At 43.1% G+C, this 288,358-nt stretch overlaps 3 protein-coding genes across 9 annotated transcripts; 1 reads left to right on the top strand and 2 right to left on the bottom strand.

Annotated features, from left to right (window-relative positions):
* The first annotated feature begins 45,971 nt into the window (after positions 1-45,971).
* Positions 45,972-127,824, top strand: TRAM2 (translocation associated membrane protein 2). The gene is made up of 11 exons (XM_055264455.2): positions 45,972-46,251; positions 88,736-88,799; positions 108,442-108,551; positions 109,063-109,179; positions 115,603-115,661; positions 116,875-116,959; positions 117,570-117,640; positions 119,057-119,161; positions 119,451-119,594; positions 120,475-120,638; positions 121,956-127,824. Exons 1-11 carry the CDS (start codon positions 46,132-46,134, stop codon positions 122,027-122,029), a joined length of 1,113 nt encoding a protein of 370 aa, XP_055120430.1. The 5' UTR covers positions 45,972-46,131; the 3' UTR covers positions 122,030-127,824.
* Positions 101,927-274,195, bottom strand: EFHC1 (EF-hand domain containing 1). Of its 5 annotated transcripts, XM_063632143.1 has the most exons (13): positions 274,109-274,195; positions 211,126-211,274; positions 208,152-209,330; positions 204,505-204,726; positions 187,922-188,209; positions 173,357-173,506; positions 171,593-171,785; positions 160,169-160,389; positions 155,749-155,889; positions 146,712-146,925; positions 146,176-146,323; positions 135,642-135,852; positions 133,492-133,727 (listed from the first exon to the last, which is right to left on the bottom strand). In XM_063632143.1, exons 3-13 carry the CDS (start codon positions 208,212-208,214, stop codon positions 133,656-133,658), a joined length of 1,923 nt encoding a protein of 640 aa, XP_063488213.1. In that variant the 5' UTR covers positions 208,215-209,330; positions 211,126-211,274; positions 274,109-274,195; the 3' UTR covers positions 133,492-133,655. The 5 variants fall into 5 exon arrangements, 3 of the variants coding, with proteins under 3 accessions (XP_063488213.1, XP_055120428.2, XP_055120429.2); XR_008654341.2 differs by lacking the exons at positions 211,126-211,274; positions 274,109-274,195 and adding an exon at positions 101,927-102,010 and having other exon boundaries at positions 133,579-133,727; positions 208,152-209,452; XM_055264453.2 differs by lacking the exons at positions 208,152-209,330; positions 211,126-211,274; positions 274,109-274,195 and adding an exon at positions 203,297-203,386 and having other exon boundaries at positions 204,505-204,619.
* On the bottom strand, positions 221,371-274,273 carry PAQR8 (progestin and adipoQ receptor family member 8). 3 transcript variants are annotated; one of them, XM_055264458.2, is made up of 3 exons: positions 274,109-274,244; positions 233,082-233,132; positions 221,371-225,966 (listed from the first exon to the last, which is right to left on the bottom strand). In XM_055264458.2, the coding sequence occupies exon 3, from the start codon at positions 225,912-225,914 to the stop codon at positions 224,850-224,852; it is 1,065 nt and encodes a 354-aa protein (XP_055120433.1). In that variant the 5' UTR covers positions 225,915-225,966; positions 233,082-233,132; positions 274,109-274,244; the 3' UTR covers positions 221,371-224,849. The 3 variants fall into 3 exon arrangements, with proteins under 3 accessions (XP_055120433.1, XP_055120432.1, XP_063488214.1); XM_055264457.2 differs by lacking the exon at positions 233,082-233,132 and having other exon boundaries at positions 274,109-274,273; XM_063632144.1 differs by lacking the exon at positions 274,109-274,244 and having other exon boundaries at positions 233,067-233,083.
* Positions 274,274-288,358: the final 14,085 nt, after the last annotated feature.

Raw genomic sequence — 288,358 nt, 5'->3', positions numbered from 1 at the left:
ACATATCACTAGAACTTTTTTATCTTGCAAAACTAAACTTCTATACCCATTGAACAACAACTCTATATTTTCCCTTCCCCCAACCCCTGGCAACCACCATTCTACTTTCTGTTTCTATGGATTTGACAACTCCAGGTACCTTATATAAGTGGAATCATATAGTATTCGTCTTTTTGTGACTGGCTTATTTCACTTAGTCTAATGTCCTCAAGTTCCATTCATATTGTAGCATGAGAAAGGATTTCCTTCTTTCGAAAGGCTGAATAATTTTCCATTGTTTGTATAGATCCCATTTTGTTTATCCATTCACCCTTTGAAGGATATTTGAGCTGCTTCCACTTCTAGGCTATTGTGAATAACGCTGCAATCAACATGGGTGTGCAAAAATTTCTTTGAAATCCTCCTTTCAATTCTTTTGGGTATATACACAAAAGTAGGATTGCTGGATCAGGCGGTAATTCTATTTTGAATTTTTTGAGGAAAGTCCATAGTGTTTTCTGTAGCAGCTACCCAATTTACATTCTCACCAACAGTGCAGGAAGGTTCCAGCTTCTCCATATCCTCACAAGCACTTGTTGATTTGTTTTGTTTTGTTTTGTTTGATAGTGGCCATCCTAATGGATGTCAGATATTAAGTTGATGCAAAATTAATTGCAGTTTTTACCATTACTTTTAATGGCAAAAACTGCAATTACTTTTGCAGCAACCTAATAATATTTCACATGGTTTTGATTTGCATTTCTCTAATGGTTAGTGATGTTGATTATCTTGTCGTGTTTCTTGGCCATTTGTATATCTTCTTTGCAGAAATATCTACTCAAGTACTTTGCCCATTTAAAAAAACTGGATTATTTATTTTGTTGTTGTTGAGTTGTAGGAGTTCTTTGTATTTTCTGGATATTAACCCCTTATCAGATACATGATTTACAAATGTTTTCTCCTATTCTGTAGGCTGCTTGTTCACTATGTTGATTGTTTCTTTTGATGAACAAAAGTTTTCATGTTTGATATAGTCCCATTTGTCTATTTTTGTTTTTGTCACCTGTGTTTTTGGCATCATATTCAAGAAATCATTGCCAAATTTACTATTAAGCTTTGCCCTTATGTTTTCTTCTAAGAGTTTTACAGTTTTAAGCCTTTGATCAATTTTGAGTTAATTTTTGTATATGGTATAAGGTAAGGGTCCAATTTTATTCTTTTTCATGTGGATATCCAATTTTCCTAACACCATTAGTTGAAGAGCCTGTCCTTTCCCAATTGTGTGACCTTGGCACCTTTGTCAAAGATCACTTCATCTCATATTTATGAAATCTTATTTCTAGGCTCTCTATGCTGTTCTATTGGTCTAGATGTCTGTGTTTATGCCAGTATCACAATACTTTATAATATACCACCACCTCATGTAGTATTTTTGAAGGATAAATAAGATCAAACACTTTATTTTTTTATTTTTAGAGAAAGGGTCTCACCCTGTCACCCAGGCTGGAATGCAATAGCATGGTTATAGTTCACTGCAGCCTCAGACTCCTGGGCACAAGCAGTCCTCCAGCCTTGTCCTCCAGAGTAGCTAGGATTACAGACACACACCAACATGCCAAGCTATTTTTTTTTTTAATTTTTGAGACAGGATCTCACTATATCACCTAGGCTGTTCTCCAACTCCTTGCTTCAATCTTCCTGCGTGGCCTCCCAAAGTGCTGAGATTGCAGGCATGAGCCACCATGCCCAACCTACTTTTTAAAATGTATTGAACAACTGTATTTCCTCTTTGGCAAACTATCTGTTCTTATCTTTTCCAATTTTAAGTTAGGTTTGGCATTTTTTTATAATTGAACTGAAAGAGTTTATTTTATGTTATAGTAGATGCCTATTGGCTTGCCTGCCTAATACCCCTTGTTAGGAATTGCCTTCCCCTCTATGCATGGTTGCAGCGGGGCAGCCATAGGATCACAATGAAATTCCCACCCCCACTTTCACCCTGACCACAGTCAATTGCTCCTGGACGGGCATCAGTCCAGACTGAGTCATTCACAGCCTCCCCAGGGACTTGAAATGAGAATCAACAGAATTAGGTTATTTCTTCCCCAGGTAACTGGACCAGTTATGGTAAAACTTGAGTGCTGGGGCCCTTTGTTCACCATGTGCTCTGAGAAACGGAGATGGGGTTCTATGGAGAGAGGCAAGTATGAAGTAGAAAACAGAGAAAGAGAACAACCTCAGATGCTTATAACACTCCAGTCCCTGGTCCTATGGTCCAGCTCCCTCCCTACCCTTAGCCAATTTTAACTTTAGTTTGAATGGTTCTCTGTTACTTGGAAAACAAAGTACTAATTAATAAGTATATTTATTCAATCATTTAACAATAAATGCTGAATACCATATGCAGACATTGCCCTAGATGCTGGAAATATAGGAGTGATCAAAGTAGACTCTGTCTCAAACTTACATTCCAGAGGCAGAGGGATAAAAAACAGAGGAATGAGTAAGTACATAGTGTCAGTGGGGATTAGTAGTATGGAGGAAAATAAAGCAAGTGCCAGGGAAGAGTCAGCCCTGCTGAAAAAGAAACAGAGAGGGCTGAAGAAAGTGGAGAGGGCCTTGAGGCAGAAGGAGCAGCAAAATCAAAGACCCAGGAACAGGAGTGTGCTTGATGAGTTGCAGGTACAATGGTCGGTGTGGCTGGAGTGGAGTCGTTAAGGAAAAGTGTAGAAAGAGACGAGGTCCAAGAGGTGGCCATAGGGCTTTGAGGCCACTGGAAAGACTTCGGCTTCTACTTGGAGTGTGATGAAAGCCACTGAAAGGATCTGAATAGAGGAGGGAGGTGATCTGCTGTGTGACAAATAACCACTCTGTCTAAATCTCTTTGTCATGTATGTTGAGGAAGTGCCTCTATTTAATTGGCATGATGCTGTGTTTTGATCTACAGAAGCAAGACCCCATGTGGGGCTATGGAGGCTCCAGGAGTTCCCATCCTTCCCCTGCAATTGTAGAACTCAGAAACCCTGTGAATCAGTTTTACTTTTTTCCGTGCTCAAAATATAATATTTTCTTTTATGACCTCTTTCTTTGTTTATGCTTAGACTATTCCTCTCTATAAATATCAATATCTTAATCTACATTTTCAAATACAAATATATATCTTATGTTTATACGGAAATTTTTTTCTGAACTTCAGTGGATACAAAGATGTATGGAAATTGTGAAGTCAAAACACTGAAATTAAGTTTGGTTTAGTTGTTGTTTTCATATAATCTTTTGTTTAAAAATATCATCTATTGTTCACTCTGATGGTAGTTTCTTTTGCTGTGCAGAAGCTCTTTAGTTTAATTAGATCCCATTTGTCAATTTTGGCTTTTGTTGCCATTGCTTTTGGTGTTTTAGACATGAAGTCCTTGCCCATGCCTATGTGTAACCTGCACGTTGTGCACATGTACCCTAAAACTTAAAGTATAAAAAATATATATATATCATCTATTGGCTGAGCACGGTGGCTCATGCCTATAATCCCAGCACTTTGGGAGGCCGAGGTGGGTGGATCACTTGAGATCAGGAGTTCAAAACCAGCCTGGCTAACAATGGTGAAACCCTCGTCTCTACTAAAAATACAAAAATTAGCTTGGCGTGGTGGCACGCACCTGTAATCCCTGCTACTCGGGAGGCTGAAGCAGAAGAATAGCTGGAACCCGGGAGGCAGAGGTTGCCGTGAGCTGAGATCACCCCACCGCACTCCAGCCTGGGTGACAGAGTGAGACTCCATCTCAAAAAAAAAAAAAAATCACCTACTGATAATCCTTTCTTCCATCATTGGATTGTGATATTTCATTCACATATATAGAGAGAGGTATATAGATAATCTGTTTTAGACTGTTTTATTCTTTTACATTAATTCCTATTTTGACTCTTGTACTGATAACACAAAATTTTTAAAATTGAAGCTCTGTGCTACAATTTTACATATAATAGTTCATGTTAACATATAGTAGAACAAGAAAAAAAATCTTGATGTTTCTCTTCAGTCTATTCTTCCAAGTGAATTAGAATCATGTTCTCAAATTCTAATAATAACGTTTCATTGGAATTTTTTATTGAGATGGACTTAATTTTGTGAATTAATTTGGAAATGATTTGTTTATCCTTTACTACAATTCATTTTCTCACCAAGGAACATTCTCTCTCCATTAATCTCAATCTTCTTTTATATTTCTTAATAAAGTTGTGGTCATATAGATCCTGTACTTTCTGGGATGTTTTATGTTTTTCTACTGCTATTATACACATAATCATTTTCATCAGAGTCTTCTAATCAATAATTGCTTGGATATTGGAAAACTGAGCATAACTTCGGATATTTTACTCCACTTCATTTGAGCGGTGGCCCCTTATTTACTCTTTAATTATACTCATTAAGTATTTCCTAATAACAAAGCTTTTCATAGGGAACTCTTCTTCTGGTTATCTGTTTTATAGTCTCAAAACACTAATAATGGAAGTTCTTCCTTGAGAAGTCTAAATTTCTTCTTCGAGATTTGTTTTTTCTTACATGAATTTGGCACATATCTAGGTGGGATCCTCATATTAGTAACCAAGAAGCCTCTTTTTTTCAAGTTGTTACTACTATCAATTTGATAATTATTACTAATTTATAATTATATAACTAATGCATGAATACATCTCCTTGTAAAAAAATAAAATATTAGCCAGGCACGGTGGCTCACGCCTGTAATCCCAGCACTTTGTTAGGCCGAGGCAGGTGGATTACTTAAGGTCAGGAGTTCAAGACCAGCCTGGCCAACATGATGAAACCCTGTCTCTACTAAAGATACAAAAATTAGCTGGGCATGGTGGCGCATGCCTGTAATCGCAGCTACTCGGGAGGCTGAGGCAGGAGAATCGCTTGAACCCAGGAGGCAGTGGTTGCAGTAAGCCGAGATCGCACCACTGCACTCCAGCCTGGTGACAGAGCAAGACTCTGTCTCAAAAAAATAAAAAATAAATTTAAAAAAATTATAAATAAAACTAAAGTCCCCACCTTTTCCTCAGCCCATATCCCATCCTCCTCTCCAGGGGAACCACTCATCAATTTGCTATGTATTTTTCCATAACTTTCTCCAGTACATTAACTCTCAGAAAAGACGTAGAGTTGCTGAAATTTAGCTTTACTTTCTATTTTTGGGTACTTTTTTGATATTTTGATTTTTTGATATTGTCAAACTACTTAATGTCCTGCAATTTACTTTTTTTACTCAACTGGATGATAAGCAGAACTGTCCATTTGAGTACTTATTAGTGCTCATTAGTACTTTCTTTTTCTTGTTGGGTGATATTCTACAAATATGACTACACTAGTTTATTAGTCATTCCCCATTAATGGATATTGAGGTTGTTTCCAATTTTTTTCTGGCCCCATGCGATGTTATAGTAAACATTGTCATATTTGCTCCCTACAGTAGGCAGTAGGGTGATAGAATAGAAATTCTGATTTTTCATTGAGTTCTTAACCTATTTTCAAGGTCTATTTTTGCACTTTAAAATAGTACTGAAACCCAGAGTTACAGTCTCAGATGTGAATGGGTTAACACGCAGATCTGGGCAGTTGTTTTCTTTACTGGGCAGGGTGATTCCTGGAAACATCATGCGAGTAAGCTGTTGCTGTTTGTTTTTTACCCTGTGCCGTTTGTCTTGGAACATTTCTGAAGTTGTTCAGTTCCTGCACATCTAAATAAATGACTGTTTCTGGATGCAGGTTGGTTGGTGGTTTTAAAACCTGGACATGGGCCTCTGTTTTTGGAGGACTCAGTTTTGTGTACTTGGTCACACCATACAAGGGAGCCTTATGTAAGGAACCATTCATTATACCTCTCAAATGGGCCGTAGGAAAGAAGCAATTTCACTCCAACCCACTAGTTATTACCATAGGGCTTGGATCGAAGTTGAAGTTAGTGAGAGAAGCATTAGTCCTACTTATTTTGCATGGTTTAAATTCTGCTCTGCAATGTCTCAGCAGCACTAATTGCCCTAAATTACCCCTCACCATCTCCCCTGAAGTATCCCTCCTTGATTTATTTCTTTATCCAGTGCTATGTGTATTTGTTTATACCTCCCACCCCAGACAGAGTAGAGTAGCCTATACATCTGGAGTTAGGAGAAATGATGATGGAAGGGAAAGATCCTAAAATACCTTTGATTAATATAGAATAAATTTTAACTAAACAGGACCTTAAAATTACTTGTACTTTGAAATCAGGCAGATCTAGGCTTAAGTCTCAGCTTTACTTGGTCGTAATGAGCAAGACCTCAAGCCAATCACATAATTGTTTGAGAATGGGTTTTCAAGTCTATATAATGGGTATACTAATACATACCTCACATAAGTTAATATAAGAGCGTGTAGTGGGCACTCAACCTAATGGTACCTATTATCTTTAAGCGAAGAATTTGGTATGAAATACGACCGGGAATATATTTGTCATGTGTTGATTTAGGCAAATCTTCCATATCATTCTTCTAAGACCCTACAAAGGCCTGAATTCTAAAAGAATGATTCCGTTGCATTTCTCATACTTTCAAGACCAATGCAGGGAAACTGCAGACATCTTAAGAAGATCATTAATAACGATCCTGAAAAGCAAGGCCTTACTTAACTCTCCAAAACATCAATTCCTTGGCCTCTTCATTTATCTGACAAATATTTATTAAACACATATTCTATGTTAGGTACTGTGTGGATGTTATGAGGTATGTATTAGCAAACTACTGCCTGTGGGTTAGATCTGGCCGCTGCCTCTTTTTGTAAATAAGTTTTATCAGAACATGCCCATTTGTTTATCTATTTTCTATGGCTATGACAGAGACCATATGTGGCTTATAAAATTTAAATTTAACATTTACTCTCTGGCCCTTTACAGAAAAAGTTTGCTGACTCTTGTAAAAACATGTATGGAGATGGTTTCTATCTTAACATGATTTACAATTTTGTTGCAGATAGAAGTCATGCACACAAAGTTGGATGTCAATACAAGGCTACATATGATTAATAGTTAGATGGTGTTATGAAAAAACAAAAATTGATGACTGTGTGCTGAAATGGTTAAAAGAGGCTTGATATAGAATGTAAGACTTGATCTGGAGCTTGACAACTGGGAAAGATTTGTATAAATAATGAGAAAAGAAAAAAGATTGACAGGTACAGCATTGATTTACAGGACCGGGGTGTGGTATTTGTCAGATGACAGCCAAATGTGGTCATGACACTCTGCTGCTCCAAACCTGCCAGCCTAAACCCCTTAGCCTTGCTTATGAGACCTTGAATGATGTGGCCTTGCTTTTCTCATCAGCTTCTCCTCCTGAAATTGCCCTACCTACACCCTACACACACACACAAGCGCGCGCGCGCACACACACACACACACACTCTCTCTCTCTCTCTCTCTCTCGTATTCCACATTCCATTCTGATTCAAATTCTCTGTTTTCCAATCCATTGGATTCTAATCATCAGACCATTAAATACACTGGTTTTTTGCTCTGGTACATTTTCCTCAGCTTCTTGCCTAACCCCTACTCAATCTGTGGGTCTCACATGAGATATCACTTTCTCTGAGTAATGTTCCCCTAACTTCTCTAAGGCTGGATTAGGTGCAGTTCTGTGGGCTCCTGTCACATCCAGTGCTTCATTACGTCCAGTGTTCCTTCTATCGTTGCCATGCTCAAGTCACTTGTCTGCATCCTTGAGTAAACAATAAGCTCTTTAAGTGCAGAAACCATGAACCATATTTTCTCACAGCACCACCACATAGAAGGCATCCAATACATTCTTTTTTTTTTTTTCATAGTCTTGCTCTGTTGCCCAGGCTGGAGTGCAGTGGTGTGATCTTGGCTCACTGCAACCTCCGCCTCCCCAGTTCAAGTGATTCTCATGCCTCAGCCTCCTAAGTAGCTGGAATTACAGGCACATGCCACCATGCCTGGCTTGTTTTTGTACTTTTAGTAGAGACGGGGTTTCACCATGTTGGCCAGGCTGGTCTCAAACTCCTGACCTCAAATGATCTGCCCACCTAGGCCTCCCGAAGTGCTGGGATTACAGGCATGAGCCACCATGCCCAGCCTCCAGTACATTCTTAAATATATGAATGAATAGACTGGAGTAAAAAAAAAAAAAATGGAAGTATATTTTTAGTGTAATAGTCTGACCAATTTGTCCAGGCAGAGAATGTATAATGAGGAGTTATGGGAAGTAAATTCAGGAAATAAGGTTATTTCAGATTTTAGAAACTCTTAACCATTCAGGTTAAGATCTTAGCTGGCTCAGTGGATCACGCCTGTAATCCCAGCACTTTGGGAGGCCGAGGTGGGTGGATCACAAGGTCAGGAGTTCAAGACCAGCCTGGCCAAAATGCTGAAACCCCATCTCTACTAAAAGTACAAAAATTAGCCAGGCATGGTGGCGCACACCTGTAATCCTAGCTACTCAGGAGGCTGAGGCAGGAGAATTGCTTGAACCTGGGAGGTGGAGGTTGCAGTGAGTTGAGATCACGCCACTGCACTCCAGCCTGGGTGACAGAGTGAGACTCTATCTCAGAAAAAAAAAAAAAGAGAGAGAGATTGATCTTGATCCTGTGAGCAGTGAAAAGCTATTGAATGTTTTCACTCCATGAAATGACATGATTAAAATGTTTGCTTAAGAATATTAGTCTGTCAGTAGAATGCTTGATAGAGAAAATTAGTAAGAGATTGCAGGAGGGAGATGACACTTGAAACTTCACTTTCTCGGGTGTGAGGAAAGAAATTTGAGAATATAGCTGATAATTGTGACACTGACGGAGCTTTGCAAGCTTCCTAATTGGGAGACCAAGTATTATTCTTATTTCTATCCCTTGCAACCAATACAGTGGCTTGCATTTCACTCATGCTCTGTAGTAGTCACTAGGTGACTAAATGAGGTACATAAAAAAGGACAGATGCACAGACTTTGAAAAGGAAGACTTGGTAAGAGTCGACTGGTTGCCTCTGGAAGGTTGTCAAGTAGAAAACGCTACTATTGCTAGAAATAAAGGAAATGGGAAGAGGATCCAATTTGGGAAAATGATAAGTCTACAAATCCATATTTTACGGTGTATCTTTTTTCTAAAAGGGACAAACCAAAAGCAATTCATTCTCATAATGTCCATAAGCCTGATAAGCAATTCATAATATTACCCCTGTCCTTCTCACCTTTAATGGCTGGAAAGTTTCCTGATGAATGAGAGAATCGCTCAGTCATAAACCCAGAAAGACTATATAAGAACAGAAGTCTAAACCCCTTCTGGCGGGATTATCCAAGGCTAAGAACACACGATCTCTATAATTGCACTAAAAAGCAAATCCTGTCTTTGAATAAGGGCATCATGACACTCTGGATGTATTACTCACTCTTCAACTTTTCATCTAGGTTGAAGGAGGTGAAACTAATTGCCTGTCATCTAGGTAAACAGCAATAGTGAAAGGAAATAAAAACCATTCTGCTCTTAATAGAATCCTCAGGTTGGTTGTTTCCAAAGAATGCTTTCTTGGGTAAAGAAGTAAAATGTGGCACAAATAGTTAGATGACACCAAAATGAAGGGGCTCCAGTGAAGCCTAGTGATATGTGTAGTTCAACTTGGGGTTAAGTGAGTAGTAATTGCCCTCCATGGCATGGAGATGTTGATTTTCACACATACTCCACCTGGGGTCCACAGAGGTTGTGTGCCAGCTGTGAACCATATGCAGCCCACACAGACTGCCTGCCAGAACTACTTTCCCCCACAAATGCACCCACAGGTCACCCTCCTGTCATTGAGACTGGCTGTGTAATGCCTGAGGCAAGCGCCATGGTTATTCATTCATACACAAATATTTATAGGGTGCCTACTCCCTGTATGACATTGGGCTAAATATTCTGGAGATGGGAAAGGACAAGAAATACCAGTATGAGTAAAGCAATGCCAGAGCCCAAAAAGAGCTTACAGTCTACTCTGGCAGACAAAGTGCATCATGGGAGAAGGAAAACAGTGTAAAATTTTAATGAAACATTTTAAGAAGTATCCCGAGATAACTATACTACTACTTAACAGGATATGGAAAAATCCAGAGGTGATCTGAGTTTGTAAGACAAAGACAGAGCTCACTCTTTGTTGGAAGAAAGCTCTTATGAAGGAGGAGAGTGCTGGGCTGGATTATTTTGCTATTATCTAAACATGCCTTGAAACTAAGCAAAAAGATGCCCAATGGTCACCAAGAGATAAAACAATTAAACAACAGACTGCCTAGCTTGTACAACCCAACATCCGGTCTGAACTCTTTTCCTCTGAATGCCCCAGTTGTTCTGATCTTGTATAACCTCAACCTACCATTGTGCCCTTTCCAGTTTTAGGATTGTAAATTTACTGAATTTACTGTTTGAGTACTGGTGTCGGCTGGGCACGATGGCTCACGCCTGTAATCCTAATATTGTGGGAGGCTGAGGCAAGAGGATCACTTGAGCTCAGGAGTTCAAAACCAACCTGGGCAACATAGCGAGATCTCGTCTCTATTTAAATAATATTACATATTTTTTTTAAATTGAGGACTGGTGTGGACTTCAGTTCATCATCATGAAAAATTAGCCAAATCCCTGGATAATTAATCAGCAAATGGAAGTCATTTTACCTTAGAATTCTGGATTGTCAAATACATGAGGCAGGATACAACAGACCAACAGAACATGCTAGACCTGAGAGGTGACTTCAGGGCTAAGACTCAGAGATCAGATAGGAGGTCAAAGGCTGCCAGTTCCTCATCTGTGCAGAGCCCTGGTAGGCAGGAAATATACTAGGGTAGGATACAGGGAGTGTTCTCACTCCTTCCTTCCTGTAAATGAAGAAAGACAATTTGGGGCACAGAACCATGTAAAGTTGCTCATTTTCTATTCCAATCCAGAAACTATGAGAAATTTAAAATCTAATACAAGCTTTCTAACATCATAGTTGTTATAGAACCTAGGGGAGCAATTGAGGCTTTTCTACTTAAAGCATAGGAGAGTTGGCTGGGTGCAGTGGTTCCCACCTGTAATCCCAGCATTTTGGGAGGCCAAGGCAGGTGGATCACCTAAGGATAGGAGTTCAAGACCAGCCTAGCCAACACGGTGAAACCCCGTCTGTATTAAAAATACAAAAATTAGCCAGGCGTGCTGGCAGGCTCCTGCAATACCAGCTACTCAGGAGGCTGAGACAAGAGAATCTCTTGTACCCAGGAGGTGAAGTTCGCAGTGAGCCAAGGTTGCAATAAGCCAAGGTCACGTCATTGCAGCCCAACCTGGACAACAACAGTGAGACTCCGTCTCAAAAGAAAAAAAAAAGCATAGGAGAGTTGTTTTAGCCTAGTGAGAAAGGGCTCCAGAAAGCCATCTAGACGGTGTGGTCTGAAATGGGCAGAGTAACAGGAGGAATTTCAGATGCAAGAGAAAGTCCTCAAAGACAGGCACCACCAGGCCTCTTGTTCAAGCCTTCTCTGCTTGTGATGTCTTCCTGTGCCCCTTTGAAGTACACCACTGTTTGCTGCTCAAACCTCTCTAATTGCACATCACTTTATAATGCAGTGAGTCATAAGGGCAGAGTCTTCATGGGCTAATCACGTCTTGGAGGCCCCATCTCTTAATAGTGTTACAAAGACAATTAAGTTTCCAACACAGAAACTTTTAGGGGACACATTCACACCATAGCATTCTCTTATCCATGTGAATCCCTCCTTAGACAGTGAGTTCACAGAGGGGCAGAGACTGTTTTAGTCACCTTTGTATTCTCAGTGCCTACTTCATCCCTGACACATCGTAAGGATTAAATACAAGTAATCAAATGAATGAGTCATTGAGAACAACCATTGGCAATGTTGCGGCCTACAGATGTGCCTCTCAAATGAGAATTTGCAGAGTCCTAGAGCTCCAGAGGGGTCTCTTGGGGACCACCATGGGAATGTGGGGGAACATGTTCCTGAGTGCCCTTCTCCTCTTGTAACTTTCAGATCTAAGTGGTTCTGCTTTTATCTGTTTTATATGTAAGGGGTATATCATGTCTAGTTTTGTTTGAAAACTGTTTGAAAAATACCATATGCAGAAGGAAGAACCTGTCCTGCTATAATACTATGCCATGTGGGATCATTTGGTACAATATCAGCAGGACGTTGTTACAGGACAAAGAGGAATTGAGAGTCTCCAAGCATGGTCACAACCTCAAGACTAGCAGTCAGTCCAGAGGCCAGTGGAGAGATGACCTGCAGGACAAGGAGAAAGTTGGCCAAAGGGGACTTCTATGTCACCTCTCAAGGCTTCCCTGTGGTCTTGACTCTGGACCACCCACCTTAACATAGCAGCAGATAAGCCCCACTTCCTTCTCTTGGTCTTCCCACTCTCAAACTATATTCCAGCAACTCTTCTGCCAATTGCAGCATCATCTTTCTTGCCTCAGGATTCCCTCTGCCTGTCGGGCCAGTCCTTCTTCAAGTCTTCACTGAAATTTCCCTGCCTAACATCCTATCTTCCTCAACCTAGACAACAATGGGCGTCTTTTATTCCCTGTATTCATTTAGTGTGCTTATCACAATTGCAATAATCTATTTAATGCCTCCTCCCTTCCCCCAGCTTTATTGCAAGTTCTGATAAGAGCAGGATGTTTATCACTACAGTCCCAACACCCAGCAGTGTCAGGCAGCTGGGGGATGCTGAATAAATTCTTAATACATGTGGTTGGCAACCTCTAGGATGACTCCCTATGATCCCCATTCTCTAGTCTGCACAGCCCTGTGTAATCTTACCTTAAATAACTTGCTTCTAAATGTTAGAATATGATGATGTTGAGGGTATGCCAGTCGCATTATTGGGTTGCAAAAGATTGTAACTTCCATCCTGCTAGTTACCTTCTTGGCTTACATGCTTCAAGAGTCAAGCTGCTGTGCTGGGAAAGCTTACTCGGCAAGGAAATGAGGGTGTCCTCGGGAGAAGCTGAAGCTGTCAGTCCAACCACCCGTAAGGAACTGAATTCTGCCAACAACCACATGAGCTTGGGAGCAGATCCTTTCCCAGTAAGCCTTCTGATGAGATCCCAACATCTTGATTACAGCCTTGTAAGAGACCCCAAAGCAGAGGACTCAACTAAGCTGCGCCCAGATTCCTGACCCTCAGAAACTGAGAGATAATAAATATGTGCAGTCAAGACAAGGATGCCCTCTCTCACCACTCCTTTTCAACATAGTATTAGAAGTTCTGACTGGGGCAAACAAGCAAGACAAAGAAATAAGGCATATTCAAATAGGAAGACAAGAAGTCAAACTGTCTCTGTTTGCAGATGACATGATCCTATATCTAGAAAACCCCATCGTCTCAGCCCAAAAGCTTCTTAAGCTGACAAACAACTTCAGCAAAATCTCAGGATACAAAATCAATGTGCAAAAATCACAAACATTCTTATATACTAACAATGGACAAGCAGAGAGCCAAATCATGAATTAACTTCCATTCATAATTGCTACAAAGAGAGTAAAATACCTAAAAATACAGCTAACAAGGGAAGTGAAGGACTTCTTCAAGAGGAACTACAAACAACTGCTCAAGGAAATCAGAGAGGACACAAACAAATGGAAAAAGAGTCAATGCTCATAGATAAGAAGAATCAATATCATGAAAATGGCCATACTGCGCAAAGTAATTTATAGATGCGATGCTATTCCCATTTAACTACCATTGACATTCTTCACAGAATTAGAAAAAACTACTTTAAAATTCATATGGAACTAAGAAAGAGCCCGTATAGCCAAGAAAATCCTAAGTAAAAAGAACAAAGCTGGAAGCATCACGCTACCAGTGTTCAAACTATATTACAAGGCTATAGAAACCAAAACAGCATGGTACCGGTACAAAAACAGACACATAGACCAATGGAACAGAATAGAGAACTCAGAAGTAAGACCACACATCTACACCCATCAAACCTGACAAAATCAAGCCATGGGGAAAAGATTTCCTATTTAATAAGTGGTACTGGGAAAACTGGCTAGCCATATGCAGAAAATTGAAACCGGACCCCTTCCTGATACCTTATACAAAAATTAACTCAAGATGGATTAAAGACTTAAATGTAAAACCCAAAACTATAAAAACTCTAGAAGAAAATCTAAGCAATATCATTCAAGACCTAGGCACAGGCAAAGATTTCATGATGAAAACACCAAAAGCAATTGCAACAAAAGCAAAAATTGACCAATGGGATCTAATTAAAGAGCTTCTGCTCAGCAAAAGAAACTATCATCAGAGTGAACAGACATCCTACAGAATGGGAGAAAATGTTTGCAATCTATTCATCTGACAAAGGTCTAATATCCAGAATCTATAAGGAACTTGAACAAATTTACAGGAGAAAAACAAACAACCCCATCAAAAAGTGGGCAAAGGATATGAACGGATATTTCTCAAAAGAAGACATTTATGTGGCCAACAAACATAAGAAAAAAAGCTCAGCATCACTTCAAAACCACAATGAGATATCATCTCACACCAGTCAGAATGTTGATTATTAAAAAGTCAAAAAATAACAGATGCTGGCAAGATTGAGAAGAAAAAAGAATGCTTTTACACTGTTGGTAGGACTGTAAATTAGTTCAACCATCATGGAAGACAGTGTGGGGATTCTTCAAAGACCTAGGGACAGAAATATCATTTGACTCAGCAATCCCATTACTGAGAATATACCCAAAGAAATATAAATCATCCTATTATAAAGATACATGCACGTGTATACTCACTACAGCACTATTCAAAATAACAAAGACATGGAATCAACCCAAAGGCCCATCAATGATAGACTGGATAAAGAAAATGTGGTACATATGTACCATGGAATACTATGCAGCCATAAAAATAAATGAGATCATGTTCTTTGCAGGGATGTGGATGGAGCTGGAAGCCATTATCCTCAGTAAACTAGCAGGAATAGAAAACTAAACACCACATTGTAAGTGGGAGCTGAACAATGAGAACACATGGACACATGGAGGGGAACAACACATAATGGGGCCTGCTGTGGGGGGCAGAGGAAGGGAGAGCATAAGGATGACTAGCTAATGCATGTGGCACTTAATACCTACATGATGGGTTGATAGGTGCAGTAAACCACTATGGCACACATTTACCTATGTAACAAACCTGCAAGTCCTGCACATGTGTCCTGGAACATAAAATTAAATTAAATTTTAAAAATAAATAAATAATAGAAACATTTGAAAACAAATAAATATGTGCAGTTTTAAGCCCCTAAATATTGGGGGTAACTTGTTATACCACAACAGATAAATACTACAATATACAAATGCTTGTATCAATAAATGAATGAATGAAATGGAAGACCTCACCAAAGGAAGGGGAAATTAAGACCTGGGGGAAATGAACAGAGGTGCTAAGATGAAGCCAATTGTTAATTCTTCCTGTTTGAATATGTTTCTTCCAGCTACAGAATCTGAAAGTGGGGTTTTAGAGAAAACTCTGCCACAGTTTTAGGAATCAGAAATCCCTCAGCTCCATGGACATTTTATATGCCTGGACAATGTCTGACTTTGCTATAAGAATTTATGCTTGCAGATGAGTATCAAAGCTATATCTCTTGAATCTTAAATTAAGCTGATTAGTTTTAAAAATGTATGTCCTTGATGATGCCAATTTAGATCCAATTTATAACTTGTCAAAGTGCGTAGTCTGGCTTGGGTGACCTTTATTTTAAATGATCTGTATTTTAAATCTTGATCCAAGTTAACCTCTCAGTATGACTCTGTCTTGCATGTATTTGGCTGCAAGAAGAGTGTCATGATACTTTAATCTAGTGACTTTGAGGATGGAAACAGCATTAATTTAATAAATTGAAATAGGATTGTGAGCTCTGACTGTGTTTATAGTCCAGATAGATGCAAATATTATAAACATCCTTGATAGAGCTATAAATACCAGCTTTGTCAATACCTCTCATAATTTAGAATTTCTCAGCACATTTCAAAATGCCAACTCTCTCTCGCATTTTCCCTGGATTGATTTTCTTGCTTCAGAGTGATAAAAGGGTGCAGAAAAATAATGATATAATAAAGGGTGCATTCATGTTCCAACATTCCATTTTAATGGATGTCTACAAAGAAGTTTCTTTTCTGCTTTCTTAGGTCTCATATTTTTCCTGCCCAGTTACACATGGGAAATATAATTGCTGATGGAGTTTCTCTTGGGTTAAGTTTGTTTCAATATGAACTACTAATTATTTTATCACCATGACATTGTAACCCATCCTAACATTTAAGGTTTATTTGTTCCCAAATAAAGAGCATTTGTTCTTCCTATTTATAATCATTTTCTTAATCTTTTCCTGGCAGTAAAATTTCATTCTGATTGCTCATTATTGAAAGCTCATGTTTGCCTATGGAAATGCATAAACACATCTAACAGTCTAATGTGCCTTTATGTGTATCCAAAAAGAAAGAGAAGGGGCCCATTTGAAGAAGTATGAAGGGTAACACTCTGGGAGGCCAAGGTGGGTGGAACGCTTGAGCTCAGGAGTTCGAAACAAGCCTGACCAACATGGTGAAACCCTGTCTCTGCTAAAAGTACAAAAATTAGCCAAGGGTGGTGGCGCATACCTGTAATCCCAGCTGCTGGGGAGGTTGAGACATGAGAATTGCTTGAGCCCAGGAAGTGGAAGTTGCAGTGAGCCGAGATTGCACCACTGTACTCCAGCCTGGGCAACAGAGGGAGACTCTGCCTCAAAAAAAAAAAAAAGAAGAGAACGGAGGGGAACAAAGGGGAGGGGAACAAGGGGTAGGGGAACAAAGGGGAGGGGAATAAAGGAGGGGAGGGGAATAAAGGGAAGGGGAACAAAGGAGGGGAGGGAAACAAAGGGGAGGGGAAGGGAACAAAAGGGAGGGGAGGGGAGGGGAAGGGAGGGAAGAAGGGTAAAATCCTGAATTGAAACATGAGTTATGGAACACCTACTTTAGTTACAAAACTTTTCTAAATCATTATTTGAAGAGGTATATATGCATTGCACTACTTAAAATGTCCAGCTCTCACAGAAGTTGCTAGACCAAAATTCTTAAAGCTACACTATTAGCAGGCACTGTCAAGACGTAATAGCCCAGAAATTAAGATACAGCAGCTGTGAAGTTGTAATGAGACTATAGTGGGGCTGCTGATTTACACACGTTATGCTCAGGAGGGCTGAGAAAACATAGCTCCTTTTTTTTTTTAATCTCTAATTGGCCTGACTTTCTGATGAGCCCTGGCCCACTGAATCATCTTAGTCTGCTGCAATAATATAACCAGTACTTGAGATAAGATGCTCAATCTTCCCAATCTTATCACCTTCTCCTCTGCTTCCATAAAATGGGATGGGGGAGAGGGGTGTGTTAACTGAATCGTCATAAGACTAAAGAGCTTCTGGAATCCGAGAAGTGTCCGAGGATGCTCTACTCATCTCTCCTACCCTACCCTGCCCCTGCCCACTGATCCCCAGCAGCTAGTCTGGGCACTGCCTTTCCTGCTGACCCTTGCAGCTAAGTCAGTTGTAGGTTTGCTCCAACATCTGGTCTCTCAGCCAGGGTTTGGGGGTGATCCTGGCTGCTTGGGTCTTCCTGGCCTCTTGACAGGATTTCGTGTGAAATCCCTCTCAACCGCCATCTTGGTCTAGTGCCTTGTCTAGGTGGTTAGCCCATGTTTGCAGAGACATCTCCACTTGTCACAGTGGGCCACTCTCAAGCAGCTACTTTCTCTCCTCCCACTTCATGAAGGCACTTCTGAGCCTCCTCCATACCATATGGGAGCTGAGATAGTCACTGTGCCACCAAATTTACTTTGAAATGGCCATCTCCTAGGTCTGGTGCAAGGCAGGCTACAAGGCAATATCCTCTAAGTGCAAGTTATGAATTGGAAAAACAAACAAACAAATAAAAAAGAATGCCCCTGCTTTTGGCATTCTTCTCCATAGCTCCCCAGGTTTCTCCCAAAATGAAGAGATGGGGAACCATATAATTCACTTCCTCACGTGACTCTAGTTCCTTTCCCTCTGCCCATTCAGGTAAGAAGGAGAATGTTTCTTTTTTCCCCACTTTTTGAATATCTGAGATTTTCATGATGCCCCCATCCTCCTCCTTAACAACTATTTAGCCTCAAGGTTGACACTCAATGACTGATAGGTAGCCACAGCATATGAGGAAGACACACCAATAAAGAAAGGAAATCAGGAACATTCCAAAAATACTATACCTCTTCAATACACCAACAAAAAAATATATAATCTGATTTGGAGTAAAAATTCTAACTTGATTCTCTAAATGCATTTAGAAATTTATTGGATACCAAATATAGGCCAGCCTTTAAACATGATGAGCTTTCTGCCAGGTACTGTGTGGTTCCATTTATATGATATTCTGGAAAAGACAGAACTACAGGGACAGAAAACAGACCCGTGGTTACCCAGGGCTAAGGGTGGGTAGAGGGTGTGATGACAAAGGGGCACCAAGGAGCTTTTTGAGATGATAGAACTATCCTGCATCTTGATTGTGGTGGTGGTTACATGATTGTGTTTGTTAAAACTCACACGGCCGTACACTAAAAGAAATGGATTTTATTGTACATAAAATGGACCTCCATAAACCTGACTTTTATTTTTTAAAAATGATGGGCTTTCACATAGCCAACATTATACGTGACACTTATTGAGTGCTTATGAAATAATGCACTGTTCTAACCACTTTGATTACATTCACTCATTTAATCCTCACAATAATTTTATTTAGAAGGCACTATTATTATCATCATCTCTATGTTTTAGATAAGGGAACTGAGGTCCAGAGAAGTTAAGTAACTTGTCGAAGTCCACACAGCAAGTACAGCTGGAATCTGAACCCAGATCTGTCTGATGCTAAAGTCTGTGGATTTAACACTATATTATAAAGCCTCTCAAGATAGGTAAACTGGTAACATTTGTATTTGCATGTTACTCTACCTGGAATCTTTTTTAATCGAATCACATCTGTTCTCAGATCAGAAAATAAGTGGTACATCCTGTCCCCCAAACATACACATCCTGGAACATATTTCTCCAATTGCCCCAATCTAACATCCTCAGTTAAGTTGAGAGGCCCCTTCCTGTCAGCAGTCTTAAGTGGACTAAGAATGAGTCAGAGCTGGATGATTGTTGGTTAAAAATGTCCCCTGGAGAGTTCCAAGGAGTATGTGACCCACCCTAGCTCAAGCTCCTGACAAGGTGTCCAACCTGTACTCTAAACTGGGGTCTTGACATGCTGACCCAGATACCCCTGCAGCCTAGCAAACCAAAGATGCCAGACTCTTCCCCTAAGTACAGAGGGCTCCCTTCTCAAGTTTATGCGGGCTTGACCTGGGTCTGAGAACTCCAGCTCATGCTCCACTGACAGCAAATGAATGAAGCACTGTTTTTATTAGCCGCTGATCCCAGCACACCCCAGAAGTCAGGATGTCCTGGAGTCTTCCCAGCTGTTTTCCTCCATGGCAGACTGCTTCCCATGATCAATCACAGAGCTCCACTGTAGGACAGTGGTAAGGCATGGCAGGTTTATGGGGAACTCAGGGCTGGTTCTTGCCAAGGGAAATGGGAGTCCGAGCCCCACATCTGGTCTTCTGGTTCTTCCATATGATGCAGAGCCCTCTTCCATTAGCCAAGTTCTCAGGAAATGTACTTCATGATGACTGAGGCTTTGGACATGTGCTACATTTGCTACAGGGGAAATTTAATTGGTCAAGTCTCAGTTTACTCAGCCAGGGACCTCAGATCAGAAAGAGCCAATGGAAACCTGCCTAAATGGCGATAATCCACCTCGGCAAACACCGCCTTGTGATTTCATCTTATCTGATTTACTTTTGGAGCATTTTGAGCCTCTCAGGCTACCAGTAAGTCACTGACACCTACAAGGCCTGAGGAAGGTGCTTTGGAATGGAGGGAAGGTCAATAGTAGGCCACAGCCCAACTCAACTGCCATCAACCTTTATCTGACCCCTGGACAAAAGAGCAGGTCCACTTACATTTGATGATTTAAAGTTCTCTTGTCTCAAAAATGCTCTTACCCCTGATCTCACTATTAAGGGGACTTATTGGTACATTTATGATGAAGACACTGAAAGCTGGGACAAGTTTGGAAGGTTTGTTGGGATGGTGAGAGTGGGAGAGGTGTGGTGGTTAGGGCAAGGTTTCAAATAGGGAGCCTTTCCCTAGCGGATAGAGAGCCTTAGGGAGGTACTCCTAGACCCAGAGACATCCTAACACTGTAAACAAAGGATCAAAACCAGGCAAGGAGATCCTTAGGAGAAGAATTTTGTCTGCCAGTTTGGCCTGAAATAGAACTTATCTATGCTACTCTAAACCATTATCAGTTGTTTGTACCTCTGTATAAAGGAATTTCTCCTTTTTTCTAAGAGGAAGCCATGGAAATATTGAACACCAGTGGGAAAGGTCATGGTCGAGGGAATAAAGGACCTAGAAGAATGAAGACTGGAGATGAAGACAGCAAATGTTGCTTATATTTATTTTTGCAGCCCAGAGCATGAAGGATGAAAATTACTCAAAACTGAATAGGACAAGCAAAAAGGCAGCAGCAGATAGATCAGCTAAGATGGTAACAGAAGGTCAATCTTCATTCTTGAACAGCGGGTGGAAGGATCTAAGCAAGAATTTTATTTCCTCAAATATTAGGCATTCTATTTCCTCAAATATTAAAAGTCAGATGCTTGAAACCAGTACAGCCATCTTACGTGCATAAATATAAAAGAATATTACCACTCTTACAGTTGCCCCTTTTCTCCTGTTCCTTGTAGTCTGTTTTGTTTCAGTCCTCCCAAATCTTGTCACTTCAATGTTCCTTTTTTTTAAATTTTACTTTAATTTCTGGGATACATGTGCTGAACGTGCAGCTTTGTTACATAGGTATACATGTGCCATGGTGGTTTGCTGCACCCATCAACCCATAATCTAGGTTTTAAGCCCAGCATGCATTAGGTTATTTGTCCTAATGCTATCCCTTCCCTTGCCCACCACTCCCCAGCAGGCCCCGGTGTGTGATGTTCCCCTCCCTGTGTCTATGTGTTCTCATTGTTCAACTCTCACTTATGAGTGAGAACACGTGGTATTTGGTTTTCTGTTCCCGTGTTAGTTTGCTGAGGATGACAGTTTCCAGCTTCATCCGTGTACCTGCAAAGGACATGAACTCATTCTTTCTTACGGCTGCATAGTACTCCATGGTGTATATGTGCCACATTTTCTTTATCCAGTCTATCATTGATGGGCATTTGGGTTGGCTCCCATTCTTTGCTATTGTAAATAGAACTGCAATAAACATTACTGTGCATGTGTCTTTATAGTAGAATGATTTTTAATCCTTTGGGTATATACCCAGAAATGAGATTGCTGGTTCAAATGGTATTTCTGGTCCTAGATCCTTGAGGAATTGCCACACTGTCTTCCACAATGGTTGAACTAATATACACTCCCACCAACAGTGTAAAAGTGTTCCTATTTCTCCACAGCTTCACCAGCATCTATTTTTCCAGACTTTTTAATGATCACCATTCTAACTGGCATGAGATGGTATCTCACTGTTGTTTTGATTTGCATTTCTCTAATGACCAGTGATGATGAGTTTTTCTTTATGTATTTGTTGGCTGCATAAATTTCTTCTTTTGAAAAGTATCTGTTCATATCCTTTGCCCACTTTTTGATGGGCTTGTTTGTTTTTTTCCTGTAAAATTATTTAATTTCCTTGTAGATTCTGGGTACTAGACCTTGGTCAGATTGCAAATATTTTCTCCTATTCTGTAGGTACCCTGTTCACTCTGATAGTTTCCTTTGCTGAGCAGAAGTTCTTTAGTTTAATTGGATCCCATTTGTCAATTTTTGCTTTTGTTGCAATTGCTTTAGGTGTTTTAGTCATGAAGTCTTTGCCCATGCCTATGTCTGAATGGTATTGCCTAGGTTTTCTGTCAAATCTTGTCACTTCAATGTTCTTTTATCCTATCTAACAAATAGGTCCTGGGTGACTGGATACACAAAGCTTATAGCTACTATGGGAAGGCATGGCAATTTCCTAAAATTGCTCTGTGCTGTGTACTCAGACCATCATAGAAAAAAATGTATTCAAAAATTATATTTTATAACATGTTAAACATTGAGTACCTATTGAATACAAAACAATGTGCTGATAAGAGAGAACTGTGTTTATCCAAAGTTAAAGTGCACTAGTGCTTCTGAAGATTGGGAATCCCTTATTTAAAGAAAACGCCATGGGATGGAAACTTGAGTTATGAAGGTCTCATTTCTATAATTACCACCACCCTCTCCAGTCTCTTTCCCCCAACTTGCCTTTTCTCATCTATAAAATGCACAGTTCATTGATTTAGGTGGTCTGCTCATTGATTTGTAAACATGGATCAAGATGCCAGACCATCATTCATGCAAATTGGCCTTGTTCACAGACATAGAAACTAAAATAAATTAGACTTGGGCCAGCAAGCGGTCAGCATGACCTCGGGAGGCAGAAACTGCGTGTCCCTCACAGGCCTTCCCTGGCCTTCCTTCAATGTTAAACAGTGATTCAACACGGTCCCGACCTGACCAAGCTTGGTCTCCTCAACACCAGAAGATTCTGAGTCTCCCAACACCTGCAAAGGTTCAGACATCTGCTCTGAGATGTTAAACAATCCATTCTGGTCTAGCTGGCACCAGGGGGGAAAAAAGGCCTTGAAACAACACAAGATGTTTCAAGTTTAGCCTTCAAGAAAAATAAAAACAATATAGGTTCATTTGTAGAAAGTTTGGGAAATGTAGAAAAACACGAAGAAATAATAAAATTTACCTATAACCATGTTTTCTAGTGATTTTTATATACACCAGTCAAAGCCACCTTTAAGAATAAGTTTCGGCTGGGCGCGGTGGCTCATGTCTGTAATCCCAGCACTTTGGGAGGCCGAGGCGGGCAGATCACGAGGTCAAGAGATGGAGACCATCCTGGCCAACCAACATGGTGGAAACCCCATCTTTACTAAAAATACAAAAATTAGCTGGGTGAAACCCCATCTTTACTAAAAATACAAAAATTAGCTGGGCGTAGTGGCGCACGCCTGTAGTCCCAGCTAGTCAGGAGGCTGAGGCAGGAGAATCACTTGAACCTGGGAGGCAGAGGTTGCAGTGAGCCGAGATCGCACCACTGCACTCCAGCCAGGGCGACAGAGCGAAACTCCGTCTCAAAAAAAAAAAAAAAAAAGAATAAATTTCTAGGCTGGACACAGTAGCTCTTAGCACTTTGGGAGGCCGAGGCAGGTGGATCACTTGAGGTCAGGAGTTCAAGACAAGTCTGGCCAACATAGTGAAACCCCGTCTCTACTAAAAATACAAAAAATTAGCTGGATGTGGTGGCACACGCCTGTAATCCCAGCTACTCAGGAGGCCGAGGCAGGAGAATCGCTTGAACCCGGAAGGCGGAGGTTGCAGTGAGCTGAGATCACACCACTGCACTCCAGCCTGGGTGAAAAAGAGAGACTCCGTCTCAAAAAAAAGGAAAAAGAATAAATTTATGAGCAAGAAAAAAAGATAGTTTTAATTGGTGTCATGTAAGACACTTCCAGGAAATGCAGCGTCCCTGTTTTGTTTTATTTCATGTTTTTGGTGGGGGAGGTGAGCGTTGGTGTGAAGAAATGCACAGGACTATTTCTTAGTCCAGAGCAGTCTTGCTGTGGCAGAAGCATGTTGGAAACACAGACTGTGGGCCCTACCCCACACCTACTCATTCAGAATCTACACTTTACAAGATCCCCACCCCCCACCATTCAATGCTTCCAAGCTGTGCACCTTAAGTTTGTGAAGCATTGGCCCCTGCAGCCCTCTTTCTCGCCTTTCTCAGGTGGTATTGATTGTCAGGATTTGTATATAACTTTCACACTTACTTGATGTTGAAACTAGCAATAAAAATCCCACCTCCGTGGGAGTAAACACCTTTTGCTCAAGCCACAGCCACACATTCTTTTGGGAAAGCTCTAAATGTGTTACCTTCTAAATCCCCTGAGAGTTGTGGGGTGCTCCAAAGGGAAGTCCAGGAAAGAGGGCAACGCTTCCTTTGCTTCCCTCTCAAAGTCCATTCCAGGGTGAGAGCTGTTGTGTGTGCGGCCCCGTTAGTCATAGTAAATCATTCACCCAGTGGGGGACGAGAGAGATATTCATAAAAGACCTCTTGGAAGCCTATGGGGAAAGATCCACACACTCCACTGCACTACCATCCTCAACTCTCTCTTTCCTGCCTCAAACCATCCCTTTATCCTTTGATCATCCACCAGGGGGCCCCAGGAAGCACAGGCACGGTGCACGGACTGACGACGACCCCTAATCAGTCGAGCTGGGATCAAGCACTTGAGCGCCTGGAGGAAGAAAAAGAAATGACAGAAGCCAAAACAGTCGTGTCTGTCTGAGCTGCCAGCCACAACCATGTGTGGGCATCGGAGCGTATGTCAGAGTCAGGCCGTCCAGTGCAAAGCCTGCCAAAGGGCTGCTTCAATTAGGTCTTCACTTGAAATCTTAACCAGGCAGATGTTCCCTGGCAGCCATCTGAAGCCATCTAGGAGGGGCAGCCTGTCCAGGAGTGGCTGCCTCTAGGTGGAGACTCATTAATCTCTCTCTTTGTTTTCATTTTGCAAACTTGATATCTGTTGCAAAGTCTCTGTGCCCAGGCACCATGGCTCCCTCTGCATCCTGGCATTTGGTCCTCTATCTCTTTGACACCATCAAGTAATGTTGCTGGTGCCCAGTTCTTGCCTGGGCTATCAAGAGTTCATCTGGTGCCTCTCCACTACTAAGCCTGGCTTTTTAAGCTCTTGGAAACTGATTTGCAAATCCTTCCATGGGAGCCTCTGGGACACCTATGGAGGTCCAGTACCTGATGCACAGGAGAAGGATGAAGGATGGATAAGAAGGGCTCTGCCTGACCTTGTGGAACTTACAAAAATCAACCAATTTGTCCCAGAAACCCCCACATGTTTATAAAGCAGCAACCATGGTGGTCTTTTTCTGCCCAGAGGTTATGAAATGTCAGTGGTTGAAAACGCAGGTCCTGGGTTTGCAGAGACCTGCATTCAGAATCTGGCCTTCCCTGTCACTAGCTGGGTGATCCAGGTTTGCTTTCTCAATTTTTAGTCTTCAATTTGTCCCTTTTTAAAATGGGGATAACAACACATGCCTCATAGATTATTATGAGGATTAAATAAGACATAGTACATAAAACACTTAGTGAGTACTCAGTAAAAGGTAGTGTTATTGTTATTACTGTTATTAGTATTATCACATAAAAATGGACAAGTCCATTTAGATTATTCCAGATAACCTAACAAGTCAGTGCTGTAACCCAGAAGGCCTGGGTTTCAGTTCTGGATCTGCTGTGGATTAGTCTTGTGATAGCCTGTGAGCCTCAGTTCCTTCATCTATAAAATCTAGATAACGCTATCTGGACTTTTGTTCCTGTTTTCACTAACATTTATCAAATGATAACTTTGTGGTAGGCATCATTGTAAATGCTTTTCATGTTAAATTCATTGAATCCCCTCATGTCCCTGTTTTGCAGATAAGGAAACCGAGGCAGAGGGACGATGTGCCCAAGGTCAAGCAGCTAGCAACAGCTGGAGGTAGGATTCCAACCCAGCCAGTCTGGCCCTAGGGCCTGCGTTCCTGATCTTATTAGGAAAAATCAAATGGCATAATGATTATGAAAGTGCTTTGGGAGTGGGAAGCATTATACAAACATGAGATTGTTATTATTCATCCAAGTTTCTTGGTGTTTGGTCTTCAGCTGGGATCCCTAACCTTTCCTGGCAAGGCATAGAATGGGGAACATCTTTAGATTTTCCTGAAGGCCTTCATTTAATCACTGGCTGTTATGAGTTGAGGGGAGCTAAGTTTCCAGCATCCTTTTGCCAGTGAATAACAGAAGTGGGACTGGAAATCAGATTTTCTGACTCTTAGCCCTATGATACTGTTCTCCAGCCTCACCAATCCTCAGAGGCTTATTTTTGGTTGGCACATAGTTCATACTTCCTGTGACTACTTATTTCACAAGATTGCATTCTGGTTTCTCTCTCTGTGTCTCTTTTTTTTTTTTTTTTTTTGAGACTTTTGATTGAAATATGGCATACATACAGAAATGTGCACAGATCATAAATGGACAGCCCAGTATGTCCACATTGTGTAAGCAGCACCCAGACAAAGAATTAGCACATTACCAGCACTCCTGGAGCCCTCCAGCCCCTCCCAGCCACAACCGCCAACAAAGGGACCACTATCCTGACTTCTAACATCACAGATTGGTCTTGCCTGGTTTTGAGCTTGACATAAATGGGATTTCACAGTACTCTTTTGTGTCTGGCTTCTTTTGCTCCACATTATGTTTGTGAGATTTGTCTGTGTTTTGCATATCGAGTAGTTAATTATCACTGCGATAGAGTATTCCATAGTACTGGGCTTCTGAACCAAATCAAGAGGCACACACAGAGAGAAGTGTCCTGAAACACTTCAAGCTGGTCCTTAAAAACAACAAAAAAAAGTTAAAGCAATGAAATTGCTCAAACACCAAAAAAATGTAGTTTAATCTTTACAAATTAGATCCAATTTATTGGCCATCTCTTAAAAGCCGCTTTCCCAGATCACTCCCCCATCCCTCTCTCCTCTCTTTTCCCCTAGATGCCCATAGCGCCACATCGCTGTATCACCCAGCCTGAACAGAGAGTTGGGGGATGGAGGTTAATGAGCTGTGTTCTACTTGGGTGAACCCACCTTGACCTTAGAATAACTCAGAGCCTGGACTGTTTCCAACTTGGCCAGTAGGGTTTCTGCATCTTCAGCAGCATCACAGCCACCTTCACCCACAGTAAGAGAAACTGCCTCTCATGTTTAAAATTTGGGAGCTATTCCCCTTGATCCCTATTAAACTGGACTGAGTCTGCCTCAGGATACAGCTCCCGCAGCCCCAGGCGGGTGAGAGGCAGGATGGAGTCTGCAGAAGGGGGCCAGTCCTCTGCTGTAACCCTCACTCCCTTTGCAACCACTCTCAGAATCACTCCCACAGCTTTCTCAGGCTCTGGACTTCATTCCCAAGCACAGCTCGGCTGCACCCTCCTTCTTTCATCTTCGCCTTACCAGACCACAGTTGGTCCTGATTTCTTCATACTGACAACCTCTCTGGGGTCTCCCTTTTCTAGTAATGATGACCTAATCCCAAGATGCAATTTTAGGGGAGTCCTGATGCAAATCAGCAGGCTCGCCTGTCCTGAGCCTGAGTCCATATATGGTATAATCCCTGAACCGTGACAGGGATAGTGCTGACTGTAATGCAACACAGCTGATTCACCAGCTGTCCCTCTCTCCCTAAGCTGTGCCTGCCCACTCCAGTTTCCATTAAGATCAGCACTGCACCCATAACAAAAGGTTAAGATAGCTGAAGTTCAGGACTTCGCCTCCTTTGGGAGGATGCAACTTAGGTTTTACTTGTTTCTAGGCTCCCCACTTCCTGGGAGGTTGTCCTTTCTGGAATGTAATGGAATATTATGACTGGTACTTTTTCTTCAGTACTTCTCTTGCTGTGGGCGTGGTCAGGAAGAGGCGAGGAGAAAAGACAGTTATAGCTCAGAGGCTTGCTCAACCCAATTGTAGAGGACAGTTTTCAACTGCAAGCAGGCATTAGGCCCCACCCTGACCCTGGGTGGAGTTCAATATTCGCAGTCCTTAGTTGGAGCTTTGGCTATTCTTTGGTATCCACCCTCAACTATTTTTTGTTTGGCCTTCTGTTAAGTGTGAGAGATAGAACTAAGAAAGTCTCAGATGTAGGAAAGAATATTGAAATCTGGGTTACCAGTTGCATTCAAAGCTCATAAGTGGAGAATCATGTTCTTTTTATTAGCATCCTTACCACCATTCCGTGTCTATTAAAAGCAAAGTATTATAACAGACTCTAGCAGTGGTGAGCTGGAGCTAGTTCAAACCAGTTTATTAGTCTAATTGTTAAATTTTTAGGAAATTTGCAAACTGATTGTTAAATGTAATGATTATTAAAGATTAAATTACATAAAATCACTGTTGAATAAATCAGATTTAAAATGAAGGTAGTAAAGATACCAGCTCATCATTTCTTAATTATTTCCCATTTTACTATTAACTGTGCCCTTGAGGCTGCTCAGATGAATGATGTCTGCGTAGTGGAAATACCCTCTAACGTGTGCTACTGCGCACCTGTTCCCTACCCCTTGTTCAGTGACATACGTCATGCTAGTAGCTCGGAATCAGCCACATGGGAGTATTTACTCCACAGGACTCAGAAAACCTCTGTAAATCAGGGCATCCCCCATGCCCTTTGGAGAGTCAGTTGTTAACCCTTTACAAGCACACCACTGACTCTGGTGGTCAATAAATAATCAGACCTGCCCACAGGGTGCTTATAACACATTGAGGGAAATAAGTCCTTCAAGTCTTGGGTTGGGCACTGTCTATCTCTAAAATGCCAAACATGGGAATGAAAGGACACGAGCTCTGAAGTAAGAAATACCTGTGTTAGCATCCCAGTCTGCCACTCTATAAGACCCTAAATAAGTTACCTAATTTTTTTTAATCATTGGCAAAATGGGAATAATGGCACTTCCTCACAAGATTGTCATGAGGATTTAGTGGTAAAGGTATAAGAGTCTAGAAAGGGCATTTCTGATTACAGGACCAGCATGAGAAGTTGAGTAAAAGCATTAAAGTGAAAAGACTAGTCAAAAAATGGCTAGTGGTCTAGTATGCCTGGATATTAAGACAGATCACTTGAGCCCAGAAGTTTGAGACTAGCCTGGGCAATACAGCGAAACTCCATCTCTACAAAAAAAACACCAGGTATGGTGGTGCATACCTGTAGTCCCGGCTACTCAGGAGGCCGAGGCAGGAGAATCGCTTGAGCCTGGGAGGTTAAGGCTGCAGTGAGCTAAGACTATATCACTGTACTCCAGCTTGGGTGACGAAGTGAGACCCTGTCTCAAAAAAACAAAAGGAGAGACACCAGAGATATCAAGATGGACAAAGTGTATTATGATATGACCCCGGAAATGCAGGATTAAACAGTGAAACTGGATGGGTCAGGGCTAGAGAGATGGAGCCACTGTGAAGCCAGTCAGCTTTCCAAGTAATCATGTTTTAAAGGCAGCAAAGTCAGGTATAATTCAGACAATCATCTCAGCTAGGAGGTACAATCTACAGGCAGTGTCATGGGCTGGGGAGATCTGTTCATCCAAGACTAATCCCCAGCCATAACAGGAAATATAGGGGCCTTGCCTAGCCCCTAAAGAGGGTGCCAGGAGAAACTAGGCAGGAGGCCAGGACCTTAGTTAAATAGGCAAAAGTTTAGGGAGGAGGTGGGTAGTATCAGTACTATAGTAGGACCAAGATACTATTACTAGGTAGGACAGACAAAGAAATTACCAAGCAGTAAATCAAGATATTGTTGAAATGGACCAATAATGAAGGTGTTAAATTTTATCTGGGATGACTTAACTACAAGTAACAGAATATTGGGATGATCTGGGATGATTTAGCTACAAGTAACAGAATATTGGGATGATCTGGGATGATTTAGCTACAAGTAACAGAATATTGGGATGATTTTAGCTACAAGTAACAATATTTAACTAACAGTGGCTTAAGCAATAAAGATAGCAAATTATCTCTCAAGAAGTCTGGAAGTAGGTGTTCTAGGATTGGCTTGGTGGCTAAACATTGTTATCAAAAGGCCAAGCTCTTTCTACTTTTTCACTTTGATACTTTTACTGCTGTTCTCAGTGTGTCTGCTTTTATTCTTGGTGTTAAGGCCTTATGGTCATTAGATAGCTGCCACAGCTCACATCACCTCAATCAAAGCAGACCTCCTTATTTCTCTCTTCTTAATCAGAGAGCAAAATCCTCCCTGCAAGCCTCAGCAGATTTCTGTCTACATTTCATTGGCAAGGATGGTTTAGATACTGTAATAGGTAGAATAATGCTGTCAAAGATGTTCAAATTCTAGTCCCCTGGAACCTGTGACTATGTTACCTTACATGGCAAAAGGGACTTTGCAGATATGATTAAGGACATGAATCTTGAGATGGGGAGGCTATGCCGGATTACCAGTGCGCCCCATTTAATCACATTAGCCCCGGGGAGTAAGGGAGATGGCAGCATGGGAAGGATTTGGGGATGAGATGTAGGAGGTGATGTGTAAGAACCTGAGAGAGATCCCTTAAATATGTATACATATAATGTAGCAATAAAAACAAACAAGTGCCACCTGCAACTACTGCTAATAGGAATGTACACTCAGGGCAACTTGAATCTATGCCCTTGGGTGGCTATCCTCAAGCTTTAGCCTAAAAAAAAACTCTATACTTAATCATTAAAAAAGAAAAAAAAAAAACCAGAGAGAGGCTGCTAGAAGCTAATAGAGACCCCCAGATGACAGACAGCAAGGAAACAGGGACCTCAGTCCTGCAGCTGCAAGGAACAAAAATCAGCCAACACCTGATAGAGCAAGGAAACGGATTCTACCCTCAAGCCTCCAGAAAGGAACACAGCCCTGTGGACACCTTGATTTCAGCCCAGTGAGACATGAACCAGACTTCTGGCCTATATCACTGTAAGAAAATAATACAAAAAATTAGCCAGGCGAGGTGGCGGGCGCCTGTAGTCCCAGCTACTCGGGAGGCTGAGGCAGGAGAATGGCGTGAACCCCGGGGGGCGGAGCCTGCAGCGAGCCAAGATCGCGCCACTGCACTCCAGCCTGGGCGACAGAGAGACTCTGTCTCAAAAAAAAAAAAAAAGAAAGAAAAGAAATGTGTGTGGTTTTGAGCTAAAGTCATAGTAATTTGTTACAACAGCAACAGAAAACTAGCACACATACCCTCCCCTAAAGCAGCCTGGGGTAACCATGCTTGGCTCAGCCTGATTAGGGAATGTCTCCTGGGAATGGGCAACAGGCCGTGTTCCCCGAGTGTGCTGTAAAGTATCCATAAAATAAGGAATGAGCTGAGTTGAGAACCAACAGGTAAGGAGCATGGTAGTAGGCCTGGGGTTCAGCAGGTAAGCTCCAGGATACACAAGCCAGTTGTTTTCAGTCATCTTCTGTTCTAATTGGTATGGTAATTTTTTTTTTTTTTTTGAGACAGAGCCTTGCTCTATCACGCAGGCTGGAGTACAGTGGCACAATTTCAGCTCATGGCAACCTCTCTCCCAGGTTCAAGCGAGTCTCCTGCCTCAGCCTCCTGAGTAGCTGGGAATACAGGCACCTGCCACAATGCCTGGCTAATTTTTGTATTTTTAGTAGAGACAGGGTTTCACCACAATGGCCAGGCTGGTCTCAAACTCATGATCTCAAGTGATACGCCCGCCTTGGCCTCTCAAAGTGTTGGGATTACAGGTATGAGCCGCTGCACCTGGCCTGGTATGGTCATTAAACACTTTCAATATCACCCTTGGTTATAACTAGGGAGCTATATAGGTTCCCAGATATCACCCCATTACACTAGGACCCAGTCCCAACTGGGAAAACAAACTCAGAGTATGGGCACACAGGTTCCTGGCTTCCAGCTGAGCTGCTAGAGCTCAAATCTGGAGAATGCTACTTCCAGTATTTCGGCAAATCCAAGAGGCCTTCAGTCACGATGCACCATTATTTTACAAACCACTAAGAAAGAAAAAGTGCCACAAAACAATGACATGTCATTGATTGCAACATCAATGTTAAATGAGTAAGAGGTTAACATGAGAAAAAGCATGCATCTTAGAATCAACCAAACATGATGATACAAAATTTCCACCAATGGTAAGGGTTAACCCTTGATGTGCTGCTGGCTCAGTCAAAATTGGTCGGGGAATTGGGGGGATGTATACTTATGAGTGTCTAGCTAAGGAAGGCAGAGGCCAAGGTGGGAAGGCGAGAGTGTTGCTCCTTGAAGCCAAGCTAAGGGAAGTGGGCTTCCTCTAGCAGGCAGTCACTGACGGTTTCCTGGCATGACAGTATGATGCTGGTGTCTCTGATCATATGTTCCCCTGGCATCTGAAACATCTGAAACAGTATTTATGACTCCATCTCATATCAGAGCATAAAGGGTCACTCTCCTCTTGCCCAAGACAGTTGGAATGGAGCAGTTGTTGAGGTCATCTTTGACTAGCACTGATCAGCGCATTTACCCCGGTTACAAGTGAGGACACACTCAAAAGACAGCTTTATTTTAGTAAGGAGCTCAGGTTTACTCATCCTGATGTGCAGGGCACATGTGTCCTCTGCGTCCTCAAGTGATGGACAAGCCCTCTTTGTGCCCTCCCCGAGACTTTGCCCTGGGGTCCCCAGAGGCAGCAGGGATTACACCAAAGGCTTATTCTGGACAGAGGAAAAGGTTGCACAGATAGAGCCTTTAGGTGTCACCAAAGATCAATGTTGCCTCCTATTTCTTCCCTTTGCCTAGGACTGGCCCCGAGTTCAGAAAATTTGAAGAGCTTTCTGAATACTTTTATCATTAGGAAAAAAATGACAGCATCACCATATGGAAAAGGCCCTAAGAAATCACCTCAAATCCCATAATTTTTCTGATTAGAAAACAGAGACTTGGGAAGTGAATGTGTCTGACCTGAGGTAAGCTACCTAGAAACAACAGAGCCGGGCAGGGATCCAGGTTTCCTGCCATCCCCAGGGCATGCCAGGAAAGGCAGCCGGATGAGTGCACAAAGCCCCTCCCCAGGCATGCTAGGGGTCTGTCTCTTGCTAACCCAGGGCCTTGAAAAAGTCACTTAACATCTTTCTTTTTCCTCTTTTTTTTTTTTTTGAGACAGAGTCTCATTCTTGTTGCCCAGGCTGGAGTGCAGTGGCACAATCTCAGCTCACTGCAACCTCCGCCTCCCAAGTTAAGGCGAGAGTGTTGGTCAAGTGATTCTCCTGCCTCAGCCTCCCGAGTAGCTGAGATTACAGGCACCCACAACCATGCCTGGCTGATTTTTGTATTTTTGGTAGAGACGGGGTTTCACCATATTGGCCAGGCTGGTCTTGAACTACTGACCTCAGGTGATCCACCCACCTTGGCCTCCCAAAGTGCTAGGATTACAGGCATGAGCCACCTTGCTGGGCCTTTTTGTTTATTTGTTTGTTTGTTTTTGTTTTTTTGAGACAGAGTCTTGCTCTGTTGCCCAGGCTGGAGTGCAGTGGTGCAATCTTGGCTCATTGCAATGTCTGCCTCCCAGGTTTAAGCAATTCTTGTGCCTCAGCCTCTGGAGTAGCTGGGTTTACACCACACCCGGCTAATTTTTGTATTTTTAGTAGAGACGGGATTTCACCATGTTGGCCAGGCTGGTCTTGAACTCCTGACTTCAAGCGATCCGCCCATCTCCTGAAGAGCTGGGATTATAGGCATGAGCCACAACACCTGGCCTTCCATTCTCTCGACTATAAAATGAGGCTAGTAATAGTACCTACTGCAGAGCCTTGTTGGAAAGATTAAGGCTTAGCCCTTAGACCTGCCAGGGAGTAATTGCCCTACAGAGTCATCATATTGCTGTTATTGTTTTATGCAATCCCAGGCTGCCTCCATCACCTCGCTCCTGCTATCAAGATGAAGGTCTGCACTTTGAGACTTAGGTGCAGAGGCATCTATGGAATTTGCTCCCTTTGCTAATCTGGCAAAGTCAACAAATCATGTCTGTTCAACCCGAGAGGAGCCTCTGGAGATGTTAGGTCACGGCATGGAGCAGTTTCATGTGAGAGGCATAGAGTGCAGGGTGGAGGGAGAGTCAACAGCCCAGCTGGGGAAAGGAAGAGGCTTTCTGAGGGCTTGGGGAGGCCAGTTGAGTGTGGAAAGGAAGGGAAAGGGGTGCATGAGCTATGAGGGGGCCTGGGTGAGGGCACTTGGCATGGGAGCAGAGTGTAGAAGGCCAGGAAGGGGGAATGTGATGTGGGCATTTATGGCTAGAAAAAAAGGGGACTCAGTGCCTATGAAAAGAATCATTTTCTGTGGGGCTCAGGAAGGGCCTCTCACAGGAGATTTCCTACATGGGGCTCCAGGCCTTGGCTGTCTTCCCAGGGAAAGGTGGTGTTTGCCATGGGGAACTTGCACACTGCATGGCTTAATTCACAGAGAAATGGTGCCCACTCCTGTCTCTGGCACTGCTAGTCTCCCTGAGCCTTGTTCAGCTGGGAACAAACATGCTGTTTCCTTGAACCACACTCTTCAAATGTCTCCATGCAAGACACTGAGGTCAGGGAAGAAGTGGAATAGCGGGGCATGGTAGGTACGAATAATGTTGGAGTAAGGGGAAGTGAGAGCCATGAGGGAACTATTTCAAAGAAACGGGTCCTTGGCACTGGGCTTTGGTGTGGCCCTGGGACGCTGGCCAGCCCCAGACCACTGGTCATGCAGACATGGCTATTCAGCAAAGCTGGACATCGTCCAAGGCAAGGCCCCCTTGGAGAGGAGAATTTCAAAATTAAAAACAGAAGCAAAAGAAAGCACAATCAACTCCCTCTCCTCTTTTTCCCACCCCTAGTCAAATAGTACAGTCTACACTGTTGAAAAATCACATCTCAGGAACAGCACACATTTTCTGACAGCAACTGCCAAGATTTCTGATGAGGCTGATAGAAACGTGTTCCATTTTCATGTTGGATAATGAGTAGATGGGAGTCCTTGCACATCTGTTCAGGCAAGATAATGATAATATTATTACTAGAGGCATTGTGCTGCAAATACAATCTGTTTTTTGTCTCTCCTACCCCCTGCTCATATCCCTCTCTTTCCTCTCTTCTTACTGTTGTGTGTCTCCCTTTTTCTCATGTTTCCTTTCTTGCTCTCACCTTTCCTCTTCTCTTTTTACTTCTGTCCTCACCTAGTGTCCTGCTCAGCTTGCAGAAACCCATGGGACAAAGTGAGGAATTCCCTTCAAATCAGGAGCAGGGCTGCCAAGAAGGCACTGTGGGCAGGGGATGGCTGCTGAGATCATGAGAGAAGAGAGCCTTTGGGTCCTTCCTTGCAGGCTTGGTGATTCCTACTGTAAGGGACCCTCTCCTACCTGTCAGCAAAAGTCCTTCAGCCCAGTCAGAGAAACCACCAGACCTGCCCCATGCCCAACATCATCAGCAAAGAATCAAGGAGACAGCAATGTGACCAGCTAATTCCTGACAAAGGGACAACAGATACAAAGGGTTTAATATTTTTAACATCTAAGAATGTTTTGCATCGTAACAGGACACTTCTGGATGCCTAACCGATTTATAAAGAAATACAATTTTAAAACTGTATAGGCATGAAGAATCAGAATGTGGGGTTGAACTTCAGAGTCAAGGAGAGCCATCCTTGTGTTTCCCAAATAATTCATTCATACATGTTTGTCAACAAATATTTACTCAGTACCTACTATGTGGCAGGTAATGATGGTTACTGTCTCATAGATGGAAAGCTATGATACCTGCCTTTCAGGGTCTTAAAGTCTACTCCAAGGGAAACTTCTACCAAATCTAAACATAACTTTGGTCCTGAACATATCTTTTAAGTGGAAGCAGAATCCACTTGGGGCATCTTCACTGTGGAATTACCTTAGGTAGCAACATAAAGATGGAATGATACAGATTTCCACACTTTGGTCCATTAATCCATCCAGCCAGCCACCTTTCTACACAAGCAACCATCCATTCACCCATTCATCCATCTACCTACCACCCATCAATCCACTCATACATGCACGCATCCATCCACCCACACATCCATCACTCATCCATTTACCTATCCATCCATCTGTCTTCTGCTCACTCATCCATCAACCTTCCAAGCACGTGGTAAGAGTTCATTTATTGGTCCAGCAGGGAGCAGGTCATACATAACCAATTACTGTGGTAGAGAGTTGTGTAAAGACAGAACACTAGTAGTTGCATGCATTCTGTGCCTGATAATTAACAAGCGAATGGTTCCTGAACACTGGGTTGTGATCTGAGAAGCAGAGATGGGATAAATTGCAAGGGCTGGTAACAAGGTTCATAGAGAGGTGCCTAAATTTAATCAAGACAGTTTCTGAGTTTCTCTGCAGCCTAGGAGACAACTGCTCAGAGAAGGCAGGCATGGCAGTTGAGTAACAGGGGTTCATGAGTTGTGTTTTGGCTCATGAAAATCTTCTTTCCACAGAGTTCTTTCTATTGAACTTTTCCTCAGTGTGATGGCATACTATATCATAACAGTGTCCCTCTGGTAATTATTGCTTTCTTTGTGTACATAGAACAACTAAGGACCAGCACAGTGGCTCACACCTGTAATTCCAGCACTTTTGGGAGGCTGAGGTGGGAGGATCGCTTGAGCCCAGGAGTTTGAGACCAGCCTGAGCAACATAGTGAAACCTTGTCTCTACAAAAAAATTTTAAAAATTAGCTGGACACAGTGGCATGTGCCTGTGGCTCCACCCCCCTGGGAAGGCTGAAGTGGGAGGATCACTTGAGCCTGGGAGGCCAAGGCTGCAGTGAATCACGATCGTGCCACAGCACTCCAGCCTGCACAACAGAGTGAGACCCCATCTCAAAAAAAAAAAAAAAAAAAAACCCTAAGGAATAAGCATATTTGTGAGCAGCTTAAGTTTCTAATATACTTTGCATCCAAACATGCCTCCCAAATTAGGCCGGGTGCGGTGGCTCACACCTGTAATCCCAGCACTTTGGGAAACTGAAGGGGGCAGATCACCTGAGGTCAAGAGTTCCAGATCAGCCTGGCTGACATGGTGAAACCCCAGTTCTACTAAAAATACAAAAATTAGCCAGGCGTGGTGGCACACACCTGTGATCCCAGCTACTCAGGAAGCTGGAACAGGAGAATCACCTGAACCTGGGTGGTGGAGGTTGCAGTGAGCCGAGATCGCGCCACTGCACTCCAGCCTGGGTGACAGAATGAGACAAACAACAACAACAACAACAACAACAACAACAACAACAACAACAACAAGAAAACAAAGATGTCTCCCAAATTAGAAGAAAACAGTGCCTGAAATTGTTCCCTTGCTTCCCAAATGTCATATCCCAATATTTTTCTGGTGATGGGAATTCTGGCTGAAGTTTACTCATGTCTAGTGTCAAATTGTGTCATTTTTTTTAAGTCTGTTTTTAATATTGCTCCCCTCTTCCCATCTGCAAGTCAAGTGGCACATTCATTAGTTGCATGGAATTTATCTGTCTCTAGGTGAATGAGAGCTGGAAAGGGGAAACTGGGCACAGTGGTCAGAGCCCTGGAGCTGTCAGGAGTCCCAGTTCCCACGCCTACTCTGCCACTGAGTCACTAGTGGCCACTGGACAAGGGACTTGGTTTTTCTGAGTTATCACCTGTCTGCTAAAGGAGAACAGGCATAGGGTTCAGAGGCAGTGCTGGCAGCAACAGACCAGGAGGGAGGGGGCCTGTTTTCAACCCTGCTCACGAAATCCTTACTAATGGCAGCAAGTTCTGAGCCTTCCTTTCTTTGCTTCTAAAGTAAGAAAGTGGATCTATAATGTTTAAGGTAGTTTTTGTTTTTGTTTTTTTTGAGAGACAGAGTCTTGCCCTGTCGCTGAGGCTGGAGTTCATTGGAGCCATTTCAGCTCCCTGCAACCTCCATCTCCCGGGTTCAAGCAATTCTCCTGCCTCACCTTCCGAAGTAGCTGGGACTACAGGTGTGCACCACCACACTCAGCTACTTTTTGTATTTTTAGTAGAGACAGGGTTTCACTATATGTTGGCCAGGCTGGTCTCGAACCTCAGGTGATCCACCTGCATCGGCCTCCCAAAATGCTGGGATTACAGGTATGAGCCACCGCACCCAGCCCTAAGGTAGTTTCTAATACCTCGAATCTTAATTCCACTCACTCTTATATTTAGCATATTTGATACCAGGAGATCTTTTTTTCTTAATTTTTTTTTTATAGGGTCTCCCTATGTTGCCCAGGTGGTTCTCAAACTCCTGGGCTCAAGTGACCCTCCTGCCTTGGCCTTCCAAAGTGCTGGGATTACAGGCATAAGTCAACATGCCCAGCCCTGGAGCAGATCATTTTTAATCCCCTGCTCCTCTCAATGAAAGTGACAAGAATGCCACACACACACACACACACACACACACACAAATCCTTCCATGAAACAAATGACAGTACTGGCATTGTGTCCTATTTCACTAACTTAAGTTTTAAACACAAATAAAAGGTTCAAGTGGTCATGTAGAATGACAGAATTAAAGTAACCAGTCCTGTTTCTTTGTCTTTACAATCACCATGCCATCACTTTTCAAATTTTTGGTTTAAACACAAGAATCTGTAGTACCAGATTGGAAATGTGAACTGTGCCCCAAACAAACTCAGATGATTCCAATAGGGTATGAACAAATATGTGCACCTGAGGCTGCACACATCAGGGGCTGTTTGGGTAGATGAGTTTCTAGGATTAACTTGCATGTAGAATGCGACGTTTAATTTTTTTTTAGTTTTTTGAGACAGGGTCTCACTTTGTCACCCGGACTGGAGTGCAGAGGTGCAGTGATGGCTCACTGTAGCCTCAACCACCTGGGTCAAGCTAGCCTTCTGCCTCAGCGCCCCCAGTAGCTGGAACTACAGGTGCATGCCACCATGCCCGGCTAATTTTTTATTTTTTTATTTTTTTTATTTTTTTTTTAGTAGAGATGAGGTCTTGCTATGTTGCCCAGGCTGGTCTTGAAATCTTGAGCTCAAGCAATCCTCTGCCCTTGGCCTCCCAATGTGCTGGGATTGCAGGCCTGAGTCACTGCACCCAGCCTGCAAAGTTCATTAACAAATAATAAAAATATGCTAAGTTGAAATTTACATATATATTATTAAGATTCAACAGCATCTACAGCAATTGTTTAGAACTTAGACCAAAAGATTTGGAGGAGGGGAGGAAGTATTTTATTCCTAACATTGTTTAGCATGTGCAGTGCATGGTGATAATAAAAAAGCAGATCAATTTTCAGTCAATTTTAGCATTAAATCTTTTATTTTGAAATATTTTTCGGTTTACAGGAGAGTTGCAGAAATAGTAGAGAGATTTCCCACATACCTTTCATCCAGCTTACGTAACCATGGTACATTTATCAAAACACAGAAATTAACATTGGTATAATACTATTAAACAAACTACAGACATTATTTGAATTTTACCAGTTTTTCCACTAATATCTTTTTTCTCTTCCAGGGCTAAGTCCAGGATAGTACATCACATTTAGAGCTGTATCATTGCTTTAAAATTCTTCACAGATCCACAGTCCCTCATTGCCTGCCCTGGGGGCTGACCACTCCCAGCTCCCCTACTCCACCTGCCTTGATATACCCCTGATTCCACTAAACTTTTGTGGTATTGGGGGTAAGAAGATCTAATGGCTTCAAGTTAGCAATGGTGTGTTAAAAATTTTTTTTAATAAAAACAAAATAAAAGAAGATCCAATGGTTGTGAAGTCTCCTCCTTTGGTGAAAGGTGCTGTTGAGCCTGATACAATATATTCAACTGCCAGAGCACAGACACTTCCACTTTGTCTAGCTGGAGATTCTTTAGCCAGGTACTCCTTGACGGTGACTGTTAGGTAAGTGACATTTGCAAGGTTTAAGTGCCTAGTGCACAGAAATCAGAAAGCAAGGCTTGTTTTAGGCAAATGTGCCACATATCTTGTAAGGTAAAGAGACAAAAATATAACTGGTGAAATGCACTGAAAAAAAAATCCTGGCATAGACACTCCAGATGCCTGCTCCACATACATTCTCCATTTTTCTTTTCATCAGAATTCTTGTTTTGTTCAGGTAAAAGGTAGCCAGGGTCTTCAAAGGAGGCTGGACTTTTTCTCAGCCTCTCTGAGGATGCATTCTTGGTAAAGTTAAATCTAATCACGTCAATGCCACTCACTTTGCCAATGATTGGTTTAGAAATGGGCATGGGATACAATCTGGCCAATAAGGCATGGGGAGAAGTCTGAGGTTTCTAGGAAAGTTTTCTTCACTCTCCAAAAGTCCCTTTCCTTCTTGTCTGAATATTGGGTCTTGTTGTTTGAGTTATTCTGTGTTAAAGGATAGAACACCTGGAGCTGTTGCAGCCACTTTGTAACCATGAGGGGTAAGCCTGCAATAAAAGCAAACAAGTTTCAAAGTGGGAGGATAGTGAGACCCTGGTCTTGGGTGCATTACTCATCCCTAGGAATGAACTAACTCTGGGCTTCTTGTTATGTGAAAAAATAAATTTTCCACTTTGGGGAAAGGACAGCTACTGGAAAGAATTCATCAACACAAAAGCCTGCTGTGCTCCATGTAGATAAGGCTGGGGATAGTGGTCATTCTCACACAGCCTACAGCAACAGCGTCTCTCATTCAATCATGCATTCAACTAATACCTGATGAGAACATAAAATGCGGGACTCTTGTGCTTTATGCTGTTGGACTATGACAGTATTCCATGGCAGGATTCATGCCTTGAAGGATTGCATCATGTAATGAGGGGTAAAATTCATAGACGAACACACCAATTGCAGGAGGACCTGGTGCTAGCTGAGAGCTACACACAAATTGCTGTATTGATGCCCCCAGACTAATGCCATGAAGCTTAGTGATAGAAGAGGTGCACACTGTTTTTCTTGAAAAATGGTTAACATTGAGAGGTGAACAAAAACACATAGACATAGAGATCGGAAACCATAAGTTCTGTTTTGTAAAGAGGGAGTAATCTAATTTAGTTAAGCGTTGAGGCCAATTGCAGTGGCCCATGCCTGTAATCCCAGCACTCTGGGAGGCCCAGGTGGGCAGATCCCTTGATGCCAGGAGTTCAAGACCAGCCTGGCCAACCTGGCAAAACCCTATCTCTACTAAAAGTGTAAAAATTAGCCAGGCATGGTGGCACATGCCTGTAATCCCAGGTACTTTTGGGAGACTTGAACCCAGGAGGCAGAGGTTGCAGTGAGCCAAGATCGTGCCACTGCACTCCAGCCTGGGTGACAGAGCAAGGCTCTGTCTCAAAAAAAAAAAAAAAAGTTGATACAGCTGAATTGTTGGCAGCCATGACTATTCAGGTAGAGAGGGACACAGGTGGTGCCTGCCTGACAGTGCTGTGCTTTAGGAAGCCTGAGTGGGCTGAAGTATGGTCCAGCAAAGGGAACCCTGTGCTGAGAGCCTGACTGGCTGGTCTGAGTCCAGCTTCAGCTACCCACTCATTATGTGGCCCTTGGTCATTCATGTCTCAGAACACCTACAAGAAACGGCTGGTAATAACTGTCTTGCCTCCCTCACAGAGTGACTGGAAAGTGCAATATAAACGTAAGGGGTTGTTATTTCCTCCACATCCAGATGGAACTGTATTCACCCGTTTTTAGGTCCCTGATCCATCTCAGGAGAGTTTTCCCTTCTGTTCCTATTGCTGGAGCCACTCTCCAGTCTCCTCTTCGGTTTCATCACTGATCTCCCGTATCTCAAGTATTTGCAGTATTTCCCTCTCTCCTGGGTTTTTCCTCCCTGTCTCCAAATATGCTCCAATCTCAAAAATTAAATATAATTTAAAGGTCCTTCCTTAGATCTTCCATAGCCCTCAAAACACCATCCATTTCTCTTTTTCTCACAAAACATTTTTTTACAAATAGACGTTTTTACCCACCTCCTTTTCTCAACTTCTGCCTACTGTTAAGCCCACTCTAATGTTCAATTAAGTGTTCTCTAAAAGCCATGATGGCTGAATCTGGGAGTTTCATCTCATTCTTGTTCTGCCTGATTCAACCCGTCCTTAACAAAATTCTTAAGTCGTGGCTTCCTCTATGCCACCCTTTCCTTTTCCTCATCTTCCCCCATTCCGAGTGTCGGGGTTCACTAGGATTCTGCTGACCTCAGACTTTTTCTCATTCTCTCAGAACACTTATGTAACCTGATGACCTCAACAGTCCTACTGAAGATGAACTGAAAATACTTTAGTTGTGATTTTCCCTCCCCAAGTCCAATCCAACACTTTCCAACTGAGCTGCCAAAGCGTTCCATGGCTCCTCAACCTCAGCTTGTTCAAAGCAGAGGCCATCTTCTTCTCCTCCCTTAAACGTGCTCTTTATCTGTTATTCCAAATAAATTTTTTAATGGTCCCACCATCATTTATGTTATCCCAGATGCAAGTTCTGACTCATTCAACTCCCTTTTATTCTTACTGCTACTGTTCTTTGAGGAGTGCTAGCCAGACGCAGTGGATCATGCCTATAATCCTAGTACTTTGGGAGGTAGAGGCAGGAGGATCACTTGAGCCTAGGAGTTCGAGACCAGCCTGGGCCACAGAGGGAGAACCTGTCTCTACAAAAAATAAAAATAAATTAGCCAGGCATGGTGGTGTGCGCTTGTAGTCGCAGCTACTCGGAAGCTGAGGCAGGAAGATCACTTAAGCCCAGGAGGGTGAGGCTGCAGTGAGCTGTGATTGCACCATTGCACTCCAGCCTGGGTGACAGAGACCCTCTCTCAAAAAGAAGAGAGAAGTGTCCATTTCTTTACTGGACTGTTATAATAGTTTCCAAAGTGGTCTTCCTGTTTAAATCAGGATGGCCTTCCATATTCCTAATAGCTCTCCTCTAAAGACAGATCTGGTCATGCTTAAAAGCTTTCCATTTCTTGCCAGGCACAGTGGCTCATGCCTGTAATCCCAGCACTTTGGGAGGCTGAGGTGGGTGGATCACCTGAGGTCGGGAGTTCAAGACCAGCCTGACCAACATGGAGAAACCCCCGTCTCTACTAAAAATACAAAATTAGCCAGGCATGGTGGCACATGCCTGTAATCCCAGCTACTTGGGAGACTGAGGCAGGAGAATCACTTGAACCTGGGAGGCGGAGGTTGTGGTGAGCTGAGATGGTGTCATTGCACTCCAGCCTGGGCACCAAGAGGGAAACTCCATCTCAAAAACAAACAAACAAAAAACACCGACTTTCCATTCCTTCCCATTGTTTGCAGAATAAAGTCACAATTCTCTATCACAGTATGCAAAACCTGCCACAATCCAGCTCTATCTTAACTCTCCAAATTCATCTACCACTCCTTTTCTGCATTCTCTGTCTACTAGTACCATCTGTCAGGTAAAGGCCCAGCCCAAATGACCTCCTCCCTACACCCCAGGCAGAATTAAGTTACCTTTCCTTGTACTCAGAGTGTGCATATTTCAGGTTGTTCTTAGAGTCACCATCATCACATTGAATTGTAATGATGTCTCAGTCAATTCTAAAAGATTGTAAGCTTTAGCAGTGTGTATTAGCTACCTTTTGCTGTATAACAAATTACAATAAAATTTAGTGGTTTTAAACAGCAAATATTTATTCTCTCCCAGGTGCAGTGGGTCAGGAATTCAGGAGTGGCTTACCTGGCTAGTTCTGGCGCAAGGTCTCTCATGAGGTTGTAGTCAAGAGATTAGCAGGGGCTGATGTCATCTGAAGGCTTGACTGGGGCTGGAAAATCTGCTTTCAAGGTGGCACACTCATGCCTGGCAAGTCAGTGATGGTTGTTGGCAGGAGGTCTCAGCCCTATGGAGGATATGCCTCCACAGGACTATGAATATCCTCACAAAGTGGCAGCTGGTTTCCTCCAGAGGGAGTGACCTGAGAGCAAGAAAGCAGAAACCCCCAAATGCCTCTTCTGGCCTAGTCTTGGAAGTCACATACCATCACTTATGCTACATTCCATTTATTAGGAGTGAGCCACTAAGTCCAGCCCACACTGAAGGGGAGGGGAATGAATTGCCTGTTTTTGAAGGGAGGAATGTCGAAAAACTGGAGGACACATACTCATATGCCACGTAATGATGTTCCGGTCAAACAACATATAAAACAGTTGTTTCATAAGACGGTAATGGAGCTGAACATTTCCTATCACCTAGTGATGTCATAGCCACTGTAACATTGTAGATGCATTAACCACGCGTTTCTGGTGATGCTGGTGTAAACAAACTTACTGTGCTGCCCCATAGTGTAGTTTAGTACAAAAGTGTAGCAAAAGGCTGGGTGCAGTGGCTTGTAATCTCGGCACTTTGGGAGGCCAAGACGGGCAGATCACTGAACGTCAGGAGTTCGATACTAGCCTGGCCAACGTGGTGAAACCCCGTCTCTACTAAAAATACAAAAATTAGCAGGGGGTGGTGGAGGGCACCTGTAATCACAGCTACTCGGGAGGCTGAGGCAGGAGAATTGCTTGAACCCGGGAGGAGGAGGTTCCAGTGAGCCGAGATGGCATCACTGCACTCCAGCTTGGGCAACAGAGAAGCCGTCTCAAAAAATGGCGGATCACTTGCGGTCAGGAGTTCAAGACCAGCCTGGCCAACATGGTGAAACCCCCACCTCTACTAAAAAATACGAAAATTAGCCAGGTGTGGTGGCACACACCTGTAGTTCCAGCTACAGGCTGAAGCATGAGAATCGCTTGAAGCCAGGAGGCAGAGGTTGCAGTGAGTCAAGATCTCACCACTGCACTCCTGCCTGGGCGACAGAGTTAAGACTCTGTCTCAAAATAATAATAATAAGAATAATAATAGCGGTGGGGGTAACTTAAATTCAACCATCTAAACCTATAAAGAAACCAATTGTATAAAGTTCAACCTCATAGATGTGGCCGCACGTTGCAAATTTGAACACATTTTCACAGGTCGAAAGTAGAGATGCTTCAGAGTTCTTGATCTTTCTGTTCCTCACAAGACGAAGGTTCAACTTTGAGAAAGGTCAGTCTTGAAGTTAAATGAGGTTTAGTCCAATCTAGGCATTACTTTTTCATTTCCTTGAGAGTCAGATAAGGGAATTACAGACCCAAGACTGTATGCTAAGTAAGGTGGAGTACAAATTGAGGAAGTATAATTTCTCTGGGAACTCCATCCTGTCTCAATTACATTCTACCCCGTGCCACTTTAAAAAAAATCATATTTACTTAGAAGTGAAATAACTGTGGACCTAATAAAAAATGGAATAGGAATTAGCTTTTTTGTTCATTACGTATTTCTGTACATCTAGAAAGTAACTGACTCCTTCATTACTGGTAGGATTAAATTCAATATTTGCGAATATAAATTAATTTATTAAGAACACCTTTTGTCCTTCCAGGAGTACTTTTAAGACTTAATATTAAATAGAAACTTTCAGTGAGAAAGTTCCTTCCTTTTTTGCTTCTTCTGTGTTTATTCTTCCACTTCTTCTGATTAATATGTAAGGTAGACTTTCGGTGAGATGTGTGTAGCTAATTAATGGTGGCGTGAGGGTCCCAAAAATTACTAAGCAAAACTGCAATCGTCCACCCTCTCCCCGCAATGGAGCGAAAGCTCCCCTAGGGCAGGGTCTTTCGGTTATCTGCGCATTCACACAACCTGAACCGTGCCTAGCCCACTGCAATTTCTCGATAAATATTTGAGTAATCTCCATTCACTGATCGTCCGTGCAGGGCGCTGTGGCCAGCGAGAAGGCCGGTTCGCGGCTTCCCTGCTTCCGCCGCACCCGCGCCGCCCTCAGCCCCCGGGGCCACAGCCCGCAACCCCGGGAGCATCCGGCTGCCCGGCCACCCCCGGGGCGCTCACTGCCTCCCGGGCCTGCCCTTCCCGCGGAGGAAGGAGCGGAGCGAGGAGTGGGAAACCTGGGCCCACTTCCTGTCCGGGCAGGTCCGGGCGCCCGCCTCCTCCGCGGCCTGCTTTCTCCGCCGCGAGCGGCTGAGACCCGGGCGCTGAGAATGCGGCCGGGCGCGGCGCTGGCGCGGGACGAGGAGGAGCCGATTCCCGCTCGCCGCCCCCGGACGCCTCCGCCCCGGCCGCCCGCGTGTGCCCAGCGGCTAGAGGGTTAAGCCCGCGGGGGGCGGGGCCAGGCGCGCCGAGTGCGGGCCGCGGGCTGGGCGGGGGCTGCGGCCGGGGGCGGTTACGGGCGGCGGGGGCGGGGGCAGGCGGAGGAAGGGGGCGGGCCCCGAAGTTGTTCCGCGCTGGGCGGGCGGGCGGCTGTAGGAGAGCGGGCGGCGGGCCGGCGGGCGGACCGGGCCGGGGCTGGAGAAGTTTGCGCTGCGGTTCGTGAGCGCAGGGTGCGGGCCCCGCCGGCCGCTGCGCGCCCGCTGCCATGGCTTTCCGCAGGAGGACGAAAAGTTATCCGCTCTTCAGCCAGGAGTTCGTCATCCACAACCATGCGGACATCGGCTTCTGCCTGGTGCTCTGCGTCCTCATCGGGCTTATGTTCGAGGTGAGAGCCTGGGGAGGAGGGAGCTGGAGGGACAGTGCCCCCTGTCGTGCGCCGCCCGGCACACCCCTGCAGGTCAGCGGGCCCTCCTCTGATCGGAGGCTCCTGGCTGCCGTGTACGTTATCGGCTCCCCGGCTTTGTGCACTGTACTCCTCCGGCCTGTACCCCGGCCAGCCCAGACAGCACCCCCAGCTCCGCGCCGTGCCAGCCATGCCATGCTCTGCCGCCCCCTTGGGCACTCATCGTATCCCGCAGCCTGTCTGCAGCCCTGAAACCCCAGCCTGGCCTCGAACCAACCGCCGCGCTGCCACCCTGGCTTGACGCGTGGGGTTTCCTTTCTGGCGTCCAGGAGCCAAGCCCAGAGACTCCCAGACCCGCAGTCATTGCACAACCCCCTCTTGCCCCAAGGGGTGGCCACTAGCTCTTCTGGGCTTTTCCAGTAGGAGAGACCCTGACCCTTTTCCACTTCCTATCTGATTTTCTGGGTGTTTTGCATCTCAGCTCTGGAACGTGCTCGGATGTTCACGTGTGGCCCTGGCCGCATCCCAGCAGTGGCCTTCTGCGCTCCTCTCGCTCCCACTTTTTTGCTGTGCTCTAGAAGGCCAGTTTTGGGATATCCTTTTACCACTCCGTGGACTGTCCCTTTAGATCCATCTGCGGCGACCCAGAGCTTCACCCCCTTTACAGAGACAAGAAGAGAGACAGGGATGCCTTCCACTTTTTGGGGAGTTGATTCTCTTATAGTGTAGGAGTGGGGGGCAGAGGATGGGCATCCCACCCCCAACAGCAATGTCCTGGTGTCGGTCTCCCAGGCAGGGAGTTGTAGAAAGCCAGCAAGGGGTCAGAATCCACAGGACTGATGGGAAGGATTCCCTACTCTTGCAGAGCAAGAAAAATGTGATATTCAAAAGTGGGAAGAACTGGAGGAAGCTTGGCATGGGTTTGTTGCGGTATATCTTGTCTCAGAAGTGAGATATGTGAGCGACATTCCCCTCACTCTCACCGTGGTCTCCTCTGGTTCCTGAAACTACTTGTCCTCCCTTCTGGGCCAGCTTGCTTATTGCATTCTCACGGTTGGGTTAGGAAGCTGTGATCATTTACAGACTTCCTTGGAGATGGAGGATGGCTTGCCTGGCTAAATTTCCTTCCCTGTCCCTCTGTCTCGGGTTCCCTGTATCTCTACGAATGACAAGGGCCCTAATTGGCTGGCGAAGCTGCCCTCAAGCTGGGAACATTCTTGTGGTGGCCAAGTCAGGGTTGGATGAATGAATGTGTCCGTGGCTGGGCTTTAGGGTCTGTAGGAAGTAAACGGTGGTGCTAGGACTGGGGTCTCCTCTCTACTTTTTGGTAGTGCACCTTTAGTTAGTCCCTCTCTCCTTCCTCTCCCTCTCACAGCTCTCTCTAGTGGTATATTGGATCAGGCTCGCTTCACCTTGTTCTGGGCTCTCCCCTGGAAGTGTGTGGTGTCACACAGAGTCACATCCGTGTGTCTTAGTCCCTGTTCTGTGACTAGTCTGAAAACTGACTGCAGCCTCAGTTTCCCCATCATTAAAGACGTTCATAAAACTGGTCTTCCTCACAGGGTGATTGTAAGGTTTAACTGAGATCATATCGGCAACAAAAGCCATAACATCTCCTACCAACAGGAAAAAGTCTCTTGCGCCTGGAGCCCCGTGATTGTTTATCATAATAACAGCTTAACAAAATAACAGAATTTCCTTTGCCCAGCGCATTCTCTCCTGTCTGTTTGCTGTCCTCCATTCTAAGAGGCCTCCAAGTGCGTGTCCCCAGCCTTGGAGGGTGTGGCTGGAAAGATACACGTGACAGCTGTAAACCTCAAAGCCACAGGCTCTGCAGCGGCCAAGTTTCTCGCATAGCCTGTGGCTCTCTCTGTCGTATTTCTAGCATTTGTTAGGGTTTGTGGCCCTACCTGCTTTATCTTTGCTCAGAAAGAGCTGCCAGCGTTTGAGTTTGGTACCTACCTCCTTTCCTGGGTCTCTAGTCTTATGGAAAGTCCTGTGCGTTAAACCTGCCACTCTAGAAGCTGAAAGGTGCTAAGAGCTCTTACTTCCAGTATCTGGTGAAAGAGAAAGGCCCAAGACCAGAAAACAACAAACAAACGAAACTACTCTTCCTCCCCCTTAGGCTTGTACTGGGGAGTGTAGCAAGGCCTCTGGTTGAAATGCCTACAGGCCCCCTTTTCCTGCCAAGCCCATCACTTCTTCCCATAGCACCTTGAACCTATAGGACCCACAGGGCAGTTGTCTCCTTTTGGAGGTACTTTGTGAGATCATCAGTCTGTGCTTCTCTGGGCGAAAGAGGGCTTTGCCCTAAGCCTCCAGTAAGAAGGTCTTGTGTTCTTCTGTGCCAGGCACATGGCGGGGGGCCTCACTGTCTTTACCCACTGACTAACTCTCCACAGAGATTAAGTATTCCTGGGGTGGGGAGGGGGAGTTTGGAACTGCTGCCTCTATCAAATGAGAGCAGAAGCGTCCTGGATACTGTAGGTACCACAGAGAAACAAACGTGGGCATCTTCACACTCAGAGTAAAGCAGGGGGAGACGCGTCATAATCCAGCACAGGACTGGCTGGATGTCACTTAGGATCTTCTGGGTTTCCCTCTAGAAGTGTGTGGTGTGCATGTGTGGGTATGTAGGGATGCATATGGTGTGATGGGAGGTGCAACTGGGGACTCACCACCCTTTTCCTAGAAGTGACGGCAGGAAGAGGTGCAAGGGGAATGGGAGAAAGGGGTGAGAGGACATAGACTCTTGGGGTTCTGACTTGGCCCTGGCTAGGATTCCTTCATTCGGAAGCTGAGCCAGGAAAACTCAATTATAATTCTTCCCACAAAGAGCGACTCTCTTGGCCATTCCTCCCTCTGGGGTCCTCTGTCCTGCCTCTGCCAATGGGCTGGGCCCCTCTCCCCGTACCAGCCCACGCCCCAGGCAGCCACAGCCCTTGTGTCTGCATTGCATCCCTGCCTTGCTCTTTAGCCCCAACTCACTGGTCACCTCTTCTGCATTCAGGGAGCTTCTGTTTCCCCCTTAGGGACCCCAGTGCTTTAGTTCTCTGTCCCCAGGGAGATGATGACTCTGAATTCTTTCCCTTGGGATAATTTCCTTTTGGGAACACACATGAAAGACTGTCTCTCCCCTCACCACTCACCCCTATCGCTTCCCCAATTTTGGTTCAGTTTTGAGCCATCCTGTTTTGAAGGCGGGGGGCAGCTTTTCCCCCCTGAACCCAGGTTTTCTCCCGGTCCTACAGGCTGCTTGGAATAGAGAAGCTGCTCTGTGCAGCCACAGCACTTGGCTAAAAAATGTCAGGAATGTGGAACTTTATTTTCCCCCTCCTTCCTTTCCACCGTTAAGTGTGCTTTTGGGAGAGGTGGCACAGGGGGAGTTTTCTACTCAACTCTTTGGTCCTTCAGTCCTGTCTTAGGTGGAGTCTGGCCTGACCATCAACCAGGGTGTGGACAGCTGGTTGGGGGGTATGTGTGTCAGATTTGAAAGTAGCCTCCTCCCCCTCCACCTTCCCTTCTCCTTCCAGTGTCCCGTTCTGTGCCACGTTTCAAATTGAAACAGGCAGGGGAAGAGGAAAAGTCTTTCATTAGCGAATGGAGAATGAGGAAAAAGGGGGTGCACCGAAGAGAGAGGAAGCAATTTATATACTACCTTTAAAATGTCAGTTCAAGACTGAAACTTTTTTTTTTTTAAGCTCATTTACAGGCTCTGCAGCTGCAAAGAAATATTTCCACAATTCTGAGCCTATCGTTTGTAGGGTTGGTTTCTTTTTGGTCTGGGATGACTTAAAGGTTCAGGGACGGAGTTCTTGGTGATGGCTGGTTTTTGCTTTTTAATTGTTTTGGAGGCAGATTTGGCAGATTTACCTTTTCTTCAGGAACCACCTTCTTCCCTGCTCCGGACACTGACTTGTCAGGGTGAAATGTTTGCAGCATATACAATGGGAGCCCATTGTGTCACCACCTGCTAGTACATGGCTTCCCTGGCACTGGTTCACATCCTCCCAGACTATCTGTAGGCATCGTAACCTGAAATGTGGCTGTGGGTCCTGTCTGTGAATGGTAGCAGCATCATAAAACAATCCCACTTCTATTGTGTTCATGGAAAGATGTGTGCAAATGGCACACATAATACATCTGTGGACACGGGTCAACTTGAGAAGGAGTCTCGCTCTGTCGCACAGGCTGGAGTGCAGTGGTGCAATCTCAGCTCACTGCAGCCTCCACCTCCCAGGTTCCAGCGATTCTCTTGCCTCAGCCTTCCGGGTAGCTGAGATTACAGGCACATGCCACACACCCTGCTAATTTTTGTATTTTTAGTAGAGACGGGGTTTCACCATGTTGGCCAGGCTGGTCTCGAACTCCTGACTTCAGGTGATCCTCCCACCTTGGCCTCCCAAAGTGCTAGGATTATAGGCCTGAGCCACTGCGCCTGGCCTCTTTGACTAACTTCTAATGCACTTTCGAAGAAGTGCCTTTGCCACCTTTTTTAGTTCCTAACTTTATGCATCTCCCTTTTAGCCTTTTACTTACTCTATCCACGGTGTTCTAGAGAAGTTAGACAGAGGAAACCAAGGAGGGTCACGTATTCTCTTGAGCGCTCTTGTTCTGTGGTTGGATTTCTACACAGATGCCTCCATGATATGAGCAACAGAGCAGAAATTGGGAGCTAGATTTTCTACTGGTCAAGCCTCAAGTGTAATCCTATCCTATGGGATGTAAGGGCACATTGATTTTTCCTGTTTCTTTCCTTGTCACAAACGTGATATCCAGAAAAGTGACATTGATCGGTTAATGACGTTTTAACCCTAACTACCCAGTGAAGGCTAATATGTGTAAAAATACCCAGCACTGTACCTGGCACATGGGCACTTAATGGTCTCAACAAGTACACGGATGACTATTGTTATTGACTTCATTGGTGGGTCTGGGAGTCCACGTTTTATCCTCAGGTGGCTCATTGAGCATCCCGGCTGTATTTCATTTTAGAGATGATATGTTTTGAGATGGAGACCTTTCCCCCAAGTTCTCCACTGCTAGCCATCTAATCTCCAAACAGACCAATCTCTCTACCCCAGAACTTCTTTTCCCCAGGGAGCCTGGTGGTGCAGCTGCTCCACGGAGAACACCTGTTTTCTCTTTGACATCTATCTTATTAGAACACAGTCCGTGGGTACTGGAGGGTCTTAGGGCTGCCACTATTAACTTTGTGGAGATGTAAAAACCACAGGGAGACTGCCCTGCAAGTTAAATAGGTACCACTTTTCTCTTGCCTGCTCTGTTGTCTGAACCCTCAGTCACTCGTTTCTCGGGGGCACTGTCCGGACCGGTCACAACAGAGTGCCTTAGTCCCGACTGTTTGTAGAATAACATGTGTTGCTATGGTGAAAGCTTCACTCTGGCAGGCATGAGCTCCTTTTTGATCTGCTTCTTCATGGGCAGGGGCCCCAGAAATCACTCTGTGGCATAGCTGATGTACCTCTCATTCCCACCCTTATAAATGACGAAGCCAGAGGGTTGATAAGAGCGGATTAGAGTTCCCAAATGACAGAAGTGCTTTCTAATCAGCGAGAGCGCTATTAGCAGGCTTTGGTGGGAAACTTTACTGATAGTATCTCTTAACCTTTTTATTCAGCTCTGTGTATCTGGTATCCATTGGTACCTAATGGTTAAAGAAAGGGGTGCGGGGAAACAGTAAAAGTACTAACGTGGTTCCTGAACAGCCCTTCTTATTTCACAAACAGACCTTTATCTTTTATACATTCTATTACTTTGCCTTGGTATACCTCTACTGTCTCAGATGTCCCACAGAAGAGGAGAACCACACCTAACTTGGTTGCAGCTGGGTAACATTGCGAGTTAACTGTGTGGTTTAAAGAGCTTTGCAAGTGACTCTTGCAAAAAGTCCTTGCTTTTCAGCAGGGGAAATGGAGGCAGGATGTATGTGTGTGTGTGTGTGTGTGTGTGTGTGCATGTGTGTGTGTGGGGGGGGGCAGGGAGGATTGGGGCGGATCTCTGAGGCCTCTGGTGAGTTTGTAGGAGCCCAAGATTAGGAGAGGGGCTGCTCTGTGGCTCTCCACCAAGCCACGTTGCCTCGTGACGGCTTTCCTCATTTGTCTGGAGGGGCTGGCAGCCCTTTACATCTGTGAAATGCTTCACTCGCCTCACCCTGTAATCGGGATGGTTTATGGGGGTTGCCATACTCATCCAGAACCTGGCTTCTAGAGCAGAGACTTGGCCAAGGACCATCCACTCCAAGTTAGAGTCGGAGCCAAAATAAGAACTCAGCAATGTCTGGCTCACATTTAGAGCTCAGCCCCAATGCTTCCACAAATGGGGCGTCTATGGAATGTAGCCACCGGCTGCTTTATTTTTCTTTGTCTGAGTGGAATCTGTTTATTACCTGGAAGTAATGTCTGTGGGTCTTTGTTCCACTTGGAGGCTTTTCTGCCTGGAACAATTACTGAAATTTGCATCTCCCTGAAAGAGACTACAGGGAGTGACCCAAATGTGTGTGTATATAATGTGTGAACATAAGCAAACACACAGGAGCTTTACCTACTAGTAAAGTTACTGCCCGCTGCTACCCAGCATCTGTGTAAGAAAAGATGACTCTGGCTGTTATATTGTTACTGCCCTTATCATCAAGTTAACATTGTAGCTGTAGCTCAAGGGCACATCTTTGCTTTGTATTTTATAAGTTTAAGATCTTAGAGGGAAACCTAAGAAGTCTTCTACTGTGTTTACCGAAAAACAAAATTAAGACCCTCATTGGCTGGGAGATTTGCCCAGGATAGTAGAGTGAATTTTTGGCAAAACAGGGGCTAGAATCCAAGTCTTCAGACTCATCTCTGGTGGTCTTCTACAGCTCTGCCCACTGGAATTCTAGTGAATTTGAATTCCAATATTTGAATGCCAATATTTATGTAGAAGTCTTGAAATTGAGTGCTCTGCTCATTTATTTGGCAGCATTTTATTGAGTGCTTGAGTGCCTGTTCTGGGCCTGTGCTGAGCTCTGGGAATGCAGACATGAATAGGTGGGGTCCCTCTTCTCAAAGAGGTCTTAGTATGGTAGCTTAGAGCTGATAGATTATTTGTGGATAGGAGTCAGGTCTTAAACTTGATGTGAGTGGCAGGTGCGTCCTCAAACTATTGGGCATCAACCTCGAGCCATTGCTGTTGATGGAAGGGGTGGTTTATTAAATTAAGAACTAATGCCCTGGGTGTAGTGTGGTTAGTATTCGAGGAGAAGAGTGGTGGTCACTTTTAGATACCTTGTGAGGCACAGTCTGTACCCTTATACATACGTTATTGCATAAAGGCAGTCTGTTTGGGCTGCTATGACAAAAATGCCATAGATTTGGTGGTTTAAACAACATGCATTTCTTTCTTTTTTTTTTTTTTTTTTTTTAAATGGAGTCTTGCTCTGTCGCCCAGGCTGGAGTGCAGTGGCATAATCTCGGCTTGCTGCAACCTCCACTTCCCGGGTTCAAGCGATTCTCCCACTTCAGCCTCCCAAGTGGCTGGGACTACAGGCGCCTGCCACTATGCCTGGCTAATTTTTGTATTTTTGTGGAAATGGGGTTTCACTATTTTGGCCAGGCTGGTCTCGAACTCCTGACCTCAGGTGATCCGCCCGCCTTGGCCTCCCAAAATGTTGGGATTACAGGCATGAGCCACCGTGCCTGGCCCTGCATTTATTTCTCATAGTTCTGAAGATCAAGGTGCTGGCCTGTATTGATTGAAACCCTGGCTGGAGTTAGGAGAACTCTTCCATATGGTTTCTTAAGACTTTAAACATCAAACCCAAACATGATCTCTAATGGCTTTTTTGGGTCGGTGGAGCTGATGATCGTACCTCTGGTGCGAAGGACATAGCTCTCTGAGCCTCAGTTGCCCTGCCTTTGAAATGGAAAGAGGACTTTTTAATAAAGCCCCTGAATTTTGCAGTTATTGTTAATCAGTTTGTTCCTTCATCTTTATTATATAAGTGTAGATATTCTGTCTTAGAGGGTATTTAATTTTTCTTTTTATAGAGACTTTTAAAAAGAGACTGTTGAGGGGCCCAGCACTGTCATGAAGACTTCTGTGGCTATTGGAGAGGGAGAAGGACGTACTACCTCAAGACAAAGGACAGAGACAGAACTTACGCAATTATTTATCAGCTCCTTTCATGAAGGTTAAGAGCAGTCTGGGAGCTCCTGACCTGGAGGAGCAATCCCAGGATAAACAGGCTTTCCCTCCAGCAATTCCTGGAGTCCTGCAGGAAATCACAGGGCCAGCCTCACAATGCCTGGTTTCCGGCTGAGAAGAATTCCTCAGAACTCAGAGCAGAATTGGAACTTTTCAGACCCATGGTTTTGGAGTTGAGACTGTGTTTTTAGTTTGTAGTTGATCAACTTGTGACCTCAACGGGCAAGGAATAACTTGTTTGTATGGATTTTGTGACTGGAGGAGGAATGTTGACGTAGAAAGGAACAGGTGGTAGTTGATTTTTTTAAAAAATAGCAGGGTTCTGGTTTGGTTATGATGGCTGGAACATGTGCCCTTCTTTCAGGGTTCTTGAGGAATGAATTATGGCTAGTGCCAGTGGAGGGCCTACAGCAGGGAGGCGTGCAGTGAAAGGGGCGAGGACAGGGGCCTGGATTCTTCCATTCTTCCGTTAAATAGCCTTGTGGCCCATGCAAGGCCCTTCACCTCTCTGGGGCTCACCTGCTTCATGGATGTGTCAAATGTCCGGTGGTTGTGCCTTCTTTTTTTTTTTTTAGGACGGAGTCTCGCTCTTTCGCCCAGGCGGGACTGCAGTGGTGCTATCTCGGCTCACTGCAAGCTCCGCCTCCCGGGTTCATGCCATTCTCCTGCCTCAGCCTCCCGAGTAGGTGGGATTACAGGTGCCCACCACCGCGCCCGGCTAATTTTTTGTATTTTTAGTAGAGACGGGGTTTCACCGTGTTAGCCAAGATGGTCTCGATCTCCTGAACTTGTGATCTGCCCGCCTCGGCCTCCCAAAGTGCTGAGATTACAGGCGTGAGCCACCGCGCCCTGCCGGTTGTGCCTTCTTAACATGGACATGTAGAACAGGACAGGAAAATGTATATAAAACTCAAATTGCCAGTGAGACATTTGGAGGAGAAGGAGAGAGGCGCCTTTCTCCAATCCTGTAGACTTAGGAGTAGTAGCTAGGCAAACATTGTGCTCCATTAGGCTAGTGGGCTCACTTCTAATCTTGGTTTCATTTATTATTTGAGTTGAAATCAGGTTCTAGCACAAATTTGGGGTTGACATGAAATACGGCTTAGCAGAACCCATGGTGGAGAAGGAGAAAATCTGTATATTGGAAAGGAGTCTGGGCTTGGCTTTGAGACTTTAAGATTGCCATCCATAATGAACAGTGTTGAAGTTTCAAAACTAAATCTGTGGCAATATGGAGAATTTGGCTATCCAGACTGATTCATCCGCAGAAATTTCTGGAAAGCTACAGTTTTATAGCCCTGAAGTAAAAAGCAAAGTTGGTCTGCTGCATAGTACATTTTATTACCCAAGAAATGTAAAAGAAACATTTCTGTCATTCTTCGCCCAGCCTGGGAAATATCTGCATTCAACATTATTCAACCATTTGGCCATTGAGTTTTATTTTATTTATAATCATTCAGCAAATACACCTACTCTGTACAAAACACTGAAATATGAAATGCAAGCCAGCTAACATATTTGTTGATACAACTCTCTCTACTGTGCTCATTTTTGGAGCTTCAGAAAGAAGAGAATGTGACACTTCTCAGCTACTCTTCCCTGCATTTCCTGGGTACAGATAACTTCAGGCATGACAACTATGGCCTCGCCAGATTTTCACTGACAACTTACCACGCCTTTAGCCTGCAGCTGTGGCATAGTTAAGTGTAACTTGCCCAATGTTGTTGGTTTCTCAGCCCTACCAGTTGGGTTGCTGCTCACATGGCCCAAGGGACGTGAGTCTGAACTGAGCTGGTTTTGACCTCTTGCCCCTTGTTCTGCAAATGTTGATTAAGCAGTGCTTCTGTGTGAACCATCATTCTAGATGCTGGGAACACAGAGAAAAAGGACACATTGCTTAATCACAAGGAATTTACCGTCTCATAAGGGAGATAGATAAAAGGAGGCAAGTACAGTCACTTGATGATGACTACCCCAGTTGAGCTGCCACGTGGGTCTTCTGGTCTAGCACACAGTGGTGCTCAGTAAGTGTAGTCTACTAGAGGGGATGCTTTGGGAACATGGAGGGGGACCTCCTAGCTCAGAATAGGGATAGATGGATGCTAGATAAGGCCAGAGAAAGAAGGAGACATGGGAGGGCGATAGAACAGTCCATCCTTTGTAGACAGATGAGCTGGTGTGAAGCATTGGACACTCAGCACACTGGTGTCATAGGATGCTCTGGAGGTGGGACGCAGCGGGGACAAGGGTGGAGGTGGGGCCACATCACCCAGGGCCCCTTAGGTCCTGCCGTGGAGTTGAGACTGTCCTGAAGGTAATGGGAGCCTTTAAAGACTGTTAGGAAAGACAGCGGTATGATGAGGTTGCTCTGGAGACTACCAGAGTGGTTTAGGGGATGAGAGTAGAGATTAGAGATTAGAGACAGGAAGTCTGGTTAGGAGGCTGGGGCACTGGTCCAGGTGAGAACTTCCAGCTGGGGAAATTTCAGTCTCAACCCCCAACCAGGAAGCAAGCCCCCAAAGCAGCTGAACTGTCTCTGGTGTTGATTCAGAGACTTCAGAAACTGCAAGAAACTGCAAGACCATTTTCAGCTCTTTTTCTCCTATGTTTCATGTGCCACAGGCAAGCAGCAGGGCAGTAGTGGGGAGGGCAAGGACAGTGAAAGCTGGGAGAGAGAAAGGGCTTTTCCCTAGACCTTCTTACAACCCTAGGTGTGCAGTGATGCCGGTGGTGCTCCTGAACGTGCCTATCATTCCGTTTCACCGTCTTGCATTGCCTTCGTATGGCTTTATCACTGAAGTGTCGTATGGACTTATTATAATAAAAAGGTATTTGTTTGCATCTCATGTAACTTCTAATTTCTTAAAAGGTAGGGACCCAGTGAGTTAGAACATCTTTTTCCTCTATCTTTTGTTTTGTTAGCTAAATAAGCTGTAAAGAGGCTTGCATGCAAGTACCGTGGCCTTACCTAAGGAAACTGGTTTTGTTCCAGTGTTCAGTGGAGGCAGAGGGGGTGGGAACTTCCTTTGTGGAGGCTTTTCCAGAGATAGTGGAGGTTGGGAGGGACATGGCATGTTCAGTGGACAGAAGAAGTAGGCACAGCCTGTATGTAATATTTATTCAGAAAAGTTACTTAGCACTCGCTGTGTACTGAGGTCTACCTATATTTTGCACCTGGAAGTTCCTGATGAAGGTGTCAGTAAGTAATTTTTTGAAGTGCATGTGATAACATGAAGAGGACTGGTGGATCCATTGTGTACTGTTCATCTCTAAACTTTTGCCAGACCCCCTAGAAATAGACGCAGTGAGATTTTCCCTTTGTCTGATTTCTAGCAGACTATTTGAGTATCTAGGGGTCTTCTTACCAAGGCCTGTTGGTGACACCACAATTTTACTAGCTCCCATACCACCATCCGCATGCATGACTGTAGTTTGCATGGTCTCTAGGAGAGGGAAGTTCAGCAAGTGTATATACGAGAACTGAAGCCCGCAGCCGTCACTTGCCCTCCCCTGCCTTGCCCCCAGTGTCTGTTCACTAAGTCCAGTGGTTTTACCTCCTGAATTGCCCCCAGGTCTCCTCTCGCCCTAATGATCTTTTGTTTTAGCTCGGGCATTTGATATTCCTCACCTAAATGGCTATAGTTGGTCCTAACTTGGACCCCACGCTCTCATCTTTTCTGATCCTTTCTCCTCATAGCTGTCACGGATTGTCTTCGAACACAGAGCTGAGCATGGGTCTCCCTACTTAGACTACTTCCAAGATGCCCGCCTAAAGGCTGGGCAATTAGCTTGGCTTCAAAGCTTCCCCGCAGTCTGATCAGCTTTTGTCCTGGACTCTGCACCTCCCTCAGGCCTCGTCCCTGCCCTGACCCTCATTGCAGACCAACCTACCTGTGTTCCCTGAACATTCCCTCCTCCTTCATGCTTCTCTGCTTTTGTTCATGCACCCTGCACTCCAAGTCATCTCATTCCCCATTTCATCCTATAACTGCTATTTCTTTTTTAAGGCCCACCTTAGATACGGCAAAAGCACCACCTGCTCAGAACGCGTTTTCCAGCCCCTCTGCCCTGAGAGGGTTAATTCTTCCTTTCTCCCCACCTCTGTCTTTCTCTTGTTTATTCATTCAGCCAGACTTGGACCGAGCATTTGCTCTCTGCCAAGCCCTGTTCCTGGGGCTAGGCATAAAGGATGAAGAGGTGAAGATTCTGCCTCCATTGAGCTGAGAGTTCTTAGGGAGTGACAGTGTCACTGCTGCTCTTGTGTGTGGTGGTTACAGTGTGTGTGTCGGGGAAGGGAGCATAACCCCTCTGGGAAGGGTAGGGACTGTTCATTTTAAAAAGGAGAGGTTTGGGCTGGCCCTTGAGGCTCGAGGGGCATGAGGCAGGCAGATGTGCTGGGGGGAGGGAGTTCCAGGCAGAGAGGAGGCATGGGCGCAGGGGGAGTATGGCAAGTGTCTCTATATTGCCAGAGTGGGCTGGGTAGGGGCTGGTTAATGGTGGAAGTGGTGAAAGGTGACACTGGACTGGCAGGCAGGGTTCTGGCCATGGAAGTGTTTGTTTAAAAATTGGGGTTTGGTCCTCAGCTTAGGTAAAAGGGAGCCATTGAAAATTTTTCAGCGTGAGAGTGACTCCAATTTGTACTAGCAAGGTCACTGGCAGTAGGGCCGGGCATGGCTCCTTGCACTTGCCGTGAGCCATCCCTCCACGACCCAAGGAAAGAGGTGTTTCACATTTTCTCAGTATCCCCAGCACCTCTGTACCTACCATGTAGTCAGTATGAGTTTGTCAGGTATGGTCCCATGCACACACAGGATGGTGTGTGTGTGAGTTGCCTTTCTGCTGCTGGTGGTCATTTGAAGCTTTTCTATCCATGCTGTCTCTTTTGGGTTCTCGGGTGACCAGTAAGAGATGCTTTTGAGCACATTAGGAATGCTGGCTACTTTAGCATGTGCATGCAGATAGAGAGCCTATAATCTTAGCCTTTTAAAGCTTAAATTTTTTTTTTTTTTTTGGAATAGGTACCATTAGGAGATATATTCACGTGGCAAAAAAAAAAAAAAAAGTGTTTTGGATTCGGTACCATTAGGTGATACATTCACATGACTCAAAAATAAAAAACATAAAAAAGGAATTCATTGAGAACTGTCCTTCCCCACCTGTTCTCATCCAGCTCCCCTGTCCCCAAGTAACCACTTTTTTTTTTTTTTTTTTTTTTTTTTTTTTGAGATGGAGTCTCGCTGTGTTCCCCAGGCTGGAGTGCAAGCTCTGCCTCCTGGGTTCACGCCATTCTCCTGCCTCAGCCTCCTGAGTAGCTGGGACTACAGGCGCCCACCACCACACCCAGCTAATTTTTTGTATTTTTAGTAGAGACGGGGTTTCACTGTGTTAGCCAGGATAGTCTCGATTTCCTGACCTCGTGATCCGCCCACCTCAGCCTCCCAAAGTCCTGGGGTTACAGATGTGAGCCACCACGCCCAGCCCCAAGTAACCACTCTTTATTGACTTTTATGTATTTGTCTTGTTGGGTTTATTTAAGCAAATACAAGCAGCTATAAATAAGTTATATCCTTATATCTGTCTGTCTATCTATCTGTCTGTTTCCTTTCCTATACAAAATGAAGTGTATTATTTACACTTTTGCACCTTGCCTTTTCAGTTAACAAAATATCTGGGCGATCTTTCCTTGTCAGTACACAGAGAATTTCCTCATTCATGTGGAAGGTTGCACAGTCTTCCATTGTGCAGGGTCACCTTAATTCATTTAACCAGTCCCCTTTTGACAGACACTTGGGTCATTTCCAATGTTTTGCTCTTATAAACAATGCAGCAGTGAATATCTTGGTACATATGTCATTTTGTACCTACACAGGCATATCTTGTTGGATATTTTCCCAGAAGTGGGATAATAAGGTCAAAGCGTTAACTGCATTTGTATTTTTGATAGATATTGACAAATTGTACTGGTCCTTTTAAAATACCACGTCCGGTCAATGAATCAATTAGCCATAGACTGTTTACTGTATACCCATGAAAATGTATGGTTACATACTAAAAGTTCTACCAGTGCCTTCATTGATCTTGCTCCCTGCTAAATTCTCAGCATCAGAAAACCAAACACCACGTGTTCTCACTCATAAGTTGGAGTTGAACAATGAGAGCACATGGACACAGGGAGGGGAACATCACATACCAGGGCCTGTGGTGGGGTGAGGGGGCTAAGGGGGCTAAGGGAGGGATAGCATTAGGAGAAATACCTAATGTAGGTGACAGGTTGATGGGTGCAGCAAACCACCATGGGATATGTACACCTATGTAACAAAACTGCACGTTCTGCACATGTACCCCAGAACTTAAAGTATAATAAAAAAAAATTCTCAGCATCTAGCAAGTGCCTGGTATGTAACAGGAGGCAAAATACATGTTGGAGTTTTAAAGTTACTCTGTTGGGCACATTTGGATCATGGCGCTGTCTCCTGTTGATTATATTTCAGCTCCTCTATGATGTTTCTGTTGCCTCTGGCACCTCATACAAGTTACTTGGGACATGCTTCCTCTTTTCACTTGGCCAGCTGTTCCTCATTCCTCAAGTTGCAGCCCACTTTTTCTGGAAAGCCCTCCTTTCTCCCTGTGCTTTCCTTATCATGGTTCTGATGACCCCCAAGTTTATCAGGTGCAGCCCGTCACACTCCACAACCTTGCTGTGCATTCTTTGAGGGCAGGAGGCATTGCTTACCATAGTATCTGCAGTACCCAGCACAGCACTTGACAATTCTATCGGATCTCATATATTTTCAATACATGAGTGGTAAAGTGGAATTACCAGTTGATAACCCCTTTTTAAAGTTTTGGATTTTTTTTGCATTTTTAAATTGAGATAGAATTCACGTACCATGAAATTTACCATTTTAAAGTGTACTATACAGGGATTTTTAAAGTGTATGATACCGTGATTTTTAGTGTATTCACCATGCTTTACAACATCGCCATTATCTAATTTCAAAACATTTCCATCATCTTCAAAAGAAACCTGTTTGGCGGTGGCTCACGCCTGGAATCCTAGCACTTTGGGAGGCCAAGGCGGGTGGATTGCCTGAGCTCGGGAGTTGGAGACCAGCCTGGGCAAAACAGTGAAACTCTGTCTCTAGGGCCGGGCGCGGTGGCTCACACCTATAATCCCAGCACTTTGGGAGGCCGAGGCGGGTGGATCGCGAGGTCAGGAGATGAGACCATCCTGGCTAACACCGTGAAACCCTACCTCTACTAAAAGTACAACAACAAAAAAATTAGCCAGGTGTGGTGGTGGGCGCCTGTAGTCCCAGCTACTCAGGAGGCTGAGATGGGAGAATGGTGTGAACCCGGGAGGCAGAGCTTGCAGTGAGCCCAGATCCCGCCACTGCACTCTAGCCTGGGTGACAGAGCGAGACTCCGTCTCTACAAAACAAACAAACAGACAAACAAAAAACTGTTCGCATTCATTTCCCATTGCTCCCCATCCCACCTTAATCTCCACTTGCATCTCCACCCCAGCAACAACTCTCTACTTTGTGTCTCTGGACTGGCAAATGGGCATTTAACATACATGGAATCATACCATATGTGATATTTTGTATCTGGCTTCTTTCACGTAGCATGTTTTCAGGGTTCATCTATGCTGTAGCATGTATCAGTATTTCATTTCTTTTTATGACTGAATCATTTTATTGTACTGCGAAGTGCATTTTGTTTATGCATTCATCAGTTGATGGACGTTTGTCTCTATCTTTTGGCGATTATGAATAATGCTGCTCTGAACACGCATGTGCAAGTTTTTGTGTGGATGTCATGTGTTCAGTTCTCTTGGATATATACCTCGGGGGTGGAATTGCTGGGTCATTAATTAATTTTCATATAGGCAAGGAGCCAGCATCAAAACGATATTGAACAGCTTGTCTTTTTGATCTGAGAGTGATAGCTCAGGCCCAGTATTCTGAATATTGCCCATTATTCTGGCTTGACCCAGCAGTGCTGGTTATTGAGAGTTATGTTTGATAAACTGTGAGCCAGTAATCCTCTGTGACTCAGAGCAAATGTTGTTAGAGTTCATACGACAGTGTGAACTCCATGGAGATGCCAAAACATACAGGACACAGGACACAGCTCTTGCTCTAACAGCAGACTTCATTTGAAATAACCCAAATATCCACCTACAATGAACGGATTATGTAAATTGTGGTATAGCCATACAATGGAATACTCTATGGCTGTTTAAAAGAGGATGAGATCAATCTTGCTGTGTTGACATGGACTGATATCTGACAAAAAAAAATAGATTACAAATTAGTATGTATAGGATGAGCCCATTTTAATTAAAAAAACCTTATGTTTATATATGCACAGGCAACACTTGGAAAGATCACACACAGCAGACTGTCAACATTGGTATCTCTCTAGGAGATAGTTTATGGACGACTTCAGCTTTTAACTTTATATGTTTCGCTCTCTTTTTTTTTTTTTTTTTTTGAGACAGTTTCGCCCTTGTCGCTCAGGCTGGAGTGCAATGGCATGATCTCAGCTCACTGCAACCTCCTCCACCTCCCAGGTTCAAGTCATTCTCCTGCCTCAGCCTCCTGAAGTAGCTGGGATTACAGGCGCCCACCACCACGCCCAGCTAATTTTTTTGTATTTTTAGTAGAGACGAGGTTTCACCACGTTGGCCAGGCTGGTCTTGAACTCCTGACCTCAGGTGATCCACCTGCCTCAGCCTCCCAAAGTGTTAGGGTTACAGGCATGAGCCACCGTGCCCAGCCTATATGTTTCTTTTTTAAAATTTTCTTACAGTAGGTGTATATGTGTATTGCTTTTAAATTCAGTTAACTTCCCACAATTCTGTTTTAGGGGAAAAAAAAAACAAAAAAACTTGAGATAAGAATTATGTCTGAATCACTGGATAGTAATGTAGGATATAATACCACATACTGGCATATGATTCAATGCAGATACATTTGTGGTAAACATAGTAGTTTACAAATGGGGTAAGCCCAGAGGTGAGAGAGTGTTTAGGTTCTAGCAATCAGGGAATCTTCATGAAGAATGGGACTTGACTTGGGCCTTAAAGAATAGGTAGCATTTATAGAGCATTTCACAGTTTATAGAATCAAAGATCACAAGTGTGTCTTCTGTATTTACTACCTGCTTTGTGTTCAGTCTTGTAAAAAGCACCCTACCTGTATTCTGTCATTCAGCCCCCACAATCAGCCTGTTTGGCAAATACTGTGGTGCCTCCCTTTTTACAGATGAGTGGACTGAGGTTTAGAAAGACTAAGGACTCTCATTGCTCATCAATGCCAGAGCCACAATTCAAGGTCCGTGTATCTGACTTCACAGCCTGAGTCCTTTATTTTAAAGAGAAGGAGATGGAGGCCAAGAGAATTCAAGTCACTCGCCCTAGATGATACAGTTAGTAAATTGGTGAGCCAGGATCTGAACTCAGGATATTCCAAGTAATCCGTCGCGTCTGTTACACTGATATTTCCTGATGTGGAGTCCAAGCTGTTGAAACCCCTGGGGATGACAGTGGGGGCTGGGGGTTCTGGGCCAGAGAAGTGTGCAGAACTCTTTCTACCATGCTCCCTTTCTTGGAGATTCACAGAGCATATAACTTTCTAAAGTAGTATCCACCATTTCTCAAGTCTGTGACCATCTCTTTCCAAGTAGTGTATAGTAACATTCCACAGATCCCACTTTGTGAAATGCCATCTTCTTGTCCTATAAGGAAGGCACAGATTCTTGAACAGCTTTTCATTTCTCTCTCTGTTAATAAATAAGAGTGCCAGCTCCAAGGTCTGAGGCTAGAAGGGTGTGAGGAAAAATATTTGTTGGAATTAATGGAGTGTGATTTCTTGGTTGGGTTTGGGGCCACATCTCTAGCCACTGACACATTTTCCTGAATCTTCCTTCTTTAGGACACATGGAAAAGCCTAATGGGGGATCGTATTTGCCATTGCTCTGTGACTTTTTGTTGCAGCAAATCATGATTCACCATTAACAGGGTGTATGGGAGGTTACCTAATTAACACTCCCATACTTCCTAAACTCAAATTACTCCACCTACACTCTATCAGATTTCATACAGTGAGTGTTAGAAGGATCCAAGTGCCATTACCTTTTGTTTGCTGTAATAGTGTCACTATTGTGTTTTCTTAAAAATGATGTAAAATACATGTAACATTAAATCTGCCATCTTAACTATTTTTAAGTGTGCTGTTAAGTAGCGTTAAGCACATCCACATTGTGCAACCAATCTCCAGAACTCTTCAGTTCATTCCACAGTTATTGAGCAGCTGTTCTGAGATTATCAAGATATACTCCCTGCTCGGTCTAATGGGGAAGACAGACAGGAAAACCAGTGGTTACAGTTCAGGATGGCCAGAGTGGTGAGGTGCTCCTTATGGGACTAGACTTGGGGGGCTTTTGGGCCTGCTCCCACCTGGTGCTCCCGGGCTCCTTTTCTGGCATCCGGTTTGGCTACTTGCTGATTGCAAGTAGTTTCTCACCCTGTCAATCCCTGGAGGAATTGCTCTGCTCCCCAGAGCCCCGGGGAGGCCAAGTCTGCAGGTTTTGCTTGTGCGAGAGCTGTGCTCTGTAGCTGAGCCCACATGGCCTGAGGTGGGGGTAGGGCAGGAGAAGGGTGCTGCTGCCAAAACCAGAACTTCACCAAACCCCAAATCAACAGTTTGCCCAAATATAGTATCCTAGACTTTCCAGTCATCATATTTAAGCTAAATATACTGTCCTTCAGCTTGCAAGCTCAGCTTCCTCCAGGAGTGACTTCTGTGATTACTCCTAAGTGCCTTTTCTTCATTTTGTATCTAAAAAATGGCCATGGTGACGTGGCCGAAGTCCCAGATTAGGGGGATGTGTAAAACTAAACAGATCGCAGAGAACTGGCTCCGGGTCACATTTGATTTTGTTCATTTCCATGGAGACCTCTTGAAAGTGAAAGATAGGGTATTCTTATATAGTATATAGAGCTCCTTTTAGAAAAGGTTTATTATGATGATTAACTTGCAGGCTCTCCTTCCCTGGAAAAATAGGCTGCAGATTTGAGGCTCAGTTGCCTTATCAGGACATGCACCCTGATTCTCCATTTCTCATTGCCACGTCACATGGGGCTTATAAATATGGTGTTATGTATGTGTGGTGAGTGCAGGCTTTGATTTAGATTGTCTGATTCTTTACCGACTCCTGTACTTAACTAGATAACATGATGAAGTTACTTAACTGTGGCCGTTTCCTTGGCAGTAAAATGGGGTTGAAAATTCTTGAACCTACTTCAGTGAGTTTTTGAAAGGACCAAATAAGCATCCTTATATAGAACCTGATATACAGTAAGGACTCAATATTATTTGTTCAGAGTACCTGAATATTAATTAATTAATTCCGTAAGTATTGTCTCTATCATTAAGCAACCATTTTATGTGCCTCTAATTTTCATCTTATAGGTTATGTACAGTCTGTACATCCTGGTGCACCCATTCCTCACCAGACATATCTTTTTTTTTTTTTTTTTTTGAGACAGAGTTTCGCTTTGTCACCCAGGCTGGAGTGCAATGGTGTGATCTTGGCTCACTGCAACCTCCGCCTCCCAGGCCCATGCAATTCTCCTGCCTCAGCCTCTTAAGTAGTTGGGATTACAGGCGCCCACCACCACACTGGCTAACTTTTGTATTTTTAGTAGAGACAGGGTTTCGCCATGTTGGCCAGGGTGGTCTCGAACTCCGGACCTCAGGTGATCTGCCCACCTTGGCCTCCCAAAATGATTTTTTTTTTTTTTTTGAGATGGAGTCTCACTCTGTCATCCAGGCTGAAGTGCAGTGGCATGATATTGGCTTACTGCAACCTCCGCTTCCTGGGTTCAAGCAATTCCCCTGCCTCAGCCTCCCGAGTAGCTGGTACTACAGGCACACACCATCACACCCAGCTAATTTTTGTATTTTTAGTAGAGATGGGGTTTCGCCATGTTGGCCAGGCCGGTCTCAAACTCCTGACCTCAAGTGATCTGCCTGTCTTAGCCTCCCAAAGAGCTGGGATTACAGGCATGAGCTACTGTGCCTGGCCTATACCTTTTACACTCAAACATTGCTGCCTGGGCCACGAAGACTGTTAAGAAATTTACAGATTGGGCCAGGCACAGTGGCTTACGCCTGTAATCCCAACACTTTGTGGGGGCAAGGTGGGTGGATCAGTTGAGGTCAGGGGTTTGAGACCAGGCCGGCCAACATGGTGAAACCCCATCTCTACTAAAAATACAAAACATTAGCCGGGTGTGGTGGCGCATGCCTGTAGTTCCAGCTACTTGGGAGGCTGAGACAGGAGAATCACTTGAACCCGGGAGGTGGAGGTTTCAGTGAGCCAAGATCATGCCACTGCCCTCCAGCCTGGGCGAGAGAGCAAGACTTTGTCTCAAAAAAAAAAAAAAAAACCAAAAACAAAACAAAAAGTACAGATTGAGTGGGTGTGTGGAGGGCTTCTCAGTGACCTCTGAGCCCCACTTCTCCCTGTGTGCCTGAGCCCCCAGCCCCCGGCTCTGCCCATGAATGCCCTCCCCCAAGAGCCACAAGCTCCAGAATTACCCCTCACCTTGTCCCTTCTCAAAGCTCATATGGCTTCAGCACTGCTTACTGCTGTCTCCCTCTCCCACTGGGAAGAAAACTATGAGGTTAAATCAAATGGAGATCAGCTGCTTGAAATATTTTATACTGAGGCGTGACCTAACCATAACATGTTTAAAAAAATGGAGATGCATTTTACACGTTGTTTTTGTTGAAGGACTTTCTTTTTTGTGTAAATACCACTTTTATAAGCAGATTTCCTATAGCTCTTCCACTTTACAAAATTGACTTAATTTTTACTCTGTTTTTATGCCTGGACACTATGATTTTTTATGGTTGTAATAAAAATGCACAGGCTGAATTCCGATTTTTTTCCCATTCAATAGTATATCCAAATATTTTGAGATGTTAGCATTTTTTAAAGATGAGGTTGTCCTAAATGCCTACCAGTAAGGGATTGGTTAGATCAATTTAAAATGGTGACATAAATCTGTATGCAGTGTCATAGAATGATGTCCAAAACATATGGTTATGGTTTTTTTAAAAGCAGCTTACAGAATACCATATTGGTGTGGGCCTTTTTCTGTAAACGTTTGGATGTGTTTTATTTTTATAGAAAAATACCTATAAGGATGATCATCAAAATAGCACCAGTGTTTTTCTCTGTCGTAGGATTTTAAGTAATTTTACTTTTTTTCTCCGTGGTTATATCTGTCTATTCATATATATATATATATATTTGTTTTAATGAAATGCATATTATTTTGATGATCAGAAAAAGGCAATATTAAAGTGGTTTCGTTTTGGGAATGGAAAGATGGAAAGTTTGGATTAGTGACAAGCCTGCTGCTGGGGGAGAGGTGGTGGGTTGGGGGTAGAAGCCAGGGCACAGGTGGAGGATGGAGGTGGAAGTGGGAGAGCGAAGAGGGCAGGAGGAGGGGGCTTGACAGCCAAGGGATGCTGGAAAGAGAAGCCCGCACCCTGGATCTTACAGATACCATTCCCATCTAATAGAAATCAAAGCGTTACTTTTCAGAAGCCTTTTGAACAGTGGCTCAGAATGTGAAAGTGAGGGTATTAGACCAGTCAGAGAAGGATACAAAAGCATCATGAAAAACTCAAGTCAGGATTAACTAGAAGTTGGCCAGGCGCAGTGGCTCACACCTGTTATCTCAGCACTTCGGGAGGCTGAGGCAGGAGGATCCCTTGAGGCCAGGAGTTCGAGACCAGCCTCGGCATGGTGGCGTGTACCTCAGCTACTGAAGAGGCTGAGGTAGGAGGATCATTTGAGGCTGGGAGGTTAAGGCTGCGGTGAGCCGTGGTAGCACCCCACTGCACTCCAGCCTGGGCCACAGAGCAAGACCCTCTGTAAAAAAAAAAAAAAAAAAAAAAAAAAAAAAAGATTGCCTCTAAAGTGGAAATGTAACTTCTTACCTCTAGACATTAACTACACAAGCCACATGGATGAAATGGCCTGTGATGAAATGGTTGTTGAAATGGTGAAAATTTGAAAACTTTAAACCCCAACACAGTAGCCCATTACTGCCCCATTGAGAGGCTGTGGAAATAAGTTACCCAGTCAGCTTTTGGGTGAGATCTGTTCACTTTGGTTTTCTTTTTTTTTTTTTTTTGAGATGGGGTCTCACTCTGTTCCAGGCTGGAGGGCAGTGACACGATATCCGCTCACTGCAACCTCTGCCTCCTGGATTCAAGCGATTCTCTTGCCTCAGCCACCCGAGTAGCTGGGATTGCAGACACACACCACCACGCTTAATTTTGTATTTTTAGTAGAGACAGGGTTTCACTATGTTGGCCAGGCTGGTCTCGAACTCCTGACCTCAGGTGATCCACCTGCCTTGGCCTCCCAAAGTGCTGGGATTAGAGGTGGGAGCCACCGCGCCTGGCCCACTTTGATTTTCAAAACCAAAGTGAGATGCCCTGCCTCCGCATCCCTTCCCGGGGTGCAGTAAGCAAACAGGCGGTGGGGACAGGGCTGGGTGGTAACATTGAGGGGCTTCTGTGAAGTTCTAGGACTTGATTGCCTGGGAGAGCCTCTTGCTCAGGGCTGGTGTGCTGGGGCGGATGGTGTGCTGGGGCGGATGGTGGGCTGGGGCGGATGGTGTGGTGTGCTGGGGCGGATGGTGTGCTGGGGCGGGTGGTGTGTGCTGGGGCGGATGGTGTGGTGTGCTGGGGCGGATGGTGTGTGCTGGGGCGGATGGTGTGCTGGGGCGGATGGTGTGCTGGGGCGGATGGTGTGCTGGGGCGGATGATATGCTGGGGCGGGTGGTGTGGTGTGCTGGGGCGGATGGTGGGCTGGGGCGGATGGTGGGCTGGGGCGGAAGGTGTGGTGTGCTGGGGCGGATGGTGTGGTGTGCTGGGGCGGATGGTGTGCTGGGGCGGATGGTGTGTGCTGGGGCGGATGGTGTGGTGTGCTGGGGCGGATGGTGTGGTGTGCTGGGGCGGATGGTGTGGTGTGCTGGGGTGGATGGTGTGGTGTGCTGGGGCGGATGGTGTGGTGTGCTGGGGCGGATGGTGTGTGCTGGGGCGGATGGTGTGTTGGGGCGGATGGTGTGGTGTGCTGGGGCGGATGGTGTGGTGTGCTGGGGCGGATGGTGTGTGCTGGGGCGGATGGTGTGGTGTGCTGGGGCGCATGGTGGGCTGGGGCGGATGGTGTGGTGTGCTGGGGCGCATGGTGGGCTGGGGCGGATGGTGTGCTGGGGCGGATGGTGTGGTGTGCTGGGGCGCATGGTGGGCTGGGGCGGATGGTGTGGTGTGCTGGGGCGCATGGTGTGCTGGGGCGCATGGTGGGCTGGGGCGGATGGTGTGGTGTGCTGGGGCGGATGGTGGGCTGGGGCGGATGGTGTGGTGTGCTGGGGCGGATGGTGTGTGCTGGGGCGGATGGTGTGCTGGGGCGGAGCAGATGGCTGGAGTGCAGGCGAGAAAGGACATTCAGAGAATGAAAGAAAGTGGCTACTACGCATACTGCTACACAAGGGTTCCTGGGCCAGATTGCCCTGGGAAATGCTGGGCTGTTTCTTTACTGTTTATTGAAGGACTTGTCAGAGCCTTCATATAGTATTGAGTTACATATTTCTCTACCAAATACATTTGTTGATCTTGGAGAGTATTTAATGGAATAATATCCTTAATATATCCTTTAGGACATCCAGGGCTATCATATTAGTTTGGAAAGTTGTGATAACCAAATGTGGAGAGGCAGGGAGGATTAGGAATGCCAGATTAATGAGGTAGACATTATCCTTTAAGCAGCAGAAGGCAATGAAGGGGCTGTGGTATGTGCGTGTATGTTTGTGTGTATATGCCTGGCTGTTCTAGCTATGGATAGTGGGAGGGGAGGAAAGGGTTTTGAGTCTTGAGGCTGAGGATCCGGTTAGAAGTCTCTCCTACAGGCTGGTGGCAAATGAGAATATGAAGCTCTTAGCAGCATTGGGAGTAGAAATGATGGATTTATTAAAATAGTGAAGGAAAAAGCCAACAAGGGGCTATAAGGAAAGGTGGGGAGTCTTTGACCGCAGCCTGGGACATAGGCAAGTATAGAGCTTTCTCCTGGGCACCAGGTTTGGCATGTTGAATGGGAGTTAATCATGCACTATCTAGGTAAAGATGCAGCCTTCCACCTCCCACCCTGGGGAGAAAGATTCCAGCAGGAAAAGTAGATCTGAGTGTCACTGGAATAGAGGTGGCTGCTACAGCAGAGATTTCCAAGAAAGCAAGAAGAGCTGAGGCTTGCACCGTGGGCCTGGAGGTGAAGCCGTGTCCCAGAAGCATGGGGAAGAATCCGTGGATGCAAAGGGACTTCAGAGAACACCCTTAAAAAATGGGAACACTGAGGCCCAGTGAGGTGGATGGGAGCAGCTGGAAGCAGCCCGTCGGGTTTGTGGCTGAGCTGTCAGGGAACAGGTCTCTTGCCTCCTCACTGCAGTTTTCTCCCCTCTGCTGCCTCTTAATAATATATGTACAGCCATTTGAGCTTTACCTATCTGCACGGGCTTCAGTAGAGCTGCAGGTGGCCTTCCTAGCAGGTGTGGCCACCAAATACCCAACAGGTTTCAGTCTGTTCTTGTCCTCCTTGCCTCCTCAGGGTAGTGAAAGGGCTGGGGAGCCTGTTGGTCCTGTCCCAGAGCTGTCCTCTCTGCATCTGTGCCCCCTAGGCTTTGCATGGGGGAGCCTGGAATCTCTCTCTCTTTAAGGCTGGAAGCCAGGATGGCTGCCTGAGACTGCTGGCTATCTGTGCCCTCTCCTCTTGCTCGGGCTCAGTCTGGGGCAGAATGTGGCCCAGGGCCTGCTTGTCAGCACGTGGCTAGGGTTTCCGTGTTAACGTTCCCAAATTGGGATCTCAGAAGATCAAGTGTCCGTGTTGTCTGATCACGCTGAGCCTTCTCAAGCGGCCAGCTGCAAACCTTTCAAAGGGCTGTGTGTAATTGGCTTGGGAGATGCTGCGGGGGACTGAGAAGGGGACAAAGAAGTCAGTTTTTAAAAGGAAAAAAATAGATGAACATAACAGTCTTGGGCCAGTTGGGTGGGGCATGGTGCTTGGGCACATTGAAACCCCTTCCTCTTCCCTTCCTATTTTTCCACTTCCAGAGGCCCCTTTGGCTAGCGCCGTACTGACCCCTGCAGACCCCCTCTGTGTAAATACAGCCTCTATCCCCCACCCCCTTCTTCATTATGCATTCCTTTAATCTGACCCATCTCCAGGTTGCCAGCTGGCAGAGAGTCAGCGGATTCCAAACCCCAGCTGGTGCCAGAGTGTTTACACGGGCCAGGGAAGCTTGGCAGACAACCTTCCCCCAAGCTACTCAGCTGTAGGAAAAGGTAGAAAGACTCCTGGAGATAAGTGGCCCGTTTGTTTGCAGACTTTCCCTCCTCCCTCATTCACCCTCCCCTGCATGCCCACCCTCACTCCAGTTGCTGCTCTATCCTGAAAACGTTAGAAAGAATCCCTTTGTGAAAGGGAGGTAAATGGTTAGGGACTAGCAGCGTAATCCCTTCATCCAAGCGACCCTGTGTGGCACTCTGAGCACATAAAGGTAAAAGATCCTTTGCCTTCCGGGCTGAAACAGATCAGATATTAATTAGGAGACAGTATTGGTTAGTGTAGAGCCAGTCCCCATTCATAACGGATATGTTTTTCCAGAATAATAAAGCTATGTGATCGAGTGTTCATGAAGCCAGGACTCATATTCATCACTGCAGCCTGAGGCCAGTGGTGTCCTCAAGATCCTATATTCACCTCCTCCTGCCTCGGTAAGGGCCCCCTTGAAAAACTCAGGCAGGAAATTGTTCATCCACCGCGGTAGTTTATCTTGATCTGAGTTTGTGAGAAGCCAGTCCCAGGGTGTCTTCCCTAAAGAAGAAATTTCTGACGCTGGTTATCAACACTGTTGGTCCTTTGGAAATTAGATGGCCCATAAAGAGTGGCAATTTGTCTGCCTCCGTTTCATGAGGGATAGTACCAGGATGTGTGTGGAGGATAATTTTGCTGGTTTAAAGTGTCCTATTTGGTTGGGCATGGTGGCACACTCCTGTAATCCCAGCACTTTGGGAGGCCAAGGCAGGTGGGAGGCCAAGGCAGGTGGATCTCTTGAGGCCAGGAGTTCAAGACCAGCCTGGCCAACATGATGAAACCCCATCTCTACTAGAAGTACAAAAATTAGCCGGGTGTGGTGGTGCATACCTGTAATCCTAGCTATTCGGGAGGCTGAGGCAGGAGAATCACGTGAGCCCGGGAGGCAGAGGCTGCAGTGAACTAAGATCTTGCCACTGCACTCCGGTCTGGACGATGGGAGTGAAACCCTGTCGCAAAAAAAATAAAAATAAAAAATAAAAATAGTGTCCCATTGCCAGCGGTTACGTTGATGAAGTTAATTATTATCATATGGTGTTAGTATTCTTTTATTTGAGGAGCATATCTCCATCAGTCAGGGTCCCAACAGGAAACAGGTGGGGTAATTGAGGAACGGTTATGTAGGCACTATTAACAAGGGCGTGGACTGGCTCAGGAAACAGATAAGGAACAGTAAAGCATTCTAAGGCTTGCAGACGTGGGAAGATATCCCTAAGCTTGAAGGGGCTGAGGATAGCATGGATCTAGAACTAAGAGGGAAGGGAGAGAGAGGAAATACCGCTGAGAGCTGTGGTTGAAGGGGAGGGGCTGGAGCTTTGGTGGAGGGTTGCAGTCACTGCCAGAACTGTCCAGCAGGAAAGGAGCCAGGTGACGAATACCCCTTTCATGCTCTCTCCTGTTCTGCAGATTCCATCGGAGGCCCACTGAAGTACTCCATAAAGGTGAAGCTGTCTGTTCTGGGACACAGGGTAGGATGGAGCATTGTGCAGCCCAGTAGAACTTACAGATGCTATTCTGCCTTCTGTTTGAATCCTACCTCATATATGACAACAGGCAATCAAAGGGTGGCAAAGCTAAACTGATGTCCCTACTACCATCTCTGAGAATAGGACTTTTGGACAGACGTTTCCTGATTGTAATAAGCCAAATAGTGCAACACATCTAACTTTAAGCTACTTTTGCCCTGATTTCTGGTGAGACTTAGAATCACCCTTGCTTCCTAAAGTGATGGCGTATTAAATGCTTCCACTTCCATCTTTTGGCTGGTTCAGATAATACTCAAGCACCACTTAAACCCATTTCCTTCTCTTGCCCCAGTGCTTTGCACACTAGCCCTCAGGGACCAAGAGGAGTTTCTGGTGCAGCATAAATGGGATTCTAATCACCGTGTCTAATTACTGCTAGTCTTTGAATATCTATATCCAACAGGAAATGGCTTTCTTGACGGTTTCACATGCAGGAGCTTGGACTCACGTATCTGTTAGGTAACTGATGAAATTTAATTGTTTAATTATGAAATATGAGATGGTTTTTTAGAGTTTTGTGGCTGAAAAGAGTTTCAAATTTTATGTTACAATGTTGCCTCCTTTATACTTTGAGGGAGACAATCATTTCTTTATCTTGGCTTGAATCATTGTGGGAAGCAAAGCTTTGAAATGTGCACCATGCTGGAATAGATGATATCCCCATTGATGAACTCGGGAGACAGACAGTTGATTTTGGGCAGCTTTTGGAAGGAAGGAAGGGAGGAAGGGAGGGAAGGAGGGAAGGAAGGGAAGGAAAGCTTTAAGGGGTCTGAGGGCCAGATATACTTTCTTCCATTTTAGACTAGTTCGTTTGAAACAAATGGGCATGGCTGAGATCTGAAGTTGGACCACACAGTGGACAGCCCCCGTAAAGCCGTCGTGACTATCCTAAGCTAAACCATTGTATCTCTAGGCCTTCTCCAGTCCTTTCTCAGTGCCATTATGATTCTGTTCTAACCCTCACCTGCCCCCTTTAATCCACTTTCTGTACATCTTTCTGGCTCAAATCACCCCCTCCCAGAAATCTTCTCAGAGAAGGTCCAGAAATCTCCAAACCCAGGGCACTAACAGATGTTTTTTGGGTCTCTCCTTTTTGCCAAGAACACTGTGGATATGGAGATAAATAAAGACATGGTCTCTGCCCTGGAGAAAGCAAAGGAGCTTCCACTTGCCCTTTGCCTAACGCTGTCCTGATCTATGACATCTCTTGTCTTAAAATGAACCCTTTATACATCAAGGTCTCATTTTGATCATTAGATCTTAGGCACATCGTTCAGGTAGCATGGTGATTAACAGTCCAGATGTCACGGTCAGATGGATCTTGGATTCTAGTCCTGCTTCTGGGGCTTATTAACCATGTGCCTTGGGGCGTGTTGCTTAAGCTTTTTTGGGCCTCACTTTTCTGCACATTAGGGCCTCTGGGAGCATTAAGTGAGATCATTTCTGTAAGTGTTCAGAGCAGTTCCTGGCAGGTGATAGAAGTTCAGTGAATAGTAGTCATGTAGCAGTTCCTTATAGAGTTGGAGGTTAGATGAGGTAATCCTGTTTGGCGTTTAGCACAATGCCTGGCATTTCATAAGATCTCACATGTTAGATGTCATTGTGGCTCCTTGCAGGGTTGCTGAGGATTATTTGATGTAATTGTGTAAAGTGCCTTTACCTTGCCTGGCTTGCAGTAAATATTCAAAGAAGAGTGGTTGGTTTTATCGTCTTCGTGATAATGAAGTTGGAGTAGATGTATAGCCTGACTCTGGATTCTGGTCCTGAGCCTTTGAGAGAAGGAAGTGGGTCTTGTAATTGCTTTCATCTCCAGTAGCATTGTGCCTTGCCCAGAGCATGTGCTCAATATTTTGTGATTGAAGAATTGATTTTTAAAAATGTTTATATTTTGTTTTGTAGGGACAGTGCTTAACAAAGACATATTACTAGGGTGTGAAAGTGTCTTATCAGCCAGCTTTGTGCACATGAACAGAAGCACACAAACACACCATACTTCTAATGCTTTCTGTGACATATCTGTTTAGAAAACCCGGTGTGGCCATTGTCAGATCTGGAATTGCCCCATGGTTATGGCAGCAGTCACTGCGGCTGTAGAATGTGAATGTGGATCCTGGCCCATGGCCAGGTGCTTATCTGCATGTCTGTGGGTTCTGATTCTGAACTCTATCAGTCCAGCCGATGCAGTAAAGGCTGACAGGCTGAGAGGAGACCGGAGGCCTCCCGTGGCCCTCCACCCCTTTGGCACCCTGACAGTTCTCCGCCTGGAAACGTGCAGAACAGTCATCCCTTGTAAATCCATCCAGGTGGCCCTGCCTGTCCCTCTAGAGAAATGAATGAAAGTAAAGTCACAGCTGCTGAGAGTGGCAGTGTAGCATCGGTTCAAAAGAATTGATTAAATAGCAGAAAATTTCCCAGCCCCTTTGTGAACATAGTGGAGGGAGGATGTTAATTTTGTTTTTGCCTCTCTCCCCTCCAGCTCCTCTGAAAGTACATTAATTCATGGGGTGTTTATTGAGCATCTTCTCCATAGCTGGTGTGTGTATCAAGACAAGGTGTCCAAACTGCACAAGCAGCAAGGGTCTTGGGGAACTGAGAAAGGGCGTGGTCTTAACAAAAGCTGCCCAGGCCCAGTGTTCCCTCTTGGGCATCCCTCTCTGCAGCCCTGGATCTCAGTTCCTGAAGAAATACCCACTGGGTTGGTGTAATTCCCAGGAGATCATCCTCTCTAGGCCCCCTTGTTTTTCTGCATATCCAACCACATTTCTCTCCATGGTCCTTCTCGTCACCACACATGGTCCAAGCTTCTCCCACGCCTCCCTGACTGTCCACTCCTCTCTAGCTCCCGATCTCTTTGCTCTCCTTCAGAGTTGAGCTGCTAGACCGAGCAGTCCACACTTCTGTCTCCACACTCCCACTCCATGCTCACCCATACACACCAGCTCTGCCCCTCCTTTCCTCCAGCTTTGGCAGCATTTACCAGTGACCTCTGGTTTACAAATCTGATGGACACTTCACACATTCATTCCATAAATATTTATTAAGTCCCCACTATGTGCCAAGCGCTATTGTAGGCACTTGGGACCCATCAGAAAACAAAACAAAAACCTGCTCACGGGCTGCTCACATTTCAGTCCTGAGTTGACTGGTCCTACCTGGGGCATCTGCAGGTGTGCAGCTGACTCCTTGCAATGGTCTCCTCCCTGGGCTGCTGGGCTCCTTCTGGGTTTCCTCTGGCCCCTCTGACTGTGCCTTCTCAGCGCCCTTCTCCCCTCTCACACCCCCAGCCATCTACAACACCCTGTGAATATCTGTCATCACCCCTAGCACATTTTATTTAAATTGGACATTTGTGTGTCTGTTTCCCGAACAAGACCTGAGCACCACTTTTGGCCGTTCGCTCACCTTAATTAATTGTGCCATCAAGTCTTTTGAAAATTGCCTAGCACCACCCCAGGTCTGTTGCCACTATGTAAGTCCAGGCCTGGATGATCTCTTCTTGCAGTAACCTAAGTCTCTGTACTGCCTGGCTCACCTCCTGCCTCCAGCCCTTTCTCTGCACTGTGAGCAAGATGAGATTTGTGCAATGGAAATCACCTTGGGTCGTCCCCTGCTTGAAAACCATCAGTGGCTACCTCTCGCGTGTAGGATGAAGTTCGATTTTTTTTTTTTTTTTTATTATACTTTAGGGTTTTAGGGTACATGTGCACAATGTGCAGGTTTGTTACATATGTATCCATGTGCCATGTTGATTTCCTGCACCCATTAACTCGTCATTTAGCATTAGGTGTATCTCCTAATGCTGTCCCTCCCCCCTCCCCCCACCCCACAACAGTCCCCGGAGCGTGATGTTCACCTTCCTGTGTCCATGAGTTCTCATTGTTCAATTCCCACCTATGAGTGAGAACATGCGGTGTTTGGTTTTTTGTCCTTGCGATAGTTTACTGAGAATGATGTTTTCCAGTTTCATCCATGTCCCTACAAAGGACACGAACTCATCATTTTTTATGGCTGCATAGTATTCCATGGTGTATATGTGCCACATTTTCTTAATCCAGTCTATCGTTGTTGGACATTTGGGTTGGTTCCAACTCTTTGCTATTGTGAATAGTGCCGAAGTTCGATTTTTATATCTGCTGCTGTAAAGAGTCCTTCATAGGACCTGCCTTCTGCCAACCTTTCAGCCTCACTACCATCCATACACAGGCCCCTCATTTTCCCAGGGAGTCACTTTCTCCTTTCTCTCTGCTTTAGTGCATGCAGTTCCCTCAGCCTGTAGCACCCTTCCTGCCTCCTGTTTGCCTCTTCAGCCCTTCAGAGTGCAGATCAGGTAGAACGTTGCTGGTGAAGTTTTCCCTGGGGTGGGGCAGCCTCAGTTCTCACAGTCAGGAGCCTCTCCATCGTGAACCGCCCATACTTGCCCTGTGAGAATGATGATTCTGTTGTGTTGTAAATGCCTTTTTTGCATACTGATTTATCTGTCTGGGCTGCACATTTGAGTGGTGGTACCATTCCTACCTGGGATGGTGGTGCCGGGTGTGGGGTTGGAGCAAAATTCCTGAGTGTGGGAGTGGGGGCAAAACATGAAAAGCAAGGTAGGGCCACCTTGGAGTTGGAATGTCAGCATAGGTCCTGATTCTCTCCTGAGCAATAGGGAGCCATGGAGGACTATGGAACAGGGCCTGTGGAATTTTAAGATGGATCTGTTGTCTTTTCCAGGGCTTGGTCAGAGGGAGATGGCAGAAACAGCACCTGGGGGTGGTTCTTCCGGCTGCCCTCGGCAAGGCCATGGCCTTGGTTCCTGCTTGGGGTGTGTGTGCAGTAGGTGGGGGTGGGATTCATAGTAGCAGTGACTAGGAGAATGAAGGAAGAGAACCGTGCTCTCCATTCCTTCCCTACTCCTGCAAGGCCTTGGCAGGAGAGCTGCTTTCCTCTTTCCTTCTCTTTGTGTGTGTCTGTGTCCGCCCCTTCTTATGCTCTTACTCTGTGATTTTCTTACAGAGAGATTATCTGTGCTTGGCAAAAGCTTAAGGTCATTCGTGTCCCGGGCAGTTCCTGTCCCTTCTTGTAGCCCCCTGAAAGAGACTTACTCAGTGGGCCTCGGGTGGGGGACACCTGGCCTCCTGGACCTTGCTCCAAGGCCTGCATTCAGCACCAAGTGGGGTTTTGCACATTGAGCCATGGCCGAGGGTGTCTGATGCCTCCTGTCAACCTCTGAGACCCATCTGTGAGTTCCGATGGGGGTCCAGCCTCTCCATCTGATTTTTGGTTTTCTTCCTGGGCCACCTTTGCCCTGCATGAAGTCACCATCAGATTCCTGGGATGCTAGAGCTTGGAATGGAGACTAGCCTAGCAGGACTGAGAAAAAATCCCCAAGTCTTTTTATATTTTAGTTAAAACCCACTTTCAAGTTAGTCTAATGAGATTTTATATGTATATAACTGTGTATGTGAGAGAGAGAGAAACCTTGGGATATGGTATTTAAATACTGACATTTGCCCAGGCTTTGTTTATTTGGCTTAGGGGTATGCGGAGACTGGTTTGTGGCAAAGTGTGGGGAGTGTTTACCTGAGGCCCTGCCTTTGGTGTTAGATTTGTATTTCCTGTTCATCTGTAGCACATTTTCCTGGGAACTCTTGCCTTTTATGTTGTTATTTTCCTTCTCCACTTTGAAGACGATTCTGAATATCCTCTTGTGAATATTATTTGCTGACAAACAGAGATGTTTGAGTGCTGGATGTTTTTCATTAATGTTCTTGGCCTTGGTTTAAGACGCTGGAATCAAATCATCATCATGAAGTTCCACTTATCGGGGTTCCCTCACGTAGGTGGTCATTGGCCGGTCTTTGTAGACTCAAGCAAGATGGACTCAAACGCCAGTGCCGCGTGTGTTAGGATGCATTTCCCACAAGAGGAGGATGCACTGTTGTAACAGAGAGTGGTAGGAAACCAAGGTGATTCAGAACTTAGACACACATAGCAGAGGTCCCAAGCCTGACCCTGACTTCTAAAGCTACTGGAATGGTACCATGGCCAACTCCATGGGACCCCTCATTTAAGCTCTTTTACTGACACACTCCTCCATGGAGTAGGGATAGTATGGAAACTAGGACACAGAGATCACACATCTAACATTTAAAAAACTCGTATTTTCACTTTCCAGCCCCAGTTTGCTTAGTTTAGTGATAGGCGGAGGTTGACATCCAGGGTCAAGGCCTGTCTTTATGTGCCCCTACACAAATACCCAGAGGAATTTGAAGGCTTCCTGTGAGAATTGGCCTGCAGCCCTGCTGACGGGCCTGGTTTATGGGCCCTGGAGATGGCTTCAGCCTGCTCCATCGCTGTGTGAACTCACGGTTCATTTTCTTTTTTTTTTTTCTTTTTTTTTTTAATTATACTTTAGGTTTTAGGGTACATGTGCACAATGTGCAGGTTTGTTACATATGTATCCATGTGCCACGTTGATTTCCTGCACCCATTAACTCGTCATTTAGCATTAGGTATATCTCCTAATGCTGTCCCTCCCCCCTCCCCCAACCCCACAACAGTCCCCGGAGTGTGATGTTCCCCTTCCTGTGTCCATGAGTTCTCATTGTTCAATTCCCACCTATGAGTGAGAACATGTGGTGTTTGGTTTTTTGTCCTTGCGATAGTTTACTGAGAATGATGTTTTCCAGTTTCATCCATGTCCCTACAAAGGATATGAACTCATCCTTTTTTATGGCTGCATAGTATTCCATGGTGTATATGTGCCACATTTTCAACCTACTCATCTGACAAAGGGCTAATATCCAGAATCTACAATGAACTCAAACATATTTACAAGAAAAAAACAAACAACCCCATCAAAAAGTGGGCAAAGGACATGAACAGACACTTCTCAAAAGAAGACATTTATGCAGCCAAAAAACACATGAAGAAATGCTCCTCATCACTGGCCATCAGAGAAATGCAAATCAAAACCACAGTGAGATACCATCTCACACCAGTTAGAATGGCCATCATTAAAAACTCACGGTTCGTTTTCTTAGCAGGCTCTAATCCACGTGCCTAGCTCTTCAGTCAAAATGTGGGGGTCAACATGTTGATGTTTGAAACTTTCAAGGTGGTGGAGAATAATTTAAAATGGTTGCAGCAGATCACTGTCTGCCAACTCTTGCTTTCTCTAAGAGCAAACAAGCAAATGAAGGCAAATATACCTGGGTCCTGCCTGGTCCAGCTACCCTGAGTCTGTGGAGACCTTGAATAATCCTTTTATTTCCCTGAATACCAGGAAATGCCAGAAGTTCCTTGGGGATGATTCTCCCTGGCACCCACTCTTGTTGCTTGCTGAAGATTAGTGACAGACAGGATGTTGCAGACACATCTATACTGATTAGAATGACCCTCCTCTCTTTTTGCTTTCTGTCTTAACGGAGCAAAAACATCTTTAAAAACTACAGCTGAAATGACACTGTGCTATACCGGTGAGGGGTTTCTTTTCTGTAGTCAAGTCTAAAATATTACCTAATCTCAACTCTCCAAAAATCACTCACAACCTAAAATTTTTCACTCCATAATCCTTTCTTTTTTATGTTATTATTTTTAATGTATCAATGATACTGCATCAGAACAGGTGGCTTTTGGCCAAAAGTAAAAACATTTTGTTCTGACCAATGTGTGTTTTACTCATATCCAAACACAACCGGTAATATGAACTCTGCCCCATGATGCAGGAGAAATAAATATTAAGAATGTCACTATTCTGGAAAATTATTTTGCCTGAGCATTTAAAATTTTTTATGTAGCTTTTAGCTTCCATAAGGAATGGTTTATGAGTATGCTATCCAGATAAGGGGAAAAGCTACTTGGTGGGGGCAGGTGCTTGTGAGTGAGAGTGAAGTATATAATCAAGTGGTAAGTATTAGAAATACCTAGTCAGTGCTTTTTTTTAGGGGAGGATGAGAATATATATATTAAGGCTCTCAAAGAAGTAATGCATTTACTTCAGGCAAATTCCTATGTTTTATATAAGGCTATCTATAAAGCACGTAGAAGGCCAAGTTCAAGCTATACCAGCATAAATTGCATAAATACACAGTCTTCTTAAAGTTATAATTAACTTGTGGATATGAAGGCAGTGGGGAAGGGCTTTCCCTAGGCCACCCTCTGTTTTTCAGTGCCCAATTAATTTCCCAAATTGGAGATGTATATTATGGCAAGTTCAAGCTTTATTCTCTTTTTTAAGAAGCCCAACTTCAAAAGATTTTTTAAACCCTTTATTGTGACTCTTTCTACATTCCTCTGTATCCCAATATGAAGTTTAGACTTTTAAATCGATGACTGTAACTAACCAAGTAATATAATTTTATTGTGGCTATTCAAATTGCGAGTTTTTTTCATAAATACACAATGTCACTTTTAATCTAAAACTGCTATCAAAACTGTTAATAGTGAGTCTATTCAACATCGTGATCACAGGCTTGTAGAGCATCTGTTGTGTGCGTGTTTATCTTTGCCTGATTTTTGTATCAAGGCAGTTTTTCAGGTGAAAAACCAGAATCTCTAGGCGTTGCTAAAAGCCACACAGAAAGGTACTGTCAGAACTCTGCCCCCTGCGATTCAGGCGCTCAGCCCTCACAGCCAGCCTCTGGCCCTTCAAAACGGAGATTTTCAGAAAGCACAAGTGAAAAGCGTCTTTGTTTCGGCTGTATCTGCCTTTTATCGAGCAGTGGAGGGGCTGCAAACCCACGTCCATCACACCCTGACCACATACCTGGCGCATGCAGGTGATCAGTGGGCTTGGGACATAAACACTCCAGGAAAAAAGGCTAAAAGACTCTTTTGTTAAAAAAAAAAAACAAAACCCGAAAATCTCTTCCCCACCAATTGGGCGTAACTTTCCAAGGTTTTCTTGTCTGCCTGAAATTTTCCTATTCACTTCCTCTGCAGAAAGATGCAAAATCAGTCTGGGGAAAGCCTTAGTGAAGACCCTTTGGCTTCCAAAAACAGGCCAAGCTGGGAGAAGAAGGGAAGTTTTAGGTACCTAGTTTCCCAGCCTCAGCAGGACCTGTCACTTGGCTTTACCCTGTGTTTCTCAGGAAGAAAAAATGCGGGTCCTCGCTGTCAGTCGTGGGACATATGTGTCTCTGTGTTTTGTCCTTTAGGTGGGAGGGGTGGTGTCCATGGGACAGAAGTCATTAAGAGCAGAGCTGCTCCTGTGAAAATAAGGCCTTCTGTACCCTGTCTGCCCCCAGGGGCTGGTCTGCCCACACAGCCCCTTCCAAGTGCCAATGCATGGATGTGTCTGCCAAGAAAAAAAAAACAAAAAACAATAAACCGAACCAAAGGATTTAATACTTAAAGGAGAAGCCATGAAACTGCTTTCATCACAGTTCTTCTCTTTCATCTTTGGTGACCGGCTAACAACTTGCAGTGAAAGGAGAACCTATCTGGACATCTGGAAGCCTAGGTGTACCCAGTGCCTGTGGCTGGCAGGTGGTGGATTAACCCGAGAGGCCTTATTTTCTTGCTCTGTCAGACATAGATGATACCCAGACCTTATCTTCACAGAGTTGAAGAAGCAACAATATATTTTAAACTTCTGGAAAGACCTCTTAGAAAGTTTGTCAGTGTAAGGTTGCGTTTTGGGCATTGGAAAGTAAGTAGAATCAGGTAAAGTTTGCCTTTGCGAGCTGAGGGTGAGAAGGACCTTTAAGGACATTCGTTCTGAGCTGCTCCTTTGCTTTATCCCTCCCATGCTTATCTGTGAAATGGGGACATGATTAGTACCTATCTTGTAGGGTCATTGTGGGGATGACATGAGATAGACTTATGTGAAGCCCTCGGACTCATGCCTGGCACCGACTAAGCACTTGATAACATTAACTGTTGTTGTCGTTGTTAATGGATGAGTGAACGGGTCTAGAGAGGTGAAACGTCCTGCCCAAGGTCACCCAGCTGGCCCACAGCAGACTTGGGACTGGAATCCACATCCACCATGCTTAGCTGGAAGCGGCTATTTCACCAGCATCCTTGGTCTAGTTGCAGCCAAGAGCTCAGGTTCATGTGCCCCTAATACAGCATGGCATGTGCAACAGTTTTGGTTTGTTATGGCTACACAAGCATGCTCAAGGCCTTTGCCTTTGTGTTTGATGCCCTGTTTTAGTTAAAAATTTAATGAAACTTTCTCTCTTTCTCACTGTCTCTTTCTCTCTGTGTATATGTGTGTGTGTGATGTGACCCTTCCTACATACTTCAGTGTTCTCCTTTTACATTAGTGTATTAGCACGTTGTCACTTTTAACCTTTTACCCACTGAGCTTGGCATTTAAAATGCTATTAAACTCAATAGTGTTTCCTATAAACAGCCTTAGAGGGATGAGAAATAATTGGAATGACATTTTTAATAGGCTCCTGGTTCTCAGCCCTGTGTGCTATAGGAACTCAGCTGGTGCTCGCAGAGAGGGACTTGTTAGTGGTCTCATCCGTAGTCTGAGGTCGGGAGAGGGTCATGGAGTGAAGATTTGGGGTGCTAAAGGACCTTTTAAGGCACAGAAGAAGGCTGAAGAAGTAAGTCTGCTCTTGACTAGTGCTTTTTGCTTTTTTAATGGATGGACGTGGTCAGTCTAGAAGCTGATCACTCCTTCAGGTGGCTGCAGAAAAGCTTGGAGCCAAACTTCTGGCCACCTTTAGCCAATGAGTAGGACTTCCTGGAATGCGTTTTTGTGGATCAGCCTCATTCCTTGCTTTTCTTTGCCTAAAATGCATATTTTTTGTGTTCTTTCCTGCTTCCATTTTACATTACCATTCTATTCTATGTGCAGTATTGTGCACCTCCTAAGTTTGTTTTTAGGACAAGGTTTTTAAAAAATCAAGTTGAATGTTGCCTTTTCTGCTTGTATAGTTGTGAGGTCTCGGGAGCCTACTTTATCTCTCTGTGCCACAAATTTGGCTTTTTCATCTATAAACCAGGGAAACTGACACCATCTTGTTGAGTCATGGTAATGTGGGAGCAAGCATGGCTGTTTACAGAGAAAGTTGCACTTTTTAGAATGGCTTCTGCTGCTACTACCAGGGGGGCTAGGGATGGAAAAATACTGGGATCTAGTATTTTTGTCACGATTATGGTCGTAGATCCTGTTCTCTCAGAATCATGTTCAGAAAACACGTTAAGCATTCATCTGCAGTCACTAAATATTATAGCTGCTTACAGTATGAGTTTGTCAAATAGGAATTGATGAGAAACCTACTATTCACCCAGCTCTGGGACAGACCGAGAGAGAGAGGACATACATAGAAGAATAATCGTGGACAGATGACAGGATGAGGGTCAGATAGCTGAGCACAGCACCGACTCTCTCCTGCTTAGTTGCTGTGTTCATTTAAGCATTTGCTGAGTGCCACTCTGTTCTGGGACAGTTTGAAGCCGTCCATGGATGTGCGCCTCAAACAAGGCAAGTCAGATCATCAAGGCAGGTCAGATCGCCACGCCCCTACAGCTTATGTTTCCCCAAGGAAGAGACAGTTTAAAAATAAAGATAAATGCTTTAGAGCTGTACACTTAAAATGGTTGATGTTTTTTTTTGTTGTTGTTGTGTAAATTATACCTGAATACAGTTGTTATAAAAGAAAAAAAATCTTGGCCCTCATGTTGCCGACGTTCAGGTTTGCCCTGATACGTTTGATCCTTATTATTTGTGGATTTTGTTTTTGCAAATTCGCTTACTTGCTGAGATTTATTTGTAACCCCCAAATCAGCTTCCTTGGTCATTCACAGAGATGTGCAGAGCTGCAAACACTTTTGGGTTGCCCAACACTCACATTCCCAGTTGAGGCCAAACAAGGCGACACTCTGCCTCCCGTTCCGGCTCTCATCCTGTAGACAGATGTCCTTTTCAGTCTCTTTAGTGCCACATTTTTTGCATTTTTATGCTGCTTTTTGGTGATTTCACTATTTAAAACTGGCCCCCAACTGTCATGCAGAAGTGCTGTCTAGCGTCCTAAGCGAAGGATGACTACGATGTGCCTCATGGAGATAGCATATGTGGTTAGATAAGCTTTATTTTGGCATGAGTTATAGCACTGTTGGCCATGAATTCCATGTTAATGAATCAACAATATATGTTAAATTAGGTGCCTTTAAACAGAAACACACATAAAACAAGGTTATGAATTGATCTGTTGACAAAAATGGGACCAGAGGCTTGCAGAAACCTAACCCTGTATTTCTCCCAGGAGCAAGGTTTCAGTGTTCACTAGTTCAGTGTTTGCAGTGACTTGAGAGAACATAACTCGTGTGCATGATGACAGTTAACTGTATATGTTGGGTGAGGGCAAGAATATATGTAGAGCCCACATACCAGATGTCTATCTTCCTTTAAAAAAAATGCAAAAGTTCTCAGACTTGGCAGCGCATCGGAATGCTCTGGGGAGTTTGACAAAATGCCCATGCCCCCAAGAGTCTGGTTTAATTGGCTGGGGCGTGGCACAGGCAGAGAGATTTTAGAAGCTCCCCCAGGGATTCTAATGTGCAGCCGAAGTTGAACACCAGCGCTCTTCACATTGAATGGTAATGTGTCTTAGAAGTGGACCCTGGCCAACTGAAGGAGGCTCTCTGGGGGCCAGCAGCACCTCCTCATACCCGCCCAAGATCCAGAGCCCAGGGGAGGGTGTCCGGTTGGCCCGGCTCCTGCCCTGAGGAGAGGTTCTATCCCCTCCATCCTCCCATCCCCTGTAGTGACCCCACACACATCCGATGCCCACACACATCCGATGCCCACACACAGCTGGAGAGAGGCTTCCCTCAGGAAACCCTGGTGCCATTAAGAGAGGAGAATGGATGGCAGACAGCCCAAGCCCCACAGAGGTCCACTCCACCCTGTGCTCTAAAAGACATGTGCATTTCCCGAATGAAATCAAGTGGGAGATATGTGCCTAGGCAGAGTAGAGTGTTGGTTAATGCCTGCCTGCCTTCCTCCTGGCTCCTCCTTTCTCTCATTTCTTCCAACTCCTCTGATCTTCCTTCACAGGGATTTCAGGCTGAGAAGATGAGGTTTATTTTCAGAGGAGTCATGTCAGACAATATGAAGTGTTAGGTGGTTGGGCCAGGAATGACCTATATGAGCAGAGTTCAGACAGGGAGAGCCAACATGGCTAGTGTGGTCAGGAGGGGCTTTGTGGCAGAGCTGGATTCAGGTGGCTTAGTGCCTGGACAGGTCTCACAGAGAAGGCCATTGGTGATAGAGAACAGCCTGAATGATGGCACTGGGGCAGCTCCCATGACAGAGGGGGGAATAAGTAAAGCTGAGTGAAGCTGACTTGGCTTTTGATTTTTCATCTTAAGCAACGAGCCGTTACTGAGCACTTACCGTGTGCATCTGGGCTCCTTACCTAAGAGGGGCTGCGAGGATAAATGGGACAGGACAGCACGGTCCCTGCCTGTGGGACTGTGAGGAGTCCGATGAGAACTGTGGAGGAGGTGAGAGCCTGATGCGAACTATGAACAAGGGTATGGAAATGATAAAAACAGCAGAGCATGGCACACAGTGCATCCGGCAAGCAGAGATCATGCCCCTTGAACAGCTGGGAATGGCTTCACAGAGGTTACAACTGAGGTGGGCCATGAAGGGATGCGTGAGATTCTAATCAGGAGAACTGTGTGTGTGTGGTGGTGGGTATAGGAAAGATAGGACACAAATGAGAGGGGCTAAAACTCCCCAAAGGAAGTAGTGAGTAGAATGTATTGGCTGAAACCCAGCACATATGTTCTAAAGAAAATACAGGCAGTTGGACAGGAAGGTAGGTTGAGAACACTGAAAAAGGTCTTGACCAAAGGTAATAAGGTTTTAGGGTGGGGATTAGGAAGACCTGTATATTCGGATAGGGCTCGGTGTTTTCTATCACTCCTCTCAGCTAATCTCATTTGGGTTTTTCCCCGCAAGCCTGATAGGACATGTCTAAGGCTGCAGCACAAAGACACGAGAAGGCTCGTCCTGCATCTCTGTGTACAGAGTAGATGACACCCACTGAGTGGGATGGGTCTTGTTGACCAGGGGAGTGGGGAGATTTGCTCTTTAAAGGAGAGGGTTGTCTCTAGAGGTAGCTGAGGATAGTGACCTCTCACTGGCATGTCTGGGCAACACAGGGCGTCTGTGATGTATCACTCACTCATTTCCATGCTGCCTTTGCCACTGTCCAGTGTGTTTGTCCTTGTCCTCCACCCTATCCCTTACATGTGCATCCTTCAAACCTCTGTTAGAGAAGAACCAGCACCCCTTTATTGACGAGGTGTCTCCAGAGGGCGCTTGGGAAAGGCCTGATCCTGGGCCTCCTCCTCACCTGGCCTTGATGCAGGTTTCAGAACAGTGTGGATGGTGGTTCTCAGGCCCACCTGCACATCCGAAACCTCTGGGGAGCTTTGAATAACGCTAGCAGCTGGGCCAGCGCCACACCAGTCTGTAGTACCCAAACTAGCTGAGTTATTACAAACATCCCTGATTTTATGGACAAGCAGACTGAGGCTCAGCGTATAAGATTACTTGCTGGTAGTTACATAGCAAGACAATGGTAGGGCTGGCATTTGAACCGAGGTAGTTGATTCTTGAGTCCAAGCTTCAAACCCCCAGGTTTTGTCATCCCTCCCCTGCTGGCTAAACTGTCACAGTACTGATTTGGCCATTCATAACTAGGTGGCAACCACAGTTTTTTGTTTCACAGCACAACTAAGATTTTAAAGGCAGTTTTTGAAATAAACAAACCAGCAATGTGGGATGTTACTTCTGGCCCCATGCCTCCCAGTAAGGTAGATGTGAAATTAGCAGCTGGAATTCTCTGTTTCTGAAGCTCAGGTGTCAACTTTCAGGGCTGCTCTCCAATGCACAGGCAGCCAAAGTGCTGGGGAAACCTCAGCTAGGCCCTAACCTTCTTGAAGGTTGTGACTTTATTTATTAGTTTCTGTCTTCCACAATGCTGATGCACAGAACTAAACTGATAAATATCTGAATGAATGAATGGCCGACAGATTTGTACTATTCACTTGTGAGCTCCCGTCCTGCCACGCACAGCTTGTTTCATCTCATCTGCAGTGAGTACCAGTCTAGATACCATCTGAGTCCGAGGGTACAGGTATTGAGAGGTATGTCATTAAAGAAAAATAGAACAAAAACTAGTGCTAACTCTGCATTAGGCGGAACCCTGCAGTCAAGAGGTTTGAGGGTCTAAGATGTAAAAGGGGCAGTTAGCAGCTTCCACTTGTTTCTTTTGATGTGGCCAAAAGCTAAACTGGAACTCTTTTCCTTTGTTTTACAGGTCACAGCCAAGACTGCCTTTCTATTTATTTTACCTCAGTATAACATTAGCGTGCCTACAGCAGGTAAGAATCACTGGTCTCCATCTTCTCCTGGCCCTGTTAACCCTGAAGGACCTGGAAAGCTTCTTTTTCCCCATCTGCGTACAATTTTTTTTTCCCCCATGATGGAGTCTCTGCTCTGTCACCCAGACTGGAGTGCAGTGACGCAATCTTGGCTCGTTGCAACCTCCACATCCCAGGTTCAAGCAGTTCTCCTACCTCAGCCTCACAAGTAGCTGGGATTACAGGCGTGTGCCACCACGCCCTGCTAATTTTTGTATTAGTAGAGAAGGAATTTCACCATGTTGGCCAGGCTGGTCTCGAACTCCTGACCTCGTGATCTACCCGCCTTGGCCTCCCAAAGTGCTGGGATTACAGGCATGAGCCACCACGCCTAGCTGTGTACAATCTTTTTAGATATTTAAACCAGCCTCTGGCAGCCTCCACCACTGAGATTGCAGTGGTGCAGCATTAACAGCTAAGAACTTCCCTCTCTTCTGCTCTCTCTCTTCTTCATCAGAAGAGGACCTGCTGCACCACGTGGTGCCTCGTGCAGCTCCTACTCCTCTCTCCAAAGCATCTAACATTGAGTTTTGTTGGAGACAGGATGTGAGGCATCATGACCATTGATCTGTTCTCCAGAGCATGGCTTCCTTTTAACATTTTCCATGAGGAGAATGGGCAGGATGTTACGTTTTGGTAGTGCATGGAAGCATGGTTGGGGCCCAAGGTGCTGCACTCTGACTAGGTTGGGGTAAGGACTAAACCTCAGGTCCAGCCACAAGTCTTGTCACAGGACTGTTGTTAAGGCCCACTGACTAGAGCTGCTGCATCACCAGCTTCCCCCATAGTGGCTGAGCATTTCCAAGCACTTACAGGGAGCCCAGCCAGCATCATGCCAGGTAGCAGAGCGGCCTCACAGGCAGTTCCCAGTACAGTTGAGGGGCTACAGCTCAAGGAGCAGCAGGGCCAGGCAGGTAAATCGCTGAACTGGACAGGAGAGAGGGTCTATCTAAAGGAGTAGCTGCTGCTCACTTCCAGCCAATTGTCACATAGGAGTGTAAACCCTGTGTACCTAAGAGCTTCCTTTTCCACTCCCCACAAAAGAATCCACAGAAATCTCTTTTTAGGTAGAAATACTCTGATTTTTAAATGTTGCCAACTACTTTAGAAATTCTGCAAACACCATGCGTGTCAACATTGTGTAAATCAAACCAACACATCTGAAGGCCGAGTCCAGCCCTCGGGCACAGGTCTGCAACTTTGGGTTTCTCGGATCCCGCCACCAGCACCTGAGTATCACTCCTTTCTCAGTGGCAAAGTCCTGGATGGCCTCTTGATGAACAAAGGAAGGACTTTTGTTTGCTGAACCTAGTTCTCTCCTCTTTATTCTTTTTTTGTTTTTGTTGTTGTTGTTTGTTTGTTTGTTTGGATGGAGTTTCACTCTTGCTGCCCAGGCTGGAGTGCAATGGCGCGATCTCGACTCACTGCAACCTCTGCCTCCCGGGTTGAAGCGATTCTCCCGCCTCAGCCTCCCAAGTAGCTGGGGTTACAGGCATGCGCCACCATGCCAGGCTAATTTTATGTTTTTAGTAGAGACAGGGTTTCTCCATTTTGGTCAGGCTGGTCTCGAACTCCCGACCTCAGGTGATCTGCCCACCTTGGCCTCCCAAAGTGCTGGGATTACAGGCGTGAGCCACTGTGCCCAGCCTTTTTTTTTTTTTGGATGGAGTTTCGCTCTTGTTGCCCAGGCTGGAGTACAATGGCGCGATCTTGGCTCACTGTAACCTCCACCTCCCGGGTTCAAGTGATTCTCCTGCCTCAGCCTCCCAAGTAATTACAGGTATGCGCCACCATGCCCGACTAATTTTTTGTATTTAGTAGAGAAGGGGTTTCAGCATGTTAGTCAGGCTGGTTTTGTACTCCTGACCTCAGGTAATCTACCTGCCTCAGCCTCCCAAAGTGCTGGGATTACAGGCAGGTGCCACTGCACCCAGCCTTTTCCTCTTTATAGTAGAGAAGTGACTTGTCTTGACTTTAAGGTGAGATTCTTTTCCTTGTCTGGCTCTGCCAGCTACTAGCTAAAGGTCTTTGGGGGCAAATTCCTGAAGCTGTGGCTCATGGAGGATATAGCCATGAATCTTTCCTGGGCCCGCCATCCCGTGCAGTCACTGTGGCCAGGCTTGGAAGGAAGCCATGCTTTTCTGGGGCAACCAAGTCAGTTTCTTCGTCTGAGAGTCAAACTGAGGGATATTGGCAAGAGAGGAAGAAAGCTCCATGCTACTAAAGAGACTGGAGAGCATCTCTGCCCTCAGTGGGCCAGGAAACATGTGGCCAGCACCAGTGGTCAGGAAGCAGACAGATGCCCGCTCATCCCAGGGCACACTCTAGTGCTGGAGGGCACGTGGATGATGTGGCTCAGGGCTATGTGTTCTAAGTCAAATCTGGGCTTATTACTCTTGCCTCTTGAAAATCCTAATAACAGAGACTTGGCTGTACTCAAGATTTACTGATTTACTTTTTAGTTTAAAAAAACTCTAAAATATATATAACATAAAATGTACCATTGTAACCATTTGTAAGTGTGTAACTTAGTGGCATTAGGTACATTCACATTGTTGTGCTACCATCACCACTATCTATCTCCAGAACTCTTTTCATCTTGCAGATTGAAACTCTGCCCACCAAACCCTAACTCCCCTTTCCCCACCCCCTCTAGCCCCCGACAGCCCCCATTCCATTTTCTGTCTGTGAATTTGACTACCTTAGGTACCTCATATAAGTGAAATCATATATAGTATTTGACCTTTTGTGACTAGTTAAAATTTATTCTTTTTTTTTGAGACGGAGTCTCACTCTGTCACCCAGGTTGGAGTGCAGTGGCGCGATCGTGGCTCACTGCAAGCTCCGCCTCCCGGGTTCACGCCATTCTCCTGCCTCAGCCTCTCCGAGTAGCTGGGACTACAGGCGCCCACCACCACGCCCGGCTAAATTTTTGTATTTTTAGTAGAGACGGGGTTTCACCGTGGTCTCGATCTCCTGACCTCGTGATCCGCCTGCCTCGGCCTCCCAAAGTGCTGGGATTACAAGCGTGAGCCACCGCGCCCGGCCAGTTAAAATTTATTCTTAAACACTTTTTCAAAATACATTTATGTGAGTGATATATAACTCTTAGAGAAAAATTATAACACAGAAAACCATAAGAAGATAAAAGTCACACAGGACCCCGTCACCCAGAAAAAAACTAAAGTTAGAACGTTTTGGAATATTGATTTGTAACACAATTTTTTGTTATTATAGTATGATGAACCTTTTTGTGTGTCATCAATTATCATTCCATTCAACCAGATATTCTGAAAAGCTGCAGGATGTTTCTTAATAGGGATTACCACAAATTATCCAATCAGCCCCATATGGATATTTAAGTTTCCTGTTTTTATTGTAAATAGTACTACAGTGAACATTCTTGTGGCTAAAGTTTTACATTTATTTGTGATGACTTTCTTAGGATAACTTCCTATTACTGGAATTTGTGAGTTAAGTAGTATGTAAAGGTTTTATGTATGTATTGCCAAAATACCTTCTGTCATTTAATACTCATGACCCATAAACCCTAAATTTAAAGTTGTTTTGTAAATATAAAATGCACAGGATTAAAAAAAAAATCAGAATGCAAGTTTATAAATGTCTATAGAGATAGCCAGTTATCAAACATTGTGCTGGTGTTTTCATTACATTTCTCCCTGAAGTCAACTTACAGGGGATGCTGGATCATACCCCACATACCCAGAGCTGTGTTACTAATTTACCATGAGAAGGAATTATCCTGGAGACCAAAAAAGTTGATGTGCATGTGATTGGGCATCCTTTTATTATAAGAAGGGCTTATTTGTGAAGCCAGATCACGATCAGAGGGTTGATTTTTGAGTTTGAAACCTTCCCAGAGACATTGGCAGACAAGTGATATCCTCAAGCATTCTTCTCACAACAGCATGAGAAGCATAGACAGCACACTCTAGAGCTGAACTCAGACCCTCTGGGCAGAAAAAGCTTCCTACAGTGTTTGAGTAAGGCGGAGTGGGGGTAGTGGAGTGCCACTGTGGATCATGTCATGCCTTCATTTGCTTAATTAATTAATCAAGCTAGGCAAATATTTGTGTGCCCATTGTGGGCCAGGGTCTGGGTGTAAAATAATGTACAGAACCCATCTGATCTCTGATGTCGTGAAACTTATCATTTATTAGAGAGAGTTAGGTAATAAACAAGTAAACAATGAATTAAATTGTAGTTGTAACAGGGTGATGAAGGAAATGTACAAGGTTATGTGGTAAGGAAAAACAAAGGGGTGGTGACAGAAGATGTTTCTGAGTGTGGGGGTTGCGTTGTGTTATGAGTAGAGACAGAGGTCTGGGCAGAAGAAAGCGCTCCGGGCACAGGGACCAGCATATGCAAAAGCCCTCAAGTGAGGGCGCAGACACCTCGGCGGGTTCTAGTAGCTGTACATAGGCCAGCGTGACTGGAGCCAGTGGGGTTTGGCATTTTCCCAGGGTGGGACTATTGAATTCTGCTCCTGGAACCCTCCTCCAGGCCCAGAACAGGCCTGGGTAGAGGAAAAGGTACAGTGAAGTACATGCTAAATGGAGGGGGTTTCAGTTACTTTAGAAAGAAAAGATAAAGTGTTTTAAGTAGCCTATCTTTTATTTAAATCTTGCCATTTGGGGCTGTTGGAAATATGACAAGCAAATAATCAAGAGAGACAATGAAATCAGGATAGCCTGCTTAATTTTGTTTTGAGCTTCTTAATCACTAACCCAATACGGTAATGTTTGGTTTGTAAGAACTGGAGGAAAGCAAACTTCTCATGGGAAAAAACACTTTACAATAACAAGTCTGTTAAGGTTGTGATTTTTAAAACCCTCCCCAAAATCTCCTTAGATCGTATTTTACTCTTGGAAATGTACCTTTTTTTTTTTTTTTTTTTTGTATAACCAGGGTAAATTCTGACTTCTAAGGTTTCTTCCTTAAGTAGTGTGTAACCTGCTCAACGCAGCATTTAAAACTGAATTTTAGTAGAGCCAGTAACTGTTTTCATACAAGGGGGTCCATCATTTCCAAATCCCTGTGTCTTCCTCAGCGGACATTCCCAAGTTCTAAGGAACAAAGCTAATAAGTAATGTGGATGAGGCTTTTTCTTGACGGTTTTGTTTTGCCGTAACTCCCTCTTCTTCTATACTCATTTCTCTTCTTCCCAGCTCCCAGTATTAGTTTCCTAGGGCCGGTGTAACAAAAGTACCACAAACCTAGTGGCTGAAACAATAGAAATTTACCATCCCAGCCTTCTGGATTCTAGAATCCCGAGACCACCGGGCCAGCAGAGGGGCTGCACTTCTCGGAAGGATCTGGTCCAGGCTTCCCTCCTGGCTTCTGGTAGTTCCTTCACATGTGAAGTGCCAGTCTTCACACGGACTTCTCCTTGTGTGCATGTCAGTCTGTGTGTCCAGATTCCTCTTTTTCATAAGGACACAGTCATATTGGATTAGAGGCCCAACCTACTCCACGGTGACCTGATCTTAACTAACTACATCTGCAGAGACCCTGTTTCTAAATGAGGTCACATTCTGAGGTGCTGGGAGTTAGGACATCAACCAGAGTTTTGGTGGAGGTGGGGGAGACGCAATTTAGCTCATAACACCAGCTATAAATTTATGATTTTGTGCATTATAATCAGCTGGTTAAAAAGATTAAGCTTCATTCAGAGAGATGCACACAGTGGTGGCACTGATGCATTTATGCATCCTGGTGGAGCCCCTGCCACCCTGGCGTCCTTGAGGTTTTCTTTAAGGACAACAGTGATGAAGCAGGAAATATTCCTTTACTAACTTCCTGCTCTCCTCATTCCTGCTTGCCTATTAGCAAATAAAAATTCAGGACTGCCAGTTAAATTTTCAGATAAACAATAAATACCTTTTTAAAAGTATAATTACGTCCCAAATTATGTATGAGATAGCATTATACTACAAAATTAATCATCATTCATCTGAAATTCAAATTTAACTGGCCACAACCATCCACCCTGCTCGGTTCTGGTAAGGAATAAAATATGTGTTTTCAGGTCTTACCATTACACACTCTAAGCCTTCTTTCTGATTAAACTACCACAAAGTATCTAGTGTGTGATCAGAAATGTATAGACTATAAAGGCCAGAAAAGAAAAGTTTGATTCTTCCCACAGGCAGATTCCAGGCCTGCTGGCTTCCTTTCTGATCTAGAACAGTTGAGCCCAAATGGGCTAAGCATTTAGCCACAAGGTTGTCTTGGGTTGTGCTACTAATTTGCTGAATTGTCTTGGGTGAAACACTTAACACCTGGATCTCCATCTCCCATCTGCAAAATCCAGAGTGATGACCACTCCCTCAACCCCAGTAGTTCTTATAGACAGGAAGCCCTGGGAGTCTTCTGAAGGGCTTGCTACTCAGATTTTCTGTAGACCAACACCATCGGCGGCACCACCACCTGGGAACCTGTGAGAAACACAGACTCTCAGGCCCCACCGCAGACCTGCTGCATCAAAACCTACATTTTAACAAGAGCTCCGGAGATTCCTGTGTCCCATAAAGGCCGAGAAGCACGGCTTGAAGTGAGGTGGGCGAAAATCTCTAGTTAGGCTTCCAAATAATCCTGCGCTTCTAACCTCAAAGGTAAGATAGGGAAACCCCTAAACCCAGTAACTCATTTGCATCTTTCTGTCCTTTTCTAGTTTTGGTTTTTCTATAAATATGTGGTCTGGGAAAGGTGGGGGGAGGTGGGGAGTATCATTGGTGGAGTTGGTTTCCAACTGGGGCTATACAGCTCCCTAAGAAGTCATGTACACGTTGGTGGCTGGGCATGGTGGCTCACGCCTGTAATCCCAGCATTTTGGGAGGCTGAGGCAGGCGGATCAATCGGTCAGGAGATCGAGACCATCCTGGCTAACACAATGAAACCCCATCTCTACTAAAAATACAAAAATATTAGCCGGGCGTGGTGGCAGGCGCCTGTAGTCCCAGCTGCTCGGGAGGCTTAGGCAGGAGAATCACTTGAACCCAGGAGGTGGAGGTTGCAGTGAGCCAAGACTGCGCCACTGCACTCCAGCCTGGGTGACAGCGAGACTCGGTCTCAAAAAAAAAAAAAAAAAGTCATGTACACGTTTGTAAGGCAGTGTGGGCAGAAGTTCTGGTAGCTTTGACGTTGCTCAGCCTGCCTGCTGCTGCACACCTAGAACACCAAGGCTGAGGTTGAGGGAACTCTTCCAGAGGAAGGTTTGTTTTACGGTGATCAGAGGTAACAAGGATCCATCCCCGGGCCCTGAGGATCCCAGTTGGCTTTATTACTACCATCTGCTCTGTTGCGTTTTGCAGCCAGAGATGAAAGGCCTGAGAACCTCCTACACCATAGCTTGGCCATTGTTCTCTCAGCCTCTTCTAGGATGAGACTCGCTACAGTCAAAACAACCTCAGACAGATGGTTTTAAAACCTCATTCAGCCAAAGGCCTTTTTCCAGGGCTCAAAATGATTCTTGTTCCCTTTGCTGGTTGGCAGGAATTAGTGTTGTCTCCTGTTTGTATCATATACTTAAAAGATTGACATCACATATCAAGCTGAGCCCCTCTTTGTAAGATGAGCTCATGGGGGTCAAGAAAGGAAAGAGACAGGTGGGCAGCGGTGGCTCTGGAGATGGAAGCCATACTTGATTACGGATGAAAGCTACCTAATCAGTGGCCCATACACCTGGAGGAGACTTGAGACTCATCTAGCCTGGCCTGCTCCTTTTATAGCCAAGGAAACTGAGGCTCAGAGAATTGATTCGTGCTCCTAAGGATGCACTAGTGAGAGCCAAGGAGGGGCTGAGGTGCTCACACCTGTACAGCACCAGGGTTCTGGAAAGCTTTAGAAAAGCTGGGTTTATCAAATGGGGCAGTGGGCATAGGCAGTCCCAACTAGGGAGGTAGAGACTTGGCTCTGTCCTGACCCTATTGAGCCAAACAGCCACAAACCTCTCTGGCCCTGAGGTTCTGTTTGTATGAGTAAGAGAAAAACCGTGGCCCCCAGTGTCCCTGGCCTTATTGGTTGGCCATCTGAAAAAGAATGGGGAGCCTCTGACGCAGGACTTATGGCCAGCCCTGGACTTGATTTTTTTTCCCAATAACTAGAACTTACTAAGTGTAACAATTGTGCGGAAAGGTGGACAAATCATGTGTTCAGCTCAATGAATTTTCACACACTGAACACCTCCATGCAACCTAGAAGTGTCTTCTTCAGACGCAGCTTGATTTTTATCCAATTCCCTGTCGTAGCTCAGATAATTTATCCCATTCGGTGTGGAGCTTGTAAGGTTTAAATAAGCAGAACCACAGTGGCTGTGGCTGATTGTTAACCAGCCTGAAGCCTGCGGTCAGCAGAAACGGTGGCCAGAGCCTGCAGACCCACATCTTTGAACTGCTGCACTGAGCCCCCAAATGTCTCTTCTCCTAGTGAATCATCTTGCTCTTCCCCCCACCTCACCCCACACCCTTTCTGACTTGGACCCCATCCCACATCTTTACTTGAGCTTCACTTTCCTATTTCTCCTGATCAGATCATTTCTTCTATCTAGGTAGGATAATTTTTTTCTTTTTTCTTTTCTTTTCTTTTTTTTTTTGAGATAGAGTCTTGCTCTGTTGCCCAGGCTGGAGTACAGTGGCGCGATCTCTGCTCACTGCATCATCCACCTCCTGGGTTCAAACTATTCTACTGCCTCAGCCTCCCGAGTAGCAAGGACTACAGGCACCTGCCACCACGCCCGGCTAATTTTTGTATTGTTAGTAGGGATGGGGTTTCACCATGTTGGCCAGGTTGGTCTGGAACCCCTGACCTCAAGTGATCCGCCACCTCAGCCTCCCTAAGTGCTGGGATTACAGGTGTGAGCCACCATGCCCAGCTGGATAATTTTTTTTTCTAATCAGTTGTTTTTACTGAAATAATTTTTGTCAATTTAACAGTGAGTTTGTTGAAAGTGTTATTTTTTTCATGTAAGTTTAAAAAAAAGCCTTAATTAAAAAAATTTTTTTTGTATGTGATTCTTGAGATTTTTTTTTCTTAATAGCTGTCAATGAATTTTAAAAAGTTCACACCTTCCCCTAGCTGTAAGCATTCTTCACATGAGGAAGCCTATGGAATGCATGTGTCATGCCCAGGCGATGTTGTATGCAGAAGCCACAGAACTTTGAAGTACAGTGGAGTCTGTAGTATGTGCCTAGCACCTAGGAATCCTTGTATATTTCTTTCTATAAAGCTACAGGGAGGGTTACAGCCTTATAAAAAGGAATGGTGCATCAAGAAAGCAATGCAGGCTGGGTAAGGTGGCTCATGCTTAAAATCCCAGCACTTTGGGAGGCCGAGGCGAGCAGATCACTTGAGGTCAGGAGTTTGAGACCAGCCTGGCCAACATGGCGAAACCCAGTCTCTATTCAAAATGCAAAAAAATTAGCTGGGTGTGGTGGGGCACACCTGTAATTCCAGCTACTCAGGAGGCTGAGGCACAAGAATCGCTTGAGCCTGGGAGGCAGAGATTGCAGTGGGCTGAGATTGTGCCACTGTACTCCAGCCTGGGCCAAAAAAAAAACCCAAAAAACAAAAAGCAATGCAGAAACCCGGGATCTTATCAACTTCTCTTCAGCCCTTCATTCATCTTTGCTACATTGTTTTATGTCATGGAAGTATCCTTTCTTTATCTTCCTTCCTTACTATAAAAATGGAGAAAATACATTACAAAGCATGCAATGTGGGGTTAAAATGGTAACTTTGAAGATCTGTCAGATCTTTAATTCTCTGGCGTGTGTGTGTGTGTGTGTGTGTGTGTGTGTGTGTGTATGTCTGTCTGTGTGTATTTCCTAGGATGGCCATAACAAAGTACCACAAACTGAAGGGCTTAAACAACAGAAATGTATTGTCTCACAGTTCTGGAGACCGGAAGTCTAAAATCAGGATGGTAGCAGGGTTGATTCCTTCTGAGGGCTGTGAGGGAAGGATCTGTCCTAGGTCTCTCTTGGCTTGTAAATGGCTATCTTCTCCCTGTCTCTTGTCATCACCCTCCCTCTGTTTGTGTCTGTCTCTGTGTCTAAATTTCTCCCTTTTTAGAAGACCACCAGTCATATTGAAACAGGTCCCACCCTAATGACCTCATTTTAATTTATCTCTGTAAAGACTCTATCTGAATTAGGACTTCAAGTATAAAAATATGTATATATTTATTTATTTATTTATTTATTTATTTGAGACAGAGTCTAGCTCTGTGGCCCAGGCTGGAGTGCAGTGGCACAATCTCGGCTCACTGCACCCTCCACCTCCTGGGTTCAAGTGATTCTCCTGCCTCAGCCTCCTGAGTAGCTGGGATTACAGGCACCTGCCACCAAGCCCAGCTAATTTTTGTATTTTTAGTAGAGACGAGGTTTCACTGTGTTGGCCAGGCTGGTCTTGAACTCCTGACCTCATGATCCACCCGCCTCGGCCTCCCAAAGTGCTGGGATTACAGGCGTAAGCCGCTGCGCCTGGCCCAAATATTTTTTAATGGAGGTACAATTCAACCCATAACAGCCTCTGTGTGTGTGTATCTATGCTTTTGTGTCTGAGAACTATGGTGATGCTTGTAGTTAAAACACCACTGGTCACATCTTCCAGGTTGGGAGGCCACAGAGGGAGTAGACCAGTAGTCCGGAGAGTGGGGACAATGCTGCCCTTGGAGGCTGCTTGCCCCATGCCTGTCTTAAGCTCCTCTTTTTTCCCTGCCACCTGGGGGAGTGGGGCAGGCCTTCAGGGTTTAATGAGTGCACCTTCTGTGTGATTTGAAGGGGCATCAGGAGGCAGAGAGGCCTGGTGGGGAGCTAATGGATTTGGCCCTGGCATCAGTAGCACAGTTGAGTCCTGGCCCCACTGCTGCCTAGCTGCAGGTCCTGGGGGCACAGCGACTGCTCACCTCTGTGCCTCAGCTGCCATGTCAGTAAATGGAGATGATATCTGGGATTACTCTGAAGAGTAAATGTTCCCATGAGAGGTGCTCAGTATCATGCATGGCATAGAGCAAGTGACTCTTCTGTTCCTTTAGTGTCTGATTGTTTCTGTTGGAAATAGGCATAATACTTTCATCTATTTGCATAGCACCTTACAATGTATAGCTCTGTGAGAAAAGGCAGATGGTTTTATCCCGTTGTTCAGAAGGGTTAACTAAGACAGAGAGACCCCGGATCATATGACAGACAAGTGGCGGCTCCAGAAGTGAGCTCCAGGTCTTTTCATGCCCATTCCCGCTCCCTGTGGAAAAAAAAAAAATAGAGCAACAAGGTAGAGAAGAAGATACCACTTTATCTGTACAAAGCAGGAAGAATTTGAAGACTTACTTAAAAATTGTTTTTTGAATAGAAATACATTCACACAGTTCAAGTATAAATCTGTATCAAAACACTTTCCTGTACAGTTCTAACCTCGGTCAAGGTTTTTTGTACCAATTGAACCTAGACCAAGATAGAGTATCTCCCACTTCCTAGCTTCCTTGTGCCCCATCCAGTCCATGACTACAGAGGGACAGTCTTGTTCCCACCCTGCCCTCCCTCCCTTTCACACCCCTACTCCCTGTGGGCAGTCCCTGTTGTGTCTTGTGTACCTCCCCCAGAATTTCTTAACTGGCAATCCAGTGTTGTTTTATGCAAATACAAATGCATATTTTTCTTTCCTGCCCTTTCTTACTGATGGAATACTATACGCTTCTTCTGTACCTGGCTTTTTTCCCCACCAAATAATGTATCCTAGATATCATTTCATATCAATATGTAGAGAGCGTCATCAGCTTTCTAAAAACGTGTTTTGAGGTTTAATGTAGCCAAGTGCCCATGCTGATGAATTTTTACATATGTACACACCTGTGCAGCTCTAGCCTAGATCAAGATACAGCACCCCAGCTTCCTTCTGCCCGTTCCAGTCAGCACCCCTCCTAAAGTAACCGCTATTCTGATTCATAAATCTCCTGGTTACAGTTTTACCTGTTCTTGATTTCATTTCTCTCTGTTGTTTTTAAATCGCTCTATTGCTTACATAAATATTTTTTAAATTTTTGCTGGGTCAGCATCACCTGGAGGTGTAGTTAAATACAGATTTCTGCTTTAAGTTTCTGAGCCAATAGGCCTGGGGTAGGACCCAAGAATGCGTGTTTTTAAGCTCACAGGTGTTACTGATGCTGTTGGCCCATGGCCACATGTTGAGTAACCCTGGTGTATTATAACTATATCTATCAGTTCCCTATAGATAAAACAACATGGGTTGTTTCCATTCATTTACCATTAAAAGCAGTGCTGTGGTGTATAACCTTGTACACATGTCATTTTGACTGTAGCAGGTACCAGCTGCAGGATAAATTTCCAGAAGCTGCGTCGAAGGATTGATGCGTTTGTAATCTCAATAGAGATTGCCAAATTGCCCTCCAAAGAGGTGGTACCGTTTTACATTCCTGCTGGCAGTGTGTAAGAAACAGTCTGTTTCCCCACTGCCTTAGCAAGAATATATTGTCAAGCTTTTGCCAATCTGGTAGGTATGAAATGGTATCTCAGTGTAGTTTTAATTTGCATCTCTTTTCTGTGTAAGGCTGAGCATTTTTTTAAAAGTATAATGGCCATCTTTTCTGTGTTTCTTTTTTCTGTGGCTTGTCTGTTTATATCCTTTGTTCATTTCTACTCGATTTTTAAAAATCCTTTTATTGTGAAATTATAGCAACTTAACTACATATTAGCAAGATTAGCCCTTTGTCTCTGATCTGAATTGTAAATATTTTCCCCAGGTGATCATTTGCCTCCGGATTTTGTTTGTGGTGGTGTTTCCATATCTAATTCTGGATTTATATATAGTGTAAAAGATTCAAAATAATATGAAAACAGAGTTGGCTCTTGGCACAGAAACCAATAGAAGAAAATTTTACAAATCCAGATTTGCAGGGCTTCGGAAAGAAACTGGGAGTACAGTGATGCTCTTTAAACAACTGGCTTTCAGACAAAAGAAGAAGCTTCTAGGGCAGATGCCTGCCCTGGCTCACATGAGTTCTCAGAAGCAGATGGGATGGCAGTAAGAAGTGGACACCAGCTCAGGTTGTGCAGAGGAGGTCAGAGACCGCACAGTGGGATCCAGACAGGATTGGGAAATGTAAAGGCAGGCAGGAGAAGCCGCTTGCAGGTGACCTCAGAAGGAAACAGGAAAATATCTATTAGTCATAGGAAACGGAGCAGGAGGTCAAGCAGAATGTGGCTCCCCAAAAGGGACAGCTGCTCACAGAGGCTGTCAAAACAGCCAAGATTCTGATTATTTCAGGTCTCTCTTTAAACTGTAATCAAAGATAAGCAAAGCAAGTGTCACTTTTGATGGGAGGTGGGATAACCCACTATGGTAGGAAGGTCATTATTGAAGGTGCTTCTTACCAAAGCTAGATTAATTCCTACACTAGAGCATACTGGCATACTCCATAGGGTTATATAGGAAGAAGGCTCAAGAGTATTGGTGTCAGAAAGGCATCAGGGGTCATGAAGGTTGGAGGTTCCAAATCTGTGGCCTGTAGTCAGAGTTGGCCTACAGATGTGTTTTCTTTGGCCAGTCTGATGTTGGCCCATACAGTGTTTTTACAAATTTCGAATTAGTCACCAGCATTTTAAAATCAGATGATTTCACTTAAAGATTTTTCTTTGCTTTTGAAACATTGGGACTCCAGCCACTGGGTTGCGCCTCCCCCGTAGCCACAGTGGCTGAGACGTATCTTCGCCACTGCCTCCCTCACCCCTGTGGGACCCAGTGTGGGGTGTGCCCCTCCTCTCTAGTGTGTTCCTGACATCGAGGCTGCCAGGTACTACCGTTCATCTCAGTTTTAACGTGTATTTATTTTAGTAAGGTTGAAAGGTCAGTGGATATCTCTTAAACTTGTTTCTCTCAAAGTGGAGATTTGAAAGATAGATCAAGAGGGTGATATGTTTAAAGAAAAACAGTGGAAAGCATATTTCTCTGTGGAAGTGAAGAATATGACCTGCTTAATGCAGTGGGCCTCTGTATTGAAAGCAGCTATCTTAAGACACCTGGACCACCTGGCTCATTTGTGCTCCCCCTGGTCCCTGTAGGCATTTTGTTTTGATCCAGAATCAGAGTCACCTCTCTGGCCTCATAGGCCAGAAATGTGCTGGACTTATTCTTCTAAAAAAAATAATAGATTATTGCCAAACGATTGCTGTTCTTTTTGAGAACTCATGCACGACAGGGGCCAGGCTATGAGAAGTGGGAGCTCTAACCTGGGTAGTGTGAGGATTTCTATTTTTTTATTTATTTTATTTTATTTCATTTCATTTCATTTCATTTATTTCGTTTCATTTTTTGAGACGGAGTCTCGCTCTGTAGCCCAGGCTGGAGTGCAGTGGCACGATCTCGGCTCACTGCAAGCTCCCCCTCCTGGGTTCATGCCATTCTCCTGCCTCAGCCTCCCGAGTAGCTGGGACTACAGGTGCCCGCCACCACGCCCGGCTAATTTTTTTTTGTATTTTTAGTGGAGACGGGGGTTTCACCGTGTTAGCCAGGATGGTCTTGATCTCCTGATCTCGTGACCCACCTGCCTCGGCCTCCCAAAGTGCTGGGATTACAGGCATGAGCCACCTTGCCCGGCCTTGAGTGAGGATTTTTATAAGAATTAGTGAGCAACCAAAATTTAAAAAGAAAAAAAAATCAAAAACATCAGTTTGTTTATAGGCATCTGGAAGGGGACAAAGGTCCATCCTCGATAGCTCTATGAAAACAGGTCCAAACCAATTTATTACTGCGTTTGCACCAACCTACTACTTTCCTCCTCTGATCAAAAGTAGGAAGATAGGGCTGGGTGCGGTGGCTCACACCTGTAATCCCAGCACTGTGGGAGGCCAGGGCAGGTAGATCACCTTAGGTCAAGAGTTCAAGACCAGCCTGGCCAACATGGCAAAACCCCATCTCTGCTAAAAATACAAAAAAAAAAAAAAAAAAAAAAAAATTGCCGGAACTGGTGGCCGACTCCTGTAATCCCAGCTACTTGGGAGGCTGAGGCAAGAGAATTGCTTGAACCCGGGAGGTCGTGGTGAGCCAAGATTGTGCCGTTACACTCCAGCCTGGGTGACTCTGTCTCAAAAAACAAAACAAACAAAAAAGAGGAGGATAGCAGGGTAAGGAGGGAAACCATGGAGGTAATTTGTGCGAATCAGAATATAGCTTTTGAGTATTTGTGTATGAAGCTGTTCCTTATGATCGTAGGAGTAAGAGGTCAGAGGAATGGTGTATTACCAGAAATGGAGCTGTAATGGGGTGGGATGGGGGGCTGTGTTGACCTTGAGGTGGCATTTGGTGGCTGGGTTCCAGGAATGAGGAAACCCAAGAAACGGACTGTGTCCCTTAACTCTGTGAACTCCTTCCTCGCTCATCTCATGAGATAGTTACGATGATCAGACGAGATAATGCATGTTGCAGAACTTTAAAACCATGAAAGAGGCTACAGAATATAGGTACTGTTCCAGAAGGAACTTGAGAATCAATCCGCATAGCCAGCGTGTTCGCTGGTTCTTTTGATTCTGCCACTGAATCTACCTGACGCCCATGTCTTCTCCGATTGCTCTGCCTGGAATTCCCACGGGCGCCTTCTGAATGCTCTCCTGGCTTCCAGCCTTGCCACTCTAACCCATTCTCCCTGTGGCAGAAGAGAGGTCTCTATGAACATGTGATGAAAATCCTCCAGTAGCTTTCATTCCTTTAGGGTACAGTCCACATGTCTTGCCCTGACCTCTAAGGGGTCCTTCCTGATCTCCCACCTCTGCAGGTCCCCAACCTCCTGCTCCACACCCCCAGCCTACAGTCCACTTCAGAGCATTGACACACCTGGCTGTTGTTGTTTTTTAAATTGTAAAATACACATAACGTAAAACTTACCGTCTTAACCATTTCTAAGTGTACAGTTCAGTATTGTTAAGTACATTCACGTTATTGTACAACCAATTTTCAGAACTCTTTTCATCTTGCAAAACAAACCTCGTACCCATTAAATAGCACCTTCCCATTCCTCTCACTCCCAGCCCTTGGTAACCACCATTCTGCTTTCTGTCTCTGAATTTGACTAGTCTAGGTAACTCATACATAAATCGAATCATACAGTATTTGTCCTTTTGTGACTGACTTATTCAACTTAGTCTAATGTCCTCGAGGTCCACCCATGTTGTAGCATGTGTCAGAATTTCCTTTTTTTTTGAGACGGAGTCTCGCTCTGTCACCCAGGCTGGAGTGCAGTGGCGCAATCTCGGCTCACTGCAAGCTCCGCCTCCCGGGTTCACGCCATTCTCCTGCCTCAGCCTCTCTGAGTAGCTGGGACTACAGGCGCCCGCCACCGCGCCCGGCTAATTTTTTTGTATTTTTAGTAGAGATGGGGTTTCACCGTGTTAGCCAGGATGGTCTCGATCTCCTGACCTCGTGATCCGCCCCCCTCGGCCTCCCAAAGTGCTGGGATTACAAGCATGAGCCATCGCGCCCGGCCTGGAGTTTCCTTTTTTTTTCAAGGCTGAATCATCTTCCACTGTACGTATACAGCACATGTTGTTTATTCATTCATCAATCCATGGACACCTGTGTCGCTTCCATCTTTTTGGCTATTGTGAATAGTGCTGCTATGGACATGGATGTACAAATATTTTATTGAAATTCGGCCTTCAATTACCCCACCACCCAGAAGTGGAATTACTGAAATATGTGGTAATTATATCGTTAACTTTCTGAAGAATCACTATACTGTTTTCTGCAGTGGCTGTACCATTTTACATTCCCACCAACAATGTACAAAGTTTCCAATTTCTCCACATCCTCACCAATACTTGTTGTTTTCTGTTTTTTGCTTGTTTGTTTGTTTTTTCCTCATTGTAACTGTCCTTATGGGTGTGAGGAGATAACCTTGTTGTGGTTTTGATTTGTAGTGCCCTGATGATGAGTGGTTTCGAGTATCTTTCATGTCTTTATTGGCCATTTGTATTTCTTCTCTGGAGAAATGTCTCTTCAAGAACTTTGTCCCTTTTAGAATCAGGTTGTTTGTTTTTTGTTGTTGAGTTACAGTTCTTTGGCCTCTGGTGTTTAAGTGTACTAGGATGCAGTGTGTACCTGCTAAGCTCCAAGAGGGCAGGGGCTGTGCCCCCCTTGCTCACTGCCGTCTCCCAGCGCCCAGCATGGAGCCCTGTGCATGGTTTGTCAGCCAATGAGGATGCATGTGTGCAGCTCTCAACAGCAGAGGAACATGAGTCTGTGTTTATTTCTACATTCATTCTAGTTTCAAGAAGGATTTCAGATTATAGTCACATCTCTTTGGAACCCTAGTATTTGAGATCAAGAATGGCAGGTGACCCTCGTAAAGGGCTTTAAAATGGATAATCTAAGGCCTTGTCAGGTACTGTTTCACTGATTTTTGGACTGTGCTTGTTTGGTTGAGTATAAATCCCATTTTGCCTAGTAAGGGTGATCATGATGATGAAACTGTGTTTAGTTATTTTATAATTTCAAAATATGCGGCCACCTAATTGGTCTCTTTATGAAGAAGGCAAGGAAAATGTAATCCTGGCGTCACACATGGTAGAGCGGAGAGGCTGGGCCATGAGTCTCCTCTCCCTCATCTTCGTGTCTTCTCCTCGGGTCTTCAGGGCCTGACTCCCCATCCTGGATCCCAGCCCTTTGGTCCTCAGTGGCCAAGGCTCATCAGCTCTCTCTCACTGACAGCCCTCCTTCTCCCTTCCTCTCTCTTCTCCTGCCTTGATTCAGGCCCTGTGGCTTCTTACCTGGATCACAGGAACAGCTTTCTAACCGGTGTCCTTACCTCTGGCCATGTTCACTGCTGCCAGAGTAAATGTTCCAAAACGCAAATGTCATCATTTTCCTGTTTAATTTGAATTCTTCGATGTTTGCACGTTGCCTTCAGGATAAAGTCCACACCCTTTTACATGGCACATAAGGCCACGCACAGCAGCCCGCCGCTTACCACGGTGACCTCCCCTCCGCCCCCAGCACTCCAGACGCAGTCCCTTCATTCTTTGTGGATGCTGCTTTCTCTGGCTAGGATGCCCCCCCTACCGGCCTCCCCTGCTGGTCCCCGAGTTCCAGTGCTGTTCTGTTCACCCTGACCAGTGAACAGTTTACCCACAGCCTCCACCCTAGCCAGAGTGGGGCCCTCGCCTGCTGTGGCTCACTGTGTGTGCCTCTCGGGAGCACTGCCTGTCTGTAGTGTAATCGTACTTCTGTCTGTTAGTCCCCCTGCTGCACTGTATGTTTTTCAACCGGGGGTGGTGTCTTTTATCTCCATGTTTCAACAGTTAGCCCAGTGCCTCTCACAGAATAGGTCTTTGTGGAAAGGAAGAGGGAGAGGAAAAAGGAAAGTTTGTCTGATTTCAAAGATCATGTTCTCTCTGTCCTCACCACCTCCTCCCACCCCCTCACCACTGCCCACCGTTACATTCTCCCAGTCTAGGGTGGCTGAGATTAGGGTGGACTCCCAGAGTGACCCAATCAGCTTGACTTTGTTCCCTGGCCACCCTGAAACAAACTGAGCCTGGCTACCTTCTGGTAAATGCATCCCAGCAGTGAGATGACTCATGTGTGTGTGACTCAGAGGGAACGCAGCACAGCTGGAGAGCAGCCATTTGCCTGGTGGAGGTGGGGGGTTGCAGAGAGCAGCCCAGACCCAGGCACACAGCCACCAGGCTCACAGCCCCGCAGCCTGCTGCCCACTGACTGGAGCAAGGATGCAGATTCTCCTCTGTCCACAGGCTGCAATGGCAGGGTTTCACAAGATTTCTATACCTGGGATGTTGTCTAATTTATTACTACTAAATTGTAGTTTAATAAGCCATCATTTATTGCAGACTTACTGTAAATTGTTGGCGCTGTTGTAGGCAAATTATCTCATTTGATCCTTACACTAGCCCAACAACAAAAATAATAGCAAGTGCATATATAGCACTTACTATGTGCCAGACACTGTTCTAAGCACTTCACATTTATTGATTCATTTAATTCTCATAATAAATCTACTATGCAGGAAAGGTCCTCATTTTTCAGATGAGAAAACTGAGATACAGAAAAGTCACACATGGAGATACCCCTGGGTCACATAGGACAGAGCTGCGATAGAAACTGAAGAGTCCAGCTTCTGAGTCCACCCTTACGCGGTGCCTTCTTGAAAAAGCGTAACTGCAGTCCCATTTTACAGGGGAGGAAATTGAGGCTCAAAGAGGTTAATCCTTTATCCACAGTCACACAGTTAGGGAGTGATAGAGCCAGTGATGGGGATTGGTGGTCTCTAACCCTGGCTCCGTTATAACCACTGTGCTCTGCTGCACAGACTCAGGAGATACTGTTACGACAGTACAGCCTTGCACTTGGTTCTCCTTAGCCACCTCCATTGGTGCTTCCAAGGGCTAAGACCAGAGGGTGGGCAGGATTCTGGGGCAGAAACCTTCTTCTGAGTCTGCGGCTATAGCAAACGGGTAGCATTTGATGGCACATTTTGCCTCCCATCTCATCTCAGTTTTGGGTCCCAGAGTATTTCCTTCCCCCAGGGATGCTGATGGGACTTTTATTACCTCCACAGACAGTGAGACCGTGCACTACCACTATGGCCCTAAGGACCTGGTCACAGTCTTGTTCTACATCTTCATCACCATCATCTTGCACGCTGTGGTTCAGGAGTACATTTTAGATGTAAGTGACATGTCTGGATTCTGAGATCAGAAGCTGGGGAGGTGTCTTGGGGTGGAGGACCTGGCCTTGGAGGAAACTGCAGCTCTGCACCCATTCATCCTCCAACTTGCTTGCGCTGGTTGGGTCTATTGCCTGGGCTTCCTTCACCACACTTTGGTGTCTGTTCCCTCTCACAGGCTCCTTTAATCGGCACATGGGACAGCAGTATTTATTACACAGAGAGAAAGCTGTCTGGAGATGGTGTCCTTATGGGTCTGTGGCACATTGAGTAATTGGGGATATTTTCTTTACATGTAGGCTAGAGACATTCATCTTGCCACTTTCTCAAAATGTTTGCCTTAGACCAAGCACTGTATGCACACAGTAGGCTTACACCAAATGACTTGGATTATGGCCAGCTGCAAACTTCTAACAATGTTCAACCCTTCTGTGGGGAGAAAACAGGAGTTTGAAACCTGCCCAATGTGGATACATTTGTATATTAATATGAGGGGTTTTCTTTATTCTTTAGAAAATCAGCAAACGGCTTCATCTCTCCAAGGTCAAACACAGCAAGTTCAATGAATCTGGACAGCTGGTCGTCTTTCATTTCACCTCGGTGATTTGGTGCTTCTACGTGGTGGTGACGGTGAGCCATTCTCAGGACTGCTGCGGCAGGAGAGCTCAAACCAAGGGGCAGTTCCAGCTCTGGGATTGCTAATCAAATGATTGCAAAGGACCCCTTGCTCTTTTTCTTTTTCTGTTAAGGGGAACAAGTGTCTTAGAACCTTCTTAGCTTCTTAGAACTGAAACTATGTTTGCATCCTCATGGTATTGTGGAGAGATGCCATTTTATAGCTGGAGAGAGTCATCTTGGCCAACAGTCACCACTTGTTATAATCATTATGCAATACTGCAGTAATGATACCATGTGTCTACATAATACTGTATTGTTTTACAAGGCTCTTCGACAAACACTGTCCCATAAGATACATTTGATGTTCATTCTGATACCCATGTTACAAATTTTGCAGTATGCCTGTGGTTCTGTGGTTTTGAAACAGCAAAGGATAGTTTGGACTTGGAGGTAGAGTTCCAAGCCCAGCTTACTCTCTGTTTTACTACCTTGGCCTTCTATAGATAAGGCCAGCCTCACTCTGTCAGCTCATCAAATCCTGTGAGAGTCAATGCCGTTTCAACAAATGCCTGCAGGATCAGACAATTTTCTCCTCCTTTCTACGTAAACAGTCTCTTATTTCAAGCAACCTTTGGTACAGCAAAATTCCCCTCATAGAAAGGAATGTGGATGGTCCTTTGGAGTTTCCTGTAACAAGACCTTGCCTGTCCTGCTAGGAAGTGTTGAGTTAGTACCCACCACCACCTGGAGCTCTACCTTCCTGTAACCTGGCCCCCTGAGAAATCCATGCCTGGGTCTTGGAAAATTCAGCAACCCTGTGACCTCTTTAAGATTTCCTTCCCGGCCTTCCACAGATCCCTCTCTTTCTTCCTCTTCTTTCAGTGACAGTGACCGGCCCTCCCATCACAAGGAACTCTGTCTCCAGAGCTGAATGTTGAATTCCTATTCTCAAAGCCAGAGTCAACATGTCCTTTTGTACATTGTTTTTATTCCTATTATCATTTCATCATAGAACAGCTTTCCTAAGCAGAACACTAGGAATTTTAAATGAGGGGCCCAAGACTTCTGTCCTCTCAAGCAAAGCTACTCTGTCACAGTCCCAGCGGCAGATGGACACTGTGTGAACAGTGCATCCCTGCTGTTGTGCCGTGCACACAAGTCCCTAGACTTCCAGGTTTCAGACCACACCCAGTCCCTTGATGTTCAGTTCATGCCCATCCCTGGAGGCCTAAGCTGCTTTGAAGCAGAACAGCCTCAAGATACCAAAGACGCTTAACCGCCGTTCAGGAGAAGGGTTGCCTCATCTCTGAATCACTTTTACCCTTTCAACTTCACCCCCAAACATTCCACCCCAGCTGTGACACGTGGCGACCAGATTTGGAGGCTAGAGCCAAGTTGCTTAACACGCTTCCAGGGTGTGAAATGCTCAGCAGCTCTGCCTTTGCCTCTCTCAGTTCTTCAAGGATTTGAACATGATGCTAATTAGTTTGAGAGCACATAGACTTCTCTTGGGGAGGCACATAACAGTCTTTTATTCTGGGGAAAGCCAGTTCCCCACTCAACATATTCAATAGGCACAGAGACCAGGGGACCATGGAAAGCTCCAGTGACCCCCCCCCCCCCACACACAACTCTTCCTAACAACATTTGACTCCTTGCCCTCTTCCATTGGAACCGTGCTTCCTGGAAGGAAAGTGACTGAAGAAGAGAGGTAGTTCTGTAAAAGGCATAAGAACAGCTTGTTTTTTTTTTTTTAAATAATATTTTTCTGTTATGATGCAAATTTTTTCATGACTCTTTTCTCTCTCACTCTCCACAGTCATTTCATCGGCAGGTCCTGCCAGCTCTGCCTCCCAAATGCATTGAGACTGTCTGCCACTTTCTGCCTGCACCACCAACCCTAGTCTAGTGACCCTTGGCCGGGGAGATTTGGGCCTGTAGCGGCTATTTGACAATATGCTACTGGTATCTAGTGGGTGGAGGCCAGGGATGCTACGATACAGCGTTTAATGCACAAGACAGCCTCCACAACAAAGAACGATCTGGTCATAGGGCCAAGATTGAGAAACCTTGATCTGTGTAGTCCAAGCCACCATCATCTCTTGTAGACACTGAATGTCTTTTTTTCTAGAAGGAGACTGTTTCCACTCTTGTACCCTCCCACCCCAATCCATTTTCTGCTCAGCCAGATGGATCTTTTAAAACAGAAATAAAACCATACATCCCCGTGCTTAAAAGCCCCATCACACTTGCAGTGAAATCGTTTTTTCCTCCCCACTCATGTGATCTGGGCCCTGCTGATCTTGCTGGTCTCATCTCACTGGCCACAACCCCACTTTTGTCCTGGCTGTTCTGCATCCTGGGCTTTGCACTGGTGGTTTCTCTGCTCAAGGGCTCCATCCCCTGCCATCCCATGGCCAACTACTTCTTGCCATCCAAGTCTCTGCCTAAATACCATCTCCTCAGAGAAACCCCTACCAATTTGCGTTTTCTGTGCTGTGCCTGTTGCTGGTGCTTTTCTAGATTGTGTATTCTCCGTTGCTCCCACTAGATTCTGAGCTGCCTGCTAGCAGGCACCGTGCTCACTGCTGTATCCCTGGTACGGTGCCTGGCACATACTAAGTACCCACTAAATGTTGGCTACGAGAATGAGTGAATAAACTGCAAACGCATCTTCTCTCTCCGGCCTTCAACATTTTTTAAGTAATTGGTTGTTTTAATAAATATCATAAATGATCATTTTTTAAAAAGTGAACAATATAGAGAAGTTCAAAACAGCAAATTCCTCCCACCAGAAATACCAGTATTATTTTGGTGTTTGATTGAAACATTTCTGTCTGCATATATAGAGGCAGAGCAGTGGGAGTGTGGCTGGACCACCAATAATTTTATAGGAATGTCAACCTCCAACTTTTAATCTACCTTTGATCGACTACTCATTGTTGAGGGAAAAAGAAAAAAACACTCCACTGGAGAAAGCAGGATGGGTGGGCGTTTGGTCTTCCCCGTCTGCCTTCCTTGCTATATTTGACTTCATGTTTTAGAACCTAAAACCCACCGTAGATTTTAGAGCCAAGTAGAGGGAATGTCCTTAATGCTGGTGCTTCTACCAGGACTGGTTTCTACTAACAGACTAGTTGCTTTAGGGCAGATTTTTAGTGCATGGTTGTTCTGATGGTCAAATAATATAAGGAATGTCTGAATTTATGTAGCACTTGCCTGTGCTATATGTGAATTATGCTGTTCTTCGTGGTTGTGTTTGTTCACATACCAAAAGCAAGGCTGCTGGGAAAACAGGAGGGATCTCTCTACCTTGTTGAGGCCTTGCTTAGCTCATGGGTGGATTTGTAGAATCAAAAGAGAACAAAGGATTTCAAAAGCTTCTCCAAACCATCCACTGGGGCCTGTCAGTGGATGGGATTTGGGGTGGGTTTCAGGTGCTTGCTGGGTCACACTCAGCCCCCTGCGGACTCAGGTGCTTTGCGTGCCTGAGCTCAGAGGGTGCCCCAGCCTCAGTCCTCCCTCAGACAGCTGCCTGGACAGAGGTCTGGAAAAGGCTGTTCTCAGAGCAGTGAGTCATTTTTCCTCTGGCTCCCCCTGCTCTCCTCCCTCCACCCCTTTCCTCCTCCAGTCCCAGTGGACTGGACATTCACAAGCAGGCAACATTTTTCTGGGGAGTTTCTTTGCTTGTTGGCTTCAAAGTTCTGACCTCTTTGTCTCTAAGTAAGAGGCCAAGCCAAGGAGCGTTCCTGTTTAAAATCACGAGAGTTTCTGGGCTTTACATTTGCTCTCAGTGCTGCTTTTCTTGGCGAGTCTTGTTTTGGCAAAACTTTCTCTCCCACCTCAGTTTCAGAAGTACCATTTTTCCTGCTAAGTACATTCCTGCTTCCTCTAGGAAGAGACATTCTCACCTCTCTGATGTCCCTGGAATGAGGTAGCTAGGGGCAGGAGAGCTGATGAAGGTAGGCATATGTGCGACAGAGGGGGCAGGTGGAGGTGATAGAAGCAGTGTATTGGAATGAGCTCACAACTGTCACCACTGCCACACACGCCAACACCCGAGAGCCTCATCCACTTTTATTCCTCAATAGGCACATGACCCAGGGAGGAGAGAGGAGGGCAGTGGTAGTGAGAAGAGATTAGAAATGAGGCCATGTAAGTTCGAAGTGAGATCATTTCCTTCTAATCCAGGTGACTGTGACTACAGTGGTATACATGTATCCGATTGGACTTATCAGTCAGGTTATTGTGCTCATGGAGGCCCAAGTTTGTGGGATTAGGGCTGTGGACTATACCCGAAAGGCATGCTGATAGGTCACAGGGCGTTTAGTGACTCGGAGGTGGGTGGATCGGCCCTCACTTGGAAATACAACTAAAGATCCTAATAGACAATAACCTAGAATGCTTCTACTAAACCCTGTTGGCCTCATTCTGAGCACTGTAAAACCTCTGCCTTTAATCCCAGTGTGAACATTTGAGGTTCTCAGCCTTCTCATCGAAGCCACCAGCTTAGCTGATTTTCTGATTTACTGAAGCAACCTGGCCTGAAGTTATTGGACCAGAAGGTTTGTGGCCCAACTCCGATTTCAGCTGTGCTACTGAAAAACTATCTTGGCTGGGCGCGATGGTGTACGCCTGTAATCACAGCACTTTGGGAGGTCGAGGCAAGTCAGGTCAGGAGTTTGAGACCAGCCTGGTCAACATAGTGAAACCCCGTCTCTGCTAAAAATACAAAAAATAGCCAGGCATGGTGCTGCATGCTTGTAATCCCAGCTCCTCGGGAGGGCTGAGACAGGAGAATCACTTGAACCTGCAAGGCAGAGGTTGCAGTGAGCTGAGATCGTGCCATTGCACTCCAGCCTGGGCAACAAGAGCAAAACTCTGTATCAAAAAAACAAACAAAACAAAACTATCTTATTTCAGGAGATCCTTCCTATCTGTTTTTTCATTTTCCCATTTCTAAAATGAAGTCATCCTAATCTAATCTGCTCTGCCTTCTCTGAGTGACAAGTAAGAGCCCTTTCTTCAGAAGAGGGAAATTGCCCAAAGCATTCCTCATTCATTCATTCAACCAACTGGTGTTTATTGCACTCCTGTAGTGTCAGCTGACTCTTGCTTGTGGTAGATTATTTCTTCCCGTGCTTTGTAATCTTGGATTATAAATTCATCTTTAGCAAGGTTTTATCTGTGGGAATCCTGAGCATCCTTGGATGAGGGTATGTCCCTAGGGTATCACTGGCCCACCACACTATTAATTCTAATTTCTTACCTTGGCGGCTCTTGGATCACACAGGTAGTATATTTCACCTCCAAACTCAGAGTGAACCTGAGGTTGCAGATTTTTAGAATAAATGATTTTGTTTTTACCTTGAGTATGGGCTGAGCAGACATCTTCATTTCCCTGTGTTGGTCAGCAAACACTTTCTAGACTTTTCCTTTCTCTGAGATTGTGGCCTTTCAGAGGTCCTGGTCTTATACAAGGGTCTTGGGTTCTACCTCCCAAGGCACCATCTTCTGTTCTCACATGGGCACAAAAACCCTGGCCCATGAGTAGTGCCTTCTGGGCTGCTACAGTGTCACTTTACTGCTCTGCCTTTTCGCCTACCTCTCTCTTTGGGTCCCAGGGGGTTTCCCTTTCTTACTGTGAGCTCAGCTCTTTGCATTTAAAAGAATCTTCATTAGATTTCACCCAGCATTTCTAGATGTTTTGTGATGGAAGGATTTTCATGTTCCCACCCCCACCCCATATAAGATGCTGGGCTAGATGTTAGAATTCTAAAGACAGGCAAGAAAAGGCCCTAGTGTGAAGGGACTTGCAAGAGTAATGGAAACAACTGACAGTAATGACACAGTGTGGTAGGTGTCAGAGTCCAGCTGCATGGTGAGGCCTATGGGGTCCTGCCATGTTTTTTATTCAGCAGGATGTGAAAAGCCAAAGGCTTTTCATTTTTCCAGCGAGTGGTGATTCTAGAGTTCATTTGCTTATTCATTATAGAGGCATTTCCTGAGCGCCGGCATGCCAGGCACAGGACTAGACACTGGCACATAAACTGTCCCATTCATTTCCAACAATAACTCTGTGAGGGTGGGTATTTTTATTTTGTTTTGCAGATGAGCCAGCTGTGGCTTAGGGAGACTAATTAGCTTGCTCAGAGGAGCAAGACTAATAATTCGCTTGTCAGACTCATCTTCAGATGTGGGTCTTTGGACCTCAGAGCGTGGCCCTTCCTACTCCAGCATGACTCTTCCACAGTAAAGAAACCAGCCAAGCGCCAGGGGTCCCACACAGAGAAGTTCTCTGTTTTCACATTTCCTGTTCCTTCCTGTTTCTGTCAGGTGGGGGCTGGATGCATCCCTGACCCCTGGACCGGTCCCAGGGCCCCAGCAGGTCTCATGTCCACATCTCTAAATGGTCTCTCTTCTCGCCCACTGCAGGAAGGATACTTAACAAACCCAAGAAGCCTCTGGGAAGACTACCCGCATGTGCACCTCCCGTGAGTATTCTGTTGACTCAGCCCCAGGGAGGAGCGACCGGGCCCACTGCCTTCCTTTCCCAGTGGAGTGTGGCCAGGAACACCACAGGCCCAGCTGGCCTGACGAGCAGATCATGCCCTGAGCCTATTGTGGATGGTAGACTTGTCTGGAAGCCACTTCTTCTCAGCATGCTTGACCAGAGAATCCCCAGATGAAATGCCATCTGTGCTGGCTCCCATCACGGAGGTGCCTCAACTGCATGAGACAGATACAGAAGGAGAACATCACCCTCCATAATGCCCTCTGGGTTTCTACCTTCTTGGCGACCCCCTGACATCCATAGAGTGTCTTTCCTCCTGGCCTGCCATGGCTGGTGGTCTGTCAGAGCCAGCGTCCTCTGCCTCATATAGTGCTGCCAAGAGGGCAGTTTACCCCGAGGGCAATACCCGGGGCCATCTCCCTCAGGAGGCCACCCTTTGCCTTTCCCGAGATCTTTGTTTTTTGCCTTTTTTTCTGAGATGGAGTTTCGCTCTTGTTGCCTAGGCTGGAGTGCAATGGCGCGATCTCAGCTCACTGCAACCTCCGCCTCCCGGGTTTAAGCCATTCTCCTGCCTCAGCCTCCCAAGTACCTTGGATTACAGGCATGTGCCACCACGCCCAGCTAATTTTTGTATGTTTAGTAGAGACGGGATTTCACCATGTTGGCCAGGCTGGTCTCAAACTCCTGACTTCAGGTGATCCACCTGCCTCAGCCTCCCAAAGTGCTGGGGTTACAGGCGTGAGCCACCGCGCCTGGCTGCCTTTCCCGAGACCTTTAATAGCAACAATAGCAAAGGATGTAGGGCTGAGTTAGAACCTTCCCTTGCTACTTAGAGCCCTTTGTTGTGTCAGTGTATCTGTTGGTCCCTATCTCTATCAACAGTGCTCTGTAATCAGCTCCCTCCTCAAGGCTGAAGGATTCTTCCTCCTCTGCACTATTTTAATCATGTTTGTTTCTTTCTGTGGACTTTCCGTGTCCTTTAAGTGGTCTTGTATGTGGAACAAGGCACAGGCCAACGGAGAAGCCAGGGTCCCAGGCTCAGGGTGCAGCGGTCACTGGCCTAACTCCCTTGCTCCTGGACCAGCTCCTCACAGGCAGAGTCTCGGCCCATGCTTTTCCCTCCCGTGCTTGGCCAGTGCCTGCAGGGACACTTTTCTCTATCCTGCCCGTGTGACTTGCCCCCTTGTCTCCAGCTTCCAGGTGAAGTTTTTCTACCTATGCCAGCTGGCCTACTGGCTGCACGCACTTCCTGAGCTATACTTCCAGAAGGTACGGAAGGTGAGTGCTCACTTCTCCCCCTTCTTGGAGGCCATTCATTGACCACTCCCCTCCTGCTATTCCCAGGGGTACCTCCCTTCCTTTCCTCCAGAAGCATGGGGTGTTGGGTGGTGATAGGAATATGTTGGGGGTTGAGCAACATGCTGAGTCATCTCTTGGAGAAGTGCCAGGTAGTTGACCACCAGTGTCAGTCTCTTGCCTGCCTCTTCCACCAGACCTGTGGCTTTGGAGGAAACCTAACTCTCATCTTATAGATGTCAAAGGAGAGGTCTTTGCCATTTCCATAGTCTTTTTTTATTTTTACTTTTTATAGTTTCCTTCCGAATTATTTCCAAGAGCCCTCTTCTCCAGTCCCTGTTTCTTCTTTCTCAGTCCAAACCTCGCCCTCTGACACTAGACTCAAGGCTGCTGGAATTTGGGAATGGACCTGAATGCCCTTGAATTTCAGAAGCCTGGTGCAGTGGGACTGTGGGACTTGTGGGACATGGGACTGTGTGTTAAAGCAGCCCAGAGGAGCCTGGCCCTCTCTCATGCCCCTGCACTTTTCCCCCTTCCCTGAATCTTCAGTTAGGGAATTAGCAAATTTACCATCTGCTTCTCTTGTTTCCAGGAGGAAATTCCCCGCCAGCTCCAGTATATTTGCCTGTACCTGGTGCATATTGCTGGAGCATACCTCTTAAAGTGAGTGAGACCATGCAGCCAGCCAGATTTCCTTGCCCTTTTATGTCCATGCATCTGTCCACACAATCATGTAATTATCAGGCATTTGTTGACATCCTCTGTGTGCCTAGCACTATGCTAAGACTTGGCAATACAAAGATGGTAATGGAAGATTCTTTATCTTCAGTGGTTCATTCTTAGTCTGAAGAGACAGTTATAGACATAAGTAAGGATAGTTGAGAGTGATGAACACCATCACACGGTATGTATCATCTGCTTTGCAACACAGAAGAAGACCTTCAACAGAGAGAGCCAGGAAGACTTCCAATGGATGCTGGCCTTTGAACCATGGCTTTGCGGCTTGAAGGCCTCCCAAAGCTGGGCTCTTACCTCACAATGTCCAGTGCAAACTGCTAGAGCTTGTAGCCCTGGAATTCCCTTCCCTTTGGTTTATAATGACATGGAGAGTAGGTCTCTCTTGGTTGTTCTAGAAGCAGAAAGAATTGCTATCATATTAGTTCTCGAAGAGCCTCTTTTATGAAAAGAATTCTTTTGATGTTAATAAGCTGTGTCATTGATAATTTGGGCTTTTGCTGAGTGTTGTCCATGCAGTAAAAGAGAGCACCCCACACTTTCTCTAGACTGGCACTTACAGAGCTCACTGTGTGTAACTTGCTGCCGAGGTGCCTGGAAATCCCGAGGTGCGTTGGACTAGGTCCTTGCGGCAGGCATCCTGTGCGAATGACTGACTTGGATTAGTAAGATTGAGGCAGGGAGGGAGCTCTCAAACTGTCTCCTGTCTCTGGTGGCCTGTAGCAGCATCAATTCCTGGATGGGTCTTTGAGGGCCGAAGGCTGTGGGGTGATGCCCGCTCTGCCCTTGTGTTGGATGGTCATGTGTCACATGCATAACGGGTCTAAGAAGCCAGTCTGCATTGTCACCGTAGCAGTGGCGAGGACCGGGGAAGAATGTATGAGCAGGACCACACAGAAGGAGCACTTGCTGCTTCTGCATGTTAGCTCGGAGCTGTGAAGACTTAGATAATGGAAAGTCAGACAACAGGAACATGTCATATTCCTATACTCAGAGCTCAGCAAATGTGTTCTGAGTATCTTTTATGTACTTGGTTCCAGCCTGGGTGATGAGTGCAAGGTGCTAAGTACTGTGAAGGGCCTATGCCAGGTTTGCTGTGGGAGCAGGCGAGGGCATCTGACCGAGACAGGACAGCTGAACGGCCAGCGGGTCGGTATTAGGAAAAATGTCTTAAAGGTGTGAGAGCTAAACTGAATCCTAAAGGATGGAGCAGAGCCAGCCAGGGAAAGTGGGAGTGGAAAGCAGAGCCCAGCCAGGCACCGGGGCAGCCTGAGCCAAGATGCAATGGCTTCTGCTCCACGCAGCATCGTGGAGGGAATGTAAGTCTAGTCTTCCCACCCCCAGCCTGAGCCGCCTGGGCCTGATCTTGCTGCTGCTGCAGTACTCAACTGAGTTCCTCTTCCACACGGCTCGACTCTTCTACTTTGCAGATGAAAACAACGAGAAACTGTAAGTGGGGCTGCTGCAGGCTGGCCTGCTCAGAGGCCTGGGCAGGGGTTCCCCCGAGGCCCGGATGGTTGGAGGGTCCCTCCTTGGGTGCACACTGCCCGCTTACCTGCAGGTGGTGCCCTCACGTTATTTTTTTCTGGAACATCTGATTTTAGATATCTCGTCCCTCAAGCACTTTCCCCAGCCACCCTTGAATCCTCTTCCCATTCGGGGTCTCTTCTGGAGAAGTGGGTGAAGATTCCTTCAAGGGCGCTCAAGACTGACATCCCTCTTCTGCCTCTGTGAGCAGGTTCAGTGCCTGGGCTGCTGTTTTTGGGGTCACCCGCCTCTTCATCCTCACCCTTGCCGTGCTGGCCATTGGCTTTGGACTGGCTCGCATGGAAAACCAGGCATTTGATCCCGAGAAAGGGAACTTCAACACTTTGTTTTGCAGGTGAGTCGAGCAGAAGGTCCAAGGTGATAAGCCAGGGCTTCCTGAGTACCGCAAGGGGCCTCCTGAACTCGGCACAGCCCCTGCAGAAGGTCTGGAGGCCGCAGACCCTTTAGTCTCCCATATGTTGTTATTTTTTGGAAATCTCTGGATATCAGGCCTGAGGGGAGAAGAGATAGCAGCCTCTGGTTCCATCCAAACCATCTTCACCCCCTGGTCCTGGTTTGCTCAGACTGTAGTCCAAATAGGAATCCCTTACATTTGTCTGGCACTTTGTGGCGCACAGAGGCGTCACACCCAGTCTCTCAGTTGATATCATTCTCCTCTTCTTCTTGCGTGTGGGTGCTTTAAAACCATGTGCTCAATGGCTTGGCCAGTGACCTCCTGTACTAGCGAGAAAGGCAGTGAGGAAGCCACTATTTCCCGGAGCCCCTAGGCCCAGGAGAGTGATTTGTCCAGTTGCTCCACTTTTAAGTGACATGTTTAAATGAGAAGCCACTCTTCCAGAAATTCAATTCATTTGAATTCTACCAATATTTGTGGAGCTTACATTAGTCTTGTTCTGTGCAATGGGCGCAAAAGAGACACAGCCATGGACCCCCTCCCTTGTCATGGGAGTAGCGTGATTGTAGAGCTGGCCGTACGTCTGTCGCCACTTCCTTCCCGTCTCCGTGGCACATGTGATGTGTGCTGGAGCACAGACTGACTGAAGCACACATTCTTCCTGGTGATAGTGGTGGTATGGAAGAGGGCCAGTGGTGAAGGTGGAGGTGATGAGCCATGGGAACTGCAGGGCCCCTGGCCCTTGTTCTCTCCTGCACAACCCAGCCCCAAGGCTGTGAGCCCAAGCCCCAGCCTAAGCCCACCCCCTGCCCCTCTGCAGGCTCTGCGTGCTGCTGCTGGTGTGTGCCGCCCAGGCCTGGCTCATGTGGCGCTTCATCCACTCCCAGCTGCGGCACTGGCGGGAATACTGGAATGAGCAGAGTGCAAAGCGGAGAGTCCCAGCTACACCCAGACTACCAGCCAGGCTCATCAAGAGGGAATCTGGTGAGTGCCAGGGCCCTTGGCAGAGAGTGGAGCCAGGGAAGTCTGTCTGGGATGGGTGGGAGGAGCCAAGGCACCCGGCTTCTTGGGCGCTTCCCAGACCAATCCTGCCAGCTTCTCCTTCCTGACTCCTACCTCAGGGCTGGGGCTTCTAGCTCCCTGATTGGCACGTGGCTGGGTGTTGGCCAGGGACAGGCTGTGGGTGGGGCTGGCCCTAACTAGGCTGGGAGCCCTAGCCACCACGGGGCAGGGAGTGGCTGGGTGGGGAACTCTGGCAGGAAGTGTGTCCTCAGGGTGGCTTATGGACCCCAGCCAAGTGCTGCTGCTGCCGCCGCCGCCCATTCTCAGTGCCGGACGGCGGCCTCTGTCCTCACCTGCCCTTTTGCTCCACATCTTAGCCTGCCCCTGCCTCCCAGCTTGCTGGCTCCTCCTCTGTCTCCAAGAGTGACTCACAGTGACATAGTGCTAGGTGGGGGGTAGGGGTGGGACACTAATCTTTGGCCCCTGCACGCACTCCAGTCATCACCCACCTTCAGCAGGTCCTCAGGCCCTGCCAGCCCCGCACGTTCTGCCCAGCCTGGGGGCCTGTCTGCACCGGGCGCTGCTTTCTGACTCACTTGCTTTTCTCTAGGTGGCCACCTGCTTGGCAAAGGCTTATGTGTGTTTGAACCAGACGCGCGCAGCTGGGTGTGTCGCAGAGTCAGGCCTGGCTGGCGGGGGGAGGTATGGGGCATAAGACTGCAGCCAGTACCTCTGAATTTGAGCAGGCGCACGGAGGTATTTTGAACAATAGAGCACAATTTTTCTGCCAGAGGAGTGTCAGGCATCCGTGCGAGGCCTTGTTCCTACAGCCTCTTGTCCCCCTCCCTTCTGTGGCCACTGCTCCTGGGAGTTCTCGCTGAACTGGAAATGGGCTGATGGCCTGCAGGGGCCTGAGAGGAACTGAGGACAGTGAGACAGTGACAGCATCTAAGTGATTTCGGCGAGTATCTAGTCCCAGCCTCAGGCTTGGGCAGGCTGGCCTCTGTTGTTGCTGGGTTACCGTGTGTCATCCCAGGCCCCTCCTGCTAAAGCGCAGTCAGAGACCAAGCCTCTCAAACAGAGCCACTAGTCCAGGGCCCTGGGGAAGACAGGACCCTCCTGGGAGCCGTCTGCTGGCTTGGGTTTGCTGTGCAAGGCTGCAGCCCGGCGCCCCTTTGGTGCATCCACGTATAGCAGCTGGGCTGCCCGGGCCCCTTCCTTGGCCTGGCCCCACCCTCCCCTCTTCTGCCTTAGCTTCAGCAGAAACACCATGTATGCTTGTCTCTCTCCACTTCCCAGGTTACCATGAAAATGGAGTGGTGAAGGCAGAGAACGGAACCTCCCCACGGACTAAGAAACTCAAGTCTCCCTAAGGCCAAAGTGCTAAGAACAGGAATCCTCTTGGTGGGGGCCCAGCAGGGGGCGAGGAGCCCAGGCCCCCTCCCTGCCTCCTCCTTCCTGCCTGTGATGCTCCGTCTCAAACAGCCGAAACCTGTCTTTCAATGGGGGGGAGGGGGCGTTTCGCTTTTCTTCTTCTTGGCTTTCTTTTATTCTTCCACAAACCATTCTCAATAAAGCCAAAAATCTTTCTCTTTCTCCCCCTCAGGCCACCTCCTGTCCTCACTCCTGTCCTGTGCTGGCTTTTCCAGAATGCCAGGCGCCCATGGCTGGCACCTTTTTGCTTGCTCTGTCTCTTGCCTCATGGCTGCTGCTTTTCCGTTTTACTTCCTAATTTCACCTTATCTTGCAATTTTTCTGTCTGATTTTTACAATGGGAGGGGAGCTAAGATTGCAGTCCTGTCCTTCGGTCCCCCAGGGCCTGCTGGTCAGAAGCCTGGGGCTGGTAGCAGGCCCTTGGTGGTCCTCATGTGGATGGGCAAGAAGAGAGAGCGACCCTCTCGGATCATAATCTCCTTGGTGCCGATTAACTGACGAGATATATGATTCCAGTCCTGCATGTACCATCTTGAGGCACAGCAGCCACTGCTCGTTGTAAATGCCAAGGCATTTGGCTTTGGGACGTGACAACTCAGTCCAGAAGGATGGTGTGAACTCGGTTGGGTCCCGTGACTCAAGCTCCTACCAGTGGCTGGCCACGGATTGGAAGCCAGCCTGTTGTCGCTCTGTGGGGGAGACACGTCTTCCCACTGCTTAGAGCAAGAGCAGAGCAAACTGCGCAGCAGGTGCCTCCAGAAAGGTAATGGTGGCAGAACCCACAGTGGAGTCGACCTAGGCCTTTCTCCAGCAGTCCCGGTTGCCATTGCCTTTTCAGCCATTCACAAGCTTTCAAAACCAAACCAAACAGCAGTTCATAAACCTGCCTGAGATAGGCTGGTCCTCACCTCCAGAGCCAGCCAGCCCCGTCAGGGGCCAAACTTACTACCTTGACTTCATCTCTAGCTGCAGAAACACTAAGCCTCAAGGGCTTCAGCCCCATGCCGGTCCCTTGGTGTCCAGGGAGGGTCACTTGGACCACTGTTCATCTGGCCGCCCTCGTTGAGTGTTCTTTGGAATTGTCGTTTTTTGAGCACAACTACGGCATTTTAGACTGCATGAAACCATGACTGACTGAGAGTCACTCTCTGGGTAGATGATAGGCGCCTTTCTGGCCCCTTCCCTCACAGATTCTTTCCCCTCCCCTCCACCTGAAGACAAGGCCTCCAAGTCCTTATGGTGCCTTGTGAGGACTTTTAGAAGGGGCGTTCAGCTTTAAAAAGGTCCTAATTACGGCCGGACACAGTAGCTTACGCCTGTTATCCCAGCACTTTGGGAGGCTGAGGTGGGCAGATCACCTGAGGTTAGGAGTTCAAGACCAGCCTGGCCAACATGGTGAAACCCCATCTCTGCTAAAAATACAAAAAATTAGGCGTAGTGGCAGGCACCTGTAATCCCAGCTACTCGGGGGGCTGAGGCAGGAGAATCGCTTGAACCTAGAAGGTGGAGGTTGCAGTGAGCGGAGATTGTACCATGGCACTCCAGCCTGGGCAACAAGAGCGAAATTCTGTCTAAAAAAAAAAACAAAAAAAAGTCCTAATTAAGAACCTCCGAACTCTGTTTTGAGGCAAAGGGGAGTAGTTCTTGGTAGGTGCAGGAATAGTAGTGTCATTTGGAGTACTGGTCATCTTTCTGTCATCACAGTAGAAACCAAAACTTGGATTTAGATTCAAAAAGGGGGAAATGGGTCTTTTCATCAAGGCAACTCCCCTTCTCCAAGTCACTTACATCATAGATAAATTTTAGCTTCCCAGTAACTGAGGGATTTGTTTCCTAACGCCATTGAAGGCCTTCATCCCTCTGTACGATAAGGTTGCAGAAATGGGAAGAGCTGCCCGTGGTTGCTTTTGATTACCCTTAGGAAGTGAGACAGTGTTTTTGAAAATATATATTTCTCCCATTTCTCCCTCTCCTTCCCTGACACTTCTCTGGGCTGCACAGCAGAAACTGTGGTAAAAAGGCAGTTTGGTTTCAACACAGCAGACCTGATACGGGATCCCTTAGCCACTTCAGTCAAACAGCCCTGAAAGAGGCTGTAATTGAGTTCAGGCCCCCCACCTTGCCTAATAACTGCAAATGGCGTGTTCAGCCAGCAGCCTCCTAAGCCCACCTTCCTCCCTCATTATAGAACACCCATTCTGGGTGCTTTCCAGGGTGTGTCATTGGCAGGGCTTTACATGCAGGAGGCCTCTCAGGTGGGCCCAGGTTAAACTGTTGAGTTGTGGCTTCAACAGATATGTATGGCATGCTGGGATGTGCCAGGTGCCTGCGTTGTGCCAGATGCTGGAGAGGTAGTGGTGAGCAGAGCAGCTGAAATCTTGCCATCAAGCAACCCTCATTCTCATGCCTGTAGGTTTCCATTGGTCTGTCCCAGGACACTTGGATGCCAGAGACGCCACAACTTGATGTCCCTGTCTCTTGCAAGCTCCCTGTGCTGCCAGTACATCATGCCTTGGATATGGTCCCACCAGCCCAGTGGCTGGGGTCAACTTAGGCTCTGCTTCCCAGTGGACAGGGGTGTGCTAAGGGTTTATTTTATGTAAAAAAAAAAAAAAAAAAAAAAAAAAAACTGAGACCATGAGTGGGGCTGGCATCTTGCCAGCCTGGGCTTCAGGGATGTTTGGGGTGGGGGTGGTTAGAGGGTAGCTGTAGGGTACTTTGTCACCCCCTTCCCTCCGCCACCCTCCCTGGCACGTTTATTTCACAGCAGAGCCAAGTCTTTGGCAGGTTGACACAGACTGTTGCCAGAGCTGAAATAATTCCACTTCATCCTATGAGCGTGTTGGGCTAGCTTGTTCTAATTTTGGCCACTTTGGCTGTTTTCTTCAGTTTTATGCATTCTCTCCTGCCCCAAAGTGCCAAGCCATTTGTGAAGGCTCTGCCAGACACCTCCAAGCTTGAGAGCTCAGCACCATCCACCAAGAGCAGGAGAAAAGACATAACCTACCTCAGCAACTGTGGTCTCTTGACAGCCCTGGCTAACTAACATTTGTGGGGAAGCCAACAGACACAGTAGGAGGAGAGGGAGGTGGCGCCGGTGGACCAAGGATCCGTGCTACCTGCTCCCCTCCTTGGAGGTGCAGTGATGATGGGAGTTATTTTTACCATCCGGGTGCTGATAGCTGCACTATTAATAAATTGCATGTGCTCCTTTTGAAGGTAGGGGATGGTTCTGGGCAAGAGGGGAGCAGGCTGAGCCACGGGGGGAGCTGCTGTCCTCCCTTTCGAGTCAGTTCTAATCCTATGTGTGTCTGGGCCACCAGACCAAAATGGTTGCTGAGAAACTTGTCTGTTCATGTCCCAAGGCCTAACTTCCCAACATTTAAGAAACCCCAATAGACACCTCTGCCCTGGCCACGTTCACAGATCCTTCTCTTGACCGGAAACCCTGGGACCCTAAGAACCCCTGAAGCTTGGGCTGGGTGTGTGCTTCTGGGGTCTCTTTTGGGACCTCGTTTGTCAGTACCCCTTCTTTTTTCTAAGCAGCTAATATGAGGTTGGGTGAAAGAGTGCATCTCATCCCAGGATTCCACAACAAAATTCTTATCTTCCATGGATGCTTTAATTGGAAGTGGGTTGCCGACCCCCTTGTGCCTAGAAAAGGCCTTGGCTTGGGTTTCCTTTGTATGCTTCAGCCTTCCTCGTTGGTTTTTTCTAGTCCTGGTGTGAGAGGTAGGGAAGTCTGCACGTAACTAATTCTTCTGCCTAAGGGCCTATGGCACAAGTGCACAAACTTCAATTCTTGATGTTCTAAGCCCTCTCCTCTAACAGAGGGAGTGCTGAAAGCTTTTGAGTCAAGACAGTGGAGTGCTCTTCCTCCCTCGCTCTGCCTTCCGAGCTTATGGTTCCTTTTCTCAGGAGAGGACTTTAGGGATTATTGGAGGATTAGGTCATTGTCAGATGACTGGAAAACCTAAATAGGATCCCTCTCCCGCCCAAGGTTGTCCCAGTGAGGAAGACTACCAACTTCTCTCTCTACCCCGCTACTTGCATGAGTGTTAGCTCCACCTTGCAAAGGCTGAAGACCAGTTCTCCCCAGTGAAAGCTGCCTCATTCTTTTATGGAGTTCCCTGAACTGGCAGAGCTATAAAGACGAGCATTGGGATTTGCAGTCTCCATGTAGCCTTTTGTGCTTGGCAACCCCTGTAGACTTTTTGTCCCAAGCAGATTGCGCGCGTGCCCGTGTGTGTGTGAGAATAAGTGCCTTACTTTGCTGTGTGGTTTTCACTTGTACTCCGTGGCCAGCCCCCAGCTGCCAGGGCTCGACGGCAGCCAAGGACACCATACCTCAGTACAGTTACCTATAAAAGGGACACGGATTGTGACAGTTTCGCCCCATTTGTTCCTAACCCCGCTGCCCAGCATTAGAGTCTGTGGTGTGTTCTGTTTTGTTTTTGGTTTCTCCCTTGTGTCAGTTCTTTTCTGGCCCAGCTGGGTGGCTGTGGAAGTCTGTGAGGTGGCCCAACCACAAGCATACCTATTAAGGGAAGCCCAGAGCTTCCAGCCCCCACTTCGAAAACTCTCCTCTGGCCCCACATAGCAAGCTCTGCTTCTCCATTATTTTCCCCACCCCCAGATTTTTTTTTTTTAAAAGGCCCACTTGCCGTAACCTCTTTTGGTCTATTTTGCTTCCCATTCAGCCCAAAGTTTATATGATAAAGGTGTTTACGTTTACTTCCCAGTCTCCAGTTCAAGTGCTAACACGTACATGTCTGACTGTTGCAGAACTGCTCCAGCTCCTAATTCAGTGTTACCTTGTTTTAGCCGCAGCAACCCTCTCCCCTGCCCCTTGCCTGCCCACGTTTTTCTCACTCTTCCGGGTTGTGCAATAACTCTCCCAGCCAGTGGTCCTTTCCACAGCCTTTCTGTCCCTTAAAACACCTGCAACTGGGGGAGAAATGGGACCCATGGGAGGGGTAGTCATCATCCCTTAGACAAGAAATAGCCACTTTCCTTTTGTTGTTGTCATTCTCGTGATCCTGGGTGGGTTTCTGTGGCACTCTTTTAGAACATGTAGCATCATCTTAGAGGTCTATTTTTAAAAAATCTGTTGAAGAGGAAAAAACCATTCTCATGATGGGGCTTAAGTCACTGTCCAGGAATAAGATTGGTGTGGTGCCCATGACATCACCGTCACTCTGCCTAAAAGCATTCTAGAGCTTCTTCACGTGGAGAGGAAGGATATTTTGCCAAGCAACAGCCGCAGGTGGATAGCCCTGTTCACCTGATAGGCTCTAGCTGTGATAGTAAATATAATACCACCGTTTCCTTGGGTACAGATTTGAGTGTTCATGTGATGAGACTGTAAACCTCATTTTTTAGTTCCTCTGTTTAAAAAAACATCTGAAGGATGAACTAAGGCTGCTGGTGCCCTGAGCAACTGATAATGCAAATGTGGACAGATTGTCTGTTTTCTACTCTAGCCTGTTCATATGGACCAAATTTCAACAAGGAACTCAAGGAAAATGTGTACCTGCCGTATTTATGCTTTCATGTAAAAGGGTTGGGGGGAGGGGTGTCTTTTTACTTTTGGTGAACTTTTTTTCAAAATCATTTTTCCACTGTTTCTGTCTGGTTTTAAAACAAATTACAGTTTTGTATGGATTTTTTAAATGTACATTTTGGAACAAATGATCAAATATTTTCCAAAATAACAATAAAAGGCAGAAAATTATCAGAATTGTCTCATAATTTCCTTGACGTGCTTTTATACAGTGATGCTTTTAACATGGATATTTACGTTTGCTTAAAGGAGTCTGCAATGAATTTTAGCCCTCATGTCTAATATTTTTCACTATATTAGTCATTTCTTATATATCTTGATCCGTATTTGTCCATTGTGATATGAATTAGGGAATTAATTAGAATTAAGGATGGAGAGTCAGTTATGTCAAGTGCTGGATAGCAATAAGCATCTTTTTATTTGAATCTTTAATAGTAAAGTGGAAAAGGGGTTTTCTTAACATGGGGTTTGTGGGTAGGAATCTCCAGAAACAAGCACATCATCCTTGATGCCTGCTATACTATGACGTTATTTAGCTTGGAGGAAATGGGGTTTCGTTTGTGTAAAGGCCAACAAATATGTTGGTGCTGACTAGAAGACATCCAAGTATTAGTAATAGTGGGGATTGCTGGTGTCACTTACATGGCTGCTGTTGCCTATAGCTGCTTGCTGTGTTTACCAGAACCATCTTTGGAGAGATTTCAAAAGATGAATGCAGTTACAAGTGGCAGTTAGTCAAGGACACCCATGGGGTGTGAGAAAGAGGAAATGTTTGCTTGAGGTGAAGGTGAGTGGTTCTGATGCACGGCAAGCTTCATTGTAGAGTTGGGTCCTGCTCTGCCGTGAGAAGCTAGGTGAACTCAAGCAGTTAACCCTTCTGAGTCTTTTTGCTCATCTGTGTCAAAAGGGTTTCATGTTTTGCGGGGAATGGTGGTGAGAGATTTAGAGATACTGAATGCTAAGTTCATGGTACATATAAAGCACTCAAATTGGCTTTTTAAAATGAACTTATGTGCCAGCAGGATATTCAGGAGTCACTTACCCAAGTGGATTCTCTGGAGACAACATTTAGAGAAGTCTTCTCTACCTATTCGTCCCAAATACCCTCAAAGCCTATAGATATGGATTTGATACACCTTAACTGGATGGTATTTTCAAGGCCCCCGGATGGTGCAGACAAGGTACAGGCCCAGGTTTCTGAGTAGTAGCTAACTCACAGCCCATCTTTACCCACAAGACAGATTTTTATTAGTCCCAAAGCCGTAAGCACTATAAGCAGTCTTAGTCAAATTCTTCAGTTAGACCTGATAGCTTCAGCTACCAGTGCTAATCTTAATTCTCATTCTCTCTTTCTCTCTCTGTGTGTGTGTGTGTGTGTGTGTGTGTGTGTATTTGAATCTTTCAACTCCCTGGTGGCCAGTTTGAAGTGATCATTTCTGCTTCCTACAATATTGCTTGCTACAGGCTAATGCTCAGCTCTCTTCCATCACCTGAACCTAACACTCCAGATGCATGCCAGCTATAACTGTAGCATAAGGTAATTAGTGATGTCTAATGGCTGCACTGCCATTAAGGATTTTAGTAGAAAAAGTGATTTGCTCTGACATTTGTGGCTCCTATACTTGCTGCTTTGTATAAACAGGTGAGCAGTGAGTGTTTGGACACCATAGAAATGGCCTGCTGGCTTTGTTCTTTCATGAAATCGCTTTTATACCTTGTGTTGGTGCTGTCAGATCTCAGCTTCTCAATCTTAAGTAAACTTAAAAGGAGATGCAAGGCAAGAAGTGGACAGCAAACTTAAGGAGTGTATGTGGATAGTGCCGATTTTATTGAAGACAGTTCCCTCTGAGACTATAGGCCTAGCTACTCAGAAGGCTGAGGCAGGAGGATTGCATGAGCCCAGGGGTTTGAGGCTGCAGTGAGCTATGGTCACACCACTGCATTCCAGTCTGGCAACAGAGTAAGACCCTGTCTCTAAAAAACAAACACAAAAACAAAACAGAACAACCAAAAATAGGCTAGAGGATGCTAAATGAGACTTTCCTAAATCTCCATTTTGGCTGAGACCCAAAGCTGGTGACAAAAATTGGCAAATATTTCCATATGTTGCAGATTTGCTGCCGATCCGTGAATGACTTGCTAAGGAGTAGCCCAAAGCTCCTCTATCACAGGAGGCAAGAGTGATGGAGAAAATATCAGAAAGTGCAAGCTTCTTGAAAGGGGCTGGAGTGCCTTGGGTCTGCAAGCTAAGCGAGGGGATACTTTAAAAGACTCAGGGTTTGACATGTGTCTGTCCCCTGGAGTTTGGAGAGCACAAGATTTGGGGTACCTGGTTCTCCCCTGAAACAGTCTAAAGGAAAGGGATTGAGCTGCCTAATTACACAGCCAAGAGAGCCATCTGGGTGAGAACATGGCGAGATTGCACACCCTGGAAGGTGTGTCAGCCTGAAAGGGCCTCCTGGGAAGATCAGAAGGAGCCTTGGAGAGCATACCATTAGAGCCGGGGTGGTCAGGTACAGAGTGGGTCCCCTCCATCTGAGAGTGGTGCACTGGGCAGTTTCCGGTTGGAAAGAGTTCTAAGAACTCACCAAAACGGGGCTCTGAGCAAAGGACATGGAATCAACCTAGGTGCCAATCAATGGTGGATTAGATTTTTTAAATGTGGTATACCTACACCATGGAATACTATGCAGCCACAAAAAATGAAATCATGTATTCTGCAGCAACATGGATGCAGCTGGAGGCCATTATCCTAAAGTGAATTGATGCAGGAACAGGAAACCAAATATTGCATGTTCTTACTTCTAAGTGGGAGCTAAACATTGAATACACATAGACATAATGATGGGAACAATAGACACTGGGGACTACCAAAGTGGGGAGGGAAGGCGGGGGTATGTGTGGAAAAACTACTTACTGGGCACTATGCTCACTACCTAGGTGCAATATACTCATGTAACAAACCTGCACATGTACCCCCTGAATCCAAAAAGAGAAAAAAGGTGCTCTGGGAGAAACAGTCAGCTTTTGGGCACATGTCACTCAGACCTGGCCCCACATTACGACATTACTAGCCACAGAAATAAGACTTTGCCCTTTTTCTCTGGTTTCTACCCCCTTAACCTTTCCCAGAGCCCACAAGGGCTAGAAACAGCAGCATGGCTGAATAGGAACAAAGGGAGCAGAGGACAGAAAGAAGGGAGTAAGAAGAAACCACTATCATCACCCCAGTATACACACACTCTTTACCACAGGCTTCTAAGCCTGGGGAAGGACTGAGCTGGGCCAAGCAGGATAGAGCTTGGTAATTTTTAAGCTGAAAAAACTTCTAAAATACAGATAGTCCCCAACTTTCAATGGTTCAGCTTATTTTCCTACTTTACAATGGGCTTATCAGGGTTATTAAATGTGTTTTCAACTTGTGATATTCTTACTTATGTGAGTTTATTGAGACATAACCCCATAAGTACAGGAGCATCTGTACTTGAAAGTAAGATACTGTTTTAAATAGTTATAAGTGACTGAGGGTAAAACAAAACAAAACACGGGTTATTCCCAAGATAATAACCTGGAACAGAAAAGGAATCAGTATAATACATTCACAGCCCTTTCAATAAGCTGGTTACAAGTGGCTGAGCTCGTTAGGGAAGGAAACACCAAGCGAAGTTCCCTAGAAGTTCTGAGAGGGCAAAGCAGTCTGAATTCTGTGTAACTCTATCCTCATTCATACCACATTTCGGGTGGCTTGGGGGAATTTGAGATAGCATGTTTAAAGATGAACTTAGTGGCTGACTTCAACCAAAGAGCAGCGCTGTTTGTAAAAAGCCAGTCAGAGCTCACTAGAGAATAGTAACTGCAACTAGTCCTTCCTTCCTCTCTCAAGGCCAGGCTCTCTAAAAGCAGTATTTTTCTAACCTTTTTTTTTTTTTTTGAGATGGAGTCTTGCTCTGTCACCCAGGCTGGATGGAGTGCAGTGGCGTGGTCTCGGCTCACTGCAACCTCTGCCTGCAGGGTTCAAGTGATTCTCCCATTTAAGCCTCCCGAGTGGCTGGGATTATAGGCACATGCCACCACACCTGGCTAATTTTTGTATTTTTAGTAGAGATGGGGATTCACCATGTTGCCCAGCCTGGTCTCGACCTCCTGACCTCCAGTGACCCACCCGGCTCCACCTCTCAAAGTGCTGGGATTACAGGTGTGAGCAAGTGTTCCCAGCCAAATATTTTTATTTTTATTTTTTTTACTACAACCCACATCAAGAAATACATTTTACATCATGATCCAGTAAATACACTCTCATTTGAAACAGAAACCTCAGCCCAGCATGGTGAAACCATGTCTCTACTAAAAATACAAAAAAAAAAAAAAAATTAGCTGGGTGTAGTGGCGCATGCCTGTAGTCCCAGCTACTCGGGAGGCTGAGGCAGGCGAATCACTTGAACCCGGGAGGCAGAGGTTGCAGTGAGCTGAGATCACGCCACTGCATTCCAGCCTGGGTGACAGAGCAAGCCTCTGTCTCACTCAAAACAAAAGAAAAAAAGAAAAAATACCCTGCTAGGTATACCAGCTATTTTCTATTACATTCCTTTTTTTTTTTTTTTTAAATGCAGGTCTAATGGGCCTCAAACCACAGTTTGAAAAACAGGTGTAAATTTCCCTCAGTGTCAGTGTGGGCAGATGGGTAGTGGTGGGGCCATTGACAAGCAGCAACAGCGATACTGCATACTGATTCCAACATCCCAGATGATGCTTCTAGAGAATTCTAACATTCCTCCTGCTCTTGATCATTCTTCATCTGAATTAGTCAGGGTTATCCAGAGAAAGAGAACCAATAGGATATATGTGTACACATATATGTGTACACATATATATGTATATAATACTATATATACACATATACATACTATATATACACACATATATATACATATAAACGTGTGTGTGTATGAATGTATATATATATATAATATATATATATGTAGAGAGAGAGAGAGAGAGAATTATAAGAAATTGCTCACACAATTATGAAGGCTTACAAGTCCCAAGATCTGCAGGGTAAATTGGCAAGATGGAGACCCAGGAGAGCTAAAGGTATAATTCCAGTCTGATTCCAAAGGCCTAAGACTTAGGAGAGCTGATGGTTTAGGTCCAGTCTGAAGGCCAGCAGGCTCCAGACCAAAAGCTGATGTGTCCATTTGTGTCTGAAGGCAAGAAAAGGCTGATGTTCCAATTTGAAGCCAGTCAGGCAGGAGGAATTCTCTTACCTGGGGAAAGGTCAGCCTTTTTATTCCACTTATGTCTTCAAATGATTGGAGGAGGCCCACCCACATTAGGGAAGACTATCTGTTTAGTCTTCTGATTCAAATGTTTATCTCATCCAAAAATACCTTCAGAGAAACCCCCAGAATAATGAAATATCTGAGGCTGGGCACAGTGGCTCATGCCTATAATCCCAGCACTTTTGGAGACTGAGGTGGTAGAATTTCTGGAGCTCATGAGTTTGAGACAGGTTCAGGCAACATAGTGAGACCTTGTCTCTACAATATAATTTTAAAAATTAGCTGGGCATGGTGGCTTGAGCCTGTTGTCCCAGCTACTGGGGAGGCTGAAGTGGGAGGATCACTTGAGCCCAAGAGTCTGTGGCTTCACAGAACTAGGATAGTGCCACCACACTCCAGCCTGTATGACAGAGTGAGATCCCATCTCTAAAAAAATTTAAAATATTTTTTAAAAAAGAAATTAAGGAAATATTTGGGCCCCCTGTGGCCAAGCCAATTTGACACACAAAATTAGATATTGCTATACCCCTATCACCCTAAATAAGGCACCAATCTTAGATCCTATTAGATCCAATTTAGTTTCGACTTCAGTAGTAGTGAAATAAGAACGAAAACAAAAATAAAACTTCAGGAACTCTGTAAATACCTCTATGAAGAGTGTAAGGTGTATTTCAAAGCATAGTTCCAATATCAAAAATTGTCTTGCATTTTCTCATCAGCAGGTCAGTTTGAGAAAGCACGAACAAAGTTATAGTAGTTAATCTTGCCTTCTCCATGAGAGCACATCCTGATTAACTGCAAAGAGCAAACAGAATAGGTGAGACAGATCTGCAGGGCTTCCGTCAGCTCAACTGCAGAGTGCACTTATACATAATGATCCCCAGCCTTTGTAAATCAGTTCAGAATTTTTGTATCCTCAAGTTGATTCTGAAATGATCCTGTGAACCTGGCAGGTGGGACAGACATTATCCCCATCTTACACTTAATGAAACCAAAGCTGGATGGAGTAAATGACCTTCCCTGTTGAAGGATGAAAGAATGAGGGTCATGATCAACTCAGTATACCACTGGAGGCTATATGAGTAAACAGTAAACTGTTTCTCACGAAAGCAGGATGTTGGCAAACTGACAAACTGCGTCTGCTGCCCAGAAGGAATGCTGAAGGCAGTCACCACCCAGGCACAAGTGTTTCTTGTGATTAGACACATCTGAAGCCTGTTAGCAATAATGTGAACCTGTGATCAATTAATCCCTGCTCTTTCTACCCAATAAATATGAAGGGCTGTAGAGGCTCGGGCGGTTGCCTTTGCTCATTAGAAGCAGGGAGCTCTCTTCTTTCCCTTCCTTTAAAATAGTTCCTTTTGTTTTAAGTTTTCATTTCTGCTTTCATCCTCCTTTGTTAACTCTCGTAATGACGGTCTCAAGTAGTAACAGTAGTAATTGTCGTAGAGACGTCTCAAGTAACCGTGGCAGTCTGCCGCACTTCCCAAGATTTCAGAACTAACATCCATATTTATAAAAGCACTTTTAGTTGTTTTTATACTCAAATAAAAGACTGTCCACTCAGCTCATGAGGAGTAAGACTTTTTAAATAGCAGGCTCTTGCTACCACAGCCTAACAGAAGGGTCTGGTTATGCCACTGCTCAACCTGTGTCCTTGAAACTCAACTGTGACTGGTAACAGACTGATTTTCTGTGGTTATTTTTATAAGACGTGCAAATCTGTCCCACCCCCACTTCCCTGCTCCACTTGCCAATGACTGCTATCCCTCTCTCCCATGTCAGTTCCCACATCAGAGTATGAATTTGAAAATCAAAAGTTGGGCATGCTGTCAACCTAAAATTTGGGGAGCTAAATGTGTGTTTGGTCCACATGAACAAATACTCTTCTATCTGCCCTCCTACTTACTCCCTGCTAATGTTTCTGTCTATGAAAAATCCTCATCTCCAACCTAGTCACTAGCCCTAAACCAAACTCTTTCCTAAATGACTCTTAAATTCTGAACACCTGTTTTGGCTAAAAGATCTTTAAAAAGGCCTACAGAACCTCAATATTTTTAATCAGTAAGAATTTCTCAATGATAATAAGCCACAGTCCTTGGCATTTCTCAGGGGGACTTTGTTCTGACTTCCAAGGGAACCCTGGCTAAAGGGTTTATAATGAAGAAAAGGCATGAAAGTCCCCCTTCAACTCACTTATGAAAATTCAAGGAAGAAAACTTCCATGCCCTTTCTCCATCAGCTGCTGGCCATGCTACCATTACTACTGACAGATGCCACAGCCCTCCCGCAGTGGTCACGCCTTCTTCCATGCTAACCCTACTGATGGGCCAGTGTAGGCATCAGCTGTGAAGGGTATCAAAGGCTGCCAACCAGTCTGCTCAATCAACTTATCCTTGAGTCTCCCCTTGGTAGCTGCCCCTCCTGATCGTCTCTGTTGCCCTTCTTCAGTCCTGACATATTGGTCTAGTAACCACTCTGTGTTGTTCAGCCCCAGGCCCACTTACAGAGATGCCCTGCAACAGCAATTAGAAAAGAATGCCAATGCTAGAATCAATGGGCAATACCTAATCAGGACAGAATAGTAGATCTGATCTGAACACCCTAAATCTGGCCCAGTTATAGTGAAATACACATACAATTGCCTTTAGGAAAGAATGATCAGTGCTTAGCCTCTGCAATCAACTCAGAAGAGTAATTCATACTGACCTCCTTAACCAAGGAGTCATCCACTGGGACGTTAAGCGATTCACAGATTTTAAAGAACATGTCTCTGTCCACATATCCTGAAGCTTCCTTGTCATAAATTTGAAATGCCTCACGAATGTTGTCTTTGCATGAGTGATCTTTCAGTTCCTTCTGAATTGTGTCTATTAATGCTTCCAATTCCTGCACGCCTGGATCCTTTTCAGTTTGCTTGCTGTAGAGAAAGGAAGGAAATGACAGCACATGGTATTTATTCTTGATCAATCTCATCTCAGTGACCAAAGTTCTTACTTGATGAAATCAGGGAAGCTTCTAATCATAGCTTTGAGATTGAGCTGACCAATAACTGAACACTTGCCCACAGGGCTGTGACCTCCACTTCAGGAAGGCCTGACTGGGGGCAGTTTTTGAATTTCCTCCCTTCTTGCTCAGCCTCCTTTCCTGCCATCTGTTAATCACTGCACCACAAGGAGGCAAATCTAATACCACCACCATGCCAAATTTGGTATCTGTGGGAATCACATCATTGTCTCTTACTACTGTTGCAGATTAATGTTTCCTCATCTACAACTAAATGCCTGAGTGATATATATATAGAGATTACAGATATAGATATAAATATATAGATATAGATCTGTAGCCAAGAATCAACCTTTTATAGTTTTAATATTATTCCCTCTCCAATTAACACTGAATTTTGTGAAAGGTTATCTATGGAAGCTAAGAGATTGCTCTGTGAGGTAGAGTGAGAAGTTTTGGGCTCAGCATTTACTGAAATTAAGAGAGAATAGTAACACAGGGTGTTGGGAAGAGAGAGGTCTAACCCTTCAAAAAACAACCACAATAAGTAGAGGCTCAATTTTTATTTCCTCTGAACATGAAGGTACAGTTATAAAATTAAAAATTTTTGAGCTGAAAGATTCTCTCATATTTCATCTTCATAAATCCTTTTAGAACAAAATGGGCCAAATAAACTCAGTGAGCATTCTTCCCTCTTTCAGTGATGAGAAAACACACTTGAAGACCCGAGTGACTGATCCCAGATCCCATGTCAGCGGCAAGACTAGCACTCACATCCCACTCCAGTTCCAACATATTCTCTGAATTATGCCCAGTCACCTCTCACTGAATTCCTCTCCTTCCATAACTTGAAAACTATCAATCTACCATTGCTTTTCTGTATTTATTTTTCTTGTGTATAATATTTTTAAAGTTCACTGTTGCAAATCACCTCTTTTTAACTTATTTCCCTCTTTTACCTGCTGGCAAGTCTTGCTGGGGAAGGTATAAAGTGGAATAACCTTTCAGGAAAAATTTGGAAACATGAAGCAAAAGTCCAGCAAATAGTCTCAAATAATTTATCCTAAGGAAATAATCATGGGTTGTATGCAAAGATACAACTATAAGATTGTTTTGAGATAGCCTAAATGTCCAAAAATAGGGAATTAAATAATTTACACTACAATAAAGCAACAGAATAATACTGTAGCCATTGACAACGCTGCAGAAACAGTATAAAGACATTTTTAGTGAGAAACTCAAGACATAAAAGTATGTATAGAGTGTTACCTTGTGTTATAAAAGTTGTGGGGGAATAAGAGTATATACTTAAAGTTGCTTATATTATTTAAAGAAACTCTGAAAAGATATTCAAAAAAATCAATGAAAGAGGTAGTTACCTATGGAGAGTGGAGGGTAAGAAGTAGTTACATGAAAGATGGGGTAGGAGCAAAGCTTTTCCTTGGTCCCTTCATATCTGTGTCTTAAAATATTTCATTTCACAAGGGTTCATGATAGACTATCAAGTGAAAAAAGCAAAATAGTATTACAGAATTTTCCACTTTATATGCATCTTTAAAAACAAAATATTAGAAGTAGTTATCTCTGAGTTATAAGATTTTCAAAAATTTTTGTTTATTTCCATTTGTATTACCTAGATTTTTATTCCCTAAATTTTCAAATTCTGGTCATGTGTTACTTTTGTAGTAAGCCAAGAACAATAAAAATTGTTGTAATAATCCCCAATATCTAAATGCTCTCTGGCATTATTAATTATTAGAAGCAGAATATGTTTATCTGATGAATGTAATTCAAATCATATATACTAAATTATCATGACCACCAGTGAGCTATTTTAGTGGCAGAAAGCAGTCAAGCCTCAATCTTCTATGTGTTTCCAAGAACTAGAGCCATGAAACATATAAAGTTAAAATGTGATCATCCAATCATTTGGGGAAAGAGACAATAACTCTCCCTTTCCCAAAGAAGCCAGATTCCCATTCCCCTTTATACAGCAGGAAAAACACTCATGGCATCTGCTGCCTTTGAGCAAGATGGAGTAAATTCACAGATAGATGACAACAGGTGGTACTGTTTAAGGAAGAGCTAGTTAAAGTTACAGCCCCTACTTTATTGCCAAAGCCCAAGTCAGGGCACATTCTGGAAAAGAGCTGCAAGTTACAGGGCAAGGTTTGCTCACATGGGTCAACAAGAAAACAGAGGGACCAGCTGGCTATGCCCAACAGGGACTGCCAACTGAGAGGTGGCTGGAGGTCCTAACATGCTGGGTGAAGACTCTGCCAAGCCCTCCAATGACCTTCCTTAACTTCCATAAAAGTGAACATGTTTTATAGAATGGCTAATCTTCCAGAGGTAAGAGGGATGTCACAGTTTTCTGTGTGCTCTTAGAATATTTTGCTATGAGCATCCTGGCAAAGTCCTCCACTTAGAAAATGAGACAGATAAGCAAAAAGAAGGAATAAGGAAGAGCAGGTGTGCTAGAAAGATGAAAATGACAATGGCTTCATTTTTAGTTGTACAAAGTGAGAGATGCTGGTGGCTCAGATGGACAGACATGTTGAAAATAGATTCAGCAGAACGGAGAGCAATTCAGATACTGCAATGTCGAGAAAGTATAGAGAAGGCAAGCAAGAGGACCAAAAACAGGACCTTGAGAAATGCCAACCTAGTAGACAGAAGTAGGAAAGACACACACAATAGGCTTTAAGAGAGGTAGGACTACCAGAAACTTTGAATTTCCAGAACTCAAGAGAGGATTTCAAAAGAGGGGTGATAAAGAGTAATCAATATTATATGTAGATCAGAAAAACTAAAGACTAGACCAAGGGGTCAGCAAACTATGACACCGAGGCCAAAGCCAACCTGCTGCCTATTTTTTATACATAAAATTTTATTGAAATACAGCCATTCCTATTCATTTATGTATTGTCTATGGCTGCTTTCATGCTGTAAGGGTAGAGTTGAGTAGTCATGCCAAAGAAGGTATGACTGACCCACAAAGCCTAAACAATTTACTACCTGTCCCTTCACTAAAAAAAAAAAAAAAAAAAAAAAATGCCAACCCTTCTCTAGATTGTGAGCTCCCTATTCTCTCATATAATTGCCTAAGCATTTAATATAAAGTTTGGTATATGGTATAAGCTCAAATATCTGTTGAATTAATGACTAAATGAGAAGAGTCCATTATACTTGGAAACAATCAATGACCTTCAAGAAAGCAATTTATGAAGCAGTCATTTAAAAAAGTCAAAAAGATTCTGGAGCAGTCAGGAGGGAAGTGGTTACAGACACAAAATAGAAGAATTAGATGTGAAGAAATAGGAGGAGTTACTTATCTCTGACAAAAGAAGGTAAAGAGAAGAAGAGTGATAGTAGAGAAACATTCTAAGATAAAGAGTGAGAAAACTGATGAAGCCCACGTTGGATCATTTGATCTCATATTTGAAACCAATTACTTCCATTTCCTTAAAGAAAATGGAAAAGGAAATGAGAATATTTGGAAAATTCTCATGGGAAAAGTAGCTAGAAGTGAAAAAGAAAAGGATTAAAAAGGTAACTGAGTAAGTGAGTAGGGGCCTCTTGAAGCTGAAGTGCACAAATGGGCATGTTAATGGAACAGGAATAATACATATGAACAAGTGTGTGTATGTATCTATGCTATTCACACATGTGGATTTCCTGTGGAGGGTGGGTTAATAAGTGTGTGCATTTGCTGTCCTTAAGTCTAAGTTCAAAATACTGCAGTGGAGGACCCCAAACCCAAAGAGTATTTAAGAACTTGAAGATGAAGTTAATACTCAGTTACCTATGCATTATTCTAATTTTCTGGCTCAGAGAAAGCAAATGGCCAACTCCAAATTTCATCATCTTAGAACTGACAATTGACATAAAAAGTACTGGTCTGACAAGTACTCATGATCCCCTTTCATGACTCTTTGCAATGAGTGGCAAAATACATTTATAACTGCATTTCCTTAGAGCAGGATTCTTTATCAGATGGGTGAGTCGGGAGCTAAATGCAGAATAGCTAAGAGAAACAGAAGATGCGACAGTGGATTTGTATCGTCTCCATGTGTTTTTCCTAACTCATCTCTCTGACCCATAACAAGAGAAGAAGGGCGGGGGTGAGGATCAAAATGAGGATGGCAATGGATCTCTTAACCCATATCGTAGTCCATTTGTGTTGCTATGAAATAACTGAGGCTGGTAATTTATTTAAAAAAAAAACAGAGGCTTATTTGGCTCAGAGTTCTGCAGACTGTATAAGGAACATGGTACCAACATTTGCTTCTAGTGAAAATGTCAGGCTGCTTCCCTTCATGGTGGAAGGGGAAGGGGAGCAGACATGTGCAGAGATCACATGATAAGAGAAGAGGCAAGAGAGAGAGAGTAGGTGGTGCCAGGCTCTTTTCCACAACAGTTCTCATGGGAACTACAAGTGAGAACTCATTCCTATGAGAATGGCACCAAGCCATTTATGATGGATCTGCCCTCAGGATCCAGACACCTTCCATGAGGCCCATCTCCAACACTGGGGATCAGATTTCAACACAAGGCTTGGTGCGGCCAAACAAACCATATCCATATGGCAACTTAAAATTTGAATTTCTCCTTATTTTTACTGATATCATAGTCTAAGAGTCACAGTGGTATCTTTTCCTCATTACTACATTTTTAAAAACTTAAATTACTAAATTTAAAAAAATTTTAAAGATGATTTAATTAGTGGTATGCTGAAGCAAGAAGCTTTCCAGTGTCTGCTGGTATTTGCATAAACAAGGGACAATTACAGAAAAAAACTTTCGGGAAGTACTTGAATTAAATATATGACTATGAATATGAAGTGGGCCTTTAATGCTGTCCAACCACCAAACTATGCTTCTCTAGTCCGTTCAGCCTCCACTTTCCTGGACAGCTGTCATATTTGTTTAAGTCCTGAGGCTTTTTTTTTTTAAAGATGTGTCCATGAAATGAGACAATTTTTTTTTTTTTACATTTTAACATCTCTGGAATTAACATGCATTTTCAATTAATGATATGGATTATATTTGGCAATTTTTTCTTTCTTAGTAGTAGCTAAAATATGTTGTTTTAAATTTTATTTTATATTCATTTTATTGATATTTATATATTCAATAAAATAGAGCATTTCATAACTTCTCCTCTCTCTTGAAACCTCCAACATCTCCCTCTATCCTCACTCTTTCAACTGCACTACTATCACGAAACAATCACAAGGGCCTCCCAATATCTACCCACCTACCAGAATCTGAACCCACGTATGCTGCCTTTTGCCTGCTGCCCTAGATCAAGGTTTTAAAGAGTAATCCCAGGACCCGTGGAGGTTCCCAAGACCCTTCAGGGGTCTGTGAAGTCAAAATTATTCTTGTGATAATACTTAGTCATTATTTGTCTTTTTACTCTTGTTTTCCCACAAGTGCACAATGGAGTTTTCCAAAGGTCACACAACACAGGCTATCACAGCAGGCAGAACACAAAAGCACATGAAAATCCAGTCATCTTCTATTACTAAGTAAGTCAGACATTAAGAGGTTTGCAAAAATGTAAAGCAATATCACTCTTCTCACTAAATTTTTTTTGTTTGTAAAAATAGTTTTTTTTCACAAAATTATGTTATTTGTGTTGACATGAAATGGGTTTATTGTTTTCAAAATAAATTAATATTAGAAAATTTTTCAGATACAATTTCTAATATGCTAAATAGCAATAGATATAAACACATAAAAACTCTTTGGGGCCCTCAATAATTTTTAAGGGTATAAAGGTGTCTCGAGACCAGAAAGTTTGAGAAATACTGCCCTAGGTGAATGGTTAGTGCTACTATCTGAAGCCAATTCCTCCTCTCATACTAAACCCCATCCTCTCACAAACTCCAGAAATTCTCCCCGCTCTCTCACACACTTATCAATGTTTTCCTCTCTATGGAATCATTCCCATTAACATACAAACATGCTATTTCTTCTATGTTAAAACAAAAGCAAAAACAAAATAAAACAAAACCTTCTCCTGACTTCACTTTCTCTGCCAGCTGCTGCCCCATTTCTCTGTTGTCCTTTGCACCAAACCTCCCCAAAAGAGTAGTCTCTCCACTCTGATCCAGAATTCCTCTCTCCCATTCTCTCTTAAATCTACTGCCATCAGGTTTTCCCCGTCTTCCCATTCCACTGAAACTCCTCATTAAGGACTCCAAGGTCCCCAATTCCCTTAATATTGCTAAATCCCCATTTGACATAATGAATCATTCTGAGGTAGGAAGTGGGACTCGACTCTGGAGGCTCGGCTCGGACACAGGACCAAATTGAGGACTAGTTAAAATAGGTCTGGGGCAGAGGCAGCTTTCCATAAGGCATGCCCACCAGTGTGCCATATCAGTTTACCATTGCCATGACAACATCCGGAAGTAACCACCCCTTTCCACAGCAATGACGCGAACACCTGGAAGTTACCACCCTTTTCCTGGAAATTTCTGCATAATATGAGTGCAGAACTGCCTTTGAGCTACAATTCTGGGCACAATGCCTATGGGGTATCCCTACTCTACAAGGAGCAGAACCTCAGCTGCTGCTGCACACTGTTGCTTAAAAACAGTTGCTGTTTAACAGCACCAGCTCTCCCTGGAATTCTTTCTTGGGAAAAGCCAGTAACTCTCCCTGGCTGAGCCCTAATTCTGAAGCTCACCTGTCCTCCATCAAGTCTGTCTTCCTTGATACGAAGGCATTTCTCAGTTTGCACAGTTCCAAGACGCATGAATTGCGATTACCACCATTTAGTAAAATAACCCATTCCCCCAACAACATGGTTCAAATTTCAGTTAACACAGTTATTAACTATGAGTAATTGCATAAAGTACAAACTTATCTGTCAGGACTTTAGTCCACTAACTACAATGTAATTAAACAGATGCATATCACAATCAGTGACAATTACATCACTTCTTTCAAAGTCTGTTGGTGACTAGTCACTGTATATTTGTTTTATAGTTCACGCAGACAGTAAAATGTGTAGCTATGTTGCCTCCTTGTCTCTCAGTGATACACAAACTGTATTTTACAAAAATGGAAAATCAAAAGAGAGAATTGGTCAATAAGGATGAAAGTACAGCAAAGATGCAAGAAGTGAATTCAAGTCAAATATAAATGGAGTTACAGAAGAGAAAGCTGACTGTAGGAATGTCGACACAGCTGCCTTTCAAGAGACTCTGGATGTGCAGCCAGTGGAAACTGGTGAAGGCAAACCTATCAACATAAATGAGAAAAGTGGTTGTAATGAAAACAATGAAGATATCCCAGATGACTGTAAAATGCTTCACATTAAAAGAACTCTCAGAGATATCTCATTTTCATTAAAGGAAGTCTAAGACATATTTTATAACACTGAAAGCAAAAATCATAAAATGTTGGAAGTTGATCCAATCTTAAACAGGAATATGACAATTCACCAAGGCATAGAACAGATGTTCAGTCTGCATCATAAGTTATACAATGAGAAGTAGGCAAGTGCTGCTCAAACCACTTTTGATAAAGTTTTTATAAAGAAATAAAACACTTTAATTCTTAATGTTATCAATGTTTTAAATTACAATGTGCTAAGTAAAAATTAGCTTTACTATTTTTTCATGTCCTTATACATTTATAACCATCAAAGTTTTTAATGTTGTGACAATTTTTTTTTTTTTTTTTTTTGAGAGGGAGCCTTGCTCTGTCGCCCAGGCTGGAGTGCAGTGGCGCAATCTTGGCTCACTGCAACCTACGCCTCCTGGGTTCAAGTGATTCTCCTGCCTCAGCCTCCTGAGTAGCTGGGATTACAGGTGCACACCACCATGCCTAGCTAATTTTTTTGTATTTTTAGCAGAGACGCGGTTTCACCATGTTGGTCAGGCTGGTATTGAACTCCTGACCTCATGATCCGCCCACCTCGGCCTCCCAAAGTGCTGGGATTACAGGCATGAGCCACCGCGCCTGGCAGTGACAAAAATTTTTAAAGGGCACAGAACAATTGTACATTTTCCCTTTGATTATTAGAATTGTTTTGCATGTTATCTTTTAGAGTCCTACGCTACCCCTTCATTTGGCATCCAGGATACCACATTTTTTTCCTGCTTTATTGATTTTCCTTTTCAGTCTCCCTAACTGTAAGTGTTGGTGGACCCCAGAGCTTAGTTCTCAGAGCCATTCTTTTCTTTAGCTACACTAACTCCTTTAGAGATTTCATCCAGGCCAGGGGCAATGGCTCACGCCTGTAATCCTAGCACTTTGGGAGGCCAAGGAGGTAGAATCACCTGAGCCCAGGAGTTCTGGGCAACAAACTGAGACCCCTGTCTCTACTGAAAATTTAAAAATTAGCTAGGAATAGTGGCGTGCACCTGTAGTTCCAGCTACTTGGGAAGCTGAAGTGGGAGGATGTCAGGAGTTTGAGGCTGCAGTGAGCTCTTATTCCACTATCGGCATTGCATGCCAGCCTGGGTACAGAGCGACATCCTGTCGACAGAGAGAGAGAGAGAGAGAGAGAGAGATCATGCAGTCTCACAGCCTAAAATACCACTATATGCCAACAACTCATCGCCAGCCCAGACCTCTCACTCAAACTCCAGATTTACATATCCAACAGACTATATGGTCTCTACTTCGCTGTCTTAAACCTAATATACGATATATCCAGAACTGAAATCCCCACCCCAACCAACAAAGAAGGCAACTGCTCTATCCACATCCCACATCTTCCCCATCTCAGGTGATCACAATTTCTTCCTTCCAGTTGCTCAGGCCAAACATCTTGGAGTCATCCTTAACTATTCTCTTCCCCTCACATCCCCTAGAAAATCTGTCTGAAATCCAACTGGTGCTACCTTCAAAATATATCCAAATCAGACCACTTCTCCCCACCTCCACTGATACCACCATCCTGGGCCCAGACATCATCGTCTCTTGCCTGGAATACTGAAAGTCTCTTAACTAATCTCTCTCCTAATCTATTTTCAACACAACAGCCAGGATAGTTCTTTTAAAATATATGTCAAATCTTGCTACTCCTCTATTCAGATGCCCCTGCTCCCAATGGCTCATTTCATTCAGAGAAAAAAGCCAGCACCTTTCCAAAGAACTAGTAAGTCCTACACAATCTAGCCCATTGTTAATTTTCTAATTCCATCTCTTACTCCTCTTCCTCTCACTCACTCCATTTCAGCCACCCTCACTGGCCTACTTCTTCCCAATGTTCCTTGAGTATTTTAAGTAAAATATGCTAGTATTTAGGGCCTTTGCATGCACCATTTCCTCTTCCTGAAAAGCACTTCCTCCAGAAATCCAATCAGCTAACTCCCCTCAAGTGTTTGTTCAATGTCACCTCAAGGTACAACCACCTACCCTGACCTACCTTCACAACCTACTGCCACTCTCCAGAAACACTTATTACTCTTAATTTGCTCCAATTTTTACAGCATTCATCACCCAATATACTGTATAATTTATTTGTATTATTGTCTATATCCTGCTGCTTGGAAGGTCAACTCAATGTGGGCAGCAACTTCTTTTTTGTTTACTGATAAAAGTCCAAGGGCCTGGTGATAGTCTCTGACACATAATAGGCATTTAATAATTATAGCTGACCCTTGAACGACAAGAATTTGCATTGCACAGGCCCACTAAAACCTGGATTTTCTTCTGCTTTGCCACCCTTTAGACAGCAAAACCAATCCATCCTTCTCAGCCTACTCAACACGAAGATGAGGATGAAGACCTCTAAGATGATCCACTTCCACTTAATGAATAGTAAATAATTTTCTGTTTCTTATGATTTTCTTAATTTTATTTTCTCTAGCTTGCTGTATTGTAAGAATACAGGATGCAATACACACGACAGAAAATATGTGTTAATCAACTGTTTATGTTATCAGTAAGGCTTACAGTCAAAAGTAGGCTATTAGTAGTTAAGTTTTGGGGTGTCAAAAGTTATACATGAATTTTCAGCTGTGGAGGGAAGCTGGTACCCCTAAGTCCCACATTGTTCAAGGGTCAACTGTATTTGCTAAATAAATGAAGTTGAAAAAGTTCTAAGTTACTAGTTATTACATTGACACAGGGAACCTTCTGTTTATATCTAATAATTCCCACCTGGTGAGAGAAATTGGAAAATCTAAAATGTGATTACTCATTTGTTTTCTCAAGAATTACTTCCTAAATATCTTGAGTGTGCCAAACCCTAGCAATCAAACACACACCTTTCTGATTCTGGAGCAGGTGCTTCTCGCTTTCGGACATGGTTCTGAATTGATGCGAGTGCTTCTGGCGAAGACTGGGCAGCATTGCTCTCCATGTATTTCAAAACATACTCGTCTGTATCAAGGATGATGAACCGGTGACCAAACACTGGAGAGAAGGTAGCAACACACTTAGCTTGGTGATGTTCTCTTACGCAATCAGGAGTAAAATAGTATTAACCCTCCAATGATAAATTTACAGGTATGCATTTATGACAGAAACTAATGAGCTTTCTTTAAACAACATACTAATATGCAGTCGTTTGCTCAGTATTCACAAAACTTATTGTCGACATCTGTAGCCAACAAATGCAATCAACTTAGAGTTTAATTGATTAGGAAGGTGATTAACACATTATACCATATATACAAGGATAGTAGCATTATCTCAGTTGCAATACAATCTAATTGCCTCTTACAAGGTTAAATGAATTAAATTCCAATTAAGAACTCATTCAGGCAGCCAGTAGGAAATTCTGGACTGTGTTTAGACCTACCCTCAATCACAGCACCAATGAAGAAGTCACTGGGGCCATAGTAGATAGGGTTGTCCACTGTAGAGTATGGTTTAACAACTTTAGTCCTGTGAAGGTACTTGCCCCCAATGATACCAGAATTGCGAACAGGAGGCTCAAAGATACTGATCATGTCGGTAGCTAGAAAGTAAGAGAAGACAAATCTGCGGTCTTTGTCTTCTGGGATGGGGGATTCCTACAAAGGTGAAGAAAAGAGGATATTATGAAGGTTCATGGTCTATGCAGACGTGCAAACGTAAATGCCTATAGGGGCCAGGTATAGGATATAAATGAAGCAGTCTGGGTTCTTACAATATAAACAAACCATCTATGGGGAACCTCTGGCGTCTCTGGGAAGAACATGCCTCATCTAAGGGAGGCTTCCCAAGGGAGGTCACACCAACGCAACTCAATTGTTGCCTTGTGAGAATGTAGGCCTAATGTTGCTGGATCTTTCAGTTTTTCAAAAGATAAAAATGTGGATTATTATTTTAAACCTCTGATTTTAAAGTACTTACTCCAACTCTTTTAAAGCACCATGAAGCCCAAATAAACACAGTATGCTAGAACATATATGTGGGCTACATTCTGACCACAGGCTGCTAGTTGAGACCTGTTGGCTGACATTATGTTCAACTTCATGAACACTAAGATGATTATGCAAGGTTTTATTTTTTAAGCAAATCAATTTATATACATAATGTAAAAAATAAAATTCAAAAAGAAGGGATAAGAGTAATATAAAATCAAAGAATTGAAAGTGATTCTGAGAAACTACCTTGTAGACAAGACTTTTTCTAAATCAAATTGCAGAGTGATCACACAACCCCTAAGGAAGAAATTCCAGTTTCAACAAACCTTAATACAGATTTGCTTATTCCTGACTAAAATCCGCTCATATTGTAACTGTAGCACATCTTCTCATTAAGACCATGGGATTGTTTGTGTAATAATTCCTTATCTATTAAAGAAGTCATGGCCGGGCGCGGTGGCTCACGCTTGTAATCCCAGCACTTTGGGAGGCCGAGGCGGGCGGATCACGAGGTCAGGAGATCGAGACCACGGTGAAACCCCGTCTCTACTAAAAATACAAAAAATTAGCCGGGCGTGGTGGCGGGCGCCTGTAGTCCCAGCTACTCGGAGAGGCTGAGACGGGAGAATGGCGTGAACCCGGGAGGCGGAGCTTGCAGTGAGCCGAGATCGCGCCACTGCACTCCAGCCTGGGCGACAGAGCGAGACTCCGTCTCAAAAAAAAAAAAAAAAAAAAAAAAAAGAAGTCATTAGATTTTTCTCTTAGTGAAATAATTTTCTCATATCATTCCTTCATCTAATAGTCTCCAAATCATTTGGATTGTACACCCATGTAATGAAAATATAAATGTTAAATAAACAACCACAATATAGTTAATAAAAATCAAATCATATCACTCCTCTGCTCTCAAGCCTTCAAAGAATTTCTATCACACTTAGAATAAAATACAAACTCCTAAGCAGGGGTATACCAGGGGGTTGGTGGGGGGACAATGGTAATGGTTTACTATGGCAGGAAAGAGTACTATAAAACTTTAAAAAAATTATTGTCTTTATTGGGAATGAGGTTTACATTTATAGAAAAGCATAAACATTACAGAGAATTCTCACTCCCCTCACCAAGTTTCTCCTAATGTTAACATCCTATATAGCCATTAGTACAATTATCTGAACCAGGAAAATAACAATAGTACAATATTAGTAAATAAACTATGTTTCTCACAAATGCTCTTTTTGTTTCAGGATCCCATCCAGGATCCCACATTGCATTTAGTTATTATTTCTCTTTAGTCTCCTCCAATATGTGATAGATAGTTCCTCAATCTGCCCTTCTCTTTCATGACTTTGATGCTTTTGAAGACTACTCATCAATTATTTTCTTGAATGTTCCTCAGGCATCTCATTTTTGCATTTTTGGCAAAAGTATCCCAGAAAAGATATCATGTCTTTAGTGTATACCAGGGAGTTTATGATGTCAATATATCTTATTATGGATAACACTGACCTTGATCACTTAGTTAAGGTTTCTGCTGGATTTCTTCCCTTAAAGTTACCATATTTCTTTGCAATTACAAAACATCTTGGGGGAGATGTTTTGAGATTATGGGAATCCTGTGTCTCCTCAAAGGTTTTCCCACTAATTTTAGCAGCCATTGCTGGATCTTATCTGCAACCGTGATTACAGCAGTGTGTGCCTAATGATAATTTTTCTACTTCCCACTTTTCTTTTACATTAATTAACTGAAATTCTACTGTATGGAGGAGCCATCCCTTTGGGGATGAGTATCACTAATGTTGTTTAGAATTACAGGCACATGATAAGAAGAAACAGACCAACTTTTAGTTGGTTTTATTTTTAAATTCTCTGCAGCTTGTTATCTATACTTTCTTGTTACCTGGACTGCTCCTATCAGCCCATTCCTCTGGCCTTGTTATACCACTGGTTGCAGAGCCCTGACTGGCCCCCGACCTGTCATTTCCACCTTTTTGCCCTCCATTCACTGCACACTGTCTCGGTCTTACATGAAGCTCTCTCAGATATTCCCCTGGCTGGCTCCCTCAGCTATTCGTTTGGTTTCTGCTCTGCTATGACCTCCTCAGAGAGGCTTTCCCCATTCTGCTGATATAAATGAGCCCCTTCCCCATCATTCTCTGTCTCGTTTTATTTTTTACAGCACATGTTACTACCTATCCTTATACAATGTATTCGACTAGAATGTCAACTAGAATGAGAGCAAATATTTGTCTATCTTATTCTCCACTGCACCTTTGGTATCTAGAACCATATCTAGCCCAGAATAGTCCTTTAATATTTGTTGAATGAATTAATAATTAAACATATGTTGTTCTATATAAATATAGTTTGTGCATTAAAAGGAACATATAAAAATATCAGAGGCTATAAAATAAATGCACTCATAGTAAACAAAATAAACAGAAGCTGTAATATTTTCTTAACAAACATCACAGATGGTACTGTCTTGCATATCTCTTGGAAGACATTCAGCTGCTTTGAAGATCACGGTTCAAATCATATTTCTTATGTTCTTCCAAAGCTTTGCCAAGTTTCTCAGCCAGCACTCCACTCTCAGTCCCAGAGAGTTTACCACCATATTTTTACTTAAGCACCAATTGCCTACTAGGATTTGGTATGTTATTTTCTCAGAACACATCCAGTGTCTTTGCCTGACCTCCATGGGATTTAATTAATTTGTCTCTGATCATTTCTGTAGCATACTCCTTTCTTTTTGAATTTCCATATATTTTCTTTTGAAGTCCCCACCTCACTCGTAAACCTTTTCCCCTTATTGTCAAGCACCTTTCTTCCTCAAGAACTTTTGTGATGAGTCTAATGAATACATTCTCTATTTCACCAAATAGGTCAGAGGAAAACATCTGAAAATTACCATGACCAGGATATTACTTCTTTTTTCCTGCCCACATAAAGGTATCCACTATTTCTTTACTAATAGTTCTGTTGGCTTTCTTTTAAAATTTTTTACTGTGAGCAGTAACACAGAGAGAAAACTGCAAAAAAAAAAAAAAAAAAACAAAACAACAATAAAAATATCACAATGCACAGACGAAAGAATTTTAATAAAGTGAACACCCATATAACCACCATCCAGGTTGAGAAACAAAACGCTGACAGAACCTCCCAATCAATATTCTATCCTTCCCCCACCAAACAGGCCATTGCCTTGAACTGTATGGTTTTCTTTAGTTTTGCTACAAAGCAGACATCCACAAAGTTTTGTTTTGTCTGCTTTTTAATCTTCATATAAATGAAATTACATAATATGTATGCATTCTTTTGTGTCTGGATTCTTACATTCAAAATTGTGTTTATGTGATTTAGCCATGTTGTTTATTAGTAGCTGTAGTTCATTAATTTTCATTGAACAGAAATCAAATTATGACACAAATATACCATAACTTATCCAGTCTCTTGTAGGTAGACATTTAGGTCTATTTTTGCTATTATGAATTATGCTATTATAAACGTTCTTATCTTTTGGTGAACATATATTGCACCCTTAGCACAATCTAGTAAATACATTATGCCAAACTGTTTTACAAAGTGGGTATACTCTCTCAGTAAAGAGTATGAGAGTTCCTATGGTTCCATATTCTCATCAACATATTAATGATTCTGATGGGTGGGTAGAGGCAACTCACTATGATTGTAATCTGCACTTCTTTAGTTACTAACGAAGCTAAGCAACTTCTCATATGTACATATTTTTAAAGACAGCCTCTGTTGGCCGGGTTGGAGTGCAGTGGCAGGATCATAGCTCATTGCAGCTTCGAACTCCTGGGTTCAAGTGATCCTCCCGCCTTAGTGTCCCAGGTAGCAGGGACTATAGGCACATGCCACCAAGCCCAATTAACTTATTTTTTCATCTTTGTAGAGACAGGGTCTCATTATGTTACCCAGGCTGCCTTCAAGCAATCTTCCTGCCTCGGCCTCCCAAAGTGCTGGGAAAACAGGTATGAGTCACTGTACCTGGCCCTTCTTATATGTTTGGTTGCCTCTTGGATATCCTCTTTTGTGAAATGCCTGTTCAAGTTTCTTGCTCATTTTTCTTAATGATTTCAGAGTGTTCTTTATATATTCTGAATATAAGATCTTGGTTGATTTCTGTATTAAACATCTGCTCCCACTTGAAGCTTGCCTTTTTTTACACTCTTAATGGTGTTTTTTGGAAGAACAGAAATTCTTCATCTTAATATAATCAAATTTATCCATTTAATTTAATTAATTAATTTATTTATTTATTTAGGAGACAGAGCCTCGCTCTGTCACCCAGGCTAAAGTGAAGTGGCTCAGTCTCGGCTCACTGCAACCTCCACCCCCCAGACTCAAGTGATTCTCCTGCCTCAGCCTCCCAAGTAGCTGGGACTACAGGCATGCACTATCATGCCCAGCTAATTTTTTGTATTTTTAGTAGGGTCAGGGTTTCACCATGTTGGCCATGCTGGTCTCAAACTCCTGAGCTGGGGCAATCTGCCCACCTTGGTCTCCCAAAGTGCTGGGATTACAGGCATGAACCACTGCGCCCCGCCATTTATCCATTTTTAAAACATGACCACTTTTTTGTATCCAACTAACTAAATATTTCCCTGCTATAATGTTAAGATTATTTATTGCTAAGAAGTTTTATTGTTTTACCTTTCACATTTAGATTTTCAATCTACCTAGACTTGATTTCCACTTTTGGAGTGAGATGGAGGTCAAATTTTCTTCTTTTCTGTTACATGAATATCTAATTGTTTGCTATCACTGATTAGAAACATCTTCCTTTCCCAGCCCCTCTGCAGTGCTGTGTTTGTCATATGTCTTTTCCTGGGCTGTCTAATCTGTTCCACTGGTTTGTCTATCCTTGCATCAGTAACATGTTATTTTAATTACTGTGACTTTTAATACAGAGTGATATTTTTGTGAGCAAAATCCACTGATCTTGCTCTTCTCCAAGAGTATCTTGGCTATTCCTGGTGCTTTGCCTCTCCACTTAAATTACAGAATCAATTTGTCGGTAAAAATAAAAACATTTTTGGATTTTTTGACTGGAATTGCTTTTAAACCATAGATCAATTTGGGGAAAATATTTTTATAATAACGAATTTTCTAGCCAATGAACATGGCATATCCCTTCATTTATTTATGTCTTCTTAATTTTCTCTCAATAATATTTTAGGTGTTACATATTTTTGTATGTAACATATCTTTTGTATGTAACACCTAAAAGATATGTAACACCTAAAGTGTTTTTGTATGTAACACCTAAAAGATATGTAACACCTAGGTGTTACATATCTCTTGTATGTAAAAGATATTACATATCTCTTGCATGATAAAGATACATCTTTTAGGTGTTACATATCATTTGTATGTAACACCTAAAATATTATGCTAAGGAATTTATACCTAGGAATTTAATATTTTTGATGCTATAGTAAGTGGTATTTTTTAACTTTATGTTTTCTTTGTTGCTATTTGTATATTGACTTCCCTGATGTAGAAGGTAGATTCTTTATTTTCTATATATACAATTGTTCATTTTGGATAATGACAATTTTATTTTTTCCTCTTCAATCCATATACTTGTTTATTCGCTTCCTATTTCACTGTTCCAGCTAGGACTTCCAGAACAATGTGGACCAGAAGGGGTGATAGCAGTCTTGCCTTGTTCCTAATCTTAGAAAGTACCCTTTCAACATTTCATCACTAAGTAAGCCGTCTGCAGTAGACTTTGCATACATAACCTTTAACAGATTAAGGAAACTCTCTTTTATTCTTTTTTTTTAATTAAAAGTTTTGTTTTCTTTCATTTTTACTTTTTTAAACTTTTATTTTAAGTTCAGGGGTATATGTGAGTTTTATTTTTAAATCATATTAGATTGATTTTAGCAAACGCTTTTCAAAATCTAATTTTTCTCTTTTATTCTGTTAATGTGATGATGTTTCAAAACTGAAATAGACTTTTTTGGCTTATTTCTCATTCTTTGCTGAAATAATCTTATTCTTTATCTCCTTAAACATGGTAAACAAAGGTTTTTAAAAATTTTTTTTTTAATTATTAGTTATTTATTTATTTTATTTTATTTTTAGACGGAGTCTTGCTCTGTCACCCAGGCTGGAGTACAGTGGTGCAATCTTGGCTCACTGCAACCTCCGCCTCCTGGGTTCAAGTGATTCTCATATCTCAACCTCCTGAGTACCTGGGATTACAGGTGCATGCCACCATGCCTGGCTAATTTTTGTATTTTTTTAGTAGATGCAGGGTTTCAGCATGTTGGCCAGGCTGGTCTCAAATTCCTGACCTCAAGTGATCCGCCCTCCTTGGCCTCCCAAAGTGCTGGGATTACAGGTGTGAGCCACTGCTCCTGGCTTAAGTTTAAGTTTCATAGTGCCAGTATCTGAAATCCCTGTAAGTATATTCTATTGTCTCTTATTTCTGGTCACTTTTCTTTATGTTATCTTGTCTTGTTTCTGAACATTGTATTATTAATATTGTTTTTGTGAGTGCCACACATTGTATTTTTAAAATTGTAGAAATAAATTGAAGCTGAAAATGATGTCATCTGCAGAGAATTTGTTTGCTTCTGACAGTCACCTGGGGTTATTATAATCCAGGATCACCTTAATCTGATTTGTAAAACTGAGACAATCAGGGACTATGATAATTCAAAGCCAGACAATAGTCCCTTCAAAGATTAGCTACAGACAGACTTAAGCACAGAGGGTGTACCAGGAGCTTCTGCCTTTGACAGGCCCTAAATAGATTCCAATGTTTGTCCTCACAGGTGGGTCTTCTGGAATCAGCAAATACGCCTAGTGGAAAAATGAACCCAAATGTCAGGTTCACTTCTGTGGTTCTCATTGTTCCCCTGGTTCTTGCTCTATTATTCTTCACATCTTGCTAGTTGTTCAGCACCTTCAAGTGCTAACACACATACACATACACATACACACAAACACACACCTTAGCAAGAGGGCTGATCCAAATTATTTGGTCTATCATTGCTAGAAATAGAAGTCCTCTGTAAATGCTTTAACTTTTTGTGATATATCATGTTTGACCAGGTTGCTTGTGAGTACAGAAGGCTGCAATCAAAAGAAATTTATCTTTTCTCCTCATTTAGCAATATCTAACACTATTCATAGCCATTTTTGTAATCAACTTTGTATTAATTTTTCCAGGTTTTTCATTATCAAAGGTAAGCTTACAATTTTGCAGTTTACAAACTCATAGGAGTTCCTTTCCCTTTTCTAATCCTAAGTATTATACTGGTTCTTCATCAAAAGAATACTGGGTTGAAAGCCAGAAGGCTGAGTTCTAGTCCTACCCCTGTCTAAGCAGCACTGGACCTGGGACAAGACAATTAGCCTTTCTGTTTCTTAAGTTTTGAAACATAAAATGGGTACAATATTATATTGCCTTACTCATGGATAATGTGTGCAGATATAAATTCTTTTGCCTACTGAACAAACAGTTACTGAGTACCTATAAAGTCTAGAAAGACATGATTCCTGCCCTTAAGGAGTTATAGTTACCATATAATAATTCAACAAGCTGCTTGAATTTTAACAGTAACTGAAAGAATCTAGTACTACAAAACCTTTATTGGTCAGAATTCTTATGGAGAGTGTTCTAGTTGGCCTACATTTTGCTGTTTTGTTGTTTTCTTAAAAAATTTTGTTTTTAGCCAGAACTCTCTTTTTATTTAAAGCTTTGTACAATCGTTTTCTAAAATCTATTATTCAGTTGTCTTTACCTTAGCTTTTATCTTTTCAAATACATGTATATAGTTTGAAAAGTCACCTGACACCTCCTAACCCCAGCTCCTAATTCCTATTCCCAGACATAACTTATTTCAACTTCTGCTATTTATGTCCATATTTCCAATAAAATGGTTAGGTTCCTATTCTACATTTTTTTTCCATTTTAAAGACCTTATACTTTGAATTTCTATCAGTAACTTCTGTCATACAATCTGCTAATTAATGGGATATGCAGAATTTGAGTGTATGTCTATTTCCAACTCCATGCTCTTAACTATTAGACACATAACCTCTCAAGATATCAGGCAAGATATCACAGATAAACGCAAAACTTACTAAGACATGGTCCCTAACCTCAAGGAAATCACAGTATACCAAAAAGCCACACAGATACACACATGGTTTGAATTTTAAGCAATTTCATAGAGGCAAAAGGTCTGTCAACATTTGAGGTGTAAGAGTGAGAGATTAATGATCTTAAGAAAGATTCTTGGGAGAGATAGGACTTCACCTAGGTCTTAGTTCAGGGGCACCATACTTAATACTATGCAACCTCCCTGAAGGCTGGGTACTAGACACAATGGTTGGTTGAGTCAACACATAACTCTGACAGCTGTTAATCTACAGCTTACAGACAAAATAAACAATTGTACACAGTACTGAGATAGAAGAGAATCTTTAGTATATAAAAATTAGCCTCACCAGTACAGCCAAATAACGAAGCACCTTGTTATTATTCACCAGCATTTTCATAACATCTTTTTTTGGAGCTTTTGGAATGAGAGCAAAACAATTCTGAGCAGAATCTTCCACTAGTCCAAAACCGTTATAAGGAGGCAACTCCTGGAGATATATAGGAAGCAAGAAGTAAGGCAGATGCTACTTGTGTTAAGATTACATTAAAGGTAACTATAAGTTTAAAGAAAAAACTCTAGAAAATACTTACGCAAATATATTTTCTACATAAATATAGTCAGAAAAAATAACATATCACTTATCCCCTTCCTCTTTGTGGATTTTGCATCATGTTCACTGATCACAGAAGTAACTAATGATGCTCTAAAGTAACTCTCAGGGCTAGAGAGAAACTATTGCTGATGTCCACTGACCCCTTACTACAAAAGCAGGACCTAGTCCCACCCCAGTGAGGGTCCTGTGTAGCACACACTTTCTCTTGTATATACCTCCACAAAATCTTTTTATATATTATTTTCAGGAACTTTAACAAGTAAGTCCATATAGTCCCTAGTACCATCCATAACAGAGTATTTCTTCAACAACAAAGGACTATTAAATTTGTCCACGGCATACTGCTTGGAACGCTGACCCCAAAATCACTTGCTGGGACTGTAGTTAATGTGATAATCATGGTTAGAATATGACTAGTGGATTTAGCAGATGGAAAATGACCTAATTTGCTTCATTTGCAAAACCACTACTCAATGAATTTACAGGTTACTATGGACAGAGGAACCCTGAGCTGACGGCCTACATGCTAAGCATCTGAGATTTCTCTGGAGGCTAGGCAGAAACTGCATAGTGGTGGTATCTGAACTTGCTTTGCACTTGTACCAACAACACACAATGAGAGCATCCTGGCTGGGGGGCCAGTAGGGAGGTCACTGAGGGTTGAAGGATTTTGCAATAAGAAGGTAGCTATAAAGCCTCTGGGCCTTCTTCTCAAATTCCTATTGTATTTTAACAGACTTTACCTGTTTTTCCTGAATATACTCACTTCCCCTGCCTGGAATAAAGACCTTCCCTAAGTATCAGTCCATATGCATGGTATCCTGGCATCTTGCTTCTCATACTTCAAGCTACTGCTTGGGTGGGTCCTGTTGTAAACTAGATGAACACTCATCTGACTATGGATATCATCACTCCTAGATAATCCTGCTCATATGATCCACTTACCAGAGTTTCTGTCTGGACATCTTCAACCAAGCTAGTAGTACACTTAGAACCCCAGAGTACCATAACCTTCAGAAACTGCTTTCAGGGGCAGTCTCCATAGCAGATTAGCTCTCCTAGTTCTGGTTTCTTTCTTTTCCTTACCAGCATGCCTCCAGATGGAGCCAGCCTGACAGAAAACACATCTGGCTATTGCATTTATGTTTACTTATTCCTGATCTAGCAGAGAAGCGTGACTTAGAAGTGCCATGCCTCTCAAATTGAATATATCCATTTCATATCTGCTTCTATCCCTGCACTGGCTTGGCTCTAGCTTTATCCCTCTAGACTCTGCTACAAATCCCTATCCCTGGTTTCCATTTATGTTATTTAGGGTTAAAATGACTGAGGTATAATGACTAATAAGCGTCTGGCTGATTGGTAATTGGCATTCTATTTATCTCCAACAAATTTCATGGACAGGTGGAATTTGTTTATTATAGAGCTATTTATTATAGAGAAAGTACAGGAAAGAGACTGACCAAACACTATAATTAATGTGCTATATGTATCGATGTTTTATTATATAAAATTAGTTTTATTATACAAAGGGGCTGGGATAGAGCAAAATAACCAACCAAAATCTACAGTAGACCTTCAGTTCCCCTCTGCTCTTTATCCAGGGCTTCCCTCTCTGTTCTTTACTTCAAGATAGGTTAGGAGAAAAAAAAGATGATAGTAATAAGGATGGGGAACAAAGGTATTCTAAGACTCAAAAGCTTTCATTGGCTCAAAAGACAGATCAGGCCAGTGCAGTGGCTCATGCCTGTAATCCTAGCACTTTGGGAGGCCAAGATGGGTGGATCACCTGAGGTAGGGAGTTCCAGACCAGCCTGGCCAACATGGTGAAACCCCGACTGTACTAAAAATACAAAAATTAGCTGAGTGTGGTGGCACGACCTGTAGACCCAGCTACTGGGGAGGCTGAGGCACAAGAATCGCTTGAACCTGGGAGGTGGACGTTGCAGTGAGCCAAGATTGCACCACTGCACTCCAGCCTGGGAGACAGAGCAAGACCTTGTCTTAAAAAAAAAAAAAAAAAAAAAAAAAAAGGTCAAAGTCCTTTCACAAAGAAAAGGGCATCACTATGTTGCAATCTCTCACTGCTCTACCTCCTGGTTAGATAACCATCCTTATCTATAAACTGAAGTGGTAAAATAGTTAAAATAGTTTCCTTGATCAAAATCTAAATCTGTTCTCATGGTATTTTCCCCTGTGTACTGCATCAAATGCTGCCAAGAAACTTAGGGACAGGGGGTTTATCATAATTCTTTGGGTTTATCATAATGTTTTTCTTTTCACAATGCATATACACCAGGAGAGGGTTTATCATCGTTCTTAATCAATGAACACATCATTGATAAAGAAATCTATCAGAGAAAAAACTGACAGCAAGAGGTATTATCACCCACACTTCCTGCCAGAAACTGTATTGCCTCTGGGAACTCACAGCATACCAAAATCCAAATCCTTCTTTGTAATCATTTCCATAAAACATTGTTTCTAAAAGTTTTGCCTAAGACATCACTTCCTTTTTGCAGAACACCTTCATAGCCAATTTTCTTCAGTCCAGTTCAAGAAACATATTATATACCTCCTATTTATTAGGCACTGTATTAGGTACTAGCAGAGAAAGATGAATAGGACATAGTCCTTGGCCTCAAGGGAGTTACAATCTAGTACAAAAGATTCAGTAGCAGATAATTTAATATAACAGAGAAGTGCTAGTAGAGGGAGGCAGAGAATACCCCAGGAATAGAGATGAAAGGCTTTTAGCCCTACCTGGAGCTTTAGAAAAGACTTCTTGGGGAAGAAGCCTACACTGGGTATTGGAGGATAAAAAAGAGCTGCATGTAAGAACAACAGAAAAGTGGTTCAAGGAGGAAGAGCACAAGCAAAAGTTCCTGGGAGTAAAACAAGATGCTCTACTGGTAGAGCCACAGAACTCAGTACGACTGGAGGCCAACTGCAAGCAAGAGGAGCAGCTGCTGGAGGGGAAGGCAGGGCCCTGGCTAGAGGTACTCAATCATTCCATAATTTTATTCATGCCTTTCTTTTGAGGAGAAAGGGCCCAGTGATATTTTACACACATAGTAGTCTTTTATGAATGGGTGTATTTTAATTGTCTTTTAATTGTATGAATAAATGTATTTTCATACGTCCATTTCATGAATGGATATCATTTATTTTGTCAATCTCCTCACACTTTATTTTTTTATAAATAATGCTACAACACATGTTCTTCCATATACGTTTTTAGAGTTCCCAAAGTATATTTCCAGGTAAAAGATATGAGATATATCTATATCTATATATCATAATATAAACCATATTATGTATGTGTCCTATCATATATATCCAATATATTATAAACAACATGATTTATAATATATATCGATATAGATATATATTATATATATTAGATATTAGATATATATTATATATATTACATATAATATATATATATATTTTTTTTTTGAGACAGACTCTCACTCATTCTGTTGCCCAGGCTGGAGTCCAATGGCATGATCTCGGCTCACTGCAACCTCCATCTCCCAGGTTCAAGTGATCATCATGCCTCAGCCTCCCAAGTAGCTGGGATTACAGGTGCACACCACCACACTCGGCTAATTTTTGTATTTTTAGTAGAGACAAGGTTTCACCACGTTGGCCAGGCTGGTCTAGAACTCCTGACTTCAAGGGATCTGCCTGCCCTGGCCTCCCAAAGTGCTGGATTACAGGCATGAGCCACTGTGCCTGGCTAGAAAATATATATTTTATTTACTTATAAAAATAAAACGTCTACTTTATTTTTTCAAAATAAAATAGACAACAAATTGCCCTTCAGAAAGTTTACGCTGATTGGCTTTCCTATAAACAGTATATGAAAATTCCCATTTCTTCATATAGGGCAAACACTGGATATCGTGAATCTTTTAAAATTGAACAGATCAAACAACATCATTATTTTCATTCTATTTCATCGATTATCAGTTAGATTGAGGGTCTTTTCATAATTTTTTTGTCATTTGTATTTCTTCTTTTGTGAACTACTGTATTACATATACTTTGTCCATTATTTATTGAATATTTGCATAGAAGTCTTTTTTTCTTAAATTTCTACCTCAAAAAATAAGTTTTCTCACAGCACTAAGAAGTACTATCTGATTACCTGTTTTACCGGAGGTGGTTCCTGCTTGCTCACATCAATACGTGGTAAATCAGTGATTCCAAACTTCTCTTTGTAATACCGTCGAGTAAATGGATCACAATCATAAATGAAGAAAGTTCTCCCAAGGATAGTGAGTGACTTCCCAACAATGAAGTCTTTAGCAGTATACCATTCCAACACTTCTTGGTCAGAGATTTCTAGCACACACTGAGGGAAGTTCTCTAATATAAGATGGTGTTAGAGAGAAAAGAAGAAGGAATGAGTGTGTCAAGAAAGACTTGACACACAACAGCCAGGCATTCTTGAGAACCTGAGGGAGTGCAGTCTTTTTCTCTGGTCAAGGGTCAGGGTCTCCCCGACATTCCCACTAGCACACTTGGCTGTGTATTTCCATCTGTTGATAGGACACATACATAATATGGTTTTTGTGAAGTCTCTCTCCCATATTCAGCTCAAACTATCACCATAAATCACTAATTTTAGCAAATTAATGCTTAAAATAAATCACTACAGGAGGAAAGAACAAATGTCCTTCTATAAGTATAAAGTCTTAGCTCTAGGAAAGATCCAAGTCATTTAGCTCAAATCCCCACCCATTTATCCATTCATCCAACAATTACTAGTGACCACCTACATCATGTCCTAGGTGCACTGCTGAATACTGGGATTACGATAATTAACACTGTAGATACAATTCCTGACTTCATGGAGAATATACTCTGTTTGGGGAGACAGACACTAAAAAATTATATAAATAATGGTTTCATTTCGGGTTGTAATCACTGCTATTAGGACAGTGTAAGCTAGTCCTGGAGACGGGGGCAGGGACAGTCAATGAGATGATGACAATAATCCATTCATGTGGGAATAAATAATTTCCAAATGTAGAATCAATCTTGCATTTGTGGAATAATTCCAGTCTTGTCTTACTGTTTCATGAGAACTAAGGATTAACTTGTTCAAGATTGATTACCTGCAGCCTGGCATCCAAGGAAATCTTAAGAGTCAATCAGTTCTAGTAGAGTGCCACATCTTATAGTTGTAACCACAAAGCTTTGGCACAGAACCCTGATCACAAGGGGGATGAAAAGTAGGCTGATGTTCTCCTAACTGGTAATTACTGAGATTGAAAAACTGGAATACGGCTAAGTTTCTGCTATAACAGGCATAAAAGTTTGAACTCCAGCCCTTGATCATGGCAAAGGAGGGCTTGGTATTTCCCTAATAATGCATCTTATTAATAACAGCTCTATAGTGCAAGGGATCTGTCTCCCTATGTCTATTCCCAACCCTACTACCTCCCTTTGAGCTTCCCCAGGAAGTGATGGGCAATGGGGGACATAGCTTGTGATTATATGAAGTTCCCTTAGTATACAATATTCCAGGAGATCTGGTATATGTGTGTGTGCTGTCCAGCCATCTGCCTTTGTTTGCTCAACCAATTATTTTTTCATATAATGCTGGATCAGGTTTACTGATATCTTATTTAGTATTTTTGCATATATCTTCTTAAGTGAGAATGACTGTAGTTTTTCTTTCTCATGATGACTTTGGTTTCACTGGCCTTTTTAAATGAAAGAATTAAGAAGTTCTTCTCTCTAAAAGGGTTTGTGTTAAGCTTAGAATTACTTGTTCTTTAAATGTTTGTCAAAAATCATCTGTAAGATTATCTTGATCTGCTGGATTTTTTGTGGGAAATGTTTAAACTAAATCTATTTCTTTAATGGTTGAAGATATTTGGTTTTCTATTTCTTCATAAACAAGTTATACTTTTTTAAAACTTTGCTCATTTTGGCCGGGCACGGTGGCTCACGCCTGTAATCTCAGCACTTTGGGAGGCCGAGGCGGGCGGATCAAAACCATGCTGGCTAACACGGTGAAACCCCATCTCTACTAAAAATACACACAAAAAATTACCTGGGCGTGGTGGCAGGGACCTGTAGTCCCAGCTACTCAGGAGGCTGAGGCAGGAGAACGGTGTGAACCCAGGAGGCAGAGCTTGCAGTGAGCTGAGATCAGGCCACCGAACTCTAGCCTGGGCGACAGAGCGAGACTCCGTCTCAAAGACAAAAACAAACAAAACAAAACAAATAAAAACAAAAAAACACAAACAAAACAAAGAAAAAACTTTGCTCATTTTACCTAAGTTTTTAAATTTATTGGCATAAAGTTGTATTATTATTTTATTTTATGTTTAATGGCTATGGCACTTTAAAGAATGCTTTTTTTTTTTGAGACAGTCTTGCTCTGTTACCCAGCCTGGAGTGCACTGGCACGATCTCGGCTCACTGCAACCTCTGCCTTACAGGTTCAAGCAATTCTCCTGCCTCAGCCTCCCAAGTAGCTAGGACTACAGGCTCGCGCCACCAGGCCAGGCTAATTTTTGCATTTTTAGTAGAAATGGAGTTTCACACCGCATTAGCCAGGCTGGTCTTGAACTCCTGACCTCAAGTGATCCGCCTGCCTTGGCCTCCCAAAGTGCTGGGATTACAGGTGTGAGCCACCACGCCCAGCCACTTCTTTCATTTTTAATATTGTGTGTATGTGCCTTCTTTTGTTTATCCCTTCATAAATCTTGTCTACAGTTTGTCACTTTATTAGTCCTTTCAAGGAGATGACTTTTGACTTGACAAATCTTCTCTGTTACCTTTGTTTTCAATTTCATTATTTTCAGGCTATTTTATGATTTCCTTCTTTTAATTTCTTAATATTTTAATTTTTAAATTCTTTAGATTTCTAACTTTTTAAGAAATATACCTAACTTATTGTCATCTTTCTCCTTTCTTAAGTAAGCATTTAAAGCTATATATTTTCCTCCAAGTACATCTTTTTTTGAGTTTTAAGAGTTTTTGCTACCATTCAGTTCTAGGTATTTTCTGACAATATTTTTTTTTTTTTTTTTTTGAGACGGAGTCTCGCTCTTTCACCCAGGCTGGAGTGCAGTGGCGCAATCTCGGCTCACTGCAAGCTCCGCCTCTCGGGTTCACGCCATTCTCCTGCCTCAGCCTCTCCGAGTAGCTGGGACTACAGGCGCCCGCCACCATGCCCGGCTAATTTTTTTTGTATTTTTAGTAGAGACGGGGTTTCACCGTGGTCTCGATCTCCTGACCTCCTGATCCGCCCGCCTCGGCCTCCCAAAGTGCTGGGATTACAAGCGTGAGCCACCGCGCCCGGCCGACAATAATTTTTTTTAACTCATGGGTTATTTGAAAATATGTTTTTCAATTTCCAAATACATGGTTTTTTTTATATTTCCAAAATTGACTTCTAACTTAATTTTGTTGAAAATTGGGTGTTGGGTAAGTATATATATATTTATTAAATGAATAATAATATTATTCAAGTCTTATACATGTTTATTGGTTTGTCTTTTTGATCTAATAACTATTGAAAGAAATGTTTTAATGGCTCCCACTATTATGGTGTATTTTTCCAGTCTCATTGAATAATGGTGCTACAGATTTTTCTTATATTTTGAATCCATGTTATTACTGCATTCAAGTTTAGAATTATTATATTTTCCTAGTAAATAAAATATTCTTGCAATAGGTAATGATCCTCTTCATCTCAATCAAAGCTTTTTGCCCAAATATCTATTTGTATTATACTAATATAGCTTCATCAGTTGTTTTATACCTCATCAGTTTCTTTTGCTATTTATTTGTCTTTTTAAAGATATTTGCCTATATCTTAAGTATGTTTTTAAAAACGCTTTTATATATTGTTCATGGGAGGGTAAATGAGTTCAACCACCATGGAAAGCAGTGTGGTGATTCCTCAAAGACCTAAAAACAGAACTACCCATTCGACCCAGCAATCACATTACTGGGTATATCCCTAAAGGAATATAAATCATTCTATCATAAAGAAACGCAAGCATATGATCACTGCAGCACTATTCACAATAGCAAAGACATAGAATCAACCTAAATGCCCATCAATGACAGATTGAATAAAGAAAATGTGGTATATATACACCATGGAATACTATGCAGCCATAAAAAAGAATAAGATCATGTCCTGTGCAGGAACATGGATGCAGCTGAAGGCCATTATCTTTAGCAAACTAATGCAGGAACAGAAAATAAAGTACCACATTTCTCACTTATAAGTGGAAGCTAAATGATGAGAGCACATGGACCCATGGGAGGGAACAATACACACTGGGGTCTATTGGAGGGTGAAGGGTGGGAGGAGGGAGAAGATCAGAAAAAATCACTGATGGGTGTTAGGCTTAGTACCTGGGAGATAAAATAATCTGTACAACAAACCTGCATGACACAAGCTCACTCATAAAACAAACCTGCACATGTACCCCTGAACTTAAAATTTAAAAAAAAATTTTCAAAACTTGTTATATATTTAATCCTATCACCCTTTCCTATGCTATTACTGTAATACATTTCAGTTCTACTTTGATATTTTTAACTCTCACAAATTCAATATTGTTCTTTTAATTTGTATAGTTAATGATTATTTAGGTTTATCCTACTTTGCTATTTTCTTTATTCACGACTTTTTGTATCTTAGACTTTACTTCTGCATTCATTTTCTTTCCACTTGAAGTATACTCTAGAATTTTCCCAGTAAGGGTCTGCTGCTAGTAAAATCTGTTTTGTTTGCCTGGAAATGTATTTCACCGTCTTCCTGAAAGACAGTTTCTCTAGGCATTAAATTCTATTTTTTTCTCAGCACTCTGAAGATATTATTTTACTGTCTTCTGGTAATCACTGTTGCTACAGAAGTCAGTTGTCATTCTAACTTCCATCTGATATGGGTTACCTTTTTCTTTGGAGCTGCTTTCATGATGTTTTTGAATCTAGTGTTCTTACATTTGACTATGACACATCTAGATAGGAATTTATATTTTTACAACTTTACTGAGGTGTAATTGACTACAATAAGCTGCACATTTTTGGAGTATACAAAAATTGTATATTTTGATGTTGCTTGACATATGTATTTACCCATGAAACCATCATTACAATCAAAATAATAAACATCCAATCACATCCAAAAGTCTCCTCATGACCTTTTATAATCTAACTCTCCTTCTCACCATCCTTACGCAATCACTGATCTATTTTGCTTATTTATATTGTATTTTCAATAATTTTACACCAATGGAATTATATGGCATGTATTTTTATCTGAATTCTTTCTCTTAGCATAGTTACTTTGAGATTCGTTCATGTTGTTTCATACATCAATAATTGTTTTATTTTTTAGTAGTATTCCAAAGTACTGATATACAATAATTGTTTACTCACTAACTGTTGATAGACAGTTGCATTCTTTCCAACTTTTGGCTATTATTAAAAAAGCTGCCATAAACATTCACATAAGTTTCTGTGTGGACATATGTTTTCCTTTCTCTTGGCAAATACCCAAGAAAAGAATGGCTGGTTTGTATGGTAGATATATGTGCAATTTTAAAAAACAAACTGTCAGCCGGGCACGGTGGCTCATGCCTGTAATCTCAGCACTTTGGGAGGCCAAGGCGGGTGGATCACGAGGTCAGGAGATTGTGAAACCCCGTCTCTACTAAAAATACAAAAAATTAGCTGGGCGTAGTGGTGGGCACCTGTAGTCCCAGCTACTCGGGAGGCTGAGGCAAGAGAATAGTGTGAACCCAGGAGGCGGAGCTTGCAGTGAGCCAAGACCGCGCCACTGCACTCCAGCCTGGGCGACAAAGCGAGACTCCATCTCAAACAAACAAACAAATAAACAAAACCTGTCACGCTATTTTTCAAAGTGTTTATTTCAGTTTACCTTCCACTAGCAGTGTGTGAAATTTTCAGCTGCTTCACATCCTTGTCAACACTTGGTATGGTCAGTCTTTTTAATTTTGGACATTCTAGTGGGTATACAGTAGTATCTTACATGGTTTTAATTTGCATTTCTCTAATAAGTAACTATGGTAAATATCTTTTTGTGTGCTAACTTGTCATACATGCATACTTTTGGTGAGGTATCTATTCTAATCCTTTACCTATTTTTTATTTGGGTTGTTTTACTAAGTTTTAAGAGCCACTTTATATATCCTATGACAAGTACCTTGTCAAATATGTTTTACAAATATTTTTCCCAATCTTTAGCTTTTCCTTTCACTTTCCTAACAGTGTCTTTTGAAAAGCGAAACTTTTCTTATTTATGTATTTATTTTTAAATTTTAGACTCGGGGGTACATGTACAGGTTGGTTGCACAGCTATATTGCATGATGCTGAAGTTTGAGCCATTGATCCTGTCACCCAAATAGTGAACAGAGTACCTGATAGGTAGTTCTTCAACCCTTGTCCCTCTCCCTTACTTCTTCCTTTTGGAGTCCCCAGTGTCTATTGTTCCTGACTTTGTGTCCATGTGTACCCAATGTTCTGTTTCTGTGTTAATTCACTTAGTATAATGGCCTCTACCTGCATCCACATTGCTGCAAAGAATATGATTTTATTTTTTATGGCCATATAGTATTCCATGGTGTATATGTACCATTAACACATTTTCTTTATCCAATCCACCAGTAATGGGCACCTGGGTTGATTCCATGTCTTTGCTATTGTGAACAGTGCTGCAATAAACATGAATGCAAGTATCTTTTGGATAGAACAACTTATTTTCTTTTGGGTATATACCAAATAATGGGATTGGTGTAGTTCTATTTTTGGAGAAATCTCCAAACTGCTTTCCTCAGGGGCTGAACTAGTTCACATTCCCGCCAACAGTGTATAAGCATTCCATTTTCTCTGCAACCTTGCCAACATCTGTTATTTTTTGACTTATTAATAATAGCCATTCTGACTGGTATGATTGCATCCCTCTGATGATTAGTGATATTGGGCATTTTTAAAATGTTTGTTGTCCATTTGTATGTTTTCTTTTGAGAAGTGTCTGTTCATGTCCTTTGCCTACTTTTCAATGCGGCTATTTGTTTTTTTTCGTGTTGATTTAAGTTCCTTATAGATTCTGGATATTAGACATTTGTCAAATGCATTGTTTCAAATATTTTCTCCCATTCTGTAAGCTATTTCCTCTGTTGATAGTTTCTTTTGCTATGCACAAGCTCTTTAGTTTAATTAGGTCCCAATTCTCAATTTTTGCTTTTATTACATTTGCTTTTTTTTTTTCCCTGCTCTGAGACAGGGTCTCACTCTGTCGCCCAGGTCTATGATCCATTTGGGGTTAACTTTTATGTATGGTGAGGTAAGGGTTGAAGTTTATTTATTTACTTTTGCATAGGCTATTGAATTGTTCCAGCACCTTTTGTTAAAAAGACAATCATTTCTCCACCAAATTGCTTTTTTACCTTTGTCAAAAATCAAATGACCTCATATGTGTGCATCTATTTCTGGACAATTTGTTGTATTTCATTGATCTGTATGTTGATCTCATCAGATTGTAAAGTCTTTGAGATATGTGGCTTATAGTAGTTTCAGATCTCCATTGCCTAGTACGGTGTTTCCTTCATCTATATGGATGTTCGATTAATATTATTTGGATGACTGAGTGAGCCAATAAAGATGCACAGAAAGTGAGGAAAAACATTCAACTTTCTGGAACACTAAAGGTCTAAGGGGTGTTCAAGATTCATCTAACAGGCCAGGGCAAGATCAAACTATGAAAGCCAGTCTGAAGGATAACTAACATATTCAGACTTTCAGAACCTGGCTCCTTGGGTTCAAGAGCTGAGTAGAAAGCTTTTGGTAAGCCAAAAAATGTCCTGTTTTGACATGACCTGCCACCTATTGGTAATATGCAATTGCTCTTGACAAAGAAATAACTTTCAGAATTTCTGATATTTTAACTCCATCCATTATAAATATATAATTTTTATTTATCTTAGCTACTTAAAAGAAGGCCCTGGTTGAGAGGACTTTTGAAAGTTACTCCCATAATTTCCTATTACTGTCTAATACAAACTCTCTGCCTAGCCACCATCTCTTGGGCGCCCCCAAACGTGCCATACTTGTTCCTAATTCCCAACCTTTGCTCTTGTTCTTCTTTCTAGTGTGCTCTTTATTCTCTGCCATTCTAAATCTGAGTCTAATCCCAGCTCTTCCACAAAGACTTCTTTAGTTTTTCAGGCCCACACGTTTCTCCTTCTGACCTCGGTCTGCATGACTTAACTAATTACATAATCAGATAATCTGGTATACTAGTGTTATTACTTAACAGCTTTGTGTATTTTATATGCCTTGTCTTCTTAATGACACTAGAAATGACTGAAAGATAGGATTCTAGGAATGGGAGTTACATTTTGTCCTCCATAGCATTTAGCATGTGAAATGGTTCCCATAGCAGATTATTTACCTCTTGTTTAACTGAGTTTAATAAAAATCACCCATTGGATAAATGCCTTTGAGAGTCAACTAGACATCATTCTTTTAACATTACCATTCTAGTTAAAGGAATTATCTAGCTGATGGGAACATAGCCTTTTCTGTACCTCATGACTGATAGCTTTTTTTTCTTTTTTTGAGATGGAGTCTTGCTCTGTTGCCCAGGCTGAAGTGAAGTGGCGCAATCTCCACTCATTGCAGCCTCTGTCTCCCGGCTTCAAGCAATTCTCCTGCCTCAGCCTCCTAAGTAGCTGGGACTACAGGCACCTGCCACCATGCCCAGGTAATTTTTGTATTTTTTAGTAGAGACGGAGTTTCACCATGTTGGCCAGACTGGTCTCGAACTCCTGACTTCAGGTGATCCTCCCACCTTGGCCTCCCAAAGTGATGGGATTATAGGCTTTAGCCACAGCGACAGCCTGTTTCCTACTTTTTTTAAAATTTTTTTTAATTTTTTTATTATTATACTTTAGGTTTCAGGACATAGGCGTGGGCAAGGACTTCATGTCTAAAACACCAAAAGCAATGGCAACAAAAGCCAAAATTGACAAATGGGATCTAATTAAACTAAAGAGCTTCTGCACAGCAAAAGAAACTACCATCAGAGTGAACAGGCAACCTACAGAATGGGAGAAAATTTTTGCAACCTACTCATCTGACAAAGGGCTAATATCCAGAATCTACAATGAACTCAAACAAATTTACAAGAAAAAAACAAACAACCCCATCAAAAAGTGGGCAAAGGACATGTTTCCTACTTTTTAAAAGAACCCTATATATGTCACCAGGCTGCCTCTCCATGCAACTTTGATAAAAAAATTTTTAATTGGGAAATTATAGAAGAGGATAATTATATATGAAGTTTTCAATATAAGTCACATTGATAAGGCAGAGACAAACCTGGAATCTGTCATTTAAAGGGATTTAGTTTCAGTGAGACTTTTCATGCCACCTTGAATATATTCCTATTCATTCTTTATCTATTGTAAATCTAATGTTTGTTAGCTCCGAACTGCATGGATTTTAGGCTTGTTTAAGCATTCTGAAAGGCCAAAATTAGTACATTAGTCCCATTGTCATTGAACTCTAAGATGGTTCTGTAGAGAACTGATTATAAGAATATGTATAGTAGGTAAAAGCCAAACTATGTTGAACTAGGGCACAGATCCAGTTGTTTCTACTTGAGAATACAAGCTGAATTAGCAGTTATTTTCATTTTTTAAAAAAAATATATAATATAAACTTTCCTAATTCTAAAATGATGACAATTTTCACTCCCTTTTATCCTTTTCCCCAATATCATTCTCCTCTCCTCACATGCAATCATTCTAATGCAGCTATGTGACTGAATGTGTCCTATGTGTACTATGTTTTGCATGTGTTATAGCACTATACATCTAATTTTATGTATTTTTTCCTACACAGCACTATGTTTTTAAGATCCATCCACTTGCTTTCTGTGTACATCTTGTTTACTGCTTCTAAATACTGTATATTAATCAAAATGTACCTTCACTACATTTTGCTTATCCACTCTCTCAATGATGGAAATCTCCAACTCCTTGCCCACAAATAATACTGCATTTTTCATAAAAAAGCACTGTGCAAGCGAAGCAATACGTACGGACACGTTGAATTTAGCCTCAGACTACACGTGTATTTATAACCTCTAATGTAGACAAACTTCTTGCTCAATACCTGAAAATTTTTTTTTTTTTTTTTTTGAGACAGAGTCTCGCTCTGTCGCCCAGGCTGGAGTGCAGTGGTGCAATCTTGGCTCACCGCAACCTCCACCTCCCGGGTTCAAACAATTCTCCTGCCTCAGCCTCCTGAGTAGCTGGGACTACAGGTGCGCACCACCACGCCCAGCTAATTTTTTGTATTTTTAGTAGAGATGGGGTTTCACCATGTTAGCTAGAATGGTCTCGATCTCCTGACTTCATGATCCACCTGCCTTGGCCTCCCAAAGTGCTGGGATTACAGGCGTGAGCCACCGTGCCAGGCCCCAATACCTGAAATTTCTTATATCCTAATTCCCAAAAAATATAGTAAAAAAGAAAAAAAAAATCAATGAACACATTTACAGAATTGTCAACCACCCAAACATGACAGCTGTCAGTCATTACATGTGACCAAGATGACATTATTCTAAGAGAAATGTAAAAACTACTAAGACAATAACTAAAGCAAGCCTACTCATCCCAGGAAATAGTGAACAGCAGGTATTTGCTGCCATTTTGTTGCACTGCCACTCCCAAACATGGTAGGTACTTTTTTTCTTTTTCTTGAGATAGGATCTCATCTGTTGCCCAGGCTGGAGTACAGCAACACAATCACAGCTCACCGCAGCCTCGACCTCCCAGGCTGAGATGATCCTCCCACCTCAGCCTCCCAAGTAGCTGGGAATACAGGTGTGCGGCACCAAGCATGGCTAATTTTTGTATTTTTTGTAGAGGGGGGGGTTCATCACGTTGCCCAGGCTGGTCTCAAACTCCTGGGCTCAAGCAATCCACCCACCTCAGTCTCCCAAAGTGCTGGGATTACAGGAGTGAGCCACCATGCCCAGCCCATGCTAGGTAATTTTAAACCAGCAAAGAATGAGCTGGGTTTGACATAATGGACCTCACCTCTATGAGTCACAGACATGCCTTTTCCAATCTCAAGTTAAACCACATAGAAACTTCCTGTTTAGGAAGTAGTTGAAGTGAGAAGCAAAGTCAGGAAAGCATATAAAGAAAAGCTAAGCTTTCATTCATATCCTTGAATGAAAACAAGCCTGTTTGAAAAATGCATTAAACATCTAATATTAAATTGTTTCAGCTCAGAAACCTTGCTCTGCTGCACTTTAAATAAATCTCCCACTGCTGTTTTGGTTTTGTTTCCTTGACCTGGGTACCAGACTGTCTTGGGGGCATGCCTGGACCAAGGGGCAAGTAAAGGAGGAAAGCTGTGGGAAGCCATTTTCTGAGCATCTAAGCAAAAATAGCTAGAGGCTTCCAAGTATAAACGAATTTTGCATACTGATTAAGTAACTCCTTTAAGAACCTAAAAACATCCCAAGTAACAGAGAATAAACTGAATCAAACATACTTGCATTTTCCACCAAAACTTTGGGCATATGCCGGCGGTTCATTAGGAGTGGGAAAGGATCTCTCCCGTCATTCCGTTCGTGGACCTCTCGAATTTCCACCGTATCATCCATAAGATAGTAATGAATGATGTAGGTCCGACATTCACCATACATGCTGTCTGTATCATCCCAGATCGCATAGAATCGAAGGACCTTTGAAGAATCCAAAGTAGTGACTCAAGAATCTTAAAAGTAGGGAGTTCAACTTGGCTACTTTGGCAATTATGTATCAATGATGGAAAGATTAGCTAGAAAGACTATGAAGTAATTTCAGATGGGGTAAATTGAAAAAAAAAGAAATATTCATCAAACATACTAAAACATCTGAAATTATGTACTATATGTCAGCAGCTGGAAAGAATTAAATAATAGGATTATAAGTTTGTGCCAAAAAAGAAGAGCTCACTTTGATCCAAAATATTAGTCAATGAAACAGAAGCTAAATTAAAAGAGCAATGAAGTTCTTTACATAGTGGTATATATATATTAATAAAGGTACATGTGAATATGGTTTATATATTAGTATAGTAAAAAATTTTTATTTATTAACCAGTCTTTTTTTGGTCCCATCAACACATATCTTCTAGCAATAATATAAACACAATCTTTTTTTTTTTTTGGCTAGGCTTCTTCAAATCATGGGAATAAACACAATCTTCAAATACAAAATAATAACAGATATATGACTGATATGAACAAAATCCTTAAAAGACCATGCTAGTGCTAGTTTACATTTTCTGAACTAAAAGGGGTTAAATGTCTAAAGAAAAGGAGCAGAAAAGAAGCACTGAGGGTGATATCTTCCTTTTCTCTCTCCCTTTAGTACAGAAAGGGAAGGATTTAAATCTGCTTATACACATCGGCTCACAAGGGAGAGGATTAGGAAGGTTGGAACAGAGTTGGAAAATGCTCAGAACATTCTGGACTCCAATATTAATATAACATTTAACAAGGAAGCATCTGTAGTGGGGCTTCTGTGAAATTAAACATTTTAACATTAGAACCTACATATATGCATATTTTTGAAATTTCCTAATAATCGATTTATGGTTTTGCAAAGGAGTCTATGAAATTAGCTCATTTTGGCCGGGCACGGTGGCTCACGCCTGTAATCCCAGCACTTTGGGAGGCCAAGGTGGGCAGATCACGAGGTCAGGAGATCGAGACCATCCTGGCTAACATGGTGAAACCCCGTCTCTACTAAAAATAAAAAAAAATTAGCCGGGCGAGGTGGTGGACGCCTGTAGTCCCAGCTACGCGGGAGGCTGAGGCAGGAGAATGGACTGAACCCCGGGGGGCAGAGCCTGCAGTGAGCCGAGATCGCGCCACTGCACTCCAGCCTGGGTGAAAGAGCGAGACTCCTTCTCAAAAAAAAAAAAAAAAAGAAAGAAATTAGCTCATTTTAAGGGAAAGAAATTGTCAACTGGAAACGTAAGGTGGGAAGCAGATGTAGCTCAGGAATTGTTTTGAGATTTAAATGTTTGGTGAGATTCACAAAACAGCTCTGCAACTCCACAATCTTCTTTGGATCTCCATATGAAATGTAGGCATTCCTGTACCTGTAACCCTTGATGAAAGCAGAAAGACAGTACTGTGTCCAAACAGTTCAATTATAGCTGTAATATTTCAAAATAGTTACCAATACAGCTACCCAAACCTTTTGCCAATAAATATAGGTCACATTTGAAAATAAGTAAGCCTACTGCAGTTCCTATGTCACTTACCTGTTTGTCAAAGGTGAGAAATTGCTTGAGTTGATCAAAGTCTGATGGGGTGACATACTTACGAAGAGGCTGTTTTCGGAGTTCAGTGTAAGGATCAAGAACCATCTTCCCTGGTGGATTTAATTCAATTCCTTGGCTTTCTAAAAATACCTAAATAATTGAAAGTTAACAATAATCATCTTTCTTGGAGCTTTTTAGAGTAAGTTATAAACTGATGATATAAAAATAAGTGTATGGGCCAGGCACTGTGGCTCAGGCCTACAATCTCAGCACTTTGGGAGGCTGAGGTAGGAGGACTCCTGAAACGCAGGAGTTCACAACCAGCCTGAGCAACATAGTGAGACCCTGTTTCTACAAAAACATCTAAAAGTTAGACTGGTTTGATGGCATTTGCCTGCAGTCCAGGCTACTCAGGAGGCTGAAGTGAGTGAGCTCAGGAGGTCAAGGCTGCAGTGAGCCATGATCATGACACTGCACTCCAGCCTTGTGTCACAGCAAGACCCTGCCTCAAATAAAGAAAAAAAGAAAGAAAAAGTGTAATAATGATTTCTATGCCATTGCTCAAGTTAAACATTAGTTTGCTGCTTGAGCGCATGTAAGCTGTATTAAGTCTCCAACTGAGCCAACTCCATAATGCAGGTAGTAATTGAGAGTTACCTGAAGTATTTTATATTGTTATATTGCTAGGTATTTGCTAAGCTCGTTGGGAGGCACGATGGCAAAATAACTGCTTTTAAATAATTTAAATCAATCAAATTTAGTTAGGTGCCTGTAACAGAGTAAGTCTTAGGATTGCTTACTTTCATATATCTGGAACCTAACCATGGTTTCAAACAATATGTAATTCCTATTAGGTCTGGAGGCAAGCTGCACAATGGCCAAATTAGGCTGAAATCATATTCCCAATTTTCTAATTCACTTAAAACAAATACTGTATATGATTAAGTCCCTTCCCTTCACCAAAAAGGAAAAAAAAGAAAGCATACCCACTGGTTATATTAGACCAGAAAACGTTTTAGCAAAATAGGAAAGACAAACCAAGTGCTCAAATTTCACCAGACATTCCCGAAAGGGACAGTGAGAAAGCAAACAACTTGGAAAACATATTTCAGGATATTGTCCACAAAAACCTCCTCAACCTCGCTAGAGAGGCCAACAATCAAATTAAGGAAATACAAAGAATCCCTGCAAGATTCTATGCAAGGAGATCATCCCCAAGCCACATAATCATCAGATTTTCCAAGGTCAAAATGAAAGAAAGAATGTTAAAAACAGCTACAGAGAAAGGGCAGGTCACGTACAAAGGGAACCCCATCAAGCTAATACTGGACTTCTCAGCTGAAACTCTATAAGCCAGAAGAGATTGGAGGCCTACATTCAACATTCTTAAAGAAGAAAAATCTTCAACCAAGAATTTCATATCTAGCCAAACTAAGTTTCTTAGCAAAGGAGAAATAAGATCCTTTTCAGATAAGCAAATGCTGACAGAGTTCATTACCACCAGACCTGCCTTACAAGAGATCTTAAAAGGAGCACTAAATATGGAAAGAAAAGGCCATTATCAGCCAATACAAAACACACTTAAGTACACAGACCAGTGACACTATAAAGCCACCACACAAACAAGCCAGCATAATAACCAGCTAACAACACAATGACAGGATCAAATCTATACATATCAACACTAATCTTAAATATAAATGGGCTAAAGGCCCCATTTAAAAGGCACAGAGGCCAGGCATGGTGGCTCATGCCTGTAATCCCAGTACTTTGGGAGGCAGAGGTGGGTGGATCACTTGAGGTCAGGAGTTTAGGACCAGCCTGGCCAACATGGTGAAACCCCGTCTCTGCTAAAAAATACAAAAATTAGCCAGGCATGGTGGTACACATCTGTAATCCCAGCTACTCGGGAGGCTGAGGCAGGAGAATCACTTGAGCCTGGGAGGCAGAGTTTGCAGTGAGCTGAGATCATGCCACTGCACACTAACCTGGGTGACAAAGTGATATTCTGTCTCAAAAAAAAAAAAACAAACAAAAAACCACAATGCAGAATAACAAGCTGGATAAAAAAGGAAGACCCAGTGGTATGCTGTCTTCAAGAGACCTATCTCACACGCAATGACACCCAAAGGCTCAAAATAAAGGGATAGAAGAAAATCTACCAAGCAGATGGAAAATAGAAAAGAGCAGGGGTTGCAGTCCTAATTTCAGACAAAACAGACTTTAAACCAACAAAGATCAAAAAAGACAAAGAAGGGCACTGTATAATGGTAAAGGATCCAACTCAACAAAAAAACCTAACTATGCTAAATACATATGCACCCAATACAGGAACACCCAGATTCATAAGGCAAGTTCTTAGAGATCTACAATGAGACTTAGACTCCCACACAATAGCAGTGGGAGACTTTAACACTTCCCTGACAGTATTAAACAGATCACTGAGGCAGAAAATTACAAAGATATTCAGGACTTAACTCAACATCGGACAAAATGGATCTGACCTACCTCTACAGAAACTACCACCCAAAAACAACAGAGTATACATTATTCTCATCACCACATGGCACATATTCTAAAATCAACCACATAATCAAACAGAAAACAATTCTCAGGAAATGCAAAAGAACCAAAATCATAGCAAACACACTCCCAGATGACAGCATAATAAAAATAGAAGTCAAAACTAAAAAAAACCACTCAAAACCATGCAATTACATGGACATTAAACAACTGTTCCTGAATGACTTTTGGGTAAATAATGAAATTAAGACAGAAATCAAGAATTTCTTTGAAAGTAATGAGAACAAAGCTACAACATACCGGAATCTCTGGGACACAGCTAAGGCAGTATTAAGATGGAAATTTATAGCACTAAATGCCCATGTCAAAAAGTTACAACTCAAATTAACAACCTACTATCACAACTGAAAGAATTACAGAAGCAAGAACAAATCAACCTCAAAGCTAGCAGAAGACAAAGAATAACCAAAATCAGAGCTGAACTGACAGAAATCAAGATACAAAAAACCATTCAAAAGATTAATGAATCCAGGAGTTGGTTTTTAATAAAAAGATAGGCCACTAGCTAGACTAATGTAGAAGAGAGAAGATCTAAATAAACACAATTAGAAACAACAAAGGAGATGTTACCACTGACCCCACAGAATTATAAGCAACCATCAGAGAATATTATGAACACTTGTATGCACACACACTCGAAAACCTAGAAGAGATGGATAAATTCCTGGACACATACACTCTCCCAAGACTGAACTAGGAAGAAACTGATTCCCTGAACAGACCAATAACAAGCTCTGAAATTGAATCAGTAATCAATAGACTATGAACCAAAAAAGGCCCAGGGCCAGAGGGATTCACAGCTGAATTCTACCAGATATACAAAGAAGAGCTGGTACTATTTTTTTTTTTTTTTTTTGAGATGGAGTCTTGCTCTGTTGCCCAGACTGGAGTGCAGTGGCACAGTCTTGGCTCATTGCAAGCTCCGCCTCCCGGGTTCACGCCATTCTCCTGCCTCAGCCCCCAAGTAGCTGGGACTACAAGCGCTTGCCACCACGACTGGCTAATTTTTTGTATTTTTAGTAGAGACGGGGTTTCACTGTGTTAGGCAGGATGGTCTCGATCTCCTGACCTCATGATCCACCCGCCTCAGCCTCCCAAAGTGCTGGGATTACAGGCATGAGCCACCACGCCCGGCCAAGAGCTGGTACTATTCTTACAGAAAATATTCCAAAAAGTTGAGGAGGAGGGATTCCTCCCTAACTCATTCTATGAGGCCAGCATCATTCTGATATCAAAACCTGGCAGAGACACGACAGAAAAAGAAAACTTCAGGCCAATATATCTGATGAACATCAATGCAAATATCCTCAACAAAATATCTGCAAACTGAATCCAGAAGCACATCAAAAAGGTAATCCACCACAATTAAGTAGGCTTCATTTTCAGCATGCAAAGTTGGTTCAACATAAACAAATCAATAAATGTGATCCATCACATAAACAAAACTAGAGATAGAAACCACATAATTATCTCAATAGCTATAGAAAAGACTTTGGGTAAAATTCAATATCCCTTAATGAGAAAAACTCTCAATAAACTAGGTAGGAGAGGTTCCAAGATGGCCGAATAGGAACAGCTCCAGTCTGAAGCTCCCAGCGTGAGTGACGCAGAAGACAGGTGATTTCTGCATTTCCAACTGAGGTACTGGGTTCATCTCACTGGGGTTTGTCAGACAGTGGGTGCAGTCCATGGAGCAGGGCAGGGCATTGCCTCACCTGGGAAGCACAAGGGGTCAGGGAATTCCCTTTCCTAGCAAAGAGAAGCTGTGACAGATGGTATCTGGAAAATCAGGACACTCCTACCCTAATACCATGCTTTTCTAACGGCCTTAGCAAATGGCACACCAGGAGATTATATCCCGCACCTGGCTGGGAGGGTCCCACACCCACAGAGCCTCTCTCACTGCTAGCACGGCAGTCTGAGATCAAACTGCAAGGTGGCAGCAAGGCTGGGGGAGGGGCGCCCACCATTGCTGAGGCTTGAGTAGGTAAACAAAGCGGCTGGGAAGCTCGAACTGGGTGGAGCCCATGGCACCTCAAGGAGGCCTGCCTGCCTCTGTAGACTCCACCTCTGGGGGCAGGGCATAGCTGAACAAAAGGCAGCAGAAACTTCTGCAGACTTAAACGTCCCTGTCTGACAGCTTTGAAGAGAGTAGTGGTTCTCCCAGCATGGAGTTTGAGATCTGAGAACGGACAGACTGCCTCCTCAAGTGGGTCCCTGACCCCCGAGTAGCCTAACTGGGAGACACCTCCCAGTAGGGGCCGACTGATACCTCATACAGCCAGGTGCCCCTCTGAGACGAAGCTTCCAGAGGAAGGATCAGGCAGCAACATCTGCTGTTCAGCAATATTCGCTGTTCTGCAGCCTCCGCTGGTGATACCCATGCAAACAGGGTCTGAAGTGGACCTCCAGCAAACTCCAACAGACCTGCAGCTGAGGGTCCTGACTGTTAGAAAGAAAACTAACAAACAGAAAGGACGTCCACACCAAAAACCCATCTGTACATCACCATCATCAAAGACCAAAGGTAGATAAAACCACAAAGATGGGGAGAAACCAGAGCAGAAAAGCTGAAAATTCTAAAAATCAGAGTGCCTCTTCTCCTCCAAAGGAATGCAGCTCCTCGCCAGCAATGGAACAAAGCTGGATGGAGAATGACTTTGATGAGTTGAGAGAAAAAGGCTTCACACAATCAGTAATAACAAACTTCTCTGAGCTAAAGGAGGAAGTTCGAACCCATCGCAAAGAAGCTAAAAACCTTGAAAAAAAGATTAGAGGAACGGCTAACTAGAATAAACAGTGTAGAAAAGTCCTTACATGACCTGATGGAGCCGAAAACCATGGCACAAGAACTATGTGACACATGCACAAGCTTCAGTAGCCGATTCGATCAAGTGGAAGGAAGCGTATCAGTGATTGAAGATCAAATGAATGAAATGAAGTGAGAAGAGAAGTTTAGAGAAAAAAGAGTAAAAAAGAAATGAACAAAGCCTCCAAGAAACTTGGAACTATGTGAAAAGACCAAATCTACGTCTGATTGGTGTACCTGAAAGTGATGGGGAGAATGGAACCAAGTTGGAAAACACTCTTTAGGATATTATCCAGGAGAACTTCCCCAACCTAGCGAGGCAGGCTAACATTCAAATTCAGGAAATACAGAGAACGCCACAAAGATACTCCTCGAGAAGAGCAACTCCAAGGCACATAATTGTCAGATTCACCAAAGTTGAAATGAAGGAAAAAAATGTTAAGGGCAGCCAGAGAGAAAGGTCGGGTTACCCACAAAGGGAAGCCCATCAGACCAACAGCGGATCTCTCAGCAGAAATTCTAAAAGCCAGAAGAGAGTGGGGGCCAATATTCAACATTCTTAAAGAAAAGAATTTTCAACCCAGAATTTCTTATCCAGCCAAACTAAGCTTCATAAGTGAAGGAGAAATAAAATCCTTTACAGACAAACAAATGTTGAGAGATTTTGTCACCACCAGGCCTGCCCTACAAGAGCTCCTGAAGGAAGCACTAAACATGGAAAGGAACAACCGGTACCGGCCACTGCAAAAACATGCCAAATTGTAAAAACCATCAATGCTAGGAAGAAACTGCATCAACTAATGAGCAAAATAACCATCTAACATCATAAAGACAGGATCGAATTCACACATAACAATATTAACCTTAAATGTAAATGGGCTAAATGCTCCAATTAAAAGACACAGACTGGCAAATTGGATAAAGACTCAAGACCCATCAGTGTGCTGTATTTAGGAGACCCATCTCACGTGCAGAGACACACACAGGCTCAAAATAAAGGGATGGCAGAAGATCTACCAAGCAAATGGAAAACAAAAAAAAGCAGGGGTTGCAATCCTAGTCGCTGATAAAACAGACTTTAAACCAACAAAGATCAAAAGAGACAAAGAAAGCTGTTACATAATGGTAAAGGAATCAATTCAACAAGAAGAGCTAACTATCCTAAATATATATGCACCCAATACAGGAGCACCCAGATTCATAAAGCAAGTCCTTAGAGACCTACAAAGAGATTTAGACTCCCACACAGTAATAATGGGAGACTTTAACACCCCACTGTCAATGTTAGACAGATCAATGAGACAGAAAGTTAATAAGGATATCCAGGAATTTAACTCAGCTCTGCACCAAGCAGACCTAATAGACATCTACAGAACTCTCCACCCCAAATCAACAGAATATACATTCTTCTCAGCACCACATCACACTTATTCCAAAATTGACCACATAGTTGGAAGTAAAGCACTCCTCAGCAAATGTAAAAGAACAGAAATTATATCAAACTGTCTGTCAGACCACAGTGCAATCAAACTAGAACTCAGGATTAAGAAACTCACTGAAAACCACTCAACTACATGGAAACTGAACAACCTGCTCCTGAATGACTACTGGGTACATGAAGGCAGAAATAAAAATGTTCTTTGAAACCAATGAGAACAAAGACACAACATACCAGGATCTCTGAGACGCATTTAAAGCAGTGTGTAGAGGGAAATTTATAGCACTAAATGCCCACAAGAGAAAGCAAGAAAGATCTAAAATTGACATCCTAACATCACAATTAAAAGAACCAGAGAAGCAAGAACAAACACATTCAAAAGCTAGCAGAAGGCAAGAAATAACTAAGATCAGAGCAGAACTGAAGGAGATAGAGACACAAAAAACCCTTCAAAAAATCAACGAATCCAGGAGCTGGTTTTTTGAAAAGATCAACAAAATTGATAGACTGCTAGCAAGACTAATAAAGAAGAAAAGAGAAAAGAATCAAATAGATGCAACAAAAAGTGATAAAGGGGATATCACCACCGATCCCACAGAAATACAACCTACCATCAGAGAATACTATAAACACCTCTACGCAAAAAAAAAAAAAAAAAAAAAACAACTAGAAAATCTAGAGGAAATGGATAAATTCCTGGACACACACACCCTCCCAACACTAAACCAGGAAGAAGTTGAATCCCTGAATAGACCAATAACAGCTTCTGAAATTGAGGCAATAATTAATAGCCTACCAACCAAAAACAGTCCAGGACCAGACAGATTCACACCCGAATTCTACCAGAGGTACGAGGAGGAGCTAGTACCATTCCTTCTGAAACTATTCCAATCAATAGAAAAAGAGGGAATCCTCCCTAATTCATTTTATGAGGCCAACATCACCCTGATACCAAAGCCTGGCAGAGACACAACAAAAAAAGAGAATTTTAGACCAATATCCATGATGAACATCGATGCAAAAATCCTCCATAAAATACTGGCAAACCGAATCCAGGAGCACATCAAAAAGCTTATCCACCACGATCAAGTTGGCTTCATCCCTGGGATGCAAGGTTGGTTCAACATATGCAAATCAATAAATGGAATCCATTATATAAACAGAACCAAAGACAAAAACCACATGATTATCTCAATAGATGCAGAAAAGGCCTTTGACAAAATTCAACAGCCCTTTATGCTAAAAACGCTCAATAAACTAGGTATTGATGGGACGTATCTCAAAATAATAAGAGCTATCTACGACAAACCCACAGCCAATATCATACTGAATGGGCAAAAACTGGAAGCATTCTCTTTGAAAACTGGCACAAGACAGTGATGCCCTCTCTCACCACTCCTATTCAACAGAGTGTTGGAAGTTCTGGCCAGGGCAATCACGCAAGAGAAAGAAATAAAGAGTATTCAATTAGGAAAAGAGGAAGTCAAATTGTCCCTGTTTGTAGATGACATGATTGTATATCTAGAAAACCCTATCCTCTCAGCCCAGAATCTCCTTAAGCTGATTAGCAACTTCAGCAAAGTCTCAGTATACAAAATCAGTGTGCAAAAATCACAAGCATTCCTATACACCAATAACAGACAAACAGAGAGCCAAATTGTGAGTGAACTCCCATTCACAATTGCTTCAAAGAGAATCAAATACCTAGGAATCCAACTTACAACGGACGTGAAGGACCTCTTCAAGGAGAACTACAAACCACTGCTCAACGAAATAAAAGAGGACACAAACAAATGGAAGAACATTCCATGCTCATGGGTAGGAAGAATCAATATTGTGAAAATGGCCATACTGCCCAAGGTAATTTATAGATTCAATGCCATCCCCATCAAGCTACCAATGACTTTCTTCACAGAATTGGAAAAAACTACTTTAAAGTTCATATGGAACCAAAAAAGAGCCCGCATTGCCAAGACAATCCTAAGCCAAAAGAACAAAGCTGGAGACATCACGCTACCTGACTTCAAACTATACTACTACAAGGCTACAGTAACCAGAACAGCATGGTACTGGTACCAAAACAGAGATATAGACCAATGGAACTGAACAGAGCCCTCAGAAATAATACCACACATCTACAACCATCTGATCTTTGACAAACCTGACAAAAACAAGAAATAGGGAAAGGATTCCCTATTTAATAAACGGTGCTGGGAAATAAAATAATAAATGGTTAGCCATATGTAGAAAGCTGAAACTGGATCCCTTCCTTACACCTTATACAAAAATTAATTCAAGATGGATTAAAGACTTACATGTTAGACCTAAAACCATAAAAACCCTAGAAGGAAACCTAGGCAATACCATTCAGGACATAGGCATGGGCAAGGACTTCATGACTAAAACACCAAAAGCAATGGCAACAAAAGCCAAAATTGACAAATGGGATCTAATTAAACTAAAGAGCTTCTGCACAGCAAAAGAAACTACCATCAGAGTGAACAGGCAACCTACAGAATGGGAGAAAATTTTTACAATCTACCCATCTGACAAAGGGCTAATATCCAGAATCTACCAAGAACTTAAACAAATTTACAAGAAAAAATCAAACAACTCCATCAAAAAGTGGGCAAAGGACATGAACAGACACTTCTCAAAAGAAGACATTTATGCAGCCAACAGACACATGAAAAAATGCTCATCATCACTGGCCATCAGAGAAATTCAAATCAAAACCACAATGAGATACCATCTCATGCCAGTTAGCATGGCGATCATTAAAAAGTCAGGAAACAACAGGTGCTGGAGAGGATGTGGAGAAATAGGAATGCTTTTACACTGTTGGTGGGAGTGTAAACTAATTCAACCATTGTGGAAGACAGTGTGGTGATTCCTCAAGGATCTAGAACTAGAAATACCATTTGACCCAGCCATTCCATTCCTGGGCATATACCCAAAGGATTATAAATCATGCTGCTATAAAGTCACATGCACACATATGTTTACTGCGGCACTATTCACAATAGCAAAGACTTGGAACCAACCCAAATGCCAATCAATGATAGACTGGATTAAGAAAATGTGGCACATATACACCATGGAATACTATGCAGCCATAATAAAGGATGAGTTCATGTCCTTTGTAGGGACATGGATGAAGCTGGAAACCATCATTCTGAGCAAACTATTGCAAGGACAGAAAACCAAGCACTGCATGTTCTCACTCATAGGTGGGAACTGAACAGTGAGAACACTTGGACACAGGGTGGGGAACATCACACACTGGGGCCTGTCGTAGGGTCGGGGGAGTGGGGAGGGATACCATTAGGAGATATACCTAATGTAAATGACAAGTTAATGGGTACAGCACACCAACATGACACATGTATACATATGTAACAAACCTGCACGTTGTGCGCATGTACCCCATAACTTAAAGTATAATAATAAAATAAATAAATAAACTAGGTATTAAAGGAACACACCTCAAAATAACCAGAGCCATCTATGAAAAACCCACAGCCAACATTATATTGAACAGGGAAAAGCTGGAAGCATTCTTCTTGGAAACTGACACAAGAAAAGGATGCCCTCTCTCACGACTTGTATCCAACACAATATTCGAAGTCTTGGCCAGAACAATCAGTCAAGAGAAAGAAATGAAAGACATCCAAGTAGGAAGAGAGAAAGTCAAACTATCCCTGTTTGGAGACAACATGATTCTATATCTAGAAAACTCCAGAGCCTCGTCCCAAAAATTCCTTAAGTTAATAAACAACTTCAGCAAAATTTTAGGACACAAAGTCAATATACAAAAATCACCAGCATTCCTATACACCAACAACAGCCAAGCTGAGAGCAAAATCAGGAACACAATCCCATTTACAACTGTCACAAAAAGAATAAAATACCTAGGAATACAGCTAATCAGGGAGATGAAAGATCTCTACAATGAGAATTACAAAACACTGCTTAAGGAAATCAGAGATAACACAAGCAAATGAAAAAACATTACATGCTCATGGATACGAAAAATCAATATCTTTAAAGTCACCATACTGCCCAAAGCAATGTACAGATTCAATGCTATTCCTATCAAATTGCCAATGACACTCTTCACAGAACTAGAAAAAAATACTTTAAAATTCAGTGGTACCCAAAAAGAGCCTGAATAGTCAAGGCAATTCTAAGCAAAAGAACAAAGCTGGAGGCATCATGTTACTTGCCTCCAAACTATACTACAGGGCTACAATAACCAAAACAGTATGGTACTGGTACAAAAACAGACACACAGACCAATGGAATAGAACAGGGAGCTCAGAAATAAGGCTGCACACCTATAATTATCTGATCTTCAACAAAGTTGACAAAAATAAGCAATGGGGAAAGGTGCTGGGATAACCTGCTAGCCATATGCTAGCCATATATCTTACACCAGATATAAAAATCAACTCAAGATAGATAAAAGACTTAAATGTAAAACCCAAAACTATAAACACCCTGGAAGACAACCAAGGCAACACCATTCTAAACATAGGAATGGGCAAAGATTTCATGACAAAGACACCAAAAGCAATCACAATAAAAGCAAAAATTGACAAATGGTATCTAATTAAACGTAAGAGCTTCTGCAGAGCAAAAGAAAGCATCAACAGAGTAAAAAGACAATCTAAAGAATGGGAAAGAAATATTTGCAAACTATGCATCTGACAAAGGTCCAATATGCACCATCTATAAGAAACTTTAATTTGCAAGAAAAAAAGCAAAGAACCCCGTTAAAAAGTGGCAAAGGACATGAACAGACACTTCTCAAAAGAAGACATACACACGGCCAATAAGCATATGAAGAAAAAAGCTCAACATCATTATCATTAGAGAAATGCAAATCAAAATGACAATGAAACATCATCTCATACAAGTCAGAATGGCTATTATTAAAAAGTAAAAAAAAAACCAGGTGCTGTCAAGGTTGTGGAGAAAAAGAAATGTTTATACACTGTTGATGAGAGTATAAATTAGTTCAACCATTGTAGAAAGCAGTGTGGTGATTCCTAAAAGACCTGAAAACAGAACTAGAATTACCATTTGACCCAGGAATCTCATTATTGGGTATATACCCAAAGGAATATAAATCATTCTGCCATAAAGACATATCCACAAGTATGTTCATCACAGCACTATTCACAATAGCAAAGACATAGAATCAACCTGAATGCCCATCAATAGTAAACTGGAAAAAGAAAATGTGATACATATACATGAAGGTGCCAGATTGTTTTCATTTTTGTGTTTTTTGTTGGTGATTTTGCTGTTTAAAGGGTCCCAATGCCTAGTGCTGAAGTGCTATTTAGTGTTCCTAAGCACAAGAAGACCGTAACACACCTCATGGAGAAAATGCATGTCTTAGATAAGCTTTGTTGAGACATGAGTTATAGTGCTGTTGGGTGTGGGTTTAATGTTAATGAATCAACCGTATATATTAAATAAGGTGTCTTTAAACAGAAACATACATAAATCAAACTTATGTATTGATCAGTTGACAAAAATGTGGCCAGAGATTGGTAGGAACCTAACCCTGTATTTCCTCTAAGACCAGTGGTTCAGTATTCACTAATTCAGTGTTTGTGGTGACTTTACAGTCCTAATTACTGTGAATAATGAGAACCGACTATAAATAGATTAGGTCAAATGCTCAGTGATTAACTTGCAAATGTTCAAATTGCCCATAAAAACACAACTGTAAAAATAATTGTTATGAAAACACAACTGTAAAAATAATTGTTAATACATTTATGTTTAGATAACATTTTATCATTTCTCACTGTTGGTACAATTGTGAAACTGCCTATGACATAGAAGACCTCAGACACCTAAAAAGCAAAGAGATAAAAATATGTTGGAATGGGAGAATATCTCAAAGATGGTCTAGCACCTCTACTTTTGAAGCTATTTTTCTCTATTCTTTTGGAATGGCACTGATGCCATGGCTCCTTTCTTTACTTCCTTCAGGCCTCTATTCATATGTCATCTTACCACTGAGGCATTCTCTGATCTGGCTCTATAAAGAGCCCCTCAACTTCCATTCCCTTTACTTAGCTTTATTTTCCTCCATTGCTGTTATCATCATCTGACATATAACCAATCTATTTATTTGCTATTGTTTATCTCCTCCAAAAAGATTGGAACCTCTATAGGGGCAAGTCCTTACATCTGGCACCTAGAACTGTGCATGGAACAAAGCAGGCATGCAAATAAATATTTGTTAAACAAACCACTAAATGAAAACAATAATGGATTCATAGGAGCTCAGTGCATGGTAAAAATTAGTCACATATGGCACTAGGTATCCTGGAATAAGGACATGAAATACTTCAGAAACTGTATCTTTGCTGCTAGAAATATTTTTTTAACTAAGACAAATTTGGAATTGACTTCCTAATTCCTACACTTTGTAGTAAAGAAAGGCCATCTATATCTTCTATGCATGTAACTTTAAGAAAAGTTTCCTTTGTATTAAAAAATCCAAACTTATGTGGAGAAATAGGAACACTTTTACACTGTTGGTGGGACTGTAAACTAGTTCAACCATTGTGGAAGTCAGTGTGGCGATTCCTCAGGGATCTAGAACTAGAAATACCATTTGACCTAGCCATCCCATTACTGGGTATATACCCAAAGGACTATAAATCATGCTGCTATAAAGACACATGCACACATATGTTTATTGCGGCACTATTCACAATAGCAAAGACTTGGAACCAACCCAAATGTCCAACAACGATAGACTGCATTAAGAAAATGTGGCAGATATACACCGTGGAATACTATGCAGCCATAAAAAATGATGAGTTCATGTCCTTTGTAGGGACATGGATGAAACTGGAAATCATCATTCTCAGTAAACTATCGCCAAGGACAAAAAACCAAACACCACATGTTCTCACTCATAGGTGGGAATTGAACAATGAGAACACATGGACACAGGAAGGGGAACATCACACTCCGGGGACTGTTGTGGGGTGGGGGGAGGGGGGAGGGATAGCATTAGGAGATATACCTAATGCTAAATGACGAGTTAATGGGTGCAGCACACCGACATGGCACATGGATACATATGTAACAAACCTGCACATTGTGCACATGTACCCTAAAACTTAAAGTATAATAATAGTAAAATAAATCCAAACATGAAATAAAGAAAGTAGAGGACTTTTTACATATAGAAGAGGTTTTTTCATTTAAAAATGGTTTTATTTCAGAAATTCTTTAGATGGTAAGCTTTCCTAGAATATAGCAAGTATCATTTACCAAAAATATATGAGCTACACAAAAAATTTTAGGCTCATATCTGCTAATAGAAGTAGTGCTATTTTCGTAAACTCACACTTAAGATAAAACGTTTAATCCCTCTTCCATACTTCCATCCCAGCAGGGGTGCTATTCCCCTACTCCCTGTTTGAACTGCCATTTTAACCTGATTTCTTACCAAATTATTCAGCTATGATGAGAGTTTGATTTTGAGTCAATAAGTATTAATACCATTCTGAAAAAATTATGTTACTACTGGTGTTGGCACATATTAGCACATACACACATGCAAATACCTAGCCAACCATAATAATTCATGCAGAACAGATTACCAATGTCCTCCCCTTACCCTAATAAAAGAAATGTATCCTTCTATAAATTAGAATGATGCCTCAGACCCCACAACTTTCAAAAATATATGCTATACCTGTGTGAATTGGTCACAGTCAACAATGCGGAAAGTTCTGCCATAAATTGTGATGTTTATTCCTCGATTTAGGTCTTTCCAATGGTAATGGTCACCCCGGTCATTCTTGGCTAGCCGCTGGCGTTTTATTAACTTGCCTTGAGGGATTCCAGAATTTTCTACAACAGGCTCTATGACAGACATGCTGTCATCTTCTAGATAATAGTAAATGTTCACTTGACGGATCCTATACCGTTCCTCAGTTGACATAGGAACATCTTCTTGGAAATAGGCATCAAATTTCAGTACCTATAACATGCAAGGAAAGGAGAAATGGTGTACTATTAGCTTGTCATAGTCATCTGAAAAATATCAAGTACCTTCCTGAAAACAGAACCACACAGGGAGATTTTAACACTCATCACTCCTATCCTGTAAATCTTGATACTCTAAAACTACAGACACTGCAAACTATAGTCCATGGGACAAACCTAACCTGCCACCTGTTTTTTTTATGACCTGCAAGCTAAGAATGGGTTTTACACATTTAAATGGTTTAAAAATTTTTAAAAAATATTTCATAACACATGGAAATTATAAAAATTTAAATTTTCAATCCACAAATAATTATGTAAATAATTTACGCTTTTTTGTTAACAGCTACTCTCCCATTACAAGGGAAGAGTTGAATAGTTGTGACAGAGATACACAGACTAAATTGTGTCCTCCTCATCCCCAAAATTCCTATGTTGAACCCCTAACCCTCAATGTGACTACATTTGGAGACAGGATCCTTAGGAAGTAATTAAGGTTAAATGAGATCTTAAGGATAGAGGTATGCCACTTTTAAGTCTAATCCCATAGAACTGATGGCCTTAGAAGAGAAGAAGAGAAAGAGAGTTACTTCCCTCGCCTAACTCTCACATGTACACACCAAGGTAAGGCCACATGAAGACACAGCAAGAAGACCGCTGTATGCAAGCCAGGAAGAGAGCCCTCACCAGAATTCAAACCAGCTGGCACCTTGATCTTGGATCTCCAACCTCCAGAACTGTGAGAAAATAAATTCTATTATTTAAGCCACTCAATCTGTGGTATTTTGTTGTGGCAGACTTTGCAGACTAAAACCACTGCAATGGCCAAAATATATGCTAACTGCCCCTTTACAGAAAAAGTTTGTTGACATCTGCTTTAAATACTCACAATGTGTATAAATTATTTATTGCATATGTTCCTTGGTGAGAATACATCTTAAAGGACTTAACTCTACTTGCTTCACCTCCATGTCAGAAGTCCCTCCCAGAACTTCTGGGAAGAGTAAAAAATCTTGGGTAAGATTGCGATTTTTGGTTTCAAACTGAAAATGAAGGCTTAATTGCACTTCTTTAGAAGTGTAGTCCTTTGTAAATGTATATTAATTACATTGATTATTATAGACTTTATATGAATGACTTTCACATCATCAATCCGCTATAGAATCTTTGAAGGGTGTGTACATACCCTCATCATCAATCCACTATAGAATCTCTAAAAGATGTGTAAATACCCTCATTGTGCTCAGGAACATATATATTACATCGAGCAAACCATTGGTCCTCTGGGGAGCATCATCATCAATGTGAAGTCAAAATGGTATCAATATATAGATTGCACATTTAAAAAACATAAAACATGCCAGGCGCGGTGGCTTACGCCTGTAATCCCAGCACTCCGGGAGGCCGAGGCGGGCAGACCTGAGTTAAGGTGTTTGAGACCAGCCTGGCCAACATGGTGAAACCCTGTCTGTACTAAAAATACAAAAATTAGCCAGGCTTGGTGGTGGGCAAATTTAATTCCACCTACTTGGGAGGCTGTGGTAGGAGAATCATTTGAAACCAGGAGGTGGAGGCTGCAGTGAGCTGAGTTAGCGCCACTGCACTCCAGCGTGGGTGACAGAGTGAGACTCCATCTCAAAAAACTAAAAAATAAAAAGCATAAAACAATATTATAAAAAGCATATGTTAACATGCTTTGGGATTTTTCAATCTCTGTTATTTTGTCTCGGTTTTTAATGTGTCTTTTCAAGGAGAGAAAGTATTAGAATGGGATTCTAAGCAGGCAAGATAGTTTACCCAAGCTTCTGCTAGAATAAGAGGAACAAATCAAGAAGATCCTAAATGAAACACAAATATGGCTTGATAAATGGAAAGATGAAATGATTCTATACACGGGCACTGTTGCTAAAAAAACAAAAGGGTAGCGTAACTACTGTGGAAAAACAAGATAAAAACCAAGAGAACTGGCAAGTGCATACAAGTGCATAGGAGAAATGTGAATATAATGAAGGCCTTAAAACTCATAGTAAAAGGACAAAATGGATAAGTGCAGTGGAATGTTTGAAGGAGAAAAATAACATGGTAAAAGCAAAGGACAGATAATGTTGAAGTAACATTTTAGATCAACTGCAAAGAACTGAAAGGGGGGACATGATCATAGTGATTCATATATAAAATGGCCTGTATCTGAGCCATATATTTATAAATACATAAAACGTTAAAGCTGAACTGATCAGCTAGCCCAACCCCACTTATTTTATAAGGGAGGAAACTGAGACCCAGGGTGGTAAGGTGGCTTGCCTGAGGCCATGTAAGGGGTTAGGGCCAGAACTGGAACTAAAATTCAGACTATTAACTCACAACCCAATATTCTCTCCACACATCTTGCTACTTCTCAGGTAACGAATGCTATCGTGGTTCCAAGAAGGAACCTGTGTGGGCTAAAGTGGTCAGAGAAAGCTTAACTAGGAGGAAACAAGAGACGTATTAGACTTGAAGAGTGAAAGATTTTAGATCAGCAGAGGATACAAGGGGGGCTTCTAAGCAGTAGGAATAACAGAAGCAGAGGAAGGAAACCCAGCAGCAGTATGCAGGCTATGATGGAGGAGGAAGTACTAGGCATGGCAATCAGACTGAAAGCCCCTTCAATAGTCCAGGTCTGCAGTAATTAATTACCAGCAATGGAAAAGCAGAAGTCTGACTGGATTGACAGTAAGGAAGTGGGAAGATGGAAGCAGATGAGGTGCTGAGGAAAACCCAGTGCTGGCGATATAGTGGTGATCCCATAGAAATGTAAACATAAGGAGAAGATAATTTGGGTATGGCAGATGGTGAGTTTGATTTTAGACTTACTGAATTTAAGTGACAGCACAAGTTGTATACTGCAGGGGGTAATTTATACTACAGGACTGGGTTTAGGGGAAGAAGTAAATATTACAGAACATTCAAGGATAATGCAAATATTTTTGGCCAAGCAACTGAAAGAATAGAATTACTATCAAATTGATCTGAAGATTGCTGCAGAACAGATTTGGGGGGTAAGAAGACAAAATTGGGAATTCAGTTTTAGATATGCTTAATTTGAGATATTTATTAGACATTCAAGAGGAGACGTCAAATAGGCATTTATGTATACATATGTTTAGAGGACAACTTATCATCATAAAGAGGACATTTCAAGCCATGAACCTGGACAACTCACCGAAGGAGTGAGAAGAGAATCACAGAGAAGATAACCAAAGATCAAGTCTGTGGCCACAGCCATGTTCCCAAACCATCTGTTTTCTAACATTGGTGGGCATGAAAATGCCTATGGCTCGCTCCTTCCTTCCTTCCTTCCTTCCTTCCTTCCTTCCTTCCTTCCTTCCTTCCTTCCTTCCTTTCTTTCTTTTTCTTTCTTTCTTTCCCTCTCTGGCCCACACTACAATCTACTCGGCTTGCTGCTGCCCGCGCCGCGGACTGCCTGGGACTGCCGGCGCCCGCCACCGCTGCCTGCCTTTTCTCCTTTGGATGCAGGCACGCGTTCGCCATCTTGGCCACGCTGGTCGCCAGCTCCTCACGCCGAGTGCTCTGCCCGCCTCAGCCTCCCGAGGTAGTGGGACTACAGACGGAGTCTCGCTCACCCAGTGCTCGGTGTTGCCCGGGCTGGAGTGCGGTGGCGTGGTCTGGCCTCGCGGCAGCCTCTACCCCCCGGCCGCCTGCCTTGGCCTGCCAGGGTGCTGGGATTGCAGCCCCTGCCCGGCCGCCGCCCCATCTGGAAGGTGGGGAGCGCCTCTGCCCGGCCGCCCCGTCTGGGAGGTGTGGAGCACCTCTGCCCGGCCGCCCCGTCTGGGAAGTGAGGAGCGCCTCTGCCAGGCCGCCCCGTCTGGGAAGTGAGGAGCGCCTCTGCCCGGCCGCCCCGTCCGGGAAGTGAGGAGCGCCTCTGCCCGGCCGCCCCGTCTGGGAAGTGAGGAGCGCCTCTGCCCGGCCACCCACCGTCTGGGAAGTGAGGAGCGCCTCTGCCCGGCCACCCACCGTCTGGGAAGTGAGGAGCGCCTCTGCCCGGCCGCCCCGTCTGGGAAGTGAGGAGCGCCTCTGCCCGGCCTCCCATCGCCTGGGAGGTGAGGAGCGCCTCTGCCCGGCCGCCCCGTCCGGGAGGAAGTGAGGAGCACCTCTGCCCGGCCGCCCCGTCCGGGAAGAAGTGAGGAGCGCCTCTGCCCGGCCGCCCCGTCCGGGAAGAAGTGAGGAGCGCCTCTGCCCGGCCGCCCCGTCTGGGAGGTGAGGAGCGCCTCTGCCCGGCCACCCATCGTCTGGGAGGTGAGGAGCGCCTCTGCCCGGCCACCCATCGTCTGGGAAGTGAGGAGCGCCTCTGCCCGGCCTCCCATCGCCTGGGAGGTGAGGAGCGCCTCTGCCCGGCCGCCCCGTCCAGGAGGAAGTGAGGAGCACCTCTGCCCGGCCGCCCCGTCCGGGAAGAAGTGAGGAGCGCCTCTGCCCGGCCGCCCCGTCCGGGAAGAAGTGAGGAGCGCCTCTGCCCGGCCGCCCCGTCTGGGAGGTGAGGAGCGCCTCTGCCCGGCCACCCATCGTCTGGGAGGTGAGGAGCGCCTCTGCCCGGCCACCCATCGTCTGGGAGGTGAGGAGCGCCTCTGCCCGGCCACCCGTCGTCTGGAAAGTGAGGAGCGCCTCTGCCCGGCTGCCCCATCTGGGAAGTGAGGAGTGCCTCTGCCCGGCCACCCATCATCTGGGAGGTGAGGAGCGCCTCTGCCCGGCCACCTATCGTCTGGGAAGAAGTGAGGAGCGTCTCTGCCTGGCCGCCCCGTCTGGGAAGTGAGGAGCCCCTCTGCCCGGCCGCCCCGTGTCTGGGTAGAAGTGAGGAGCTCCTCTGCCTGGCCGCTCCATCTGGGAGGTCTACCACGGAGGCCAGAAGCAATGTGGGGGCTGGACGTGGTGGCTCACGCCTGTGGTCCCGGCACTCTGGGGGGCGAGGCGGGTTGATCACTTCGGGCTAGGAGTTCGAGACCAGTCTGGCCAACTTGGCGAAACATGAAGAATACAACAGACAAACCAACCAACCAACTCAATGACAACAAAACAGGTCTACCCTGGAGTCATACTCTAATTTTTTCTATTTTCCTCCCTTTCTGATCCTTTATCCCACTTTCTTTTTCTTCCTCTTCCTTCTCCCTCTTCTTTGTCAAATAGAGGATTGAGTTATTATCACTGATCCATATAAAGTCCCTCTCTCATTTATTTTAACTCCCACCCCCATTTCTATTCCCCGACTTCCCATGTGCAACCTTCCTAATATGTTTGATACGCATCTTTTTGTTTGTATGTATTTTTAGAAAATGTTTATTGTTTTTGTATGCAAAAAAAATTAATAAAAAAAAAAAAAAAAGAAAATGCCTATGGCAACAGGAAGTTGGCCTCAGAATGGGAGGCAAGGAGATACATACATATATATATATATATATATATGGTCTTGTTTTATATATATATATAGTCTTGTTTTATATATATATAGTCTTGTTTTATATATATATATATATAGTCTTGTTTTATATATATATATATGTAAGGTCTCAGGTAAAGAATATGCTAACTGAAAAGAATTACTTAACTGATTGTTAATTTTTAAAAGGCACTTATCTATTTATTAAGAACAGAATTAAGAGTTCTGTGCTCCTCCCACAAAGAATAAATGGGGTAGAAGCGTTAATGTAGAAAAGCTCTGTGGAAAGTTTCCCTGGAATCATGGCAGATGGAAGGCAGGACTAGATTGCAGCTCCCACTCAGATGGGCAGAGCAGCGTGTGAAGGCTCGCACTGTGAACTTTTGCTCCAGGATGACTGCAGGAATAAATTAGGAAAGCAGAGAGAATCCACAGACCCTCTGAAGGAAGCAAATTGCTCCTGCAGGACCCAGGAGACATCCCAAATACTGTGAGTGCCCAAACTATGGAAGTGGGAAAGGGAGATCATCTGCCCCCGAACACACACCCCCACTGAGGAACCTGAAGATCTAGATTACAGGAGCAGGAGAAGATTCTGACCTTACCTGGAGCTGGGTCAATTCAGAGAGCCGAGTGAAATACGGGGGTAGAGGAAGCAGTGGGAAAAGTCCTATGGTCTCGCTGGGGTCCCCTACCAAGCCATTTCTGCCTTGCTTCACAGGGGTACTTGGGGAGGGCAACCAGAGGCACTGGGAAAAGGCCGCAGGAAGAAGGGAACCTCCAGCTGAACTTTGTAACAATTTGAACCAATCGAGAAGTCTCCTGGCCAGAACTCGGGAGAGGGTATGAATCCAGTGTACAGATTCCACAGGTGGGGGAAGAACGAAAGCCCCACTTGCTTTCGAAGCTGGGAGGCAGATAGCCTGGGGCAAGTTCTCAGCCCTGCTCGCCCACTGCCTGGAAACAGACTTGGTGCTGTTGGAGAGGGGCGGGATAGTGGGAGTGAGATTGGACCTTTGGGTTGCATGGGAGCTGGGTGAGGCCTATGACTGCTGGCTTTCCCCCACTTCCCTGACAACCTGAAGTACACAGTAGAGGCAGCCATAATCTTCCTAGGAACACAACTCCATTGACCTCAGACCCTCACCCCCATCCTCCACAGCAGCCACAGCAAGACCTGCCCAAGGAGAGTCTGAGCTCAAACACATCTTGCCCTGCCCCAACCTAACGGTCCTTCCCTACCCACCCTGGTAACTGAAGACAAAGGGCATATACTCTTGGGAGTTCTAGGGGCCCACCCACTGCCTGTTCCCCCCCGGACTACCATAGCTAATGCTATCTTGAAAACACCACCTCCTGGCAGGAGACCAACCAGCACAAAAATAGTACATTAAACAACCAAGGCTAAGGACCCTCACAGAGTCCGTTTCACACCCCTGCCACCTCCACCGGAGCAGGTGCTAGTATCCATGGCTGAGAGACCCACAGATGGCTCACAGCACAGGACTCTGTGCAGACAACCCCCAGTACCAGCCTGGAGTCTGGTAGACTTGCTGGATGGCTAGATCCAGAAGACAGACAACAATCACTACAGCTCGGCTCTCAGAAAGCCACATCCATAGGAAAAGGGAGAGAATGCTACATCAAGGGAATACCCCGTGGGACAAAAGAATCTGAACAGCCTTGAGCCCTAGACCTTCCCTCGACAGAGTCTACCCAAATGAGAAGAACCAGAAAACCAACTCTGGTAATATGACAAAACAAGGTTCTTTAATGCCCCCCCAAAAATCACACTAGCTCACCAGCAATCGATTGAAACCAAGAAGAAATCCCTAATTTACCTAATAATTTAGAAGGTTCGTTATTAAGCTAATCAGGGAGGCACCAGAGAAAGGCAAAGCCCAATTTAAGGAAATAAAAAAGATGATACAAGAAGTGAAGGGAATTTTTTTTCAATGAAATAGCATAAATAAAAAACAACCAAAACTTCAGGAAACAATGGATGTGCTTATAGAAATGCAAACTGCTCTGGAAAGTCTCCGCAATAGAATCAAACAAGCAGAAGAAAGAACTTCAGAGCTCAAAGATAAGGTTTTCTAATTAACCCAATCCAACAAAGACAAAGAAAAAAGAATAAGAAAATATGAACAAAGCCTCTAAAAAGTTTGGGATTATGTTAAATAACCAAACCTAAGAATAATCAGCATTCCTGAAGAAAAATCTAAAAGTCTGGAAAACATATTTGGGGGAATAAGCAAGGAAAACTTCTCTAGACATCCAAACACAAGAAGCTCAAAGAATACCTGGGAAATTCACTACAAAAAGATCATCACCTAGGCACACTTTCCTCAGGTTATTTAAAGTTAAGATGAAGGAAAGAATCTTAAGAGCTGTGAGGCAAATGCACCAGGTAACCTATAAAGGAAAACCTATCAGATTAATAGCAGTTTCTCAGCAGGAAACCCTACAAGCTAGTAGGGATTGAGGCCCTATCTTTAGCCTCCTTAAACAAAAGAATTATCAGCCAAGAATTTTGCATTCAGTGAAACTAAGCTTCATAAATGAAGGAAAGATACAGTCTTTTTCAGAAAAACAAACTCTGAGAGAATTTGCCACTACCAAGCTAGCACTATAAGAACTGCTAAAAAGAGCTCTAAATCTTGAAACAAATCAAAACACATCAAAACAGAACCTCTTTAAAGCATAAATCTCACAGGACCTATAAAACAAAAATACAATTAAAAACAAAAAACAAAAAATCCAGGTATACAGACAACAAATACCATGATGAACGGAATGGTATCTCACATCTTAATACTAATGTTGAATGTAAATAGCCTAAATGCTCCAACTAAAAGATACAGAATTGCAGAATGGATAAGAATTCACCAACCATCTGCTGCCTTCAAGAGACTCACCTAATACATAAGGACTCATGTAAATTTAAGGTAAAGGGGTGGATAAAGAAACTCCATGCAAATGGACACCAAAAGTGAGCAGGAGTAGCTATTCTTGTATCAGACAAAACAAACTTTAAAGCAACAGCAATTTAAAAAGACAAAGGGGGACATTATATAATGATAAAAGGCTTGTCCAACAGGAAAACATCATAATCCTAAATATATATGCACCTAATACTGGAGCACCCAATTTATAAAACAATTACTAATAGACCTAAGAAATGAGATAGACAGCAACATAATAATAGGCAGGGACTTCAAAACTCCACTGACAGCACTAGCCAGGCCAAGACAGAAAGTCAACAAAGAAACAATGGATTTAAACTATACCCTGGAACAAATGGACTTAATATATTTACAGAACATTCTACCCAACAATGGCAGAATATACATTCTATTCAACAGCGCATGGAACTTTCTCCAAGACAGACCACATGATAGGCCACAAAATTAGCCTCAATAAATTTAAGAAAATTGAAATTATATCAAGCACTCTCTCAGACCATAGTGGAATAAAACTGGACGTCAATTCCAAAAGGAACCTTCAAAACCATGCAAATACTACATGGAAATTAAATAACCTGCTCCTAAATGAGCTTTGGGTCAAAAATAAAGATGCAAATTAAACAATTATTCGAACTGAATGACAATAATGACACAACCTATCAAAGCCTCTGGGATACCGCAAAGGCAGTGTTAAGAGAAAAGTTCAAACCCCTAAACGCCTACATCAAAAAGTCTGAAAGAGCACTAACAGACAATCTAAGGTCACACCTCAAGGAACTAGAAAAACAAGAACAAACCAAACCCAAACCCCGCAGAAGAAAGAGAATAACCAAGATCAAAGCAGAAACAAATGAACTTGAAACAAACAAAAAAAAACAAAAGATAAATGAAACAAAAAGCTGGTTCTTTGAAAAGATAAATAAAATTGATAGACCATTAGCAAGATTAACCAAGAAAAGAAGAGAGAAAATCCAAATAAGCTCAATTAGAAACAAAATGGAAGATATTACAACTGACACCACAGAAATACAAAAGGTCATTCAAGGTTACTATGAACACCTTGACGCACATAAACTAGAAAACCTAGAGTAGATAGATAAACTCCTGAAAGGTAAAACCCTGCTAGCTTAATTCAGGTAGAATTAGATACCCTGAACAGACCAACAAGCAGCAAGACTGAAATAATTTAAAAATTGCCAGCAAGAAAAAGTCCAGGACCAGACAGATTTACAGAAGAATTCTACCAGATATTCGAAGAAAAACTGGTACTATTGGCACTATTCTACAAGATAGAGAAAGAGGAAATCCTCCCTAAATCATTCTATGAAGGCAGCATCACCCTAATACCAAAACCAGGAAAGGACATAACCAAAAAATAAAACTATAGACTGATATCCCTGATGAACATAGATGCTAAAATCCTTAACAAAATACTAGCTAACCGAATTCAACAACATATGAAAAAGATAATCCACCACGATTAAGTGGGTTTCATACCAGGGATGCAGGGATGATTTAACATATGCAAGTCAATAAATGTGATACACCACATAAACAGAATTAAAAACAAAAATCACATGATCATCTCAATAGATGCAGAAAAAGTATTCAACAAAATCTAGCACCGCTTTCTGATTAAAATTCTCAGCAAAATTGATAAAAGGGACATACCTCAACATAATAAAAGCCATCTATGACAGACCCACAGCCAACATAATGATGAATGAGGAAAAGCTGAAAGCATTCCCTCTGAGAACTGGGACAAGATAAGGATGCCCACTCTCTCCACTCCTCTTCAGCACAGTACTAGAAGTCCTAGGCAGAGCAATCAGACAACGGAAAGAAATAAAAGTCATCCAAATAGGTAAAGAAGTCAAACTGTCACTGTTCACTGATGATATGATTGCTTACCTGGAAAATCCTAAAGACTCCTCCAGAAAGCTCCTAGAACTGATAAAAGAATTCAGCAAAGTTTCTGGACACAAAATTAATATACACATATCCGTAGCTCTTCTTTACACCAACAGTGACCAAGCTGAGAATCAAATTAAGAACTCAACCCCTTTTACAATAGCTGAAAAACAAACAAACAAACAAAAACTTAGAAATATACCTAACCAAGGAGGTGAAAGACCTCTACAAGGAAAACTACAAAACACTGCTGAAAGAAATCATAGATGACACAAATAATGGAACGAATAATGGAAACACATTCCATGCTGATGGGATGGTAATCAACATTGTGAAAATGACCATACTGCCAAAAGCAATCTACAGATTCAATGTAATTCCCATCAAAATACCACTATCATTCTTCACAGAATTAGAAAAAACAATCCTAAACTTCATATGGAACCAAAAAAGACCCCACATAGCCAAAGCAAGAATAAGCAAAAAGAATAAACCTGGAGGCATCACACTACCTGATTTCAAACTATACTATAAGGCCATAGTTACCAAAACAGCATGGTACTGGTATAAAAATAGGCACATAGACCAATGGAACAGAACAGAGAGCCCAGAAATAAAGCCAAATACTTACAGCCAACTGATCTTCGACAAAGCAAACAAAAACATAAAGTGAGGAAAGGACACCCTATTCAACAAATTGTGCTGGGATAATGGGCAAGCCACAAGTAGGAGAATAAAACTGGATCCTCATCTCTCACCTTATATAAAAATCAACTCAAGATGGATCAAGGACTTAAATCTAAGACCTGAAACTATAAAAATTCTAGAAAATAACATTGGAAAGCCCCTTCTAGACATTGGCTTAGGCAAGGGTTTCATGACCAAGAACCCAAAAGCAAATGCAATAAAAACAAAGATAAATAGCTGGGACTTAATTAACCTAAAGAGCTTTTTCACGGCAAAAGGAACAGTCAGCAGAGTAAACAGACAATCCACAGAGTGAGAAAAAATCTTCATAATCTATACATCTGACAAAAGATTAATATCCCGAATTTACAATGAACTCAAACAAATTAGCAAGGAAAAACAAAGAAGCCCATCAAAAAGTGGGCTAAGGACATGAATAGACAACTCTCAAAAGAAGATATACAAATGGCCAACAAACATATGAAAAAATGTTCAACATCACTAATGATCAGGGAAATGCAAATCAAAACCACAATGCAATATCATCTTACTCCTGCAAGAATGGCCATAATCAAAACATCATAAAATATTAGATGTTGGTGTGGATGCAATGAACTGGGAACTGCTGTTGGGAATGTAAACTAGTACAACCACTATGGAAAACAGTGTGAAGATTCCTTAAAGAACTAAAAGTAGAACCACCATTTGATCCAGCAATCCCACTACTGGGTATCTACCCAGAGGAAAAGAAGTCATCATACAAAAGATACTTGCACATGCATGTTTATAGCAGCACAATTTGCAATTGCAAAAATGTGGAACCAACCCAAATACCCATCAATCAATGAGTGGTTAAAGAAAATGTGATATATATGATGGAATACTACTCAGCCATAAAAAGGAATGAATTAATAGCATTCACAGTGACTTGGATGAGATTGGAGACTATTATTCTAAGTGAAGTAACTCAGGAATAGAAAACCAAACATTGTATGTTCTCACTCATAAGTGGTAGCTAAGGTATGAGGATGCAAAAGCATAAGAATGACACAATGAACTTTGCGGACTCAGGGGGAAAGGGTGTGGGGGATAAAAGACTACAAACTGGGGGCACTGTATACTGCCTGGGTGATGGGTGCACCAAAATCTCACAAATCACCACTATAGAACTTACTTATGTAACCAAACACCACCTGTTCCCCAATAACCTATGGAAATAAAAAAAAATTGTTTTTAAAGTAGTGGGATAACATCAGCTTTCCCAGGTAGAATAAGAACTTGATTGTTACATAGAAAGAAAAGAAAAAATATATTTAAATACTGTGTTTAAAAATATACTTTTCATGGAATTTTATAGCAGGCTGGGCTCCTGGTTATCATGTATTCTAACCTTCTGAGTTTATAGACGAGGAAATTAGAGATTGTGACTACAAGGTCACAATGTTAGCTGGTAGGAGACCCAGAATTAGAATCCAGGTCTCCTAACTCCCAGGAAGTGCTCAGAATGCCACAATAAACATAAAAATATTTGTATTTACTTCAAGATGAAGGGGGGAAATGCTGCATAAATATTTTCATATCACACACAATTATAAAAAGCCAAGTCATATTTTTAATTTTACATTATTATAAGCATATATGTTACATGTTTGGCTTGCCAATTTTCAGTAGTGACATAGAAAAGAAATCAATTTTATTTGTTAATTATTCATGTCATTTTAGAACTAATATTTATTGAGCACTAAATATATAATAAACTATATAACTCCTTACCTTTATGAAGTATACACTCAGGTGGGACAGATAAACACTAAACAAATCAGCAACACAAATTATAATATAGTGCTGCGAAGGGAAAAAAAAAAAAGAGAGGGAAGTGATATAGAAAAATGAGGAGGAACTGCCATAGTAGAGTGGCCAGGAAAAGCCGCACTGAAAGGAAAGATGGAGTCAGCCACTTAAGGATGGTGAGGATATGAGAAACGCCATGTACAAAAAGGCCTTGAATTGGAATTTTCAAATATGAGAAGCGCCATGTACAAAAAGGCCTTGAATTGGAATTTTCAAATGCTGCCATTTCAAGGAAATCAGTAAAAATAAATCCAATGTATTGAAACATGATAGGTGAGAAAAAGGACCCAAGATGAGGTTGGGGAGAGAACAGGGAGGGCCAGCTCCAGTAGGGCTGTGAGGAACCTGTAGAGTTGGATCTTTATAGATGATAGGGAAGCCATGGAAGTGTTTCAGTCAGTATGTGACATAATCTGATTTTCAAAAAATAAGCCTGGCAGCTCTGTAGAAAATAAATTTATGGTAATAGTGAAGATGAAAATAAGTAAATGAATTAGTTACATATTTTAGAATCAGAAACAATAGAACTTGCTAATAGATTAGATGTGGATTGTGAGGGGAAAGAAGAATGAAAGATGACTTTCAAGTTGGGGGCTAGAACAGTGAGGTGAATGGTGGTAACGTTTACTGTATTGGTTAAGAAAGCCTGATGGCATTTTCCCAGAAAAATGACATAATCAGAGCTGAACTCTAGAGAATAAACAAGGCAGCACAGCATACCTGTTATAAGGATAAGGACTAGGAATGAGACTAAAACAACAGTTAGGTAGTCATTTGGCTTGTTTGAACTATGATAGCGGCAGAGGAAATGAAAGTGAGAGATATTTGACTTGGCAACTCATTAAGTGTGGAGGATAAAGGAGAGAAAAAGCCAAAGATGGCTCAGGTTTCAAGCTTGGATTACCTAGTGGAACCACACAGGGAAAGCAGATGTATGGGAAAAGGTGAGGGATAGAGATAAGTTAGAGACATACAGAACTTGAGGTACCAACAGTTCATCCAGGTGAAGATATCCCATGGGCCAGGGGGATACAGATCTGGAGTCTCAATGATGTCAGAGTTGGAACTAAATAGTGACATTGTCTACAGTGAGGTGATGGTTGAAATCACGAAAGTGGGTGAGATCTCAAGAAAATTATATAAAGAATGAGACAGAACCTTGAAAATACTTGTAAGTTAAGAATTGAAAAAAAGAAGGGAGGCTAAAGAATAAGAAACCACATAGAAAGAAGGAAGAAAATGAGAGTCATGGAGGCAAAAGAAGAGCACAGTTTCAAGAAGGGAGGAAGGGTCAACAGTGTCAGATGGCACAAACAGACCAAAGAGAATGCTGGCAAAGTAAACCTCTCTAGATCTGGTAAAAGGACAGCACTGGCTACCTAGGAGAAAGTATTTTGGGGCTGTGGGTAGGGAGAAGTCAGATTGTAAGTGATTTGACAGTCAAGTGAGAAACAAAGTTCTCTTGCTTAAAGGAGTCACAAGGTATTATAGAAAGAGGACAGGATGATATGACTCTAACAAGAGAAGTAGTCACTAGAGTGTCTGAAATAGAAATAGTATGAAACTTGAAGATGAAAAAGATGAAAGAAGAACATCAGAAATAAAGAGCTGGAAGTCAGTCTGGGAAACAGAATATAGTGGGTGATGCTGGAATTATATGGGAGCAAGGGGGAAAGAGGAGGGCACTTGGAATAGATACCCTGGTCTTTATGACCTAAGTAAGAAATGAAGTTATATTCTGTCTATGAGGAACAGTCCTAAGAATTTCCAAAATATAGACAAATATGTTGGCTATTATGTGGACCTCCGGGTATTAGAGGTCCTTCATTTAAAATTAGAACCTTCATTTAATTCAGAGAAACCATAATTCCCTTATTATAAACAAACAAACTTAGTTTCAAAGTCATGCATTTAGCTTCTCTCTACCCCATTATCTATGCTAAGGCTCATTTATCTAGAAATTGTGATGATCCAAGTAAAATGCATTGGAAAATAAAAATAATATTTTTATGTGCACTATCTTTAAAGAAATGAATTATGAATATTAAATAAGTACAAATTAAGTAACAACAATTAGTGTAAAATAACATAGAAAAACAAAAAATAGGAAGCCTATTTCCTACTCAAGCACAATTTCTCCTCTGAATTTTACTAGTACTTTCTTACGACATATATCACTGTATCACCTTCTACTTTATAACAGTTACTTACTATTCTTTTCAGTAAAAATTAAACATACCAGGATTCATATCTTGGTAATTATTTAGTGTCTATCCCACTTCTCTCTTGTATTTTCAGCCCTCTCCCTTCTCTGCTGATTTTGCAGTGCCTGTCAAAGCCACAAATAAAAGAAACAAGCAAAAGGAAAAGATATATCCAATTATATAAATCATACTGTTTAGTGGATGTTTAGGTTCGGCCTATGAATGCATATGTGAATGTGTCCCTATAAATGAGTTAAGTGGAGAAGAGGAAATGGTACGGATTCTAGTTGAGAGACTAAAATTGTTTAAAAATAAGTGATTATCAAAGTAAATGGCATAGTTCCTCCCCAGCCTCTAGCTTACAACAGGTACTCAATAAAAGTTGGCTGGCTGGATGAAAATGTTATAGACATTTCACAGGAATAATAAAATAAAAGTTAAGACAAGGAAAGAAACAGACTAAGAGTAAATGAAGAAAGGTAACTTATCAAAACTGATCAGTACTTCTCAGAACCAGTTACACATAAAACTCATCTGGAAATTAGAAATGATGAGGGTTGGAATAACATGATTTTCTTAAAAATCTCGCCAGTGATTCTGCTACATGGTCAGGGCTAGGGCTACTTCACTTTAGTGAAAAGAGGAGGCTCATTGACAAGGAAAAACAAGAATGATGTGGTAATGTCAACAGATGGAAATGAGGAAACTCACTGCAAAAACATAAAGATAAATGAGAAACAAACAAAAATGTTATACCACCCATTGGTTATGTAATACCAAACATGACATGTTCCCTGAAAAACAAAAACTTATGGAGACTGCCTGCAGAACACTGACAATAGATGGAGTCATTGTTTTCATAATGATATTCTGCATCTCATGAAGATTAGATATGTCACCATTACAGAATACAGTACCTTTAAAAAGTGGGAAACACATGGCCAATAAACATAGAATATAAATTCAAGAATTCAGAATTATAGCCAACTTTTCTTTAACTGCATTTGGAAAATAGTCTGGTGAAGTCTACAGGGAATTACTTTACTCCCTATAATCAGCTTCCTGACTAAAGAAAGCCTCTTTTTAGCCTGAGTTCAGCTGTCCATGACTAAGGGTTAAGGCATCTGAACAATTTTCTCCTCAGAGCACTTTGGAAATTCTGTGGTTTACTGTTTTAACTTTTCTGCAAGCAGTTGGCTCTCAGACCCTAATTCAAGGGGTACCCTAAAATTCCAGATGATACCTTTTTGTCAAAGGCCACATGCGCAGGAACAAAATCCGCAGGTGGGGCTTGTTTAGGTTGGCCATAAGTTAAGACTGGTGCCTTACTGGCCAATTCATCCAGCTCAGCCTGGGACAGCTGGTTGAACTGGAGCCGGTCTCCGCCTATCCCAACTGTTGGACGTCGAACAATTGCATAGCCGTTCCTGTAGCCCAGCGTCTGGCTTCTATGGAAGGCTGTTTTCTGAAGAAGAAAAGAATGTGTCATTAATAACATTAGACAAATATTTGTTAGGTTAAAAAAAAACTTTTAAAAATGTAACTTAAATCTTTGCTTATAAGCATCACAAAACTTACATCAAGAAGCTTACCAACATTAAGGCTGGGCATGGTGGCTCATGCCTATAATCCCAGAACTCTGGGAGGCTGAAGAGGGAGAATCACTTCAGCCCAGGAGTTCGAGACCAGCCTGGGCAACAAGATCCTGTCTCTACACAAACTAAAAAAAAAAAAAAATTAGCTGGGTGTGGTGGCTTGTGCCTATTATAGTCCCAGCTACTTGGGAGGCTGAGGCGGAAGGATCACTTGAGCCTGGGAGGTCCAAGCTTTAATAAGCTATGATTGAAACCACTGCACTCCAGCCTGGGCAACAGTGATACCCTGTCTCAAAAAAAACAAAAGCTTACCTACATTAAAAGATTCTGTATTTTAAAACACTTGAAGAAGAACAAGGAGCAAAGCAGCCACCTGAGCTTAAAGTAAAATTTAAAGCTGTGCTCTGTAATGCCCAATTTAACTACCAATTCACCTTGCATGAGAGATTAAAAGAGTATCTCATCTATACTCAAGTTTTTCACTAGTCTTCTCATGTTTTTCATCTGATATCTGGTGGCCGTAAAAACTGTAGAACCTAGAAGATATGGTTCCGTGAATTTTATTTTTACATGCAGTGAATTTATTTTTACCTGTCCCTCTTGTCACAATGACAGTGATACATTCTTACAACTCTTTGGAAAGCAACTGGATGGTATATTTAAAGTCTTGAACTCAATAATTCTACCCCAACCATTTATTTACGAATATGATCCAGAATTATGAGAAAGAACTATATGCCTGAAGCTGCCCATTACAATGGTAAATGTTGAAGACAATCTAAGAGACAATCACATGAAGACATGAGTAAATGATCGAAAACTCACTCAACGGATTATGGTGCTGTCATTAAAATATTTATTTTAAAGATCATGTGGCAACCTAGTGAAAATATTTATGATTTAATAAGCCTGAAAAAGCAACATATAAAATTATATGTGTACTGCAATTATAAGCACGGAAATATGTGCATGAAGAGACTGGTTTGGTTCTCTGTATTATACATTTCTAAATTATGTTGATTTTTTACAATGAACACATTTTTATTTAAAAGATTAAATAAAAAAGAGTAGAAAGGCAAATTAGAGGTTATGTTAATGGTTTCCTTTTTCTGTTGTGAGGATACTTTCAAAATTATATATATATAATATTCAAATATATACATAGATACAATTTAGGATTAATCATAAAAAATATTTTTATGAAAAAAACTTTCTACATCCTAATTGCTTTAGAGCCCAGCCTATCATCTTTCAAGATCTGTACTAACATGAAAGGTACAACAGAATAAACTTCTTTTGCTAAAAGGGTTATAAACTGTGGACATTTGTTTTTAAAGGTCATGTATTCAGAGTCACAAGTCAGTTGACAGGGACTGCTCCAGGTATATAGGAAACATGACATAGAACAAAATGTGCTGAGTTGACATCCTCATTGGGTAATTTATGGAACTTCAAGCTCTTCTTCCACCACCAAAGACAGAAGCAACATCAGTGACTTCAGTTTATTTCTTTGTTTTAGACAAATGTCTCTACCATCATTCAGCCATAACTCACAGACACCCCAGGCAAGGCAACCTCGGCCCTTTCCACCCCTCTTGTCCATTATGGTTCACCTTCTGTGTGTCTTTTTTTAAAATCGTTTTCCCGCTCCCCTTTAAAAATTTTTTAACTTCTTATCTGCATGTCTTTAGAATCACATTAATACATATTCAGTCCTTCACTGCTGAAGATACACTGATGATGCTTTTCAAATTTCAAATAGGGCAAATTGGTTGACACTTGGCCAGTGTATTTAAAATCTGAAATATGTCCAATGCACAGTTCATCTTACTTGTAATACAGCAATATGTTTTTAGGGCTTTGCACTTCCATCCACACCCCTGTAATTCCCTGTATCAACTCAGCCCTGTCTACACTCAGCAACACCAAAAGCTTAAGCTCATCCTGTATAGGGCAGGCAAGTGCCTACAACATTTTCTAAATTACATAAAACTGAAAAGTCCACTGGAACTAAAAATCTATGATGTTGTGTCTTAATGCAGGGATAATTACAGAGATTCAGAATACAAATTCTCTCACCGAACTTTCGATTTCATTCTAAATTTATTCTCCCAAAGAAAATAAATTGACAAAATATTTTATCTTAACTTTTTGAAGCTGGAGAGGAAGGCAAGAGTTTAAAGTATTAAACTAGATAAACATAAACTACTGTTAGCTCATCTGTGATGATCAGTCTACTGAATCTCATTATTGATTTTTCAGCACATACATTTCAGTAGCCCTGTTAGAATTAAAACAAATACAAATAATTTTAAGAGCTAAACTGTAGCAAGAGTTTAAAAAAAAAAAAGAATCCAAGCTGCTGCTGCTTTTTAAAAAATTTTGTCTAGAAAATGCAAATAAAAACACAAGGTTGGGAGAAGGAGCAAAATAAAATTTAAACAGGAATCTTTTTACAAAAACATTAGAATAAAAAGAATAGGGCCGGGGAAGAATACCAACAGCAACTAATCAATTCTTGAGGGAACTGGAAAGGAATATCTCTTACAAAGCAGGGAAAGACGGTTTGGGAGGAAGATGAGCAAGTTTTGGGGAAAACCCGCAATGGAGAAAGAAAAGAATGGGGAGAGGATGGGACTAAATTGTGGAAAATGTAGAAAATGGAAAGAAAAGAATGGGGTTGGATGCAAGCATAAAGAAGAAAGGAAAAAGACCTGGCGGAAAGAAGAGGAGCGGAATCGATATACATACAAAACAGGAAATGGAGCTGGGAGTGGGAGAGACTACCGGGTACAGGATTCAGAAGAGGAAGCAGGTGGGGCGGGAATGACGGACCTGTGGGAATGAGGATGAAGGTGTTTTAAGGGTGGCGATGTTAGGAGACAGGTTATGATGTGAGAGAATGAGCTAGGGAGAGGGTCCAGAGATGGGTTGGGAGTAGGGTGGGGGAAATAGTGATCTAAAGGGACAAGAGGCAGGGGCTTGGAGGGGCAGGGCCGTAAGAAAGAACGCGGCTAACGGGATGAGAATGAAGGCGCCAACACACTGCCAAGATGGAGTGGGGAAAAACTAGAGAGGGATGAGGCGGAGGGCAAAGGATCGGAGAGAGAGAATGAGGCTGGCTAGGGAAGAAAGGCAGAAGTTCGGCCCAGAATTAAGAACAGGGTCAGGACAGAAGACGTGTTTGGAGAGAAGACAGACTTGAGTGGAGGGGAATGGAGGTGCACTGAGCGGGGAAACCTCCCGGGCTGCTGGAAGGTGAGGACAGGTGGGAGTCTGGCAGATAACTTCTCACCGTAGAGTCCTTAAAGGACGTGCCCGGAAGAAAGGGCAGGCCATGCACGGGATTGGACACCATTGCAGCCGGTACCACCGCCGCCACCTAGGTCCTGCTTCGTCCTCTCCGGTTGCCCAGGCGACAAGCAGCGTTCGCGGGCACCTCCAGGCTCCATGGTAACGCTAAACATCCGGAACTCCCACGAGAGGAGGGCGGGGCCAGGAGACGCAGTCGTCACAGGAGGTTTGCGCTTGCGCCGTCCGCGGGACTCCGCGTTCTCGCGGTAAGGGGGCCGCGGCCTTGGAGCGCGGCTAGTGGGCGTGGTTGTGTCGGCCCCTCCCCTTCCGCTTCGCCCCGCCCCGCTCCCTGAGGATGAGACGTGGGAGCTGTTGGGTGGCGCGGGGAAAGGCGGGTGTAGGGAGGCGGTAGTTCTCGCTGTGAGATCCGGAGTCCGAGCAGTCCCTTAGATGAGTTGCAGATAGGGACGTTCCTTTTCTCCTTCCACCTAGTCCTGGCTGACCTCACTGCGCCCCGCCAACGCTGTGAGCTCAGGCACTCTTTTCTCCCCGCTCTGCCCCATGTCACACAGAAGTGTAAATGGTCGATCCGGTTGGCAGTGCTACTAAACTAGATCCATGCTTCTTGTAGGCAGGGGCCGAGGATTACCCATGATTGTGTTTCTGTTGCTCAGGGATGGTCAGTGAACTAATGCAATCATCTCATCCTTAATTCTCCCACTGCCACGTTGTATTTTTCCCTTTTTAACTTTTTTAAAATCAATCTTTCTTTCTCCTTCTTTCCTTTCTTTTCTTTCTTTGTTTCCTTCCTTCCTCCTTTCCTTCCCTCTGTCCCTCCTTCCCTCCTTCCCTCCTTCCTTCCTTCCTTCCTTCCTTCCCTACTTCCCTCCTTCCGTAGAGATGGTGTCCCACTATATTGCCCAAGCTGGTCTCGAATTCCTGGGGTCAAGCGATCCGCCCACCTCGCCTCCCAAAGTGCTGGGATTACAGGCGTGAGCCACCGCGCCCAGCTCTCTTTATTCTACCATCAATCTCTTCGGTTAAACACCTTCGTTCTTGTAGGGAAAGCCTTGAATATGTGCTGCAGGGCAGGGTGCACTGTGATAGGTACTTGATTTTTGTTGACTGAAGAGCTGGAGGTTGAAGGGTGGTCACCTCAATCCCTCGTTTGTACCTGCAGCTGCAATGAAAAGATCAGAACCACTAGGAGAAACACAGCTCCTTCAAAGAGAAAGACTAAGTCTTGGGAAAGAAGCAGATGAGTGAGGTGAAATATTGTCAGCATCACAGGTATAGCCTTTGATGCTTTTTACAAAACTTGCTTAAATTATTTTTTCTTAAAAGAAACGTAATCCTATTCCTGAAACATTTTTGCTGGGGTGGGGGGGGAGGGGGAAGAAAGTTATCCATTATTGCTGAGGAGCTTAAAAGTAAAAAGTAATCAAAACTCAGGTGCCGAGAGATTTGGATTCATTAGGTCTGACATGGAGGCCAGGAATCTGATTTTTGTAACAGGCGTTTGTGACAAACCAGTTTAGGAACATGATAGAGTAATAAGCCAGACACAGAAGGCATATCTCAGTGTTACAGGTGGTTTACTGCCAATACAGACAGCCGCTTTACTTTTATTGCTGCTTGTCAGAGCAAATCCCCCTGTTGGGTTTCACTAATTTGTGTGATGCTCAGGAGGCCCAGGACATGAATGCACTAAGTGGCACCTGAGGCAGTTATTGATGCCTGCTTACCATACCCTGCCCAGAGTGTTTCTTTTCTAACTCTTCTCCCCTTACTATGTCTGTTTCCTGTTCCTGTCCTTTTTTAAAACTTTTTTTCTTTTTCTGTAAGTACATTACCTTAATGCAGCAGTTTAATACATTTTTTAAAAACTTCAATGAAGTTTCTTTGCCTTTGGTGCTTTTTACAAAACTTGCTTAAATTATTTTTTTAAAAAGAAATGTAATCACATTCCTCAAACATTGATTAGCGCTGTGGAAGTTACTGAAAACTTTTAAAGCACCTGTCCGTTGTATTATACCTTAGACACCAACCGAGGTTGGATGCCAGTCACTGGAGGAATATGTCAAGATGGCAAGTTTGCTGGGGGCGGTGGCTCACGCCTGTAATCCCAGCACTTTGGGAGGCTGAGGAGGGTGGATCGCCTGAGGTCCGTAGTTTGAGACCAGCCTGGACAACATAGTGAAACCCCACCTCTACTAAAAATACAAAATTAGCTGGGCGTGGGGGCGCATGCCTGTAATCCCAGCTACTTGGGAGGCTGAGGCACGAGAATCGCTTGAACCTGGGAGGCAGAGGTTGCAGTGAGCCGAGATCGCGCCACTGCACTCCAGCCTGGGCAACAAGAGCAAAACTCCGTCTCAAAAAAAGAAAAAAAAAAAAGATGGCAGGTTTAACCTTTCAAAGATAAGGCACCTCTCCCACTTCTCTCCACCTCATTGATGCTGATTACCCAGAATCACTGGTTACTGTAATTTTTGCTGACTCTTCATGATAACCTTAAACTGTTAGAAGTTCCATGATCCCTCCCCACCCACTCTCTTATTAAAAGTAAATTTCATGGCATTAGGACACACTTTGAAGAGCCCTTCTTGACTAAGTGCATGGTTGCACTTGGATCTATATTCCTGGGCTGGGTAGGGAAGGAGCGTGTGGAGCTGGACAGGCTGAGTCATGCTAGGCCTATAGTTCATTATCGCATCTGTTTCTATTTGAGGAGTGCCCTCTGCTCATGCCTTTCTCTCCAGAAAAGCACACCAGTTAAATGGCTAAGGGTTGCGTTTTAACTACTTTCGGACCCCAGAAATGCATGAAAACAACTTCTGTTGGTCTATGGCCTCCTAAAAATGCTATCATCTCTGAGGATGGGAAGTCAGACATACTGCATCAGTGTTAAAAGGCACAGGGATAGGTCTGTAAAGAAGTGGGGCGGGAGGAAAGGCAGGGCTTCAGAAAGGTACCTGGATCCTCAGAAGGTCTGCTATGATTAAGAGTTTGTATCCCAGTCAGGTGCAGTGGCTCATGCCTGTAACTCCAGCACTTTGGGAGGCCGAGGTGGGCAAATCACTTGAGGCCAGGATTTTGAGACCAGCCTGGCGAAACCCCGTCTCTACTAAAAATACAAAAATTAGCTGGACGTGGTGGCACATGCCTGTAGTCGCAGGTACTCAGGAGGCTGAGGCAGGAGAATCGCTTGAACCGGGGAGGCAGAGGTTGCAGTGAACAGAGATCGTGCCACTGCATTCCAGTCTACACGACCACTTAGCATGCATTGCACTTCAGTTTGTACCCACCACTTCCCACTTAGTGGAATATATAAAAGAGGGCAGGAAACTGACCATTCCTGGCAGCTAAAGTAAGAAATGCCGTGATTGAAAGGCCATTGCATAAAGCCTGACTCAGAAGACCACAGAAATATTGCATGATTTTAGCAGGTGTTCCAAAACTTGGGGAATGGAAAAAAATGGAAAGGTCAGACTGCCAGGAGCCAAGCCTGAAAGCGGGCCTTGTGGGCTGGGTAATGTCTTCCAGGCAATCCTGATGGGACGGGCCATAAGCAGTCAGCTAAAATAAACCTCTCCTCTTTCAGCATTTTGCCCAGAGCTAGCTTTACCCAGAATTTGTTTTCAAAACTGTGACATTCTCATTCTGTAATACCTAAATTCACAGGACAAAAAATATCAAAGGGCTGTGTGTGCATGTGTCCTGGATTATTTCTGCGGTGATTTGGTGTTCTGCTTCCCTCTGCTGGATGAAAATGGTACAGCAAAATTTCTGGAAAAGAAAACAATCAATTACATACCGGCAGGTTTTGCAGGTACTTGGGGGTGTGGTGAGCATGTGAATATGGCCAGGGGGTGTCCCTCAGTCAGAGTGCTCTCTAGCATTCCTTTCCATCACTCCATGGCCTCTGAAATATTTTATCTAAAAAGAGGGCCCAGTCATCCACTTCGATCTTTGCCAAGTATGGGAAAAGGAGAAACATCCAGTGATTAGATTTAGGATCCACAGGAGATCTTCATTTGACACAAAAATTACATCATTTGGGTCTAGACTATTTTAGTCTTGACGTGGGCTCCTGCCTGGGGTTTGGGAAAACCTGTATTTCTGCTGTTTTTTCCTCCTTGAAGTCAAACCTATTCAATAGCTTTAGTTGATTCCGTTGGAATTCTCTTTCCTTGTCAAAGCTGATCAAACTTACTTCACAGGATATAAGCGTCATAAGAAGAGGGTCTTCGTTTCTTCATTGCCATTTTCCTAACTCTCATCACAGTGCCTAGCACTACATAGATGCCCATTAAATAGTTGTAAAATGACTGACCTACTACAGTTAATGAACGAATGTCACCTGGGAAAGTATTTTTCAAACTGCTGCAGATTTCCTTTAGCAGTTCTTCAAATCAACTTAATAGGTTGTGACCACAACGAGAATTATTTTTTAAAAAGGATAGAATATAAATTATCCGGATGCATTCCATTTTGTTTGGAAGAATAATTCAGTGAAAGTTTTTTCAAGATAGATACATACATATACATTCATAGTGAGAGTATATCGTGATCACAGTCAAAATGCTTGAAAATTGACACAGTCCAGTTAGCTCATTTTACTAATGAGAAATCTCCAGACCAAAAGAGATCAAGGAACTATCAATTAATGACTGGTTCCCAATTGAGTATTTCTTACACTCCACCTCAATCCCCTGACATCTAGGAAAGACAGTCCTCATTTAGCTCAGGACAGATCGTTGATCTTGGCATCCTGCTTGTGAGACATCTCTGGCATAATAAAGTTCTCAATAGTACAGAGAAAGAGAAGTGTGAGAATGTTGTGGTAGTAACATCGACTAGAGTTTTAGATTCCAAATGTGGACAAGAAGTGAATTCATTAATTCAGGTAAATGGCAACTTTGAAACAATGGGGAAATTGACACCTTCTATTGAGCATCTCAAACCACTTTCCTTTTCCCCTTTCACATATGCAGCATGAAACAGAAAGTGGGAACAGGTTAGGTCCTGAGAGCCACATTCCTGTCCTGTTAAGAGTATTTGTGTGAGTTTGGACAACTTACCTACCCAAGTCTCCTGCTTTTCATCTCTAAAATGAAAAGCCAAGACCAGAACTAATGATCATTAATTGTTTGAGGGTCATGGGATCATTTTTTAAATCTTGTAAAAGCTTTAGACTTTTGTTCCCTAAAATGCACACATTCACATGTACTTATAATTTCATGTAGTTCATGAAAGCTCCAGTGAGTCTAGAAATCACTTCATTGAGTTTTCCCCTCTGTAAAATCTATGGAATGAAAAGTCTACAATATGGTATCCCAAAGGCAGAATGATGTAGCGGTAAAGTGTGTGGACTGTAGGAAACTCTCCAGGACAAATGATTGTTTGACCAACAACCGAATTGGAAAGGAGTAAAAAGACTGAGGTAGAAGGGAAACCTATAAATTAAAAAGAGATTTAAGTAAAAAGTCAACCAATTGCAATGTGTGGGTCCTATTGGGATCCTGATTTAAACTAAATACTTTGAAATAATTATGACATTTGTGAGACCATTGGGAATTCAAATACAGGATATTTGATGGTAAGGAATTGTTCTTCAGTTTTTTAGACATGATAATGGTATTGTATTCCTGTGTAAAGAGTCATCATCTTTTAAGGATACATAAAAAGCATGTATTGTAGAAAAAATTATATAACATCTATAAAATTATAGATATTATATATCTTATATAATATATAAGATAGTAGATATTATATAATTATATAATGTCCAAAATAATATGGACAGAAGCCAGTAGGGATATAGATGAAACTAGATTTCCCATGATTTGATAATTGTGTATGTAATTACATGGGAATTCATCATACAATTCTATCTACTTTTGTATATGTTCAAGGTTTTTCATAATAGAAAAATAAAAATAAAATATTATGGACTGCAGAGTCAGACTGCAGAGGTACAAATCCTACCACTTACCAGCTCTGTGACCCTGCAGAAGTTTCTTAACTTTTTAATAGCCATAAACAGGAATAATAATTGTTGTTCCCAATTCACAAGGTTGTTGTGAGCATTAAATGAGTTCATATATGTTAGCACTTACACTGTAGTGCCTGGCACATAGTAAGCGCTCACTGACTGTTTGCCATTACCATTGTCTGGGGGAGCATGGTGAATGGACAGTTTGGTCAGTGACTGGGAATTGGAAAAACTATGGAAAATTAAAGACAGATTAAGGTAAAAAGAAACGAGAAAAGGGGGTTGGGGAAATATGTTGGGCACTTTAGAGAATGCAACATGTAGAAGGGTTTGGTTTGTGTGACTTAAGTCTTTCTTTCCTTTTTACCCGCCCCCCACCTACCAACTCTGAATAAATATCACACACACACACACACACACACACACAGAGACATCCTTTTAGAGGGTAGGAGGGCATCTAATCTCTTTTCAAGGTAGAGTTTATGAAAAGAGCACAGCGGCTTTCTGGTGGGCCACAGAGGAGGCTAGATGGCTGGAACTTTCCGCGGAGCCATGGTCTTTTCCCTATTTGTTTGGTTTACTATTTTTTTTTATCACCACTAGAATGCGAAGCAGACGGTGAATATAAAACCTTTGCACCCAAAGATGAAGGTGCTTCCAGGTAGATGAGTTGGTTGTGAGTACCAAGAGTAGAGGCAAAGACCCAGGTAGGAAGTTGCCAAGGTGCAACCCAGGAGCACCTGCTTACACAGGGTAGACTCAGATGGGAAACACAGCCACACGGAAACTGGCTGTTCACAACGTTTTCTCTGTACTTAACTCCCTACCACAGAGGTTCTATTGTATTCACACACGTGATAAGCTTCCCATCTGTATCTCTGCTGAGATCTGCAAATCCCACTTCTCCCTTTAATAGGGTATAGATGCGGGGGAAGGGAGGGGTCTTCGTGTCCCATTCTCTACCTGTGCTTGCTGAGTTGAGAGACCAAGAACCACTGGTTAGGAAAAAACTGTCCATTTCATAGGTAAAAACTGAGGTTGGCCCTGGGATGCAGTATTAGGTTTTCTAGGGTCATCATAACAAAGTACCACAAGCTGGATGGCTTAAAACAGAATTTTTTTTCTGTCACAGTTCCGAAGGCTAGAAGTCTGAAATCAGGGTGCTGGCAAGGCCATTCTCTCTCTGCCTGCCCCGCCACCCTAACCCACACACCCCATCCCCCAGTTTCTGCTTATTACCAGCAATCCTTGGCACTCTTTAGCTTGCAGATACATAACTCCCATCTCTGCCTACATTGTCACATGATGCTCTCCCCTGTGTGTGTCTCTGTGTCTTCACATGGCTGTCTTTCCTCTGTGTCTTCTCCTCTTCTTATATGGACACCAGTCATATTGAATTAAGAGATTGTCCAGCCAGGCGCGGTGGCTCACGCTTGTAATCCCAGCACTTTGGGAGGCCGAGGCGGGCGGATCACGAGGTCAGGAGATCGAGACCCCGGTGAAACCCCGTCTCTACTAAAAATACAAAAAATTAGCCGGGCGTGGTGGCGGGCGCCTGTAGTCCCAGCTACTCAGAGAGGCTGAGGCAGGAGAATGGCGTGAACCCGGGAGGCGGAGCTTGCAGTGAGCCGAGATTGCGCCACTGCACTCCAGCCTGGGCGACAGAGCGAGACTCCGTCTCAAAAAAAAAAAAAAAAAAGAGATTGTCCAGTATGACCTCATCTTAACTGCTTACATGTACAACTACCCCGTCTCCAAATAAGGTCACTAATTGAGGTAGCAGGGTTTAGGACTTCAATATATCTAAGGGACACAAACACACAATACATGGGAATCAAGAGGTACAAAAAACGAGTATGTGGACCAGTAGGGTTTCTTCTGTAGTCTGAGAACACTTGGGGACCATAGTGAGAAAGGGCGGTGCTGCCAGAATGTCTGGGTGATGTGTGTGTGTACCAATGGAAGGTTCTGCCTGATGCCTGAGTCTGTGATCATGCAGACTGAACGTCAGGGAAGGAATGTGGAGGAAAGCAAGAAATCTCCCATTTCCCAGGGAAGATGAACTACATCTTATTCTGTTGTGGGTGGAGAAAAATCCCTCCCAAGGACACAGAGCTCCTGTTCTGGTGAGAGACGTCTGGGCGCCCTTGGAGAGTGTGGATGAATTTGTGCAGAACTCACAACATCCTGCTCAGCATGAAGTGATAGAAATAATGACTGTGGGCCAGGTGCGGTGGCTCAGGCCTGTAATCCTGGCACTTTGAGAGGCTGAGGCGGGCGAATCACCTGAGGGTGGGAGTTCGAGACCAGCCTGACCAACATGGAGAAACCTGGTCTCTACTAAAAATACAAAATTAGCTGGGCGTGGTGGCACATGCCTGTAATCCCAGCTACTAGGGAGGCTGAGGCAGGAGAATCGCCTGAACCTGGGAGGTAGAGGTTGTGGTGAGCTGAGATTGCGCCACTGGACTCCACCCTGGGCAACAAGAGCAAAACTCCGTCTCAAAAAAAAATAAAAATAGAAAAAGAAATAATGACTGTGTGATTACCACTAGCACTTTCTGAACACAAACTTTGTGCCGAGTACTGTGTGCAAAGGTATTTTTCCTGGAGTAAAATTAGTCAGATTCCAAGATAATTTGTTCTTGTTTAGAAAAGAAAAAACACTAGATGGAGATATTTTGCATGTTGCCATTGTTGTCTTTAAGAAATTGGTTTAGCCTGGAATCGTGCTCAAATTTATTTTAATGAGGAATAAGATATATTAACAGGTCCTAAAGATAAGAAAGTATTCACTAGAGTCATTTTATAAACATTAGAGAAGCATGCGAAAATAATTTGAAGTCAGTGGTTCTTGAAGTGAGTTTCTGTCCTTCAGATCCTTCAGGTCATTACAGAGGGCTTCTGAGATTCTAATGCTGAGTAGCGCCATGTTGTATTCTAGCACAAAATACACTTAGGAATCTCAGCCTTGGTACCATTCGACAATAACAGTATAAGGACTTTTGCTTGGCTAAAGTGTCTAGAAATAAAGTGAGAACTGCATCCTTAGGTTTACTTCATTTATCAGGGGTGGGGAGATGGAAATCTACATTACACTTCCCTCTTAATTTTAAACTTTTTATAGTTCACACAAGTGACAATGTGAGAAGTTAGACAAAAGAATCTTCTACACTCACTTAGTTTTGGTGGCCAAGAATATAGACCCTAGATTCAAGGGCCTGAGTATCTGTGAGATTCCACTACTTAAGAGACAGGTAGTTGTGGGCAAATTTACTTTATGCCTCAGTTTCCTCATTTGCAAAATGGAGGCAGTATTAGTGCCTACCTCACAGGGCTACTATGAGGGTTAAATGAAAGAATCTAGGAAAACAGCTCAGCTCAGTTCTTGGCAAGTGGTGCATACTAGATAATGTAAACTGTTATTATCCCCAATTTATAGGCTCTGCCCTAGACATGTCATTCCATTTCTGCCCAGAGGATTATCCAGAGTACAAACTAGTGTCCAAAGAATGAGAAAACATTCAAAGCCTGTGTCGGAAGCGGAGGTCAACATTCTGGGCACTTTAAAAATGCTCTGGGAGGAATCTGGGAAGAATTCTGCAAGCATGAGAGTGTGGCCACAGGAACACGGAGTTTGCTGGGCCCAGACTACACGTGGAATAACTTGATGTCAATCTGGTTTTGTGCATATTGCAGGAAACAGAATTTGCTCTATTTTCTAAAGGCAAAGTAATGTGCAATTAGTAATTAATCCATATCGATAGATAGCTACCCTTAATTTCCTTGGACAGACTTCTTCCTCACATACCCCATTCCCAAAGTCACAGTAAAAGCAATTCTTCACAAGACCTATACAACCTGTCCTCATCTTCTGCTGTATTCTCCCTCTGTTCACACTGGCCTCCTGGCCATTCCTGGCATGCCCTGGGCTCAGAGCCCTTGCACTTTCTTCCCTTTGCCTGGGTGAGAAACAGAGCTGGCTCCATCACCTTTCTTGGTATTCTTCCCTGACCCTGTTTAAAATGGCGCACTTACCCACTCCTCCAGTCTATCTCTCTTCCTTGCTCTCTATTTCTCCTTGGCACCATCACCTTCTAATATATAATTTATTGATTTGGTTCATTGTTTCTCCATAAGGGCAGGAATTTGTGTGTTTTATTCATTCCTGCATCCCAGGTGCCTAGAACAGAGCCTGGTACCTAGTAGTGCTCACTGTGGAAGGACTGGCAATGAATCCATATACTCACAGGTTCAACAGGCCAGTCCTTACCCCCAGTGAAGTTATTTCTAGCACAGTTCTCTCTGAGAGCTTGATTCAGGAGAAACATTCCACGCAATTCTTTCAACATGAGAGATAATGTATCATTGGCTTGGATTAATGAGCCAGTATCAGCCACAACATCAAATTACCTACATAATATAATGTCAGAAGGGAGTGTAATGTCATTCTCGGTACTCCTGTAAACTGAGCCAGAAGGTTGATTTTGTAACTTAGAGAATAAAATACTAGGCTGCTTAAAATTTCTAGTTTACGGCCGGGCGCGGTGGCTCACGCTTGTAATCCCAGCACTTTGGGAGGCCGAGGCGGGCGGATCATGAGGTCAGGAGATCGAGACCACAGTGAAACCCCGTCTCTACTAAAAAACACAAAAAATTAGCCGGGCGTGGTGGCGGGCGCCTGTAGTCCCAGCTACTCGGAGAGGCTGAGGCAGGAGAATGGCGTGAACCCGGGAGGCGGAGCTTGCAGTGAGCCGAGATTGCGCCACTGCACTCCAGCCTAGGCGACAGAGCAAGACTCCGTCTCCAAAAAAAAAAAAAAAAAAAAAAAAAAATTTCTAGTTTACAATATCTGTTTTTTCAGGAATCTTTACATGACACTGCTACACCTTTTATCATTGACAATATTCTGACATAAGCCTTATTTTTCCCTAACAGGGATTTTATTTTACTGATGGATCCAAGGATTACTTTTCTTCCTACTTTTCTAGTTTCTTTAATAAGCATATATTGCTTTGAGAAATAATCAAAGACTTTTTTTGTGCTTTCTAGTAAGTCTGCAAAACTCACATGGCAGAGAAAGATTTTTAAAATCCCATGTTCAAGTTCATATCTCTTGTCAAAATCCCGGGGAAAGGTGATTGTTTAAAGAACTGACAATCCCATCAAAAGATAAAAGGGAGGATTTGAGATTTGGCAGGACTTTCTCATCCAAGGATCCAAACATATTTTCAGGAAACTGACTGGAGAGTAGGACTTGACTTTATAATCCAGTCCCCAAGGGCCCATGGACAATGAACTTTGGGGTTCTGAGAAGCCTCTGTGATGCAATGAATGCTTTATTCTGCATCCAAGGATGTGGGTGGAGTGAAGTCACTTTAACTCAAAAAAGAAATGATGCAACCCTGGCTATGCATGAGATTATTAGGATCAAAAGCTAAAAGATTATGTCAAAGTGTACATAATGCATAAAAGTGCTTCATTTGCTGTAAAAAGCTCTGCAAGTATTTGGTGCTGGTGTTTCTGATTAGCTGGACCGTGAATTTATCTGAAGGAAAAATGAGTTTAAACATTATAACTAGTTGTGTGGCTTCAAACCAGTCACTCGACCTTTCTAGTGTTTCCTAGTTCAATGGAGACCTGTTTGGCCTTACTTACCTCATACAGTTTAGAAGCTCATATTGATGTGGAAATGTTTTAGAAATCATAATGCACAATAAAATTTGAGCTGTTGTTCTGTAGCCTTCCATATGGTCCAGGCCTCCTGGAATCTTAAAATATAGTGAATACCTCTTCCAGTGAGAATCCTGTTATGTAAGAAAAGCCCTTACCATAGATAGATATGCTCCCAAAGTTAATATTTAAATGAATTATCTTTTTAATGCAGTGATTTTCCTTCCATGTTAAATTACTTCTATAATAAGTCCACAAAGGATATGGTTATTGTTTTAAGGAGGTAGCCAGAGTGCAACATGCTGTTTTCAACTTACCAAGTTAGGAACCTGTACTCAGGTTGGAACCACACATCCTCTTCCTTGAAGGATGGGACTTTATGTACCTGGGAAGTCTCTACTGCTTGTGGAAATTTAGGGCTTCTCTCTCTCTGTGTCTGGATGTGTCAAGTGTCCCCAGGACTGAATTAAAACAACTAGAGGGTAGTGAGAAGGGTTGGAGAAGTAGCATGAGTAACGGGAAGTAGAGGCAGCTTTAAGGTGACTGCCTTGCTACAGGGGAAGATGTTTCCAACCTCTGGAGGTAAAGGGGAGAGAGAGCTTAATCCTTATGAAGAAGTTCTGGGCCAAACCAGGTCCCAGCCTCTTGGCCCTCAGGCTGTGATTGGAACCACGATCTGGGGAGAGGGACCCTCATGGCCCAAGGAAAAGATACTGGTCCTCATTTAGCAGATGGCAGACTCTGCCCACAGAGTGTGTTTTTCCACACTGCCGTGTCTCCAGAGCCAATGTGGTACCTTTCACCAATAGGTGCTCAATAAATTCTTGCTAAATTAATAACTGAAGAGTGGTTAAACTAGTAACAGTAACAACAGAAGCATTTTCAAACTGCCTAGGGCCCCTGCTGGTGAAAAAAGGGGTTTGGACAAGAGTGACAACCATAATTCGACCAGTGGAGCCTCTAGCCATAGAAATGCTGTTTTCTTAGTGATTGTGATAGTACTATAGCCTGAAGCTGCAGTTGCCTGGAGAATCACCTTTTACACGCTCTTTCAGTCTAACTTTGAAGGCTATATAATTAGTTGGTTGATAGATGCCACATTTCACAACACGTACGTTGTAATACCTGCTATAGTTAAATCATAGTATAATTCATAATTTTTACATTTATAAAATTGTAGCCAATAAATTAAAAATTTTGAAATCTTTAACACTATTATCTATGAAACTAGGAATATTTATTTAATTACATTGAAATCTTCAGAGAAATCAACTTCATAGCTTTTTGTGGGGAAGCAATTTGTTCTACTCACAAGTAGGTATTAGGGTGTGTGTATGGGGGATATGTGTATGGGGGATAGGGTATGGAGATTTTTAAAAAGTTTTTATACTTTCCTGCTTCTTGGTAGAGGTAGTGTCCTGACCTCCTTTTCCTGACAATGTTTGTATAAATAAAACCTTTTAGAGGGGGCCTCTTCAAGGTAGTCCTTGTTAAGACCTTGTCAAAGAAACAAGGTAGCTGTTTCTTTAAATTTCTGACACTACAACAATGCATATACAAAATCACTTTAATGGTTATTCATATAAGTAGATTGATATAGACAGAAAATAGCTCCATTTTTTTTTGCCAAGCAATCAAGCAAAACACCAGACCAATAGAATTAGTAGACAGAAGCCTTGGGGACAATGGCTGTGCCCTTTCTGAGTAAGACATGAATGCCATCTGGAGGATCCATTTGAAACTACGGTGCCGTAACCAAAGAATCTAATGTCTTCAAGCATAAAGGTACTTTTTGTGAACAGGTGAGCAACAGAGGCAGGAATAACTACCTTCATTCTATGGACTTAAACTCCTATTTATTTCTAGCTTCCAGTAGAAGACTCTTGAGAATATTGTTATTGAGTGAAGTACTTTCCGCTGAAATGGGAAATGAACCCCTAGAGTCTTACAAGTATTATTACTCATCAGTAAATACAGGTCAGGAAGAATTAGGCAAGAGAGAAGCAGGCAAATGTGTCCTGTTTGCTGTGTCCTGCCATCTCCTCTCCCTCCACTGCATTTCATTCATGAGAAGATGTAAATCACAGATAGTTTAGTTTTTTCAAAGGTATTTACATTTTCATAGGTTGAAAGTCTAAATTAAGAGAGAGGAGAGATAAAGTTAACTAGCAGAATTTCCAGTAGGTATGTTGGAGGGGCTATGGTGGAATAAGCCATCTCCTTTATAAAATTGTTGATTATTCCTTTTAAACTAGGTCTGTTTCTTACTGATACACTAACTTTAACAAAAATGTTTTAAAAGGAGTAATTCCTGAAAAGTCTGAGTAGTTAAAAACATCTGCATTTCCTAGTTTATTTCTAAGAAGATTCTGATATTCTGAGGGCATGTCATAGAGTCTCCTACCTCAATGCCTCTCAAATATCTCCTATTAAAAAACTGTTTCTAGGGTGGGCATGATGGCTAATGTCTGTAATCCCAACACTTTGGGAGGCTGAGGTGGGAAGATCACTTGAGTTCAGGAGTTCAAGACCAGCCTAAGCAACATGGCAAAACCCTGTCTCTACAAAAAATGCAAAAATTAGCCAGGTGTGGTGGCATGCGCCTGTAGTACCAGGTACTTAGGAGGCTGAGGTGGGAGGATTGCTTGAGCTGGGGAGGTTGAGGCTGCAGTGAGCCGTGATTGCATCACTGCACTCCAGCCTGGGCGACAGAGTAAGACCCTGTCTCAGAAAAAGAGATTAAAAAAAAAATTTCCAACCACTTGAGGGGCCAATACTTGTATACATTAAAATCGTATGGCAATATCTTAATGCCTGTTCCTGTGCTCATCATGTCACAGGCCATTAACAATGTTCAGATTGGCACTGGTCTGTGCACCCATCTGATCACTGCTCTACCTCCGGTTCTCTCTTTTAAAAAATAAGTGAATTTGAACTAAAGATCTCTGCCCACAATACCACCAGTTACCTTCAAGAGCTTGACTTACACCTTCTTCCCTTCTGCTCTCTTCCCTCCCTTCTCCTTCCAACTTTCAAAATAATACAGTCTTTGAATCTGTAATAAAGAAAACTTCAAACAATTTCTAGTCCCTATTTTAAATTGACCTTCTACTAACAACGTATTTGCACAATTCCCCCATCCTCTTGTTCAGTTCAACCCAGTTCAGTTTTGCTAATTTTATTTGCCATAAATTTGTCCTAGACACCAGAAGCTTGTATAAGACACTTGGGTAACACAGAAGTTCAGATATTTGAGGATTAACAGGAGAAATCCATCTAAGAAAACAATGTAGCTGACAAGACGCATGCTTTCTTGATATAAAGATTATTGGAAAGCTTCAGTTGAATATGTTTGTTTGTAGCCAAAATACAGATTCAGAAAGTCTTTTGTCTGATAAGCAATTCTAGCTTTCTGAAGTTTCTTTCATTCACGAATTGAAGAGCAATATATATTTTTTCTTATCCCAATAACCCAAAACAGAAAATTCTACATGGGCATATATTAAGTAAAGTGTTCATACATTTCCATTTATAAGGCACAAAACTCACAAATCTCACAGAAAGGAAGAACAAAAGATTTCAAGACAATAAAGTAAACTCAGAGGAGGTTCATCAAACTGGAGTTCAATCACGTCCCTTTTTGGTAACTAAGGGACCTCATACTGAAAGGAATCATTGCCTCTGAAAAGAGGGCTTCTGAGCCCTTCTTTTGACACAGCCTCCTTCACTGGATTAGTGCAGAAGTCAATCCTCAGGGAGGGCTGCATGGCCAGAACACATCAATCCCAAGCACCACCTATCCCATAGAAGCTTCTGGGCAGCAATGCTCCAAACAAACCAGGGTGCCTGGTTCACATGTTCTCACCCGAAGGAGCCTTCAGGGACCAATCTACAGTAAACACACATGCTTGCCTATCCCTGTACTTGAGTATTTTAAGGGTTCTGCTCTAAGCTGAGGCAGGACTGCCTGCCTGAGAACCCTGAATGGGGTTAGTTATGTGGGTCCTTCGTGGGGCAGCATCTATGTAGAAGGCTGGACTTTGGGTTCCTCTTGAAATAATGAGGTCCCTAGAGGGATCCTTAGAACCAACTAATCCTACCAAGAGCTTTTAAAACATGCTGGTCAAATATGGAGATTCCCTGGTGCAACACCCAGATCTCCTGGTCTGTTAGGTAGCCCTGATAACTCTCAAGTAATCCTGTAGTCCACCGGTAAAAAATAGACGGGTCCCATGACACCATATAGTATCTATGGTTATTGGCTGGGCTCTTGGCACTGTAATTTCTAGTACTGTTTAGATTAGTATTATATGAGAATAAGCTTCCTGAATGTCCACACGAATCCAAGCATTTCCTGGAAGTATGACTGCTTCCTAGTCTTTTATATTACCATGCAAGGTAGGGATGGGAGTGAACAGCACTTTAGAGAAAACTGCCAGGTAGACAGTTATCCTGAGAAAAGGGTTAGTATTATAGTTGTCGAGAAAGGAGGGACCAGAAATCAGATGAACTGAGTAATTCATTATGTCATCTTGAAGGCTTTTCCACTCTGGACAATTTGAAATCCAAATGAAATTGGGTCCTTGGGTCAATTTATTCCATTACCAAAGAACAGCATAGTAAGATAGCCATTCCAACAGGGTGAGGACCAGTCACCTACTTACTTTCCAGTCCAATTTTATTATCCATTCAGCTTTTAGGAATTGACCGTGGAGGCCATAGTCAGAATTTTGCTAAATTTTCAGGCATGAAGATGATTCTCCTTAATTCAATGTCTCATGAATCTTAGTCAAGATCTCTTCCCTTCCTGTGCCTTGTTAAGCTATGATCCAAAAGGAAAAGGAGTATTCCTTTTATTAACAACAACAAAACTCTTAAATCCTTTGGCTTTCAAACACTGCAGCTATAACATATCCTTGGATATATGTATTAATTTAAAAGCCAATCCCTTAAAAGTCAGCCTCTGTTGTATCAAGTTTTCTCCAAATTATGAGGGGCTTCCTCCACACGTTGCCCCACTTGCCAGCCTCAAGAATCTTTCTTGGTCAGTCTGGCCTTGACTTTGTGCCTCAGAAGGGCTGCGGTGGCAGCACTGCAGGCAGCCAGGAAGAAGAAGGAGAGGCAGGCCATGTGGACAGACAGGGGTCCATGGCGCTGCAGGAAGATCTCCTGCCGCCCCTGGTAGTCCAGGAGGATGGCCTCCAGCTGGGAGAGCGTGCAGATGGACAGAAAGGCATGGAAGATCTGATGCCCATGGCCCACGATGTCACAGGAACCCGGGAAGTACTTCTCAGGCACCGGGCAGGAGAAGAAATAAGCGCTAACCAGGAAGAAGAGGATCTGGAGGGTGTGGTACCAGGCTGCTTGCTCCTGGCAGCCAGCCAGGTGACAGAGTGCCACACGGTGTGCCACAGGGCTGATGTCTAGGATAAAGGCCAGCCCTGCCGGCACCACTTGACAGATCTTCCTCATGACTGGATAAGGCCTCCGGTAACGATATTTCGCATAGCAACAGCCAGCACAAGATAACCAGCCACAGAAGGCAGCTGCTGGCAAGAAGAAAAGCCAGAACCGCTCATACCAGGCCTGGTCAGAGCTGTAGAAGAAATGAGCCAAAGCACTGCCATATTGGTAAACGCTCACGCCAACATAGTCCACAAAGTAGAAGGTGTAGTGGGAGAGCTCTGACTTGGACTGCAGCAGGTGGGCCAGAAGGCTGCAGGTGAGGTAAGTGATTGACGACAGGATGAAGAGGAGCAGAGGCAGGGAGTGGGTAGACGCCCATGGCAAGGCCTCAGCCTCGGCAAAGGCCCAGAATCGCAAGAGGACGGCCAGGGCTGCCAGTAAATGGGTCCAGACGTTGACCACCTCGTTGTGTTTCTGAAAGAGGCTGAAGAAGTAGTAGCGCCACTCGTGCCCTGTGGGGCGGTAGCCGGTGCGGATGTAAGGCTCCCGGAAGAGCTGGGGCACATCCGTTTCCGGGACAGTGCAAGGCATCTTGGGAAGCCCATCCTCCAGGATCTTGGGCAGACGGCGCAGCTGCTGCCCGCTGACCGACAGGGTGCTCAGGCGCTCCAAGATGGCGGTCGTCATGGCTGCGGCCCGCCTGCACACCGTGCCGCGCCCTAAGGACAGGGGATGCAACCTGCAGAAAAGAAAGGAAAATTGGCAAAGCCGCAGTGAGACATGAATGCAGCTAAGACGGACAAGGAACTATGGCTATTTTCTTTTGGGACGGGGTCTCATTCTGTCGCTCAGGCTAGAGTGCAGTGGCACGATCACAGCTCATTGCAACCTCTAATTCCTGGGCTCAAGTGATCCTCCAGAGTAGCTAGGACCATAGGTGCACGCTGACAGGCCCGGATAATTTTTTGTTGCTGCTGCTGTTGTAGAGACGGGGGTGTCGCTATGTACACCAGGCTGGGCCCAAACTCCTGGGCTCAAGCACTCCTCCCTCCTCAGCCTCCCCAAGTGTTGGGATTACAGGCGTGAGCCACCAGGCCGGCTAGGATCTGTGGTTGTTTTAATGTAACGTGGCTTTCTGGTACAGTAGAGGAAGCAAGGAGCTGCAGACAGCTTCTTTGAGCCTCCTTTAATTCATCTGTAGAATAATGGAGTTGGACCAAGATCCCTTACTGTCCCAATATTCTTTTTTTTTCTTTCTTTTTTTTTTTTGAGACAGAGTTTCACTCTTGTTGCCCAGGCTGGAATGCAATGGCTCCAGCTCGGCTCACCACAACCTCTGCCTCCCGGGTTCAAGCGATTCTCCTGCCTCAGCCTCCCAAGTAGCTGGGATTACAGGCATGTGCCACCACACCTGGCTAATTTTGCATTTTTAGTAGAGATGGGGTTTCTCCATGTTGGTCAGGCTGGTCTGGAACGCCTGACCTCAGGTGATCCTCCCATCCCGGTCTCCCAAAGCTTTTTTTAAATTTTTTTTGAAACAGGGTCTTGCTCTGTCGCCCAGCTGGAATGCAGTGGCGCAATCTTGGTTCACTGCAACTTCCGTTTCCCGGGTTCAAGCAGTTCTCCTGCCTCAGCCTCCCAAGTAGCTGGTATTACAGGCGTGTACCAGCATGCCCAGCTAATTTTTGTATTTTTAGTAGAGATGGGGTTTCACCATGTTAGCCAGGCTGGTCTCGAACTTCTAACCTCAAATGATCTTCCCGCCTCAGCCTCCAAAAGTGCTGGAATTACAGGCGTAAGCCGCCATGCCTGGCCTGTCCCAATATTCTATGTTGACTACACTCAGTGTGAGGCAAAGTTACATCTTGTAAAATGGAAATGTTAGCTACCCTAACATAATTTAGTGATATCAATGACTTAGTGATTATCAAGATTTAATTATATCTATAAGTAAGGTAACCTTTAAAGGATATGGGGTTTTCTCGATATTAAAATGTAATAATAAAACAGGCTTTAATAGCATGAAATATCATATTGGAGTCTAAGAATTACAAATATTGATATAGCTAATGATAGACTGTATTTCTTTAGCACCTACCTAATCTTAAACTATCCGCTAATTTCACTGGTACTTTGGAAATATGAGGTGAGCAACTGACTAAGCCTCATATTTAAGACGGGCAAATTGACTCATCAGTTAGGTTGGTAAAGAACAATGCACATTCTAGGATATCCTAACAGTTAAAATTAACATGTGACCTAAATTTAACATAAAATCTAATTGCAAAGATTGTTGTTCATTTTTTTAAATTATGCTCTGAAAAGCAAGTAGTTTTAAATTTGCCTCTCTTGGGTAATTAAAACTGTACTCGGTGAATTTCAGGCTTCAGAAATGCTTAACTTATACTTGTATTTCTCGGTGACAGATGAATACAGCAATTATTTCATAAAATATTTCATAAAACTGCTGCAAAATTTCATGTGAAGTTGCTAGGTAAGGAAATAGATTTTGATCATTTCTAGTTACTTTATGTAATTATGTTTCCCAAGCTTTTTTCTTCAGAAAAATTTAATATCTGATTTATCTAAATGGAGCACATACAACGAGCACATACAGCAAGTATTGGAGCACATACAGCAAGTACTGTTCAAGGTGCTTACTAATTTTAGCAAAGAAAATATAATTCCTACTCATACGTCTCAATCAATATTGAAGGAGAAAAAAATACCTAATCAGGTAAAAAAGTGTAGGGCATGAAAATTAATAAAATGTAAAGAAGTTCAGGGAGACCTGGAGTCAAGTTCCAGTTTTGCCACTTACTGGGGTGACCTTGGGCAAGTTATAGAATTCTCTCAGCCTCCGTTTCTTCATAATTCTATGTATTATATGGGTTGTGTGATAGTTAAATGAGAGGGTCTAAAAAATGAAGTGCTTAGCATTCTGCCCAGCCCAACGTAAGTGCGTAGTAAATGTGAAGTATTGCTGTCATTTTTATTGCTCTGAGCTGGGCTCTGTGCTAGGTACCAGGTACTAGGGATACAAAGACTGGTAAGATACACTTCCTGCCTTCAAAGAGATCAAAGTTTACTGGGGAGACAGACATGTAGGGCAATCAACACAAAAATGTGCAATAAGTGCTCCATTAGAGACAAACAGTGGTTCACGGGGGTCTCAGCAAACAACCGAAACAGGGAAAGGATGGGGGTATAGCCCCTTGAAGTGACCCTGAACTGAATCTTGAAGGAAAAATCAGAATTCCTGAGAAAAGATAAAGGCGGAAGAGACTTCTAGGCAGACAGCAAGGTCAAAGAACTTCTGCCAAGATACGGGCTTGGAAAGCCTGGAGTATCTGAGGTCACTGTAGTTTGCAGTTATGACATTGGTGCCAGAGAGACCTGAGCTCACATCCTGAGCCCCACCATCAACAAGCTGCGTGAATCCAGCCTGAGCTTTGTTATCTGTGGAGTAAATGACAGAGAAGCTGCCTTACAGGGCTGAAAAAGAACTATATGACATAATGCCTGTAAAGTGTTTAACAAAGTGCTTGGTTCCAAGTCTGCATAACTACTTGCCATTATTATGACCATCACTGATATGAGATGCAGGAATTATTCATGAGTTCAGGGCCTAATGTCCCCTCTGTGCTTTGAACCTATTTCTATGGCAGTCCCTGTAACCCTGTATTGAGGCATTCATTTAGCCAGCACCCATCAGACAGTGGTCTTCTACCAGGAATGGGCTATGAACTCAAGCTCAATGTAGGAATTAAAGGCACCAAGAGAAGTGTATTAAGGATTACAGAGTCAGCCAGAAAGAGAAACACAGAAAGAGGGAGTGTGGGAGAGAGAAAGAAAATGCTAATTAGAATACCTGAATTCATTTAAAAACAAAACGAAAAGAAAAAGCTAAGCTGTGCTTCTGCTATCAGCCAGCAGAGGGATCCCAGTGCCTGAGAGTTCAGTTCTGGATGGAAGTTTCTCCAACTGACCTTGGTGGACGAACTACAGGAATGGGCCTGGGATGTGGGATAACTTCTCAAGTTGTCCTGTTGCTGTTAGCAACATATAATCTGGGGGTGCTGGGCTTGTTGGAGTTCTGGGGAATTAAAGTGTTCTATTCTTTAGCTATAGTCTTCTACTACCTCTTGTGAAGTAGACAGCAAACCAGATAAAATTACCAGTCTGATTTTATGGCTGGGAGAAATCAAGGTGAGTCACTGGGGTTATAAAGCTATAGAAGAAGGAATCCCCAGAGATGCCTCCAGTATCCCTGTCTGCATGCTGTCTAAAATCAAGGCTATTTCTCTTATCTTTGGGAACCCAAACCAATCAGACAATTCCTGCATCCAGAGTTAAATAATATATAACCACACAATTCCTGCTAATCTTCATATCCTTAAAATAGCGTATCCATCACATAGCAGGTTCTTATAAACTGACAACTCAGCTGAATTTCTAAAGACTAAAACTTTGGGGTTTAGTAGTTTAGCGATTGGAAGGAGCACAATTCAGACCTGGGAACTAACTGGCATCTGTCTGTTCTGAGGGAGAAAGGACAGAACATGATACTGCCTTATTATTGGTCTGCAGAAGACCATGACTGCAGAGCTCTGACAGTTCCTTCTAGTTCTCATATCACCAGCCTCCCTCATGACTTTGTTGACAAGTTATTTTCTGGAAATTATTTCTACTTCACTCTTACAGAAAATAAACTGGGAAGAGATTTATAGAACTAAGAAGCAGAGAGGTACAAGTCCAAAAGGATATTAACTTTAACTTCAAAAGAAAAGGTGCACAAGGGGAAAGAAATTGGCAGAATCATCATTTCCCTTACAAATGAGATCTTTAAAATGCAGCCACAGAGATCTCAGGGTCTTCTTAATAACTCCACCCCCTGGAGTGTGTAACCCAATACCCACAAAGGAACCCGAGAGTCCAGGGATACAACCACCACGGCCTCTTAACTCAGAATATGATTCCTTACCTCTCTCAGGAATGAGAGGGTTGCAAAGATCTGTCCTCTGAGGGTAAAAAGGGCTTAAATTTCCCAGCCAGGGCAGTGGCTCACGCCTGTAATGCCAGCACTGTGGGTGGACTGCTTGAGGTCAGGAGTTCGGGACCACCCTGACCAACATGTTGAAACACCATCTCTACTAAAAATACAAAAATTAGCTGGGCATGGTGGCTGGTGCCTGTAATCCTAGCTACTAGGGAGGCTGAGGCAGGAGAATCACTTGAACCCAGGAGAAGGAGGTTGTAGTGAGCCGAGATTGTGCCACTGCACTCCAGCCTGGGAGACAAAGCGAGACTTCGTCTCAAAAACAACAACAACAAAGGACTTAAATTTCCCTTTGGTAGTGCAAGGTCATGAAAATTCTAAGGTCAGGCGCGGCGGCTCACACCTGTAATCCCAGCACTTTGGGAGGCTGAGGTGGGCGGGTCACCTGAGGTCAGGAGTTCAAGACCAGCCTGGCCAATATAGTGAAACCCCATCTCTACTAAAAATACAAAAAATTAGCTGGGTGTGTTAGCAGGCTCCTGTAATCCCAGCTCAGAAGGCTGAGGCAGGAGAATCACTTGAACCCGAGAGGTGGAGGTTGCAGTGAGCCAAGATCACGCCATTGCACTCCAGCCTGGGCAACAAGAGCAAAACTGCCTAAAAAAAAAAAAAAAAAAAAAAAAAGGAAAGAAAGAAAAGAAAAATTCTAAACTTGTGGTCAGAAAGAGGGTTTGGGTTGTTTTCTCTTTTTCCCCCTCTCTGTCATTTCTTTAGCAACCACCTCTTCCCCTGCCATGAAATTCTCCCTTTGAGAGCAGCTAACACAGCTACAAAAATGGTACCATGAGTTATAATTCTTTTACCATCATTAATTTCAGAAACCACTGTCAAGTGGGGTCTGCCCCCCTCCCTCTTAGGCCTCACTTTCACCAAGCAGGTATGGGCAATGCTTCCATGATTCAAAGGACCAGCTGTAAAGTTTGAGCCCGTTTTGGAGGAAACCACATATTGTCATCATGATGTTGAATCCTCCCAGCCTTCCCAGGTGGCTGCACTGAGTAAGAGCCCCTCCCTCACTTCTGGCCTCTGTTCCCACGCCCTCCTACCTAACCCAATGTGACTATCAGCTGACCAAGATTCTACCTTAGAACGATCTCCTTTGCACAGGGTTCACTCCAACTCCTGGACAGCTGAAATTTAAATCTTCCTCAAGAATTTTTATTAACTGGATAATCTCAAGTCTTGTAATTTTTATCAACCAGAAATCTTTTTCAGAGCAAGGATTATCTATTCAACACTATTCCAGGCTACCAAGGCCCCAGAGGAAGAATACAATAAGATCCTTTACCTCAAGAAGCTTAGAAGAGTCAAACTTCATGAATCAACAGCCAACAACACCAGAAGACACACATACACAAGTGTAAAGTAGAGCGAAATACAAATAGATCTATAGAAGAGAACACACTCAGAGTATGCTGGGGCAGCGTTGGGGGGAAGTGGGCTTGTGTTAGCCCTAGAAGGCTGGATAGAGCTCAGACAAGTGAGAATTGGAGCATTCTAGCAAACAGGCAAAATAAGAGCATAGGAATGGTATGACTTCCTGGTAGGTCTGTGAGCAGAGGGGCTACTGGGGAGTAATGAGGAAGGGAGTGGGCTAGGTGCAGTGGAATTAGTGAAAGTTTAGGTTTGATGTTACAGAGGAAATGGGAGTCATTTCTCTCCCCTGAAACTATTACTCTGTTTCAGTGCTTATCTCCCCTGAACTCTGCAAGGATTCCCAATGCTAACCAATGCTTCCTCTCTTGGCTTAAGTGACAATGACACTACCCTCTCTGGCCCCACCTTGGCTTTCTTCTCCCACCATCCCTGTCAATTGTGGTATCTGCCCCCTTTTCACCATCCACAGTGCCTCTCAGACAGGTACTTCTCCCAGGCCCTTAGCTTCAGCTAGCACCTGTATCCGCTGATTTCCAAATTTGCCTCCAGCCAGATCTTTCCTGAGGTTTGAATTCAAATATCCAACTGCTCTAGATGTGTCCAAAAGAGTGTCCCCCATGGGCACTTCAAACTCATCTCCAGACATTTCCTTCAACCCAGACTTGACTCGTCCCCTACATCTAATCAGAATCGAGGTTTGCTGATTTTATCTCAACATTTCTGGAATCCATTTGCCCTTTCCATTTCTACTGCTCTCCCTTAATTTAGGCCTTCAAAATTAACTTAACGATGACAATAGCAGTCTCATAACTGACCTTTCTTCATCAATAATGGCTCTCCTAACTCACATCCCCAACCCTCACTTCATTCTCCAAATCACTTCAGGGCAACAGTTTAAAAATGGAAATCTGATTATCATTCCCTCCTCAAAATTCTTCAACGGCTCACCATTGTTTGTTTACAATATAAATTCTAAGCCCTAATCAAACAGATCCTTTCTCTGTTTTCCTTCCTATTCCAGCCTCCTCTCCCAGAGCCCATACCTCTAAAGCCACTTTGTTGGCCCAGATCTTAATACTCTTAATACTGGGAGTTCTTGACACTCTATCTCCCATGCATGCAAACTCAGTACCCTCTAGCCCAGCAACTCGGGCTCATTTTCAACCCTCTACCCAGAAGTCGGCTCCACCAGGAAGCTTTTCTTAACTCCCAGACTGGCTTAGGGCTCTCTCCGGCCTTCATTAGACTCTGGCCTTGCCTCTCCCAGTTTGCTTCATTCATGGAGCTGGGTTCATTTGTTTACTCCACTTACTTTCCCATTAGCCACCAGCTCCTTTAAAGGCAGGGACTGTTAGGTGCAGAAGTCCCCATGTTGAAAATAATACCTGGCATATAGAACACACCTTATAATTACTTACTGAATGAACAGTTCTTTAGGCCCAGGCTCATGGCACCAATTTCCTTCTCTTCTGCAAAGGTGAAGGAAAAAAGAAGTAATGGTTTGGGAGTCAGGAAGTCTGGCTATTAGTATTTGCTCTACTCAGGTGTGTGGCTATACCTAAGACAATCAATTACTCAGTGTCATTGTCCTCATAAAAAAGGGTGGGTGGGAGGAGGTGATTTCCTGTCTATCCACTTTTTAGGAAGAAAACAGAATGAATAATAACAAAATGGTCAGTAATGGAATAGTACTTTCAAGAGGCAAAACATGCACATAAAGTCCTAGTAATATTTCAAATAGCTCACTGAAGGATATAACTTAGTAAAAATAAATCTATCCACATGTACTTTCTACCTTATAATTGATTTTAATGCAATTTTTTAAAAATCAAAAAGGAATATTTTTTTTTTGTAACACTTCTGGGAATCATCATAATACTGCCTCCCTGGGTCAAGTCTGGGCTGAAAGACATGTTTGAAAATGTTGAGTTTGAAGTGCCCATGGAGGACATTCATTTGGACACATCTAGAGCAGTGGGATATTTGAATTCCCCTGTCTCCTTTAAGGATTTTTAATTAGAGTCAGATTATAATGGAATTGGAATTAAAAGTTCTATTTACTGAGTATATGTACCATGAATTCACTTAATGTTTATAAGTGTTAAAAAAATGTTGAATAATGCCTTGCATTATGTAGGGATCTAGTCTTTTTTTTTTTTTGAGACGAAGTCTCGCTGTGTTGCCCAGGCTGGAGTGCCATGGTGTGATCTTGGCTCACTGCAACCTCCGCCTCCCGGGTTCAAGCAATTCTCCTGTCTCAGCCTCCCAAGTAGCTGGGACTAAACTACAGGTGCATGCCACTATGCCCAGCTAATTTTTTGAATTTTTAGTAGAGACAGGGTTTTACCATATTAGTCAGGCTGGTCTCAAACTACTGACCTCAGGTGATCCACCCACCTCGGCCTCCCAAAGTGTTGGGATTACAGGCGTCAGTCACTGTGCCCAGCCGGGATCTAATCTTAAAGATTTATCTTAGAAGTGCCTTTCAAATTATTATTTTTTTTAAATGGAAAGAGAAAAATGGGGTAAAAATCCCAAGTTCATGGTTAAAATTTGACATTTTAGCCACAAATTGTGCATTTAGGTGTTCTTTTTAAAAGTAAATCACAGAACTAAGCTAAATACAGATGTTCCTTGACATATGATGGGTTATAGCCCAGTAAACTCATTGTTAAGTTGAAAACGTCTGAAGTTGAAAATGCATTTAATGCACCTAATCTACTGAACCTAACCACTCTTAGCCTTCCCTACCTTAAATGTGCTCAGAACACACACATTAGCCTACAGGTGGGGAAAGTCATCTGGCAACAGAGGACACTGTAGGGTATTGGTTGTTTTGAGATCACATGGCTGACTGGGAGCTGCAGGTTACTGCTGCTGCCCAGAATTGCTGGAGTATTTCACCACCTATCACTAGCCTTGGAAAAAATCAAAACCCCAAATGCAAAGTATGGTTTCTATTGAATGTGTATCACTTTCACACCATCCTAAGTTGGGGATCATCTGTATTCTTAAGGTTTGGTTTTGTTTTCGTAGTTCTGACTGGTGGAAACTACCTAAAATGCATTTCCTTTTCAGTAACTTTTAATTACTGAAACTTAAAAGTTTGTATAATAAAACAATGAAATGACACGTTTTTGGTGATAGGTGTTATCCCCTGAAAACACAGTGAAAATACGTCAAGTACCCATAAGAGACCATTTAACTTTCAGAGAGGAACTGTATCGATAAGCAGAGCAGCACCTGGGCACATCTCCTATCACCTGAGAAACAGGTGTAACCGTGTTTAACAGGTATGCCCACTGCACTCACTGCTCCTGGCCATCTCCTCCATCTGCTGGGTTCCCTCTCATTGGCCCCTGTCTGAATTTGAGTGCTTATTGTCTCTCACAGAAACCTCTGTAGGATACAGGAGGCCTTCCTGGTCCCTACCTGTGCGTCTCTTTAAGTGTCCCCAAAGCATCTCCCACTCTGCCACTTTGTGTTCCAGTTATTCTGCCATCCTCTCAGGACTTTGTGCTTCTGTGCATGCCTGGAATGCCCACACCACTGATGTCCCCTGGCCAACTCCTACTCATGCTTCATGTCCCATCTCAAATGGCCTCTGTGAAGCCTTCCCCTCAGGTGCTCCTTCACCTAACTGCCACTGCACTTATAGTCCTTCATTATAGGACTTTTCCTACTGTATGCCTACATGGTTTGCATTATATGTCTCTCTGACCACTAAACTGCGAGATCCTTTGAGGGTTGAGAATATTTTTATCATTAGCATTGTGCCTATCACATCGATATTCCAAGAAATCACTGAATGAATGAATGAATGAATGGAATGAAAGTGTCCAAATCGACCAGGTACAGTGGCTCACAGCTGTAATCCCAGCACTTTGGGAAGCTGAATGGGGAGGATAGCTTGAGCCTAGGAGTTCAAGACCAGCCTTGGCAACACAGCAAGACTCTATCTCTAAAACAAATTTAAAAATTAGCCAGGCATGGTGGTGCACATCTGTAGTCCCAATTACTCAGGATGCTGAGGTGGGAGGATCACTTGAGCCCAGGAGGTTGAGGCTACAGTGAGCCATGGTTATGCCACTGCACTCCAGCCTGGACAACAGAGCAAGACGCTGTCTCAAAAAAAAAAAAAAAAAAGGGAAAGAAAGTGTCAAAATTATAGTATTAAACACTTATATGATGTTTAGCACATACCAGACAGTGTTTTGGGTGCTTTGAAAATATTAACTTAATATTTAAATATTAAGAATAATTTAAACTTCCCAACAACTACTTGGCACCAGTACTATTATCATTCCCATTTCACAGATAAGGAAACAGAGTCACAGACAGTTTACATAACTTGTCCAAGGCTGCACAGTATGTGATAGATCCAGGAGGTAACTAAGTGGTTGACTCTAAAGTCTGCGTTCTTAACCACTATGCCTCAAAAAATGCGCTCTATGACTAAACCCTAATATTTTTTGATATACAACTTCAAATATGCTGCTGCAATACTGCTTTGCTTCATTAACAAAGATAACTTGCAGGTGGCCTTACAAAAAAAATCAGTACTGCAAAGTTTCTCAGTTCTTTGACACTGAGTTTACTTGTAAATCAGATTCCAGTACTCCCTAAGAGAATAAAATGTGACTTCCACAAAATCTGAGTGGAATCTATCAAACAATCCATAGTTCTATTAGCCCAGATAAATATGATCATAAATCTGATGGGCCTCTTTCATACTGAAGAGACACATGGTTTGTTGTGGCTAGCTTTACAGAACTGGTGTAGTGAGACATTCCAATCATAAACCTGAGGTTATTTATCAGCCTACTGGTGGAAAGCACGATGACAATGAGATCACTAACTCTGCTATGCATATAGCAAGCTACCTAAAAAGCCTTTCCCAAATTAACAAAGTGGGGAATTAAAGAAAAGCTCCATATTTGGGAAACTGGCATTGTTTGGTAGTGAAGACATTTTATCTGGATGCCAAAATAGAAGCACTCCAAAGCAATAGTCTTTCCTGACCTATTACAAGGATGCTATGTGAATCTACCACAAACTTGGAATAGCTGATTCCCTGGAAAGAACACTGGGCAAGAAATTAGAAGTCCCAATGTTTAATTCTAGCTCTATCACTATGTGACACTTTTTTTTTTTTTGAGATGGAGTCTCACTGCATCACCCAGGCTGGAATGCAGTGGCACGATCTCGCCTCATTGCAACCTCCGCCTCCTGGGTTTAAGCAATTCTCCCGCCTCAGCCTTCCGAGTAGTTGGGACTAAGGGTGCACACTGCCACACCCAGCTATTTTTTTTTGTATTTTAGTAGAGACGGGGTTTCACTGTGTTGCCCAGGCTGGTCTCGAACTCCCGAGCTCAGGCAATCTGCCCGCCTAGGCCTCCCAAAGTGCTCTAAGTGATTTTTAAGCAAATTATTCAACCTCTGTATGCCTTGGTGCCCTTGTCCATAAGATGGGGGCGTAATCTATATAAGCTCTAATACTGTAAAATTCCGTAATTCATCTGGGCTATGTTTTGCTTTGTACTGAATGTCAAGCAGCATGCTGAAATCACCAACAAACAGATCCTGTGACATCACTTCATGTCACTGTGTGTGGGACTCACACAGATGGTAGGAAAGTGACCTGCTGGTTGTTGGATAGAGGACAAATGAGCAGCAATTCCTATCAAAGGCAAAAGAAATGCTTCCAGAATTCACAGAAGCCCAGCTTCACACATCACTGCATAACTATAAATGGCTGCAAAGGAATAGCAACCAAAATGACAACTTGGTGTCCATTTATAAGGACTGGAACTGTGCTTTAAGCAGCCTTTGAGCCAGAGGTGGAGCTGGAAACAGTCTCACATGCCTCAGGATCTCCGTAGTCATTAAGTGAGAGAACTCTGGGCTCATACTCATCTTTATAGCTACATCTTCCAAGGAGCATATCACTATTTGTAAAGTCATATTTGAAAGAATGGCACTACCAGTGCAATCCTGTTATTAGCAGAGATCGATTCAGATTCACCAATGGTCAGTGCGTATTTCCCCCTTTATTTAACAAAACCTAACAAAACAGAATCTCGACATCCAAAAATGGAGTATTTGATTGAGTAAATTAAGATAAATCTATACAATAGAATACTATGCATTTATTAAAATAACTAGCATATTTACATTTATTGTTATACAAAGATACACATGATATGTGTGCTCCACTGGTTTTTCACTGTAGTCTCCACTGCACTTAGCAAAGTGACGGACTAGCACATTGTACATTCTCAAAAAAGATTTCTTGAATGAATAAGTGAGTCAAAGACATGTAAAGGAAAAAACAAATTTAAAGTATGTGTTCCGCCCAGCCCTATTTTTGTAATCATACAAACATGGTACAGATGAAGTATGGAAGTGCATATAATCAAAACAATACAGCTATTACCATGAAGGGATTGTGGGGAATTTTACTTTTCTTCTGGAAATACTATCATTATAGTACTTTTTAACAACAAACATTTACTACTTTTGTAATTGGAAAGCAAAAGTTAGTACTACTCTGCAAATAGGAATATTTGACATAAATATGCAAAAATTGGTGAAACCTAAGTTGGTAAAATATTAAGACCCTCCCCAAGAAACACTCCAGCATTATAAAGGAATAAAGGAATACATGCATACTTGCATTTTTCTGAGCTCAACTAGTTAGCATACCAAATTAATTATTAGGAGTAACCTAACTATACTTGCCATAGGGCAAGCTATTGGTCATGGGGGGTTTAAAGGGAAAAAAATATGTAACATCTACTGTTAATGCAGCAAAGATGTTATCTTAGATTGGAAAAGCAGGTATACACAATATTGTCAAAAGACTCCCCACAGCGCACAAACTGAAACGGCATTAATAAGTGGGTCACTTCCTGACCATGTGGGTTTGTGGTACGGCTGAACCGTGCCTATAAAAAAAAAAAGTAAGGTACACCTTTTTGCCACAGATGTGGCAGCAAGATGTGTCTTTCTGGGCTCAGTGACCTCTCCACTTATGAATATTTTCCTCTGTGGTGCCCTATAGTATTCCTAAGAGGAGAAAGAAAAGACAGCCTTTATTTGTTGCTGTGCCCTGGGAAAGATAAGCAGAGCATATTTCCTCTGAGTGCCTTTTTCTCTTTGTCTAACTAGAACACTCTAGCTAGAATTTCTGTCCTGTCACTTCCTATACTTTCCACATCTCAGCTAATCTCACTTGAGAAAGTACTGGTTTCAAAATGCATCATTACAGACACAGAATGCACCTGCCACATGGAATAAATAGTATCTGTGTTTAATCTGTCGAGTGGGAGAAGTCAGAGGAGCTGGGAACAATTTACTGGGAGAACACACTGAGCAGTCTCCGGGCAATCAACAGTTCAGGTGTGAGGATCATGTTCTTCTGAGGCTTCTTGTTTGAGTAAAGGTAAACTTTGCTGTCTGAAACTCTCACTAATTAAAGCCTAGGGACAGGTGTCCCCTGGACTTTCTACATGAGTGTAACTATCGGCTTCATCAGGTGTGGTTTGGCTTCAGTCAGGCAACCTCTCAACTAGATCTAGCTTCTCACTGGCAGGAAGCTTCATCACTGATCTGCAAACCAGCTGGGACCTGGGCCAGCCTGGGTGAACGTGAAGAGAGCTGCTCATTTCCACTGGCAGGAAATCAATCTTGGAAATGCCCTTTCCATAGCAGAAAATCAGATAACAAATCGAGCTAGGGTTTGGAGCACCATATAAAGAAAGCTGTGTTCCCTAACAATTAAATATTAACTCTTCTGCAGTGACAACAGTACACTCTCCCGGTGGTTCTAAGACCCAGCATTTTTATTTGCTATAAAGAGTCAAGCAAGTCACTTTATTCTCCATTTCTCCTTAGATATCCCCAAGGCCTTAGTTCAATTCCAAATCACCACAAAGCCTTCTCCAGGCCATCTTGATTCCTCCCCCGTCCCCAACACTTATCTATCTATTCCACATATTTTGGTAAGTAAACATCGGGCTTGCTCATTACTTCACTACTGTGTGTGCAGAGAGCCTTCTCTCTTCTGCTTATTGAATTGCAAGCCTCTGGAGACAGGAACACTGGCTTACCTATGCTTTATTTCTATAAGCAAACAGTCAGAGGAAAGATGCCCCCAGAATGTGTCAGTAGATCATTGTTCAAAAACAAAGTGAAATGACTATCCTTTGCCTGCTTCTAAAGGTAAAAACCAGTGAGATCTAAGATAACGAAAATGTGGGTTTTCAAAAGAAAACCCCATTTGAGTTGGATCTTATTTATTTGTGTGGTTCATCCACTTGCTAGGTAACCACACCAATATTTAAATTGCTGGCTGAATTTCTAACCATCAGCTTGTTTTTGGTCTATCATCTCCTACCATTTGTCACTTTTATGACCAAGAATGCCTAAGCAAAGATTTAGGAAAAGGAGAGGCCAGGCAGAGAAACATAATGTAAAATAACACTGGAACACTGTTAGAACTCGTTTTTATTCTTGTTGCATACAAAAAGGCAGAACAGACTGTCCTGATTGCCTGAACAAGCCACACACTTGACATCGCCAATGTTATTGTAGCCTGCTGTGCCTGGCAAAACCCACTTCTCTCTCAAATTCAGGCTCAGATATAACCCCTCCCTGTGAAGCTTAGCGACAGCCTGAAGTAGAACTCATGTCTTATTAAGCCCTCTGTCTTTGTCCATTCAGGGTGCTGTAAGGAAATATCATAGACTAGGTGACTTATAAACAACAGAAATCTATTTTTCACAGTTTCTAGAGGCTGCAAAAGTCCAAGATCAAGGCACCAGCAGATTCGGTGTCCAGTGAGGGCCCACTTCTGGTTCAAACATGACTGTCTTCTTGCTATGTTCTCACATGGCAGAAGAGGCAAGGGAGCTCTCCTGAGTTTCTTTTATAAAGGCAGTAATACCATTCATCTAGCCATTCATCTAGGTCAGTGGTCCCCAACCTTTTCAGCACCGGGGACCAATTTCATGGAAGACAGTTTTTCCATGTATGGGGGCTGGGGGTTGAGGAGTATGGTTTCACGATTATTCAAGCCCATTACATTTTTTGCTTTTTTTTTTTTTCCCAACACAGGGTCTTGCTCTGTTGCCCAGGCTGGAGTGCAGTGATGCCAACTCAGCTCACTGCAGCCTCTGCCTCCCAGGCTCAAGCCATTCTCGTGCCTCAGCCACCCAAGTAGCTGGGATTACAGGCATGTGCCACCACGCCTGGCTGATTTTTGTAGAGATGGGGTTTTGCCATGATGGCCAGGCTGGTCTCAAACTCCTGAGCTCAAGTGACCCGCCCACCTTGGCTTCCCAAAGTGCTGGAATTACAGGCATGAGCTACTGGATCCAGCCTATTTCTATTATTTTACATTTAATATATAAGGAAATAATTATACAACTCACTGTAATGTAGAATCAGTGGGAGCCCTCAGCTTATTTTACTGCAACTAGACAGTCCCATCTGGGGTGATGGCAGACAGTAACAGATCATCAGGCATTAGATTTTCATAATGAGAGTACAACCTAGATCCTTTGCATGTGCAGTTCACAATAGGGTTGGCACTCCTATGAAAATCTACTGCTGCTGCAGATCTGACAGGAGGAGGAACTCAGGCAGTAAAGCCAGCAAAGCGGAGTGGCTGTAAATACTGATGAAGCTTTGCTTACTCGCCCACTGATCACCTCCTGCTGTGCAGCTCAGTTCCTAACAGGCCACAGACGGGTACTGGGGGTTGGGGGGTCCCTGATCTAGGTGATCACCTCCTAACGGCCCCACCTCCTAATATCCTTACATTAGGGGTTAGGATTTCAACATAGTAATTTGGGGAAACACTTCAGTTTATAGCATCCTCTTAGCATTATGCTGTAACTGGCTATACATGTGTCTTCGTTTATATTAAATTGTGAAATTCGCTGGATTGCATAAGGAAGTTATTCAAAATATTTTTTCAAAGATTTTAGCTTGTGTTACTTGATTGTGAGAATAACTGAGGTACAGTGAATTTAAGTGACCTATTCAAAGCCCTAAACCAAATCAGCAATAATGTATGGGCAGACCCCAATAATTCTGACCCCTGTGTCCCAAGAGTCCAGCCAACTGACTGTGTCTCTGTGGAAGAACGTCTATCAGCTGTGAATGAAAAGGAAGTATTAGATGAGAAGATAGTGCTTGTCCATCTCTGAGCTGCTGATGGACTAGGAATCCTGGCTCACTGTAGTGACCCAGGAGCACTATCCAGAGCCTTTTCTCCCAAGACATCCCATTAGGGCTCTTTCCTAAGGGCACCCCTGAAGACCCTGCTCCACTTCCCAGTGTGGCCTTTTCTGTAATTAGAAGTAGTAATTCATAATCAGTAGCAGAGAAGTGAGCCGAGATCGTGCCACTGCGCTGCAGCCTGGGTGACAGAGTGAGACTCCGTCTCAAAAAAAAAAAAAAAAAAAAAAAAAAAAAAAAATCATTAGTTATTCCATAGAAGAGCTTCATTTGAAAAGTCAATCTACTCAGTTCAGATCAGTAATTGTAAACTATCACACAGCTACAGCTTTCATCTCCATGATATTACAATTACCTACCTACCTAACCTGTAGTATCTACAAAGGTTGTGATTATTTATCACTCAGAATTACTTCATTTAAAAAAATTTTCAACTTTTATTTTCTATTCAGGAGGTATATGTGCAGGTTTGTTACAAGAGTATATTGCATGATGCTGAGGTCTAGGGTACGACTGAGTCCATCATCCAGGTAGTGAGCATAGTACCCAACAGATAGTTTTTCAACCTTGCCCTGGTCCCTCCTTCTCCCTTCTTGTAGTCCCGTGTCTATTTTTCCCTTCTCTACGTCCATGTATACCCAATGTTTAGCTCTTACTTATAAGTAAAAACATGTGGTATTTCGTTTTCTTAATTCACTTAAGATAATGTTGCTGCAAATTCTGTTTTATAGCTCCATAGTATTCCATTATGTGTATACACCACAATTTCTTTATCCAATTCACTGTTGATGGGCACTGAGGTTGATTCCTAGGTTGATCTTTGCTATTTTTGAATAGTGCTGTGATGAACATGAGTACATGTGTCTTTTTGGTAGAACAATTTGTTTTCCTTTGAGTACATACCCAGTAATGTGGTTGCTAGGTCAAATGGTAGTTGTGTTTGGTTCTCTGAGAAATCTCCAAACTGCTTTCTACAGTGGCTGAAATTCATTTACATTCCCAGCAATACTGTATAAACGTTCCCTTTCCTCTGCAGTCTCACCAACACCTGTTATTTTTTTACTTTAAATAATAGCCATTCTGACTGGTGTGAGATGGTATCTGATTGTAGTTTTGATTTGCATTTCTTTAATGATTAGTGATGTTGAGCATTTTTTCATGTTTTTGGCCACTTGTCTGTCTTCTTTTGAGAAGTGTCTGTTCATTTCCTTTGCCCACTTTTTAACTGAGTTGTTTTTTGCTTGGTGATTTAAAGTTCCTTATAGATGCTGGAAATTAGACCTCTGCATAATGTATGAATATTTTCTCCCATTCTGTAGGTTGTCTGTTTCCTCTGTTGAAAGTTTCTTTTTTGAGACAGGGTCTCACTCTGTTACCTAGACTGGAGTGCAGTGGTGTGATCATGGCTCACTGTAGCCTCAACCTTTCCAGGCTCAGGTGATCCTCCCACTTCAGCCTCTCAAGTAGCTGGGACTACCGGCACACACCACATGCCCAGCTAATTTTTTCTATTTTTTTGTAGAGAGGGGGTTTCACCATGTTGCCCAGGCTGGTCTCAAACTCCTGGGCTCAGGCAATCTACCCACCTTGGCCCCCAAAGTGCTAGAATTCCAGACATACGCCATGGTGCATGGCCAATAGTTTTCCTTTTGCTTTGCAGAAGCTCTTTAGTTTAATTAGGTCTCGCTTGTCAATTTTTTGTTTTTGTTGCAGATGCTTTTGAGGACTTAGTTATAAATCTTCCCCAAGGCCTATGTCGAGAAGGGTACTGCCTACATTTTCTTGAAGGATGTTTATAGTTTGAGGTCTTACATTGTATTACTCTATTTTCATGCTGCTGACAAAGACATACCTGAGACTAGGTAATTTATAAAGTAAAGAGGTTTAACTGACTCACAGTTCCACATGACTGGAGAGGCCTCACAATCATGGCAGAAGACGATGGAAGAGCAAAGGGATGTCTTATATGGCAGCCAGCAGAGACAGAATGAGAACCAAGTGAAAGGGGTTTCCCCTAATAAAACCATCAGATCTTGTGAGACTTATTCACTACCACGAGAACAGTATGGGGGACACTGCCCCCATGATCCAATTATCTCTCACCGGGTCCCTCCCACAACACGTAGGCATTATAGGAGCTACAATTCAAGATGAGATTTGGGTGGGGACACAGCCAAACCATATCATACATTTAAGTCTTTAATCCATTGTGAGTTAATTTTTGTATATGGTGATAGGTAGGAGACCAGTTTCATTCTTCTGCATATGGTTGGCCAGTTTTCCCAGCACCATTTATTGAATACGGTATCCTTTCCCCATTGTTTATTTTTGTCAGCTTTATTGAAGATCAGTTGATTGCAGGTGTGCAGCTTTATTTCTGGGTTCTCTATTCCATTGGTCTGTGTGTCTTTTTTTGTACCAGTACCATGCTACCGTAGCCTTTTGGTTACTATAGCCTTGTAGTATTTTGAAGTTGGGTAATGTGATGCCTCTGGCTTTGTTCCTTTTGCTTAGGATTGCTTTCACTATTTAGGCTCTTTGTTTCCATATGAATTTCAGAATAGTATTTTTTTTCTAACTTAGAATTATCTTAGCTCCAAGATTTCAGATCTGAAATTCCTCTCCCTTGATTACAACACTCCTAACTTCCACCTGTAATATTTCATCACACCTGCTAAAGATACTTTTTGGGTGTCTCATAACCTCCAGTCTTCCAACCCTTCTTCTCTCAGTGCACCCATTGCATTTGGACTCAACTGCCATCCCAATACAAACCCAACCCAGTGCTAGCCATTTCACTCTGCCCTAACCAGCACTCCTCACCCTCCACCCGCCACACCTTTGCTAGGTCTGCCTGCCTGGCCCCACCTTGATTACACCTTTCATTTTTTTCCCTCACCAGGTACTGTGTACTGCTATAGAAAGCCATAATACATTGTGAAACCATTATGCATTCCTTTTTTTTTTTATTATTATACTTTAGGGTTTTAGGGTACATGTGCACAATGTGCAGGTTTGTTACATATGTATCCATGTGCCATGTTGATTTCCTGCACCCATTAACTCGTCATTTAGCATTAGGTGTATCTCCTAATGCTGTCCCTCCCCCCTCCCCCCACCCCACAACAGTCCCCGGAGTGTGATGTTCCCCTTCCTGTGTCCATGAGATCTCATTGTTCAATTCCCACCTATGAGTGAGAACATGCGGTGTTTGGTTTTTTGTCCTTGCGATAGTTTACTGAGAATGATGTTTTCCAGTTTCATCCATGTCCCTACAAAGGACACGAACTCATCATTTTTTATGGCTGCATAGTATTCCATGGTGTATATGTGCCACATTTTCTTAATCCAGTCTATCGTTGTTGGACATTTGGGTTGGTTCCAACTCTTTGCTATTGTGAATAGTGCCGCAATAAACATACGTGTGCATGTGTCTTTATAGCAGCATGATTTATAGTCCTTTGGGTATATACCCAGTAATGGGATGGCTGGGTCAAATGGTATTTCTAGTTCGAGATCCCTGAGGAATCACCACACTGAATTCCACAATGGTTGAACTAGTTTACAGTCCCACCAACAGTGTAAAAGTGTTCCTATTTCTCCACATCCTCTCCAGCACCTGTTGTTTCCTGACTTTTTAATGATGGCCATTCTAACTGGTGTGAGATGGTATCTCACTGTGGTTTTGATTTGCATTTCTCTGATGGCCAGTGATGAGGAGCATTTCTTCATGTGTTTTTTGGCTGCATAAATGTCTTCTTTTGAGAAGTGTCTGTTCATGTCCCCTGCCCACTTTTTGATGGGGTTGTTTGTTTTTTTCTTGTAAATTTGTTTGAGTTCATTGTAGATTCTGGATATTAGCCCTTTGTCAGATGAGTAGGTTGCAAAAATTTTCTCCCATTCTGTAGGTTGCCTGTTCACTCTGATGGTAGTTTCTTTTGCTGTGCAGAAGCTCTTTAGTTTAATGAGATCCCATTTGTCGATTTTGGCTTTTGTTGCCATTGCTTTTGGTGTTTTAGACATGAAGTCCTTGCCCACGCCTATGTCCTGAATGGTATTGCCTAGGTTTTCTTGTAGGATTTTAATGGTTTTAGGTCTAACATATAAGTCTTTAATCCATCTTGAATTAATTTTTGTATAAGGTGTAAGGAAGGGATCCAGTTGCAGCTTTCTACATATGGCTAGCCAGTTTTCCCAGCACCATTTATTAAATAGGGAATCCTTTCCCCATTTCTTGTTTTTGTCAGGTTTATCAAAGATCAGATAGTTGTAGATATGCGGCATCATTTCTGAGGGCTCTGTTCTGTTCCATTGATCTATGTCTCTGTTGTGGTACCAGTACCATGCTGTTTTGGTTACTGTAGCCTTGTAGTATAGTTTAAAGTCAGGTAGCGTGATGCCTCCAGCTTTGTTCTTTTGGCTTAGGATTGACTTGGCGATGCGGGCTCTTTTTTGGTTCCATATGAACTTTAAAGTAGTTTTTTCCAATTCTGTGAAGAAAGTCATTGGTAGCTTGATGGGGATGGCATTGAATCTATAAATTACCTTGGGCAGTATGGCCATTTTCACGATATTGATTCTTCCAACCCATGAGCATGGAATGTTCTTCCATTTGTTTGTATCCTCTTTTATTTCATTGAGCAGTGGTTTGTAGTTCTCCTTGAAGAAGTCCCTCACATCCCTTGTAAGTTGGATTCCTAGGTATTTTATTCTCTTTGAAGCAATTGTGAATGGGAGTTCACTCATGATTTGGCTCTCTGTTTGTCTGTTATTGGTGTACAAGAATGCTTGTGATTTTTGTACATTAATTTTGTATCCTGAGACTTTGCTGAAGTTGCTAATCAGCTTAAGGAGATTTTGGGCTGAGACAATGGGGTTTTCTAGATATACAATCATGTCATCTGCAAACAGGGACAATTTGACTTCCTCTTTTCCTAATTGAATACCCTTTATCTCCTTCTCCTGCCTGATTGCTCTGGCCAGAACTTCCAGCACTATGTTGAATAGGAGCGGTGAGAGAGGGCATCCCTGTCTTGTGCCAGTTTTCAGAGGGAATGCTTCCAGTTTTTGCCCATTCAGTATGATATTGGCTGTGGGTTTGTCGTAGATAGCTCTTATTATTTTGAGATACGTCCCATCAATACCTAATTTATTGAGAGTTTTTAGCATGAAGGGTTGTTGAATTTTGTCAAAGGCCTTTTCTGCATCTATTGAGATAATCATGTGGTTTTTGTCTTTGGTTCTGTTTATATGCTGGATTACATTTATTGATTTGCGTATGTTGAACCAGCCTTGCATCCCAGGGATGAAGCCGACTTGATCATGGTGGATAAGCTTTTTGATGTGCTGCTGGATTCGGTTTGCCAGTATTTTATTGAGGATTTTTGCATCAATGTTCATCAAGGATATTGGTCTGAAATTCTCTTTTTTGGTTAAGTCTCTGCCAGGTTTTGGTATCAGGACGATGCTGGCTTCGTAAAATGTGTTAGGGAGGATTCCCTCTTTTTCTATCGATTGGAATAGTTTCAGAAGGAATGGTACCAGTTCCTCCTTGTACCTCTGGTAGAATTCAGCTGTGAATCCATCAGGTCTTGGACTCTTTTTGGTTGGTAAGCTATTGATTATTGCCACAATTTCAGAACCTGTTATTGGTCTATTCAGAGATTCAACTTCTTCCTGGTTTAGTCTTGGGAGGGTGTATTTGTCAAGGAATTTATCCATTTCTTCTAGATTTTCTAGTTTATTTGCATAGAGGTGTTTGTAGTATTCTCTGATGGTAGATTGTATTTCTGTGGGATCGGTGGTGATATCCCCTTTTTCGTTTTTTATTGCATCTATTTGATTCTTCTCTCTTTTCTTCTTTATTAGTCTTGCTAGCGGTCCATCAATTTTGTTGATCTTTTCAAAAAACCAGCTCCTGGATTCATTAATTTTTTGAAGGGTTTTTTGTGTCTCTATTTCCTTCAGTTCTGCTCTGATTTTAGTTATTTCTAGCCTTCTGCTAGCTTTTGAATGTGTTTGCTCTTGCTTTTCTAGTTCTTTTAATTGTGATGTTAGGGTGTCAATTTTGGATCTTTCCTGCTTTCTCTTGTGGGCATTTAGTGCCATAAATTTCCCTCTACACACTGCTTTGAACGTGTCCCAGAGATTCTGGTATGTTGTGTCTTTGTTCTCGTTGGTTTCAAAGAACATCTTTATTTCTGCCTTCATTTCATTATGTACCCAATAGTCATTCAGGAGCAGGTTGTTCAGTTTCCATGTAGTTGAGCGGTTTTGAGTGAGTTTCTTAATGCTGAGTTCTAGTTTGATTGCACTGTGGTCTGAGAGACAGTTTGTTATAATTTCTGTTTTTTTACATTTGCTGAGGAGAGCTTTACTTCCAACTATGTGGTCAATTTTGGAATAGGTGTGGTGTGGTGCTGAAAAAAATGTATATTCTGTTGACTTAGGGTGGAGAGTTCTGTAGATGTCTATTAGGTCCACTTTATGTAGAGCTGAGTTCAATTCCTGGATATCCTTGTTAACTTTCTGTCTCGTTGATCTGTCTAATGCTGACAGTAGGGTGTTAAAATCTCCCATTATTATTGTGTGGGAGTTTAAGTCCCTTTGTAGGTCACTCAGGACTTGCTTTATGAATCTGGGTGCTCCTGTGTTGGGTGCATATATATTTAGGATAGTTAGCTCTTCTTGTTGAATTGATCCCTTTACCATTATGTAATGGCCTTCTTTGTCTCTTTTGATCTTTGTTGGTTTAAAGTCTATTTTATCAGAGACTAGGATTGCAACCCCTGCCTTTTTTTGATTTCCAGTTGCTTGATAGATCTTACTCCATCCCTTTATTTTGAGTCTATGTGTGTCTCTGCACGTGAGATGGGTTTCCTGAATACAGCACACTGATGGGTCCTGACTCCTTATCCAGTTTGCCAGTCTGTGTCTTTTGATTGGAGCATTTAGCCCATTTACATTTAACGTTAATATTGTTATGTGTGAATCTGATCCTGTCATTATGATGTTAGTTGGTTATTTTGCTCATTAGTTGCTATAGTTTCTTCCTAGCCTCGATGGTCTTTACAATTTGGCATGTTTTTGCAGTGGCTGGTGCCGGTTGTTCCTTTCCATGTTTAGTGCTTCCTTCAGGAGCTCTTTTAGGGCAGGCCTGGTGGTGACAAAATCACTCAGCGTTTGCTTATCTGTAAAGTATTTTATTTCTCCTTCACTTATGAAGCTTAGTTTGGCGGGATAGGAAATTCTGGGTTGAAAATTCTTTTCTTTAAGAATGGTGAATATCGGCCCCCACTCTCTTCTGGCTTGTAGAGTTTCTGCTGAGAGATCAGCTGTTAGTCTGATGGGCTTCCCTTTGTGGGTAACCCAACCTTTCTCTCTGGCTGCCCTTAACATTTTTTCCTTCATTTCAACTTTGGTGAATCTGACAATTATGTGTCTTGGAGTTGCCCTTCTCGAGGAGTATCTTTGTGGCGTTCTCTGTATTTCCTGAATCTGAATGCTGGCCTGCCTTGCTAGATTGGGGAAGTTCTCCTGGATAATATCTTGCAGAGTGTTTTCCAACTTGGTTCCATTCTCCCCATCATTTTCAGGTACACCAATCAGACGTAGGTTTGGTCTTTTCACATAGTCCCAAATTTCTTGGAGGCTTTGTTCATTTCTTTTTATTCTTTTTTCTCTAAACTTCCCTTCTCTCTTCATTTCATTCATTTCATCTTCCATCAGCGATACCCTTTCTTCCAGTTGATCGCATCTGCTACTGAGGCTTCTGCAATCTTCACGTAGTTCTCGAAACTTGGCTTTCAGCTCCATCAGCTCCTTTAAGCCCTTCTCTCCATTGGTTATTCTAGTTATCCATTCTTCTAATTTTTTTTCAAAGTTTTTAACTTCTTTGCTATTGTTTTGAATTTCCTCTCGTAGCTCAGAGTAGTTTGATCATCTGAAGCCTTCTTCTCTCAACTCATCAAAGTCATCCTCCATCCAGCTTTGTTCTGTTGCTGGTGAGGAACTGCGTTCCTTTGGAGGAGGAGAGGTGCTCTGTTTTTTAGAGTTTCCAGTTTTTGTGCTCTGTTTTTTCCCCATCTTTGTGGTTTTATCTACTTTTTGTCTTTGATGATGGTGATGTACAGATGGGTTTTTGGTGTGGATGTCCTTTCTGTTTGTTAGTTTTCCTTCTACCAGACAGGACCCTCAGCTGCAGGTCTGTTGGAGTTTACTAGAGGTCCACTCCAGACCCTGTTTGGCTGGGTGTCAGCAGCGGTGGCTGCAGAACAGCGGATTTTCGTGAGACCACAAATTCAGCTGTCTGATAGTTCCTCTGAAAGTTTTGTCTCAGAGGAATACCCGGTTGAATGAGGTGTCAGTCTGTCCCTACTGGGGGGGTGCCTCCCAGTTAGGCTGCTCAGGGGTGAGGGACCCACTTTAGGAGGCAGTCTGTCCGTTCTCAGATCTCCAGCTGCGTGCTGGGAGAACCACTACTCTCTTCAAAGCTGTCAGTCAGACAGGGACATTTAAGTCTGTGGAGGTTCTTGCTGAGTTTTTGTTTGTCTGTGCCCTGCCCGCAGAGGTGGAGCCTACAGAGGCAGGCAGGCCTCCTTGAGCTGTGGTGGGCTCCACCCAGTTCGAGCTTCCTGTCTGCTTTGTTTACCTAAGCAAGCCTGGGCAATGGCGGGCGCCCCTCCCCCAGCCTCGCTGCTGCCTTGCAGCTTGATCTCAGACTGCTGTGCTAGCAATCAGCGAGACTCTGTGGGCATAGCACCCTCCGAGCCAGGTGCGAGACACAATCTCCTAGTGTGCCGTTTTCCAGGCCCGTTGGAAAAGCGCAGTATTAGGATGGGACCGACCCGATATTCCAGGTGCCGTCTGTTTCCCCTTTCTTTGACTAGGAAAGGGAACTCCCTGACCCCTTGCGCTTCCCGAGTGAGGCAATGCCTCGCCCTGCTTCGGCTCGCGCACAGTGCGCTTCACCAACTGTCCTGCACCCACTGTTAGGCACTCCCTAGTGAGATGAAACCGGTACCTCAAGCAGAAATGCAGAAATCACCCATCTTCTGTGTCGCTGGGGCTGGGAGCTGGAGACCGGAGCTGTTCCTATTCGGCCATCTTGGCTCCACCCCCTATGCATTCCTTTTAACCTCAGCCATGGCTTCACTACATATGTGTAGATGTCCCCATCAGCACCTTAAAAATTGTGTTTAAAACCAAATTTCTCCTGATATACATAGTTGTTATTGATGTAACCAATCTCTCAGGCATCAAGCCTTGAAATCAAGAGTGAAATTTGTCTCATTTCCCTCCCACTTCCCTGAAACCCCAGTCATCAAATCTATATTATCTGTATTATTTTTAATCAAAGCAAATGCAAAACCTGTCCGTTTTTTTCACTTCCCCTGCAGACCCATATCCTGTTCCAGTTACACTAATGGTGATAACCTCCTGACTGATTTTGGATCATCCAATCTCTGGCCTCAGTTCCATCTTTTTTGATTTAGCTAAAGTTTAGCTCACATAACATGCCCCAAAGCCACCATTGGGCCTTTCCTCTTTGCCAACTAAAGCTTACATTCCTAAGCCTGACCATCAAAGCCTTCCAGAACCTAGCCTTTATCTGCATCTGTAAGCATCACCCACTGCTTGATATCATACAGAATAAATGAGTAAATATAACATGTTAGAGTACATCCAGTATCTTAAGGATAAGTACTGTCATGGAACTCCTGGTTTCTAAAATAAAATGTATTTCTTGCCAAGGGTCATGTTAAAGTTTGAGAATCACTGTTTTTTTTTTTTTTTTTTTTTTTTGAGACGGAGTCTCGCTCTGTCTCCCAGGCTGGAGTGCAGTGGCGCAATCTCGGCTCACTTCAAGCTCCGCCTCCCGGGTTCACGCCATTCTCCTGCCTCAGCCTCTGCGAGTAGCTGGGACTACAGGCTCCCGCCACCAGGCCCGGCTAATTTTTTGTATTTTTTAGTAGACACGGGGTTTCACCGTGGTCTCAATCTCCTGACCTCGTGATCCGCCCGCCTCGGCCTCCCAAAGTGCTGGGGTTACAAGCGTGAGCCACCGCGCCCGGCCGAGAATCACTGTTCTATACCATTTGCTATTCCCAAACCTGAACTGTGACTTTCTCCTTCATTTTTATATTACGAAATATTTCAAGTATATGGAAGAGTGTAGAGAATAATGTAACATTTATCACATGTTAACGTGATGTTTACTTTAGATCTTAAAATAGATATGTACATAGTATATGTGTTTATATGTGTATATAAATATATTAGTGTATCTATCTGTTTGTCTTCTTCTCTCTAAAGCAGATACAATTACCGGGGCATAGTGGCTCACACCAATAATCCCAACACTTTGGGAGGCTGATCACTTGAACCCAGGAGTTTGAGACCAGCCTGGGCAACATAGGGGGATCCTGTTTCTACAAAAAACTTTTAGAAAATTAGCTGAGCATGGTAGTATGTGCCTGTGGCCCCAGCTAAGGGGGAGGACTGCTTGCTCCTGGGAGACTGAGGCTGCAGTTAGCTATGATAGTGACACTGCATTCTAGCCTGGGTGACAGAGTGAGACCCTGTCTTAAAAAAAAATAGATTCAACTGAAATGTAGCTTCCTATGTCTACCAATTCCGTTCCCACCCTCCCCACTGGCAGTCTCTATGCATTGTGGGTGGCTTTCATTCCCACTGTTTTCACATGAAAACATTATAAAATTATAGTTGTATCTACATATAATGATATAATAAAGCCACATGAAATTTATAAATAAGATTTTTTTGGATATTTTTAACCTTGATACAAATTTTGTACCTAACAGTCTTCTTTCATTTAATCTACGTTTGTGTTTTTCCACATTAGTTGCTATTCTCTAGTTGACTCATTTCCTTTGCTGACTACTTCCACTGTGTGAATATACCACAATTCTTTAGTTCATCCTCCTGTGGATGGACATGGAGGTTGTTTCTAGCAATTTGCTCTCACACACTAGGCTGCAGTCTAGTCTTGCCCATGTCTTCTTGTATATGTATATGACTAGAAGGGGATTCCTTTATAGACTTTTGCCCAGATTGTTCCCTTTACCTGGAATAGCTTCCTGTCAGAACACCTTATCTGTCCCTGAAGGCACCTCTCACATGCCAATTCTTCCATGCCTTCCAACTCACCTGGTCAAAGCAATATCTTCTTCCATCCATTCTCCTGCATCCTCCAGTTGGTGTCACTTAAATGATGGCTACCATATACGACCTTGTCCTGTAGTTATCTGAGTATTCCCAAGTAGGCCATAAGTTTCTTATGGGCAAGTATTGTGTTGTATGGTACCTCCCTGCTTAGACCCTAGCACAGATGTTTGCCAGAGTGGCCCCTCAACAAACATCTGTTGAATCCACTAAACTCTCCTTTTGCTACCAAGTACTGCTATCATTATCTAATGATATATATCTTATGACAATAATATACACCTAATGGCTGCTACATTCTCACGTGTTATTATTTATGTATTTTCATGGGGCTCTCTAATGTATATGGGAGAAACTAAATGTTTAGGGTATACCCTGAGCTCAACAACCAGCTGAGGCTAAATGCCCATAGGGAGCTGTGTATGCATAAAGATAAAGGAAAATATTTCTCCTCCTTTCTTGTTACATCACTCAAAATACTATATTTATGCCAGTAATTTTATAAGAATTGTGTTCAGAACTAAAAGAAATCAAACATTGGGTAGATAAGAATGTTACCAAAAATTGGAGTAGGGGGCAATTTCTGAGATTGGTGCTGTGCTTTTTCTCTTTTCTTTTGAGATAAGATCTCGCCCAGGCTGGAGTGCAGTGGCACAATCATAGCTCACTGCAGCCTCAACCTCTGGGCTCAAGCTATTCTCCCACCTCAGTCTCCTGAGTAGTTGAGACTACAGGCACTTACCACCACACCTGACTAATTTTTGTACTTTTTGTAGAGCTGGGGTTTCACCATGTAGACCAGGCTGATCTTGAACTCCTGGGCTCAATCATTCCACCCGCCTTGGCCTCCCAAAGTATAGGGCCTACAGGCCTGAGCCACCGCAGTCAGCCATTGCTGTGCTTTTTAAATCCACCAATGCTTGTTGCCATTAGTGTAGAAAGGACTTAGAGAGAGAATCCGTTTCATCTTCCCCTACCTAGTTCCTGTCACCTTAGCAATTATTCTATAAATGTGGCCTGGCAAGAGAGTTACAAACAGCCATGTATGTTCTGAGTGGCTGCTAGTGTGTAGCTTTAGAATTCTTGACCAGAAGACAGGATTGGGGAAAAGCAAAGGTGCCTGTCCATCAATAGATACTAATTTCCCCACAAAGTTCAGTGGGAGCAGGAGGGTGGGGAAGATTTTTTCCCGGTTCCAAAGCAGAGATTTATGCTCGGTATACTTCTTTTTATTAGACCTAGAAAAATGAAGTTAAGAAATTATATGTGGAAAAATCAGTTCAAGTATCCAAGGATGCAAACCTCTTTCAGTTTGTTCGTGAGTACAAAGTATTGGCTTAAATGAGAGCAAGTTGATACCTGTTTATACCAGCCTCATAAATTTGTAATAAAACATGTCCAGGTCACAGGATTTTTATAAGCAGCTCACCATTCCATGCCATATGATCCATCAAATAAAGAATACATGAAATAAGAATTTTTAAGCTGCCCTCTTTAAGTTGACAGGAAGGTCAGCTGAAACCTGGAAAATCCTAGTCTTAATGAAGGCATTTAAAACTCATATTGAAAAATGTACGTTTTCTTAGCTCCCAAGGCACCACAACTTCTCAGGACAAACAACAACATGCAAATTTTGGAATAACTAAAGAAATCAAACCCTTGGTGTTTGTTTCTAGGTTATACGTTGACTTTAGAAAAGGCCACATATAAGAATAACCATTTGTCCTTACTGTAACATAACCTCAAGTCTCAGATGACATCTGATTATAATCTGTGAAGTGCTACCTGACTGCCTGGATTGTTTTTCCAAATGAGTTGAAATGTCCACATTCACAGCTGCCCACCAATACATACTTTAAAAGATACGTGCCGCTTGATTATTTACTGAGCATTGCCATACCATGGGTGGACCCTGGCAGATTTAGACATAGATTTTAATAGTAGCCAAGAGACAAACAACTCCTTCCAGTCTTTGCTCAAATCCCACCTCTTCAAGAAGGCTTCCCAACCACCCTATTGATTTAATACCGCACTTCTACTCTCCCTGGCATTCCACAACACCCAACTCTGCTCTACTTTTTCTTTGTTTTCCATAGTACTACTTATCACCTTGTGACTTAACATGTTATTTTCTTGCTCACACTTTAAAAAAAATCCAAGCCGTGCCGGGTGGCTCACGCCTGTAATCCCAGCACTTTGAGAGGCCAAGGCAGGTGGATCTCATGAGGTCAGGAGTTCAAGACCAGCCTGGCCAACATGGTGAAACCCCGTCTCTATTAAAAATACAAAATAGCGGCCAGGCACCGTGGCTCACGCCTGTAATCCCAGCACTTTGGGAGGCCGAGACGGGCGGATCACGAGGTCAGCAGATCGAGACCATCCTGGCTAACACGGTGAAACCCCATCTCTACTAAAAATACAAAAAATTAGCCGGGTGTGGTGGCGGGCGCCTATAGTCCCAGCTACTTCGGAGGCTGAGGCAGGAGAGTGGTGTGAACCCAGGAGGCGGAGCTTGCAGTGAGCCGAGATCGCGGCACTGCACTCCAGCCTGGGGGACAGAGTAAGACTCCGTCTCAAAAAAAAAAAAAAAAAGCTGGGTGTGGCAGTGCGCTACTCGGGAGGCTGAGGCAGGAGAATCGCTTGAACCCAGGAGGCGGAGGTTGCAGTGAGTCAAGATCACGCCACTGCACTCCAGCCTGGACAACAGAGCAAGACTCTGTCTCAAAAAATAAAAATAAAAATAAAGTAAAATACACATAACATAAAATTTACCATCTTACCATTTTAAGTGTACAGTTCAGTAGTGTTAAATCAATTCACAGTGTTATGCAACCAATCTCCAGAACTCTTTTCATCTTGCAAAACTGAAACTCTGTATCCATTAAACAACTCCCCACTGCTCCCTCTTCCCAATCCCCTGGCAACCACCATTCTACTTTCTGTCTCTATAAATTCAGAGAACACTACTCTAGGTCCATTATATAAGTGGAATCATACAGTGCTTTCCTTTTGTGACTGGCTTATTTTGCTTAGCATAATATCCGCAAGGGTCATCCACGTTATAGCATGTGCCAGAATTTCCTTTTTTTTTTTTTTTTTTTGATAAAGAGTCTTGCTTTGTCACTCAGGCTGGAGTGCAGTGGCATGATCTTGGCTCACTGCAATCTCTGCCTCCCGCATGCAAGCAATTCTCCTGTCTCAGCTTCCCGAGTAGCTGGGACTACAGGCGCCCACCACCATGCCTAGCTAATTTTTGTATTTTTAGTAGAGAGGGGGTTTCACCGTATCAGTTAGGCTGGTCTCGAACTCCTGACCTCAGGTGATCCACCCACCTCAGCCTCCCAAAGTGCTAGGATTACAGGTTTAAGCCACCATGCCTGGTCAATTTCCTTCCCTTTTTGTTTTTTTTAGACAGAGTCTTGCTGTTGCCCAGGCTGGAGTGCAGAGGCCCAGTCTCGGCTCACTGCAACCTCCACCTCCCAGGTTCAAGTAATTCTCCTGCCTCAGCTTCCCAAGTAGCTGGGATTTGAGGCATGCACCACCACACCCGGCTAATTTTTGTATTTTTAGTAGAGACGGGGTTTCATCATGCTGGTCAGGCTGGTCTTGAACTCCTGACCTCGTGATCTGCCCGTCTTGGCCTCCCAAAGTGCTGGGATTACAGGCCTGAGCCACCACGCCTGGCCCATTTTCTTCCTTTTTAAGGCTGAATAATATTCCACAAAATTTTGTTATATCTAGAATGGGATATATTTGATACCCACTCGATAGCTCTGCTTAGCTGTAACAAAGATACTTCCAATGAACACTACCAAAAGAGAATCAAGCTTCTTCCACTAACCCTACTTCTGTCCTGTGCTTCTTGTTCCTATCTCAGTAAATGGCTGCACCCTGGTGCTCAAGCCAGAAACCAGAGATATAGCATTCCTTCTTCACTGTTACTGTTCTTTATCCAGTTGCCAGTGATAATTACTAAAATGACTTACATATATTGAGCACTTACTCTCTACTACACATGGTTCTAAGGTCATTGCATGTGACTTAAATAAATAAAACATTTATTCCTCTCAACTCTATGAAACGGAATCTACTATTTTTAGCTATTGTACAGATGAGGAAACAGGTGAAGTCCCTTGCCCAAAATCCAGACGAGAAGTGGTGGAGCCAGAATCTGTGCCCAGGTAGTCTGGCTCCAGAGCCCATGCCCTAAACTTTTATGCTCTTCAGGAAATGCTGTTTCAACCTCATCTTTTGGAAATCATTCTACCAGTGTATTAGTCTACTTTCCTAAATGTGTAAGTGAACATAATTTTGTCCAGGTCCTTTATCTCTTTCCATAGGCAGTTTGGCTAATGGAGATACCAATGCGAAGAAGATAGGACTGTGTCTATGGTAAGCCTAGGAAGTTTTGTTTAAGAGCAAAACTTAAAGGGGAAGCTTAACTTCCCCTTTAAGTTTTGCTCTTAACCAAAACTAAGTTTCCCCTTTAAGTTTTGCTCTTAAACAAAACTTCCTAGGCTTTTGGGAAGTTGCTTCTTAAACAATTCCCAAGGATGTTCTCCCTGGGAAATTGCTCTTAAACAAAAGTCCTAATGGCATTTGATTTTCCTGTGTTTTGATATTTTTTTCTCTAAAGTGGAATATGTCAACAAGTCAGTTTACTTGAAGACTGTGATTAATCAAAGCTGTAATGTAGCAGATATAGTTATTAATATCAACAAGGTACATCAATCATAAACACCATTAAAAAACTGACAACTTTCCTTCTTTGAGGTTGCATTGATCTTGGAGGCAAAGTGGGATGGAAAGCAGACAGCCCAAGCCTGAGTCCCATCAGATTAAATGAATCACATACTTAAACCACAATCCTTCTGGAACCAGTAATGCCCTAAACTGAAAAGAATAATAAAGGCCAACTACTTAAGATTTCTGGGCCGGGCGCGGTGGCTCACGCCTGTAATCCCAGCACTTTGGGAGGCCGAGGCGGGCGGATCACGAGGTCAGGAGATCAAGACCATCCTGGCTAACGCAGTGAAATCCCGTCTCTACTAAAAAAAAATAAAAAAATTAGCCGGGCATGGTGGCGGGTGCCTGCAGTCCCAGCTACCAGGGAGGCTGAGGCAGGAGAATGGCGCAAACCCAGGAGGTGGAGCTTGCAGTGAGCCGAGATCGTGCCACTGCATTCCAGCCTGGGCAACAGAGCAAGACTCCGTCTCTAAAAAAAAAAAAAAAAAAAAAAAAAAGATTTCTGAATTAAAGTTGAAAAAAAATGAATGCAATTACAAGCAGTAAGATGAATGCAGGTCGAGAAAGTGTCACTTTTGCATTTTCAGCTTATTCAGTGTCTAACAGCCAATATTATATAAGTTTATCATCGAGTTAACATTAAAATACGATGCATTTTAAAGCAAAAGTGTGCATTTTGAAGTCCCTAAGGTGCCTTTAGAAAACAGAGGATACAGTACCAACAAGAAGCTATTTGGGCAAGTCCATAGATCACATGGGCTAGGAAGAGACAAGCACTCAATGTTACCAGAAATTCAAGGTCAGCACTTGTAGTTTCATTTCCATCACCCCAGCACTCCCTTTGACAAAGGATTATAGTATCTACTGAAAAGTTGCATTCGTTCCCAACTTGCTATTTCAGCCTCACCCACCACTCCTCACTCCAGAGAATTCAATTACTTTCACATTCCCAAATAACAAGCAAATGATGATTTGGGGGGCCTCTTTTTATATGACATCCAAAAAGATGCAGAAAATAAAGAACAACAGTAAGCCAGAAGTGATTTCAGCTTAAGTATGATTTTTACATGTGCATCACTAGATAAAAGTATACAATTAATGGGGTGGGGGTAAGCTCTAAATCTTATCTAATTTTTAGAAAATACTTTAAAAATACTTGGCTAATCTAATATTTTGTCTAACCTATATGGGTTTTCCTTCCTGCTTTTCCTCACCCCATACCCAATATTCAGTTAGGACTTCCAAAATGGAAAAGTGTCTCTGCCTGTCCTTGCTCTGAAATCAGAGCATTCCAAAATGAGCCTCAGTTTGTCTTTTCCTTGCAAAAGAATGTACTATTGATTAAAACAAGAGAAAACCACACCAGTGCATACACAGTCTGATCTTAACCACCCAGAAAGCAGCCTGGCATCCTCTGTCAAGCCTCTTAGAGACAGGCAGGCCTGAAGCAGCCCACACAGCTTCTGCCTGCATAGCCTACCAGCTCGCAATATTTTGGTGATTACGGACTGGCCTAAGCCATTACTGCTGTCCAATACATTGTCTAAAATATGGTCATGAACACTTAAAACCTCGTCAAGGAAGTCTTGATGCTTCATAGGCATTATCTTAATACTCTGCAAATTTCTTCAAAAGTAAAGAGAATTATTACATGATAGCAAGTTAGTTATAACCAGGCACTAAGTTTTTTGCTTTCCCATCTCATTAAACTACACATAATCTAGATTCAGTTTAATACAACTGCTATACCAGAGCAGGAACTCCTGCAGCACAGGCTCTGGGTTTCAATTCCTTTTCTTCCCCTTCAGCACTGCATTAGCATTCTGTTTCTTCCTTAAGAATGATTTGATTTAGACTTACTGACAAACCACTGAAGGACCTACTATAAGTTGCAAAGGGAGAGTTGCAACTTCCAAATCTTCCATGAACCATCAGTGTTCAAAGCATCCCAGCCACGCATGGTGGCTCATACCTGTAATCCTAGTGCTTTGGAAGGCCAAGGCAGTAGGATCACTTGAGCCCAGGAGTTCAAGACCAGCTTGGGCAACACAGACCCTGTCTGTACAAAAGAATAAATAAATAAATAAATAAATAAATAAATAAATAAATATTAGCCAGGAGTGGTGCCATGCACCTGTAGTCCCAAGTACTTGGGAGGCTGAGGAGGGAGGATCACTTGAGCCCAGGAGAGGAGGCTGTAGTAAGCTATGATCACACCATTGCACTCCAACCTAGGTGACAGAGCGAGACCCTGCATCTTTAAAAAAAATAAAAAAAAAAATAAAAAAAAATTTTCCTTTCTCATCTGTTTTCCAGAGAAGGTTTGGCATCTATGTGGTAATGTCAATGAATGAGGAGATCTGCTCCCTAGCTGTTAGGGACCTAATATGACCACAAGCTAAAAAGCTCACTGAATTTTAGTGCAGGAAGGGCTTTATCGATTACTTATTTAGGAGATGGCAAATAGATTTCACTCGTCATGCCAACCTCTATTGCTTGGTAATGGCTTCCTGAAATCATGTGTTGAGCGGCATTCCAGGCCTGGACTGGAGTTTAGAGGGCAAGGTGTTATGGATTTACAATGCCTGCCACAAGCTCTTGAGGGAGGTGGGGCTCAGGAGGGAACAGTGGCACAGAGCCGTATATTTGCCACCCCTGAGCTGACTCTACTATAGACAACTAAGTGACTTGTTGTCTACTGTTTTTCCCACTAAACGTTTTTAAAAAGTAGTGATCATATCAATAATAAAAAACTATTTCAAAATATTTGCAATAACATATCTTTAAATAAAATACATTTCCCTGAAAATGTATTTCCCTCATTATCTCTAATAGAGATATTATATTATTATAATTATTATCTCTAAGAATAATGAGGTCCTCCTTGGCACGTCCCATAGAGAGCCAAAGGTGGAATTTGTAGGCTTTTCTTCAATTGCATCCTGACAACTACCATCTTCTAGAACTCCATGAGTAAGATGGTTAAAAAAGAGCTAGGAAGTTCTCCAGCAGTTATATGGCTTCTGTGATGGGACAGGACAGGTAAGGGGGAAGAAAAGGGAACAGAAGTTTAGGAATCAAGCAAATACCTATAGGCTCATACCTATAATCCCAGCACTTTATGAGGCCAAGGGAGGAGAATCACTTGAGCCTAGGAGTTCAAGACCAACCTGGGCACCAACATAGCAAGACCCTACAAAAAATTAGCTGGGCATGGTGGTATGTGACTGTAATCCTACCTAATAACAAGGCTGAAGCAAGAGGATCACTTGAGCCCAGGTGCTCAAGGTCACAGTGAGCTATGATTACACCACTGTACTACAGCCTGGGCAACAGAGTAAGACTCTGTCAAAAGAAGAAATGAAAGAAACGAAACAAAACAAAAAGAGGGAGGGAAGGAGGAGGAAAGGAGGAAAGAATCAAGTAAATATCAGTGCAGTGATCCCAATGACAAAGGAAACTATTAAGCAGGAAAGTCAATGTGATGTTTTGATAGGAAAAATGGAGAACCAATTTCTTGAACTTGACTAATATATTAGCCCATTCTCACGCTGCTATAAAGAAATACTGGACACTGGGTAATTTACAAAGCAAAGAGGTTTAATTGGCCACGGTTCTGCAGGCTGTACAGGAAGCATGACGCTGGCATCTGCCCAGCTTCTGGGGAGGCCTCAGGAAGGTTACAATCATGGCAGAAGGCAAAGGGGGAGCAAGTACTTCACAATGCTGGAACACGAGTAAGAGAGGGAGTGGGGAGGTGCCACATACTTTTAGACAACCAGATCTCATGAGAACCATCAGGATGACAGCTTCAATGGGGATGATGTGAAGCCATGAGAAACTGCCCCCCATGATCTAGTTAGTCAACAGGCCCCACCTCCAACACTGGGGATTACAACTGAACATGAGATTTGGGTGGAGACACAGATCTAAACCATATCAACTAGCAAAGCTATCTTGATAATTAATCAGTACTATTTATTTACTTGCTGTCTGCTCTGTTCTTAATGCTGTTATGGACCAAGTGGACACATCTGAGGCAAAAAAAAAAAACAAAAAACAAAAACAGATCCTTTTGTAGCCAGCTTATCCAATCTCTCCCTCTACCCTAAGGCAATCTTGGACACCCAGGCCAGGTCAGATCTCTGGAAAGGCAGAATCAGCCTCCCAGCACCTACTCAGTGTTGGCAGCGAACTGGCTCCCAGGTGAGGAGAACATTTCTGGCAGTAAAAGCAGTACACAGCAGGCAAGAAACCCTAAGAAAAAGCAAGGAAGAGGAGAGAGGCATGTGATTCCGGAGACAAATAAACACAATTAGCTGTGCTAGAAACAAACTGAAAAGACTCAGTGGGACGGCTGATTCCTTCCGCCAAGAGAAAACCAAAGGAGAATTCATTTAAAAGAAACCTTTTAGTTCCCTTGGCAGCTATGGCCCAATGACAGTCATATTTTCTATTAAGTCCTTTTCATTGTGGATTTCTCCAAGATTTAAAACACTATCACAAGAAGGGTTTGACTGCTTTATCAGTTTTGCTACCCTAATAGAATCCATTAATATTTCAGGCTGGTCCTTTCTTTCTTTCTTCCAGACAGGCTGGTCCTTTCTTTCTTTCAGAATAGCTTTTCACAGCTATTCTGTCCCTGTGTACCTAAATGAACCCAATTTGCAGCAATGGGAAAATGGTTGAATTCATAGAAATCAACAGTCATGTCTGCGGGAGTTTGTTAATCCCAGGATCCAATTCTGTAATGTAAGGATTAGCTACAACAGTGGGGTCTGGTAGCAACCATGTAGCACGGTGGTAAACAAGATGGGCTTTGGAGTTAGGCAACTTGGATTTGAATCCTGACTCTGTCAGTTACAAGTTGGGTGACCAGGGGCAAGTAATTTAAACTCCTTGTGTCTCAGAGCCTTCATCTGTCAAATAGGGATATAGTGATACCTAACGGTGTTATTGTGAAGTTTAAAGAATTATAATAAAAGGGTCCTTATCTTTTGGAAACACATTTTAGAATGTTCACAAATAATATGATGTCTGGGATTTGCTTCAAAATAATCTGAAGATATACATATATGGAGTTGGCCATGAGTTAATATTACTGAAATTGGTTGGTGGGCACATGGGGATTTATTATACCATATTGTCTACCTCTGCCTGTTTGAAATTTCAATAGTAGAAAGTTTAAGAGAGAGAGAGAAAGAGAGAAATACATGTAAAACTCTTAGCACACATGTGCTCATTAAATGTAATCTGTTGTAGATCACAGGTTTTGAGGGCATTGTTTCCAGGTCACAGAGGTGCCAAGAGACCAGCCTGCCTCTCTAGAAACATGGGTGGGTTCTGGGGCCAACATGAGGGAGTTAAACACATGGAAAACTTCACTGTCACTCTAGATCATCCACTACTGCCCAACCTTTTCACTATCAGTAACAATAATAAGTTGATTATTATTGGTCCTCTATGCTTTGGAAGTTTACTAAATCTCACATCTTTCCAATATTCATTACCTAGGTCTTTTTTTTTTTTTTTTTTTTTTTTGAGACAGAGTCTCGCTCTGTCGCCCAGGCTGGAGTGCAGTGGCGCAATCTCGGCTCACTGCAAGCTCCGCCTCCCGGGTTCACGCCATTCTCCTGCCTCAGCCTCTCCGAGTAGCTGGGACTACAGGCGCCTGCCACCACGCCCGGCTAATTTTTTTGTATTTTTAGTAGAGACGGGGTTTCACCGTGGTCTCGATCTCCTGACCTCGTGATCCGCCCGCCTCGGCCTCCCAAAGTGCTGGGATTACAAGCGTGAGCCACCGCGCCCGGCCATTACCTAGATCTTTTACAGATAAACAGAATCACAGAGTTCCGAGTCAGCTTTAGTTGAGCTGATGGTGGCTCCAAACTGAGCTACTGTCATTCCCAGCCAAAAGCTAAGCACTTCCAAGTTTTAATGGCTCGTGCAGCTGCTTGACAGACATGTATGTGGTTTCACAGGCATACAAAATAGTGAAAAAATGTTCAATGCACTCCATGCCTCCAATGGGTTCTGAGAACCACTTACATCAATTCAGAGCCAGCCCCAGAAATTCCCAGCTTCTAGGATTTCTTAGATAGAGTGCTGAGCTGGACAGACAGGGAACTCCACCCTGGAGTAATGCCAAGCTAGATATGCACTCCAAGGAATCCCTTAATTAAACCAGCATTTCCAAACTCAATTCCATGCCCCCGCACAAACAAGGAATCTGCCATCTTTGCTCTGACACTAACTTTAAGAGCCTTGCACTAGCCACTTCATCTCTGTTTCCTCATTTGTACTGGGATATCTCCCTTCTAAGGTTGTTGCAGGGACCAAAGGTAATGCAAGGAAAGTACATTGCACAATGCCTGGCACACAGTGATTGCTCAATACATGGTAGCTATTTTATGTCTTTGTATGTTTTTACGTATGCATGGATATATTATTACCTCGTTTGGAATCTGGTCAATATTTAGACCCAATGGTTCTCCAAGCCATGAGATGTATCACAGCCACATAATTATAAAGAGTTTAATATTTTCTTTCTTTTTCATGTGACAAAATTTTGGCGCAGCTGTGTTCAATCTTCTTTTCCACAGAGACGGATGTATGGATCACTGTGTTACTGTCAACAGTACCTATGTGTCCTCTCCTATGCAATTCATGCTTCTTCTGTAAATGTCTTGTGACAATATATTTTAAACTTAAAAACATTTTATAGAAAGTAAAAAGGAGAAAAAACGTGCTCCAATTCAAGTCTAGCAAGACCATTGTTATTACTATTAGGAAATACTTGCTGAATGTCCACTGTATATATATTGTTGAGAGGGTCAATGGACAAGATGAGCATATAATAAAGCTGGAACTCCATTAGCAAAGACTTCAGTGGTCTTTGGCTTCTCTAGGGAAGCTAAGAGCGAGCTAATCTAAAATTTTACCCTTACCTTACCCTTACCTAAAACTGGCACCCTCTTTCCCCTTATCCTGATTTATTTTTCTTCATAGCATTTTTCACTACCTAAAATCATACATGTCCTGATTTACTTGTTTATTGTCTGTCTCCCCCAAGAGAATATATGTTCCATGAAGGCAGGGACCTTGTTCATCTCTGTATCTCCTGTACCTAGAACTCTGCCAACCAAGCATATAGTAAAGTAGACTCTTGAAAAATATTTTTCAATGAATGATTTAATTTTTTTCCTTTCTGCAAACACCCAATTGCAAAAGAGAATCTAGATCTGAGGTCCTGCTCTATGTATTCCTTATGTAGCTGACCACTGCAATCCAATGCAGAAGATAGGGAGTAAACACACACACACACACACACACACACACACACACACACACATACATGTGAAGTGGTGCCAAGTGACATGAAGAAAAATGAAGCCAAATAAAGTGATTTCCTCAGGGCCTTACATACCATATACTATTCTGATTTTTGCCTCTGTGCCATTGCAGAAGCTATGTCTCCCATCATAAATGTCCCCCTCTTTGGATATTATTCTTCTTTCAAGATCTCACTCAGGTTGTTTCTCCTGAATTACATTCAAGCTATAAGAGCTCCCATTGACTTTACCCTGTCTCACACTGAGGGGTACTGCACCTACTACCAGTGCCGCAGAGTCCTACACACAATTACAAACATTCTAAAGTTTTCTCCTTCATGGAAAAAAAAAGCAGACACTCCAAATGTATTAGGCTCCTTAAGCAGGAAAAGATGTGTTTTACACTTCTCTTATATCTCTCAAGGAATCTAGCAGTGTTGGGTACTTATTAAGTGGCCAAAAATATCCCTATAAATGAACTGACAAATTTCCCATTTGAACCCCACCTCTGCCGCTCTGGCCTTATTTCATTTATGCCCCAACAACATCTATTGCCTTTTTCTCCCTCTCCCTCCCAAGTGTCCAAGTTAGACTGATTCTTGAGAGCTACAAAAATCTAAGATATTTACATCCCAGATGAGACAAAGACATTGTCTGAGACCCTCAGACCAGCAGCTTCTCAGAAGGTGGCAATAGTTCCAGAGATATAAGTCATAAACAAGTCGTTATTCAGTATGTTTTAAAGAGGGAAAAAAAAAAGCCATGCAATCCAAGAAATACCTTTAGCACTTCATGAATTAACATGAACCTCTTCATCAAACCAAGATTTGAGGAATCAGTTTCTACTTTCTTGAAATGCCACCTAGTTTCAATGACATTCTTGAACCTATCTGGGTAACATTTTAGTACTGCAGGCAATTGAATATTAGCCCGTGAAACTAATTCCACTTTCTAAAGTGCTCAGGGTCTCTGACAACTCAAGGGAATAATAGTAATGCCTTTATCTTGCTTAAGCGCAGGAATCAAAAAGCTAAGATGGGATTTCTGGAATGAATTCACCATGGAAAATATAAATTTTCTAATTTGAGAGCCATTAAACTCCATCACTGACTATATACTATCTGCTCTTCCATATTTTATACAGATTTACCCAACTCTCTTTATAGTTTTCACCAACAAAAAGTCATTTCTCTCAAAATTATGATCCATAGACATTATTCAGCAGAGTATGTATATTTTATTTCCATCTTTGCCTGGTTTGGTAGCTCACCTCCAGTTTCCTGACTACGGATTTATTTTGAACCTTTTGGTATTCTCTTGGAGTCAAAAGAGCAGGTGTTAAGGACAGGGCAAATACAGAGTTTCACAATATTGTTGGAAAGTACCCAATTCTCTATTCTTTGACAAGAGATTTTTTTCTTCTTCTTTGCTCCTTTTAATCTTGGACCTGAAAAGGATAAATGTCACCACCTCTACTGTTAGCTGTGTCTCAAAATCAACAAAGAGCTCTTAAATCAATAACCCTAGCTCTGGTCTTTCTCAAATTCTTACAGCCCTAGGAACTGAGGTTTGATTAAAGTCAGGAACCAGGTCACCCTGGAAAGAGAGGTGAACCAGCCTTGGGTCTTCCCTAGGTGTACTTGTCTTGAAATTTTGAAGTCACCTATTACCTCCATTGTATATTAACATTCATCACAATTATTATTTGCTCATTCAACAAATATTGCTCTGACATGGTATTGAATATTCTTCACATAGGAAAATATGAGCAGTTTATTTGTCACCTAGATGGTTTGGAAGCCTATACCCTCCAAGACATTGAGAAAAGAAAAATCTTTCTCTCAGGAGAGAGAATGAGGGCCAAGCAATGGGAGAAGCCCCTTAAAAAACCATCAGATCTGGAGAGAACTCACTCACTATCAGGAGAACAGCATGGGGAAAACCGCCCCCATGATTCAATTATTTCCACCTGGTCCCGCCCTTGACACATGGGGATTATTACAATTCAAGGTGAGATTTGGGTGGGGGACACAGAGCTAAACCATATCACTCTTCATCTGTTAAAAAAAAAATCAGTATATTTGCTCTTTATGCCTCATGGGATGGTAGCAAAAGTCATATTTGAGAAGACATATAAAACCACTTTGAAAACTGTCCAGCAGATGTGTACACAGAAATATTGAATGAGGTAAATTTATCAGTATTAATTAAACACCTTTAAGGTTCTAAAACAATGTTTTTCAAACTTTGACCACAACCAATTAGAAGCCAGCATACACCCAAGACTAAACAAAATACCAACACTTGGCCGGGCGCGGTGGCTCACGCTTGTAATCCCAGTACTTTGGGAGGCCGAGGCGGGCGGATCACGAGGTCAGGAGATCGAGACCACAGTGAAACCCCGTCTCTACTAAAAATACAAAAAATTAGCCGGGCGTGGTGGCGGGCGCCTGTAGTCCCAGCTACTCGGAGAGGCTGAGGCAGGAGAATGGCGTGAACCCGGGAGGCGGAGCCTGCAGTGAGCCGAGACTGCGCCACTGCACTCCAGCCTGGGCGACAGAGCGAGACTCTGTCTCAAGGAAAAAAAAAAAAAAGTTTATCAACACTTACGTTACTTAGATATTTTTAATTCCCTTTTCTTCTTCTTTTTTTTTTTTTTTAAATGCAAGTCATGCATTTCACAAGGCAGTGGTCCTTGACCCTCAACTCACACCCAAGAATTAAAAAAATTTGATACCCAGGCGCTACTCACCTTCACTGACAAACAATGGTCTGGGGTGGGGCTAGGGCATCAGTATTCTTAGCCCCAGGTGATTCTATCCTATAGCCAGGACTGAGAACCACAGTACCAATGGTTTTTAGATCACAGCTAAGAAAACACTGTTACTTATTTACATCCTTATCTGCTAAACCTTCTCTGTGCCCAGAATTTGCTCCACTTGCCCCTGTTTGCTGAAGGTCTGCTTGTTACTGAGTTGATTACTCACTCATGTGGCTCGTGTGTGTGTGTGTGTGTGTGTGTGTGCATGTCCCAAGTAGTTGGGACTACAAGCACGTGCCACCACACCTGGCTAATTTTTGTATTTTTTGTAGAGATGGGGTCTTGCCATGTTGCCCACGCTGCTCTTGATCTCCTGGGGCTCAAGCGATCTTCCCGTCTCAGCTTCCCAAAGTGCTGGGATTACAGGCATGAACCACCATACCCGGCTAAAGAAAAGCAAAGGGAAGGGAAATGGCTAGACCTCCTCACCTGCTCACATAGCAAAGGAAACTCTCTGGTCATGTCTAGACAAGGGTCTGAGAAGAGCCTTCAGAAGCCTGGGAGATAAGTTCAATCAGAAGGAACTTCCTGGCCTGGCTATCTCCCCCTTCCAAGTGTAGCCCACATGGAACAGAAAGTTCCTGCATCCTCATCTTTCCTCTACACAAGTCTGGAGGACTGTCCTGTTTGCTTGGTTGATCTGCAGAGTACACTTAGCTGTCTGGCAGAACCTAGGCCAAAATGCAGAAGGTACCAGGTACGCTGGAGGCCCTATATCTGTGCCCCTGCCCTATCCTTGGGCACACAAATGAAAACAAGAAACCTGAATTCTTTCTGTACATAATAGGTTAAGAAACAAAAGCTGTGTCTGTTTAAAGCACAGTCTTTGGATTTTGACCTAGATCTACAAGTCATGATACTAAGAGCTGACACTTATTGCGATCCTTCTGTGTGCTAAGCATTTCATACACACTCTAATTCACATCTCTTCAGATATGCATTCTATGGATACTCAGATTAAGTAACACACCCAGGGTGGCACAGTTAAGAAATGGTGGTGTCAGGGTGCTAATGCAGGTTTATTTTTACTCCAAATCCCATGCTGTAGCCAAGGGCTTCTCAGCACTACTGATGTTTTGAACCAGATAATTATTTTTTGTGCGGGGCTGTCCTGTGCATTATAGGATGGTTAGTAGCATCTCTGGACTCCACTCATTAGATGCCAGTAACATCCCTCCCCCTCCAGGTATGACAATCAAAAATGTCTCCAGACATCACCAAATTTCATCCTCTGGGGGAAAGAGGGGCAAATTCACCACCCCCTTCTCCCCTTTAAGAATCACAGCTCCAGGCCAGGCACAGTGGCTCACGCCTGTAATCCCAGCACTTTGGGAGGCCAAGATGGGCAGATCACAAGGTCAGGAGTTCTAGACCAGCCTGACCAACATGGTGGTCAAAAATTACAAAATTACAAAAATACAAAAATTAGCTGGGTGTGGTGGCGCGTGCCTGCAATCCCAGCTACTCAGGAGGCTGAGGCAGGAGAATTGCTTGAACCCAGGAGATGGAGGTTGCAGTGAGCCGAGATCGTGCCATTGCACTCCAACCTGGGTGACAGCGAGACTTCATCTCAAAAAAAAAAAAAAAAAAGAATCACAGCTCCAGTCTAAGCCACAATGTATATTGTTTCCTGGTCCTTTACAAGTACATAAACCGCTACTCAGAAGACAGCAAGAACCAAACACGACATTCCAGGAAAGTTTGGTATAGCAATAATACCACCCTATCCTGCAGATACACTTTGTAATTCACTAATTATAGCTATTTTCTCCTTTTATGGCCTCTGAGTGCATATTGGGATCTAATTTTGAAAGAGTTAATCCACCTCAAAAATATGAACACTATTGAGAGATCCACCTATTTACCCTTCTTTGAGAAATTGAAGGAAAAGATCATGTAGTAAAATCCATATTGATTCTTAGCTCCAATGGCCATTAGGAGAAGAAACTTTTGTTCAGGCATCATTGTAAGAGAGCACATGATGTGAATGAACTTCTGAAGGGCAAAGCCTGTCTCAAGCCTCTCCATCTCCAGCACTTGCTTGCCTAGAACAGAGAATTCTCACTAAATGGTCAACATTTCATGAAACATTAACTATTTCATAGCAGCCCCTAATCATCTGATTAAAATTAAGATGAAACTTTCCCATCTTTCTAATATATGTACATATATATATTAAATAAAATTTATAAACTTGAAAAAAAACTAGTGTTGACATTTACAGAAGAGCTGAGATTTCAGTGCCAGGCTATTCTTCCCTATTGTTTAAAAAACACAGCAGAGCAAAACTCACATTTGGAATGAAGGGAATGTTTACCAGAATCGTCTCTTTCAATACGTGCCAAGAGAACTGTAGCTGTTTCGTTAGAATAATATTTTCATTGGATGAAAGGAAAAAAATTAGAGGAGAGGCTTTTAAACTTTTTTCTTTCAGATTTGCCTTACCACACCAAACTGTTATACCTAATATACAATCATAACAGGAATGCTCATTTAAAAAAAAAATCTGAATTCAAAAGAAAGTAACTGGGAGCACTGACTCCACTTACTTGGAGTCTGTATTTCCTCGTTTCTGAATAAATAAAAAGTAACTAACTGTGGTTGCTTTTCAGGTTACCCTTTAAAAACTCTTAAAAGACCAGGAGGGCAAAAACCAAAATGTTCTATTTGTAGTTAGTTGCAAAACCTAACTGAAGGGAATATCATTACCTGGGAAATGATAAATTTCCACATGGCTTCAAAGGAATTTTAACATAAGACTATCAATAAATAATATTCCTAACAAGAATAGCTAGACTCTTTTGAGCACTCATGATGTGTCGGGCACCAAACTCAAGTGTTCTACATGCATCAATGTTACTTCATCTTCATCACAGCCCCATGAGGTACATACTCATTAATATCTTCATTTTAAGAAAACTGAGGCCAAAAGAGATGAAACAACTTGCCCCAAACCACAGCTAGATCAAGACTCAAGCTGTGGCTGTATGAAGCTTTATGCTACACAACCTGAAAAAAAAAGTGGATTTTAAAAAGGGATGTTCAGTTCATTTTTTACTGTGTGCCATGAAATCCCAAAGTTGAAATGAATTTTCAGAAATCATTCTCTTCCCTTTACTTCTGTAGATCCTTTCACATCAAAAATCAAACGCCAGGCATTACCTACAGCTGGGGCAAATGGCTTTCTGGGTACCTTTTTTTTCTGGTGAGACAACAAGTCTTTTGTATTTTTGTTTTGCTTTCTGTAAAAATCCACAATGTCAGAGACTGCCTAGTAACAAGTATCAGGAGGGGCAAAGAAAGGCTTACTTTTTCTAGCCCAATATGCCATAAGCTATAACAACAAAGTGACAGGACCAATTACTTTACATACATACCAGAGCATAAACACCAAAATGAAGGTTGCGCTTCAAAGTAGTTAAAAGTTTTTGAGGAGTTAAATGTTGTACTCAAAATTTTCACTGTAGAGATGATGGGCGCCCCTAACCCCAGTGTTCTTCAGGGACCAACTGTAATTCCTTCCAATCCTAAATACATACTCCATGCCATTACTAAATGCCCCTTTTAGAACTGCTGGTCCTTCAAGAGAATTTTCATTACTTTAATGAGCATACTTCCTAATGACAACCTCGATTTCCCACCTCGGAAGCCCAAGTTGGCCCCGCACAGTGCCTGGCTGTTTCCCAGCTGAGGAAGGTTTGCCATCACTGAGGCAATCAGGAAATGTGTTGCAAACTCGGAAGGCAACTCCAAAGCAGGAGCTCCAAAATTATTCTCAGTAGTGACAGCATCACTAGAATTAGTACACAGCTTGCCAAGAGCAGGCTTTTGAAGGGGAGAAATACTGATTTGAATGTATAAATACTGGCATATTTATTTTAACATTTGGATAAAGAATTGGAAGCATCAGCAAGTGTTACGTCCAAGTGAATAAGTACACTGCTGCAGGAATGATAGTGCAGATTTTGATGCAAGGTCCTGACCACTCAATAAGGTATACACACACCCTTAATGGAAACATGCTTGTCCTGAAATGATTCTTGTAAAATGAATAAATCGCTTTCTATCCTGTTACCTTGCACAATTATTAAAGATTTCCTTTTCATGAATTGAAAAACAGACCCAACAAAAGCTAGTTGCCAAAATAATCCTTGTTTATCCAATGAAGCTCAAATCTCAGTGTGTGTGAGAAGATGGACCTATATGCACCAGAAGGAAATCTGGTGCACACACACACCCGCAAAAAAAAAAAAAAAAAAAAAAAAAAAAAAAAAAAAAAAAAAAAAAACCTTTCAATGGATATATCCACTTAATAAGATTCCTCTACTCTGGGTCCTCCAGAATTGGTTGTTACGCCAAATAACGGAAATAATTATCATACATAATTAACAATACAAGATGGGTTAATGTAAGATAGTCAACATTTAACTAATAATTGAAGGACATGCACCCAAGGACAAACAACAGAAATAAAAAACAAAAACGAAAACAAAAGCCATGCCTTGGTCCTTTGTTTTTAGATACACACTTGGATACTCATCCACTGAGGTCCTAAGCAGTCTGGCTCCCTTCCAGTTGACCTGGTCAAGGGTGCAGCAGCTCAGGGCTGGGTACACGCTGTGGATGATCTTAACAGGGCAGTCAAGGGCAGTCTACCTTCCATGCAGGCAACTCCTATTAACTTCAGTAACAGGAGTCTTCACTAACAAGCAAATACTCCCAAACTGTACAATACTCTCATGTTTAACTCGACTGGAATGCAGTGCGTTTGTGGACATTGTTTGGTGTGTGTATGGGTTGTGGATTTTCCTCGTTTTTACCCAGAAACAGCTTCTCAGAGTACTGGAACAAGTAGTACACGTGGGTCTAAAAATCACACATACGGTGTATTATATGAGTTATCCCTAAGGCGCACACACACAGGTAGGTATTACCTGTACATTTGAAATCTCACTCCATAACTATTCTTTTTAGCCCAGGCTTTTCTCATCGGGTTGCTAGACAAAATCATTTCTAACCCAGCTAAGAAATATGGAATGCAACTTAGGTCAAGACAATGAGCCTGCCAAGGCCCCTGGACTTCCCGCTAGTCTGCCAGTGCCTGGAGCACCCACAGCTGCACAGGAAGCTGCGGTGCCCGGCTACCTCCAGGTCCCCGCACCAGATCGGCGAGGTGCAGCAGCCCCCCAAACCCAGGCTCCGAATATATTCCCCAAGCGCGCTGAGTGCGAGGTCCCCATCCGCCCCCGTCTGGGGATGCCCGGTCTTGCTCCCCAGACTAGATTCCCTCTCGAATTGTCTACGACCCTGTTCCACCGAGGGCGCTGCGTTCCCATAGCCTAGACAGACGTTCCCAGCGTTCCAGCCCCACCAGCCCCCTCCGACACCCCACTGCGGCGTTCCCATCCAGCCAAGCCCCAGCATCCGCCCATTAGCCAGCTGCCGGCGGTTCTCATCACAACTCCGCTCCTCGCGCCCACCCTCTCAGAGAAGCCCCCTCCATCTTTCCTGGGCGAAAGCACACGCCTAGACCCACCCTACTCTTTCCCGGGCTCCCCTACCTCGGGCTGCCCTTCCTCGGGCTCTCCCTACCGCCCCGGGCTTCCTCTCCTCCGCACTCCCCTCCCAGGTTCCGTTCCCCTCCGCCCTGCGGAGGGCGCCCCAAAAATGAGGACAGGGCGCCCCTCATTCTGCCCTGTCGGACTCCTCCACGTCGCAGTCCTGAATCTCCCGCCCTCCGGGCTCAGCCTTCCCAACATCGCGGTCCCCACACCCCCGCCAGCTCTCCGGGCTCGGGATCCATGACTCCCCAGCATCGTAGTCCTGGCCACCCCACTACAGCCGTTCAGAGCTCCAGGGCTCCCCAGCATCCTAACCCGTCGTCCCCCCTTCCGGGCTTGGAGTCGGAGACTCAACACCGGGGCCCTGAACTCCGGCCCTTGGCCTCAGGTTCCCAACGCTGCGACTCTGGACCTCCCCTCCGAGCTCGGGGTGCTAGAACTCCCCAACGCCGCGATCCTGACGTCCCCGCCTCCCGAGCTCGGGCCCCGGGGCTCCCCGACCTCGCGGTCCCGATACCCAACTCGACCCGCTCCGCGCCTTCCGCGGCGGGACTCACCGGCAGGGGCGGCGGCCGAGCCCGTGCGCGCAGCCCAGCCCGGCCCAGCCCGCGCTCCCGCCTCGGTGTCCCGGCCACGAGCTTCCCGCGGGCGGCTGTGACCGCGGCGGGCTCGGCTCGGGGGAGCGGCCGGGAGGAGGAGACCGCCGGGGGCGGGTGACGCCCGGCTCCGCCCCTTCCCGACCCGGGGGCGGGATGCGCAGACCCGCGCGCTGCGCTGCAGCCCGCGCCGCTGCCGCTGCCGCCGCTGCGAGGAAGTTGACTGACGCCGCTTCCTTCCACCCAGGACGCAGACCCTCGCAGTCCCTGGTAGCTGCAAAAAAACCGGAGAATTTAAGACAGAGACGCCTTAACCGCCCTCGTATTCTTTCCAAGAATTAACCTCCCAGGGGGCGATTTCCAAAGTCCCTCGGGAAGGGCGGAAAACAATAACAAACTTCATCTGCGCTGTCAAGACTGATTTAAATCCTGGCCTTCTCTCTCTCACCACTCTCGGGTGAACGTTCAGGGTCATGCCCATGATATAAATAATGTGATGACATACCACGGAGGCCGTTGCAGACACTTCCACACCCCTAAGATACACCCGCCCAAGACTCGCGCCTCTCCCATGACTACATCACACAGACACATCTGACACTGCCCTGCAGAGGATCCCACTTCTACCCTGTGTCCTCAATCCACAGCCCTCGTGGGTCCCAGCAATAGCGACCCACACATACAATCTATCAGAGGCAGGGTGCGGGGGTGGGTTCCACCTCCCGACTTGCTCCTCACCCACAATGTTCTCTGTATTTTACCATGAGAAAAAGACAGTTAAGAAGTTGGATGATCCATTAACAAATCAAGTTGGCTTTGCTTTTAAAAAGCCTTCTTCATTATCTGGAGAAAAGAGAAGGCCTGGGAAGATGGCCTGCTTACTGTAAGATTTTCTCAGACAGGCCTAATTCTGGTCTGCTTACTGTAAGATTTTCTTAGGCCTAATTCTGGTCTGCTGGTTCCCAAAACTTCTCTTATACCACCGTGTTTCAGTGACATGTCGCACAACATATCACATTTGTACAATGTTTCTATTTTTCAAAACATTTTAGCCGAGTGTGATAGTTCACACCTGTAATCCCAGAACTTTGGGAAGTCAAAGTGGGCAGATTGCTTAAGCCCAGGAGTTCTAGACCAGCCTGGGCAACAAGGTGAGACCCTGTCTCTGCAAAAAATACAAAAATTAGATGGGCGTGGTGGCACATGCCTGTAGTCCTAGCTACTTGTTCTCAGGCAAACATCATGAAGCAAAGAAAGTAATCTTAGCAGGATTATTTCAGTTCCATAAATGAAGACATTTAGACTCTGTGCAGTTACATGGCAGGTTTGAAGCTGAGTCAGAGCCAGGAAAGAGCCCAGGGGCCTGCCTTTAGAGCCACTGCTCTCCCCAGGGAATCATAGTCCAGCACTTACTTATAGGTGGATACTAGTGGAAATGTCACAGGAGGTCTTTGGCAGCTTTGCTCCCTCCATCTCTTCTTCACCCCAAAGATGTCAGGGAACTCTCCCTTGTCCTCAAAATCCTGGGCTCTCCCTCATCCTCAAAAACCTATGATAGGCCAGAGGTCACAACTGTCCAAGTGGGCTTATTGAGAGGGAGTGAAAACTCCTTCCACTTTGGGCCACTCTGGAAACAAAATTACAGGTTAGCACATCTAAAAGCCTATCCACAGCCTTCATCCAACTAACGTGAGCTGTCAGCTGGGAGCTGATGAGCCTCTGAAATGCATTGCTGATTATTTTTGCAGTGTTTTTCTCCCTAAGAGTTACTCCATGTGGAATGTGAAGAAGTCTTAAAAGGAGACTAACAAGTCTTCTAATTCTTTCTCAATGGGAAATGTTCCTTTCTTCTTGCCCTTTATCCAAAAGGCAGATGTGAACATGCATGTAAAGTGTAACGGGTGTCAGGCATTGTTATCTATGCATGAGGCAGTTCTGTTTGCAAGTGACGCTGTCCAGAGCCACTAGATAAGAATGGTCGTTCTCATCCTTCATGCCTTTTAAAACTACCTTGGTCTCATGCTGGCTTCTTTTATTTTCTTCTGTGAGGTAATGGCCTACTTCCGTTTGGGCAGTAAAAGTGATGTTTTGGTAATACTGAAAAAATCCTACGGTGACCTGGCTATTTTTGAATTATAATAAAAGCCTATTGGGTCCTTCATAAAAGACAGTTAGGATGGCCTTTGGTATATGGAAATTCACAGCCAACTTTCCTCTATGTAATAATCCCATCTGGCAACAAAATTTTGACCTGAGATTTTTCCAAAACCTGGAAACAGCCAAGATCTTGGATATTGCAGTGTTTCCTCAATAAGGAGAATGCTAAACTGCTAATCCAATCGACACGTATCAGACCTAGTTCCCTTTCAGATTGCCCTTGAAAGCCACAGACACAGGCAATATGCAAAATGATGAAAAAAATAGGTAAGATTAAAGAGCTATTTTTGTCTGAATCGCTAATAAAATAATTTGATCTATTTTACATTGGATACATACCACACTGACACTGTTTTTATAAACCCTCCTCTTTGTGTTTACATAGTATCACTTTTCCAAGAAGCTCAGAGTATGTTTGATGACATCACATTACTCAACTTCATACACTTATATGAAGTAGGAAAGGGGTAAAAACTGGTAGTTTTATTGTAACATGGAGAAATGGAAGTGTGAAATAGTTAAAACCATTTGCCTGGAACATTCTGGTATACATACTGGTTTATACTAAAAGTAGACCTATTTGTGAAAACTGCTACAGTGAAGAGTTATTTAAAAGCTCTACTATTTTTGTTTTCTTTTTACATCTTATGAAAGGACTGAGGACTATTAATTTCTTCACTATCTTGGCAGAGAAAAGGAGAGGCACTTTGCATAGTGGTTAAAAGTGTGGCCTTGGGAGTAAGAGCCTTCAGTAGGTAACTTAACTTTCCTTCTTCCTTCTTTTTTTTTTTTTTTTTTGAGACAGTCTCACTCTGTCGCCCAGGCTGGAGTGCAGTGGCATGATCTCGGCTCACTGCAACCTTGGCCTCTCAGGTTTAAGTGATTCTCGTGCCTCAGCCTCTCGAGTATCTGGAATTACAGGCACACACCACCATGCCCGTCTAATTTTTTGTATTTTTAGTAGAGATGTGGCATGAGGCACCATGCCTGGCCAGTAACTTAACTTTTCTATACTTCAGAATCCTTATCTCTAAAACAAAGATAATAATTGTACCCACATATCATATAATGAAGGCCTGATTAAATGGGTGAAAAGACAATGACTTCATTTAAGTGGGTTTTTTTTTGAGACGGAGTTTCGCTCTTGTTGCCCGGGTTGGAGTGTGATGGCACAATCTCGGCTCACTACAACCTCCACCTCCCGGGTTCAAGCAATTCTCCTGCCTCGGCCTCCTGAGTAGCTGGGATTACAGGCGCCCACCACCACACTCTGCTATTTTTTTTGTATTTTTAGTAGAGATGGGGTTTCGCCATGTTGGCCAGGCTGGTCTCGAACTCCTGGCCTCAGGTGACCCCCCCCTTCAGCCTCCCAAAGTGCTGGGATTACAGGCGTGAGCCACCGCGCCCAGCTTAGGTGGTTGTTTATGGGATCTTTGTTTCAATACTTTCTTTTTTTTTTTTTTTTTTTTTGAGATGGAGTCTTGCTGTCGCCCAGGCTGGAGTGCAGTGGCGCAATCTCCGCTCACTGCAAGCTCCGCCTCCCGGGTTCACGCCATTCTCCTGCCTCAGCCTCTCTGAGTAGCTGGGACTACAGGTGCCCGCCACCATGCCCGGCGAATTTTTTTTGTATTTTTAGTAGAGACGGGGTTTCACCGTGGTCTCGATCTCCTGACCTCGTGATCCGCCCGCCTCGGCCTCCCAAAGTGCTGGGATTACAAGCGTGAGCCACCGCACCTGGCCTGTTTCAATACTTTCTACTTGCAGAAAAGATATACTATCCCAGTGGACTACATACAAAGAATTTGGGGAAACTTGAATGTCTGTATTTTTTTACTGTAAAGTCAAATCCATCATTCCTTGACATTCCATGATCAGACAGCCATCCATACTTAGGTTTTCTATTTAGATCCCCTGCCAAATGGCCAACTGGGAAAAGTAACCATGATACTAATTTCACATACAGGATGCTAAAGAACTGTGGTTGAGTCAGATTAAAAATAAAAATCATGATTTTCTTGTACCGTCTGTCTATTTTATCCATTTAATGGTGGAATGGTAGGGGCTCACTAAAGCTAATTTGATTTTCATTAGGAATTGCTCATGTCATTTTTTCCTTTTTGTTTACTTATAATAATAACAATTCAGGGAGCAAATAGATTAACCCATGTAGACAAAAAAGAGAAGATGTAGAAATTGCCCCTGGGCCCTCAGTAAGCCCTGGGCACATGTGAGGTTTTGAGGCCTTATATCTGATCTCTCATTCTCTAATGTAACTCATTCCTAGTTGAAGAGTTTCAGATGGCAAACTATAAGAATAAATGATAAAAGGACTGAGCATTATTTTAAAAGTCTTATCTAGTTTATTTGTTTTAAAATTTTTAATTGATACTAATAAATTGTACGTATTTATGAGGTACATGTAAATTTTGACATACGCATACAATATGTAATGATCAAACCAGGGTATTTAGGGTACCCATCACCTCAATCATCTATCTTTTTAAAAACATTTTTAAATTAATTTTTTTTTTCAATTTACTTTTTTTATTTTTTTGAGACAGGGTCTCACTCTGTCGCCCAGGCTGGAGTGTAGTGGTACGATCATAGCTCACTGCAGCCTCAACCTTCTGGGCTCAGGTGATCCTCCCATCTCAGCCTCTCAAGTAGCTGGGACTACAGGTGCACACCACCATGCCTGACTAATTTTTTGTATTTTTTTGTAGAGACCGGATTTCACGATGTTGCCCAGGCTGGTCTCAAACTCCCAGGCTCAAGCGATCCTCCTGCTGTGGACTCCCACAATGCTGGGATTATAGGCGTGAGCCACCATTATCACTTATTGGTGTTGGGAACACTTCAAATATTCTCTTCCAGCTGTTTTGAAATATATAATATATTGTTGTTAATTATAGTCACCCTACTATACTATTGAACACTGGAACTCACTCCTTCTACCTAACTGTATGTTTGTACTTATTAACCAACCCCTCTTCACTAACCCCCCCCACTTTCCAGCCCCTGGTAACCATCATTCCACTCCATACCTCCATGAAATCAACTTTTTAGATTCCCACACATGAATGAGATCATATGGTATTTGTCTCTCTGTGCCTGGTTTATTTTACTTAACATAATGACCTCCAGTTCCATTCCTGTTGGTGCAAAGGATTTCATTTTTTACAGCTGAATAGTATTAATAAAATAATATGAATTCCTAAAGTCCAACAACATTTGATGTGTGTAAGTGTTTGTTTTAACACCTGTTCCTAAACAAAACCCAGATTTAGGAAATACAGTGTGTAATTGGATCATGGTAATTTAACAGCAAATAAAAGTATAGATATCAAAACACAGGGCCTTTCCTTATTCTCCAGCAGAAATTTGCAACTAAAAAGCCTTAGGGTAAATGGACTTGGTTTCCCTCCTCTTTAAAGGGTCTGACAATTTTGTTTCTTCTATCCACTTTGCTCCTGATTCTCAGTCATTTTATCCTGGGGGAGAGAGGGAGGTGGGCAATTCCTGAGCACTGGGAAAATCAGAAAGATTGAACTTCAGACTGATACCAAAAGTTTCAAGAAGTTAACATTTTTTTCTTTTCTTTTTTTTTTTTTTTTTTCTGAGACAAGCTCTCACTCTGTCACCAGGCTGATGTGCAGTGGTGCGATCTCAGCTCACTACAACCTCCACCTCCTAGGCTCAAGCAATTCTCCTGCTTCGGCCTCCCAAGCAGCTGGGATTACAGATGCCCATCACCACACCCAGCTTATTTTTGTATTTTTAGTAGATACGGGGTTTCACCATGTTGGCCAGGCTGGTCTTGAACTCCTGACCTCAAATGATCCGCCCACCTCAGCCTCTCATAGTGCTGGGATTACAGGTGTGAGCCACTGTGCCCAACCAGAAGTAAACATTTTTTACTCTGCCCAACTTCAATTCAATCTGGACTGTGTTCTAAAAGAAGATTTTGGAGAGAAATTTCTCAGGCTTAGGACTAGAAAAGGAAAGCCATGTGAACTCACCCAGGATGAAAAACCGAGGCTTGAACCTCTGGACTTTGCCACACCCCAGCTGGTATACTGATAGCAGCCTGGAAGTGGACAACTCCCTATAGCTCATTTCAGTCTCTCACCTATTATCTTTTTTTTTTTTTTTTTTTTTTTTTTTTGAGACGGAGTCTCGCTCTTTCACCCAGGCTGCAGTGCAGTGGCGCGATCGCAGCTCACTGCAGGCTCCGCCCCCCGGGGTTCACGCCATTCTCCTGCCTCAGCCTCCCGCGTAGCTGGGACTACAGGCGCCCGCCACCTCGCCCGGCTAATTTTTTCGTATTTTTAGTAGAGACGGGGTTTCACCATGTTAGCCAGGATGGTCTCGATCTCCTGACCTCGTGATCCGCCCGCCTCGGCCTCCCAAAGTGCTGGGATTACAGGCGTGAGCCACCGCGCCCGGCCTCTCACCTATTATCTAAGTTAGGCTAATGAGCAAAGGCACAGACCCTCCCCTGTTGGACAGCTGGGGGTCAAAATCCCAGGAAGTGACAGAGTGTCCCTGTCCATAGCTCTTTAGTTGAAGCCTTTCTCAGGGATACTTATCTCAGCTCTCTCTTTCTTTAAATAGGATGGGACGGTGAAAATGGCAGTCTTGGACAAGATGAGTAGCAACTGCATTATTTATGCTTGACTCTGCCTTGGTTTCAGGGTTTTAACGATCTAAAAAGAAAAAAAAAAATCAGTGCAACAATTGGCCAGTTTAATTCAGCTTGTGTTTACTGAGTCTGTTTTCACTACAGAGGAGTAAGTCAGGGGGCCAGAACTGGCTGTCCATGTGTCTGTCCATCTGCAAGGCCCCTCAGGATAGATGAGACCTGGGCTATATCCCAGCCCAGACCTCAGGGCAGGGCAGATAAATTGGGGTCCTTTCCAGTCCGTATTTGTACCCCTGGGGACAAGGCACTGGACGTTGGGCCAAGTTTAAAGTTGTGGTTTTAGTCGAGGGTGACTTCTGGTCTGATGGGAAATAGCATCTTCAGTTGACCTCTCTTGTGATACTTTCATTTTGCAAATCTCTTTTTACTTCTTTGGCTCCTCCGCTAGACTGTAAGCTCCTACGGAGAGAGGTTTGTATACATGATAATCATTGTTCTACCCATATGTCATTGTCCTACCCATATGACATAACAAATAGTACGTGTTCAAAATATATTTGTTAAATGTATGAACCAAATAATGTAAATTCTTGGCACATTGAGAATCCACTTAGTCCAGGAGTCCATCATCATTTACTACAGAACCCTTAGAGAAGGCTAGAATGACCTACAAATGTACCAGAAGAAAAAAACATGCCCCAGGGGTAGAAACAAGGAGGACAAGAAGAAGCAGTTAAGGAGAAGCATGTCTTCCAATCTGAGAGGAAGGGAGAGAGAAGGGAAAAGAATGAGCAGGGGTTAATTCTGGTCCCAGCAAGCAGTGCTACAGTAACAGACCGCTCAATTTTTTAAATTGTCAAATTGAATTAAACTGAAGTAAACTGGCCAGGCGTGGTGGCTCACGCCTGTAATCCCAGCGCTTTGGGAGGCCAAGGTGGGTGGAGCACGAGGTCAGGAGTTCGAGACCAGCCTGACCAACATGGTGAAACCCCATCTCTACTAAAAATACAAAAAATTAGCCTGGGCCGGGCGCGGTGGCTCACGCTTGTAATCCCAGCACTTTGGGAGGCCGAGGCGGGCGGATCGCGAGGTCAGGAGATCGAGACCACGGTGAAACCCCGTCTCTACCAAAAATACAAAAAATTAGCCGGGCGTGGTGGCGGGCGCCTGTAGTCCCAGCTACTCGGAGAGGCTGAGGCAGGAGAATGGCGTGAACCCGGGAGGCGGAGCTTGCAGTGAGCCGAGATCGCGCCACTGCACTCCAGCCTGGGTGACAGAGCGAGACTCCGTCTCAAAAAAAAAAAAAAAAAAAAAAAAAAAAAAAAAAATTAGCCTGGCAGGGTGGGGCATGCCTGTAATATCAGCTCCTCAGGAGGCTGAGGCAGGAGAATCACTTGAACGCAGGAGGCAGATGTTGCAGCGAGCCGAGACTGCGCCACTGCACTCCAGCCTGGGCGACAGACTAAGACTCTGTCTTAAAAAGCAAACAAAAAACCGAAGTAAACTGAGTTGCAAGAATTTGACATACTGAAGAACTATCCTGAATAGTTCAAACTAAAGTAAAATTCCCCTTTGTTCTCCCTCTCAATTAAATTAAAATTCTCTGATTATCCTTCCCACTAGCCTGGGATCCTCCAGCCCTGAGGACATCCAGGAAGAACCCTGGAAGCTACTCTGAGTGTGAAAGCAAGGTTTATTGGGTCTTTCCCCCTAAACGTTCCTGGTAGCCTCCAAAAGTCATCTGACAGCCTGGGGATTTTGACCAGAGCCTTCAAATCCTGGCAATGTCAAGGGGAAGTTCCAGCAGGAGGCTAACAAAGCAAGTATTCTCTGCAATAAGGTATGATGACTGAGGACTGACTAAATTAACTAGGGTCTACACATGATGGGAAATACTGTGCAGTCTTCAAAAATCACATAGACTGTATGGCACAGAGAAATATGCAGTCTGTGGTTCTATGGATTAGTGAAACAGAGCAGGTTATAGTGCAGTGTGATCCAATTTTTCTTTTCCTTGAGACAGAGTCTCACTCTGTCGCACAGGCTGGAGTGCAGTGGCACTATCTCAGCTCACTGCAGTCCTCGCCTCTTGGGTTCAAGCGATTCTCCTGCCTCAGCCTCCTAAGCAGCTAGAATTACAGGAGTGTGCCACCATGCCCGGCTAATTTTTGTATTTTTAGTAGAAATGGGGTTTCACGGCCGGGCGTGGTGGCTCACGCTTGTAATCCCAGCACTTTGGGAGGCCGAGGCGGGCGGATCATGAGGTCAGGAGATCGAGACCACGGTGAAACCCCGCCTCTACTAAAAATACAAAAAAAAAAAAAAAAAAAAAAAGAAATGGGGTTTCACCATGTTAGCCAGGCTGTTCTTGAACTCCTGACCTCAGGTGATCTGCCTGCCTTGGCCTCCCATAGTGCTGGGATTACAGGTGTGAGCCACCATGCCCAGCCAAGTGATCCTTTTTTTTTTTTTTTTAAAGAAGATACACTGTACATGCACTGCAAAAAAAGAAAAAAAATAAAGAAAAGGGAAAGAAGCTGTACATTTATAATGACATTTCCAGGAGAATATTTAAAAAATAATTTCCAATATTTTTCAAATATTCTTTATAAAATACATACATACATAAATGGCTGTCGCTAATTGCTCGGTATGTACATACAGTTCTAATGGGCTATAATTAGTTGTAGTTGTAGATTATTATACAACAAAAGTACAGTAAAGTTAATTATAGCAATTGTGATGGTGATGTGTGGGGTGCTTTGTGAACACCCTGTGCTTCTGAGCTCATAACAACAAAAATATAATATTTATTCTCTTTTAAATTAGATGTTAAGAGAGGTAACCTGCTACAGGCAACCAAAAACTGTCAGAGTCAGTTCATCATCTGTGGTACAGCAGGTGTGGGTGGCAGGGAGGTCAGTCTTGGTGTGCTCGGACTTCCAGGAACCTGAGATTCTTGGAGGGGACACTAAATGTAATAGGCAATGAGCCCCCTTTTAACAGCCACTAATGGGTACATCTGGTCCTTTGACTAGCAGCGTTGGATCTGAGCAGCCTGCCTTCCACCTATGCTTCTCTTTAATGGTGCATTTGACATCTCTTGTCCCCTCTGTTAAATCAGGACTGGAAAAGAATTGTGCCAGCGGATGCAGTTCTATTGAGATTGAGTCCAGCAAACGCTGCAGCAGGATGAGGCCTGACTGCTTTAAATCTCTCTCTCTTTCTCTTTGGACAAATCCAATTAGCCCTGATCCCTCCACATTTCTGACAAGGGGTCAGCAAATTGTTTAGGTCAGAAGGGAAGTACCTTATTACAATGCCATGAAGACATTAAATAAAATTTAGTCTGGGGACAAAGGGGACACATGGCTATTGCTCAATATGCAATATTCTATTATTAATCATTTCATCCATTCAGAATATATTCATTGAAAACTACCTAGGTGCTAAAAGCACTTTGCTAAGATCTCAGGACAAAGAAATGAACATGGTGCAATCTTCACTCTCTGATCTAGTGGAGAAGACATATTTAAAGAAATGATGACAATGCAGTGCTACAAGGGCTACAAGAAAGGTACACTGGACACTATGAAAAAAACAGAAGAGGCGCACCTAGCTCTCTAGTTACCAAGCTTTTTAGTGTTGGGAGGGTCAGCAAAAGCTTAGGGTGAGTTATGAAGCCTGAGACTAATAAGCAGACAAGAGGGGAGGAAAGCATTCAGGGCTGAGGAATAGCAGGTGCAAAAGCACAGAGGCACACAGCAGTATGACACTTACAGGAAAAAAATCATGGGTGCAACTCCTGCTTATACCCCTCAGCATGGAAGAGGGGGATATACAGTCCGTGACCAAATAGTTTGACTGTTAGTCACTTCATCATGCACGTGAAGTATAAAAGAAAGCAAACACAGTCCTTTACTTTGGGGTCCCATGGCATGCTCTGACTCATATAAAATCCTCAGGGGAATAGATATTCAGGAGCGGCTCCTCTTCCTATTTCACTCAACCTACCAGTTCCTCTAACTAGCACCAAGGTTTAGTATCAACTTTCGCAGTGGCTCTGTGGTCAGCACCTTGTGTAAGCAAGGGCAGGAGAGTCATCTCTCCTCTGGGCTCTCTGCTTCCTCTCTCCTTCCCCATTTCTTTGGCCCATTTAAACGTTTTCATTCCCTCCACTCCCAGCTCTGCCCAGTGTGGTTGTTGTCCTCCTCCTCCTTCTCCTCCTCCTCCTTCTTCTTTCTTCCTCTTCCTCCTCTTGCCCTTCCCTTTCCCCTTCCTTCCCTTTTCTTCTCTCTCTCTCTCTCTTTTGTTTTGTTTAGAGATAGAGGCTCTTTCTGTTGCCCAGGCTGGGGAGCAGTGGCACAATCATAGCTCACTACAGCCTTGAACTCCTGGGCTCAAGCAGTCCTCCTGCCTCAGCCTCCCGAGTAGCTAGGACTACAGGCACATACCAGCACATCTGGTTAACTTTTCATACAAATGGGGTCACCATATGTTGCCCAGTCTGGGCTCAAACTCCTGGCCTCAAACAACCCTCTCACCTCAGCCTCCTAAAGTGCTGGGATTACAAGTGTGAACCACTGCACCTGGCCTCTTCTTATGTTCAGTCTTAGGTACATTTTAAGTCACTCAGTTTCATCCACTGCTGCTACTGGACTGGGTCAGGAGCTTCAAATCAAGTAGGTGGGGGGATAGAGCCCATGAATTGGCCTTACCCTCAAGTATCTGAAAAAGATCATCAGGCCTTTCATGTGGTCTAGTTTAGCCACCTGATAACTTACGATATTAAAAGAAAATCTGTCAACTTCTCTGCCTTAGAGAGCATTCTCAGCTTGGTGATGTGCAAACCATGGAGCCTGGGGAAGGTTAAAGAGAAAGAAAATCTATCCGACCAAATGGGAGGAACCATCGCAAGATATGAGACTGGAGAAGTAAGCAGGGCTCACATTTTGAAGGACTTTGCATATCCTCAGAAGGAACTTGAACTACACAATGATTTTCCACCAGAGCTGGGGAAGAAGGATAAACCCCCTTCATGTCCTCAAGCTCTATTGATGTGGACCTCTGCTCTGATGGGAGCAAGTTATAGCCCTCAGGTGCTGGGTTGCTTGCTATTGGAGATAAAAAAATTATAAGCAGGGAATTCACACGAAGAGATACTTTGTTTTTGAAAAATCTTGCTGGCAGCAGTGTGGGAGAAGGATCTGAGACTTAGCAAGGCTCCAGGCATAAGAAACTGGGACAAAGACACTGGTTAGAAAGCAGTTGTAGGTGCGAGATGCTAAGAGCTTGAAGGAAGGCAAGGTTACTGTGGCTGAAGAGCAAACACCAGATCCAAGAGGTATTCATAATCAAAGGCAAAGTCTGTAGCATTTGGTGGCTAATTATAGGTAGGAAGCTGGATCCTATGCTGTGCATTCATATAGATTTCCGTATTTTCCATGTTGTAGTTTTTCTTTTTTTTTTTTTGAGACGGAGTCTCGCTCTGTCGCCCAGGCTGGAGTGCAGTGGCGCGATCTCGGCTCACTGCAAGCTCCGCCTCCCGGGTTCGCGCCATTCTCCTGCCTCAGCCTCTCCGAGTAGCTGGGACTACAGGCGCCCACCACCACGCCCGCCTAATTTTTGTTTTTGTATTTTTAGTAGAGACGGGGTTTCACCGTGGTCTCGATCTCCTGACCTCGTGATCCGCCCGCCTCGGCCTCCCAAAGTGCTGGGATTACAAGCGTGAGCCACCGCGCCTGGCCCATGTTGTAGTTTTTCATCACACTATGTTGGAATTTCTTATTAAAGCTTTCTCCATGACAGCTAAAACCATGTGAATCTTGTTCACAGCTATGCTCCCAGGACAAAGCACACTGCCTCATAGATACAAGTCTTTTAAAAAGTTAGCTAAATGTATAAACAAACAAATGAATAAATTAGATGAAGTATTACCTGCACATAGAAGGCCTAAGTGACTGGTGGTTAGGGAAATTACCAACTAACAGAGGAAGTAGAGGAGGAAAAGGAGATTTGATTCAAAAATTGCAGTTTCATTTTGGTCATGTTTTATTTGAGGTATCTATGGGATCACCAGGGAAAATACTCAGCTGCAGCTGAAGACTGGGGCAAGTTTTGGTCTGGTATGATATATGAGGAGGTTGTTAGTGGACATTCATAGCACAGGTATAGGTAGGACAAGTACAAGTATAGAGGGTAAAAAAAGAGGACAAATGACAAAGAAGTTATTTCTTTTTTTTTTGAGACAGAGTCTCACTCGGTCGCCCAGGCTAGAGTGCAGTGGCGTGATCTCGGCTCACTGTAACCTCCACCTCCCAGGTTCAAACAATTCTCCTGCCTCAGCCTCCCAAGTAGGTGGGACTATAGGAGTGTGCAGCCACGCCAGGCTAATTTTTTGTAGTTTTAGTAAAGATGGGGTTTCACCGTGTTAGCCAAGATATCTCGATCTTCTGACCTTGTGATCTGCCTACTTCGGCCTCCCAAAGTGCTGGGATTACAGGTGTGAGCCACTGCACCCAGCCCAAAGAAGTTATTTCTTTTTTTTTTTGAGATGGAGTTTTGCTCTTGTTGCCCAGGCCGGAATGCAATGGCATGATCTTGGCTCACTGCAACCTCTGCCTCCTAGGTACAAGCGATTCTCCTGCCTCAGCCACCATGCCCAGCTATTTTTTTTTTTTGAAACAGAATTTCACTCTTGTTGCCCAGGCTAGAGTGCAATGGCACAATCTTGGCTCACTGCAACCTCTGCCTCCCAAGTTCAAGTGATTCTACCACCTCAGCCTCCCAAGTAGCTGTGATTACAGGCATGTGCCACCACACTCGGCTAATTTTGTATTTTTAGTAGAGACGGGATTTCCCATGTTGGTCAGGCTGGTCTCAAACTCCCGACCTCAGGTGATCCGCCCACCTTGGCCTCCCAAAATGCTGGGATTACAGGCGTGAGCCACCGCGCCTGGCGTATTTCTATTTTTTTATTTTTTTTGTATTTAGTAGAGACGGGGTTCCACCATGTTAGTCAGGCTGATCACAAACTCCTCACCTCAGGTGGTCCACCCGCCTCGGCCTCCCAAGGTACTGGGATTACAGGAGTGTGCCACCGTGCCCGGCCCAAAGAAGTTATTTCTAACCAGAAGGCTGGCAAGTTATTTTGGTTTTGTCACTGTTTTTATTTCTATGGAGCTATAATTCACATACCATAAAATTCACCTGTCTTTTTTCTTTTTAGAGACAGAGTCTCACTCTGTCGCCCAGGCTGGAATACAGTGGCACAATCATAGCTCACTGCAGCTTTGATATCTGGGGCTCAAGGGATCCTCCCACCTTAGCCTCATGAGTACCTAGAACTAGAGGTGCACACTACCACACCCAGCTAATTTGTCCACAGAGATGAAGTCTTGTTGTGTTAACCA

Source organism: Symphalangus syndactylus, chromosome 23 (genome assembly GCF_028878055.3).
Source record: "Symphalangus syndactylus isolate Jambi chromosome 23, NHGRI_mSymSyn1-v2.1_pri, whole genome shotgun sequence".
Taxonomy (NCBI): Eukaryota; Metazoa; Chordata; class Mammalia; order Primates; family Hylobatidae; genus Symphalangus; species Symphalangus syndactylus.
The sequence above is the reverse complement of the archived record's forward strand: the minus strand, read 5'-3'. Positions and strand labels throughout refer to the sequence as shown.

Coding starts and splice junctions, on each gene's coding strand:
- PAQR8 (XM_055264457.2), bottom strand. CDS start 225,914: ATGACGACCGCCATCTTGGAGCGCCTGAGCACCCTGTCGGTCAGCGGG.
- EFHC1 (XM_063632143.1), bottom strand. CDS start 208,214: ATGGTGTCCAATCCCGTGCATGGCCTGCCCTTTCTTCCGGGCACGTCC. Junction 188,210..204,504: donor ATGTGGCCTTTGACAAAAAG/GTATCATCTGGA, acceptor TGCATGTTATAG/GTACTGAAATTTGATGCCTA. Junction 133,728..135,641: donor ATGACTCCTTGGTTAAGGAG/GTCAGTATGAAT, acceptor TGCTCTTTGCAG/TTAATCAGGATGTGCTCTCA.
- TRAM2 (XM_055264455.2), top strand. CDS start 46,132: ATGGCTTTCCGCAGGAGGACGAAAAGTTATCCGCTCTTCAGCCAGGAG. Junction 109,180..115,602: donor GCTTCTACGTGGTGGTGACG/GTGAGCCATTCT, acceptor CGCCCACTGCAG/GAAGGATACTTAACAAACCC. Junction 119,162..119,450: donor GATGAAAACAACGAGAAACT/GTAAGTGGGGCT, acceptor CTCTGTGAGCAG/GTTCAGTGCCTGGGCTGCTG.